At 46.0% G+C, this 288,358-nt stretch overlaps 7 protein-coding genes across 25 annotated transcripts in view; 2 read left to right on the top strand and 5 right to left on the bottom strand.

Moving 5' to 3' along the window:
* LGI3 (leucine rich repeat LGI family member 3) overlaps nt 1-6,448 on the bottom strand; it is a 21,418-nt gene extending 14,970 nt beyond the window's left edge. The window contains exons 1-2 of the mRNA XM_084804183.1: nt 5,923-6,448; nt 835-906 (exon numbers count right to left, since the gene is read on the bottom strand). Coding sequence (XP_084660309.1) covers nt 835-906; nt 5,923-6,152 — 302 coding nt within the window. The 5' untranslated portion in view covers nt 6,153-6,448. The remainder of the gene's footprint in view (nt 1-834; nt 907-5,922) is intronic.
* Nucleotides 6,449-14,521: 8,073 nt separating this feature from the next.
* Nucleotides 14,522-25,222, top strand: SFTPC (surfactant protein C). Of its 2 annotated transcripts, none has more exons than XM_084804185.1 (5): nt 14,522-14,634; nt 16,650-16,790; nt 17,415-17,555; nt 19,258-19,368; nt 21,463-25,222. In XM_084804185.1, the coding sequence occupies exons 1-5, from the start codon at nt 14,584-14,586 to the stop codon at nt 21,595-21,597; spliced, it is 579 nt and encodes a 192-aa protein (XP_084660311.1). In that variant the 5' UTR covers nt 14,522-14,583; the 3' UTR covers nt 21,598-25,222. The 2 variants fall into 2 exon arrangements, with proteins under 2 accessions (XP_084660311.1, XP_084660310.1); XM_084804184.1 differs by having other exon boundaries at nt 14,522-14,676; nt 21,463-23,891.
* A 14,197-nt stretch (nt 25,223-39,419) lies between these two features.
* LOC146340766 (surfactant protein C-like) lies at nt 39,420-53,061 on the top strand. 3 transcript variants are annotated; one of them, XR_014783758.1, is made up of 7 exons: nt 39,420-39,528; nt 42,081-42,455; nt 44,419-44,556; nt 47,016-47,117; nt 47,316-47,466; nt 48,782-50,291; nt 50,422-52,967. XR_014783758.1 is itself a non-coding variant. In XM_084804186.1 (6 exons), the coding sequence occupies exons 1-5, from the start codon at nt 39,466-39,468 to the stop codon at nt 47,460-47,462; spliced, it is 825 nt and encodes a 274-aa protein (XP_084660312.1). In that variant the 5' UTR covers nt 39,420-39,465; the 3' UTR covers nt 47,463-47,466; nt 48,782-53,061. The 3 variants fall into 3 exon arrangements, 1 of the variants encoding a protein (XP_084660312.1); XR_014783759.1 differs by lacking the exon at nt 48,782-50,291 and having other exon boundaries at nt 47,316-47,608; nt 50,422-50,828; XM_084804186.1 differs by having other exon boundaries at nt 48,782-53,061.
* Nucleotides 53,062-53,130: 69 nt separating this feature from the next.
* On the bottom strand, nt 53,131-64,305 carry LOC146340767 (uncharacterized). Its single transcript, XM_084807263.1, has 4 exons — nt 64,097-64,305; nt 59,601-59,769; nt 59,330-59,487; nt 53,131-55,351 (listed from the first exon to the last, which is right to left on the bottom strand). The coding sequence occupies exons 1-4, from the start codon at nt 64,303-64,305 to the stop codon at nt 54,862-54,864; spliced, it is 1,026 nt and encodes a 341-aa protein (XP_084663389.1). The 3' UTR covers nt 53,131-54,861.
* Nucleotides 60,335-106,760, bottom strand: RASSF2 (Ras association domain family member 2). Of its 4 annotated transcripts, none has more exons than XM_084804191.1 (11): nt 106,564-106,760; nt 87,691-87,782; nt 85,386-85,461; nt 84,515-84,666; nt 79,394-79,482; nt 72,914-73,074; nt 71,612-71,713; nt 71,139-71,190; nt 70,061-70,182; nt 67,328-67,425; nt 60,335-65,942 (listed from the first exon to the last, which is right to left on the bottom strand). In XM_084804191.1, the coding sequence occupies exons 2-11, from the start codon at nt 87,747-87,749 to the stop codon at nt 65,873-65,875; spliced, it is 981 nt and encodes a 326-aa protein (XP_084660317.1). In that variant the 5' UTR covers nt 87,750-87,782; nt 106,564-106,760; the 3' UTR covers nt 60,335-65,872. The 4 variants fall into 4 exon arrangements, with proteins under 4 accessions (XP_084660317.1, XP_084660316.1, XP_084660314.1 ...); XM_084804190.1 differs by lacking the exon at nt 106,564-106,760 and adding an exon at nt 105,081-105,128; XM_084804188.1 differs by lacking the exon at nt 106,564-106,760 and adding an exon at nt 89,376-89,510.
* Nucleotides 106,761-119,912: 13,152 nt separating this feature from the next.
* On the bottom strand, nt 119,913-237,263 carry SLC23A2 (solute carrier family 23 member 2). The gene is made up of 17 exons (XM_084804192.1): nt 237,017-237,263; nt 232,267-232,333; nt 180,775-181,039; nt 177,497-177,595; nt 169,595-169,711; nt 167,443-167,600; nt 155,074-155,162; nt 150,757-150,827; nt 149,310-149,491; nt 140,017-140,137; nt 138,813-138,969; nt 137,596-137,743; nt 136,012-136,117; nt 132,832-132,961; nt 129,916-130,053; nt 128,485-128,580; nt 119,913-126,840 (listed from the first exon to the last, which is right to left on the bottom strand). Exons 3-17 carry the CDS (start codon nt 180,877-180,879, stop codon nt 126,608-126,610), a joined length of 1,950 nt encoding a protein of 649 aa, XP_084660318.1. The 5' UTR covers nt 180,880-181,039; nt 232,267-232,333; nt 237,017-237,263; the 3' UTR covers nt 119,913-126,607.
* A 42,766-nt stretch (nt 237,264-280,029) lies between these two features.
* Nucleotides 280,030-288,358, bottom strand: part of TMEM230 (transmembrane protein 230) — an 11,814-nt gene continuing 3,485 nt past the window's right edge. For 4 of the 13 annotated variants that reach the window (XR_014783765.1, XR_014783763.1, XR_014783767.1 and 1 more), the window contains exons 2-6: nt 285,150-285,259; nt 284,617-284,744; nt 282,755-282,877; nt 281,193-281,804; nt 280,030-280,239 (exon numbers count right to left, since the gene is read on the bottom strand). Coding sequence is in view for 4 of the 13 variants with exons in the window: in XM_084804194.1 (XP_084660320.1) it covers nt 281,664-281,804; nt 282,755-282,877; nt 284,617-284,712 (360 nt within the window). In the remaining 9 variants the exon portion in view is untranslated. Of the gene's footprint in view, nt 281,805-282,754; nt 282,878-284,616; nt 284,745-285,149; nt 285,260-288,358 lie in introns of all 13 variants that reach the window. The other 9 variants (XM_084804194.1, XM_084804193.1, XM_084804196.1 and 6 more) reach the window with 3 other exon arrangements.

Consider the following 288,358-nt stretch of genomic DNA (forward strand, 5'->3'; position numbering starts at 1 on the left):
AGGTAGCTATACAAATACTGCTCTAACTGCAGCATCTTAAGTTGGAATGAATATGAGCAACTTTATCTGCAAAGTGTCTAGCAAACTGTCATAATGGGCTACCAAACAACCCACCCCCCTCAGCTTGTGGCCTGAGATGTAAAAGCCCTCCGACTACTCGGAACAGCTCCATTGCCTGACTCTGAGTGGATGCAGTGGGGGTGAAAAAGCGGGACGTCTTTGTCCCCATCCTCGCCACAGAACAGGCTCTAAGACGAGCTCTAGCCCACGCTCAATTGGACTAGTCCCAAGTCTTCTGCCACCATCATTCTCATCGTTTAATTGCCACTGGCCGTTCTGTCTGTTTTCTTTGCCCTGCCCTGTGCCCGGTCGAGGCTGGTGGCTCCAATGTCAGTGGGGCGGTGAATCCGCTCCGGGTTTCAGGCAGAACCAATCAGAGCTCTAAAGTCCAAGCACCAAGCACTCTAAAGTCCAAGCACCTGTCCAAGCACCTTGGACAGCTCCTTTAGAGCTCTGACTGAAACCGGGGCAGATTTACCGCCCCACTGACATCGGAGCCACCAGCCTCCACTGCCTGTGCCTCTGCAATTTACCACATAGCACAGACTTTCTGCCTTTCCTCCACCTCGTGCTTTCTGGGAGCTGCAAAAGTCAATGGGCCAAAGCAGCCTGAGAAAGGAAGTCCCTCTTTTTGCTGCAGCGGCAGCAAAAGTGGCGTCCTAGGCACCACTCCCTCCCTTTGATAAAGATCTTGAGCAAGGTCCTGACAGCTTGGGAATTAGCTCTCCTCCCCAAGACAGCACTACAGACAGACAGACAGACAGACAGACATACAGGAACTGCAGCAACGGGAGGTGAGCGAAGGCGGCTTCTTTGATTTCGCTGAAGGCTGCATTTATCAGGGTCCTGCAGGAGAGGAGATGTAAAGAGAGATGCTTAGAGGTAGCCTGGCAGGAGGCTCTCACCGAAGGCTCCGTGCAGCAGAGCTGGCTGAAAAGTCCTTAGGTCTGAAGCACGCAGAAGTTCAGGGCTGGCATATGTTAATCTGGTACTGAAAAGGGTTAACAAAGAGTAAAGATGGCTGATTTAATCTGGGGGAGGCCTACAAGAAGAGCCCCTAGAAGACCCCAGACTCATAAGCAGCTTTAGATTCCAGACTCTTGACCCCTGGGCGAGAAGACCATGAAGTTTGATTCTATGCTAAATGAGGTTTACCTGTTGGGATTGCTTGGCTACCCACTGGGGTGCTTCGGACCCATTTGGTGCAAGTTCTGAGGTTAAACGGGACCGAATTTACAGCATAGAGCAGCCTGATCCATGCAAGAATACTGATACCTAGACTGTTAGCATAGCATGAAGTGCTGCTGTTGTACAGGGAAGGGGCAGGCAGAGGCAGATCTTCAGATATTTCGGGCATCAACTCCCAGAAGCCCCTGCCAGTATGGCCAATGGTCAGGAATGCTGAGAGTTGAAGTCCAAAGCATCTGGAGCTCTACCTTCTGCCCGCCCCTGGTATAGGGTGGATTGACACTGGAAACGTATTGTTACAAGCTAACACCCCAATTCTTAGAGTGTTGCGAACTGCAGGCATTTTGTGATATTTGTGTTTATTTACAGATACATAGATGGCACATAAATGGAGGCTCACAGCTTAAACCCACTCAGACATTGATCCCCCATCAGCATTGTAGGATTCTGGCAGAGAGCACCTGGGCTCTCTGTGTGTCTTTTTCAATCCTACTCCAAAACTGCAGGCTTATCCTTTTGTTTCCTACTTACAGACTGACCTGGCTCGCACAATCTTCATGGGTCAAACAAGCCACTGCAGCTTGTTTAATCCTCAGCATGTGCGGCGCAGGCAGGACGCGATTTCCCTAATTACCCACCCAGGAGCGGCTTGTCATGTCGTCCCAATCTGGGCAGCACGGCTTGTTGGAGGGGGAAACAACCCTCAACCCATGGGCTGTTGTTGGCTGGGGAATGTAGGGTCTTTTTCTGTCTGAACATGCACAGGATTGTGCTCTAAGTGTTTATCTACACCAGCCTTCCTCAGTTTCGAGGGCACCACTTTTGGGAAGACAGATCTGCACTCTAAACTTCAACTGACTTAACTGTCATTCTCTTGCTCCAGGGAACCCCCAGAATTAATTGCAGTTCAGAGTGTGGGGGGTGGGGTGGGGCGGGGCTGGGGGCGGGATTACTAACAGAGACGTTTCAGCCCCTTAGTAAGCAGTTGCTCATTGCGGGAAGGAAGCTATGACTGTGAAAGTGGTATAAAACTGATGTGCCTGCAGTATTTGTAGTGTGTCAGATTTCGGTCTCCTTCACTTGCTATATTCTCTCGCTATATTCAAACTGCCAAACTGTGCATTTTCACTAGCTGATAGCCATCAAAAGCCATGAATGTTTATATAAACTACTATCTTTTGACTATTAAAGAAATACCTATAGCTATTTACTATACAGAATACTAGAGAAAAGTCGTTGCCTCGCTTTAGCTCTTTGTATGTAAGCCCTCCCCTGCCCCAGTCCTGCCTTGTGCCACCACCCTGAGATCTCTCTCGAATTTGAACTGAGCACTGCTGAAGAATTACAACTACATGCAGTCCCTAGGCAGAGAGGATGTATTTAAAGAGCTCTCCATTTGCTGTGATTAATGAAGGTTGGTTGGAAAGGGACTCAAAAAGCACTTAAACAAATCAATGTAGGCATCAGCATTGGCCCACAGACAGATTCAGTCAAAGCAGTCTAGGAGAAAGCATGGGGAAATGCCAGCGTGTGCCCCAGAAAGTCCCCGTGGGATTAAGCTGGGGGTGAGTGAGGGGTTGCAGCAGCTCACAGCTTAAAGCAAGGTGAAAATCCAAAAGGGGCTTTTCTGAATATGGCGGCTCAGAGCCCCTGGAGGTTGGGTGGCTCCCCTCTCTCCTGTACCAGGGTGTGAAGCTAACATACGTATGTGTGTGTGTATACACAGGTGCACAGGTGTGTATGTATGTATGTATATAAAATATGTGGGTGGGTGGGTATAAAACAGCATTCTAGAAAAACTATATTCCTGTCTCCCCCCGCCCACCCCCCTTCCTCACTGTGAGTGGTTGAGATATCATGCTATTGTTGCTCAAGAGTGTGCTTGCACAACAGATGTATTTTGGCCTTGTATCGCTGCCAGCCAGGTATTCCTCACACACATAAACTGCTCCCACCACCCCAGTTTTTCAGCTCCAGGCAGGCAGCAATATCTGAGCTTTTTAAATCCCTTATGGGGCTGCATTCAGTGCAATGGGTAAGCTATGTGTCCCCGATCAAAAGATACCTGTGGATGTTTTGTGCAAAAGGAGCACATTTTTACTGTGCAAATATCTAGAGATGTATTCCTCTTGACTTAAGGATGCTTAGAGCCCAATTTAAATGATATTTATTTATTTGATTTGTACCCCACCTTTCTACCAAGAAAAATGGCACTCAAGGCAGCTTACAATCAGGAATAAAACTTGAGTAAAACACTAATAAAACAAATGCATTAAAACATAATTAAACGCACAACAGTAACAGCATCAAAACAGCATCCAAACCAACAGACCTGCTTACACACCAAAGGCCTGCTTGAATAAAAAGGTCTTTGCTGATACCTTGGCAGCATACAATCGCTCTTGCTGTAGTTTTCGGAGCCACCAGCCTCCACTGGCTATGGTTCTAGACTCATGGACTTTTAGAGTTGCAAGGTACCTTGGAGGTCACCTAGTCCAGCCCCCTGCTCAATGCAGAATTGGCAACACAGGATGCAACTACAGCACCCCTGACAGATGGAAAAGGAGAGCCTGCCACCTCTGGAGAAAATCCATTCCACTGCCAGGCAGCTCTGATCATGAGCAAGTTTCTCCTAATGTTAAGCCAAAATCTGCTTCCCTACAATTTCCACCCGTTGGCTCTGGTCCTGCCCTCAGGAGCAACAGAGAACAGGTCTGCTCCATCGTCCACCTCACAGCCCTTCAGATATGTTGGACACTGCTATAGTGTCTCTCGTCTTCTTTTCTCCAGGTTCATAGAATCATAGAATAGTAGGGTTGGAAGGGGCCTACAAGGCAATCGAGTCCAACCCCCTGCTCAATGCAGGAATCCAAGTCAGAGCATCCCTGACAGGTGGCTGTCCAGGTTAAACATACCCAGCTCTTTCAACTGTTCTGCATAGGAGTAGGACTTGGTTTGCACATCCCTCACCATCATGTGTAAAACTTCTGCACACCTTGGTCAGGCAACTTCCGTGTTCCTGAATCATAGCCACAATCAGTGATCATCTCGAGCATAGTTCAGAAGCATGCAAGCTGCCCCAAGGATATGGTTGAAGGTTTTCTGTACTATCTTAGCTCCCCTGCTTTACATATGTTCGTTTGGTATTCCTTACAACAGCCTTCTAAGGTGGGCCAATATTCTTTTCCTCATCTTGCAAAGTGGGGAGGAGAGAATGTTTGTTGCTGATGTGAGATTTGAACACAGGACTTCCCAGCTTGCACTCTACAGCTAGAGATAAGAGTTTTAAAGAGAGTTTGCGGTGGCATGGCAGAGCCCTTTGTGCCTGTAGTATGGATGCTCTCTTCTTTTCTGCCCCACTATGGCCTCTAATCAACCAGGTTTTGCAGATTTCTGTAGTGCTTTAAGTGTAGAGTAACATACCTACATGTGTGAACCAGCCCTGTGCGACAGAACAGCTACATAAAAGCGAATTCTGCACCAATGCCACCCAAGCGCACATTGGCATTTGGCAATCCTGGATATGCAAGTTGTATTCGTGACAAACTTTTTCCCACAATCATAAGGTCTAGAAACTTTTAAAATTAAAATAATAAATAAATAAATGGAATATGGAGATTCTTAGGATGCTGAATTTGTTGCCGTATACTAGATTCAGTACTTACATGGGCAATACCATACAGCTCCAATGTTTCACTGCCACGTGTATTATGCGTGGTTCTTCCACAGTGGCAGAAGTTATAATATATAATTCTCAAGACCTTTCATGTATTTAACAACATGGTGGAAAGTGTACACGGGGAGTCAGGCCCAGCGCTGCCCCCTCAAGGAGCGTTAGCTCCCCCCTCCCCGAGCTGCCAACTCGGTTGTGGGGTCGGAAGTAGCGTAAGCAATGGAGCTCACAGACAGGCACTTGGGGGTGCAGGCTAGCTCATCGCTGGCCATGGCTTCGTTGAAGTAGAGGCCCCACAAACCTAATTAGGGAGACATCCTGCGCTCCCTTACACACAACGCTCTCTCGCATTAACGAGAAAAGCTTGGCTCACACATGCATGTTCAGCACCTGATCGCTGTGACTTCAAACAGCGCTGTGTGAATGAGCTTGCACCACTCTAACACCAGAGAGAGGCTCTTCCATCACCTCTGATGCGCCCAATGGAGTCGGTCTGGCTTCACAGCATCCACGCAGAGGAGCCAAGAGACAAGGCGGAACGGCGCACTTCAGCCATCAGCGTGTTTGAAGCAAGCCAACCAATGCCTTGCATGTGCGCACAGAGCTGTTCTAGTGCATCATGCACTCCCGCCGGTCTCTTCACTCGAGATGCTCTATGTGACCTGGACGCAAGCTCACCAGCGAACTCACCGTCACCCAGCTGGGGCGCAACAGCCGAACCAGGGCTCCCTCCCGCCCCGTGAGGGCCCTGCGCTGCCGCTCTGACGCTCAGACGAGGGGCTCCGCCCAGCTTTGCACGCCTCGGACGCGCTCTAGCTGCGCTCGCCCCGTCGACCTACCCCGCTGCTCCAGCGGCTGGCTCCGGACGGCTCCTCGCGTTGCCCCTGCCCAACGCCCTCGCCGGCGCGGCCCAACAGCCTTGCTCCCGAGCAGCTGCCCAGCGAGCATAACGCCCCTGCTCCCCGCCGTGACCCTTCAGGGGCCCCGAGCGTGGCACTCACAGCGAAATGACGTCCCGGGGCAGGCTCTTGGGGATCGCCTTGGCGTCCACGCAGAAGGCCGTGTCTCTGGTGCAGGAGCAGCTCGGGGGGCAGGGCGGAGGCCTGGGCGCCCTCCGGGCGGCGGCGGCGGCGGGCGGCGGCCCCAGGCAGGCCAGGCCCAGCAGGCACAGGAGGAGGCGGCGGCGGCGGCCCTCGGGCGCGGCGCTCCCCGGCCGCCGCAGCTCAGCCATGGCCCTCGCCCTGCCTGGCTTCTCGCCTTTCCCGGGGAAGGACGCGCGCTCCCGGTGCCGGCGGAGCGTCCTCGGGGAGAGCCGGGCCCGCGCCGCGCCGGGGGCCCCTGCTGCTCGCCGCCTCCGCAGCCGCCTCCGCGCCGGGTGCTCGAGGCGCTGCCAGCGCCAGACTGGCAGGCGGGGATGGGGATGCCGGCCTGCAGAGCGCCGCCCGCCTCCGCCTGACGCGGGGCGGGGGGCGCGAGCGCGCGGGCAGCGAGTGATGCGAGCCGGGGGCGGCGGCCCCGCCACGGGGCTGGCGCAAGGAGGGCGGGCCCGGCGCCACGGGCAGGCGGCGCGTGGAGCCGGGCGCATGGGGCCGCGCGCGCCTGCCGAGGGCAGCCGGGCGCGTGGGCAGCCTTCGGGCACCCCCCGCCAGAGCGGGCCGGCCCGTGTGGCGAGCGCAGCGGGGGCGCTGCGAGGGGCGCCAGCGGCGCAGCGCCTGATCCGAGACGCGTGCCTCGGCACCCCTCGCAAGAGCGCGGCGGAGAGGCCGGGCGCCGGGCTGAGGGTGCCGACGGGCGCCCGGGCGTTGCGCCTTGGCGTTGGGGGAGCGGCGCCGAAGGAGGAATCCCGGGGCCCCTCGCTTCGGAGCGCGCGGCACTGAGACCTCGGCCCTGCCGAGCCTCGGCTGTGATTTCGCGAAAATGTTGTCCAGGGAGCGGCTTCGTGGGTGCTGGGCTGGCCACTTCCTCCGAAATGTGTCGTTTGTCGTCTTTTTGGAAAGCTTGGGTGTGGTTCGTTAACTGAGCAGGAACGACGTATAAATCTGTCACTTGTTGTCTCATTCTGTTATACGAGGGGCCCCGTCTGTCCTCCAGTACTTTGCTTGCAGTATTCTAGCTGTAGAAATGATCGTATATGCAATATTTCACAAGGGGTCATTGGCAGGTTGTTCGTATAATTTCTTAAGATTAATATTGAATCTAATATAAGTATATGATCAAATGAGCCATTCTGATTCTTGGTTACATGTCCAACTATTTGGGTAGCAGTTACCTGTTACCTTAAAAGCCTATATAATGTAATATAGCACCTTCACATAAGCTTAACAGAGTCTTCTCTCATATTTACTGGGGGAAATGATTTCCAAATCTATTTATTTATTTAAGGCACAATCCTATGCATGTTTTGACAGAAAAAAGGCCTACAACTCCCAGCATGACGCAGCCAGCTTAAATATAATCAGTAAAACAAGAGCGTCTCTGCCCACAGGCGTACAATCTCAGAAGACATGACACGCAAGGGAAAGGGCATGGGGAGAGAAGAGGAGAAAAAAGTATTTCAGCAGAGTGAGTGGAATGGCCCTGCTTCCCCCTCTCATCGCTTTCGGCATAGCTGGAATGGCTGTTGCTGGAGAAAACTCCTGTATCCCAAGTTTCAAAAGTAACATTTCTGACCAACATATTGCGCCCACCATACCATGTACTTTTAAATTATTTCCATCTCATACAAATAATCTTAGAAAAAAAACAGATGTCGAGTACTGAACATTTAGCATTTTTAATTATCAACAAAGTTTGTTAGTTCTCTCAATTGATGTAATTTATCTTAAGCTTTCTTAATACTTTTTTTAGTTCTAAATATTCAGGCCAGTAAGATGTTTTAAATCTCCAATAACTGCGGTTATTTTTCCATAACATGGGTTTGACAATAGGAGGCATTTCTGCAGGAGGCATTTATTGTGTGCTCGTCATTCCCTACTCACAAGTTGTTTACAGGTCCTTTAGATGATGTCATGACCCTCCAGTTTTGCTTCTGTTTGTAAACAGCACTTTCAGCAGGCAGGGTTTTTTTGGAACAAGGAAAATGGGGTATTGTTTGTGAAAGCGAAAGAAAGCGTGTTTTCCTCTTGTGCAATTGCAATAATCTGCCATAGCACTGCACCACCTAGAGGTTATGTTGCAGAAAAGCAGCAAATGAAACACTCTTCACATAGTGAAGATCTCATTTCTGCGACAAAACTGAACATAGATGCAGTGGGTTAACAGCCTGGTGTAGAAAAGCTCTAGATTTCTGTAAATACCTGGCTTGCCAGCTTTTTGACTTGACAAAAGATGGTTGATGCTACTGATGGTCCGGTGATTTGTCTCCATGGGACCAAAGGTGCTAGGCACAGAAGAGATTACTCATTTGGATTCTCCCCCACCCCTGCATACCCTTGCAACACACACACACACACACACTAACCAATGGTAGGGGCCAAGGTGTCTGTGTGTAAAGCACAGACTGCAGTTGGAGGCAGGCTGATATAAAGAACTGCATTTGTTTGGGATCTGTAGGCATCTCAGGGTGCCGCTGACTCTCCAGAGATCTGAAGTGCAAGAACTGGACTTGGTGTCTGTTGGAGTGTTTAAGTTGTTTGCCCCCACCTACACTCAGCCTGCAAATCTGTAAATAAATGCAATCATTACAAAACAGCATTAAGCCTCCAGTGACCTCCTTCCAAAGGAAACTAAAGCCAGGGAAACGTTGCATCCCTGGAACTTCTCACTGCTCAGAGAATTGTGGTTCATGTAATAATATTCTAACCGTAATTTAAACCCCAGAGGTCTGTGTATTTGTATAAATCATTACCTTTCCATGGTCACTTATGCTTCAATTAGAATTAAAGTCAGGATCATAATGTGTGTGACTTTGCCAGACTTATTCTATTCATATATTTATCTCATATTCTGAATAAGCTCTTGTGAAGATTTGAGGCCTAGAGAGGCAAAGGGAAGAAAGGTCAGGCTTAGAGGCCTGGAGTTTTTGTTGGGAGGCGGTATCCCTCAGATGAGTAGTTTCATTTCCCCAGTTAAGTTTCAGTTTCATGTCCCCAGTTAAGTTTCATTTGGGTTTGAAACAGTACTTTCCATTTTGATGGAGGAGAGTATATAAGGAGAGCGAGAGAGCTAGTAAGAGCAGAGACAGACAGACCCTGAAATGAGAGCATAGTCTGAAGAGTGAGCAGGAAGAAGCAACCTGGAAAAGCCTAAGGACAGCTAGGGTAAAGGAACTTGCATTTTGCAACTTTTCTTTTAATGCCTTTTGTATCACTCAGCTCTATTGTATAAATACTTGCAGTTGTAATTTGCTTTAAATCTACCAGTAAACTGTTGTGGTTAAAACCTGTGCCTAGAGTGTCAGTCACCCTATGTCTACAGCCTAAACCCCACATTACTAGTTAGGGGACGTTTAAAAGAAGGAGGGTGGGACATTTAAGGAAGCAAGAGAACTTTAAGGAGTTGCCTAAGGGGTCCAGGTCATAAGGGGAACCCTGACAGTTATTTTGATTTTCATGAGATAGCGTGGACTCTTGGGGGTAACAGTGGATGAAGGCTTATGTACCACAGCGGAGAGAACTGCTCTAATAGCGCCCAATAATTGTCTCCAAAAAAATGTAGGAAGAAAGCCAGACTATAAAGCACATAGCCTTCGATGTCTATATACTAATGCCCAGAGTATGGGAAACAAAGAGAACAAACTTGAACTCTTAATACAGGAGAGAAAATATGACTTGATAGGTGTAAGTGAAACTTGGTGGGATGACTCCCATGACTGGAATACAGCAACTGAAGGATATAACTTGTTCAAAAAGAAAGAGGGAACAGAAAGGAGGTGGAGTCGCACTATATGTTAAAAATACATATCTCTGCACAGGAGGATGAGCTTGGTAGCCCCATTGAGAGCATCTGGATCAAAATAAATGGAGCAAAGAATAAAAGGAACCTGGTGGTCGGAGTCTACTACCAGCCACCCAATCAAGGAGAAGATGAGGATGAAACTTTTGAAAAGCAAATAGCCAGTGTTTCAAGGAAGCATGATGTAGTAATGGGGGACTTCAATTTCCCAGATATCTGTTGGGAGGCAAATTCTGCAAAACATGGCCCCTCCAGGAAATTCCTGACTTGTGTGGCGGATAACTTCCTCCTACAGAAAATGGAAGAAGGAACTAGAGGATTGGCTATCCTTGACTTCATCCCAACCAACAGAGATGACTTAGTGGATCAAGTAGCAGTTACAGGAACTCTGGGGGAAAGTAACCATGTTGTACTTGAGTTCTTGGTTCTAAAGGAAGCAAAAGCCAAGTGTAGTTAAATGCGTACCCTGGATTTTAGGAAAGCCAATTTAATAAACTCAGAACAATGATAAGTAAAGTCCCATGGCAAGTGACTCTAATGAGAAAAGGAGTCCAAGATGGGTGGGAGTTTCCAAAAAAGGAAATTCTCAAGGCACAATTGCAAACAAATGCAACAAGAAAAAAAGGTGGAAGACAACAGAAGAAGACAATGTAGCTTCACAAAATGCTTAGAGATGACCTGAAAACAAAAAAGCACACATACAGGAAGTGGAAGGAAGGCCAAGCTACAAAGGAAGAGTACAGGCAGGTAGCACAGAATTGCAGGGATAGCGTCATGAAGGCTAAAGCTGAGAACGAGCTGAGGTTAGCAAGAGATGCTAAAAGCAACAAAAAGGCTTTCTTCAGATATGTGCATAGTAAAAGACAGAGGAAAGAAATGGTGGTTCAACTATTCAATGAGGATGGCAAAATGATAACAGATGACAAAGAAAAGGCAGAAGTGCTTAATTCCTACTTTGGCTCAGTCTTCTCCCAAAAGAGGGTCTGTGACCCCCCTGGTAAAGGTGAAGTACAGGCTGAAGGGCAGGATTGCAGCTTCAGATCGATAGGCATATGGTCAAGGAACACCTAGGGCCCATCTACACCTGGCTTTTATTCCGGGGCAGGTGCGAGTTGAGGTCCCTCATGATAGATGACGCAGTTGCAACTTCGCAGCCATCCGTGGAGTTCCAAGGAGTCGTTTTGCTGCGATGTTTTTTGTTTGCTACAGGTTTCCCCATGCTTGTGAGCAGTCTGTCCCTTCCCCAAACTGAATTTGCATTTTGCAGTGGGCATATTGTAGGCATGTGTAATGCCTGTGTCACTCTGTGATGCCCTGTACTCCCCCCATCTCTTCGCAGCTGCACAGTTACAGAGGCACAGAGTGGCATTTTCATATTTAATCACACCTCCGCACATATTTGAAGCTTCGTATCTTCGCAACAGTTGTGGACTCAGTACCCAAGGGCCGGGAGGGGGGGGTTGTCTTGGGGAAGGACCAAAATGGCTCCAGCCACCATTTCGGAATGATGGCTAGGCACGTAGGGCTCACACATGTGAGTGCGAACCATCACGAGAGTCTCGGGCTGGGGAACTGACAGACTGATGGTGCGGAAATGAAAGAGCACAAAACACCCACTTTTTACCTAAAAAGGGACAAAAAGACACAGCAGAGCCCCTCAAATATAAAACAGCCACTGAAGTGCCATACCCCCCACTCACGGGACTGCACAGGTAAACATTTCAGTATAATGGCAAAAAAAAGGGCATGGCTAGTCTGTTAGGGAAGCGTGCAGTACATCGCAAGTGTATCGCAGAGCATGCTGACTCAAAGCTGCATTGCTGCACAGTTGCAATGGGGTGGGGGGTCAAAGTGGTCCTAGATGGGGCCCTAATTACTTTGAATGAGTTCAAATCTCCAGAGCCAGATGAACTGCATCCTAGAGTAATAAAGGAACTGGCAGAAGAACTCTCAGAACCACTATCTATTCTCTTTGAGAAATCATGGAGGACAGGGGAAGTGCCAGATGACTGGAGGAGGGCTAATGTCCCTATCTTGAAAAAGGGCAAAAGGGAGGAACCTGGGAACTACTGGAGTGCTGGGCTGAAAACAACAGAATGAAATTTTATATAGGGATAAATGCCAAGGAAAAAGAAACCAAATGCACCTAGGAAAAGGAACCAAATGCACAGTTACAAGATGGGGGATACGTGGCTCAACAGTACTACAAGTGAGAAGGATCTTGGAATTGTTGTAGGTCACAAGCTGAATATGAGCCAACAATGTGATGTGGCTGCAAAAAAAGGCAAATGCTATTTTGAGCTGCTTTAATAGAAGTATAGCTTCCAAATCATGTGAAGTACTAGCACCCCTCTACTCAGGACTGGTCAGGCCTCATCTGGAGTACTGTGTCCAGTTCTGGGCACCACACTTTAAGAAGGATGCAGACAAACTGGAGAGGGTTCAGAGGAGGGCAGTGAAGATCAGCAGACTGGAAACAAAGCCGTATGAGGAGAAACTGAAAGAAATGGGCATGTTTAGCCCTGAGAAGAGAAGGGGGGGGGGGAGATATGATAGCACTCTTCAGGTCCTTGAAGGGTTGTCACAGAGAGGAAGGCCAGGATCTCTTCTCGATCATCCCAGAGAGCAGGACACGGAATCATGGGCTCAAGTGACAGGAAGCCAGATTCCGGCTGAACATCAGGAAAAACTTCCTGACTGTTAAAGCAATATGACAATGGAACCCATTACCCAGGGAGGTGGTGGGCTCTCCCATGCTGGAGGCATTCAAGATGAGGCTGGACAGCCATCTGTCAGGGATGCTGAGACTTGGATTCCTGCATTGAGCAGGGGGTTGGACTTGATGGTCTTATAGGCCCCCTCCAACCCTACTATTCTATGATTCTGTGATTCTATGACTCACACACCTCTCTGATGCACAGGCAACAGTCAGGAAGAGCTCAAAGGTAATCTGCACTCTGGAGACCTGGAGTAGAGATATGGGTGGGGTGGGGGGAGTAAGTCCTGTGCTTTGGGAAAACCTGCCCTCTGCGGGCAACACTGAGTGGCTTGGCCTCCAATTGACAGGGATCTGGGAGGGGTGGGGGGTGGGGAGATGTGTCACTGTGCAGAGACGTATTGTGCTGCTTGCACTGCCTTCCCTACGCACATGTCCAATGACAAAAAATTCACAGCAGATATCAGCAATCACAAGGGATATTGATTAGCCGTGCACCAGTGAAGGCTGGTGGCTCCGATGTCAGTGGGGCAGTAAATCTGCTCCGGGTTTCAGTCAGAACTCTAAAGGAGCTATGGTTAAAGTGCCACACCTTGGATAGCTCCATTAGAGTTCTGACTGAAACCCAGAGCGGATTCCCTGCCCCACTGACATCGGAGCCACCTGCCTCCACGGCCCTGCACCACACCTTGCTGCCATCTCTTCTGCCCCCACTTGCTCCCTGCCTGACTCCCTCCTGCCCCCACCCGTTGCACTGCCTTATCTCTTTCATCCCCCCGCCCCCCGTGATCCTGGTGGGCTCAGGTTGCCACCAGATAATTTATGGCACATGAGCTGCCCGCGAAAGCTGCGTGTGGCAGGGTCACAAACATCCCTTGTTCTAGGCCCAGCTGTGTCCCAGACAACAATGGACAAACTGTGTGGAGAAGATGGGCTGATGTTTGTGAGCCATTCCCAGCAGCTCGGAGCAGGGCCGAGACATACACAAGGTCCATGCAGAAGAAAACTGCCTCTTTGGCAGAGGGACTCAGCACATCCCAGCTCTCAGGCTGGATGGGGCATGGAGACAATTGATCAGTTCATCCAGGCAGGTGGCCATTTCACAGATGTTGCTACAGCTTTTGACCCTCTGCCAGATGCTCACAGTAGCTGCCATGCCAAGGCAATAGCATGGAGGGTTGGCTGTGTGAGGGGAGAGGGGCAGTCGTGCTACCGTCTTTCTCCCCAGCACACAAGAGGAGGAGCGTTCGTCCTGCAAAGAGAGGGAGGGCACTAAGGAACTTTGCCCCATTTTGTGTCAGGACTGGCCAGTTACATGTGAGTCCCTCTGCGGGCAGACCTCTTGACTACAACACACTTTTGCAGCTGCTGTTCATTTCAATGGGACTTGCGCAGAACTCCCATCCCTGGTGGATTGTGCCCCGAGTAAACGAGGGAAGCACCATTCGTATGCACAATGAAGAAAATGGCCATCACCAAACCACGCTCCCACAGTCCTGACTGAAGTGCCCCTTTCTCAAAGGGCTCCAGATCTCGTTCTGACAATGTGGCCCTCCTTCTCCCAGTACTCCCACTGTTCTCTGAGGAGTTCTCATTTCCCATGATCAAGAGAAGAATACGGTTTCCTCATTCTTGCTTTGAACATCTCTCTCGAGTCCTGACACAACTGGTACAAAGGGGCCTGAATGAGTCGTATGGCCCTTGAGCCTCTTGGGTTCAGAACAAGTTGACTGTGGCTTCCAGAAGAATGAGTGGCATTTTGTTCCCAAGAGACCCTTTTGCTCACGGACAAGCTTCCTTCCTCAGAGGCTCTTGATGGACATGAGCCCAAATAACACTTATCCAACACTTTGCTCTGAAAGGTTCACAAATAAAACCTGGCCGCCAGCCAGCAGGAGCTACAAAGAGGCCGGAGAACAACTGATGCGTCACCTGCAGTGCTTGAGCTCCAGGCCACCTGTATAAGTGTGGGCTCTCTCCTGCCGGAAGGCAGCCAGGGAGCAGGGAAGATCGCAGCAGACAGTGGAGCACTGGCAGAGAGACCAGGCACAAGATGGAGAAGAGTAGCAGCAGCAAAGACATTCTGATGCTTGAGGCGCCACCGGTGAGTCTCACATCTGCTGGGACAGATTTTTTGCTCCTGCAGGTATGGTTGGAACCTCTGGCGACTGGTTAACTATAGAGATAGAGACAATTAGGGACAGCCCATAACATTTTAGTGCCCGAGGTGAAAAAATTCTAATTACGCACCTGTTAACATAAGAACATAGGAACATAAGGAGAGCCCTGCAGGATCAGACCAAGGGTCCATCTAGTCCAGCATTCTGTTCACACAGTGGCCAACCAGCTGTCGACCAGAAACCCACAAGCAGGGCATGAGCGCACAGCACCCTCTCACCCATGTTCCCCAGCAACTGGTGTACCTAAACTCACTGCCTCTAGTACTGGAGGTAGCACATAGCCATCAAGACTAGTAGTCATTGATAGTCCAGGAATTTGTCCAACCCCCTTTTAAAGCCATCCAAATTGGTGGCCATCACTACGTCTAGTGGTAGTGAACTCAGCAGTTCAACTATGCACTGTGTGAAGAAGAACTTTCTTTTATCTGTCCGGAATCTCCCACCAATCAGCTTCATGGGATGACCCCAGTTCTAGCATTTTGAGAGAGGGAGAAAAATGTCTCCCTATCCACATTCTCTACACCAGGCATCATTTTGTAGACTTCTGTCATGTCTCCCCTGAACCGCCTTTCTTCCAAGCTAAACAATCCCAGCTGTTGTCACCTTTGCTCATAGGGGAGATGCTCCAGCCCCTTGATCATTTTAGAATCCTAGAATCATAGAATAGTAGGATTGGAAGGGGCCTACAAGACCATCGAGTCCAACCCCCGGCTCAATGCAGGAATCCAAGTCAGAGCATCCCTGACGGATGGCTGTGCAGCCTCATCTTGAAGGGCATCTTAGTTGCCCTTTTCTGCACCTTTTCCAGCTGTTCCATCGATTAACGTTCTCCTGTATAAACCGACCCGGTCTTTACGTTGTGAGTGGGAGGCCTTGCTTACCATACCACAGCCTACTGATGGCCACTTGGCCATGGCCCCCACCACGTGGAATGGTCTCTCCATGGAGATCAGGTGGGCTCCTAGTGTGGAGCGTTTCTGCTGACAATGAAAGATATATCGGTTTGCCCAGCCATTTCCCTGAGCGCCAGCCTTGCCAGTTACCCTTGCTTATGAGTATGTGTTGTCACTGTTGCATTGCTTTATGGATTTATTGTAATTTGTCATTACTTTACTTTATGAACCATTTTGATATTTAAAAAAATGAAAAGCAGTATATATATATTCTGAAAGAAATCAATAATACATGAGGAACCATCACTGGGAAGTTCTCCTCCACAGCTCCTAGGGGGCTTGTGCAGGAGACCGTCCCACTGGACGGTGCCCCATGAGTCAGATCAGCCTGTCTCTCACTCAGCTGCCTTTATCAGGGCCACAGTCTGCCACCCAAGATGTCATGTAAGTTGGCCGACGATTGATAAATAGGAGCTGTGGTTGAGTGAGGTGAAGTTGTCCTAAATCTCCAGTCTTCCCTCTCATGCATACATTGGGCATAAACACATGGGCTTGGGACATGGTCTGAGGGCACATGATCCAGCCAGCTTGCTGAAGCTAAGCAGGTCTGAGCCCGGTCAGTATCTGGATGAGAGACCACTTTGGAGCCCCATGTACTCTGCCTTGAGTTTCATGATGGGAGAAAGGCAGGATATAAATGTCTAATTAATTAATTGATTAATTACTTCATTAATGTTGCTTTCCTCAGTACCCTAGTTCTCATTGGACTTTGGACTGCAGGTGGGGCTACCATGAAGGAATGACTTCAGTACAAACAAAATCCTACACATAGAAAACTAGCCTGTAAGGGAGAAGACTTCTCACCTAGCCTTCTCCCTGACATGCTAGCTTTTTTATATGCTAGTAAGGACTTTGGTCGTACAGAGGAACATTCTTCCATCCTGTAAGGCCCCACCTGCAGTAGAGTATGAGGCTGTGCCTCTGCCCAACCGTTCTCTCCAGAGCAAAATGCACCCCTTCCCCACTGGTATTTTCTGGTTCTGCAGGATTACACAGCATCTCCCCGGCTCCCCGGACTCCCTTGCAAGAAGATCTTGATGGTGGTGGTGGTGGTGGTGGTGATCGTGGTGGTCGTTCTGGTGTTCGGGCTGTTGGGGCTGCATATCACAGAGAAGCACACTGAGAGGGTAAGGACAGCTCCTTCGGCGGGGCGGCTGTGGGTCACCTCAAAAAATGCCACAGCTAGTAATTCCTATACCAACCTTCCCCCACTTGGTGCCCTCCAGATGTGTTGGACTACAACTCCCAGAATCCCCCAGCCAGCTATACTATGCTGGCTGGGGGATTCTGGGAGTTGCAGTCCAACACCTCTGGAGGGCAACAGATGGGGGAAGGCTGGCTTACCCCCGGGGCAGGCTCCCCTTGGAACACTCATTGAAGACGGGCACCAGCCCGAATGAAGAATGTCTGTGCTGGAATTTCAGGGTACTGCTGCTGAAATCCAACCTCCTCACTGTTCAGATGCAGTGCTCCTGCCCAAAGCAGCTGTGCAAACAATAAAATAAAATGAATTGCAGATGTTCTACCCAAGAAGATGTAGCAACCAGCCATCCGAACCCACCACTGCTTATTTCGCAACGTTTCTTGGGTCATCAGTGCTCATTCAGGAATATCTTTCGTGATTAGCTGTACAGAAAATGGTTCTCTTCCCGCCTGGTGCCACACAGTAGCTTTCTCCTTACCTCCTGTTCTGATGATCCACAAGCATCCTCCCTTTGTTCTCACACCAAGGTCTTCTTTCACATGTCTAGGTCCTGCACATGACCATTCAACGTGTGCATGGGGAAGGGCCCCCACAGCACCTTTCCATGAGCAGAAAGGAGAGGCTGGCTACGTTTCATGTCAACACAGAGGTCAACTCTTCTGCCATGGTGGTGTATGACTACAGTAACGTAAGATATGCTCCAGTCGATTTACAGCTTCAGAAGGAGCATCCTCTGGGGTTCATGCTTCAAATGGCTTTTCCAAGTTTTATTTCCGTGGTTTGCAAGCCTTCTTTAGAATCATAACATTCTCAGTTCTCTTTTAGATTATGTTTCTGATCCTCATTGTTGCTGAGATGGTTTCTCATTGGTTTACACAGCACTTCTAAATTTGCAGGGGTATACAATTTCAAAGAGAAGCAAATCCAGGAGCAATCAGTTCCTTTTGTTTCAAGGAGAGGCTAGCTTTACAGAGTGAAGTTTATCCGGTCCTTGTGGCAATCATAAAGTCAAACCCATGCCAATGCCTAGAGTTGCCGGGGTTTTCAAAATCTAAACCAACCTGCCCCAGCCCAGTGCCCTCTAGAAGAGTTGGATCACAACTCCCATCATCCCCAGCCAACTGGCTGGAGTGACAGGAGTTGTAGTCCACCAGATCTGGATGGCTGATCTAAACATGCACACACAAAAATGGATAAACCCTTTTTTTAAAGGTGCAAAATAAACATGCCAGTGGCTTGAAAAAGAACCCTGAAAAATTCCTGGAAAAGAATCTGGATAAAGAACCTGCTTGATGCAGGGGGGGGGGGGGATCCATCCTGTAATGTGTTTGTTTATTATGTGTTTAATTTGCTCAGTGACAGATGTTCTCTGGCTGAATTACAAACAAAATAATAAAATACAATAGAAACAGTTACATAAATAAAATTCGATACAAAACAACAGGCAGCACAGGACAGGAATGAATGAATAAATAAATGTAAGGCAGGTACACTACTCATTAGCAACTTTTGGAGGAGTGGTTGTGTTAGTCTGTTTCAGATTAACTGCAAAGGGTCTTGTGGCACCTTAAAGAATGACAGATTTTGGTAAAAAGCCTTCATCAGATGTATCTGAGGAAGTTTAGTCTATCAAAGTTTATGCCATATACAAGCTTTTGTCTTTAAGGGGCTACAAGACTCTTAGTTGCTTATATGTCAGCGGCATAATGAGAGGCGGGTGGGAAGGAAACCCTGGTATAAAACCCCATCGAAATCCCACCTCGCCTTAGTCTCCTTGGCACAGCTGGGGTGCTCCAGACAGAGCGCTCCTTGTGCTACCCATCAAAAGATACTGTGCAGCTGTCCCATCCTTTCCCCTTTGACGGATTTTCTGTGGCAAGAAAAAAGATGGAAGAAGCAGTGGGGAAACGCAGGAGGGAGACAAGTGGAAGACAGTGATGTCTGGAGCCCACCTGCAAATTCTGGGAATGAGGCAAGGGGACTGCCTCATAAAAGCCTTGCTGGGAAGGTGAGACAGCAGCTGAGGGAGAAGCTAAAGGGACTTGGGGTGACAGGGTCAGTGGCCTGTGTGTGTGTGTGTGTGTGTGTGTGTGTGTGTGTGTGTGAGACAGACAGACAGACAGACAGACTGAGGTCTAGAGAACTTGGCATCATTGCCAGTGGAGGCTGGTGGCTCTGATGTCCATGGGCTGGTGAACCCGCTCCGGGTTTCAGCCAGAACTCTAAAGGAGCTATCCAAGGTGTGGATAGCTCCTTTAGAGATCTGACTGGTTCTGGCTGAAACCCAGAGCGGATTCACTGCCCCACTGACATCGGAGCCACCCGCCTCCACTGATCATTGCCCATTGACTGAGACTTACAAGGTAGCCCCGGACTCTGCTTTTGAACAGCTCCTGATTGGCTACAGATCCTGGCCAGGAGAGGCCTGCTACATCGCCAGGATGAACAAGGAGAACGTCCAAAGCCTGGATACTGTCGTGGGCGTCTTCCAGCGCATTCAGGTGAGGCAGGAAGAGGGCTGGACACGGAGGGATTGCTGTGATGGGGGGGCCCATCTGACTCTGCGTTCAGGGCCGGTGCACACAAGCAACAAACACATGGTAGAACTGTTTCTGGACTGTACCGCATCACAGTGCCATGGGTGGGAAACCACGTGATGGAATGCTCCTGCAGCAGAACAGCGACAAACTTTCCCCTCTCTATACATAGGGACCAAAAAGTAAGGACAAAACTAAAGGTTTGCTAAAGCACATATAATGGAGCTCTGCGTGCTAGCTTTCTCTACTCTCCTGTAAGCGCACACAGCCCCAGTTCAGATCAGGACCATGGCACTTCTGGGAGAGGAGGATTTAAGCCTCCCTCCACCTGTTTTTTTTCATGAAATCCTACCCTTCCCCTTGGGGGTGGGGTTTAAAAAAAGAAAAAAACCTCCATTGATTGCAGTGGAACCTTTTAAAAATTTACTTAGCCCCCACCCCAGCCACATTGCAGGGGTACTGATGGAATGTCATGGGGGGAAAACAGATGGAGGGAAGCTTAAATCCTCCTCTCCCAAAGTGCCATGGTCCCGATCTTAATCTGCTGCGTGTGCTTACAGGAGAGTAGAGAAAGCTAGCATGCATCTCTCCATTCTACGTGCTTTAACAAATGTTTAGTTTAGCCCACAGAGATAAGGTTATAGAGAGTCAACATGATAGGCAACTTAGGGTTGTATCCAATGTTAAAGTCCCATTAATTCCAATAGGTCTGCTCTAAGTAGGACAACCCCTGGGGGCCTCCAGATGTGTTGGACCACAACTCCCATTACCACTGTCCATTGACCATGCTGGCTGGGGCTTATGGGAATTGTCAAAAACTTCTCAATGGCACCAGCTTGCCTTCCCTTGGGTTAGTCTAGGGCTGAGAAGATTGGGGTTCAAATTCCAGCTGAAGCTCACTGGATGGCCTTGGACAAGTCAGTATTTCTTTTAAGAAAGTTTTATCCCACTTTCTTTTCCAAAAGAAACCAAAGTAGTTATCAATAAGAAAATTATAAAATCAATAATACATACTAATTTTTTTTTCTAAGAAATGAAAACAGCAGGCAGCTAAATAGCTAAGTAAAATATAGCAACAGAAACATAGCCAGTTGGGACAGGAGAGAGATCAGCTCAGCAAGTAAAAAGCCTGCTGGAATGGAAACTTCTGTCCCATCCAGTGGAAGACCAATGGAGCAGGAGCTACACCGGCCTCCCTGGGCAGGCGGCTCCAAAGCCTAGGGGCAGCCAAGCAGAAGGCCCTCTCTCATGTTCCCATCAGACAGGCCTCTCCTGCAGATCTTAACACCCTCAAAGTAGTTTCCTATTGGGAAAATGGTCCACTGTCTCTCAGCCTCACCTTCCTCACAGGGTTGCTGTGAGGATGAAGAGGGTGTGGGAAGAACCACGTAAACCGCTTCAAGCTTGGTGAAGAAAGGATGGAATAAGAATGTAATAAATAGATAAGGATAGGAATAGAGCTCTTCTGCCTAGTCTCTACTTCCCAGTCCTATGACACATGCACCCCAGCCTGCAGTTCAAAGTGGTATAGTCCAGCAACATTTGTACCATGTGATGTGCTGTGTTGTAAGGTTACTGGCCAGGTGGGGACCTTCTGCCCTTGCGTCCTGGCATCCGTTCTGGCTGTCACGAATTTACAGTCAGAACAGGGAGGTACGATGGCTCTGCTAAGTCTTGGTGGGGCAGCAGCAGCTTCCCAGGTGCCACCCTTACCCATTGTAGGGACCCTCCAGCTCCTTTGCGCCACTTGAAGCTGCACTCAGACCCCTGCGGGGGCTTTGGAAGAGGACCATGTCTGCTGCTGGCCATCTTTAGGTTTCCCTAAAGAACCTCTCTGCCCTGCAAGCAACTTCACAAAGCCTTCAGCTTCCAGATTCTGTAAGAGGTGCAGAGGCTTAACATCAGCCCAAATGAAAACATTCCTGAATGATGACCAGGCCCTAAGAACAAGCTCTGTGCCTGGGCAGTGGTGTGAAGGCGGTGCGCTTGGTTCAGCTTAGAGGACCAAGAAGATGCTTGCTTTACCTGGCAATGTACCTGCTGTTGTCCCTCTTGTAGCCCAAGCCTCTCGTGCCAGCCCACAGATGGAGCAAGGCGGAAGTGGAGGGGCTCTCTGCGCCACTGGCTGACCGTTCCACCCTGGGCATCACAGTTAACATCCTCTGCAGCAGCGTTCCCATCTACTGGGTTTAGAGGACTGCTGGGTGGCAAGCATGCCTGACAGGCGAAGGCTGAGAACCAGGCCAAACATACACTCCAGCTACAACAACAGAACTTCCTGCAACACTTATCCTAACCAGGAGAGAGATTCTTGGATGACCCATGGGGAGCCTCGCCCCTTATCCACACGCGCGCACACACACACAGAGTTCTCCATACAGCGCTCAGGTCTTTTGCCAGTGCCCTGGCGTCTGGTTACAAATGAAATCCTCAGCCAGGTGTCACGTCCCTCCTAGCATAGAGGAGCCCACATGGATCCATGTGATGTATCCATTGCTAGACTATACCATTTCATGGGGAATGGGGCATTTCATAGCTCAGTGGTAGAGCCCCTGCCTTGCACACAGAAAGTCCCAGATTCAATCCCCAGCATCTCCAGATAAGGACTGGGAAAGACTGGAGAGCCGCTGCCGGGGAGTGAACAATACTGAGCTAGAGGAGCAATGATCTGACGTGGCATAAGGCAACTTCCTATGTTCAGAGTGCAGGTGGGAGGCTGATCCTTTGAATGCTCCCCTATACATGGACAAAACTAGTGTATGAAGGCTCTGTATGCCAGCCTTGTATATGCAGGATGTTAGTCCTGTGTGCAGGTGTTGTTTATATGGAGTGCATTTGAACTTTAAGTTGCTTGTCTGTGATCTGAAGTGGTATAGTCCCAGCAACAGTTACATCATCTGAGGTTGCTGATCATACAGGTCGGCTCTAAACAATGAGGAGTTCAAGGCAATGGAAGAAAACACATTTGATTTACTAACTCTTCCTAATCTATTTGTATAGATATTAAAGGATTCTCCTTCAAATTCATTAGCAGATGATATCTATCAGACACACCTTTTAATCATATACTTTGTACTGATCTGCTGTCCTATGCTGATTATGTTGTGTGTTTTTAACATTGTTAACTCTATAATAAATTATATGTGGAAAGGCAAAACATGTGTGAGTAGGAAAAACATGTCGCCATAATGCCATGAAACACCTGACCATGAGGCTGCTGTAAGTGAACTCTGGACCGGAGGGCAGCCCAGGTGAGTGAATCTCCCTTGCCTCTCGCTCAGTTACAGCATCATTGTTGAGATCTATCCAGCCATTTCTGAAGCTGATGCACGAACATCCCAGAGGCCGATGTCTGTTGACATCTTCTCTACACTGTGTCTTATGAGGAAAGCTAATAAAGGAACTTCACACTGATCCATTTGGGAATCCTGTGAGTTTTAGACCAGAACCTACAGTGATCCATGGTCTGTCTGTGGTGTACAAACAGAAACAGAGAGTGATTTGCCCGGTCCAGAGGAAATTAAATGTGCTTTGGACCCACTGAGACAAATGGGACCGAAGCACATACTTCTTGCTGCCTCTTCTTTCTCTTTTTCTTTTTTCTTTAAACTGTCTCTAGATGGCACCTCATTGGTTTAGGTCCATGGCTTTCAAACTCTTCCAAGGAGTCCTGGGGTCCCTTGGTTCCTCAGTGAGAGGAAGGGCTGTAGCTCAGTGGTAGAGCACATGCATTTGTTACTGATATGGGCTTTGCTATTTTCAAACTATAATTCAAATACTTAGAAACCTTTGGCTGCCAGTTAACTACACATAGTTGATCAATACACTTCAAATAAAGCATACAACAAAAATTGTTTTAGGTGGATTCAATTTTGGTTTTGATCCATTTTTCATTTTATTAGAAATATACTTTCAGCAAGAATACAAAATGTAGCCGGATATTTAATATGATATTGCAGGTTAATTTGCTTTGCCAAACTTCTTGCCTTGGTGAATTGCCTTCTTCTGTCAGCGATTTCTTTAGTATAATCATGAAAGAGCATATTCTTGTCATTTGCTGGTCCCCGCTGGATCTCACCTCATTCTCTTGCCAGACGCCTAAGGTAATTTTTTGTGGAGACTCGAGAAAATTGAACAATAACAGTCCCAAAAGTCCCTTTAGTGCCACATATTGAACCAGGAACACGATATGCATGCTCAATATCAAGTACAAAAATCAGATGGTAAAGCAAATAGCTCATGCAAAAGTTTATCCATAAATTCAGCCAAACCTGTATCAGTAGCCACATCTTTAATACTAAGGATACGTAGATTCGCTCTGCATGTGCAGGCCTCCAGTTGAGAGATTTGGGCAGACGAAACATTGTGAGACACTTTCATGGCCGTTTCATGCACAGTAACCTGATCTTCAAGAACATTAACCTTCATTTCCATCTTTTGAAAAGAGATATTAATTAAATCCGCAGACCCCTGGAGGGCAGTAATTGAGTCCTGAATTCTTTCAAGTTTCTTTGACTGCTCTGGTAGCTGAGAAGACATAGTTTTTATCAAAGCAAGCAACTCCTCTTCATCTTCGGCATTTCTAGAAACCTCCGCCGAGGGAGCAGTTGTGGGGGTAGATGGTGTTTTCAAGCCTTTCCTTTTGTCCTTTGGTACTGCCATCCTCCACTTTCCAAAGCACAACAAGCAAGTATAATTGTAGAAACAAAACAAAAAACCCCAAACATTTACGCAGATTTAATTCCAGGTCCTCAGCTATTGCTGGTAGTTTAAATTCAGAAATGCTATTTGGAGCTGTTTGTCCTTGTGTCTCTTAATTGCTTAGGAGTTTCAAACAGTGTTCAGTAGATGACACTCCGGCATCTATTCTTAGATTTCAGCCCCTCTGTTTCTTCACAGAAGCAGCTGTTCTTCCAAGATTTCATCTGGATGGTACTGTAAGCTTCCCCTTTTAATTCCAGGGGAAGATAAAAAGGTTTCCCAACCTTTTCCCAGCTGTTTGAGATAAGCAACCCGCGGCACTCACTGCCGGATGCCATGGCTCCAACCGGATATCTCAAAACATAATGTGCATAAAATGACATAAAAACATTTTTTGTTGTTCTAGTCCTAATAGCTTAAAAAGAAGAGATCTCAGTCTAAGTACCAAGTTCCCCATTCCTTACTAAATAGGCTATTCAGCTGACAAGTACACAGCTCCCACATACTAAAATATTTATACCTTTTTGTGTAGAAATTACCTCATAGCTAATATTATCTACTGTCCCATAAATTAGGGCTCACAGTCTCAATTATCTCATTGATATTAAACATCCCTAAAAAATTAGAACATACAAAAAAGGTTTACGCATACACCTTTCAGGCTAGATATAATAAACTTTGAATTATACTTTGAGAAGATAACTCCTTACTCAATATTTGCCAATTAAACTTAAGTCTATAATTTTTTCTAGACATCTGTATATGTACAGTATCTGTATGTATCTTTTTGATGTGTATACTTTACACAATATTTTTTGCTCATTAATTGATAAGCGAAAACTTGAAGTATACTTTTGACCTGGAATAATACAGTCTTACACCTGTACATTACTCAAATAACTCTTTTGCCAAAGTGATGGGGCTTTAAATCAGCATTTCTTCTTTGGATACCATCCAGAGGCAACTTGACCGTTATTTTTTATGCCAGCTACCCAGAATTCATTGTAAATCTGCTTGTGAACTTGTATCTTCCCTTTATTACCATTACTACTTTTTACTAATTTACATTTTTTTAATTCTTAATTATTTATCATTAAACATTTAGCATTTGCATTTCATAATAAGACAACCTATACTATTTTAAGAGAGGTGGGTTAGCATTTTCTCAATAGTCTTCCCAGCAAATCCAATGAAGTAAAATCAGCTATTTCCTAAAAAATCCAGGACACTTTGCATGCAGAAGGTCTCAGGTTTGATTCCTGGCATCTCCAGGGCCTCATCTACACCCAGCTTTGACTCCAGGGCATGTGCGAGTCGAGGTCCCTCATGACAGATGACGCAGCCACGACTTCGTAGCCATCCGTGGTTTTCTCCCAGAAAATGTGGCATTCCAAGGAGTCGTTTTACAGCGATTTTTTGGGTTTGCTGCGGGTTCCCCCGCAGTTGCAGGCCATCTGTTCCTTCCCTGAACTGATTTTGCATTTTGCGATGGGCATGTTGTAGTGTGCGTAGTGCCTGCGTCACTCTGTGACGCCCCTTTACTCCCCCCATCCCTTCCCAGCTGCGCACAGAGGCACAGGGGGTGTTTTCATATTTAATCACACTTTCCCAAGTTTTGCAGCTTCATATCTTCACAACAGTTGTGGACTCAGTACCCAAGGGCCAGGGGCGTTGTCTTGGGGAAGGACCAGCATCGCTCCAGCCACCATTTCGGAGCGATGGCTAGGCAGGTAGGGCTCACGCTTGTGAGTGCGAACCATCACGAGAGTCTTGGGCTGGGGAACTGACAGACTGATGGTGCGGAAATGAAGGTGCACAAAACACCCACGTTTTACCTAAAAAGGGATGGAAAGACACAGCAGAGACCCTCAGATACAAAACAGCCACTGAAATGTCGTACCCCCACACTCACAGGACTGCACAGCTGCGCATTTCAGTAAAATGGCAAAAAAAAAAAAAGGCACAGCGAGTCTGTAAGGGAAGCGCGCAGTACATCGCGAGAGTATCACAGGGCATGCTGACTCAAAGCTGCATTGCTGCGCAGTTGCGACGTGGGGGGGGTCAAAATGGTGCCATATAGATGTGGCCCAGGTAGGGCTGGAAAAACTCCTGCCTGAAACCCTGGAGAGCCACTGCTCTGGCTCAGTATAATGATGAATGTATAAATTTATTTAAGAATCTGGAAATCATCCACTACAAACTCAGAATGAGGCAGCTTCCTATGTTCCTATGCAATGAGAAGATCTGGAATGGCAGATAAGAATCCCTGGAAGACAGCTCACGTATGATTGATTGCTGGTCCTCTCCTGCCATGCGCAGCTATAGGAGAAAACTGGGCATGTGCTAGAATTCATCAGGTGACAGTGAGGCCTCCAAGCTGGCTAAGGCACTGCATGATGAGCTGAGCATGGGCCCCAGAGCACACATCCCAGAATCCTCAGCAACATGCAGGAGTTCTGTCCCAGATGGGGACAGTCCAGGGCTGGGGAACCTTTGCCCCTCAAGATGTTGATGAACTACTATTTAAGACCATACAAAGAGCCCTGCTGGATCAGACCGAGGGTCCATCTAATGCAGCATTGTGTTCACACAGTGGCCAACCAGCTGCCCACAGGAAACCCACAAGCAGGACACCAGTGCAACAGCACCCTCCCACCCATGTTCCCCAGCAACTGGTGTACATGGGCATATTGCCTCTGGTACTGGAGGTAGCACACAGCCATGAGGACTTGTAGCCATTGATAGCCTTCTCCAGGAATTTGTCCAGTGTTTCCACCATCCCTTACCATTGGCTAAGCTGGCTGGGGCTGATGGGAAGTGGAGTCCAACAATTTCTGGGTGGCTACTGGTTCCCCAGCCCTGGGACAGACCATAGTTGAGTGGTCTGATAAATGCGTTGACTGCAGAAGGTGTCAAGTTCAGTCCTTCTAGAAACATCCAGCTGAAAGCAGCTGATGGCAGAGGTCTTGGCTTGAGTGTCTGGAGAGCTTCTGCAAGTCAGGAGAGGACGAACCTGGGCCACGTGGGTGATCTGAGTCAGCAGAAGGAACGCTGCCTGTGTTGCAGGGCCTGGGTTCAGTCCCTGGCAAATCCAGTTCACAGGGAGCAGGCGAGGGAAAGGCGCTTCTCTGCCTGGAGAAGTTCTGCCAGGGCTGGATGGGCAAACTGTGGGATCGAGTACAAGGCGCCTTCCGAGGCTCCCGCGCAAGGGCTCCGCCTCGTCGCGCTTCTGGCCTCCTTTGTGTGGGAAACGGCTTGATGAGATCAGGGGGCGTGGTGCATGGCAGCTGTTCTTACCCCTACGAGGCTTCAGGGTGGCCCCTCAGTGACTACCTGGAACCCGGCACAGCTGCAGTTCAGAACACCACCTGTGGTCTTTCATAGAAACAGGAAGATGGGGGGGGGCAGTGCGCTGCGGCTGAGGGGCAGGTTCTGTCCACGCACAAGGGATGCTCAGGTTGCATCGCTGACAAAGGGAAACTCCAGGGCGCATGCATAACTGAGGACACTGAGCAATGATCCCTGCTTGAATTCACCCCCAGTGAAGCTCTCACAAAGGGCTGGTGATCAGCAGCCTGGGATGCAGCAGAGGAACAGCCCGGCGACCCAGGCAGGTGGCAACAGCTCCTCCCGGACACCAGCCCCATTGATGTGTTAGCCATTCACCACAAAGCTCTGAACAGAATCCATGGGGGTGCCCCATTTTATCCTTGCAACCACCCTGTGCAGTAGGTTAGGGGGAGAAAGAGTGACTTGTCCAAGGTCATCCAGTGGACTAAGGTGGGATTTGGACCCAGGTCTCCTCAGCCCAAATCCTATCCCAGCCTCCCCCAACCTGGTCCCCTCCAGATGTTTTGGCCTACAGCCCCCAGCATTACTGACCATTGGCCATGCTAGCTGGGGCTGATGGGAGTTGAAATCCAAAATGTCTGGAGGGCACCAGGTTGAGGCAGGTGGCTCTGCCCACTACTTCACACTGCCTCTATCAATCAAGTGAAAGGGTTGGATCCAAACCTGCTCATGCTTAAAGCAGACCCATTGAAATAAATGGGGCATGTCAGTCATGACTAGCAAGTCCCATTGATTTCAATGGGTCTGCTCCAAGCATGACTAAGTCTGGATTCAATCCAAAAGTTCATAAAGGTATCTGCAGAGCAACAGATGTTGGAAATGCAGTACGGACGCAGTATGTGTGTTTGTCGTGACAAAACTGTGCTCAGAATGATTTAAAACATGAAAATATGGATAAACTAAATATGATTTTTAAATTTTATTTGGGGGTAAGAACTGTGTTTAGCATTAGGAAATAGTAGGAAAAGGTGCTTTGAGGGGCAACTAAAGACTCCCTGACTACTTCCTGTGCCTAATGCCATCATCTGTTTCCTGTTATATCTTCTTTTTCTCTACTACCATGAGGGATAGAAACATGCTTTATTTAAATAAAACAAACAAAAAAGAAGTTTGAGACTGTCAGAAGGTTTCATTCTGCACAAGGTGGATTTGTAACCTATATTGGCCTGCTGCTTACAGATGATGAAGCACTGCTGACTGTCAAGGAAAAGCCTCATGGAGCCAAAGATACAGCGGGAAAGAGTTGATTTTACTTAGTATAGCTTTAGACTGTGTTTTAGTGTTTTATGGTAGGAAGGAAGGAGTGGGATCCTGCAAGAAGAGGTACACGTCAGGCCTCCTGGAGGGAGGAAGAGATGTGGGCCATGCCAGAAGGGAAGGCGCCAGGACGGTCGTGAACCAGTTCAGCCTGCGAAGGGGCCAGCACAGCTGGAGAGGTGTGAAAAAGCCCAGCTCATCCTCCCTGAGCGAAGGGAGGTGGGACAAAAGAGCTAGAAGCTGGGCAAGGAACTGGCTAAAAAGAGACCAGCAGCCATCCTTCTCGGTCCTTTGGGTTCCATCTGGTCCGGTGGAAGTAGGGATGTATGAAAGTCACTTACTGTTTCGCGGATTCATTCACGGCGGGGGGGGAGGCACTCTGTCCCTCCCCCCGGAATTCTCGGCGGCCGTAGCCACTGCCACTTATGACCCTCTAGTGAGCCGTGATAGGCTACGTAAGTATTTACGTAGCTTATCATGGCAGGCTTAAAAAAAAAAAAACATGTACGCAAATGGCGGTGGCTACGGCGGCCGCCATTTGCATTCTGTATTTTTCACCGTTTTAGCCTATGTAAATATTTATGTAGGCTATTACGGCGAAATAAAGGGGAACGTAAATGACACAGTGGGTGCTATTTGTGTTCCCCTTTTTTTGGCCATAATAGCCTACGTAAATATTTACGTAGGCTAAAACGGCGAAAAATACAGAATGCAAATGGCAGCCGCCGTAGCCGCCGCCATTTGCGTACACGTTTTTTTTTTAAGCCTGCCATGATAGGCTACGTAAATACTTACGTAGCCTATCATGGCCTCTGCAGGGACGCAAAAGGCGTCCCTGCGTTAGCAGTGATAGGCTACGTATGTATTTAAGTAGCCTATCACGGCCATGAAGAAGAAGCGAATGGCAGCCGCAGGGCGGCCGCCATTCGCAAGTCGGCGCTGATGGGAGCAGGTAAGTTCTCCGTTTTGCGTTACTTTTGTGGGTTGGGGGGGCGGGGGCTTCACTCCACGATGGATTTCGGGGGGCCGAATGCACTTGCATTCGGCCTCACCAAGATCCGTTGCGGAATTCTCTGGCATCCCTAGGTGGAAGGTGTTGGAACGCTGGCATTGACAAAGGATCCTACTTGAGGTGTGAGGTGCGACTAGGTTAGGTAGTCTTTCACTGTTTTAGTCTATGTTGGGTTTCCAAATGGGGAATTGGTACTTGGGGAAATCCTAAATTGTACATTGTCTTACTTCTCTTCCCATTCCCTTGCCCCTTGCTTGTAAATAAATATCTACCTCAAAATTATTGCTGCTATTTCTTTCCTGGGTCAGTGCTAAATTCAGTGGCCACTGGGTGGGGAGGAGGTTGGGGGTGTCCTCCCAGGCTTGGCTAAGCTGGCTTTGAGAGGAGGGAGCAGTGGATCAAAGGGAGCTGGTTGAGCCCAGAGATCCTGCTTTCCTTTACAATGACAATCAAGGTGCAATAGTTGGTTCCTTGTGAAAATTACCATGTTTTCAGTTAATTTGATAAGGAAGGAAGTTTTCAACATGCCGAGTAGTAGACCCACTGGAGAAGTGCTTTTGCATGATAAAAGGAAGTTATAAATAAATAAGTACTAGTCATAAGCTCTGAAGCCCCAGTTCTGGGACATCATTCCAATCACGGACAGAACGGGTGAGGTTCTGCAAGGGTTTATAAAGGGGGGAAAACCCACGCTTGTGGCTCAGCATTATAATAGCTGCACTTGGAGGAATAATCTGGGCCTGAATTGTACCATGCCATAAACCTGTCTGCATGCACTGGATTGGGCCAGCCTCGTCTTTTCCACCCTGTTGGTCTGCAAACAGGGCTGGTGCCAGTCCTTGGCATTCTTGGGCAGCTGCGAGAGCCCCAATGCCCAGGCAGGGCCTTCTGCTCAGGCCCGCCCTGCGGGGGGGGGGGGGGGGGCTTTTTAAGAAATCCAAGCAGTGATGTCTGCTACCATTGAAATAGCAAATAACCCTGATGTGGCATCACTCTAGAGCACTGCGGATAATATAAATGATGGCTAGCCCAGTGGAGGCTGGTGACTCCGATGTCAGTGGGGTGGTGAATCTGCTCCCAGTTTCAGTCAGAACTTTGCCTGGTTCTGCCTGAAACCTGGAGCAGATTCATCACCCCAGTGATATCGGAGCCACCAGCCTCCGCTGGGCTAGACTGCTGCTCAGTGGGCTACTGCTGTCACTGAATCCTGCAGTGGCCAGATAGCCCACTGGGACCTACCGACAGCGGAGGAGGCTCACCAGAGCTGCTTTGCCAAGGTCCCCCTCAAACCTGGAGCCAGTTGTGTCTGCCACTACGTTTAACAGGGCCACAACCTAGAGTGAGAAGGGAAGAACTGTCGGTGATGAAGAAGGAACACGAAACTAGGCTGGTCGTATTCTATGAGTGCCCGTTCCCAATACACAGGCATTCAGATCCCTGAGCTCAATGCTCTGGATTGGGTGAATACATTCTTGATCTGACCAATGAAACTGCAGTCTGCAGTTCCACCAGTGACGTGACCTGAAAAGCCAATTAATGCCAAGTTGTGCTGGGATTTGCCCCCAACCTGCCCCATTCTGCCTGGCTCTACCTATAACCTCCCAGGTTGCACCCATCAGTTTCTGCCTTGGTGCCAGCCTGTGGTCCCACCTAGCCAGGGAGAGAGCAGTTTTGTTTAAATCAAAAGTCAACAGTCCTACTCTGGAAGTGCTGGGGTTTGAGTCCTGAAAGCAACTTTCCACATAAACATAATAAACTAACAGGTACATCTCCCAATAGCCTTGGAAATTCTGACTGTGGAGATCTGAAATGGGGGGAGGCCAACCAATGGCTCCTAAATGAATGGGACATCAACTTTGGGGAGAAGACAGTGCACCAACTTGGGGAGTACTGCTGCTGGACAAGGCTAAAGCAGTTAATCCCATTTGTTGGGCTTCCATTATGAGGCAGAAGCTGTTACAGCGGGCTAGCTACCCAATCAATATGCTGTTATTTGCTCCCCAGTTCCCTGAGGGCTGAGAAGTTTGGAGGAACAGTGTCTTTGTAATATTTGCTTCATTTACAAATATACAAGAGCACAAATGAAGGCAGGGAGAGGCACTCCTACAGCAGGTAGCACAGCGGCTTGTCCTGCATCAGAGAGCAACCTGCGCAACCCACTCACCCCAAGACTGAAACCCTTGTTTCAGACAACTCCAGCTAGAAATCCCCAGCTCCCTCTGCAAACTGGTGCCAAACTGTTTTGCTGTCACCTTCCCTGATCTTCAGGGTGTCACCTTCCCAAACCATGATGGGTGTCATAGGGCCATCAAGGTTCATTAAGGCTCTTTTGTTAAAGTTCCTGGCCATTCGTTCACAGTGACCAAGAAGGCTAAACTCGAAACAAACATCATGCACAATAAGAACACTTACAAAAGAAAAGAGCTAATGTAGGGTGGGGGGAGTGATAGTCACCTTCTGCCTCTGGGTCCTGCTTTGTTTTCTAGATTCTGTGGAGGCCAGAATCCTCCAAAACTGATTAACCATATCTAATGACTTCCCTCCCTCCCTCATGCATGAAATGGCTAGAGTTCTATACCTCCAGACTGTTTCATTTATTTTAAGTATTTTTCAAAAGGCAGGATCGTGTAGAAGTCTATATACATTTCTGCACATAGCGCAGGGCACACAGTCACCTCCAGACCCAGCATCAGCACATGGCACCCTTGGGCAGTTGCCAAGGCCCCAGAACCCTAGTAGGGATCACTGGTATGTTCGTGCCTGCTCTGGGAGCCCCGCTACACTGGGCAGCTGGGTCTGGGAGCTAGCAGCTGTTTTAATTTCCCAGAATGCTGTGGAGCAAGGATATATTGGAAGCACTGCTGGAAACTGAAGTGTAGCCCGGAGCTGCATGGTGCTGATCACAGCACTGCTGCCCACCGTGGCTAGGTAAGCCAGCAGTGGACACTTTGCCAAGGAGCCTCCCCAACCTGGAGCTGTCCCTGGGCATCTCCATTTCTCATGCTCATCCTGCCCAGGTGTGGATCGAGCAGGAAACCACCTCCAGCATGTTGAAGAGCCTTACAAGGCTATAGGTAGGAATGCTGCTGGCAGGAATGCAAAAGAGGAAGAGCTGCAAGAAAACATGGGAGGCATCCCATGCACTGTGCCCACCATTCACACTCAACAACAGTCAGTGCTAAAAGATTTTGGTCACATTTCAAACTTGGCAAAGAGTGCTCTGAGCAGAGATATGTGGCTGCAAGGGGGAAAAGGGGGTCCTGTATATGGGCATAGCTATCATCAGGGCCAGCCCTCTCCTGCGACCCATCAGAGGGGGCTGTTGAGGGTGTCTTACCCAAGGGCCCTCCAAAACCTGGCGCTGCCCCTGAGGGCTTGGGTCAGCCCTGGTTGTCAAAAGCCCGTATTGCCGTCCCATGGATGTGGGTTCCATGAACTGAAATTCTGTGAATTGAAAATCCACTGGGTCAGATCTGCATGTTCATCTTTTCAATGAAGGAATGTAGCTGGCTGCAATATGGAAACGTTGCAGACAATATGGAGGCACTGTGGCCAGTGCCAGCCAAGCCCATTTTAACAATACAGTGCAGAGTATTTCTGTGCCTTTGCCATGAGGAGGAACAAGCACTTCACTATTTTGCAACGGTGAGCCCACACACAGCGGCCCTCCCTGCAGTGCCAGCTCAGTACTCCATCCCTGCTGTCAGGTGGCCAGTGCCTTGCATCAACCTCTTGGCACGGTGGGCAGGTCTGTTGGCCAACTCACCACTTGCAAGCTGACCAAAGAGAGGAAAGAGCACGTTGAAGCACTTCACATATGGGTCTGGTTTCGCAAGGACCCTCCTCTCCTTAATCGAGAATGTCCTTGAGGGCGATTACAACGGAGGCCTTAAAAGTCAAGCCAGCCAAAGCAAAGAAAAAATTGCAGGCCAGAAAATTGTGCCATCAAGGGGCTGACAAAGACACAATCTCTCAAGAAAGAGCACACAGACACCAAAAGGCACACATCTGTCAAAGATGGCGGGTTCTAGGAAGCAAACACTTCACCTCTCTGCGAACCCTTCAGATGGAAATTTGGAGAGAAAATGGCTCTTCAAGCCCCTGGAATGCAGCGCCAGTTCCAGGTTTTTGAGAGCCTTTTGGTGCGGCGTTCTCGATGCCCCTCCCTCGGTGCGTTGGCCTCCTCACCGCCATTGTCACCAGCTGCTCTTGCTCCTCCTCCTCTCTCTGATCATGGCTGCCGCTTGCTTGAGTGACAGGCAGAGAGCCAGTGGGCAAGGAGGCTGCGGCATCTCCTGCTCCTCCTTCTCACCACCGCCATCGTCTGGGCCAGACTGAGAGGCAGGCGCGCAAGCAGGTTGTCCTGGCGGAACAGCTCCAGGGAGCTCTTGCCAGTGGGGCCCTGCTGCGCTGTGGGCCCTCGGCAGGTGCCCGACCAGGCCTACTGGAATGTGCATGGCTCCTTAAGGCCCATTTTGCCTAGAAGGGCTGGTTCAGGGGCACAGATGCAAGGTCGAAGCCATTAGTGGGGAAAGGAGAAGCAGTAGGGTAGTCCGGCCACAAGAGAAGTTCCTGCATTGGAACCATGGCGGTGTGAAGAAGAAAAGTCACCAAAACATTTTGGGAAAGCAGCTTAAAAGAAAGGAGACGTGTGTGTGAAGACCACTGTTTGGAGAAAGATGGAGTGGTGGGGTGGGGTGGGGTGGGGGTCAAAATGGGAACTGGCCTTCTGTCATAAGCAAAGGCATACATGGTTTTGTTGAAGGAAAATGTTTGTGGATGAGATTAAAAGGCTTTGTGATCACTGAACTGTCATGCTGAGAGATCAACAGCAGGCCGTGGTTATAGTCATCATTAAATTGTTGTTGTTCAGTCGTTCAGTCATGTCCGACTCTCCGTGACACACCAGGCCTTCCTGTCCTCCGCTCTCTCCCGGAGTGTGCTCAAGTCCATATTCATTGCATCAGTGATGCTATCTAGCCATCTCATCCTCTGCCGTCCCCTTCTCCTTTTGCCTTCAGTCTTTCCCAGCATCAGGGTCTTTTCCAAAGAGTTTTCTCTTCACATTAGGTGGCCAAAATATTTGAGCTTCAGCTTCAGTATCTGTCCTTCCAATGAGCAGTCAGGGTTGATTTCCTTTAGGATTGACTGATTTGACCTCCTTGCAGTCCAGGGGACTCGTAAGAGTCTTCTCCAGCACCACAGTTCGAAAGCATCGATTCTTCGGCGCTCAGCCTTCCTTATAGTCCAGCTCTCGCAGCCATACGTTGCTACTGGGAAAACCATAGCTTTGATTAGACTGACCTTTGTCGGCAAGGTGATATCTCTGCTTCTCACTATGCTGTCTAGGTTTGCCACAGCTTTCCTCCCAAGGAGCAAGCGTCTTTTAATTTCATGGCTACAGCCACTGTCTGCAGTGATCTTGGAGCCCAAGAAAATAAAATCTGTCACTGCTTCCATTTCTTCCCCTTCCATATGCTAGGAAGTGATGGGGCCAGATGCCATGATCTTCGTTTTTTTAATGTTGAGTTTCAAACCAGCTTTTGCACTCTCCTCTTTCACCCTCAACAAGAGGCTCTTTTGATCCTCTTCGCTTTCTGCCATTAGGGTGGTATCGTCTGCATATCTGAGGTTGTTGATAATTCTCCTTGCAATCTTAATTCCGACCTCTGATTCATCCAACCCGGCGTTTCTCATGATGTACTCTGCATATAAGTTAAATAAGCAGGGCGACAATATGCAGCCTTGTCGTACTCCTTTCCCAATTTGGAACCAATCGGTTGTTCCATGTCTGGTTCTTACTGTTGCTTCTTGACCCTCGTACAGGTTTCTCAGGAGACAGGTAAGGTGGGCTGGTACCCCCATCTCTTTCAGAATTTGCCATAGTTTGTTGTGATCCACACAATCAAAGGCTTTAGTGTAGTCAATGAAGCAGAAATAGACGTTTTTCTGGAATTCTCTTGCTTTCTCCATGATCCAGCAAAAGTTGGCGATTTGATCTCTAGTTCCTCTGCCTCTTCGAAACCCAGCTTGTACTTCCGGTAGTTCTCGGTTCGCATACTGCTGAAGCCTAGCTTGTAGGATTTTGAGCATCACCTTGTTGGCATGTGAAATGAGCGCAATTGTACACTAGTTTGAACACTCTTTGGTGTTGCCCTTCTTTGGAATTGGAATGTAAACTGACCTTTTCCAGTCTTGAATCATGAAATACAGAAGTTAGTTAGTGCAGATATAAGCCTGGTTCAGGCAATGGCGTTGAGCCGCAGGGCTGGCCCGACCATTAGGCAGAATGAGGAAACTGCCTCAGGCGGCAGATGCGAATGGTGGGTGGGCTGCTGGAAGGCAGAGCTGTATATGCCACTTGGCCTATCCCGGAGCCTCTAAACTAGCTTGCTGCCTCAGGTGCTGCGGAAGATACTGTCTTGCTCCTCGCCAGTCCAGCTGGCTTCCAAGGAAAGGGAAGGGGCAACCATGTTATCCTTCGCCTGAGGCAACAAAATACCTTGGTCTGGCCCTGTGAGGCAGGGATAACTGTAGCTCTCTCCACAGTTTGGTTGTGCAAAAGGACCGTCAGGGAATGCAGTGCCCCCCGTCCCTTCTCTGCTACTCATGCGAATTCACCTTGAGGAGTTTGGAAGTGACTGTAGCGGTCAGGAGCTCCCAGGGCCTGTTGTTGGATCATCCCCCCTCAGTGGTGGCTATATATCTGGGGCAAATGGGGCAGTGCCCCCCTGCTTGTCCCCCACCCCCCTGTGACAAAGAGATCCCCCACAACTAGATACATTTGCTCCATTGCTTCCAAGTGCCACACGTGGTCTTCCCCTGGACTTCTCCAGCAATCCCAGTAAAATATTGAGTGTCTGCCTTGTCCTCCTCTCCACCAGTCCCAATGGGCACCAGCTATCAGTGTCCTCCCTTACGCCCATTCTTCCTAGCCACCCATACACAGCCTAGGGGCAGGGGGCCAAAAAGAAGGATGCTGTTTCTCCTACCATCACTTCGTTCTTCCCAAAGGTTCAGGAACCATTTCTCCCTACCACTTCTCAATGGGAACTCAAAGGGCATTTTCTGCTGTGGCACCCTGGTTGTGGAACAAACTCCCTAGAGAGGTTTGCCTGGCACCAGTGTTGTACTGTTTCTGGAGCCAGGTGAAGAACTTTTTATTTTCCCAAGCATTTTCAGCATTTTAGTATTCCATTTTTTTAGCTTTGCTGTCTTAAATCTGCTATTGCATTTTAAATATCTGCACTGCTGCTAGCTTTTACTCTGGTTGTACTTTTATTTTATAGCTTTAATCTATTATATTTTATATTGTATTTTCTGTTGTACTTTTGTGGTTTTAATTTTGTGAACCACCCAGACAGCTTCGGCAATTGGGCGGTATAAAAATGAAATAAATAAATAAACTAACCAATCAATTTATTTGTATGCTGCCTTTCCACAAAATTGTGCCCAAGGTGAGTCTCAACAGATCAAGACAGAACAATAAGCAATCCAGTAATAAAGACTTTAATACAAAGTAAAATAGCACCAGCATCAATATATCAAAACATCACATTAACAATTCAATACCTAGGAAGAAATATTATAATTTAATGAATGTTCATAAAAGCATGACATAGTACTACCATTTCAATAATTAATAATCATTCATCTCAGTAGCAACACATAATTACTGTACCAAGAATTCTAGCAGTAATTGTATAAAAAAGGAGGAGGATAAAGCAATAAAAGATTCATACAATCACAGAATCATAGAATAGTAGGGTTGGAGGGGGCCTACGAGGCCATGGAGTCCAACCCCCTGTTCAATGCAGGAATCTCAGTCAGAGCATCCCTGACAGATGGCTGTCCAGCCTTGTCTTGAATGCCTCCAGTGTGGGAGAGCCCACTCCCTCCCTAGGTAATTGGTTCCATTGTCGTCTTGCTCTAACAGTCAGGACGTTTTTCCTGATGTTCAGCCAGAATCTGGCTTCCTGTCACTTGAGCCCATCATTCCGTGTCCTGCACTCTGGGATGATCAAGAAGAGATCCAGGCCTTCTTCTCTGTGACAACCTTTCAAGTACTTGAAGAGTGCTATCATATCTCCCCTCAGTCTTCTCTTCTCAAGGCTAAACATGCCCAGTTCTTTCAGTCTCTCTTCATAGGGCTTTGTTTCCAGTCCCCTGATAATCTCTGTTGCCCTCCTCTGAACCCTCTCCAGTCTGTCTGCATCCTTCTTAAAATGTGGTGCCCAGAACTGGACACAGTACTCCAGATGAGGCCTAACCAGTGCTGAGTAGAGGGGAACTATTACTTCCCGGGATTTGGAAGCGATGCTTCTATTAATGCAGCCCAAAATAGCATCTGCCTTTTTTGCAGCCACATCACATTGTTGGCTCATATTCAGCTTGTGATCGACAACAATTCCAAGATCTTTCTTGCTTGTAGTGTTGTTGATAAAGTAGTGGATAAAGTAGCAGTTACAGGAACTCTGAGGGAAAGCGACCATGTATATATCTACTTTTTGCCATCCTTATTTAATAGCTGAACCACCATTTCTTTCCTCTGTCTTTTACTATGCACATCGCCGAAGAAAGCCTTTTTGTTGCTTTTAGCATCCCTTGCTAACCTCAGCTCGTTCTCAGCTTTAGCCTTCCTGACGCCATCCCTGCAATTCTGTGCTACCTGCCTGCACTCTTCCTTTGTTGCTTGGCCTTCTCTCTACTTCCTATATGTGTCCTTTTTTGTTTTCAGGTCATCTCTTAGCTTTTGTGAGGCCACACTGGCATCTTCTGCTGTCTTCCATCTTTTTTTCTTGTTGCAATTGTTTGTGATTGTGCCTTGAGAATTTCCTTTTTTTAAAACTCCCACCCATCTTGGACCCCTTTTCTCGTTAGAGCTGCTTGCCATGAGACCTTACTGATCATTGTTCTGAGTTTATTGAAATCCGCTTTCCTAAAATCCAGGGTACGCATTTGGCTACACTCGGCTTTTGCTTCTTTTAGAACCATTAATCCAAGTATAACATGGTTGCTTGCAGCCAAATAAGACAGACTCCAAAGCACAAATATGATAACAAAGAGTTTTGTGGTACATTAAAGACTAACACATTTATTCTGGCTTAAGTTTTCATGGACTATAGCCCACTTCACAAAACAAAATTGTGGCCCCAATATTCAGTACTGAATGTTCCCAGGGACTAATGAAGAATTGTCAAAAGAACCCGTTCCCTTGTTCTGATTGAAGCCTTAGTGGAAATCCTCCTAGCCAGAAGGTTCACAAGAGGAGAGACTCATTCTCAAATAGTTACTTTGAACATTTCGATCCCTTTGGGAAACAGCTAGTTGAGGAGGTGGGAAAGAGCCCCTCCTCTTAGCATGAGTGGATACACTCATCTTAAGGGCAAGACAGCCCACCACAAGGGGTTTACTTTGGTTCTCAGGAGAGCAGAGCAGTGTTTACCATTCTCTCGGCAATACGGCCCATACTGCTGGGACATGTGTCCTGAGAGGCACTTGAGGACAAGGCTCTAGGCCACTTCTTTGGAACTTGGCACCGAAGGACGTAGGGTAGGAGTGGAGAGGCAGGTTCTCGGGCCGGGCTCCCAGCCAGGCCTCTCTTAGCCAGCAAGCAGGCTGGAGAAGCTGCACCCTGCCTGTTTCACTGCGCTCCCTCTGTTCATATATATCTGACACTCTCCATGCGGAGAGTGGCTCCGGGCTGGTAGCAGGAGCTATATTACGGAGGCAGCCAGGCTATGGAGATGGATGAGAAGATGGAAGTTGTCACAAAGGAAACACTGCTCCAAGCACCACCGGTGGTGAGTCCCACCCCATGTTTGGACAGGGTTCTTTTTCTTTTCTTCTTTCCTCATACACTTTTTAGGGTTCCATTTTTAATCAGCACCAAAGGAAACTGAGCAACCCTTAGAAAATCAGGGCAACTTCTGTTCAGGTTCATTTGAATTAAGGCACAATGCTCTTTGCTCTCTCGTCTTCCGATGCAGTATGGACTGTGCTCCATTTGTCCCTCTCTGAGTTTGTCTAGGTGTCTGTATGTGTGTCCACGGATACATGACAATCCCCCCCCCCAATCAATGAACTGCAACACTTTAAATGAAGCTGGGGAATTAACTGTATAGATTTTTCAATCTGCCTTGGGATCTAAGGGTTTTGCATTTCCAGCTTAGGCAAGGAATTGCGCCTTTCAAATGCAAAACCCACATCCTGCCTGAGATAGAAGCTTTTGCTCAACATGTCAATGCTGGCAATAATACTAGAGCCCTGGCGTTGCTTGCAGTTTGCCAGGAACATGCATGTTATAATTAACAGCCACCTGTCAGGGATGCTCTGACTTGGATTCCTGCATTGCGCAGGGGGTTGGACTCGATGGTGTTGTAGGCCCCTTCCAGCCCTACGATTCTATGATTCTATGAACACTAAATTCCCTTAGCTATGTCTGTGCAAATCCATTTTGGAAGTAATGGAACTGAATGGGAATTGTGCAAAACTGCAATGGATGGGAAGGATGGCTATTGACATCTACTCTCTGTTTTGCCGATTTTCTGCTGGATGTTTTATAGGTGTGATTTCCCCTGACTGCTACCTACCTTTTCAAGGGGGTGAGCAAGCCACTAGCCTTCAACTGATGGGTCACAACAATCCCATGGCTAGGTGGCAGCCTCCCCTAAGGTGAGCCCCAGCACTGCAAGGGGAAAACAACCTGGCCCCATGAATCAGCCAGAGAGGGAGCAGCCGCAGGGAGCTCGCCTCCCTCTGTCCCCCCTGCCGGAAGGAGCACACCACTCCTGCTGGCCATTCCCTGGGACTGGAGACACCAGCCTCACCTGCCAGCCACAGAACCCCTGGGGGGCTGCTCCTCCCGCCCCCCAGGAAGAGCATCACAGCAAGGGAGAGGCTACCTTAGCCCCAGACATCAGCCAGAGAAGGAACAGCTGCAGGGAGCTTGTTTCACCCTTCCTTGCCGGAAGGAGCACCGCTGAGAACTTCGCAACTAAGAACTGGTGCCTGAGGTTTGCTTTTTTTCCTCCACCCTCCCAGTCCTTTTTCGTTTTGTGTTGTGTTTTTCAGATTGCAAGCCTGAGGGCAGGGGCTGTCTCATTATTAATGTATGTACCGGGAGCTTTTTTTCCTTTTCCCTGCAGAACAGAGTAAAAATGCAGTAAATAAGTAAATGAGAGAGAGAGAGAGAAGAGGGAGAAGGAAAACTAAACTTTGGCCTCCTCTGGCACCCTGGGGGTGCTGTGCTAGCAGTGCTGGTTGCAGGTATCGGGGGACCTTGGGCAAAGGGTTCCAATCCCAGCCGCTGCTTCTGCCACCCGTTCCTTTGGCTCTCCTCCTGAGCCCAATCCGCACAGCCTCCCAGGGAGGGAAAGGCCAAGGCGTGTGGATGTTACTGCTCCTTTCCCCCATTCCTCTCATTGCTCACCTGCTCAGAGGGGGTGGGGGGACAGGTGGCGACAGGGAAGAGGGGAAGGGCCAGGGCCAGGAGGCTCCAGAGATTGGTGGTTGATCCCCTATTGGGGCACAGGCCTCGGCAAGTGCCCAGCCTTGCCAACCAGTGGCGCCGGCCCTGGATGCTGACACTGGAGAGGTGAAGGTCACTGGGTTATGCATCGGAAGAAGAATATCATATCATATCATAGCCACTTTGACTGCCATTTTTGGTGGAAAGGCACGGTACAAATCAATAAATAAAATATATGAAGTGTTAACCTCAAATTGGCAGATTTATACACACACGCTGTGTGTGTGGGGTGGGATGGGATGGGGTAGATGTAAACTGGGCTGCCAGAGGGAATTGAAACGCAAGAAGTACAGACAGTGATGATGACCTTATTGCAGAGTGGGCAACTTGTGGCCCTCCAGAAGTTTTGGCCCACAACACCCTTCATCCCCCATCATTGGCTATGCTGGCAAGGGCTTATGGGAATCATAGGCCAAAACTTCTGGAGGGCCACAAGTTGCCCACCCTGCAATAAGGTCATCATCACTGTCTGTGCTTGTTGCATTTCAATTCCTTCTGACAACACCATTTACATCTCCCCACCCCAGGGTGTGTATATAAACCTACCAATTGAGGTTAACACTTCATGAATCTGAGGAAGTGGACAGCAGTGTCTACAAAAGCTTATGCCCAAATAACTGGGCTACTTTTTAAGACGCCACGAGACCCTTTGTTGTTTTTCCTGCAACAGACTAGCACGGCTACCCCTCTGGCAACCTAAAAAGTAGCCACCCTGCAGACCTGACTTCCACATGGCTTGGGGGTGGGGAGGGTCCCTCACCCGCTTCCATCCATGCATAAGGACTGAGCTTCCTCTATGCCCCCCCCATCCCTCTCCCTCCATAGGACTACCATGCCCTGGACCCGGAGCTGATCGGCTGTTGCCCCTGCTGCGGCTGCTGCGATTGCTGCTCGCTGCCCGACTGCCGCTGTGGCTCCTGCCCCGGCTGCGGCTCCTGCCCCGGCTGCGGCTCCTGCCCCGGCTGCGGCTCCTGCCCCGGCTGCTGCTGCCCCAGCTGCTGCTGCCCCCCCAGCTGCGGCTGCTGCTGCCGGCTCTGCTGCTTCCTCCCGAGATTTCTCTGCCGGCTGCCCAAGCTGCCCAGCTGCCCAGTGCACATCCGGAGGCTCCTGATGATCGTGATCGTCATCGTGATCATCGTGGTGATCATCGTGGTGGCTCTCCTGATGGGGGTGTTCATCGTCCAGGCCCACACAGAGGCAGTGAGTGGCACGTGCAGCAAGCAGGACAGGGATCAGGGCAGGGCGGGGGGCACTGAGCATCGCATTCCTCCCTGGGAGCAATATTGGGGGGATGCATGCTGGTGATGGGCCTGACCATTGGGGAATACATGGAAGAAGTGGGAGCTGCAACAAAAGGTTCCAGCGTGGAGGGCGCCTGTTCAGGGTTCCAACCAGCCAGTTATCCCCTTTTCTGGGATACTGTATTCCATTCTCCCTTTTTTCTGTTTTTTTCACCCCAAATGACACACAGCATTCTGGAGCTACTGAGCATGCTCAGCGCTCACTGGGCTGGTTGGGGTTCTTCCCCTCCCCCTTAGGATTTTTTAAAAAAGGTTTGTTGTACTTCTGCAAACCTTGGGGTTTCCCACAAGCCTGTGGAAACCCCCCTCTTGGATATGGGTGGTGCAGTTTGGTTACATAAGGATCCATGCTCAGAGAATGAGTTTGCTACCAGTATGTAGGAAGAATGTGTGCCTCTGAGCATGGGCAGAACCCCTCCCCACCACCACATGCATAACAGACTACAGTGTAGCACAGGCTGGGCTGTGAGGCAAGATGTCCCCAGTTAGAATCTCACCTCTACTGTGAATTCTTTAGGTGGCCTTAGGCAAGGCTCTCTCTCCCAGCCTCAGCCCTTCCACCCGCAAAAGGGGGATAAGAATGCTGTCCTAACTTATCATCAGCATCTACAGGCAGTCCCCAGCTATCTAGGTTTAGCTACCTAGGTTTAGCAGACATGCCTCTGAAGCAGGTGGGCTGCACTGCCTGTCCTTTTAGAGCCCCACCAATGCTTACCTCCCACATCAGATCTGGGCTCCTCCCCATCAGCAGGGCTGCTAGGCACTTTAAAATATTTGGGGCCCAGGCCCTTAGGACAAAAATCTCCATATGCTAATTTTTTTTTTATTTTTTTTTTTTATTATTAAATTTATTAATCGCCCATCTGGCTGGTCACCCAGCCACTCTGGGCAATGTACAACATACAATAAAACAGTTTAAAACAATAAAATTCTACAATAAAAACATTTCCTAAAATACCCTAACCCACCCCAAATGCCTGCCTGAACAACCACGTTTTTAATGCACGACGGAAGCTCATTAAAGAGGGGGCATGACGGAGTTCCCTAGGGAGGGAGTTCCACAGAGTGGGGGCCACCACAGAAAAGGCCCTCTCCCTCGTCCCCACCAGTCTAGCTGTCCTGGCTGATGGGACAGAGAGAAGGCCATCCGAGGCTGATCTTGTTAAGCGGCCTGTCTGGTGCTGCTGGAGGCACTCCTTAAGATAGGCTGGGCCGGAACCATGTAGGGTTTTAAAGGTCAAAACCAACACCTTGAATTTGGCCCGGAAAACAACTGTTAACCAGTGCAACTCCTTCAGCACTGGAGTGATGTGATCTCGCCGGCGGCTGCCTTTAATCAGGCGAGCCGCCGCGTTCTGTACCAGCTGCAGATAATTTATATCTATATATGCACAGTTGGAAATAATTACTAGGATTCATTGAAATTCTGCAGGAGGCAAAGCCAGCAAATTAATTTCTTATAATCTCAAATAGAATAGGTTGATTTGTCCCCTGACCCAGATCATCCCAAAGCTGAGCTTGGTTGCCATGCAGGGGGAGATGGGGGGGGGGGATTTTGCAGCATGTGGGAAGAATTAACCCTCCCCTCCCCAGCTGCAATCCCCCTTGAAAATTTCCGCCAGCATGGCAATCAAGCTGAGAAAAGAACTATCTTCTGTTGACACCAATGGCCAGTCAGGGCTCTGTGGAATAGATCCAGGGCCCTGGGAAATAGGTTCAGGCTGGGGACCTATGGGCCCAGATCCAGAAGCACCCCTGCTCCCCCAGGCCTGGGGATGAGAGATGCAGCGACTGCTGCTGCTGCAGGCAACTAAGGGGAAGCAACACACCTCACCATGGTCCATCTCGTTTCCCCTGCGTAGGTTTTGCAAATGACCATTGATGGCCTGGAAGGGGAAGAGCCGCAGCTGAATTTCCCCGTGGCAATGGAAGAAGCGGCCACTTTCCATGTGGAGGATGGAAGCAGCGGCCCAGCCACAGTGGTTTATGACTTTAGCAAGGTAAGGGGCAGCGCCCGGATTGCATACTGTCAGGTTTATTCTGAATGTAAGAAGCTCATGCCAAATGAGACCTTTAGTACTGGATGCTGAGAAGGTCAGGGATCCAGATGCTGCTCTCAAAGTCCACGCGGCCAAATTCCTCGGCCTGGCTGTCTCTGTGAATACATACGATGTACCAGTGAAACGGCTTTATCCAGTGAAGGCTGGGGTCTCCACTGTCGGTGGGGGGTGAATCCGATCCGGGTTTTGGTCAGAACTAGTCAGAACTCCAAAGGAGCTCCCCAAGGTGCGAAGCTCCTTTGGAGTTCTGACTGAAACCTAGAGCAGATGCACTGCCCCACGGACATCGGAGCCACCAGCCTCCACTGGCTGTCAGATGATAGACAGCTGTACATTACAACTGCATTAAAGTGCAATTAAAGAGGAACGATCACGTGAAGGCAGTTGCCGTCGGGCCTCAAAAAACACAGATAAATATTTGATAAACATTTGCATATTCAGAGAATATCACATGGTTTAAAATGACATCAGGGCTAACAACTAAAGCGTAAGCAAACCCCTGGTTCATTGCAAGTCCTGGCAGGGACTCTGCCTGCATTGAGCCCCGGGGCCTGTCAGACCGAGGGGACAGGCTAGGGTCTGCAGTTATATAAGGCTGAGAGGGCCCCTATTGGCTCCTCAAAGGTCACCTGATCACCCCTGCTGGACTGGAAGCTGCAATACAGCTTCCAGGCATCCATAGTGCTGCTGCTGCTGCTGCATGAATTCCCCCTGCTCACAGGCTGCTGAACTGGCGCAGGAATGGCTGGGACCTGTTCCCAGCATTCCTGGTTTAAGACACCTCTCACCCCCTTGCCCCGCCCCTTGCCGCATTGTGTGTCAACCCTGGGGAATTTTAAAGATCATTGTAGAAAGCAAATTCGTGGCAACTGCAGCATGGAGGAATCTTGTAGTGTGGACTGAGCCAGCCATTCTGGGCACCACACTTTAAGAAGGAGGCAGACAAACTGGAGAGGGTTCAGAGGAGGGCAACAAAGATGATCAGAGGACTGGAAACAATGCCTTATGAGGAGAGACTGAAAGAACTGGGCATGTTTAGCCTTGAGAAGAGAAGACTGAGGGGAGATAGGATAGCGCTCTTCAAGGACTTGAAAGGCTGTTACAGAGAGGAAGGCCAGGATCTCTTCTCGATCATCCCAGAGTGCAGGACACGGAATAATGGGCTCAAGTGGCAGGAAACCAGATTCCGGCTGAACATCAGGAAAAAATTCCTGACTGTTAGAGCAATGTGACAATGGAACCAATTACCTAGGGAGGGAGTGGGCTCTCCCACACTGGAGGCATTCAAGATGAATGCCATCTGTTGGGGATGCTCTGACTTGGATTCCTGCATTGAGCACGGGGTTGGACTCGATGGACTTGTAGGCCCCTTCCAACCCTACTATTCTATGATTCTATCCTGGATTCCAGACAGATTCAAGGAAAGGAGCCACCAGAGAGAACTTCAAGGAATGGTGGTGCACATGTTAATATCAGCATTTTATTTTTATTATTTATTTAATTTTTATACCGCCCAATAGCTGAAGCTCTCTGGGCGGTTCACAAAAATTTGGGCATGCCAATTGGCAAAGGAGCAGTTGCTGTGCCTACTGTTGGAATGTGGAGAAGGAGGAGGGTATGGACAATAGCGCTTATGAATTAAGTTACTAGATATAAAAATGTATAGGAAGGGGACAGTGATTCAACAGAGATCTTCCGGAGAAATTGGTTAACATTATCCAACACTGGAATTAATATAGACCGATATGTTAGCAGCCATAGATATCCTATGAAGTAAATCAATATGATATGTACGAAAGTGAAGGAATACAATAGAATGCCTGCTTAGTGGTTAAGACGCTGAACTGCAGACCAGAAGGTCAGCAGGACAGCAGTTCGAGCCCCGAGTGCCGCGTGACGGAGTGAGCTCCCGTCTTCAGTCCCAGCTCCTGCCAACCTAGCAGTTCGAAAGCAAGGAATTGCAAGTAGATAAATAGGTGCCGCTTTGGCGGGAAAGGTAACAGTGCTCCGTGCACCTCGGTGTTCAGTCATGCCGGCCACATGACCACGGAAGCGTCTTTGGACAGCGCTGGCTCTTTGGCTTAGAAATGGAGATGAGCACCACACCCTAGAGTCGGACACGACTGGTTGGGGACACCTTTACCTTTACCTTATTTTTTTTTCTTAGTAGAACATTTAGATTATTTGATTTTATGCTGTGTAATGTTCATGAAACATAATCATGAATTGATTATAAATTATGAGCTGTGTATATATGAGAAATGCAATGTTAAAAAAAGAGAAAAAACATACCTTCCTTTTAGCGTATACACTTTAACATGTAGGCAATGGGTGTCCTGTAGAATATTAAATGTATTGTAATGGGTAGAAATGAAACCTCAGGTTCTGTCTGCACACAGCTGCTGATTGGCTACAGACCATGGCAAGAAGAAGCCTGCTACATCGCCAGGATGGATAAAGGGAACATCCAAGGTCTGGATACGATCCTCAAGGAATTCCAGGTAAAGAACCTTGCTGGGTGCAGACGTGCTTGCAGGGCGTACGTGAGAAAACCATTGCGGTTTTGCAAGTGGGGAAGAGGATGGCAGCTGGTCTGTAGGTGGTTAATAAGCAGACAACTGGGAGGTCATATGTGCTCACCTCTTGCTCTAACGGGCTCTTATAAAGAATGGCTCCATCTCAGGTGTCTTCTGTTGTAGACCAAGTCGTCCATCACACTGCCCACACAGAGAGGGGAGGAGAAACAGGAGCAGGAGGAGGTTTCCCTGTCGTCTTTGGTTGACCGTTCCAGCTTGGGCTCTACTCTTAACATCCTTTGCAGTCATGTCCCCATCTTCTGGGCTTAGACTGGTGAGTGGTGACATTGAGAATGACATTATGGACCAGATATATCTAGCCACTGAGGACTTACAACTTCTTGCAAGAGCATCTTACACACTGAGTGTGTATACACACTCACACATACGCACAAGTCCATGTGTCCACTGAGTCAGTGCAGATTTATTAGTCGAGACTTGCCCATTACATCTCCCCAAAGTCCCCGAGCTGTTGATTGACGTATCTCAGTCACCGTCTCCAGAGTATGTCCGAAGACTTCACCACTCTTAGGTATGTGTACTCGAACGTACTGTATGTCCCACCAAACCAGAGACCTCTTCCCCTGAGCGACTTGGCCAGAATGTCCAGTCCTTACCTTCCGCTGAAGAACTGGGCAGATGCCCGTGACCAGCACAAAATGGGAGGAACTCCCACTGTGGCATTTTACACTGGGAAGGAGGACCTGATGGGTCTAAAGCACTAGGGACGTCTGTCCTCCTTTTGGGGGGAATGTTTCCCCTGCTGCATTGCTTATCACTTATTTTAATTATTATGTTTGATGTTTGTAGATATTTGTAGGCCTAAGCTGCTTTGGGAAGCTCACAAGAGTTGGAAAAGCAGGATATCAATAACAACAACAGCAACAATAATTGGTTTGGGCAGGGCTGCTTGCTGACTGGAGTCACTTGGGGAGAAGGCAGTAGTCCTGGGGTAAAAAGCAGAGGGGGTGGTGGTCTGCCTTGCTTGCAAGTTAGCAAAGGGAGAGATAGAGGCTGCTTACAATCTCGAAGGCTGCCACGTGGCCTTTGCTACAATGGCCCATGCCACCCAACTCTGAAAACACCCATGCAGCCATATCCACAGGTCTGAACAACCCTGAGGCTTCAGGGCTTTGGCCTCCTTCCCAAGGTCTCTGGAGGAAGGAGGAACATCTCAGGGCAAGGGGCCAGAATTACCGAGGGGACTGGCACCACCAGGAAGGCTCTCCCCACCACCCACCCCTGTTGGCAAGTTGCCATCCTTTGCCTTCACTGAGCGCCTTGAGGCTCCACCCATAGCCTCCTAGGCTCCACCCTGTGAACTGTCAGGCATGGCCCCTTTGCTTTCAGGCTCCACCACTGAGTCTGAGCCTTAGAAAATCTGGAACCACCATGTTCCCAACACCCAGCGGGTAGCCTAGAATTACCCACAGAAGCCACTCCGTTTCATGAGCATCACGGGGTCACACAAAATTCCCTGCAGCACCTATCCTCAGAGGCCCTGCTGGCAGTGTTTGGCCTGATTCTATGAAGGAGGGACAGGTTCCTGCCCAAAGATCACATCTAATGTTTCCATCACTGCCTTGCAGGCTCATGCCAGAAGACTTTTCTCCACGCCCCTGGATTGCTCCCAAATGGACCGGGAATGCTGCTTCCACCGGACCCCTCTGTGCAGTCCTCGGGTGGCTTTGTTGTGGGGTTTGCTTCAGGGTGGGTTACACAGCTAACGCGGTAGAGATTTGGCCAAGCACAGTTTTGGATGTTAGTGACAGGCACAAATACAGGAGGCTCAAGATTTGCTCGTCCTTTGTTCAGGGATAATATGAACACTGCAAGCCAGGTCCACAAAGGCAGCCCTGAGTGAGCAGGGCTTTGTCGTCCCCGTCCCCTGCCCCGCCGACTGCAAGCTCTCTGGGGCGGAGGCCACTTTGGGGTTATGCCTTTGAGAAGCAATCCCACAATGCTGGGGCCTCTCCCAGGACCAATGGCGTAGTGGAGCTGGGGCTCACAGGGACACACTTTTGGATGAGCAGGGGCCCTGATGGCATCTGCCACCTCCCCCCACAACCCCGCTCAGAATTCCCTGCTCCCTCTCAGCTGCAATTCTCACATTGGCTTAGGGAAACTGAATTCCCCAGCGTCCTTCTGTTGTTCCATGTGGTAACTGGTAAGGCAAACCGTTTTGGGGTGGCTTGATCCTGAGTGGGCAGTTAAGGCCCATTAGCTCTATAAAAGAGCTGCTCCTGCTGGAGATGAAAACGAAGAGAAGTGGTTTGTTGATATGGATCCACAGAGCTGCCTGCAGTTTTGGACTCTCCTTGGGGGCCTGGCTGTGGGGGACCATCCTGATGAGCGGCTGCACTTCCAAATATACCACTTCCAGAGTATGGCTGCCCTCCCTGGGTCTCACCAGTGGAGAGGCTGGTGACTCCGATGTCCATGGGGTGGTAAATCCCCTCCGGGTCTCAGTCAGAACCAGTCAGAACTCAAAGGGAGCTATCCAAAGTGCTCCGTACCTTGGATAGCTCCTTTAGAGTTCTGACTGGTTCTGACTGAAACCCGGAGCGGATTCACCAGCCCACGGACATCAGAGCCCCTGCCTCCACTGAGCCTCACTCTCCTCCTGGTGTAGATGAACCTCCTGATGAAGGATGCTGCATGGGCCAGATTTGCCACCTCACACCCTGCCATGCATAATGGCACCCCAAAGCCATTTCCCCCCACGAGGGATGCCTCTGCCTTGCACTTGCTAAAAATCCTGGGACTTCTAGCCCGGAAAGAGCGAAAGACAGGAGCAGGAGTAACCCAGAACGAAAAAGGAGATTCTGCCCACCCCTGTTCCCCAGGTCATTATCACGTCTGGTTGGACTACAGCAAGATGTCAAAGCACTTAAATAAATGATGGAAGCCCCATTTACACTAACTGAAAGCAGCAGCAATGCCGTCCCAGGGGATGGTGAATAACAGACTGAAAGAAGGCCTCCCTTGGAAGGGGTTTTTTGCCTCCTGGTAGACAGCAAATTTGAGAAAAGCCAGGAGATACTGCTAGCACGCATCTGGAAGAGATGGGCATCAGGAGGCAAGGGCTCGCTGAGTGAGGTGGTATATGTCTGTCTGGGCTGCGCCACTTCAGTCTTATGGGGGCTCTAACCTTTTCCCTGATATGCTAGTGTTTCTGTAGTGGGGACTTTTCTGTAAAGAGGAAAGTGAGGCCCCCCGGAGTCTGAAGTGGTGCAGTCCAGATGGAGGCTTATCACCTCCGGGAGAACTAGGCCAGTGCCTCTGATGCAAGAGCAGCCCAAGGAAAGCGAGAGACCGGGAATGTGGCTCCAGGGTTACCTCCATATGATCTACTTGACCACATGGAATCACAGTTGTTGTTGTTGTTGAGTCGTTCAGTCGTGTCCGACTCTTCGTGACCCCATGGACCATGGCACGCCAGGCCTTCCTGTCCTGCGCTCTCTCCCGGAGCGTGCTCAAGCCCATATTCATTGCATCAGTGATGCTATCATGGAATCACAGTAGAACCCCTTTTATTTTGATTTCTAACCTGCCCAACCTAATGATGTCAGGCAGATAAAAGTGCCACATTAAAAATCAATGAGGTGAAGACCAATAAAATGGGAAGCATAACATACCCTCTAGTTAGTAAATGAATTAAAGTTACCCAATAATGTCTTCACCCTGGCTATTAGAACAAGGTGTCACCATGACTCCAGGCTCAGATCGTGGTAATTCTCCAGAGGACAGGGGAGCCACAGGCGTAAGCAGTCAACACCAGTAGCGCAGTGGCAAATTGAAGTGCAGGGACTCTTCGTGACAATCACAGCCACGCCCCTCACAGCCACAGCCCCTTCTAAGACCATGCAACCTTGCAAGATATACAGCCTTCAGCTGGGATCCAAAAACAGTGCAGCCGAGAGTAAGGCAGGAGTATTTCGATTGGACCTTTGAGAAAAATGCAGGGGTGTTAAAATCTTTTTCACTCACTCAAACACGAACATTTTAGGTTTTCAAAATATGATGCTCTATGGAAGCTTCACCCTCTCAGCTCAGCCCTCCTGGACAGATCCCTTCTCATTTAAGCAGCCCTCTGGCACACTCCCTTAGTGCCCCAACATTACCCATCAGCCTTCCCTAAGGTCCTTCATTATATCTCCCCCCTCCCCCTCCAACAGAAATGTCCACACACCCAGCTGGATTGAAACAACACACACACACACACACTTCTTTCTCCCCCCCAGCTGATTTTTTCCTGTTTCCCTCCCCTCCACCAGGGTTTTGTCTGCCCAGAAACATGCCAACCTTGTACCAAAAAGTGTAGCTGATGGAGCAGGTTGCAATTGGCAACTCTGCTTACTGTAGAAACTAACGTTCACGAATTAACAGTGCAATCCAGTGGGTGTTTATTTCGAATGAAGTTTACAGAGATCGTGGGAAGGCAGCTAAGGCTGCAGTCCGAGGCACGCTTACCTGGGAGAAAGCCCAATTGGCAACTGACCATAGCGGGACGGGCTTCTGAGTAAACATGCATAGGATTGGGTGATAAATCCTAAAAACTGGCACAAACCAGCCACCTGCCCTGCCCCATAAGTAAATAATGGTGGCAGCACCCCCCGGCCACTCCTGCTGCTGCCATGGTCAGCAGCAGCAGCCCTGAACAGGCGGCTGGTGTTGCAGGAGATGGGGGCAGCCCGCGGTGCACAGGCACGGAGCAGGGATGGGCAGAGAAGCCAAGAGCTGAGGAGAATGGGGGGGGGGGCAAGGAGGCTGCAGAGCTCCCTCAGGCTCCCCCTCTCACTCGCTCCCTCCCTTTGTCGCACTCCCTCTGCTCCTTCCTCCTTCCCGAGCAGACTGTGACCCGGCTGGGGGCTGGCTCCAGAAAAAGTGCAGGGGCCTGGGCACGATCCGCCACCACTACACCGCTGATCAACACAGGCTGAATGTGGCACTTGGATGCTGCTTTCAGGAGGGTTCAGACACCTGATCTTAAAGATTGTGGTGGAATGTATGAACGCAGGGGCGTGGGGGGAGCCTCCAAGATAATGGAGCTTGAGGTTTCCATTGTAGACCCACCCACAATAGAAATGCCAGTGACTCTCCAGACGATGCTGTGGCGCATTTTAGACTACACGGGCTGGCCAGTATTCAAATTATGGGAGCAGCGGGGGGGGGGGGGGCTTAACAAACCCATAAGCCCCACCCCCAACTCCAATCAATGTTAACCAATTCGTGGCTCTCCTGTGCCCTCCTAAAAGCAGTAGGTAAAGAGGCTACTTACGGGGGGGGGGGGGCGTCTGGCCTCCTGTGATTCACGTGCTGCGTTGACCTACTGGAATAGCCAATGTGCCTCAGAACAGAACCCGAGACATCCCTGCACCAGCAGAATAGAGCAGCTCAACAGCAGGCGGGCAACCTGCACGTACGGGACACCGCTTGTTCATGAATGATCTTCTCGTAAAGGAAGCCCAATGTTCCCCACGATGCTCTTGAGAGTGCCATTGCTCTGAGATGAAGTCTGTGACCTTTGCTTGCCTTTCGAACTGGGTGACATTTGGCGCAGGCCATGAGGAGGGGAGAGCGGCCTTCGTTTTCGTCTGAATCTGTGGGAATCCACTTTGTTCTGCCTGCAGAGGGCAACCTTGTACATATCATCGGCTTGCAAAACGACTCTGCTGCAGGTTAAGATTGCAACGCAACGTGGATAACATAGATGCTGACAGGAATTTACTGCCTTGTTCAAATAAAGTTCTTTCAAATAAATGCTTTTAAATGAACTGTCCTGAACAAAGTTGCTTTATTACAGTGTGAAGTGTGCAAAGCTCAGTGCTGGATTGTACCAGCAAATAAAAATTAAGCTTTCATTACTGAGTTACTAGTCCTGTTGAGATTGGCAAGGGAAGAGAACAAGAGGCAGCAATGAGGAGGCTGTATTCTTACATATTTATTGTAGATTTCATTTATTGCAGGGGGAGTCTTTTCAATATTTCTTCATAACCTAACCAAATATTTCCTTTAAAACAGCAAAGCGAAATAATATATTACCCATCCTTAGAGAGCCATTTTTAAAATAAACCTCCGAGCACTCAACAGACCACCCGAGAAGACTGTGCAGGGCCAAAGAAGCAGGATAATTTATCCTGAAAGGCAGTTTTAAAATCCATTAAATAACTCTAACAATAACTATATCCAGGCATCTGTTTTGGACACTTCATTTCTCATTGTGCTGAAGGCTGACAGATGCAATTATTTTTAAAAGAAAATTCTGTGGCTGCAACAGACAACCCAGGCAAAAACGTACCATTCAGCCCCTGTTCAAGATGGGCATGCAGACACCCGTGGATTGCAGCCCATGCTGTTCTTGCTCCCCAAAACCTGCCAGCCACCTCTTGGACCATCACAATTGTCGTCTGTTTGGGTGGGAAATGGGAGCCGGATCCAAGCCCACGCTGCTCCGCATGTGCGTGTGGCACTAGCCCGTTTTAGCAGCTTCTCAGAGTGCAGCAGCGCAGCAAGATGACCAGTTGAAGGTGCTACTCAGTCATATGCCAGTTGCTGTACATAAACTTCAGACTCCGTGGGGCAGCCGTTCCCCACCTGGTGCCCTCCAGCACCATGGGACTACAAGTCCCAGCATCCCCCAGCCAGGCATTTTTGGGTTTTCTAGTCAAATTTCGTCAACTACAACCATTATTACCATGCCTAGAATGGGATATCAATGAAATGCCTCTGTGCATGTCCAGAACGCCTTTCCCTCAGAAACTGAGGGACTGCACCCGGCCTCCACACGCACGTAGAACCGAGGGGCAGGCCTTCCCCCAGAGCAGATGGTGGGGCTGCCATTCTAGAGCGGTGCGCAAATGGCTTCTTGACATTCTCTGTCCTATTTGTGGGCAGAGAAATTGGGGGAACAACTTCACCAAATTTCTCCAGGGAGAGGAGACTTTCTCCAGCAGTTTGTCACAGGGAGGGCTCGCAAACTAGCAGGGCTCGGGGGGCGCCTGCCTGGGCTTCCTGATTTGAAAAGCCCTAAGGGAGGAATTACCTCAGGGTGTCTTCCCCGGGGCTTTAATCGAGGAGCAGGAAGCGGAGGAGGCTGCTGGCTGCTGGAGAGACGATTGTGCCATGTGAGACGGGCACTTGTGCACACTCCTCGGCCACCCCATAAGTAAGCGCAAGAACCCCAAACCCAGCCCACGAGAATTCCCCCAAAATGTTTTGCACCTTTGAATTTCTTTTCAAAAGCAATTTCTTTTCTATCAAATTGAATGAGAATGGTAGGGGAAAACGTGGAATAAATTTTCGGCGCAGCGCTGCTCCACTCAGGCCTGAGTCCCTGCAGAGACCCAGAAATTGCACACTCCCTCACCTCCCTTGACAGCATACTGGGGACAAGGCTCACTGTTTCTGTTTTGGACCTTTTGCCACCCTAAATCTTACGCTGGTATTCCTAGCCAGCTTCCCTCCAACCAGCTGGCTTGCCAGGGGTGCTGGGAGTCACGGTCCAGCACGTTCGGAGGTTGGCAGAGGCTGCCCTAATCTGACTGCGCCACGTATTTTCACCCCTGGTGAACCTCGGCCTGCACCACAAACCAACCCAAAGGGCAAGGCACACTGTCCAGGCTCTCTTCTCCTCTATGGGCCTGGAACGGTGGTCTCGGACTCTGTCTTAGCCCTGCATGAGGATGTAGGTGACCCCACACACTGCAGGGGGGAAGGTCAGGAGGGTCACCGCACAAGGGTCCTTGGATGCTTGGCTGTAGAGCTCGCCTGCCATCCCAGGATCCGACCAGTTGGGGTTCTGGAATCTGGGCTGGCCCATCTGCTTTCCAGCTGTACCGTGTCCCCCTCGTGAGTAGCGAGACCTCCCGAGAGAGCTCAAGCCATATCCCACCGCTGCCCCCACTGCAGCTGCTCCTGCCATTTTAGCGCCATGGCTGCCGCCGGAGCTGCCCGCTTGGCTTTTCTCACTGCTGCTGCTGCTACTCCTTGACAGAGAGTGAAAGCCTCCACGGGACGACCCTCCGCTTTTGCCTCCTCCACCACCAACACCTCTTCCTCCTCCTCCCCTGCGGCTAAAGGCAGTCTCACTGAAAAAAGCAACCAATAGCACTGCCATCCAGTACGAAGCGGCCCAGGTTCTCCTCATTGTGTTGAACCTGAAAGAGAAAGACAGAGTAGAGGAGTTATTTGGGGGTTGTCTGACTTGCAAACAGCCCCTGCCACCTGGATTCTCATGACACAACAAGCCACAGCAAGCTGGTTCCTGCGGACACCGTGCAAAAATGGGGCCTGCAAGGGCCCCAGAACCAGGCAGCAGCTCCCAAGGGTAAATTATGCCTTGGCGGACTGCCGGGTCTTGTGAACCAGGTCACTGAGTCTGCGGTTATGGTATTTTTACTGGCTGGGATTGGGAGAGGGGCTTGCGGGGTTTTCTGCCTCATGTGCCAAAACCACTTGGCTGGCATTGGGTTATGCCAGCCAAGTTAAATGCACCTTGACTTGGGGCGGGTGTGTGTGCGCCATTTCCTGCTCTGCCTCAGGCAGCAAAACCTCTTGGGCTGGCCCTGCTAGTCTGGGCTGAAGGCCCAGGCCTGAGCCGAAAGTAGTTTGAACCAGGTGGGCTGAGGGGAACCGATGGGTTGCTGGGGTGGTTGGAGCTGTGCTAGAACTTAGGAGGGGAAGACAACAATTCCAGCCGCATTACCTGCAGCTTGCGTGAACCCAGGACAGAAGAGTCCTGGATTCTAATCCTGACTGCTCCTGACAGGGTTGTAGCCTGTTTGGAAGCTCTCACTTGTAGGTAGAGGCCCTGGCAGTATCTGGAATTTAACTGGCCCACAAAAAGTGGCCTAACAGTGGCTTCCCCGCATAGAATGCAGGTTTGCTGGCTGGCAGCTCTCCAGCCTGCCCTTCCCTGTCAGGAGGACTGTGCTGAATACAGGCCAAGTCTCATGACAGCAGGGCAGAACCTTCTGGGAACAGCAGCAGAACAAAGCGCTTGAAACTGCTGAGCAGCAATCGGCCTTCCAGCACACCCCCCCGCCCCCCGTGCCACCCACGTGAGCCGCTTACACCAAGCCCGAGTCCTGGCAGAGAAACGGCCCCACACACGTTTACAGTAGCTGCGATCAACAGCAGTGTGATGTTTCTAGCTCAGCGTCTCCGCAGCCACACCAAAAGCAGCAGGAGTCCTGGGGCAAAAGGCCTTTTGCAAGAACAGAAGGGAAGAGAAAACCGGACTGGCTGACACGAGCGGCGTTGAGGAGGGGAATGACACGTGCCCAGCAATTTAAAATGCTGGTCACACAGGCCATCAAAGCTGCCTTTCCAAAACACGTTCAAGAGCCACTCCGAAAATGGGACCAGCTGGGTCTTACACAGAGGGGCTCCGCCCAGGTTGAATTCCTCCCCCTCATGCAAGGCTTGCAGCTGGCTTTGGTTTGCAAACCTTCCCATTTGCCTATTAGGCCCCTCTTGAGATTGCCACTAGGGAAAGCATCAAATTTAGCCGCATGGCACGGCAATTCATCAGGTTCGACTGAGGTTAACCCCTTTATGCAACTGACAAAAGTGGCATGTAAGCCTTTATAGGTGGTAACCTATAAAGCTTTCCATGGCGTGGGACTGCCATGCCTGACGGAACACTCCGCCAACACAAACCTACCCACAATACCCTCAACATCTAAGGTCCTCCTCCGGCTGCCTCCTCCGAGGGAAGCTTGGAAGACTGCAACAGGGAGAGGGCCTTCTCAGGGTAGCCCCACAATAATGGAACGATCTCCCCGACAAAGCCCGCCTGGTGCCAACATTGTTATCTTTTCGGCACCAGGTCAAGACCGTCCTCTTCTTCCAGACATTTGGCAGCATATCATGAGTTTTAATCAATCCTGGATTTGTCTTGTGGTTATGGTTGATTGCTTGAAGTTGTTTTTAGATATATTTTGTCTCTGCGTATATTGTCTGTTCATGAGTTTTTAATGTGAACAGCTTTTAACCTCTGTATGCTATATTTTTAAATGTTTTTAATCTTTATAAACCCCCCAGAGAGCTTTGCCTATGGGGTGGCACAGAAATGTAACGAATAATAATAATTAATAATAGTTTACGCCAGAAGACACTTGCTAGTCTTTAAGGTGCCTAAAGACTCTTTATGTCAACCTTTCCTAGCCTGGTGCCCTCTGGATAGGTTGGACTACAACTCCCATCAGCCCCAGCTAGCATGGCAAACCGTGCTGGCCGGGGGTGATGCCACCCAGAGCCTCAGTTTACAAAGCGCTTTTCAGTGCTTATTCACCCATCCACACCACAGCCCATTTTCAGACATGGGGGGAGAGAGGGCTGAAGGACAGACTCTGAAGGACGGATTTGGACCTGGGAGACCTGGGCTCCAAGGCCCACTTGGCCATGGGCTTCCTGCTGTGCCACAGAAGGTTGATCGTGACCGGCTGGTAGATCTTGGGAGGATTTGCCATAGACCAGCAAGGTTTTTTTTGACTCCCAGCTGCCTAACAATAGAAACAATTAAAAAAGCTGTTTTCCTCCTAAATTAGGTTGCTGAAAAAAGAACATTTGGAGGTTATCCAGGAATAGATTTTTGTGTGGAAGGACTTGTGAGCTTGGTTCTGGTGCCGATCACAAATGCCTGGTCTGGGCCTGCACTGAGAGGCCCCCTACACCTTCATTCTTACTTACTTACTTATTACATGTATATCCCGCCTTTTTCCTCCTTAAGCAACCCAAGGCGGCATTAGTCCTCCTCCTCCATTTTATCCTCACAACAACCACCCTGTGAGGTTTGGTTGGGCCGAGAGTCTGTGCCTGCCCAAAGTCACCCAGTGAGCTACCATGGCCGAGTGGGGACTAGAACCCGGATCTCCCCACTCCCAGTCCAACACTCTCGCCACTACACCACGCTGGCTCTCTTGGCACATGTCCACCTGCCCGAGCCGCTATTTTGCACCTGGCTCTGGGTGGTGGATCGACAGGTTCTGGTAAAAAACAAAGTCGATCCCACGAACTGAATGCCGGCCCGCGCCTGGCCAACCAGCCTGGCAGGGGTGCTGCAAGGGTTAAATGGGAGGAAATCCAAGTGTGCTGCCCCCCTCCCTGGAGGAGGGCATGATAAAAAGGGGCCGATAAACTGGAGGCCGCAAGACCAACCAACTGGAGATTGTTCAGACACAAGTTTTGGCCTTCACAAATGTCTGCTGTTGTTGCTTTAATCAGAGCCGAATGCGGGGAAAACCTTTCCCCCTAAGCCTCTGCTCACCCATGCACAAAGCCCAGGGCTTTTTGATGGCTTCAAAGCTGAGCTTTTGCTTTGAGAGAGAGAGAAAAGAACTCTCTCCCCACTCAAGCCAACCATGCCAGCATCTTTCATCGCAGGAATGTCTCTTTCAGGGCTTGGTTGGCTCCCTCCACAGAAAGACGAGGCTGCGGGCTTAGCTGGATTATGCTTTCCTGGGTGCTGAGCGGGGGGTTCGAACCCACATCTCTGATGCATGACTGAGTTTCTGTTGGCTACACCACAGTGCCCTCCCTAGAGCCATCCACAAGAGCTCCTGGAAGAGGCAGACTGGAACATCCCTGTAATGTGGGCTTTTCCCCAGAAAATTCTCCTCCCTCCCCCGGTTGGGACAAACAGGCACAGACTCCCATGTGCCCAGGGAAATGACCCTACCTGGAAAGATGAGGTGTCTGGGTCAATGGCTCTGAATTGTCTAAACAAGCAGCTTAATGCAGCGTCTGGGTCCCGTCATTTGTACCAAATAGATTGCCGTCCACTGGGATTTTGTTTCTGGTGAGAAAATATCTCACAAACAAGGAACATTATGGAGAAAGCCTATTGATAAATGAGGGTTTGGACTTCTTATGGACACAGGTCCCGAAATATGAAGTATCATGAAGGTATGTGAAATATTTAGTGCTTATATAGCACATTTCGGAAGTGCAAATGGGGAGTAGTTATAAAAACACTTTGAGAACACGGTCCGGTTTCGTTGGCCCAGCCCCAGAGTAGGGTACAAACTCCCCTAAAACAAATTGTTGAGATAGTAGCCGAAGTATTAAAACACCAAAAGGAAGCAGCAAAGAAAGCCAGGAAACACAGAGTCAAGGAAGTCAACTTCACTTACTTTTTCCTACGAGCAACCGCCAACGGACGGGACCTTCGGGGGGGAAGGCACTCTGTCTGTGGGTGGCTGTGGGCAGGGGGCGCCCTCCCAGAGCTGGTGAGAGTTCTCCCAGGATGAGAGGCAGGGAACAAAAAGCCGAGAGCCTCACCGTCACCTGACTGCTCATCCAAACAGCCGGGGTGCTTTCGACAGCTGGCCTGCACAACTCATGACCCACTGAGCCAAAACGCAGCCCCCCCTCCCTCCCCCGTGCACAGCTGCCGGCCAGGACCTTCACAAGCCCATCCATCTCCCTCCGTTTGCATTCCCGAGCAAGTGGCGCACACTGGTTTATCACGACTCCGCAGGCTGCCATGCGTGACTGGTCGGTGCAACCAGCCTTCCCAGTGCGTTTTACATCCCACAGATCTTGTCTGGCTGAAGGGGCTCCTCGGGACAACCTGGTACCGGGGCTTAATTCAACCTAAAGTTTTTGCCAGGCCACCAAATTTCAGGTTGGCTGCCACCATCCACCATGTATTTAGGTCCTGGTAGGTATCTGGTTATCAGAAATACAAGAGAAGAAGGGGTGTGGCTCAGTGGCAGAACATGGGCTTTGCGTGCAAAAGGTCCAGGTCGGTTCAATCCCTGGCCTATCCAGGCAGAGCTAAGAGAGTCCTGTCCAAAACCCTAGAGAACGACTACCAGGGTGGGCAAAGATGAGCTAGGAGGACCCATGACCTGGCTCAGGAGATGTCAGCTTCCACTACATCCCAACTGGAACCATCACCGCCTGCATCTTAGAAAAGGAGACGTTTACAGAGAAGAAAAACATTAAGAAGTCCCAGGACGATTCCGCAGCACAGATGGGGTCAGTGTACAGCTGGTCTCTAGTAACTCAATTCACCGCCCCCCCTTGTGTCACCTCAGATCCAGATCCAGCCTGTACCCTTAATTAGGTCCTCATTTCATTCCTCCCAGTTCCTTCCCACGGCAAGTAAATAAAACCATGGTTGCATTTCTATTCACAAAGTGCTTTTAATTAAAACAAAATAATCTAGTTGTATGTGCTTCATACTATACTGAACTATTAGAGAATATTAACAATGAGGTGTTACCAAATCCATGGTCAAAATACTTTACAGATTTTTCCTCCTGCAGCACAAACCTTTGAAAGATCCAATTTAAAAAAAAAATCTAAAAGGGAATTCTGAAAATATGCTGCAAACTAAAGAGTGGACACCAGCGCAAGTTTTATTTCATGTAAATGACAGATCAAGGTATTGCTAGTTCAGCTCAATAATGTTTTTATTAGAGGGGAGGGGGAGAGATGCCACACATATTAGCAACTTTATGCTTTGTGCCTTAGGAGTTCAAAGCCTTTTTGCCTGATGGCATCTCCTAACAGAAGCTGCTCCAAAACAAACAAAAAAAAAGATTCTGTTTCCTGGTGTGAATCTCCACTACCCCAGCAACTGTCATTAATATATCAAATGGGTACCAATTCTGTTCGGAATGAAAGATGCGATTTAAGTGTTGTTGTTTTCAAAACAAGATAATTTCATCTGAGTGACGAAACCTTGTAGACAAAGATCCGAAAGAGGTGGTGAACCTCATCTAGTGCTGATACTTTCAGCAGGATAAGGGTGGTAAAGCTTTTCCTGGGCAGAATAGCTGAGGCTTAAGGATGTGTGTGTGTGTGTTGGGTGCACGTTGCAAGTTTGTATTCTCCACTGTCTGGCAAACTCATTGCACACACAGCAGCATGTCAAGATTCAACATTTCCCTGACAAGCTCTTCTTCTATGCACGGTGTTTTTGGTTCAAGCTCCCCACACCTGCAGCCTGAAACAATACATTCCAGGAAAGGCTTTACTATAGGATTCTGCTTTATAGATAAACTGGTCCACAGAAGCAAGGTTTGGCACAGCAGGGGATGTGCGTGTGCGTGCGCCTCTTCTTCCCTGCCTTTTCTTCTTCCTTTGCAAAAGTCATGCTAGGACATATCCAGGGAAACCGCTTCCTCTGCTCCGAGATGGATGCTGCAGTCAGGACTGTCAGCAGGAAGCCAGCTAGCCAGCCGGACGTTCCAGAAGCCAGCTAGCCAGCACAGCCTGGCCAACAGGAAGCGAACGATCTAATCGGGGCAGCTAGGGAGGAGAGAGTTTCCACAAGGGGCACCTTGCAACAAAGCTCTGCCCTCCTCTCGACGCTGGATGCGACTGGTCAAAGGCTGGACAAAGCAGAGAAACCAGCCTGAAAAGGACCAATCACACAGGAATTCGGCGCTCCTACCAGTACGCGTCTCACAGGCCAGATGAGAACCTGGGAATGCGCACCAGTGGATGAAAATACATAGCATTTACAAAGGGATCCTGAGATGGTCAAACTGTATCACATAGACCTGACAACTCTACAAGGTGGGCCAGTATTATCAACTCCATAGTGCAGAAGTGGGGCGGGGGCCGAGAGGGGCACACCTCAGGCCACCCAATGATTCAGTCGGGGGTGACATTGGAACTCGGGCCCCTCTCAGTTTGCAGCTCAGACTCTCGAGCTCTATGCTACATTACCTTTCCCATCAAAGGTGCATTTCTACATTATTGCTAGCTCCCATTCAGGGAACTGTGGTGTGCAACTGACATGTGCTGCACTGTCGATGCAGTCAAAACAATGCAGTGTCAAAACAAGGGCATTTGGTGGGGCTGTGGTCATCTGCCCTACAAAGCAGTACATGGCAGGACATCCTTCCTTAAGGGTGGCCCTTAAAGAGGCTGGCAACTGCGGGCTGGTCTCATGTGACAGCTGACTTCCTGTTCATTGCTCATCATCAGCAATGAGTATGTCATGGAAGATGGGAGAAAAATTCCAGCTCAGAGACAATGACCTGGTTCATGGCTGCATGTTTCGCCACTGGATTATTGCAAAATCAGGTGAGAACAGGGACGCCACAGGCCTAACACAACAGGGAGCTCGCTTGGAACCCAAGAGTTCTTCCTACACCAGACAACATACACTTTTTCAGAAAGTGCCCCACCTTTGCACGCTCCACGCAAAGACTGGTGGAACCAAGAGCATGAGTGAAATAAAATGTACATTTGGACTGAAAGGCATGCGGATATCAGCTGCAAGTAGACTTGTGCTATTCAGCTCACAAAGGAACTTCAGAGCTCCCTCCGAACACATCACTTGAAAGACGTTGGGCCGTTTTTGTGCTGGTTCATTTTCAAATCTTTCAAAAATGCTTAACATCATTCACATAAATTATTGCTGTTACTTTCCTGTGCACGTGATATTTGGCATATAGATAATACTAAAAAGAATAGAAAAGAGTGGAGCTTTTTAAAAAATACCCACAATCGATCTAGTGCAATTTAGAAGGGAAGAAATGTTATGGGGTAAGCCAGACAAAAGAGAGACAGAGAGAGAGACCTATAGCGCAATCCTCAGCGTGTTCACTCAGAACTAAGTCCTGTAGACTTTGCCTGGTAAGTTAAATGTGCTTTGGGCTGGAGCCCTAACAGGCAGCACACTGGAATAACCATCCTTCCAGCAGGAGGTTCAAGCAGAAATGCATCTGCATTGTCATTCCCCCCCCCCCCAATTGCAAAGAGACCAGTAATGAAAGGCGGAACGACACATGACACGTAAACACATGCAACAAAGCCCTGATGGCTGCTTCTGTTAGCGGAAAGCCTCTCAAGGAGGGAGAGGGCCATCTGGAATGACCAAGTGGCAGGAGACAGGGTGCTGAACCATTCCCCTGCCATCTCGCTCTCTGCTGAAACGCCTCTCCCCCGCCTCCCAAGGGGTTCTGGGGCCCCTCTCCCCAGGAGGAAAAACTGCTCAGGAGCAGAAGCGACGGGTAGAAAGTTGCAGGCAGGCAACGCAGGCTGAAGCCTCCCTCCGCTCCAAATTGTCTCTTCTCACAGTGCTTTACTCTCACGCAGCTGCTGGGGTTTGGGTCTACGCATCATGTGGAAGAATGATTTCCCAGCTCTCTTAAACCAACGTACAGGGAGGGGTGGGGGAGACCCCCGACTTCCCCAAAAGGTCCACACCCCTGGGAGCCAGCTGCAAGAGCCCAGGCAGATGCCTCTACGGCTCTCGAACCGGGAAAGGTTCTCAAAAATGGTGCTTTTACAGTCAGCATTTCTCTGGTGAGGGGGGCAAAGACACTTCAGATTTCAGGGGTGGGGGAAAGAGATTTTAGAGGGGACCCCAAGATCCACAGCGAAGTCCTATGGCTTGCTCTGGAATATATTCATGAGGAAACTGCAGAGCAAAGAGGCCGTTTTTAAAGCAGCTGTTCTGTGGTCACTGCCCCTGTGAGATCTCATCGCTGTAGCAGGGTGAACTCAACTGTTAAAGATCAGCCACCCTTTAAAAGCAAAAGGATTTGTGCCCTTGGCATTCCAGCGGGGGGTGTGTGTGTGGGGGGGCAGATGGCAAAAGGGGCCAAAATACCCCCCAAAATATATGCCGGCATACAGAGGAGGCTGGTGGCCCCGATGTCAGTGGGGCGGTGATTTCACTCCAGGCTTCAGCCAGTCAGCTGGTGCTTGTGGGAAGGGGGCGCGTCCCTCTAGGGAGCCCTGCAGGGCCAGACTGGGGAGGCTCCTCCCCGTCATAGGGCCTCTCTCCCTGCCCTTCTGAACAGCAGCCTGGGCCTGCCCCAGCCCCAGCCCCTGCCACCTCTTCCATGCTGGCAAGCAGTCCACAGTTCAGCCCGCTCAGGCTGTCTGTGGCAGCGGTGGCCAGAGCAGCAGTGACAGAACGCCCCTCCTACCTCCTCGGGTCCTCGGAGGCCACCTGACCCCTGCCAGGCTCAGAAGCCGCAGCAGAGCTGCTGGACGCCTGGCAAGCGGGGTGCAGAGTGGCTGGGATCACACCAGCCAGGCCCTCGAGCTGCAAGCCACCCTGGTGGTGCAGGAAGTCAAAATCCCAGAACCCAGCTGCCCGCACCCCCAGCTCGAGGCCACCCCGCTCCAGCTCCATGCAGACACTGCAGACCCCCTTTGCCTTTGTGGGCCATCTGCAGACTCATCCGGATGGGCAAGTGCTGGACACCAAGATGAAAACCTGACACCCGCCACCCTCCTCAAAGTCTTGTGGGGAGGAGGAGCAGAGCAGGCGGAAGGAAGGAAGGAAGAACTAAAAGAACTGCCTGGAGAAAGGTCCAAGCAAGGGATTTAGGCTTCAGGCAGGCCGAACACTGTGCACCTGCCTGGGGCGCCCTCCCCTCCGGGGCAGTCAGCAAGATGGGATCTCCCTTCTCAGGGCAAACTCAGAGGCACCATCAGGTGCGACGCAAGGGGAAGGGAAGGGAGGGGAGGGGAGGGGAAGGGAGGGGAGAGACGGAAGAAAGGGCCAAGGCCCCCATGCAGCAGGAGGTAGACGAGGTGGACTGTGACCAGGCCTGGCTCTGGTGAATGTGCAACAGCCCACTGAGGCTACTAAAGCACCCACGTGGCGATGAGCAGCTGCTACGATGGGAGGGGATCAAGACAGGCAGAACTGGGTGAGTGAGGACTAGGGGCTTCCAGTGGGGATGGAAGCACAAACATGGCAAAAGGGTGAGAGATCCCTGTGGTCCACTACTCTTCCTGCTAAGCCAGGAAATTGTTTGAAGGACAAACTGACCAAATGGCCCGGTCTGCCCGTACTGCTAACCCATGGTGTGGGTTGTTGAATTCTGGGTTGTCATGATGTGTGAACATGGCCACGCTAACAAACCATGGTCTGTTAATCACGAACAACCCAGAAGGAGGATCATGGTTTGTTGTTGGGTTGTGAACTCTGGGTGGTTTAAACCATGGGTTGTCATTACATCTGAACCCAGAACTGTGGGTTGTTCTTGGGATGTTTCACTAGGCTACAGATGTGGCTGGGCAAGAGTGGTAAAAAACAACAACCAGCCACTCTACATGCCAGTACAACCATGCTGCAAAGGCATCTGGGACACAGGGGGTGAGCAGGCAAAGGAGGAGGCAAACAAACAACCCAAGGATTGAGAACACAAATCACCGTTTGTTTGATCGTCTGCCAGACAAACCCTGGATAGGGGAACAAATCATGGACTAACCATGGGTTAAATAAACCATGGGTTAGCTTTATGCGCAAACTAGGCCATTTTGTTGCAAGCAAAGATGAAGCCTCCAAAAAATAAAAATAAATTCGGGCCAACATGTTACTTCCCCCACCCCCGAAGAAAGGACCACCCTGCTGGAGGAGACTGAGGTTCTATCTAGCCCAACATTTCTGTCTCCAAGAGTGGCCAAGGCAGGTGCCTCTGGCAGTTCCCAAACAGGGCAGGGATGTGCCCAGCATCTGTTCCTCTGAGGTATACCACCTCCGCCCCCACCAGACATAAAGGTTCCGCTGCATTCACCCTCAGCAACTGGGAAGGAAGAAAAGGCCGTGGCCAAAGCAGGTTCTGTGTTCAAGCCCGGTTCCAGCGAGGAAGAGCCGTCTTTGCTCGCTGCAGCACATTCCTCGTGTAAACAAGAACCCTTCAAGAAGTCTCCCTTCTGGACGCCGGCCCAGTCCAGGGAAAGCGAGCCCTTTACATCGTCGCCGGGCCTTCAGAGATCTCTTCCAACCGCCGCTCGATCATCACACGCAGGGCCGAATACCTGAAAAGGGGCCCCACAGAGGCAGCCACGTCAGTTTGCAGCCATGGCAGGGGAAAGGCTGCCGTTTGGAGCTATGGCGGAGGTGGTGTTGGATCTCTGCAACGCAGGTGCCCCCCCCCCACTGCACAAAGCGGCATGGACGCGAGGGCTTCAATGCTCTCTGGCCAGCATTCACTTGCAGGGCTGTTCCACTGGCTGTCCCGTCCTCCCCTTCCGCTTCCTTCCTCCAGCCTCACAGGACCCAGGCACGGGCGTCTCCGCCTCCCCTGCCCCTCTCCCTCCCTTGGCTCCCCCCCAAAAACCCCATCCTCCCCCTCGTTCATTCCCTTGCACCCCTTCCTTCTGCCCCCTTTCACGGCCTCCTCCTCTTCTGGTGGGAACATCTCACCTCATGGTCTTTCTGGGCGCCAGCCGCTCAGTCCTGATGCCCCTGGCTGTGCACTGTTGCCCCCGCATTGAAGCCGCTGCACTGACTCCCTGTTCGCTACCGAGCCAGGCTCGAGATCTGGCTGTTGTCACGTGAGCCCCTGAACAGCTCGGGACCAGGTTCCCTGGCAGATCGCCTTCCCCAGCACAGACCTGTGAGGCTGCTGAGATCATCAGCGGCGGCCTTGCTGCTGTGCCGCGACCTGCAGACTGCCATCTTGCGGCAATCCAGAAGCGGGCCTTCTCCCTGGCGGCACCCACCTCCCTCCTGGAATTTGGGAGGCACCAACTCTGGCACCCTTGAGACACCAACAGAAGACTCATCCCTTTCACTCAGGCCTTCCTTGATGCCCGTTCTGTTTGTTAATTATGGTACTGTAAGTACTCCATTTTAATGTTTTAACAAAGGCTTTATTTTAATATATTTTAATGTATTCTCTTTGTAAACCATGGAGAGCTATTTTTTAAATATGGTAAGCAGTATATAAATTAATTCAATAAATAAATAAATAAAATGCTTGCATGGGGAGGAGCTGCTGCAGGCATCAGTGGCCGTTCACGGTGTGGCCCACCTGTGAACCAGGCTGCTCGGGGCGTGTGCTGCAAAATGGGCTACAGAGTGCCTTAAAAAATTACGTGGCCATGTGAGACATGCCTGGCACTCTCTGCCCCCTTTGAGTGGAGCAAACTGACCTCCTGAGCATTCTAGGCCACTTCACGGATAGTGTGAGAAGCCTGCAGTCTCAGGCACATTTACTCCGGGAAGAGTCCCACTGAATTCTGAGCCAACATGCCACAGGATTAGGCAGTAAACGGCACTTTCCGCATTACTCATGGAAACACCTTGCAAACAGGCCCATAAAAACAGAGGCAGCATCCTGCTTTGTAGTACTGCTGAAATGCTTCGCCTCGAGGACTAGAAACTCCTTTTGCTACCTGCTAGGAAAGGAAGAACTTACTTGTGCTTTAGTTTCTTCACTTCACGGTCTTCTTCCTCTTTGAGTTTCTGGATGAAGCTTTTCAGAACAGGCATTTCAAATTTGATGTATTGAGCAACCTGCATGGAGAAGAAAAAGGAAAACAGGAACAGGAGTTTCATGAACACACAGTCCCTGCAAGTCTTGTACAACCCCAGGAATGGCTTTATGCAGCTCTTTCCATCCGACAGCTCAGCAAACACTCAGGCGCCATGGAGCGGTCCTGCATTTCACATGCTGCTTGTGCGTCAGTTTATGCATCGCAGGAACTAGGCAAAGCCAGTGGCAGAGCAAGAGGCGACTCATCTCACCCTTAAGCGCTACTAAATAGCGCTCTTTACCACTTCTTTGACGCACTGGTGTGTGCATTTGAGCATGTATGAACTGGGCCTTTACATCAGTCGGTACTCTGAGGTTTGAACAAGGAGCCTCAATGCCTGAGGTTGGGACTAAGCCAACAAGGAGGGGAAAGAAGGCAGCACCAACCCCCCAAAAGAAAAGAAAGGAAAAGAGAGGCGAAGCCTCTGCTATCAAATGGGAAAGGTGCTTGTGAATCAATAAAGTGCCCAGCAAGTTTCGGCTGGTGACAACCTTCTTCAGGGACAGTGAAAGAACAAACATATAACTAAAAGACTCAACCATAAAACAGATCATCATAAAGATAGGCATTCGTTATTATAGAACCACCCATGATGGAGGCAAAAAACTAATGCGTAGAACGTACCCTTAAAACCTCAACAAATATAATACAAGCTATCATCAGTCACACACATACTTACTGTACACTGCAAAATATAATCAAATGTGATAATGAACAAGAACACTCTAAAATTTCTTATGGAAAACATTATAATAATGTAAATTCCCTACGTATGAATAGATCCTTAAAAGAGATTGTACTTGATAACAAAGACAATTTATGGGCCTTTCTATGAAAGAGAGGAGGGAATTAAAAGAAGAGGAGATAAATGAATATAATATTAAAAACACAGGGCAATCAACTTTTTAAATGCATATTTAAATTCACTGGTTCACTACAAAAATGTCTAACCTTATCAATAAGGTTTTCCGGTAAAGACAACAGTCTCTCTGAAGTAACTGCTCTTATCCAAAGCTTATTTTTATTTATTTATATATTATAATATATAATATTACGTCACCCGTATTACCCAGCAGACTAAAAGGTGAGCTAAAATTAAAATGACAGCAAGCATTCCATATTTACCCTTAAATACTGAAATTCAACTGCAGACAGAAAAGCCTGCATGAACAGCCAGAATAGTCACAGTGCAACTGTGAAAGACGCACAATAGATACTAAGGTGAATTCATTGGTCGCAATGAAAACACTGATTGTTCTGTCCTCATGAGCTGATTGGGCTGCTTCTGGGGGAGACGCCATTCCCCCTGCTCTGCCTGGAGGCCCGGTCGGCAAGGCTGGAGCTGTGGCAGGGAGGCCGCCCTGCACCCGGGGAGGGGCGGCTGTTCCATCGGGGCGCGTTTTTCACCTGCTCTGCACCGCCGTCCTGCTTGGGGAACCTCCTAAAGAGCCGGGGCGGCCACTCCGGCCCTCCTGCGGCATTTTTGTGGATGGGTCTTTGCTTCTGGGCACGAGGGAGGGTGTGTTTGGGCTTTGGGTTTTTTACTTTTAAATAGTCATTGTGATATTGCTGCTCTAAACTTGCACTTTGTTGTATTGCCTAACGTTGCATTTATATACTTTTGGGAAGCACGTTGGGTGCCGTTTTGGCCGAAAGGTGGCATGAAAACAAACTGTGATTGATGCTCTTGCCCGTCGATCCTGGTTGTTCCTGTAGACGTCTCCACTGCCGGGGCCAAACTAGATGGTGGAGAACAGGGGATCTGCTTGCAATGGCATCCATCCACCCGCCGGATGGCAGCAGAGAGATGCTTCCCGTCCCTTCCTCTTGCTTCCGAAGCATTTCTGCAGCATGTGTTGCAGCCTTCCCCAACCTGGCGCCCTTCAGACATGCTGGACTGCAGCTCCCATAATTCCAACACATCTGGAGGGCACCAGTTGGGGAAGGCCGATGTAAGGTGTACCTGTGCTGCACCAAGCACAGATGTGTGTTTTCCTCTGCCCAGTGAGTGAGATGCCAAGCAAACGTACAAAGAGTTGGCTGTGCCTGCGTTCGGAGGACGCAAGTGCTGCAGGGAAGTGTGCCCCTTGCTGAACGGGGTTTCAGGCCCGGAGGGGGTTGCCCAGATTTGGGGAGGGGCCCCCGAGCACGAGGCCATTGCCTCCCTGCTGCTGTGCCTCTTTTCTGGGCCTGTGGCTGGCTTGCAAGGATAAGACCACATGTAGGGTGGCAGGGACAGGTCCAGCTTAGGGGGGGGGCCATGGTGGAGCGCCTTTGGTGGGGCCCTCCTACATCGGTGGGCATGCCTGGCAGGGACAGCTGCAAGCAGCAGAAGTACTCGGCTCAGGGTCATGCTCCTGGGTCTGGGAGCCACAATTGGAATCCCGCACAACGCTCACCGCGCAGCATTGCTCTGGGGCACTGCGGGAGACTGGCATGTCCGCTCCCAGGCCCAGCTACCCTGTGCAGATTGGAGCACTGGGAAAGGCCTTAAAAGGGGGACCAGGGCAGGCTGCAGGGGCGAGCTCCTTGCTCGGGCCCCAGCCATTGCCCGAGGTAGCTGGAGGGTCTGTTCGCTGTGAACCAAAATTGGGCACCACTGCAAAATGACTCACATCATAGGTGACTTCTTCCACCTGGTCCTTCTCCATCAGAAAAACCTTGGAGACCTGTTCACAGGGTCCCTGCAGGATTCGAGCGATCAGTGGGTAATCGGTAGCCTTTAGTTTCTGTTTTTCTGCATGAAACAGGGAGCAAGGATGAGAACTTGGAGAAGGCAACAAGCTACCCGCTGCCTCCATACGCAGAGGAGAGCATCGCCAGGGAGGGCGCTGTATTTGGAGCAGCAAGAATGTCCTGAAAGCGGTACGGTGGGAGGGGGACCTTCGTCCTGGGGCCAAATCCAGCCCACCTGGGGTCCCAATCGGCTTTCTGAGGTTCCCCAGATGGCCACAGGCCTTCCCCCCATAACTACCTCTCGTCTGGTGGCTTCTGCAGGTTTTCCGCTGTTCTCAAAGGCTGAAATGCCCCTTCTAAGAGTCAGTGACTGGCAGGAAGAGCTTTAAGCTATGATATGCTGGTCCGTTGGACATTTTCTGCCCCCCCTTTGCCTCCGTCCTTGCCCACCACCGGGTTGTGGCCCTGGGAGCTTCCCCAAAATGGAATTCAACCCTTGGGCCGGAAGAGGTTCTGCCCCACAGGATGCTGCATCAGCCATTTATTTTAATGCAGGCCGGAAATGGGGGGAGGTTGATCACGCTTTGCATCCTTGAGGGTGCTTTTCTCTGCAGCCAGAATTCAGAGGGCCAGGCCAGCCTCTCCACGCCACCAGGGTGGCTTTGGGTTGCATGTCTTGAAGAGGAGCTCCTGTCCTCTCTGCCACTTTGGAAACTGTGGGGACCTTACAAGCAGGTGAAGATAAGGACACTGAGCAAGTTTGTGGCCCAGCCGAGATCTGAACCCTGGACTTTGTGGCTCACTGCTCAGATGTATAAGCACCTCATTGTAGCCCTGTTCACGCCAAGACACCAGCCTTCATCCAGTGCCCTCCAGATGTGTTGGGCAGCAACACCCATAGTTCCCAGCCAGCATGCCCATTGGCCATGCTAGCAGGGAATTATGGGAGTCACCGTCCAACACATCTGGAGGGCGCCAGGTTCGGAAAGACTGCAGGACGCACTCACGGTTGCTCACCTCCACTGGTGTGAACGATGTACAGGGCAAATTCTTCTGCAGAGTTTTCAATCTGAAAACAGAAAAAGAGCATCACAAAGGTCACACACACACACACTATTTATCTAGATCAACTCCCAAAGAGCTTCTTGTCCAAATCATGCTAGGATTGGGCCTGTCAGGTAATACATTCACTGGGCTCCAATCAGTCTCTGTTGACTGAGGCTGCAATTTGGTGCCACTCGTTTTTTCGCCCAGTGAAACAGAATGGCCCGAGCCAGCCCAGCCCGAGGAAAGAGGAGGCAGTTGTGTCAGGCAGCTGATTTCCAGCTGAGTGGGAGACCCAGCGTGTGGCTGGGGGAGATGCCATTTGGAGAGGGAAGCAGCGTTTCGATTTTCCACCTCAGGCATCAAAGAGCCTCAGGCTGGTTCTGGTGTCACCCAAAGCAGAAATAAGCAATGAGAAGAGACAACGTTGTCAGAGCAAAACATGCCTTAAACTTGTTGAGCAGCAGCTTCAGAACTTGCGGAGTCGTCATTGTGCTGTTTATTCGGACATTTGTGACGGAGCCATATGCTGGTGTGAACACAGACGTCTGGGGAAGGCACAGAAATGCATCAGGATAAAGAATAACCAGAATACGCAAAAGAGTGAGGATCTGATAGCACCAGAGAAAGACAGGGCAGTCACAGACCTGAGGGAAAACAGAATGGGCCGGATTGCACGTCACGATAAGCCACACTGAAAACAAGCCATGGCAGGTTGGTCATTCACTTGCTCACCACGTTACTCCTGACAGACAATCAGGTGTGCTGTGGTTTGCCATGGCCTATTTCCCCTTTAGTCCTCCTGCCTGCTCCTGGCACATATCCCAGGTGCCTTTGTGGCACAACCTCAGCAGCCTACTTTGCTCATGCACTCATTAGCGGAGTAGAGGGTTTTTTGTGGAATTTTTTTTCACCTTCGGGGAGAATTGCACATATTTAACATTATTTTTTTCACCTTCCAGGAAATTTGTGCGAATCGCCCCAAAGGTGAAAACAAATAATGTTGAATATGCATAAATCTCCCTGAAGTGGGAAAAAAATAAGTTAAATTTGTGCAAATCTCCCCAAAGGGAGATGTCACTGGCTAGGGAGGCATTGAATTGGAAGAGTAAATTGACAGGTGTCAAGCACTGGAGGAGGGGCAGATGGCAAGGGAGGAGGCACTAGCGAGATCGCGAGGAGCGACTGGTTTTTCGCTGCTTTTGCCGCTTTCTCGCTGCTCTTGCCAAGCAGTTCTGTGGCCCTTTCCATCAAGCCATGCATAAGCCACTCTGCAGGGTTTGTACCACACGGCAAGCCACTCTGAAAACAAATACCCTGAAAAACCCAACATCGAGCCATGGGTTCTCAAAGCGTGTGTTAACAAACCATGCTGAGAAAACAGTGCTGGGTTCAGATGTCACGACAAGCCACCCTGAAACAAACAAGGATGACAACCCACTGTGGGTTCTCATGTCATGAGAACCAGGTCAGTGCCAGACCAGAAAGAGTGGTTGTGTGAAATTTTGTAGAAATTAAAAATGGGGAAGAAAATGAATGATGAACCAGCGGTTGGTCTGTAGACATGAAAAAAAACACTTTAGAATTAACTGGGAAAGAGTCATTATGGTTTGGAACAACTGCTATGGTACTTTTTAATTACCAAATTACATATTCTTATCATCAGTGTTCTGTAATTTTATGCAAAAATGCAAGCTGAGCTCTGCTGATATATGCAACGTATCTGCGGAAGGGGACGGGAGGCTCACTTTGTGATTGTAGAAATGCCCATTGATGGAGAAGCGGTGGCGCTTGATCCGCCGCTGTTCGCTTGGTGTGCGGAGATTCCCTCTGCGACGCACTCCGACGTCACTCCGTGTCCGCATCAGCTGAGGCACATCTTCTTGCTGGGCTTTGAGATCTTTGTCATCTGAAATGGAGATTTTAAAATGAACCCGACTGTACAAAAAGATTCGAAATACTCATAAGCAAAAGTTTTCTAAAGAGGATACCATATCCCATCATATGAATAGGATGAACACATGGTCAGCAACACACACACACACACACACATCCCGCTGGTCTATGCATGTTCACAATTTCCTTCTTCTCTCCCTGACATAGTAAGAGCCCTACTGGATCAACCAAAGGTTCATCCAGTCCAGCATCTTGTTTCCATGAGTGGGCAGTCAAATGCTTCTGGGAAACCCACAAGCAGGCATTCTGAACCAGGGGGCAAATAACCTCTTCTTTCTAGGAAGAGAGGCAATTAAGACCAGCTTACAAGTCTCTCCACTGGAAAGAAGCATTTTAACACAGAGCTGCCACCAGCTGCATGGACTCTTTCTCCTGGGGGGAGGGGGTGTAACAAGCAGACAGACCCACGCAGAGTAGGTTTGTGTTTTCTGTGAAGGCAGGCTTGCGTGTCTGAACACACACACAAATACTGACATGGGTTTTAAATATAGGTGGCTGCAGGAGACGACGAAGAACAGCAGCATGAAAGGAAAAGAGAAAACATGAGGAACGAGTACAATGATGTTGTTTTGTGAAAATACTACTTGGGGCATAACCCTATGCACGTTTAGACAGAAAAAAAGTCCTACAACTCTCAGCATTTCCCAGCCAGCATAGTTGTCTAAACGTGCACAGGACTGCACCCCAAATGCATCTGGAATTCTGCAAGTACAGGTAATATTCCTAGTTGCCACTACACATCTCCCAAAGAAATACAACTCCTAACATCCCCCAGCCATGGAAGACTGTTGGAGAAGGTTGAGCCAAGGCATTCCTACAAGCAACATTCCGTTCTGTTTGTGGTTTCGCTTGCTGTGAGCTGGGATGCTGCCACTATTGTGAGATAAAGTTCATGTCCTATGTTTTGACTACTAGAAATCAAAACTGTGCCATTTTCCAGTTTTCTCTAGTAGCCTTGGATACAGTTTGTTACACGTTTCAGATTTCTAGGGTCATTTGGAAGTTCCCCAGATCGTCTTGATAGTCCATACATACGGTCCAAGCATCTTTATATATATATAGTAACCTATACCTTTCATTTTTATTTTTTTGCCTTTCCATCTCTATACACACTGAAATTGCTGTGAAGGTGCTACTTGGGGGTCCTTAACTCTTGGTGGCCTGTTTTCCAAGCCTGTGCCTAATAACAAAAATAAAAATGATGCAACTAGATACTGATAGCTGATCACCACAAGCCCCCTGATATCTTATTTGTTGTGCCCCATTGCAACAATGAACAGCTGGACTGCCCATAATTTGCCAGACCAAAGAAGGTGACTGGTGGAGCTTTACGGGTCTTTCCTGGTGCCATATTCTGTTCAATGAGAATGGGGTGGGGACGACCCACTGCTGTAGAACCCCTGCAGGATGCCTGGCAAGGATCCAGAATATAACAAAACCCCTCTTCATCCATTTGCAATGGGCTCCTTAGACTCACACTTCAATTTTGGATTGCACCATGCGTCAACCCTCCTGCCTCCACTTCTGTTTCAGACCCAAAGTAAGCCAGACTGGAATTTAAAAATAAAACAAAAACAACACCCAGCACATGGCACACCATGAATTGAGACCAAGGCGGGTCTTGGGGGTGTCACCCTCAAACCCTGGGGTTGTCAATGTCCTCCCATTACCATGGGCTGCCCACAGCACAGAGGTAGAAAAGAACTCGTATGCATTCGTTCCATTAGGTCGATGGGCAGCTCAAATGCACATGGCCCTTTGTATGCCACGGGCAGCTCCCTGCCACGGCCTCAGCTGCCTTCTCTCCTTGGGCGTGGGCACTCCTGCTCAGGGCATGACATCTGAGGCAGTGGAGGCTGGTGGCTCCGATGTCAGTGAGGCCATGAATGCGCTCCGGGTTTCAGTCAGAACCAGTCAGAGCTCTAAAGGAGCTATCCAAGGTGCTTTGCACCTTGGATAGCTCCTTTAGAGCTCTGACTGGTTCTGACTGAAACCCGGAGTGGATTCACCGCCCCACCGACACTGGTCTAAGGAAGCACATGAAAGCTCCCACCCCCTCAGTCAAGCGTCAGCACCCGGAGGCCACACCCTGTCATACAGACACCCTCTATTTTTAACCACTTGGAGATTTTATTATATTAAGTGGTATGTAAGTATTATGCATTAAAAAATAAAATATTTATCACATTTGTATCCATCCTTCAGAGAGCTCAGGACAGTGGTGGGAGGGCAGAGAAGGGATGTTATCCTATTTTATGCTCACAACAACCCAGTGAGGTATGTTAGGCTACAGGAGGCTGATTGGCCACTCAGTCAATTGCACAGTCAAGTGGGTTCTGGAACTCAGGTCTAACAGCCAATTTCCTAGTGGGAAGGAGAAAAGGAAGGTCACACCAGGCAGTTGCTAGGCAGTTCGAAGGTGCTTCTTTTCTCCTCTTATCTGGCCTGCTTGGGGAAAGAAATACGCCAACGGGGTAAGCCCCCTGCAATCGACCCACTTCACATACACCCCACAAGCTCATTACTTGCAGACTCACGGATCTGAAACCTTTCAAGGCAGCCACAAGAAACAAAAACAGCTACATTCCTTCCAAAGTTCCTTCCAAAGAACTCAAGAGAGAAAAGCCATTTAGGGTGCAATCCTATGCAGGTTTAGACAGAAAAAAGGCCTAAACTCCCAGCATTCCCCAGTCAGCTATGCTGGCTGAAGAATACTGGAAGTTGTAGGACTTTCTCTCTCTCTAAACATGCATAGGATTGCGCCCTCAGAAGTATACAATGGGAGCTGCTGCATTTCCGGAAGTGTTGCCGTTTTGACAGATGCAAATACCAAAAAAGTTGGAGCAGATTATTTTTCCCCAAATGGCAAAAAGTAGGGAGAAAAGGGGTGGGGCTAAGGGGAGTTTTACAATGAAATGACACACGCACACCCAGTTTGCAATAGAAACAGATTACATTACATTCTTGCAGCTCCCTCAGTTTTCAGAGTACGTGCAATTTATGCTGGGGACACATAATTTCTGCCGTTTGCATTCAATGACTTGGCAACCGCTAAAAACAACCCCCATATCTGGCTGGAGGAGGTGGCAGTTTTGACACAAGGCGGAGGAGAGGGAGAAGTAAACGAGAAGAGGATGTGGGAAGGAAGTCACAGGCAACTATCGGGAGATGGTAAGATAGCTGCAACCTACGTTGCCTGACACTTAACAAAGCAAGAATCAAAAATCATTCATGTCCTTATCCAGCCTTCCCCAACTGGTGTCCTCCAGTTGTTTTGGGCTACAACTCCCAGCATTCCTGACTGGTGCCCATGCTGGCAGAGGCTGATGGGAGTTGAAGTCTGGAGGGCGCCAGGTTGGGGAAGCCGGCGCCAGGTTGGGGATGCCTGCCCCAATCAGTCCCAGGGTTGATTATTGCAACGCGCCCTGTGAGGGTTGCTCTCGAAGACAGTTCAAGAACTTCAGCTGGTACGAAATGCAGCTGCCAGGATTTTAAGTGGCAGATCAAATTGCATTGTACTGACTTTGTGTCATTTACCAATTTATTTCCAGGCCCAACTTAAGGTGCTGGTGTTGACCTTTGAAACTTTGAACAGCCAAGGACCAGAGTTCCTTGAGCGTCGCTTCCTCCCATATGAACCTGCCTGAACTCTGAGATCTCCTTAAGTCCTGCTGAGCCAGAGGTATGGTGGGTGGACCCGATAAAAGGTGCCTTTTCTGTAGGGAACCCAGAATTTGGAACACCCTTCCAAAGGACGTCCACCTGGCCAAGCTGCTACTCACTTTTTGGTGAATGGCAAAGGCATTTTGAAAAATTTGGCGGAACTTCTTACATCCTACTCCTCTGTTACTGATATTTAAGTCCTTACTGCTCTGTTTTTCCATCTTCTGATTATGGATTGTGAGGCTTTCTTAGATTAATTTTAAATTGTGTTAGTTCTAATTATCATTTTAATTATATATTTTTATTGTTAGTTCTATCAGCAATCCAAAGATGGGGTGGAAATGCGACACATCAAAAATGAATGAATAAAGTTCCCTGTCCCAATGAGCTTACAATCCAGGTTTTGACAGAAGGGGGCAGAAAGGAGGAAATCTGATCACAGGCTCTGCAGGCAGGAAGAAGCCCCGGCCTCGCCAGCTGGCATAAGGCCATTGAACCATTCCACATGATCCCTGCAACCTGCAACGTGCGCAGTGTCCGTAAGGCTTCTCTCCGATGCCCTGTTGCAATGCTGATGATTGTGCCCTCTTGGCTATATACCACCCTGATGCCAGTTCTTTACAAGAAGAGGGTGATCCCAGAGCACCTGAGCTTCTCCCATTCAAATAATGCCCCCTATTGACCTGCTTAACATGAATGCTCTGACAACATTCATAGGACATACCAGGGTGTAAATAGGAGTGAGCCACAGGCATACCTGGCCTGAGCTCAATTTGGACAGTGGTGCAGATACCCTACAATCTATAGACAGTTGTGGAAATCAAGTTAAATTACGCACTGCTTTCTTTTGTAGTATGGAATAATTAAGCTTGTTTTCAAGACAGCAGATGAAAAGCCAGGAACTGGCTTGCTCAGAGGCTTGGTGAGGGCAGCCTGCCAGACAGACCGGAATCCTTGCAGCTTCTCATTGGTCCTGGGCTTGCAAAATGACATAGCAAAGTACATTCAGCCACTGAATATCATTGATGGAAGAGGAGGAAGATGGAGACACATATCACTGGGCAGCAGGACAGTTGTTGTTCTTGCACAAACACTGGCATGTCAGCAAGTGTACCTTTAAAGATCCACAGTGATTCTTAACTTGCCCCAATGCTAATTCCTGACAGGTTATGCGGGCTTAGAATACTGTCCCTAGTGTACAAATGACCAATATGGGTCTATGTTGGACCCAGCTATAACAACATTGGGCTTACACGCATACTTTTTTCCTGAAGACAGAGCCTGATGAAGAGCCCTGTGTGACTCAAAAGCTTACAGCTAGCATGTCAAACATTCAGTAGTCCCAATAAACCCACTGCCTCACTCACTTTGTGGTTCTTGTTCTGTGGGACTGATGCGGCAACTGTGACTGAGGAGGGACTGAAGGGAGTGGTTTGCTTCCTCGTTGTTTTTAAAGCAAGCGCTGGCCGCCCCTCAGATGGGCCTGAGCCCCAATCCCGGCAAGTAGCTTTCTGTTTTCTTAAACGGGAAGGCCGATCTCTGCTTACGCAGGGATGGTGAGAGAGCAAACTCACTGTGGAAATGTTTATTTCTCCATGGCAACGCTGCTTAACAATGACTTCTGCTATGCCCGTTTTAGAGAGAGAAGGGCTCCGTTGCCAGGGGGAAGCAGAACAAGGCTCAGTCCTCCATACCACTGCCCACTTTGCATGTGTGTGGCGGGGGGGAGGCTGTTTTTTATGCTGCTCACGTGAATGCCTCAGAACATCGGGAGAGCTCTGCTGGGCCAGACCAAAGGCCCAGATCTCATCCAGACTCTTGTTCCCCACAGTAGCCAAGCACAGGCCTCCAGCCAGCCAAGACATGGCATAAACTGTCCCCCCCACGGACAGGGCAGCCCAGGTAACCATCTCCCCACCCTGCCCCGGAATTCATTATGGAAAAGGCAGCAGTGTAGCTGCAAGCTACACATCGAGCATAACATGCCACCTGGCCCTCAGTTTCATTGGCTGATCCCCAGGATCTAGGACTACAAGAGAGGGAGAGAAACAAAGTTGCGCTGTCCACTCAGATGGCAACTGCTGCACCGTGAAAAAGTTGCAGGACGTTTTAAACCCACAGAATGTGCACCGTGCCCTCCCTCCCTCCCAGAGTGATGGTAAAATCCCCCGCCCCAGGGCTTCTGGGGAACCATTCACTTCTATGGGATGCCACTGGGTGGTTGCGGTCATCAAAACATCTGGGGCCAGCAGCCTTCTGACTATGTCACATAGAATGCAACGGGGGCCCCCAGGACAGCTGCTCTGCACCTAGCCCTGTCCCACTCTCACCCCCCATCTACCCCTCAGTCCCGTTTCTCGATGCAACGCTTTTGCCAGAGAATAATGAGAGTTTTAGCACAGATTTAGCTCCCAGAAGCACAGCTGTGCCTTTCAGAAATTGATTTATTACATTTTCCATTGTTATATTATCATGCATACTATTATAGATATTATCATTTTCAGTTATTACAGAAATAACGCAAGGAGAGCCCACAGCTGCAGATTCTCAACTTTCGGCAAGAAATCCCCCCCACCCCAGGTACCCCTGCCTCACTTCCCCTGCCTTACCGATTGCTCCATCAGTGCCATCACCGTCCGACGAGGGCTCTGTGTCTGTTACCAGAATATTTGGTAAGGTTGTGGGTTTTATGACAGACCTAAGCATGAAAGAGAGAAAGAATCAGAACTCAGGGCTTAGGAAAAAATCTACAGGAATTCTTAGTCTTCTAAAAAGTCTTCTAAAAGCACGGATTGATACAAGAGACTGTTACTGATACAAGAGACTGTTACTGATACAAGAGACTGCTGCTGCCAACTGATTAAAAAACCTTTAGTTGATCAGTCAAGTGATATATTCAGCTTAAATACACCTGCAAAGTATAAAAATCTCAGTGTAGCTCCCTTTTTGAGATAGGGTAGTGTGAGAACTTGCCAGGGATTAAAGGGAAAGTACTGACTTGCAGCCAGTGAGGACAGAGGCCATCTTTCACATTTTCTTCTTGCTCTTTTTTACAGAAATTCTTATTCATTATTTAACGTAACAATATACCTCGATCGCAGTCCTAAGGGACTGTCGCGCCGTAGACAGAGGGCTCTGATCTCGGAGCCCTCTGTCCATCCAAAGCCCTGCTAGCATGAGCAAAGCAGCAGGGCAGCAGGAGGGTAGAGGCGTTTTCAGCCTCCCGCTCCTCCACCTCAGGAGTTTTCAGCTGGATGGTCCTTTCAGCCCATCTAGCTGACTTTCCAGGCAGTCAGTGGTGATGGTGATGAAGAAGCTCTGGGTTTGAGTGGATCCAGGCCTTTCCTCCTCACCCACCGGAAGGCCCCTTTTCACTCTTCCAGACCTCTTCTGAGGATGCTGTTGCCTTCTGCAGTGCCTGCAAGGGAGGCCCCCCAGAAACACCCACCTCAGATTCCCGCCCCTGAAGTCGTACCTGTGTCTACGGCCTGGGCGGAGGTGGGGGGGGTCCACACTATCCTATGGCTCCTCAGACACTGTCTGAGAAGTCCCAGGATGGCTCTGCCCAGTATCTTAATATATAACATTTTGTGTTACTATAATTAAGCCACTGAGAAACACAGTTTTATATTTAGGTATAAAGTATTAGTTTTACAAAAATTAATAAAAGGAGACCAGTTTACAATAAATTTTTCCATCTTTTTTTCTTTTGTTCTTACATGACGTGTTAATTTAGCCATTAGCGCAAAACCCCACATTTTATCTACCATTCTCTTAGAGAGTGTATATCTTTCGGCATATTTTTGTTCTGTTCCTTATTACACTAACACAGAATCAAAACGGCCTCCAAAGTGTGCTCTTAATTTTAAAAATAAATTCTGCCTTTACATTAGGAATGCTCAAGGATTTCATTCAATCCGCATTTTTAAATGAGCTGACCTGATTTGCACCTTCTGAGCAAATGCGTAGGGTTGGGGCCATAGCTCAGTGGTACAGCCTCTGCTTTGCAACCAGAAGGTCCCAGGTTTGATCCCTGGACATCTCCAGGTAGGGCTAGGGAAGAATCATGCCTGAAACCCTGGAGAGCTGCTGCTGCCAGTCAAGTGCCAATATTACTGGGCTAGATGGGCTACTGATCTGACTTGGTACAAGGCAGCTTCCTATGTTCCTATGCAGATCAGAATGCAGTTATCCTTATGTTTTTTCCTCACTTCTCCAAATATTGTGACATAATTCTCAGCTCAAGAAAAGTTCCAAAATGTATATACAAATGTGTAGTTTTGGATAAAATGTGTACAAACATGCATATTTTGTGGGGGAAAGTGGGTTTTTTAATTCATTTTTTTATTGCAAAAGTTCACCCAAAAAATAAAACCAAGAGGAAAAATAGAGGGAAGAATATATACATACATAGATTTTATATCTCTGTCTCCATATCAATGAATACATATGAAATGTATATATATGAAAATACAACTTCCTAGTAAGTATACATAAGTTTCAACAAAAGTGGACCAGATGGCCAAATAAGCATCCATTCAAAGGATGTTATGTATGTTAAATAATGCAACATTTGGAGCATTTTTTTAAATTCGCAGTTTGATGTGGAAACAAAATGGAACAGACTTACAAATAAACGCATGTGAAACTGGAACAGACTAGAATCAGACTGACCCTTCCCCCAGTTTACATAGGGCTCCCAGCTGTGTCCATCCAAGGGACAGATGTGGTGTGCACCCACTTGTCCTAGATGCTTGCAAACTATTCACTGGTCTTGTGTGTCATTACGGCTTACCCCCACAGATACTGTAGGTACCCCTGGATCTTTTTATCGCACAGGTGAAAAAGCGCAGGGGGGGGGAACCTAAGGGGAAAGATGACTTGTGGGAAAAGCAGTTAAATAATCCCTGCCTGTCTGTCCTTTCTTTGTTCAGACTGGCTGTCTGCGAAAGCCACTTTGGGGTAAAACACATATATTGGGAGGAAAATATCAGGGCGCTCCTTATGATGTCTGCTTCAGCCCTGAGAAGGCTTTGTAGCCAAGAGAGGGTCTGAATTTGACTTTCTGCCTTCTGATTAAGATCCAGTGCAGACTTACTGGCTAACCCATGCAGGGTAAATGTTAGTACAAGGAGCTGACTCATGCGTAATGTCTAAAGCAGGGACCCGCAGTGGCTACTTCCAGGACTAGGGGAAAAGAGGCAAAATGCATTTTTTCTGTCCAGGGAAGTAGCCCAGAAGTGTGATCTTCTGGGCGTCCCCACTTCAGGCACTAATTTATATACATAACATCAGCATTGACTTAATTCAACACATTATGCAGGAAACGGATAGAATCAGGTGTGGGTGCTTCAGTGTTTAGGAACACCCTCTCGCATGTAAAATTAAGCTAGCACATAGAACAGAGGCTCCCCCCGCCCCTGCAACTAACTTATAAAGCAGAGGTGGGGACTTTTGGCCCTCCAGATGTTTTGGCCTACAACTCCCACCATGTCTCACCATTGGCTGTGTTGGCTAGGGCGGTTGGGAGTTGTAGGCCAAAACATCTGGAGGGCCACAAGTTGCCCACTCCAGATATAAAGAGAAGGCTGTGCTAATCTTTCTCAAAGATGTGCTGATTTTCTACAGACAAGGAGCTTTATTTAAATGTGGGGATAGTTCAAACACACAATCACTCCACCCACAGTCTGTCGTGGTACCATCCAGAATTCTACCACTGCGATTTGCACCATGTGTACCAGAACAAACCTGTGCCACGTTAGCAGCAGCAGGCAGCAGACTCTCGCAAGACCAGAATTTACTGAGCAATTCCCAACGTCTCCTTTTCCTTTTGGAGAAGCTCTAATGCCATCCTTACTGTAATGTTTTCCTTAGGAAACTCTTATTCATCCTGCAACCTGTGATCATGTAGATTATAGTGTTCCACAAGCAGAAGGAATCGAGCCAGTGATGCCACAGGTGCTCAGACTGTCTGGTCTGTGTATTTTATGATTCCCAAGCTGAAAGTGTGATCCGGGAAACTGCAGATACAGACAGCTCTGTTGTTGTACCTAAAAAGGTAAAGGTGTCCCCAACCAGTCGTGTCCGACTCTAGGGTGCGGTGCTCATCCCCGTTTCTAAGCCGAAGAGCCAGCGCTGTCCGAAGACGCTTCCGTGGTCATGTGGCCGGCATGACTGAACACCGAGGTGCAGGGAATGTTGTTACCTTTCCCGCCGAGGCAGTACCTATTTATCTACTTGCAATTTCTTGCTTTCGAACTGCTAGGTTGGCAGAAGCTGGGACTGAAGACGGGAGCTCACTCTGTCACACAGCACTCGGGTCTCGAACTGCTGACCTGCCGACCTTCCAGTCTGCAGTTCAGCGTCTTAACCACTAAGCCACCGCGGCCCCCCTGTTGTTGTACCTGGCTGCATGTTATTTTCTGTCCAAGGAGGGCAGGGAAAAGAGGGGAGGAACAAGAGAAGGGAGAAACTCTGGCTTGCTCCACTCTCATTCAAAATCATCACTAGGATAAGCCAAATGGGTTCCCAGCAGAGGTAGGACTTAAACCCTGCTCCAGCAATCCTAGAACCAAGCATAATTCTAACCAAGTATTCAGGAAAACAATGATATTTTCACTGTTTTATTTGTATTAAGTTCCATGATTCCGCCCCGCACCACCACACACACACCATTTAGTACTCATCTGTTTCCACACACCTCGGTGTTATCTTCCTTCACCCATCTTACCAGGGTTACACAAGGCCCAAACCTTCGTCAAGTCAATGATGGCAAGTGGGGGAACAGGGATAATCAAAACAGTTGTGCAAGGAACTTAAAATGCACCAAGTTATTACAACTGCAGATTTGGTGAATTTTCAGTGCAATGTTCTGTTTCTCCAGAAACAGAAGCGGCAAATCCAACCCCTGCTGCTGTATATATGGAGTTCTGTCCCACAGCTCAGGTGCCAACTTCGTTTTACATGCACATGCCCTCCCAATGGAATGCGCCCCCACCCTCGAGCTTCTCCAAAATGGAATTTGGCCCTTGGGCTGAAAGATGTTCAACACCCCATATGTTAGAGGAAAAGCAGCTTCAGGGCAACGTGATCACAAGTGAAAAGCAGGAGCGGGTGCTGAACCCTTCCTCCACCTGCTGTTTTCCCACTCCAAGTTGTGCCCCCCTCAAATGTTGTTCCCCGATCTCACACAGGGTCCATACATGCATCTTTCCTTGCAAAACTCAACTGGAACCCGATGGAGAGAAAAGCTGATGGAGGTGGGACTTAGAGCAGAGAACCGCTACTCCCCGGTCCGCTTTCCTTTGAACAACAAGGGTGTTGGTGCTTGGCCACACCCGTTTGTGCACAATTTATTTATTTATTTACAACATTTGTATCCCGCCCTATATCATTAGGATCTCAGGGCAGTGTACAGATAAAACCAGTTTAAACAGTGTAAAACAATAAATGATTTAAATAGCTAAAAACATATTAAATCCTTAAGGGTGCAATCCTATGCATGTTTAGACAGAGAAAAGGCCTACAACTCCCAGCATTCCCCAGCCAGCCTTGCTGGCTGGGGAATGCTGGGAGTTGTAGGCCTTTTCTCTGTCTAAACTTGCATAGGATTGTGTCCTAAGCTAGCTAAGACCAATTTAAAATCTAAAACAATAAAACAGCAATGCGTAGTTAGCCTCTGCGAGGGCCTGAGCCATGGCAAACACGCACAGACTGGGTTTTGTACTGACCCGCGTGCCCCCAGGTTGCAGCCAGAGTGCCAGGAGGAGGAGGACGGAGGGGGGCGGATGCGCTGGTTGTCATCCTGCATTTGCAAGCGGATTGGCCGGCGCAACCCCCAGGAGATGTTAAGCAAGCCCTCCACAATGAATTCCCCTTCTTCCTGCAGGGCACAGAGAGAGAGAGAGAGAGAGAGAAACACTTGTGAATGGTTCAGAAACCAGCCTGCTACAAGGATACCACACAAAGCGCCACCCACCCCATGGTCATAGGAACTGTGTTCATTATAGTAATCAAGTTGCATTTATGCCCGTAAGCCGCCTGGAGTGCCATGTTTCTTGGTATAAAGGCAGGGCACGAATCACGTCAACCAGTCAGTCCACAGGCCGCTGCCTCATAACAAGTCAGACCCTTCCTCTCCACCTAGCACAGTATTGTCGACATGGACCGCCGGTGGCTCTCCTGGGATTCAGACAGGGATCTTTCCCAGCCCCACCGGAGATGCTGGGGAGGGAATCCCGGGACCTTCTGCATGGAAAGCAGGGGCTCTACCCCACGGAGCTACAGGCCCTCCCCCTTGTGCAAGGGAATTGTTCTGACTGAGAAACAAGCATGAGAGATACTGGGCTCCTTCACACGGAGCTTGCGCAGGTTGTTGTTACAATGTTTTTAGTTCCTTGCTAAAACGTTAAAAGTCAAAGAAAAATAATCCACATCTGCTATTTTTTCATAATTTACATGGGTTGAAGAAGTCTGCCTTTTTGGGGTGCAGAGTTCCGATTGCCTGGGCACAGTGTTTAATTTTTTTCTAGCATGCATTACGACCTCCCCAGCCATAACATCCTGTTCCATTTGTCTCCGGAAGGCGAATCTCTTTCTTACCTCTCTGTGCCGTAGCTGCAAGTTCTGACCTTCATAGTATAAGTTGTAGGTCTTCAAGTGTAACAAGAGTTCATTTCTAGAAGGTTAGAAGGGGGCAAATGCAGTGAACTGAAGATTTAACACTAGTGACATTTGAAAGAGTGGTATATAGGCGTAACTTGCAAATGGACTAATATGCGGATATCTGGTCTGCTTTTACTGAAGTTTATGTGTAATCTATTTTTTCCCTTTTTCTTTCTCGAATATTGCAATATTATAAGGACTGAGGATTTTTGAACATGCCATTGTATTTTTATTTCGTTCTTTTTTTAGGTTTTGTAATATTTTCAGTTTGTTTTGTTTTGTGAAAATTCATAATAAAAGATAGGAGGGGGGAAGAAGAAGGGAGCAAACGGAAAATGGGCACCTCTCTTCTGGTGAGCAAGATCCAGGACCTACATGCAGCATTCTGACATCCCAGAGCCCCCATGGAGCCACATTCCGGGGACCCACCATCTCTCCAACCCCACATGTAGACTTCCTTCTCTAGCCATGCTCAAGGCCACATCACACAACCCAAACACTAACAGCAGGAGTGAGGCAGCTTGGAGTTGGGCACAGGAGCTGCTTGGGGCAGCAAAATGACTTGGGTGAGCCCTGGAAATCCAGCACTCCAGAGAAATTCTGCTGCAGAGATACAGTCTGGCACACCCTTCTAATGTCCACTGGCATCTTTGCCCATTTTAGGAGCCCTCCTTTTGTTGTGTTTGTTTGTGCATCCTCAGTTCCTTCTTCTTTTCAAGGGCTCTTCAGTGCACTCCGTAGCAGCAACCATGTGAACCCTCCATGGGGAGACCCCGCCAATCCCACTGCCCTGTGGTGTCTTTGGAAACTTGTGTCCTCTGCATATTGGTCTTATTCATGCGATACATTTTTAGGCTCATGCTAATGACGAATGGACCCTAATGGACCCTCGATGGCCTTGTAGGCCCCTTCCAACCCTACTATTCTATGATTCTAATCAGGCCGGAGAAAATCAGCCAAAGAGGTCCCTTTAGGAGCAAGAGCCATTTTGGCAGGGGAGCTAGATTTTGTTTTCTGTTTTTAAGAAGTACATCGCAGCCGCTTTACATTACAATTAGAGCAGGGATGAGAAGATTTCAGGCTTGTGGGATCTACTTTGTTTTTTCCCTAAAGCCCAGAGATCCATCCCCTGGAGCCTGGTGCAAAATCATACATTTAAAAGTAAAGGATTCTGAGCTTAGGAATTATTTTGCGTCCCAGAACCAAACGGATCTCCCAGTCTCTCCACACCAAAGCCTGGTTCCCCAAGCTTTCTTCATTTTAGCAGTATACTCTGGGAGGCAGGTTGTTTTGTTGCTGCTATTGTTAAACAACTGGGGGTCAGAAATCCTTGACAATCTACTGCTAATCACCCAGGGATCTACCGGTAGATCCTGATGTGCCTTCTCCCTGCCCCTGAATTAGAACATCTTCCTGGAACCCAGCTCCAGCTCCTTTGCCTCAGCCAGTGGCCTTCAGCTCTTCTGCCTTCTGTGTGGATGCGTCTGCTGAGGTGGCCCTGGGCTCTGGCTTGGAGCCCACGGGTGCTACAGAGAACACCTCAGGCACAGATCCTTTGCCCACCAGCCAAAGCTGTGGCTCTGTGGGCACCGATGACATCCTCAGCCCCACGAACAAGTTTCCATTCCCCGGCATGCGCTCGCTGCATGAGGGGCTATCGCTGTAGCTCAGCGCTAGAGCGCCTGCCTTCCATGTAGAGGGCCCAGGCTCGATCCCCAGCATCTCCAGGCAGGGCTAGGAGAGAATCCTGCCTGAAACCCTGGAGAGTCCTTGCTGCCGGTCAGTGTCGACACTACTGGGCTAGGGTCTGACTCAGGATGAGGCAGCTTCCTGTGTTCCAGCTGAGGTCAACAGCTGTGCATCAGCTTCCATCCAGGGACGTGCATCTGGCATCACTGCCCTGCCCAGCAAGAGCCCCTGTAAGCTTCCGAGAACTGCCGGGGCTCTGCCAAACTCTGTGTGGAAGCCACCTCTCAGACCAAACAGTTCATTTTCCTATCAGAAAGGTGTGTGCGCGACCTGGCCTTCTTCCTGTAGGGCAGCCTTCCCCCACCTGGTGCCCTCCAGATGTGCTGGGCCAGATGTTGGGCAGGGATGACGGGAATTGTAGTCTCACACCCCAAGCGGGCACAAGGCTGGGGAAGGATGCTGTCAGGAGGCTAAAAACACCTGGCTATATTGCTGTCCTCATTTCACCTGTGCCCACTCTCTCCACACACCTGCACACCGGCCACCGACTTACTTTGAGATGCATTTGTCTTGCCCACAAGGGACCAGGGAGGTCTCACTGATGTAGTCCATCCTTGAGAAGGGCCTTTCATTAGGAACAGAGGCCTGTGTGTAAAGAAGGAAAAGGCTGCTTTATTGTGCTTTTCTTCTTCCTTTTCTTAGATAAGGGAAAAGAACATTCTGATCTAGAGGTCATTTGTTTCAATGGCAATTTGCAAACTTTGGATACATGGGCTATAATAGAAAAGTCAAATGGTTCAGGAGAGGGGAAGACCCAGCCTTTCTTCTGATGGGCTGCTCCAAGAAACAAGCAAGGGGCAGGGGGCCAGCACCTGTGCACTCCCCGAAAGTTGCCTGCTGTCAACTTCCGTACGCTACAGAACTTCCTTCACAGCTCTTGTTCCTCTTGGCTGGCAACTAGGGCAAGTCAAGCTCCAGGCCCAGCTCAGCCCAGGGCCGCAGCTGCTGACCCTTCAGCTACAGGAGATGTGATCCGGTCTGCACATCTGCTGCAATTCCCCAGAGAAATAGAAAAGCCACAGAACATGGCACTGAGCACAGAATTTGTCTTTCTGAGAATCCCATCTTCTATTCTGAAAAATAAAGCAAGCTGCTCACCATGAGAGGGGGGAAGATATGCCTGAAAATGTATAGATAAAATACCTGGTTCAGCAGTCTCTGGGCTCAACACTCTGGGGGCCATAAGAGCGGCATTCCCCCCACCCCCGAGGTGCAGAACAAGAATGATGCCAAACTGCAAATGAGTTGTGCAAAACGTGCTTACTTTGCATATTCTAGACTGGTTGTAGAATTTGCTTTCCTTGATGCAGAATTTGGATTGCCTGGATGTGGGATGTGAAGAACAAAAAACTGTGCAAAGAAAAGCTGAATTCTGCAACCTAGACACATTCTCAAGATTACGCCCATTGGGCAGTTCCTCTTATTTTCCACAATGTGCTCTGCCTATTGAAATAACGCTGCACAATTTGTTCTGGTTCTGCCATCACTGAGCAGGGGAAAAGGGCCACACAGAGCAGCAGAGCCCTTGCCCCCAAGCACCGGAAGTCTCCATCTGGCTTCGGAAAGTTCACCAGCCATCGCCCACACAATTCCAAGTTTTTGCAGCCATGAGGGCTAGAAATGTGTTCTCTTCATTTGCAAAATGGCAAGGGGAGGTTCTTAAACGCCGAGTTCTGTTCGCTGCAATACTACATTGGACACGTTCCCCCTGCTCCCAGGGGACTGCAGCACATGCAGAGCTCTGGACATAGCCTCTTGCAGCAATGCTCTGTCTTGGCGTCCGCAAACCAACAGGTGTCCACAAGGCAGAGGCCTGCTATTTTCGAAGACACAAAGCAGGAAGCCGACGTTGCATCCGCGAGATATTGTTCTCCAAAAAGAGGTGGGGGGGAGAGCAAAGCAGAAACACTAATAATATCGCAACCTACCAGCAGAACGGCTGTCTAAACTCTGCATTTCCTTCCTCTTTTTACTTGGTTTCATAACCACCCCTACAGTGCAGGTATCAGGGCCACTTTACGGTGTGTTTCCTTCTGCCTAGCTTAGATGCTTTTGGGGCATCAAGGCCAGCCAGGATTTGCTGCATGAGGCTACAGATAAATGCTGCCTCCCTCCCTCACACTCACACACACACACACACACAGGCAGAAGCCAACTGGATCATCAGTTGAAACTTACTTCAACTCTGGCGACAGGACAGCATCCTCCGCTACATCAACGGCAGCAGCTAATTTGGGGGCCGTAAGGCAGGCCACACGGCCCTCCGAGACCTCCCTGCCTCTCTCTCCCTGCTCCGCCAGCTGCCTGCACACTGGCCACTCCCACAGATGCTGCAAAGCAGCAGCAGCGCCAGCATGCATCGCATGAGCAAAGCAATCCCCGTGCATGTGCACACATGGCGCTTGCTGAACATGCATGGCTTGGGCCTGCTGCCGCTCTGCCCGCTTGCTCAGTCAAGGGCTGCCTGTGACTAGGGATGGGGGAGAATTTCTCCCCGAAACTTTGGGGGGCCGAGTGCCAACGTGTTCGGCCCCCCGAAGTAGTTTCGGGGAGAAATTCTCCGCCCCCCGCCCCCCCCCGGGACGGGACTTACCTTTCCCGAATGTCCCATTCCAATAAAAGTAAAAAAAAAAAAAAACGTCCCCGTGATAGGCTACGTGACGATTAACGTAGCCTATCATGGCTAGATTTGCAAAGTCAGCCGTGATAGGCTACGTAAATCGTCACGTAGCCTATCACGGGTGACCTTAAAAAAAAAAAAGCGCGTTCGGCTAATGGCGGCCCCCCTAGGGAGCCGCCATTCCCGTTCCTTATTTGGTCACTGTAGTCTACGTAAAGATTACGTAGACTACGGCGAAAATAAGGGCAACGCTATTTGCATTGCCCTTATTTTCGCCGTAGTCTACGTAAAGATTTACGTAGACTACAGCGACCAAATAAGGAACGCGAATGGCGGCTCCCTATGGGGGCCGCCATTTGCGTATGCGTTTTTTTTTTTTTAAGTCACCCGTGATAGGCTACGTGACGATTAACGTAGCCTATCACGGCTGACTTTGCAGATCTAGCCGTGATAGGCTACGTTAATCGTCACGTAGCCTATCACGGGGGCATTTTTTGTTTTTTTTTACTTTTTATTTCACGGCCGGGCAAGGAGGGAAGCCTCCTCCCCGGCCTGAATTTCGGCCGGGCGAGGCGGGAAGCCTCCCCCCCCCCGGCCTGAACTTCGGGGGGAGCAGCGAAGCGCCTCCCCCCCACCGCGAAGCAAGCTGCGAGACCAGGTAAGTGGCTTTCGTGCACTCCTACCTGTGACACTCCAGGAGAAGGCAACTAGGCCAGAGAGCCTGCCAGCCCAGCCCACCGACAAGCAAGGGCTGCCACCGCCGAGACACCAGCTCAGAGGCCAGGAACGCCCGGGGCAAACTGCTGCCTCCACCCCTTCCACATCCACCCCTTGAGCGAGATGCCTCACTTCGGCAACAGGGCACTTTAAAAGAACAAAGTAAGTAAATAAATGAAAAGTCGTGTGATCCAAGAGGCACATCCCAGGACCCCTTGCACAATGTCTTGGCTCTACACATGCATACTACTCCATACCCAGAAGCCCCTGCAAAGGCTTAGATTGGCTGTGCCTGCTCTGATGTCACAGATTATCCACACTAACTGCTTGGCCACAAAGTCAGACATGGAACTCTGAAAAGCGGCTCAACTTCTATGGAGGAAGTGGAAGGACAGTTTGACTGGGGTGGTGGAGGGGGGGAAATCGCACAGGACTGAGTAAAAGGGTGGAAGGTAGATGCTGCAGGGTGACCAGGAAGAGAAGGGGCTTGGGAAAACGTGGGGCTGAGCAGCAGACGTGTCAGGCTGCCAAGGAACAAAGAGGATGAACCTCCATCTACAGGCAAGTCTGATGTGACATCCCACAATTTTGGGTTTGCTAATCTGAAAATGGATAAAGCGGTGCTCTGAGAAGAGGGTGCTTAACCCTTTCCTCCACGTTCCCAAAGCTGCCATTTGCTGAGGGAGGGAGGGAAAGACAGCAACAGCATCTGTGCCTCACCACCACCACAGTGCTAACAGCAGCTTCAGTAGCAGACTTGCATGGGGAAGAGGTTAAGCACCCTCTCCAGAGCACCATGGCCCTGATCCTCAAAGCATGAACTGCCTGAGATCCTAATCGTGGATCGCTCACCTCCTGCCGGGCTTGGCCCCATGTTTAGGGCTAGACGGGGCTGTGTGTTGTCTTTAGGAGGAGGGTGGAAAGGGGAGTGGAGGGGAGCTGAACTGCACGTATGGACCGAAAAGCAGCAAATCCTTGGGCATGGGACTCACTTTTAATAGAAATCAAAGGTATCTATCAGCGGTAGGAGACAAACATTTGCAGGGCAGTATTCCTTTTTCCCAGTCATCAAGTTCTGGCAAGTAGAGGGTGCATTCTCACATCACAGTAAGTCCTCAAAGAATTCAGGAATTCTGCTTTTCTGCTTCCCGTGGGCGCAACGAGGCCCAGAGCCTGCAACAGCAGGATGCCCCACTCCATTCTCCCACCCTCTTCTAAAAAAACCCAAAAAACACTCAGCTCACACATCCCACCCAAACACGCCTTGAAAGTAATTCCTCTGCAATTCCCGGATACATTTCCCAGCAGAAGCAGCTAAGCTCCCACCCTCTTCCAGATGTTCTACTGAGACTCCAGGAATTCTGTTTGCAGTAAGCACGGCCAGCATCCACTTTAACCATTAGGAGGGAAGAGCAGAGCCTGACTTGCAAACAAGCATCTCCCCAAAGATCCCATTTTGGAACCAAAACATGGACATAGGAAGAGGATCACACCGAAGACTCATTTAGGCTGCAAGCTGGGAGTAAAGCCCCATGGAATTCAATGGGACTGGCTGACTGATTTATTTGTTGTATTTACATCCCTCCTTTTCTTCCAAGGAATCCAAGGCATGTTCCTCCTCCTCTCCACTGTGCCCTCGCAACAACCCTGTGAGGTCAGCTAGGCTGAGCACCAGTGATTGGCCCAAAGTCATCCAGTGAGCTTCATGGCCGCATGGAGACTAGAACCCGTGTCTCCCCAATCCCAGTCCAAAGCTCTAACCGCCACATCACCCTGGCCCTTCTGAGTAGACATGTGGTCTACCTAGCAAAGCCTTCTCCAACTGGCTAGGGGATGCTGGGAGTTATAGTCCAACACATCTGGAGGGCTCCCGTTTGGGGAAGGCCAGTCTAACACCCTGCTTCCAAATGCAGCTTGCAAGGCGGGTGGCCGTCACCTGTGCTTGGCTTCGCTTGTCCCAAGCATCTGAATCTCTGACACCAGGCGCTGTGTACCAGGAGGGTCCTTTTAGCTAATTGCCACTGGTAAGATCCACAGGGGAGTGGCCTGGAGGGTCACAGGTGTGTCCCATTTGCCTTTAAAAGCAATTTGAGCCAGTGGCAACCACCATACCTTGTGCTACGGGGCTCCAAATGTTATTTACGCATCCTGCGAACTGGTGGTCCAAAGACCGAGACGCTGCCCCCACGTCATGTCTTGGTACACCCCCCACCCCCACTACACTTATCAGCAACAAGAGGCGCTTGTGGGTGTCTGCCAGGAGCATCCTGTACCTTCCAAAGGCTCGGAGAGCCGACTTGGTGTAGTGGCTGGAGCAGGTGTGGAAATCTGTAGTCTTCCAGATGTTGCTGGATTCTAACTCCCATCAGCTCCAGCCAGCCAAGAAAAGTGATCAGGGGTGATGGGAATTGTAGCTCATCATCATCCAGAGGGCCTCAGGTTCCCCATCCCTGGATTAGAATGTCAGACTGGGGCTGGGGAAGCCTGGGTTCAATTTCCCCACTTGGGTCTAAAGGTCACTGGATGTTCTTGAGCCAGCCACTTTTTCTCAGCCTGATCTACCTCAAAGGGTTGTTATGAGGATAAAATGGGGTGGGGGATGGATGCCAGCCCAGGCCCCTTGGAGGAAGGGTGGGATATATATCTGTGTAAAGAGATAAAATAATGATCAGTGTTTTGAATTAATCTGTTGTCCTATGACAGTTGTTTCATCTGTTTTTATATGTTCCTTCCTAAAACTATGATAAAATGTGGGGAAAACAAGTTTCAGGCACACTGTTTGTGCTCACAGAAGGCAACCAAAAGGAAATATAGCCAGTGCATAATTCCAGAGAAAGAAGGGCCCAAGAATTCCCAGGAAGAGAAAGACTTCACACCTGGGTGACCGCTGGGGTACCCGCCCTGGAAGAAAGCCTTGCTCCTTAACTGAGGACAGACTGCTGATGCTCAGCAAGGATGGAAATGCTCTCTGTACATGCTCAGGGTACTTTACAATGTCATAAATGTTTGGCATAGCCAAAGATGGGAGGGGTGGTTCTAAAATGAGTGTGGCTTAAGTAGGAAGGGGCCGGGCTACAAGACAAACGGTATTCTGTTATTGTTGGTGGGGGGAACTGATCTTCCAGTTTGAGGGTCTTGATATGCCTTTTTAGCCATTTTGGTTCATGTTTTATTGTTCTCTTCAGTACATTCGCAATCCGTTGCAAACATTGTTACCATTTTTGTTCTTGTGAGATGGTTTGGACTTCTTTAAAAACGGAAAAGCAGCACAGAAGTGTTTTAAATACGTATCGTACCTGCGGAAGATTTTTCCTCCACTGCCTGCACGGTTGCCTGGCTTCAGATGACCCAGCCATGAAGCTCATTGCCCACCCTTGGGCCAGACACCATCACACCTAGTCTAGCCTACCTCGCAGGGTCGTTACAAGGAAAAGAGAAGACCAGATGTGCTGCCTGCTGCCCTGAGGCTCCTTGGAGGGAGACAGAAATACAAGTGTGGCTTTAGTTTACTGCCAAACTACACGGGCTTCTGGAGACGGGATGAGCACCAACGCGCAGTGCAGGTGCAAAGGTTTTCAATAGTCCTGGATGAAGTGGCGTGGGATTTTTGTGCTGTAACAGCAGATTGCGAATCGGCCATCCGTTTGTCCTGCCCCAGGATCACAAGGTCCGTCCTTCCGCCTGCCTCAGCTCCCTCCCCCACCTTTCTTACAGGCAAGGCTCTACATTTGTCCTTGCGGGATTCCTTTTCATTTGTCATCCTCTCTCCCATTTACCAAGACACCGCACCATCCATCTCCCTGACGGAGCAGTCTCAGTTACACAGGAATGAGCGATGAACCAGCGCAGAGGAGAAGGAGGGTGGCAGCGCCTGGCGTGAAACCACCAAACCCACAAGGCTCACAAACATGAAATATACTTGGCACACTTTGACATCCTGGTTAAAATAGGTTGTTATAAATCAGCCTCCCCCAACCTGGCGCCTTCCAGATGTGTTGGAGTACAACTCCCAGGATCCCCTGCTGGCTGGGAGTTGTGGTCCAACACATCTGGAGGGCGCCAGGTTGGGGAACCCTGTTATACATGCACACAGACAACAACCCCGTGGCTCTTGGACAAGACCCCCCCCCCAATGTTTCACAAATAAATCCGGGGACATGCTTGCAACATCCCCGTGTGCACCCCGAGGGTCACGGCCCAAGGCTCTACCCTGAATTCACTTATTATGCGATAGCTTCTTTCCCCCTTCTTCAGATGCCAAGACGGCGCTTGTTCTTGGGGTCAAAGATATACCAGGAAACCGTAATGGCCCTACAAAAGGTTACCAATCGCTCAAAATACACCTCTGCAGCTGCCGCGCATGAAATGGCCGGCTGGGCACTGCAGGGCGCACGCGCACAAATATACCTGGGCATGTCGCAAAGAGGAATCCCTTCCCCAACTCAGAGATTTAACCGGTGGAGAGGCTGAAAGCAGAAGGCTGAAAACTGACCCATAGAAAATCTAGTAAGTCAGCATTTTCACACAGCATCTCCCAAAGGCAACCAAAAAAAGAGAGATAGGGATAGCTCCCCACTCCTTTTTTCTCAAAGTATCTCCTCTGGTTGCAACAGAGGTGGGTAACCCCCACACAAGGCCCTTGGAGGCCTTTATTATGACTCGTCGCAGGTACCCAAGCCCCCCAATTCCCTCCCCCCGGCAGGCCACCATTCAGCTGCTCTGCAGGCTGACGGGGTGGGGTGGGGTGGCGACTGTGACAGGGAGGAGGTGCGCAGGAATTACCCTTCCTGCGCACCATCCTCCCCCTGTAAATCGGCTGTTTGGTAGGCTAGGCATGTGGTGGTAGGGGGATGCGATGGAGAGGCCGTAGCTGTGTGGTGGGCTCCCAAACGCCTCCTCCCCGCTGCTAGCAGGTTCACACATTAAAGGGGCAATCCTACACATGTTTAGACAGAAAAAGTCCTACAACTCCCAGCATGCCCCAGCCAGTCATGCTATCTGAGGCATGCTGGGAGTTGTAGGACTTTTTCTGTCTGAACATGTATAGGATTGCCGCTTAATGACTTTAAACAGATCGGATGATTCAGATGTACATTTGCGCTGCTTTCACATCCCTGTGCGACGCCTCCCCTCCCTTCATTCCAATGCTCCTTCAGCCCTGCTCCAACACTTCTTGCAATGGGTCCCAGAGTCCTGGACCCACTGCACCCAGATCCACAGCAAGCCAACTGCTACCCAGCTGTGTTGGACCAGGATTCCCAGCGGGCATGGTCAGCGGAGGGCATCAGATTAGGGAAGGCTATTCTAGGGACACCAGGAACCATGGAAACATTTCCCGTACTTCCTGGTGACCACGGCTGTGGTGCCCGAGGCCCAGGCTGCTGCCAGATCTACCCACTACAGTAAGTTTGGAAAACAGGGAACCATGGCAAAGAGGCCTGGTGGGTTGGTCGTGGCCGGAGACCCCAATCTGAACTGGGCTAGAGCTTAAATGACTACATTTTCGCTGAAATGACTCAACTTTGGCCCAGACAGACCCAATGAGCTGTTTTGAGTCAGGCTAGTTCCGAATCAGGCCAAAGGCAGTTCACTTATCACTAGTTTAAATCAGCCCCCCCCCCCCGCCCCACAGGCAATTCAAAGCTACGTGTGGGCAATTAAAGCTTTCACTGTGCAAAAAAGCACGCCTCCAGTCCTCATGGTGGCAAAGAGACCTCCAACAGGATTACTGCAGCTCCAGGCCCAAGCCTGCTACTGAAGGGTCAGCATTGTGTCAAAGGAAGTTAAAAACAAGAAGTTTGTTTTTGCAAAGAGAATAATCAAGTTGCACGCTTATTCATTGCACGCCCCCCCCCCCCGTTAAAAATAGAAATGTGTCATATACAAGGAAAGCAAGATCATGCAGTCTCTGCAGAAGCATCATCTTTATGTCTCACACACAAACAGTTCTATGCCTGCCAGGGATTCTTCTGACGACAGTCCCCCCAAAAGTCCTCAGAGAGAAAACTGCCCAAAGCGCCAAGAAGCAGCTGCAAACCGACCGTTCCTCTTGGTACTTGTGGGAAGGCTCATCCCTGGAGCCCGTTCCTATACCAGTGGCCATGCCTTGGAATGATGGGCTTTGCAGGCAAACACATCTGCAGGGCTCCAGGCTGGGGAGGGGGGGCGTGCTAAACACAGCCACCGCTTAACTACGGAAGGCTGGTGCTGCTAAGGCCTTGTCTATGGAGCTCCCCCTCCCCAAGGAGACCTGCTTGGCTGGCTCTTTCCACTGGGCCTGTGCTTTAAGGAGTGCCTTCATTTTATTTGTTCGTTTGTTTATGCCAATGTCTGGGCATCGGGGCTGCATTGCCCCCTCCAGAAACCACAGGGATCACACCCCACCCATGCTGCTGAAATTGGCTGTGGTGGCAGCAAAAAACGCAGCGATTTAGCAAGAAAACAAGGCCCACGGAGCGAATGAGGGCCCTTGCAAGCAAGGTGCATTCCCCCCCTGCCCCTTGTTTCCTTCCAAAATGGTGGCGTCTTTGCAGCAAATGTAGCAGCGGGGGGGGGGGGTGCATGGCAAAAACGGCCATGGGGTCCACACGTGGCCCACCCCAGGTTTATGTAAATGTCTAGACTGATTTCCTTCCACTAGAGGAACTCAAAGTGGCTAACAGCACAGAGATACAAATAACCAAGGCAATATTGATAGTTTTATATTATGACTGCATTGATGATCTGAGAGTGAGATTTTGGGATTTCAAACCTTTTGACTAATTGTCTCTTTTTAACGCAAACCTGCTTAGATATTTTGTAAGTCTCCTTAAACCCAAATTGACTGGTTAGGCAAGACAGACAGTAACAAGCATTTGCTAACAAGGGCCCTGTACTCTACAGCACCCTTCCCCAACCTGGGGCTTTCCAGATGTTTTAAACTGTAACTCCCTGCATTCTTGATGATTGGGCCATGCTGGCTGGGGCTGATGGGAGCTGAACTCCAAAATATCATAAGAACATAAAAACAGCCCTGCTGGATCAGACCAAGAGCCCATCTAGTCCAGCATTCTGTTCACACGGTGGCCAACCAGCTGCCCACGGGAAACCCACAAGCAGGGCAGGAGTGCGACAGCACCCTCCCAACCAGTCCCCAGCAACTGGTGTACATGGGTCCTGCCTCTGATCCTGGACATAGCCATCAGGACTAGTAGCCATTGATAGCCTTCTCCTCCAGGAATTTGTCCAACCCCCTCCCTTTTAAAGCCATCCCAATTGGTGGCCATCACTACGTCCTGTGGTAGTGAATTCCATAGTTTAACTCTGCGCTGTGTGAAGAAGGACTCCCTTTGATCTGTCCTGAATGTTCCATCAATCAGCTTCATGACCCCACTGGATTCTAGTGTCGTGGGGGAAGGAGAAAAATGTATCCCTACGCACTTTCGCCACACCATGCCTCATTTTGCACACATTTAGCTTGCTAAACCAGGCTCAGGTAACATATGGCCCCAGAGACATTTTTTTGTGTTCCTATAGGCAAGCCTTGGAAAGAGGAAGGGCTGTAGCATGGCAGCAGAGCGCAGGCTGTACACACAGGAAACCCCAGGATCAGTCCCTACCATCTCTAGATAAGTGGGTCTTAGGTAGCAGGAGTGGGAGAGGAGACCCCCACCCCACGCCTCGCCTTAGAGCGCCCCTCCCAGTTAGAGAAGACAGGACCAGGATAGAGGGGCCAGCAATTTGACTCAGGTGGGGGCAGGGGGGAGAGAAGAGCTGTATCACCGTGGTGGAGCCCCTGCTTTGTACAGAGAAGGTCCCAGGTTTGATTTCCAATATCTCCAAATAGGACTGGGGAAAGGTCCTGTTTAAAGCCCTGGAAATCCACTGCCATTCAGTGCAGACAATACTGGCTGAATCAAAGGTGATCCCCGGGGAATCTTTTTTTCTGCAAAAGGCCACACTATGGAGGCCATGAGACCAGGGACGCATGGAAATGTGCACAATTCCCTATATGCCAACATCTCTCTCCCACAGACTCCACAGGGAGGGGCATACTGATCTTCTCAGAGGGCTTTTGGAGTTAGGCCAAGGCCCACATTAAATCCAGCAAAGGGCTGCAGGAGGGCCCAGAACTGTAGGCTGCCCACCCCTGAGCTAAATGAACTAAGTGCCTGGCCTGGGACAAGCAGCTTCCTACATCCCCTGGCTGGATGCAATGCCTGAAAAATCCAGAGTCTTCACCAATTGAGGTATTCAGAATAAATTATAGCCTGCATCTATTGGCTTATTTTGCATAATGTATGCCACGTCCAAGATCTTGGTTTTGCAATGAATTTTGAATGCCGTGCCATCTGTCCTTAGATAAATAGAGAGCATCGAATGAGAACAGGTAGTCTGGCAAGCCCGGAATTAGAATAAGACAAGGAGTAAAGAGGCCCAACCCTCAATTACCAAAATCTAGCACAGCCCCACTCTGCGGGCACAAACCACATATGACCAAGCTTGTCTCCGCCACCATAGGGGCTAGATACTTGCTTTTATTTTTTTAAAGAAGCATAAACACTGATACTTCAACCGTGCTTCAGTCTTTGTACTTGATGCTAATGAATACCAGCTAAATACCCCAGCTTAATTGGGTTTAATAGACAATTCTCTCTCACCACAGCATCCTGGAATAATTGTACTGGGCTCAGTGCTCTCACAGATGATTTTCTACAAGTCTCCTGACCAGACTAAAAATCTCCTGCATTTTTGGGGGGAAGCTGGTATCAGTTCAAAGTGTAGATATGTGGATGCATGGAATGTACACAACCCAAACCGAGAAATAGGTGACATTTTTAATACAAGGCATCTGAAATTAATGACCTTAATTATATCACAACAGGAACCTGAATGGCAGGTTCCAAACTGCCATAACCACAACATTATCTTGTTTCCATTTCACGTAATCACCCTCAGGAACAACTGACCCCCCCAAAAGCCGTAATCCAAGCTAAAAATAACATTAAAACCATTTTCCTGATCCCAGCAAACCCATCTGCTCTGCAAACCAGCAGCTGCCACCCAGAGGAAACTGTGGTGAACCACCACCTAATCAAGATCTAGCCTGCCAGACCGGTCAGATCGGTGGTGCTGAGCTCTCCCACCCAGCAGCAGGAAAACAGCCCCTACTTGGTACCCAATTAATCCAGCCTGGAGCTGTGAACTGGACCCCAGTTTATATCCTGCATATTTTTAGTGCACTCACACATGCCTGTACACCAACGGTGTCGAACCTCTTTTAGCCCGAGGGCCAAACTGGATTCTGGAGGAGCACTCGAGGGCCACATTCCAGTGGTGGGTGGGGCTAAAGGTGAAGGGGGCAGGGCCAAGACCCCAGTATATTTGAGCTCAAAGCTCTTGCTGCCTATCGCTGAGCCTCTGGAGGGGCATTTCACCCTTTGAGAATGGAGGAGAAACTGCGCAAAAGCCAAGAAAGTGCCACCCAATCCTTCCTCAGGGAAAGGAGCCCCGTTTGGCCTGCAGGCTTGAAATTCAGCACCCCTGCTGCGCGCCATTTCTCAATGCCGGACAGCTTGCAGCTGAACCGGTGGTCGGTCAAACGTTCTGTCCATGGCGTTACAGGTGATCAGAAAAAGAGAGCAAGGTCCTGATCTCCCCAGATGGCCCCACATTTCCCAAGGCCTATTTTGCAAGGAGACGCCCACCATCGTTCACTTCTTAGGCTGTAGGCTTCTTCAGAGAGCACATCCTTGAGGCACGTCAAGCACAAACCCATCTCAGCTCCTCCTCCGCTTTGCTGCTCCCAGCTATGAAGTCTGTAGCGACCTGGAGCAACTGCTCAAAGCCAGCCAAGCTGCACCTCGGCCGCCCGGCCTCCCCCTAGCGACGCATCCTGCACCATCCACAGGAGCATTCACAATAGCCCCTGAGTAGTTTGGGCTTAACAGTCAACGCTTGCTCCTGAAAGAGGCAAGCATCTCAGCTGGGGGAGACGTTCGCAACTTGTACGAGAAATTATGCACCGCAATCATTTGCACGTTCCCCCCAATTTTGCATAATTCATACTGCGATTTCCCTCACCCACAACTTTAGATAATTTATTCTGATAGCCAGGGGGAAGGCAAGGAACTACAGAAGGCACTGAACTTAGCTACTGGGAATGTTATTAGGCCATACCCTCTGGCTTCTGACATGTTATTAGGCCATACCCTCACTAATAAACTAATAAATGTTATTAGGCCATACCCTCTGGCTCCTGACATGTAATAACTAATAGTTAATTAGTTATTAATAACATAATAACTAATAAATGTTATTAGGCCATACCCTCTGGCTTCTGAAATGTTATTAGGCCATACCCTCTGGCTCCTGACATGTAATAACTAATAGCTAGTTAGTTATTAATAACATAATAACTAATAAATGTTATTAGGCCATACCCTCTGGCTTCTGAAATGTTATTAGGCCATACCCTCTGGCTTCTGAAATGTTATTAGGCCATACACTCTGGCTTCTGACATTTCCGCAGGCATTACCTGTGTTCAATCAAACTTAAGAGGGCTAGCAAGTTGCTTTTTAGAAATGAAAGCTGAGATTCTGAGGAAGCTGAATTCTGTGCCCGGTGCTACACACTGCACAATCTTGGGACCAACACAACCCTGACTAATTAAGGATGCAATCCTATGCATGTTTAGACAGGAAAAAAATCCTACAACTCCCAGCATTTCCCAGCCAGCTATTTTCTGTCTAAACATGCATAGGATTGGGCCCAAAGTATTCTCACACTGGCTTTTGGAGGGAAGCATTAAACCAGGAGGGGAAAATTATGAGCACAATCTAGCCATGTTACAGTGCAATCCCAACATGTTTACTCATCATGTAATTTCCACTATGCTCAATGGGGCTTACTCCCATGTAAGTGTACACATGGCTGCAGCCTTTGACACTTGTACATGCCATTGGTTTCAACAAGAGACTTAGGGTGCAATCCTATGCATGTTTAGACAGAGAAAAGGCCTACAACTCCCAGCACTCCTGAGCCTGGCTGGGGAATGCTGGGAATTGTAGGCCTTTTCTCTGTCTAAACATGCATAAGATTGCACCCTCAATCTATTTTTAATCTCTAATGTTGAAATTAACAAGAACGGGGGATTCTTATCTTTGGCCTGATGGTCCCCTAAGATTTTCAGATGGTTCTTTCTAACGTCCTTTTAAAATGGATTAAATACAACAACACAAAAACACTCAAGGAACGGTCCAGCCCAAAGGCCACCACTTGTTGAAGCCCCATTGATCTCAGTGGGAGAGGTCCAGGCACATGCCTAACTTTCCTACCAAAATTAACGGGCCTTTGTCACGTCTGGACTTGAGGGGGGCAGCTTCGCCTCCCATGACTCCCTTTCCTTCCGCTAGGCTGCACAAAACACTGCTGCGCTCCGCTTACGTTGTGACAAAAGCCGTTTACTCAGCTGGGGATGCAGTTAGCCTTGGCGGTTAACTTCAGCCCAGGGCCTGCCCCGTAGCTCCCGCACGGCTCCGCGTGTCTGCAGCCTTGGGGGGCCTCTCCAGTTCTGCCCCCAATTTCCTGCACCTCCGGGGTGCCTTCCACCTGGCCGGTGACGCTTCTCCTCTTGCACCTGCAATGCCTTGCTTGAGCCCAGTTGCCCGTGGCTTCTGCAGACCGCCTCCAAGAGTTCCAGCCCTTGTCCTGAGCATTTACCCACTCTTCCTCCTGCATATGTATCTTGTCCTTCTCCACATCTCTACCCTCCTCCTTTCCCTTCTGCTTCAATTCCCCCTTTATCCCCTGAATTGGCTTCCCTAGCCACGCCCACGGAGATCCAGTCTCTTTCACACACATCTCCCATGCCTCTTTCTGCAGCTTGGTGGCTTCCAGTTCTCCAAAACCTTAAAAAGTGCTGAACTTTTGGCTGGATTGTGCCCTCCATCCATAACATTTGAGCTAATCAGACCAAGAAAATCTGTTGCTTAGAAGTGGGTGCTGTTTTTAATAATATTTTTTCCTGTAATTTTATGTTAATGTATTGTTTTGTTTTAATTAATTTTAATTGTTTCTGTAAGCTACCATGAGTGCCATGTTTTTGCAGAAAGGCAGGGTGCAAATATAATACATTATATATATAAATCAACAACCAAAATATAATTGGCTCAGTCTTGCAAATAGAAGTCCCCCTTCCACCAGTAGCCCACACGAATTGCTACTGGCTTGCCTGCCCAAATAGACATAGATTAGTAATCTGTGGCACACTGGTAGAATGAAAGAGGCAAGCCCCTTCCAATTCACAAATAAACAGCTTCCCTGTGGTTGTCTGGAACTGGTTTTCATTTGCCATAGGTGAACAGGAAAATGGCTATTTACACTCACAAATTTGCTACTCAGAACCCTCTAAAAGTAATGAATCAGGTTAAGCATTTGTTTTGTATCTCCTCTTCTAAGAGGTTAGGAAATGAGCCAAGCTTAGAACAAAAAAGCTGCTCTCTGCTCTATGTAGCATGTTCACTTAAGCCTCATTACGGTTTTGCAGACATTGTTTAGCTATTCCTCTACTGAAAACATCTTCCTAAATTCCAGCACTTAGCAATAATTCAGTTTTATGGCACAATTTAGCTTAACAGCAGTTCCTTGCTTTTTATTTATTTATTTATTGCATTTATATCCCGCCTTTTTTCCTCCAAGGAACTTATTTAAAGGAACTTTATTTTATTACAGTTCAAAATCCTGCCCTTCTCCCATCATGGAACTCAGCACACGTATAAGAGGATCCTGGTCTCCCACACAGACACTGAGATCAGACTCCAAAAGAGTGAGAGGGGAGGCCTCCAAGAGGCACTAGAAATGCTTTTCATTTGGCCCAATGTGTTTCAAGTCAATGATTCTTCTTCAGAGGTACTCATTAAACAAAGCAGGTGTTTGGGGTTGCCACCACTCAAGTGACCAGTCAAAGGTTGTCAAGAGACCACCTGTTCTTTGACCGGGGTCAAATATTACCAAATAGTCCATGACACCATGATGCTGAACGGACTGGCCTGCTGCCTGCTTCGCATATAGGTTTTGTTTTGTTTTTAAAGCTATTGTTTTGCTTTAATTTCATAATGTTTTGTGACTGCAGGCTGATCCCGATGGCCCAAGAGAAAAGCCAAAGAGAAGAAAAGTTTAGTTTAGTGAATCATTCAGATTAGCAGAACCCCCGCTAACATTTCTAGAAGTTCTAACTCTTCACAGTTTTTAAAAAGTTACTTTAACTTTTCACAGTAACAGTTAACCAATCAGTGTGTTTCTGTAATTAGCATAAGCATCAAAGCTGCTTTGAGGTTACATTATCTTTTCTTTGTCTTGGTCAAGTTAATGCTTAACAATACTTTACTATTAGGAACATAAGAAGGTTCCTTGGACTAAGGCAGACCTTTGTTCCACGTGGCTCAGTCTTTTACAGTGACTGGCAGGAGGTCTCCAGTGCTTCAGACAGGACTCCTTCCCAGCCTTACCTGGAGATGCCAGGGACTGAACCTGGCTGGGTTATTTTGCATGCAAGACATGCACTCGCCACTGAACTACAACCCTTCTTATTTGACCAATAATGCATCGGTAACTAAGGGCGCAATCCTATCCAGATAGGCAGCCACCTCCGAACTCGGAGGCGACTGCCTATTCAAAGCAGAGCAGGCGAAGCGTGGAGGGGATTGTTCCCTCCGTGCTTCCCCTGCCCTGCATTTTTGGCTAGACAGCCAATTGTGGCTGTCCAGCTGCGGGAGGGCAGAGTGGGGGAGGAGGCTGTGTCCTACAGGCATTTCTGCCCTCCCCACCCAGGGACGCCCCCAGTCACGCCCCCCTTCGGCTGCTCCACACTCCTTTTGTGAGCGCGGGGGGGGGGGGCTGTTCTGCCCTGCCTTGGAGGCAGCGTGGATGTAGGAAGAGGTCAGTTCTCCAGGAACCGACCTTGGAGTGCAGGCTCTGTGGTTGGTTCCCAGAAAACAGGATATCCTGTGGCCATCTAGCTGCTGTCTAACGGCCACAGGATTGCTCCCTAGGCCTATTTTGACCAGCCACATCCCAACCATTTAGTGACCAGGCAGGGCTCTCTTCTAATGAGTTTATGTACAGCCTCTGGGCCTTTCTGATGGGGATACCACAATGGCTTCTTCCACAACAAGAGAGGAAGCTGAAACTAGGCATACGTGCAAAAAACGTGCACAATGGGATGTATTTTGTAACAGCAGCCAGCAAGTCATCTCCTCCAGGGAAACAGAGGCATGTCTCATTTCCCCAATCCAAGGACTGTTGCTGGAGCGTGGAATGAGGTTTGCCTTGCCAGTCCAGCACCTTCAAGAAGCCACATGTGCAGCATCATGGAAGACTGTGGGGCTCCCCCCACCTCCTTCACACAGTACTCAGAAGAGATTTTCAGGGGCAGCTAGGAAGGTTTCTTTACTTGTAGCCATGGGTTCAAGCGTCAGATACTTGTCATTTTTAATGTTGCCCACCATCAGCCTTCAGGGACAGGGCAGGTTAAGAATATAAACAGATGTAGAACTCCAGAAGATACCTTGGTGAATGTAAAATGTTGGACTGGGAGCCGGGAGATCCGGGTTCTAGTCCCCACTCAGTCATGGAAGCTCACTGGGTGACTGGGCCAGTCACAGACTCGCAGCCCAACCCACCTCACAGGGTTGTTGTTGTGAGGCTAAAATGGAGAGGAGGAGGAGGATTATGTATGCTGCCTTGAGTTCCTTGGAGGAGAAAAGGCGGGATATAAATGTAATAAATAATAATAAAAAGAAGCTGGTAGCAAAAGAAAAAGGAAGTCAGTACCAAGTATAGATGAGATAGTAGCAAAGCAAACATTTCTAGAGGGGTTTTGGTCTTAAGACCAAAAACAGAGCTTTGCAGCACCATACAGAGTCCATAATACAGACGAATAAGGTTATTACGGCATAAGCATCTAGAGACTCAAGTCCACTTCATCGGTTGCAATGTAACGCCTGTGAACTCAAAGTCAGACGCAGAAAGATCGAAGGGGGAAGAAAGCGCACACGTTACGATCTGGGGTGTGGGGGGCGCCGGGGGGGCACCCTCTGCGCTGAGACACGCACCGCGCCGAAAAGGGCCCCCGCCACATCCAGGCACTCGCTCCACCCGCGAAGCCCCCGTCCGCGCAACTTCTCCCCCAGGCACTGACCGGCCTCTTCCCCGGACCAGTTTGCGCTTGGCGGGGCTCGGCGCCCCTCCCCGCCCGCGCTTCCCCGCTCGCTCCAGATCAGACGAGCCGAGGCCGGAGACAGAAGCCTCCCCGCGCTGCCAGGGGTCGCAAGGGGCGGGGCGGGGGCTTCGTCAGCCACAAAGGCGGCCGCAGTCCATCAGAAGGGCGGATTAACCCGGGGGGGCACCCATCGCGCCATGGGGGGAAGAGCCGCCCCCGCCCCCCTCCAGTTCTTGGGGAGGCTGCGGTCCCTCGAGATCTCCTTGCCCCTCGCTCCGGTCCCAACTAGCGCCCGCCCCGCCCAGGCAGCAGCGACGGCCGCCCTCTGACCACCGCGCCCGCCGCCCCGAGCTCGGCGCTGGCCACGGGCGTCAACGGGAAGGGGCCGCCCGGAGCCCCAGCGCTCGCTCCTCCGCCCCAGCGGCTGCTCCCGGCGGATCGGGGCCCCTGCTCCCCCGGCCACGCGTGGCCGCAGGGCTTCGCTGCCCGGCTTCGAGGGGAGGGGAGGGGAGGGGAGGCGCCCCGCGTCCGCCGGGCGCCCCCGACCGCCCTCCTCGGAAGAGCCTCTCGGCGCCCTTCCTCGCCAGCGGGGAAGCGGCCGCGAGGACGCCGCCTGCCTGAGCCGGTGGGGCCGGAGGTTTGCTCCCCCGCGCAGCCCCCGCGCCCGCGCGCAGCCCCGGCGGAGGGGCAGGCTCCGGCGCGCCCCGCCAGCGGCGGAGCGCGCCACGGGGCGGGCGGGGGGCGCTTGGTCGCACCAACTCCGCGCCCGGCCGGGGGCTCCCCTCCCAGCTCTCGGCGGCCGGCAGCGCGCGCGCCCGCGGACATTTACCGTGCGCGGCGCGGGGGCCGGTGGCGCGCAAAGCAGGGAGCAAAGCGATCCCGCGGGGCGTCCGCGCAGGCTGGAGACCGCCCGGCTCCCATCCAGCGCGGCGGCGGCGGCCAGCGTCCGCGCCCCTCCGCGCAGGGCTGGGGCGCGGCGCGCCAATGGCTGCGCGGCGCGCCCGGCCTCCGCGCGCTCATTGGAGGCGCCGCGGCGGGCGGAGCGGGGGTCCGGCCGGACAATGCTGCAGCCGCGGGGGGGGCGGCCCCTCCGCCCCGCCCAGCGCGGGCGGAGGGGCAGGGCTGGAGGCAGCCGAGGGGGGCTGGCGGGCGTGCGAGGGGAAGGCGCCCGTGGGGAGCGGGGCCCGCTGGCAGCGCCCCCCGCCTCTCCCCCCCCCCCGATCAAGCAGGTCCGGCAGGGTGCTGCTCTTGTTTCCGAAGCCCGCCAAACCTCTTGAACAGCGGCGACGATGGGGAGGAAGAAGGATGTGTGGGGGTCGGGAGGGAGCAGCGGCGCCTCTCTAGGGGCACTTTCGACGCTCTTAACCCCCCCCCCCCGCACTTGTGATTGACCCCAACATACGTTTAGATAAAACCTGTTTCTAGATATCCCAACATAGTTCTAGATAAAACGCACCAAAGTTTTATAGCGGTTCACCACTAAGATCATGCAACGGTGGTAAAAATGATACAACACGCATTTGCAAACATGCAGAAAAGCAACCGTGCAGTAAAACAGCGAGGATATTGGGGAGAGCAGTAATTCATTCGCGAAGGCCAGCTTGAATTTAAAGGCTGTCACCCGTCTGCAAAAGGCCACCGGGGAAGAGGCCCAATGACCTCTCCGAAGAGAGTTCCCCAGAACTGGGGCTGCGACAAAAAGACCCTGCTCCTTGCAGAGGCTAAGCAGACCCGCTCCATTTGATGAGAAATCTGGGGAGAAGTGGCAAATTCTCTTCATCACCGGTGTTCAAAGTAGCTCCGCCCCATATGCATTCAGGACCGGAGAAAGGAAGGTGCCGTGGAGGCTGTGAGGCACCTTGGAGAGCTCCTTTAGAGTTCTGACTGAAACCCAGAGCGGGTGCACTGCCCCATCGACATCGGAGCCACTAGCCTCCACTGGATGTTAGGGTCTGAACATGGGGGTTTATTTAGTTATTTAGTAAATGTTGGCAGTGACGCTGGTTGTGGGATGCTCTCCCCAGTGAAGCCCACCTGGTAGCAGGCTAAGACTTTCCTTTGGTGGCATACAATGAGCTCTTCAATGCATCAGTTGGATTGTTTGTGGTTGTCACTGATGTTTTAGTTGTTTTATGGCGTGCTGGCATTTTAGTTAATCATTGTTTCAGCTGTTTTAAATTCTGTATGTTCTAATTACACCTGGATAAATAATCTAAGAAATAATAATAAATGATATTAATATTACATTTATACCCCACCAGTCCACCAAAAATGGAACTCAAGGTGGCTAACAATAATAAAATAGGTATTTTAATATTAAATTAATTAATAAAATACCAACACAAACTCTTAATTCAAACATATCAAAACAAATAAATTAAAAACGCAATCTGAAACACCCAGCATGCACCCAACCCAGTAAATCCCCTTTCAGCAGCAGACCAGCCTACATGCCAAAGGCCTGCCTGGATAGAAACGTATTTGCTGCTGGTGGAAGGAGGCAGAGCAAGAGCCGGCCTAGCCTCTCTTGTGTTGCCACCAAGCATGGAGGCGGCGCCCTCGAAAGAAGAGCCTCTCCAAGAGCCGGGCAGGCTCGCGTGGGAGACGGCGGTCTTTCAGGGAGCCTGGTCCCAAGCTGCATAGGGCTTTGAGGGTCATAACCAGCACCTTGAATTCTGCCCGGAAAGAGAATTGAAGCCAGTGACACTGTTGCAAGAAGGGAGTCAACTTGCTCCCTGGAACTGGCCGTGGTCAACAGTGTGGCCACAGCATTCTGGATCAGCTGAAGTTTCTGAACAGTTTTCGAAGGCAGCCCCGTGTAGAGCACATCCAGTAGTCCAAATGGGATGCAGCTAAAGCATGTGCCACTGCGGCCAGACCAGACATTCGGGACTGTCTGCATGCAAGACAACTGCTCTGCCACGGAGGTGCAGTGCCTTCCCTGAAGCAGGTTTCCTGACTGCCTCTGCTGCAGCTGCGCACAGCTGGCTCACCACATGCCAAGGACTGACACGTTCGAGCGTTTCCGGTGGCCATCACACATTCGGAGGCCGTGCACACTGGCTGTGAAGACAGGAGGCGCCCATGATTACATTTTCTTGAGAAGGTGTTGCCACGTGGTCAATTTTACACCTAATCTCAGTTTTAAAGTCTTCCTTGGGCTGTGCGTAGAAATAAGCTTGGCAACTTGGCAGGCCTGACACAGGCTCTCCTGCCGCCTGAGGCAGGGGAGCACACACGGCCCTGCTGTGTCACACTTCCCCTTCCCCATGTTGTGTCCTTGCCCCTCCCACTGCCACATTGTGCCCCATCCCCTGCTGCTGCCATGCCGTCCCCCTCCCCTTCCCTTCCTGCCACCACATTGTGCTGGAGGGCAGGTGGGCTCTCTGGAGAGTCACGTCAGCTGGAGGAAGCAACTGGTGCGGCTCTTCAGAACCAGGCATGGTGGGAGGTGACTTCCTGGGACATCCTGCCCACACTGCCTGGCTCTGAGGATGGGCCCCCTCAGAGCCAGGCATGTCGGCCTGGCCTGCTCGCTGAAGAGCCGCACGGACTGCTTCTTTGGTTGATGAGGCTCTCCAGAGCACCCGCCCGCCCGCCTGCCCTCGTGCTCATGCTGAGAGGATTCTCAGTGTGAGCCAGAGTGTGGTTGGCTGAGAGCAGCCCCCATCCTCTGTTTTGCTCTGTGGATCCCCTCAGAGAGAAAATGGGAGTGGGCTGCTGCACCAGAGATCCCTGCCAGGAGAGCCAGCCACTCTCTCGCCGTGGCATTTGCCACAGTGGGAGCATGGGACCAGCAAGCTCTCTGGAGCACCCACTGACATTGCTGAGTGGCGGCTGCTCCGGAGAGCCCCACCAGCCCTACTCTCCCACTGCAGCAAATGCTGTGGCGGGAGAGAGGTGGAGGGCCAGACTGTGGCGAGTGTGGGATGGGGGGGGGCTGTAGGCTGCAGTGGGCCTTCCTGGAAGGGCAGGGAGGGGGAGCAGTGCAATTTGCTACTCCTCCTGCTCTGCCACCTGAGGCGGAGATTTCCTCTCACCTCATGGGAGGGCCAGCATTCACAGCAGTAGCGGCTCAAAAGCTTGTTCTTGGATATATTCAAGATTAAGTGGCCCCAAAGCGCGCGTGCGCGCGCGCACGCATGTGTGTGTTTATTTATTTCTATACCGCCCAATAGCTGAAGCTCTCTGTATTTTAAGAATACTTATTACTGCTACTTTTATTTGTTCCAGCCACTATGTAGAAGTTTCATCACAAGAGAATAACAGGGAAAATTCACCCTGTAGTGATTTTTCCTGTTGTTAAAAACCCGACGATGACGATGACGACAACGGTGGTGGTGGTGGTAGTGTGCACTCAATGCACTTCCCCACATTGCAGAGGAGTGACTGAGGATGAGGCCACTTATTGGAACTGGGGAGAGGTTGGAGCTCAGTGGTAGAGTCTGTGCTTTGCATGAGAAGTCCCAGGCTCAACCCCTGGCACCTGATCTCTGGGTAGAGCCGGGAAAGACCCCTGTCTGAAACCTTGGAGAGGCGCTACCAGTCACGCACTATTGAGTGAAGTTAAACACTTTATTTCAATGGATGCACACATGCCCAACATGCTCTAGCTCTCTCTGAGGTTCCATTATGAACATTTTAAAATCACGGCTATGTCTTCCACCAAATGGAATGGAGTTCTGGTTGACCTCAGAAAACCCAAGGTAGAAAAATGAGGCTTCCAAACATTATGCCCCTGTTTTTTCACCTGTAAAACATGCAAGTTGATGTGAATTTTGCACACTATTTCAATGCACACGTGCATTCTTGTATGTTGCCCTTCAGCTGAGATAGTGCAGAGCATTCAGAATCATTTATATGCTTGTTGAAGGCTATCATTATCAAGTCTCGAATTGCCAGCAAGTAAGATCCATCTTTTTTTCCTCCACAAAGGGCTGTTTTCTGATTGCAATTAATTTGGCTTGGCAGCATCATATTAAACATTCATAATACATAACTCTATCGGAGCAAGTCTCTTCCAGTGTTGCTGCTCCAAGTACTAACAAGAGAGCCAGCCATATTATTGTGGCTCTTGTAAACCAATCCTAAGTGCTTACATATATCTATAAAACTCTCCTAATTCTTGCATTATTTAGGGCCTTGGCAGCACAGAGCAACGTAAAACTGCTGACTAGACGTGGATGGATAAGAAACTATGAAGTGAGCCGTCTTCACAAATTGGCAGCCATTTCCAGAGGAGCAGCTCGGGAAGGAGAGCGCCTGGTCTTCCGTAACAAGTGTCAGGTAACCAGACACAAAAATCTCATTAGCTTTCCTCCTGGGACTAATAACGCTTTGCATGTGTGTGTGTGTGTGTGGGGGGGGGGAGATTTCTCTTTGGACTGTGAAAGAAAGGGTTCACACCTTCCTTCCCCGGGTCCCAATTCTGCTTGGGTGGCAATTTACATTTTTTTTAAATGTGCGCATTAATAGTTTCCCTGTAATTACTCTCACTTTCCATTTGGCCCATGCAAGAGCTTGTCCATTGCAGCCCTGTGTCTATAAGCAAGACCCAATGCACTTGTCTAACCCAACACATCAGGACTTGAACCTGGGAACTGAGGGATGTCAGGCAGGGATACAGCTTGTGTGCCACCATCAAACTCTGGCCAAACAACCAGGGAACTTCAGGGGAACATGGAGGAACCTCTTAACAGCACTTGGCCAGAACAGGTCGTAGGGTACCCCCTTGCCCCAATAAAAGCAGACATACTTGGTGGTCCAGTTGACAATGGGACACAGCTGCTACCATTCCTTAGGGCAGATCATCTTCATCCTTTCACAACCTGGTGCCCTCCAGATGTTTCGGGCTACTGATATGTTTTTAATTTCTCGGCAGAATTGGATGAAATTTGCAGGGGCATTTGCCCGTTGATTAACCTTGCCAAATTTCAGATGAATAGGTGCAGGTCATTGCACAAGAGCAGCCTTTACAGTTTGGGGGTTTCCAAAAAAGAGTACACTTATCCCCCTATGTTTTTTGTGGGCAATTATGAAAATGTAGGCTGAGTGCCGAAGAACTGATGCCTTTGAACTGTGGTGCTGGAGAAGACTCTTACGAGTCCCCTGGACTGCAAGGAGGTCAAATCAGTCAATCCTCAAGGAAATCAACCCTGAGTGCTCCTTGGAAGGGCAGGTACTGAAGCTGAAGCTCAAATATTTTGGCCACCTAATGAGAAGAGAAAACTCCCTGGAAAAGACCCTGATGCTGGGAAAGATTGAAGGCAAAAGGAGAAGGGGACGGCAGAGGATGAGATGGCTAGATAGCATCACAGATGCAATGAATATGAACCTGAGCACACTCCGGGAGAGAGTGGAGGACAGGAAGGCCTGGTGTGCTATGGTCCATGGAGTCACAAAGAGTCGGACACGACTTAACGACTGAACAACAACAACAACAATGAAAATGATACACAGCATAGAGGTTGCCCTAGTTAAGAAACCTGCACAGTTTCAAAGGGATAGGTGCAGTGTTTTCTGTGGAATGCTGGTGTTCAAGGGGGGGGGGGAGTGATTCACTTTAGCCCTCCCTCATAGTTTGTTTGTTTGTATGTATGTTTTAAAATGGCATATGTCATATGGTGTCCCTAAGCAAAATACCTGTCAAGCTTTAGAAAGATAGGTACAGGAGCTAGGGAGTTAAAAGGAATGAAAAACAGTTGTAAAACATCTTTGTTTTCAGCTCAGTTGGTACCAAAGTCACAGAAAATGCAATAGGGCAGGGGTGGATGATGGATGTGAAACACACTGTGGCAGAGGCCAAAGGACTAGCATTTTCCAAGCAAGTATCCAGTGCTGGGGGGCCTGGAGTGCTTCCAGGCCCCACAAAGTCCACCAAACCTCTTTTAACATTCCTGGTCCTGGGAGAGAAAACTAGCAAAGAGCACTTAACACCAGATCTGAACAATCCAACAACAAACCATGGGTTCCCAAGGTGGTTTTTTCAAGAAAATTAGCCAGACTTCACGGTTAACATGCTACCCTGGCTGCGTTGAGACAACATGCTAACCCACATTTCAACAAGCAACCCATGGTTCAAAAGAACCCACACTCAACCACTGAGCATGGGTTAGTGTGTTGTGTGAACAGCCCCATTACTTCAACATCCCACGCCCCATTCACTGTGATTAGAAGCCAGAGCTGCCAGTCACAACTTTACACCCCCCTCCCCACTTTGGCATATGGAGAGCTTGGATGAACTGTATCAGTTTTGGAGACCCACGTTGTGGTCCTCCAAATCAAAATTGCCACTGAATCTTTAGGAATGTTCAGATTCAGATTCAGTCTGCTCCAGAGAAGCCCTACTTTGATTCAGACATCTCCCCAAACTGTCTGAAACAGTACAATTCAGTTCTGGATTTGGGATTCTGAAGCAAGCTCCTAGTCCGTATGGCTGTTATGATATGGTGGGTGTATGCCTCTTGAAATCTCAGAAGGCAGAGGAATGTCTGAATGTGATTTCCAGTGGTTGAGGGTTATTTATTTATTTATTTATTTATTTATTTAATTAATTAATCACCCATCTGGCTGGTCACGCAGCCACTCTGGGCGATGTACAACAATAAAAACAGTTTATACAATAAAATTCAACATTAAAAACATCACATTTCTAAAATTACCCTAGCCCACCCCAAATGCCTACCTGAGCAACCATGTTTTTAATGCATGGCGGAAGCTCATTAAAGAGGGGGCATGGCGGAGTTCCCTAGTGAGGGGGTTCCACAGAGTGGGGGCCACCACAGAGAAGGCCCTCTCCCTCGTCCTCACCAGCCTAGCTGTCCTGGCTGATGGGACAGACAGAAGGCCATCCGAGGCTGATCTTGTTAAGTGGCCTGTCTGGTGCTGCTGGAGGCGCTCCTTAAGATAGGCTGGGCTGGAACCATATAGGGTTTTAAAGGTCAAAACCAACACCTTGAATTTGGCCCGGAAAACAACTGTTCGCCGGTGGCTGCCTTTAATCAGACGAGCCGCCGCGTTCTGTACCAGCTGCAGCTTCCGAACCGTCTTCAAGGGTAACCCCCCGTAGAGCACATTACAGTAGTCTAAACGAGAGGAGACCAGGGCATGTACTACTGATGGGAGCAGATGGTCGGGAAGGAAGGGGCGCAACCGCCGTATCAGATGGAGTTGATACAACGCTGTCCGGCTCACAGCTGACACCTGAGCCTCCATGGACAGCTGGAAGTCCAAAATGACCCCCAGGCTGCAGACCTGGTCTTTCAAGGGTAGCCGTACCCCATTCAGCACCAGGTCAACATCCCCTAGCCTCCTCTTGTCTCCCACCAAAAGTACCTCGGTCTTGTCAGGGTTCAGCTTCAGCTTATTCCTCCCCATCTAGCCACTCACCATCTGCAGACATTTGGACAGGGATTCTACGGCCAACCTTGGTGAAGATTTGAACGAGAGGTAGAGCTGCGTGTCATCCGCATATTGATGACACCGCACCCCAAACCTCCTGATGATAGCCCCCAGCGGCTTCACATACATATTAAGTAGCACTGGGGAGAGGATGGAACCCTGTGGCACCCCACAAGTGAGCGGCCACGGGTCCGAAACCTCCTCTCCCAGTGCTGCCCTCTGGTACCTGCCGGAGAGGAAGGACCGGAACCACCGTAATACGGTGTCTCCAATGCCCAACCCCTCCAGGCGGTCCAGGAGGATACCATGGTCAACGGTATCAAAAGCCGCTGAGAGGTCGAGGAGAACAAGGAAGGAGCATTCACCCCTATCCAGAGCCCTCCTCATATCATCTACCAAGGCGACCAAGGCCGTTTCTGTCCCATGCCCAAGCCTGAAGCCCGACTGAAATGGGTCTAGATAATCAGTTTCTTCCAAGTGTGCCTTCAACTGCACCGCCACCACCCGCTCAATCACCTTGACCAAAAAAGGCAGATTCAAGACTGGGCGAAAGTTGTTCAGAACTTGGGGATCCAAGGAGGGCTTTTTTAGAAGTGGTCTTATCACTGCCTCCTTGAGGACTGGTGGTATCACTCCCTCAAGGGAGGCATTCACCACCGCCCTGATCCCCTCACCCAGTCTCTCTCTGCAGCTCAGAATGAGCCAAGAAGAGCAAGGATCAAGTAAGCAGGTGGTCGGCCTTACAGATGAAAGCACCTTGTCCACTTCATCAGGAGGAAGAAGCTGGAACTAATCCCACAAAACCGGTGTGCCACAGACCGCCTCCTGCTCACTAACTGTATCCACAGCACACGGAATAACATTCCTGATCTGATCAATTTTATCTGCAAAGTGCCTTGCCAAGGCCTCACAGGAGGCCTTAGAATGCTCCAGCGGTTCTGGAGCAACTGGACCGACCAGGCTCCGGACCACTTGGAACAGCCTCCTGGGACAGCACTCTGCAGACGCGATAGAGGCAGCGTAATATTCCTTCTTTGCTGCCTTCACCGCCACGTGATAGGCTGAAGATACAGCTCTAGCCTGTGTCCGATCGCCTTTGGAGCGAGACGTCCGCCACCGTCTCACCTCATCTTTCAGAGCTCGTAACTGCGGATTGAACCATGGTGCAGTCTGAGCCCTGTTCAGGGGGAGGGGGTGTTTCGGAGCCACCCGATCTAATGCCCCAGTGATTGCAGCATTCCAGCCACCCACCAGGGTCTTGACTGAATGGCTGTTGGCATGCTCCAGAGAATCCGCAAGCACATTCAGGAATCCATTTGGATCCATAAGACACCTGGGGCGGACCATTTTAATGGGTCCTCCACCCCTGCGGAGGGGTTGTGGAACCGAGAAGTCCAACATCACCAGATAGTGATCTGACCATGACAAGGGGTGTGTGTGTGGATATATCCCCGACTTCCAGATCACTCCCCGCTTCTCCAGAAACAAACACAAGGTCTAGTGCATGACTGGCTACATGGGTGGGCCCAGCTGGAATATGGTGCAGCTCCCAGGAAGCCATGGTCTCCATGAAGTCCCGAGGTGCCTCTGTGAGGATGGCCCCTGAATGTACGTTGAAGTCCCCCAACACCAACAAGTTAGGGGACTGCACCCACCCATCAGAGACCACCTCAAGCACCTCGGCCAGGGAGTCAGTCGTGCAGCGGGGTGGACGGTACACAAGCAGAATCCCCAGTCTGCCCTTCAGGCCCAACCTCCAGTACATGCACTCAGCAGCCTTGGTCTCCCAGAGAGGGGGTCTGGTGAAGACCAATGACTCTCGGTAGATAACAGCCACTCCCCCTCCCCGATCCCCAGCCCTCGGCTGTTGTGCGTATGAAAAACTGGCTGGACACATGGCCGCAAGAGTTGGAGCAGCGGCTTCGGCCAGCCAGGTCTCCGTAATACATGCCAGGTCTGCACCCTCGTCCAGGATCATGTCACGGATGAGGGAGGTTTTCTGGGTAACAGGCCTGGCATTGCAGGGCAGCAAACGAAGGCCAGAAGATGGAGTCATGTCTCCCCCAGCCATCCTTTGGCTCTGGACAGGCCCGGAGCAGGGGACAGATACTACACATCTCCCCCTTGTTCCCTTACCTGGCAGGGCCTGCCCCTCACGCTCTGCCAGCACCTGCCGCCCAGCCTTGGTATGTTCTGGCCCCCAACACTCCCCCCACTGCCTCCATCAGGTGGACACATGCCCCCTCACTCCCACCTATCAGGCAGGCTACCCACCCCTAAAAACACAACAGACTCCCCCCAAAATTTAAAAACAATTTAAAAATCCCCTTTAAAAATACTGCCAGGCAGGAGTCCACAGTGATGATGGTGGCGGTGGCAGCAGCAGGCATAGCAGCAGCAGGCACGCCTCTTCCCGGGTGGTGATGGTGGTGGTGGTGGCTTCTCCTGCAGGTCCTGGCTGTCCCAGACCACCTCAGCCAGGCAGCTTATGTAGCCCCTCCAGGAAGGGACAGGTGGAACAGTCAGCACAGCTGGCTCAGTACCTGGGGGCCTGGTCCTGCAGGGACAGGCGGTCCACCAGGCAAATGTCCACGGGGAGGACTGGTGTGGGTGATGGCAGCAGCAGCAGCAGGCACGCCTCTTCCCCAGTGGTGGTGGTGGCTTCTGCTGCAGGCCCTGGCTCTCCTGGGTTTCAGTGCCTGCATTGTTCCTTGTCCCTCCCCAAGTCCAACAAAGCCAGGAAAAGATGCAGAATAAATTATGCAAAAGGAGAGAAAATATGCAAATGTGCTCAATTTGCATAATTTATACACATCACAGAATCCATGGCACTGGAATACCTGGTTACAGAACTGTCTCTCTTTTTAAGTGTGGGGCACTCTGCCCTGACAACACTTCTCTGAACTTCTTAGGGGAAGCACAAAACAAATATAAAATAAATCCCCTGAATTTCTTTCCACTTTAGGAAAAATCAAGAGTGGAGAGTGTTCTGTCTGTGTCTTTCTCTCACCCACACCAGCAATTAAGGGTAATTAGTCTGCTTAATACAGCAGGGGAAATTTATTCAATGCTTCTTCTCTTGAACTGAGAGAACCAACTTAGAGCACTATCAGGCAGGCTTTGACTGGGGAAAAGTCAGTCAAGACCTCGGTGTCACCATCTCCCAGTCAAAGATCACTGTTTAAAAGATTGGGTTTTATTATCTGCCCTTTACTGACCTATGATAGATAGCCAGGGCTGACCCAATGCAATAGCCAGTACAGGCGACTGCCTGGGGCAGCTGTCCCCAGTCTAGCACATCTGGAGAGCGCCCAGTTGGGAAAGGCTGGCCTGGGGCACCAAACTTTAAGGGACACTAGGTGACTTTAGAAACCCCTTAAGTGGGATAACCAGGCCTGAGGGAGGAAGCCTACATGAGCCAGTGTGGTTTCGTGGCTAGAGTGTTGGATTGGGAGCAGGGAGATCCGGGTTCTAGTCCCCACTTGGCCATGGAAGCTCACTGGGTGACTTTGGGCCAGTCACGGACTGTCAGCCCAACCCACCTCACAGGGTGGTTGTTGTGAGGATAAAATGGAGAGGATGAGGATAATGTGAGCTGTGTTGGGTTCCTTGCAAGAGGAAAAAAGGCAGGATAGAAATGCAATAAATAAATAACGTGTCCCACTTCCCCCAGTTGCACCCCCTTCCCCTTATGCCATTCATTTATGGCACAGAGAGGAGCACCTAAGGATCAGAAACCCCTTGCCGGTGGAGGGGAGTACAATCCCCACCACTGGAGGCTGGTGGCTCCAATGTCAGTGGGGCGGTGAATCGGCTCCGGGTTTCAGTCAGAACTCTAAAGGCACTATCCAAGGTGCACCATGGATAGCTCCTTTAGAGTTCTGACTGAAACCCAGAGCAGATTCACCGCCTCACTGACATCGGAGCCACCAGCCTCCACTGATCCCCACGCAGGCACACAACACAATGTGGGCTGTGGGCAGGCGAAGCAGAATCTTTTAGCATTTTTACACAACAGAACTGAACAAAGGAGAGTGCATGGGAGGGAGCCAGGGAAGATACAGACCTGCCCCTTTTAATGGGGGAGTTTACCAGGCTCGATTCCTTTTTTAAATTTCTTTTCAAACAATTGTTCTGTCAAAGGAGAATGGCCTTCCCCCTCCCTGAAAGATGCAGATGTAACAGTCAGAAGGCTGAGAATATGGTTAAACTTTCCCGGACTTCAAAGTAGTCTTTGTTTGATCTATACCAGCTGGGGATATACTGTGAAGAAAAAAATGCATCCCAGCCATAGCGAGATTTCTGGATTGGTGACAGACCCCCCCCCTGGTAACTCCCATCATCCCTCACCATCGGCTGTGCTGGCTACACTGATGGGAGTCACACTCCAACAACATCTGAAGGGCCACAACTTGCCCACCCCTGCTGTAAAGTGTGATGGTGTTATATAAAGCATAATAGAATTTCAGTCATTATTTTCATTGGAAAATAGAGGTGCAATATCAAGTTGAGATGCAGTTTTCACTTGCGGGGCATTCAGTATAGGGGTAAAAAACTGGTCTGATTTCTGGATTTATTTTTTCTGCGCGTTGGGGGAAGTTTCAGCTTTGTGTTTTATGATTGTGTGTTACACATTTTGTGCAGTAGATGCAGAATTTAACAACCTAAAGACTAATACAATATTCACTGGGTAGGGGACCTTCAAGCTCTAAAAGCATGGACTGTGAGAATCGGATGTACCACATGAATTTGCATCATTATTGGGAGAACTGAGGTTCAAAAGCTCCAAGTTATTATCCAATAGTAAGGGCTGAAGGGAGTTACAAAAAGGCAACCCTCACCCTTGCCTTCTCCTGATGTAGCTGTCCAGGGTACTACAGTCTACAGGTATTTGTACAGAGGAAAAACTGTTACGTTGTTGTAGCACAGACAGAGCACCTCTCTCTCTTGCTATGGATCAGTGAGAAATTCATTTTGTTTTCTACCAGAATTGACCCAATTTGCACTGAACGTGAACCCAAATGCAATCTGCATTCTGAAGGTAAAAAAAAATGCATACATTTGAAAAGTGTGCACAAACTTGATTTAGGGTTTGTGGCCTCATTGGATGGAAGCCTCCAATCTCAGAGGCTTCCGCGTATCCAGTGCCTTGTTATGATGCTGCTATAGCAGGGCGGGAGGAGTAGTGGAGGCAAATTTTGCCTCTCTATCCTCCTGTTTTTTCCTCTCGATGGGCCTCTGAGCCTGTCTAGCTGAGTTGGGTGGGGCTGGAGAGGCCATAGGATTTCTCGTATCCTAGACTCTCCTCCCCTCCCTGCCCAACACAATGCCCCCTTTCAGACCTCTCTGAGCTCCTTGCAACCACCACTGTAATGCAGACACCACAGTTCTGCCAGGGGGCAACCGGTAGGGATCAGATTCTGGAGTCCCCCTTCCAAGGTCATAGTAGTGTCTATGGCCTTGGCAGGGGACTCTGAAGAATCCTGTGGTTCTAGGGACCATAGGATTGCTTTCCCCATCCGTGGGAGATAAATGTGTACATTTCAAAACTGTGCACAATGAATATGTATATTTGGGGAAATATGCACACATTCTCATGCTGGAGAAAAACCCAAAGCTCACAATCTGATACAGACATGAGTCAGAATGAGCTTCAAGGTGGAATTCAGAGAACCTTGGCGCGCTTGAGTTTTGCCAATTCTCCCATCCCTCCCTTTAGCTCCTAGTCTGCAATTTGGGGATAATAAATCTTTGGGATGAGCTGACAATTGAGGTTTTAATGCTGATTCTGATGCATATGAAGAATGACCACCAGAACCCAGTTGTAAAGTTGCATCTATGTCACTTTTTTATTTATACTGAACAGCTTTTAAAAATACAGAATAAAATAGCTTTTATCTACTATTATTCACAACATCTGGTCCAAATATTACATATTTCTTAAATATTTCAACATTTAATAAAGCAACTGTTAGGAACCCCCCCCCCCAACAAAACACAACAAAATCCATAAAAGTCTCAATAAAAGAATTACACATCTCAAAGAAAAAAACCATCTTGGTATGTAACATGAGATTGTGTAGCCATAGTCATTCACAAAAAACTCATGGAAAAAAATGAAGAATTATTTATTCCCACTGTCTTAAAAACAGTCAAGATTTTGTTACATCAAAAGTTGTTATGAATAGACCATAAAAACAAAAAAAAGAACGCACTATAGTTTGTATCGGCAGCAAGATGGTTCACTTGGAAAGATGCCAGACAATACACAAGGTAATTCTCTGCTATCAAATATGTACTGATGACTAATCACAGCCACAATTAAATCATAACCAGACAGGAATGTTTTGGATGTTGCTGAAGATGAACTCTCAATACTTAAAGCAGCCCAGCACTATACTGGCACAGAGACCAATGGGCGGAAGCTAAATACTGGCTATCGTGGCCTCCTCACAGCACGAATGAGAAAGGATTTGCACTACAAAATGTGAAGCACCAACACATCTGCCATCCTTGGTCTGGACAGGCTAAGGGACGTTTGAGTGAGAATCTCCAGACACGCAACATGCACCATGCGAAAAACACAAACTGTGAGTATATATTTTCTGCAGGGACTTGCTCCGCCTGCTTCCTTCTGGTAGTGCTCAATGGTTGGTTATTTTGGTTCAAGAAGGCCACTGAAGAACGAAAGGAAAAAGACTGCTTTGTGCTGGTCTGTCATGCATATTGAGATGTGAGTTGAGTCACTTCGGAATGGGGGCACACATCCAATCGCCAAGGGCTGCTTTCCCACATTACGGCTTAAAGCAGCCTCCCCCAACATGAAGTCCTCTAGATGTGCTGGACTACAACTCCCATCAGCCCCCACCAGCATGCCCAATGACAGAGCTGGTGGGGTGATAGGAATTGTAATCTAACACAATTGGAAGCTGCCAGGAGGGGGAAGCTGGCTTAAAGATAAAGACACCCCCACGCAAAGAGGCTCTGTAGCATCTGAACACCTCTCATCAGAACACTAAGCATGTGTTCACTTGCTCCAAGATGGATACATGGCCCCAAGAGAGATGGGAGTCATTTGTGAGACTCTGTCCTATATCTAAACAAGGGCAGGGGGAGGGGGTCGAGAGCGAGATGGACCAATTTAAAATCAGCTAGTGGGCCAATCAAAAAACGCATGTGCGCACACACAGCCTATCATGCTTTCTTGCATGTGCTGGACTATCCTTCACCCAGGTAGGCAGAAGCAGCATCAGCACGGAGGAAGGCCTTCGGTGGCTACTTCCTTGGAGCACTCTGATATGGAAAGCACACTTCAGCAGGTGAAGTGAGCATATCTTCCGCCAAGAGCTCTAAACCACTGGCTTCCAACCACTGTGCTCTTCCCTGTTCCCCCACCAACTCCTACGCGTGTCTCTCCGAACTCCACCTGACATGGCTGGGGTTGGGCTGACGAGCAAGGGGGAGCCGAGGGGAGGGCCAATGGCCTGCAGGTCTGAGGTTGCCCACTATTTAAACCGTAATGCAGGAAGCAGCCTGAGATCACACCATTAGAGTTTGGCACTTCATAGAAGGTGGAAGCTTAGAGTCTAGTTTGTGCCATCAGTGAGGGGGATGGTTGACATGTTTTGGTCTGACTGCTTACTCTATACATCTGATAAGCATCTCTTGTTAATTCTCACCCAGAGTTGGCCCAAGACATTTTGAGGTGGAAAATCCAAAAGGCTCCATCCGCCCTCTGCAAGTACCCACTACTGAAGTCGGGCTCAGTCCATGGGGAAGTTCTCCTGCACACACTGCACTGAAATGAATGGGAGCTGTTCAGGAACATAGTAACTCCCATTCACGTCTCTCACACAATGATGCCCTCAATGGTAGCCACAATCAAACCAGCCACTGGAGATGGACACACACCTTGTCTTGTAGTTGGACCAGCTCTGCGCTCAACATCTTCTGTTGCAAGTACTAAAGCTACATTGCCAGTACAAATGTTTTTAGGAGAGAGGTGACCAAGAACTCCTCTCTGTTTTCACTTAAGGACATAAGCATGGGTAAATAAAGTATACACAATTGGTAGCAATTCGTCAATGAAGAAATTCTATCACATGACATTGTCATGACAATCATATCACTCCCGCCCAGGAAGCCTGTGACATTTATTATCCTGGGTGGAAATGTTACTTGATGGGTGTTTTTTTTCTGTTTTAAATCTATGGAAATAGAATACTGCAATATTCATGTACAAAGTTGCCATATTGAAAGTTAGTATTAAACGGTGTAAAACAAATTGACTGTGTAAATTTAAAAATTCCTTCCCTGATGCAGCTTATTCTTTTTAATACATTTTGTCAATCAAAGTTAAACTTAACAATTAAATATAAATTCAAGAGGCATCATTTTATAAGACGCATTCAAATATCTTTGCCAGAGCACTTAACTTAACCACAACAAAAATCAACATAGGTTTTTGTTTTAAATACAAAAGCTCTCAAATTATTTTGCTTTGAACATACATTGATACATCTTTGATGTGACATAGGGGCTGTTCACACATCATGCTAAGCCATGGTGGGTGGTAAGCTATTCTGGGTAGGTGGTTATGCAAACAACCTACTGTGCTCCCATCAGACAATTGGGCAAAAAGATACACAGAGTAGTTTCTTTCACTCGCCCCTCCTCCTCTTGTAGCCCTCCCGCCCAGCAGGGCAGGTATCCCAGCTTCCTTTGAGGTGGGAACAGAGATCGTTTTTGGCTACTCTTGCCAAGCAGCTCTGTAGGCGATCTCCGTAAGCCATGCTGGTGCAACAGACAACACACTAACCCACCATAGGTAAAATAACCCTTACTGCAGACCATGGGTTCTTAGGGTGGTTTAATCAGGGGGATTAACCCATCATGTCTATGAAAAATGCCCCCCCCCCCATGACACATTAGCCCACCATGGGCAGCTCAGGCTGCTTACCCACCATGGCTTAGCGTTATGTCTGAACCCAACCATAGTGTCATCTGTCATATGTACTTCTTCAAATTAAAATTTGTGAGTGCTTTTTCATAGGCCTTCTATTAGGTGTTCTCTCTAGACAGCATTGCTTAATTTAGATGGTAGAAAGGCAGGTGGCTACATGTGAAGACACAATTCATAGCACCACAACCGTGTTTTACCCTCTTCCAATTAGGATGCCTCTGGCATCTAACAGTGCCCTCCCACAGATTCCAGGCTTACTCTCCAGTAAGTGAGTATAGGGATGGCCACCTTTCTTGCAAGATACTGTGTTCAACTCGGAACACAACATATAATCAGTCAGCGGCTGAGGCTCATAATACCACTTAAAAAACAAGAGACACATCAAAATACCACACACACACACACTCCTGCCCAATAACTGAATAGTACCACAACTGACATTTGGAGGGTATCCAGAAAAAGTTTTCTCAATTCTCTCTCACAAATGCAAGACCAGGACCAGTCTTAAGACATTTTGGTTCTTGAGGTGGAAACTGCAGAAGACACCTCCTCCTCCCATTAATATGAGGTACAGTCTACCAGAAATTCATCTGTTCAAGCCTTCTTTTGTTTGAATAGTGTTTGAGCAGGAGAACTCTCCTCTCTGTCTCTGCCAATCTTAAACTGGTACCCAAGTTCTGCTGCCTCACTATGCGACAGAATGGGGGCTGCTTCTGGCAACCATGCACTTTGCAATCTTTGTCATCTCCTCTCGCAATAATACATTTTTTTTAAAGGCGCTCTCTCTCTCTCTCTCAGGACAAAGACATGTGTGCATTAGCTTCCCCTCTATTCTTGCCACAACTGCAGAAACCTCTAACGTTCTGGGTGCTCTCATCTTACAAGCTGACAATCAAGCATCATTAAAACCATTCCTAACAAAGCAGCAGCATTTGCAATGCCCTCTTGTGGCTGCTTTTGCAAAGAAAAAAAGAAAAAAAGAGGCCTTTGCCTTTCAAAGTCAATCTGTCTTTGCAAAAGAATCATCATTCGGTAAACCAAACAGCGTTTGTAAACACTATAAATCTCTGGCAAACACTTAATCCAATAATTCTCAGCAGCCTGCAGTCAGGTTGGTGCAACTTATACAGTAGAAAGACTTTCAGGTTAGCCAAGATTTTAGGAAACCACTTTAAGGAAACAATGTTTACATAATTTGTATTTTTAAAAACTACACCTCAGGAGGGAGAACCCTATGAAGAACAAGTATGTGCACCTGAGTACATGTGACGGAAGAAGCGAGACAAGAAGTGAGAATCGTATGGAATCCGTCTTTCCTCACTTCTGTGATGCTTCACTTCACTTTAAGAGAAGTTGTGTAATAACAAAGTCAAGCTGGAAGTCAGGTGTTTTCCATGTCAGAGTTGTTAAGGTGCTCAAGACACAAGTGCCAGCAGCCACAATTCTTTTATTCTGCTGAGCACCATCCCCTGGGGACTTCCTCAAGAATATGTGTGCTGAAGAAAATGGAGTTGTGAAAGAGAGTGAACATTGTAGTTTACTGACATTTCAGTTCTGCTTTAAGAAGCAACTGGCACTTTAGCAAAAAAGAAAAAGAAAAAGAAAAAAAAGAGGCCGACTATGACCAAAACAAGGATATGTTAAATTCTGCCAATATTATGAACACACAACTTTTGCTTCTCTAATGTGTGCAGAACAAATTGGCTTTGGCATTTACATGATTATAACCGCCACCCACATATAGGGGCTGTTCCTTTCCACCTACATTTTTCTTTGGTTGTACATGAAATATAAGGTGGAAAACATACATGCAGGTCCATCCTTTGCATGCTTAGTCAGTGGTAACTCCCACTGAGTTCAATAGGACTTACTCCCAGGTAAGGGTACATAGGATTGCAGCCTTAGTGTCATATATTCCTCAAGGGCATGGGAGGTCTCATGTCCTCCAGTGACTGAGTATCAGTCCTGATTTAACCTTTAAAAAAAAAATGTTTGGCTGGTTTTCATACCTCGTTTGACTTCAAGACAGCAAACTGCTGAAAGATCTTTTCCGGGGAAAAGAGAGGGAAAATAGACTTGATGTGTAAAAGCTATACAAGGAAAATGCTGCAGAAATGGCAGGGAACATCCACCATCCACGGATTTGCTTTCCCCCTGCACTATTCAATACTGATACATCAAGGCTCCTGAAGACTTTCTCAAATCCTAAAAGCCTCAGAGATAAACAAGGGCTGTTTTGCGCCTCCCTAGTAGCCATGCTTGAGAAAATGACCAACAACTTACAGTATCTGCTTTTTAAAAAATGAAATGCAAGCAGCACCTTGGAGCATACTGGCCTTGAGAGAACACTTACCCTAATGCCTCTCTCACAAATCTTTCCACAGCTTAAAAAAAATGCCTTTTGGGCCACATTGGGAAAAAACTTGAAAAGACCCCCCACCCCCCCGTATCTAAAAACTACCTTGCAACAGTAAGGACATTAAACAGGAATAAATTCTTATAATTATGAATGCAATGATGAGCATTAACAGCCACGTAATGTCAGAGCCAAGACTGGTACAGGAAAAAAATAGAAAGTCTGAACGGCGCCCACAGTGGGCCCCCAATACCCGTTAAACCATCCAGCAGACAGTGATGCCATGCATAGTGTCTCTCCCATTTTTAAAGCAGGTCCTGTGTTCCGCTTGGAAAAGGAGAAAAATAAGAAGGCAACATCAACTTTAGGCCGCTTTGGGGACAGGCAGAAACATCTGAACACAGATTGGCACAAATCTGGAGCATTCTATTCAAATAATCCATCAAGGGTTAGTCAATTTAGGTGCTTAATAAATATTATTATTATTATATAAGAGCCGACTTGCAGGTATGCAAGACTATGAACTGCTTATGCATTCTTACTTCAGTTCAGGGATGTGCAGTTTGAGGACAACCTACCCCACTCCGCCCCATCTCCACAGCTGCCGTACTGGGAAACATTAAGCACTTCAGATCCATGTCAGTTTCTATGGGGCAGAAACTTGTGCAAAGGCACCACTTGTCAGTACAGCCGTTCCGTACTCAGTACTGGACAGTTTTGAATGCACTGCCTAGAACAGATAGTTCTGCTGTAATTTGCCAGAATAATATAAACAAGTTACTGCAGGCTTCTGAGGGATTTTTAAAAAATGGAATGTATTAGCTGTGAATGGGAAAGATACAGCCTGTCTGAGTGCTGTGTTTACATACATGCTATTTATCAATTTGGGATTTGGATTTAAATTTTAAACAGAACAGCAGCTGGGCCAAACTCAGGATCAGCAATCCTAACAGTTAAAAACAAAACCCACCATGTTAACTAGAGAGACATTATAGATCGCTGTCACCATCCACCATAGGAAAGCTATTTTTATAATCTGTCTCGGCTCTGGTTCCAGAATTTAAAATGCAGATATACAAAAAAAAAAACATAAAACAGCAAGAAACTGCAGATGTGTCTGTTACTACAGCGAGAAGACAGAGGTTTCGGCCAGGGCTATACGGCAGCCTCAGAGTCTTCTTCTGAACTCCTGCAGTTGCTGCTTTTCCTGAAGCCTTTCCACATGTAGCCCATGAAGGTGGGGCTGATGGGTAAGAAACTGAAGCATTTGTACTTCTTCACCATTTCCATGCCAAATGGCAAGTCATAGGTTTCCATGCCATCCATGGCCTTGCTGCCTTTGCCCACCCCTTTCTTCCATTTCCGGATTCCTCTTTCCTCAGGGCTTCCTGGATTTAAAAGGAAGGGGGAAAGAGCTCTATCAAGAACCATAGAATCATAGAATAGTAGGGTTGGAAGGGGCCTACAAGGCCATCGAGTCCAACCCCCTGCTCAATGCAGGAATCCAAGTCAGAGCATCCCTGACAGATGGCTGTCCAGCCTCGTCTTGAACGCCTCCACTCTGGGAGAGCCCACTGCCTCCCCAGGTAATTGGTTCCATTGTCATTGTCTTACGTGTCGTTCATGTAAGAGGTGAACATTGGACACAAAATCCCCTTTCATGGATTCCTCCAGGAGTATACTGAATAGGTGGGGTCAGGGGGCATAGGACCAGCTAGCCCTGCTCCCCACATCTGCATATTGAGCAGGATATCTGAAAAGGGGCACCTACATGTGTACAGTTGTGCATGCATAGATGCTCCACTGTATTGCAACCCCTCATCATGTAGGTGGTTATGAAGCCCTCCACAATTCTGAGAGCTCTGCTTCATGAGGACTGAACATGAACGTATGCCATGCCATATTTTGTCAGGAAATTGTATTACTTGGTATTACCTTCATAAGCTTTATAAATGAAGCAAAACGCACAAGCCACCTTGGTAGAAAGGCAGGGTATAAATCAGATGAATAAGAAAACCACAAACCACCCATGGGAAAATATGGGGAGACACTTTCACACTTCTTCTACATAGAAGTCTTGACTATGATTGTATAACTAAATCCCAGCATTTAAAGCGAGCTTTTGACTAACACAAACAAACCCTCAATAAATTCCATTGATAAATAATATGAACTGATAAAAATAATACTGGAGCGGTGGGTCTTACACCTTCAGAACCAGTTCTTCCACGTTTTTGCTTTCTAAAGCTGCAGCCCTAAGCACACATATTGGGGGAGCAAGTCCCATCTGATTCAATGGGACATACTTGCTCTCAGGATTGTGCTGTAATATTATAATGATCAAATAAAGCTAATTCTGCAAGGGCAGCAGAGAAAGTTAGAAGGAAGCTGGATTTACCTTTATAAAATAACCTCTAACTCAGGCTTCCCCAATCTGGTACCTTCCAGATGTTTTGGACTACAAGTCCCAGCATTCCTGACCACTGGTGATGCTGGCTGAAGCTGCTTGGAGATGGAGTCCAAAATATCTGGAGGCTACCTGGTTGGGAAAGGCTGCTCTAACTGTTTAGATCTTAAAATTGTATTTGGATATTTAGTATACTTTATGGGAATTATGTACAGAATTTTTAAAAAGATGTTGAAAGAAGGTTGTTAAATTATCCATAGATTCAATTACTCTATCCATACTGTGAACGTCAGGCATGCAAGTCCTATGTTCAAACAAGAGTAGCCCTTCTGATCACCCAAGGCAGCAGATCTGGGGCTCTACAAGACAAACAGAATCAACCTATGGAGCGCCAACTACCAGGACGTTCTGCTGCAGGAGCCCCACTAAATGAAATGGGAGCTGCCCAAGAGCACACCTCTCCTGTTCATTTCAATGACGCTTGCACAGCAGAACTTACTGGTGGGTTGTGCTCTGTGTTGGTTAGTGGCTATGGTGGGGATTTTCTGTCTCAAGCATTATAACATATTTGGGAGGAAGGCAGGAGGGCAAAGAGGGGAAAAAGGTGGCATGCTGCATGACTAACCTGGAATTGTGTTATCTAAAATAAATGCTACACAACCGCCAACAAACATGGCTGTAGTGAGAAGAACGTTGAGTACTGGATCAATGCTGGTTATTCCTACAAGAACAGGGGAGAGAGAAAAAGAGTTAGACTAGAACCTGAAGAACTACTATATTTATACATGTAATTTCAGGAGCCAACCTCATACAGTCGATATAGCATACATGTCTTAAACTATAATTCCCATAGCAATGCACATATATGATGTTATTCCACCCCACTCTACCTGGAAACACTGCACATAGTGTGACAGAGTTGCTGCTCAATTTCTCCCTGACTGAATTACTGGAGTGTAAACAACGCTTGGGTGGCAGACCCTGGACAATTTTATCGTATAGGAGGGGGGCATAGCTCCTTGGCAGAACACATGCTTTGCATGCAGAAGTTCCCAGGTTCAATCCCCAGCATATTAAGTTAAAAGGATCAGGTAATGGGAAAGACCTTTGCCTGAAACTCTGGAAAAGTGATGACTTCAGGGTAGACAATACTGGGCTAAGATGACCAATGGTCTGTCTCAGTATAAAGCAGACTTCCCCAACCTGGCACCCTCCAGATGTGTCGGACTACAATTCCCATAATCCCACAGCCTGCAAGGCCAACCATGCTGGCTGAGGGTGATGGGAATTGAAATCCAACACATCCAGAGGGCACCAGGCTGGGGAAGGCAGGTATAAGGCAACATCATTGACCCCCAGCTCTAACTTGCTTGCAACTATTTAGCACTTATAATTGGGGAAAAAAAACATTGTGTGGGAATCCACTGCAACAGGATGTTCTCCATCAACCTGTGGTGAGATATAGCCTATGAAGGTTCTAACATGTATAGTGGGCTTGAGGAATACATGTTGGCAAGAAGGCTGAGCAACCAATTTTTTTAATTCCGTTAACTATGGCTTCTAATCAACTGGCTAATTAATGTTTAAGTACAGTTTTCAAAATAATTATAAATGGTGCCTGTGTGAGGATCCTTGTTCATTTAAGATAACGTACAATATGATAAACAAAACACCAGTTCCAAAACAGCTACAAAACAGACTGTGGAAGATCCATGTTTTAAAGGTATTTTGATTAAGTATGGTTGATGGTAGGAGGGAGCTTGTGTCACTTTCAGGTTGCCCTAGAAAGGCTTCAAGAACAGTAAGTCCTGGCAAGCCCAACTTTACTCTGTAGTTAAAGCTTTAACTAATTAATCATAAGGAACAAATGAACCACCAGCTGACTGATTAATAATTGCAGCCCTTGTTGACCGAGTATAGGCTGAAATATTTACAAGACCCATTCCCACATGGGGCATGTGAATACATACTTCAGAATACTTAAAAAAAAATACTGAATAAGTGTTCAGCATGAGAATGTTTCATATATATAGTAGATTAAGAAAAAACTTTGTACCTGTGACGAGTGGGTTTTGTTGGAGGTAACTCGGAAGGACCAGTCCAAAGAAGATGGAAAACCCAAGTACAAAAAGGTTCCGTGAAGAATTCAAATCTATGAACTGCAGGTTGGAAAGTCCAACTGCAGTAATCATCCCTGGACAAGACATATGACAGACTTTCAGCCTATTCTATGTAATGTGAAATACTACACAGAAGCCCAATATTCTCCAAAGCCCTTCATTAAAAAGCAAATGTAGACTCAATCTTTGCAGAAGTTGAGACAAATGTTTACTGAATGATGCTTAAATATACTGTGACAGCCTAAAGGCTTATGTTTTATGGATGCCTTTGGGAAAGGTTTTTAAGGCTCAGTTGCCCCATCTGTAAATTGGGAAACAGAGTACAGCCTACTTTACAAATGGGCACATGGGAAATGTGGGCTGAAGCTGTGTTTATGTCTGCCTGCGTTGGAGCCCTGGAAAAGTTATACGGCACTTCTTAAAGTTCAAAGCTTAGAGTTCAAAACACTACACAAAGATCTTAAGAGCACTTTGTTCATTAAGAAATGGCATATAAAATATGCTCCAATGCAGACATAAACACAGCTTCAGCCCATATGTCCTCTCAGCCCTTATGAATCATGGAATAGTAGGGTTGGAAGGGGCCTATAAGACCATCGAGTCCAACCCCCTGCTCAATGCAGGAATCCAAGTCAGAGCATCCTGACAGATGGCTGTCCAGCTCCATCTTGAATGCCTCCAGTGTGGGAGAGCCCACCACCTCCCTGGGTAATGGGTTCCATTGTAGCCATGCTCTGACAATCAGGAAGTTTTTCCAGATGTTCAGCCAGAATCTGGCTTCCTGTCACTTGAGCCCTCGATTCCATGTCCTGCACTCTGGGATGATCGAGAAGAGATCCTGGCCTTCCGCCCTGTGACAACCGTTCAAGTCCGTGAAGAGTGCTATCCTATCTCCCCTTAGTCTTCTCTTCTCAAGGCTAAACATGCCCAGTTCTTTCAGTCTCTCCTCATAGGGGTTTGTTTCCAGTCCATGATCATCTTCGTTGCCCTCCTCTGAACCTTTCCCACTACAATGCTATATCCTCGACAACACTTCAGATATACAGTTTATCAACAATCTTAAGTTCTCTGTTAATGATGCTTCTGAAGGGTTGGGTGTGTGTCACTACTGGACAGATGCCTTTCACTCCCAAGAAAACTATGACTGGAGAACTCCAGCACCAGAGACGGTATGCCTATGTATACCAGTTGCTGGGGAACGTGAGTGGGACGGTGCTGTTGCACTCGTGTCCTGCTTGTGGTTTTCTGGTCGACTGCTGGTCGGCCACTGTGTGAACAGAATGCTGGACTAGATGGACCCTTGATTTGATCCAACATGGATCATCTTATGTTCTTATGACAAAACCCCAATGAAAATGACATACATCTAACCATTCAGAAGTGACACTGACACAATGTGGAGGAAATGAACTTAGATTTCAAAAGTTTGTTCAACATAACCTAGTCAGCTTCATCTTTTTTAAACCCCAAACCTCCCTCTTCCATTGTTAGCATTTTGTTGGATACTGTATGCATGTGCATTTAATTCCCTTTGTGAATCTATATCTGTCACTTGACAGTAGAAGCTTCAACCCCACTCCCCACTGCTGTCAACTTCATCCAGCTAGATAAGTGATGCTAGCTCAATTTTAAATGTCCTGTGAGCCCTTTGCAGGAATGTCCTAATTCCAGTCAGACTTCTCTATGGGGATATGAAGTGCCTTTATGTCTTTCCTGAGCTTAATTAATGGCTCAATACATAAGAGCTCTAGTTCAAATTCCATTTTGTACGAGAAGATCACAAGCCTAGGTTTAGAGTGATATCGGCATTGTTGATCAGCTGTTACAAATCTAGCCCAGGACATATATTCAAGGCTTGCTTGGGGGCGATGGGGGCAATCAGTTCTTTTCCTGATGCTAACCATGTTGTAGCCCATGGCTGCCTGGAGCTGCCTGGAAGCTTCAGGGCTCTGGGGAAAAAAGTATGCTTGGGATCTTGCCTGGCACCAGTATGGAAGGCTGTTTTGATAAAGGAATTTTGCATTTTTCTTAAATAGTTTTTGCCTGCTTTGAAATATTTTCTTCCTTTTACTTTTAAATGCCATGGAAATTCTGGTTTCCTTTATCATACATTCCATTTTAATTTGTAATTACAATTCTGTGCATTGGATTTTTCTCTTTTGCCTACTCACATAACTTCTCTGGGATACATGTACCAGACTGATCCCCAGGTAACATTGGTTTTAAAATAAAAATTTAAGGCATTCCTTGGTGGCCTAACAGACAGCTAGGGTGGCGACAATCTACTAAAGTTTTAAAAATAAACTCTGCTCCCCAAGTCACTGTAGCCCTGCACCTGACAGTGTGAGACTCCTCCTGTTCCCACCGTCCATGCATTTGCATAGACATCTGAGGAAAGGAAGCCTGTGAATGCAGATCTCTATGTGCAGAGACTACCCCGGGTTCTGCAACTCTGATGGCATGGGGTTCTGGGATCTGGGGATGCTTACTAAGCAGGTAGGCTTCCTTGCTTCATGCATGCAAATGTGTGGACGGCAGGGGCGAGGGGATTGCATGCCATCAGAGGTGAGGACAGAAATGTGGCCCAGCAGACCCTTACTATATGATTTACACTGTCATGCGAGTAACGTGTAAAGGGGGCTGAAGCCCTTCAAGCTCAAACAAACAGGTGTGATGCGCTCTGAAGCAGTGTTACCAGATGTTAGTATGAGAATTAGGAAGGCACCTCCCTCACGCAAAGGCTACAACCATGTCAGGGTGTGAAAAGAAGAGAAACTGGATGGGTGGAAGCTGACATGGCTACATATAAAGCTTATCCCTAACAGACAAAATATATGGAGAAAATCCAGTACCAAAGAGGGTACAGAAAAGAGCTCCAAGCACCGGATCAGGGAGTGATGCAAACAATGCGCTGAACTTGCCAACCATTCCAAGCAACAGCATGAACGCTGCTCCATACTGAATAACTCGTCGACTTCCAACCTACAAAACACGCCCAGGTGGAAATAAAGTACAATACTTCAGAGATGATCCAACACAGTTTTTGTTGTTGATGACAAATTGAGACATCAGTTTGAAACAAGGCTTTAAATTTGAATTTAAAACCTTGCTTAGAAGGTCAGAATTTTTAAAAAACATGCTCTGGAAAAGAAAGACTTTTTTCTGCAGGTTATAAATTTATTAGATGCAAGGTTTCTTTTCCCAGTTCCTCCCTATTGAAAGTATTCATGCAGGATCTCTGCCAAAAAAAATGTCCCCCAAAAGAGCAAGCAGAAACCCCATCAATTGGGAGGGACTCTTGATGAGACGAGCCTATCAGGACACTAGTGAAGACGTTCTGGAATCCATGAAGGACTACACTGCTGGCAAAACTGAGACTGCAATGCCCTATTACAATTTCTCTCACAGTCAGCTCAGTGACAAAAGGCAAAGAGAAAGAACTAGGGGCAGGTGCAACAACAGGTGGAGAAAGGAAATGGATTAGGGACTGGGTGACATGGAGATGAAGAACAGAGTTGAATATCTCCATTAATGGGGGATGTACACTACCCCCCCAACCTTGCTCCCTCCTACTCAACCGGCTGATACTGGGAATTGGCTGATACTCTCAGCTTTTTCCTTGCTCCATAATAACAAGAGTTTGATACCTTAAAACAAAAACGTTCTCAAGGCCAATTCATATCACCACATTGATCATACGATCACTTAGGGTGGGTGAAACTGCAGATCCGTTATCACCAAGTTACGTTATCATGCGGTCCCAGTACTCAATGGAGACAAGCTGATAGAGTGATTAACCTGGCAAGTAAATTCTTGCTTATAGGCATCTTAGTTCAAAAAGGTTATTCCTGAAGAGTTACATAACAGAACAACCCAAAGTAAAGCACAGCTATTTCCATGGCTCAAGGCTAAACTCTTTGAAGAGAATAACTGAATAATAGGATGCTTTACTCTAAACAAAGGTTCTCAGGGGAAGCAAAGTGTTGTATCAGCAGCTTCACACACAAGCATCAGAGTTCACATGACAATCACGTTTAATTTGAACTGAGTCACACTCTACTTATGGGCAAAGAGTTTCACAAAACTCTTTGACTGCTGTATGATTATCTTAGTTCGGAAAGATTGAGTACAAAGGCAGGCTGCCCTGACAGAACACAGCACTGAAGATAGCTTCCAGATAGAAAAAGTTCTTTCCAAACAGCTTTTCCTATTTTATTTACTACAATCCCACAAATAGGCATTTCGATGCAAAAAGATCTAGACATGTCTGTATAACATTTGCTTGTACACTCCCCCATAAAAAAATAAGGTTTGACACTGCTTGCTCAAAACATTATTTCATCTATGATTGGAAGTCCAGTGAGTAACATCTTCTTAAAACAGATCTGACTAGGTTTCCAGACATTTGCATAAGCATGCAAAGCAAACTGAGGATAACCAATGAGAAAAGAATGTGTAGCACATTAGCAAGAAGGTGATCAGTCTGATAAACCATTTGTTTAGACTTATAAGCAGCATGAATGTGCTACATGAGATGTTGATGGCAAACCTCTGTTTATGGCTACAATTAATTTCATATAAGAAGAATCAAATTACTGCCTAACATAAGGTATCTGCACCACTTCAGTCTGTCAATAAGGCATCTTAAATATAGAAAATGTTATTAATATAACAGTGGCCTACTTGACTCCATCCCCTTCACTGTCTTTGATTTCCAATAAGTACACAAACTAAAAAACATTTCAGTTTGTTGATTTATTGGAAATAAGTAATTTATAAATATAAATTTTATTTATAAAAAGCATTCTAACACCTTTCTATTTGAAATGACTTAAAATTGCCAGGATTAGACTAGCATTTGCAAAGGATGGAAGGTGGGATTTCAGTTTTGTTGCACTCTCTCTCTTCTCTTGTTTTACATATGTAACCAGTCCTAGACGTTCAGGATTGTAAGGGGCACAAATCCAAACCCATATACATATTTGAATGTGTCCTCATTAAGTATAAAATTAGGCCACGGAAATGGAGGCCATCAATACCATGCTACACTTTCATTTACTTGAGCAATTTCCCTCCTCAGATGTTCAAAGAGATGCATCCAGTAGGTGGCAATGTTCACATGTAGACTTTCAAACAAAAATGAAGATAAAAAGCGATTAATGGCTAAACTACACATGACTCTGGTAGATCCATGCATGTTTGTTCCAATCGTGTATAAAGCATGCTGGGGGAGGAGGGTTTCACCATTTATAATTTAAAAGCTTAATTTACAATACTTTACAATTAAATTACAACATGAGCATACAGGTAGAAGTGATGAACCCTCTCACCCTCCCCTCCCCTCTCTATTCCTTAAGGCCCTTTTTCCTGGGCTGCAATACTAAAAAGAAGCCTGGGGGAGACTGCAGGGAGAAAAGCAGCAGGTGGGAAGAGGATTAAAGAAGGGCTAGCCTAGGCACACATGCACACAGAGCATTACATGTGATTGGGATAAACCCAAGTTTAAAGACACAGGTCTGGCACCATCATGTGTGGTTTGACTCTGAGACATTCTGGGATATTCCACACCCAAAAGTGTGGGCTGTTTCTTTTACAAAGATTTTGACAACTGATCACACCTTTTCATTACCCTTAATTAAGTGGGAATAACCATCCCATTTCATATTCACATTTGATAATGGAAGGTAGAATACACCCACTTTTAAAACCACACACTGGATCAAACAATTCATCTTCTTACTGATCTTTAACCTCCCTGAGTGGAAGTACAAAAGCTAACTAATCAGCATTAAAATATCTTAACTATGCAAGCCATAGGCTAAAATCACTTCATATAGTTTATCAGGGAATGGTTTGTTAAAAAATTTCATAGTGGTTAGACTGTGCTCTCTATGTTCAATTTTAATCCATCTTTGCTTTTGAGCAAGCCTCTGTTCTCTACATTAAACACCTGTACAGGAAGGTCTCACTATGCTGAATCTCAAGGACACTGCTAAAGGGACAGCACTTGCTTGTTTGAATAGATCTGGTACCTTCGTAATCCCCAAGACTCCAATGTTAGGGCTAGAAGAAGTGGATCCATTCCCAGTGCCAAACACTCCATCCAATACACAGGAAAGGCCTTCTATGAAAATGCCTCTGCAATTGAAAGAAAAATGCTGAGATGAAGTTATGTGACATGTCAGAAAGGAGAAAAAAACAGCTCAGGTAAATGCAATTATTTTCTGACACTCAAGCAGGACTGAAGGACTAAGTATTCAAGTGTTGAAATAAAAATGTGGTCAACTGGACAAATACTCTTGTGCATTCTTAATATTACAAATAAAGGAAAAAGATATTTTTTAAAACTTCACATCATTACAACCAAAAGGAAAAAGTCTCACCCAATGACTTGCAGTACTCCAGAAACCAAGAAAACTCTCCTATTAGAGACAATGGGACAGTTTGCACAACATGACAGCCCACCATGGGATATGGCCACCATTTTGAATATCCAGTCCCCGAAAGATGTGGTATAACATATCAATCTCCATTTATGATGTATGTGTATATATTGTTGTTTATTATTGTTATTATTATGAAATTGTTATTATTATAGGACTTTGCTATATGTTGTTGCTCTCACTGCTATTGGCTTTGAGCATATTTTTTATGGAAAGGCAGCATACAAAACACTGTTGCTCATGCTGATATTTTAAAAGTTTTTGGAAGCAACATAGCTCTGCAGCCCTGGAGTTTAGGCAAGAGACAGAGAGCTAAATTCAAATGCAGAAAAAGCATGTGGGAAAGTCCTTCTTGGACTGTAACATTCCAGACGACAGGTGAGGAACTGTAGGCTTGAATGCTTCCTCATGTTAAGAAATCCATTCATGGAGAGAGCTACTATGTTAGGGAGGGGTAAATATATAGACATTATTTGAGCAGTCAGCTGACCACTTTGCCAATCCTAAATCAAGAGTTAGGATTAAGCATTAAATAAGATTTTTAAAAGCTGGATGATTGAATATTTTGAAGCCCAAATGGGAATTTGGAAGATACTTCACACATTGAAATACCAAGACATACACAAAGATACTCCTTTGTCAGAGATAATAAGGTGGAACATACGTTACTTGAGAAGAATCTGCTGGATTAATCCTCTCTACTCAGTGCTCAGTGATTAGTTTCTAGAGACATACTGGGGCTCAAGTCTAAGTCTTCATTACCTGGCTTGGAAATCCTAGCCCAAACTGCAGATGTATATGGCTGTGGCTGCTGAGTGCTGATTCACACTTCTTGATTCGTCAGCCCTTCATGACTTGTATATGAAAGTGTAGCTATCTCTGATGAAAAGGTGTGGGAGGTGAGGTGAAGGGATATGAAAGGTCTGTCTGTGATATTTGACTGGGATGGGAATTTGGTTATCCAGCTCACTAGTTGATGCTGCAACATTAAGTTATTATATATATATCTAAACTCACCCTCAATTATGCCAAAGTTGTGAATAATTTGACCCATAATTCTAAGCAGTCATATTGCAAAACCCCAAAGAAATTAACACCCAATTTGCTTTGAAATCCAGGACAATATGAAAAAAATAGAGATGGGCAAAAAAGTGTATTTTTCAGGAGGCGTACCTGTTTATTGCATGGACTGGCGGTGGTGGAGCACAAGATAACCTTGCACAGGCATAATAATCGCCAATTGATTCAATGATACTAGCAACCACTGCACTGAGCATTCCAATTACGCCTGCAGCTGAAACCGTTGGCAATCCCCACTGAACTGTGAAGGCAAACACAATGAAATCTTTCTTATTCCATTTAAAACAAAGTGTCTTTCAAGATGTAAAATGTTCTCTTAGATCACAGGAGATGGCGCATCCTTGGGTCAGGGTGGAGACATTCTATTTTCTTGACATTGGCGTTGGGGGCTTTGTTACACAAACTGACCCTTCATACGTTGTCAGGTTCTATAATAAATTGGGGCCATCTAGAAAGGAGAGCTTCTCTCAAGCACATGCATGCACACTTAGCATCACATATGTTTATCTGTATGTTGCATACAAAACCCGGAAGTGAGAGTATGTGCAGACGTGGAACATCTGTTTCTTACAACTTGAAAGCTTTTCTCTTTTCTTCATGAGCGAAACTGTGGGTAAGTCAGATCAGATTGTTTCGAGGACTGGATTTGACCTATGGCTTGCCAACCGGCCATCCCTGTCTCAGATTATGCAAATACTTTAAAAGCAGAAGTTAAAGCTACCACCAGCGTTCAATATTCATGTGATGAATAGAATATTCATGAGACAGCTTTTTTTTTCTTTCACTAACAGCATCAAGAGCACCTTCAGCTTAATCCACACCACTGTTAAGCCAAGATATATGAAGCTGTCTTAGACCAAATCAGATTGTTTGTCCATCTGTGTCAGTATTGTCTCTTAATCTGACTGGCAGCCACTCTCCAAGGACTCTGGCTACGATATTTCGCAGCCTCTTGCTCTTTAACTGGAGGTGCTGTGGACTGAACCTGGGACCTTTTATATAAATTTATTCTATCACTGAGCTATGAGCCCTTCCTGTGCAAATCCAAAAACCTAAATTTAAACTGGTTTGTGACAGAATCTGAATAATATCTGACTTCATTTAACTTCTATGAAACAGTGAAAGCAACATAGAGACCAAACATTGCACTCTTATTTCTATAGCTATATGCCAATGAGAAAGTAACATTTTCTTACTTCTACAAGGCACAGAAAGAAAGAAACAGATGTAAGTCTGGAGTAATCACATCAAAAACCAAAGCTTTGAGGGAGATGCTCCCCCTTCTCTGAATGCTTGCTAGCTGCACTTACATGGATAAGGAACCTTGAACCATGGTGCTACCAAAAGAACTCCTTGCCTAGCATCAGTGCGTGCATAGAATCCATACTTTGTGTTATCAGGTGGAAAGACATCTGTCACAGTGAAGATGAAGCACAGCAACCATGATACCAGAATGGCTAAAATGATCTGCAGTGGGGAATAGAAAGACATTTAGAATATGGTAGCAAGGTAACAGTGAATGCCCATGGGCACAGAGGATCTCATTATTAATACTGCATCATAATTTTCCAATGGGGAAAAATTCTATTCTTTCCTTAAAAATAAAAGGAAGGAAGGAAGGAAGCAAGCAAGCAAGCAAGCAAGCAAGCTTTAAAAACCTTTTAAAAATCTTTCCAATTCAAATGGGAACTTTCATACAATTTCCCAAACTGGGAATGTCTCCAAATAAGCACTTAAAGGTGCAATCTGAATGTCCGGACCGAAAAAAAAGTCCTACAACTCCTAGCATCTCCCAGCCAGTGGTAGGACTTCTTCTGTCTAAACATGTACAAGATTGCACCCTAAGGGATTGATATTGATCCTTTCAATATAACAACTAAGCGCTGCACATACTGTTGAACAGTGGATACCACTGGAATTTTTTAGAAAATGCTGTAGCACAATCTGTAGTACTATTTTCTCTTACTAAAGAGCCTGAATCTTATGCCTTTCATCAACTGGAAGATGCCCCCAAATTCACTGATCATTTTGTTGTCCCTTTCTGGATCTTTTTCAGCTCAATTTATATTCTTTTTAAGGTGAGGAAGGCAGAACTGTATGTAGCATTCCAGATTATAGGTATACTACAGATTTATTTAACAGGTTTATGGTACTTCCTATTTTATTTTCATTCCATTTTCTAACAATCCTTAACACTGAGTTTGCTTTTTCACAGTTAAGGCTCACCAACATTGCAACAGACATCTGAGCAGGTACATAGCCTAAAGAGGCTGAATCTCTTTAGACTGAAACCAGGAAACAGAAAAGACTGTTCACACTCAAAGCTTATCCATTACTTTGTCCTCAGCATTGATTTTGTAATATGGTTGTAGCAAAATCAATTACAGCCTCTTATAAATTCAAATAGAGAAAAAAACCCAAACCCATAGAAGGCTTCCATTTTGATAGTAACAAGTAGAAGGAACAGCAGAAGCACAGCTAAAGCCGAGCAGAGAACTCAGGTGATTTACTTACAGGAAACATTTTAAAAAGTTGTAACCGGTATGCAGTCCATCCTTTTTTGGATTTGTAGATTGGTAAAGGGAATTTGACATTTCGAGCATATTGAGAAAACAAGAGCACTAAGAAAATAGTCCTGGAGAAGGGGAGGGGGGCGGGAAAAGGGAGAGAAAAGTTAATCTATTCACTAATTTGACAGTGAATCGAAATAATTGTGATTTCTAGCAGTTATACTGTACTTATTCTTGTATACTTGCATATTTAACTATTTTTAGAGTCAGGGAAAATAAGAAATTTACCTTTAAAAAATGTAAATATTAAAGGAAAGCACCTTTTCTAAAATATGCTTTACAAACATAAAATTTTTACTACTTGGAAGCTCTAAGAACTAAAACATCACAGGGAATTTGCTTTTCAGCCTTCAAGATTAATGCCCATTAGAACAGATACATTTGGTTTGTGAAAGAAGCGAGATCACCACTTCAGAAGGCCAGCTTAGGTTTTAGCAGCTTTGAGGGCCCCACTGACCTGGTTTAGACCACACCACGGCCCACCGTGGATTAATTAACCCTTGGGGCACCAGGGATATACCGTCCACCATTATGGATATGCAGGCCCCAGCCAGGTGTTGCCATGGCTTGTCATGTCATCCGAACCCATGCAGTGAGGATTATTTGAGGATTAAACAACCCTCTCATAACCGTCTATTTTAGGGTTATGCAAGAGTTATTTAACCCTCAAATAACTTCCACCATCCTGGACGACAGATGAGCCCTGGCAACCCCAGCCAGGGCTTGCATATTCATAATGGTGGATGGCATGTGCCGCAGCTCCTCGCAGGTAAATTAACTCACGATGGGCTGTGCCACTGTGTCTCCATTGTGGGAACTGGGGCAGGACAAAACCATCTGCCTACTCCTAAGGGAGAAGGCCAATATCAAAACCTAATTAGGAATAATTAATTCTGGTGCATTTTCTAAGTTCATTAAAACATGTTATGTCTTTTTAGAGCAGGAGAGGGCAACCTGTGGCCCTCCAGATGTTTTGGCCTATAAGGCTCCGAGGTTGGTTCCCTGAAAACAGACCCCCAACCCCACCAGCACTGCCTCGTAGGCAGCATGGATCGGGCCCATGCTCTTAAGAGCAGCATTCCTGCGGGCGGGCTGGGGCAGGGAGGTCAGAAATGCCAGTACGACACTTCCTATGTGTCATCCAGCCGCCGCTTCCCACACTCTGAGGTCCTGCAGCTAGACAGCCGAAATTGGCTGTCTAGCCACGAAAGCAGGGCAGGGGGAGTGAGCAGGCGATCCGCTCCTCACCTCTCCTCCTGCCCTGCACTGGATTGGTGGTCACCCCCGGGGTCGGAGGCGACTGTCGATCCACATAGGATTGCTCCCTAACTCCCTTTAACTCTAGCCAGCATAGTCAATGGTGAGCGCTGATAGCAGTTGTAGGCCAAAGTAAGTTGGCCACCTCTGTTTTAAAGTATACTTTATACTTTAAAGTATAAAGCCAAAAGAGAAGTTCAAAAGGGAAAAAAAACTGCAGGTAATCTATAGGACTTACTCCTAAACCTGGGGAAACATACAGTTTATACAACAAAGATGTAGCCAGGAGAAAAAGAAGGGTTTTGCTTGAAAAGCTTAGGCAGACCCTTTTAAGTTCAGGGCCCAGCTGTTTAAGTGTGTGGTCCTGAAAGGATTATGTCCTTATGAGGGAGGCCTTTGCTTCATAGGCCCTCTGCGGTGCCAAGCCACGCTAACTGGTCTAAAATGGCTCCTCAGCAAACACCTGTCTGGGCTGCCTTGCTTGTTTGCCATGGGATCTGAAGCAAGGGCACGGTAAGCCAACTCAAGGTTGAATTACTCTGAATTACTAAGTTCTGAAACAAGATGACTTCTGACCTATAAGCAAATCCTTGGGGTGCACATTAGCAACAAATCTGTGTGCCATTAGACATCTTAAGAATCTGTGCTGTAACAAGATAGTTGTCTTTATGGTGAGTGCCAAACATAACTCTGTGAAATGCAAATCTGCCAGGAACACAGCTATAGCATCCTAAATAAACTTCCCTGAAATTCTAAGAGGGGCAGGTTACATCCCCACATATCAAAGAATGAGGCTCAGAATCCAAAAGAGAACAGATCAGTTCTCTTTCAGGCTTGAGGCACAAAGATATGGTCACTGCAGATATGGTCATCTGATGCCATGACCTTCTGTTATTTATTTATTTATTTGATTTCTATACCGCCCAATAGCCGAAGCTCTCTGGGAAGTTCACAAAAATTAAAACCAAACACACAATAAAACAATTTAAAATATATAGAATATTAAAACCACAATATAACAATACAACCACAATAAAATCTAGCAGCAGTGCAGGAGTTTAAAATACAGATTTAAAACAGCAAAGATAAAAATTTAGAAAGCTAAAATGCCTGGGAAAATAAAAAGGTCTTCACCTGGCGCCGAAAGGAATACAATGTAGGCGCCAGGCGAACCTCACTAGGGAGCTCATTCCAGAGCCGGGGTGCCACAGCAGAAAAAGCCCTCCTCCTAGTAGCCACCCGCCTCACTTCCTTTGGCAGGGGCTCACGGAGAAGGGCCGCTGATGATGATCTTAAGGTCCGGGCAGGCACATATGGGAGGAGGCGATCCTTCAGGTAACCTGGCCCCAAGCCGTTAAGGGCTTTGAATGTTAACACCAGCGCTTTGAATCGGGCCCGGAAATGGACTGGCAGCCAGTGCAGCTGGAAAAGTACTGGCGTAATATGAGCTCGCAGGCCAGTCCCTGTTAACAATCTTGCTGCCCTATTTTGGACCAGCTGAAGTTTCCGGACCGTTTTCAAAGGCAGCCCCGCGTATAACGCATTGCAGTAATCCAGACGAGAAGTTATCAGAGCATGGATAACTGTAGCTAGGCTATCCCTGTCCAGATAAGGGCGTAGTTGGTATACCAGCCTAAGCTGATAAAAAGTGCTCTGTGCCACTGAGTTCACCTGTGCCTCAAGTGACAGTTCTGGATCAAAGAGCACCCCCAAACTATGAACATGATCCTTTAGGGGGAGTGCAACCCCCTCCAGAACAGGTTGAATATCACCTAGCCGGGCAGACGAACCACCCACTAACAGTACCTCCGTCTTGTCTGGATTGAGTTTCAGTTTATTGGCCCTCATCCAGTCCATTACCGTGCCCAGGCACTGATTCAGAACAGCCACTGCCTCACCTGGTTTTGATGAGAAAGAGAGGTAGAGCTGGGTGTCATCTGCATATTGATGGCACCTCAGCCCACACCTCCGGATAACCTCCCCCAGCGGTTTCATGTAGATGTTAAACAGCATAGGGGATAAAATAGAGCCCTGTGGAACCCCATGGCACAATTGCCATGGCACAGAGCAGTAATCCCCCAGCACCACCTTCTGGAATCGGCCATCCAAGTAGGAGCGGAACCACTGTAGTGCAGTGCCTCCAACTCCCAACCCAGACAACCTATTCAGAAGGATACCATGGTCGATGGTATCGAAAGCTGCTGAGAGGTACAGGAGAATCAACAGGGTCGCACTCCCCCTGTCCCTCTCCCGGCAGAGGTCATCCCACAGGGCGACCAAGGCAGTTTCCGTTCCAAAACCAGGCCTGAAGCCCGATTGAAATGGATCTAGATAATCCGTTTCATTCAACAGTGCCTGTTACATATGAACAAGTGCCTGTTACATATGAACGAGTGAAAAAAGAAAGCCTCCTTGTGCTTAAACAGAATCCAAACCTTAAAAAAACCCCACAACCTACAACCTTACAATAATTTAAAAATATTGTTTGTTTAAACAGGAACATTTGATCTACTGCTACATCACGTTATTATAATATTATGTTTTCTAATGCAAAAGTTGCTGGGAGGGGGGTTACCAGCCCCCTGCCACCAGCTTCCACTTTTTCATATGCTTTTTCACACCTGTTCTTAGCCAGCTGTATTCCCAATCTGCTGGTGATTCTGTTGTTGTTTTTTTGGCTTAAGAGGACTTCATGATGTGATCCTAGCCATAGGAATCATGTAAGTAAATGTAATGACATCACAGACAGTTTGGTTATCGGATATGTCACTGAAGGCAAATAAAATGTTCACATATCCCTCACTCTGGTGGGGGAGGGGGTCGTGTCCCCACTGTCAAAGCAACCAGGCTCTTAACCATAATTAAGACTCTTAACCAGTCTGTTATGTATCCCGAGCCACATTTTGCTACAATTAGTCAGTGGACTGGGATGAGGGAGTGTTTGCCTGGTTGCCTTGGCAATGGGACAAATACTACCCCATCCCCCGCCCAATGTTTACATGGTTTCACAAAGAGTGCAAGAAATCACCAAAAAAGCAGGCCCAAGTTTTGTGGGGGATGGGAGTAACTGCAAAATGTGGACCCATTTCAGCTCACCACTAGAATCTTGCCCTTAAGCAATTTCTCAGATGGTTTCACAATCTCTCTACAAAACAGGCAGGTCTTCTTATCGAGATGTGCATCATTGTGCAATCAATCCACTTGACATGTACTTCAGAGTTCAAAGTCAAGAGTTCTGTCAGTGGTGAATTGGCCCCTGTTACAATATTCTTGATTTAAGAAGTGAGGAAATCCGTCTTGGTTTAAGAGGCAACAATCCACTGAATTTGAACTTGTCTTGAATAAAGTATCAATATTTCTGATAATGCTGAACAGTGTGTATCAGCTTGGACTGAATATATTTTGCATATTTTACAGATTTATTCTGCTTCCTTTGAATTTGGTGGTTGTACTCTGGATTCAGATTTTAACTCTGGCAATGTATTCTCAAGATCAAAAATGATTTCACCTTTGGGATTAGGCAGCAGCTAAGTTCAGAAAATATAGAGGTACTCTATTGAGTGTGTGAAAAATGTAACATAACCCAAAGTACATCAAAAAGGACTCTTCTTGCAGATTATTTGGCTTCCCTATTAAACATGGCCAGGTGTAAATCATTTATGATTTACCTACATTGATCCCTCAGTCATACCCACTGTAACAACTTCAGTGGCAGGCTTCGCTTGAATCCATTTAGATGGTCCCATTTGGTTCATCTCCTATCAATTCTCATTTCTACATTTGTCCAATACATAATGCAGATCCTGATCAGATCAAAACCAAGTTTTATATGCAACTATTAAGTCTATCTCCCTTCTCTCACCACCCATGTCTGTGCAACTCAAATGCTCATCAGAGCTCTGCAGATTGCCATTTGCCACAGGCAAATAGTTCCTTCCAAGCAATCCACTTCTCCGACGCATCACTCAAGCTGCCCTGTGACAAGCAGGAACAAGTGACTAATGTGTGTGCGCACACGCGTGTACATGCGTTCATGTATATATTTGAGACTGGTCGAAATCCAATCAACTTTGCACAACAAAATTCAGCTGGTTTTCATAAGAAAAACCCTCATAGATAGCTATTCTTTCAAGCAGCAGTCCTCAAGAGATTCATTCTGGCTGGTCTAAGTAAAAAACAAAACAATACTGAGCCTCTGGAACTTTAAACAAGTAAACCAAGGTTTGGTATTTTTACTGCCGAAGCACAAGGTTTAATCAGAGCAAGGTAACAGGATAACATGGAACTACAGAAATGACGAATATGTATGAATATTGAGGGAAGACTTAAACGATGGTGCTATATTTCTGAACATATTAATATGCCACAATTCCAACTGCTAATATCAGGCCTCAGTCTACTACTGGCCATCCAATCAAGGAGAAGATGAGGATGAAACTTTTGAAAAGCAAATAGCCAATGTTTCAAGGAAGCATGACGTATTAGTAATGGGGGACTTCAATTTCCCCAATATTTGTTGGGAGACAAATTTTGCAAAACATGGGCCCTCCAGGAAATTCCTGACTTGTATGGCGGATAACTTCCTCCTATAGAAAGTAGAGGAAGGAACTAGAGGATCGGCTATCCTTGACTTGATCCTAACCAACACAGATGACTTAGTGGGTAAAGTAGCAGTTACAGGAACTCTGGGGGAGAGTGACCATGCTATACTTGAATTCATGGTTCTAAAGGAAGCAAAAGCAGAGTGTAGCTAAACCTGTACCCTGGATTTTAGGAAAGCTGATTTTAATAAACTCAGAACAATGATCAGTAAGGTCCCATGGCAAGCCACACTAATGAGAAAAGGAGTCCAAGATGGGTGGGAGTTTTTACGAAAGGAAATTCTTAAGGAAATTCAATTACAAACAATTGCAACAAGAAAAGGTGGAAGACAACAGAAGAAGCCAATGTGGCTTCACAAAAAGCTTAGAGATGACCTGAAAACAAAGAAGGACACACATAGGAAGTGGAAGGAAGGCCAAGCAACAAAGGAAGAGTACAGGCAGGTAGCACAGAATTGCAGGGATGGCGTCAGAAAGGATATAGCTGAGAACGAGCTGAGGTTAGCGACGAATGCTAAAAGCAACAAAAAAGCTTTCTTCGGCTGCGTGCATAGTAAAAGACAGAGGAAAGAAATGGTGATTCAGCTATTAAATGGCAAAATGATAACAGATGACAAAGAAAAGGCAGAAGTGCTCAATTCCTACTTTGGCTCAGTCTTCTCCCAAAAGAGGGTCTATGACCCCCCCAGCAAAGGCAAAGTACAGGCTGAAGGGGAAGGATTGCAGCTTGAGGTCAATAGGCATATGGTCAAGGAACACCTCATTACTTTGAATGAGTTCAAATCTTCAGGGCCAGATGAACTGCATCCTAGAGTAATAGAGGAACTGGCAGAAGAACTCTCAGAACCACTGTCTATTCTCTTTGAGCAATCATGGAGGACGGGGGAAGTGCCAGATGACTGGAGGAGGGCTAATGTTGTTCCTATCTTCAAAAAGGGTAAAACAGAGGAACCTGGGAACTACAGACCAGTCAGTCTGACATCAATCCCTGGGAAAATTCTGGAGATGATAAAGCAATCCATCTGTAAGCACCTTGAAAACAATGCAGTGATTACTCGAAGCCAACATGGATTTGTCAAGAACAAATCCTGCCAGACGAATCTGATCTCATTTTTTGATCAGGTCACCTCCCTTGTGGACTGTGGGAATGCTGTGGACATAATATATCTCGACTTCAGCAAAGCTTTTGACAAAGTGCCCCATGATATCCTGATGAGCAAACTAGCTTAAAGTGGGCTAGATGAAACTATGATCAGGTGGATCCACAGTTGGCTACAGAATCGGACTCAAAGAGTGCTTATCAATGGGATCTCCTCAAACTGGGGAGACGTAATGAGCGGGGTACCGCAGGGCTCAGTCCAGGGCCCAGTGCTCTTCAACATTTTTATTAATGACTTGGAGGAGGAAGTGCAGGCAATACTGATCAAATTTGCAGCTGACACAAAATTGGGCGGGATAGCTAATACCTTTGAAGACAGAAACAAAATTCAAAGTGATCTTGACAGACTGGCGCTCTGGGAAGAAAACAACAGAACAAGATTTAATAGGGATAAATGCCAAGTTCTACACCTAGGAAAAAGAAACCAAATGCACAGTTACAAGATGGGTGATAGAATCACAGAATAGTAGAATAGTAGGGTTGGAAGGGGCCTACAAGGCCATCGTTGGAAGGCCTTTAGTAGGGTTGGAAGGGGCCTACAAGGCCACATTGATACGTGGCTCAAAAATACTACAAGCGAGAAAGATCTTGGAATTGTTGTAGATCACAAGCTGAATATGAGCCAACAATGTGATGTGGCAGCAAAAAGGGCAAATGCTATTTTGGGCTGCATTATAGTTTCCAAATCCTGGGAAGTACCAGTTCTCCTCTACTCAGCACTGGTTAGGCCTCATCTGGAGTACTGTGTCCGGTTCTGTGTGCCACACTTTAAGAAGGATGCAGACAGACTGGAGAGGGTTCAGAGAAGGGCAACGAGGATGATCAGGGGACTGGAAACAAAGCCCTATGAGGAGAGACTGAAAGAACTGGGCACGTTTAACCTTTAGAAGAGTAGACTGAGGGGAGATAGGATAGCGCTCTTCAAGTACTTGAAAGGTTGTCACAGAGAGGAAGGCCAGGATCTCTTCTTGATCATCCCAGAGTGCAGGACACGGAAGAATGGGCTCAAGTTAAAGGAAGCCAGATTCCGGCTGAACATCAGGAAAAACTTCCTGACTGTTAGAGCAAGATGACAATGGAACCAATTACCTGGGGAGGTGGGCGGCTCTCCCACACTAGAGGCATTCAAAACGAGGCTGGACAGCCATCTGTCAGGGATGCTCTGACTTGGATTCCTGCATTGAGCAGGGGGTTGGGCTCGATGGTCTTGTCAGCCCCTTCCAACCTTACTCTTCTATGATTCTATTATTCTACGATAAATATGATCCCCCGCCCTTTTTCCCAAAGTAACAGTGGTGGTATACTGCTACTGTTGGCAGCCCTCATCAGGAATGTATGCATGACCAAGTATCACAGTGGTTATTAGCAATAGCTAGCTATTGTGGTGAATAGTAGAGAATAAATTAACCAAAGGTCTTGTGCATCACTGGAGGGGGCAAATGGAATACAACTGGTCACCCCATAGCTGGTGACTACTGATGTTGTACCAGCTCTGGGACTAACTCCGAAAAGGTGCCTTTGGAGTCAGAAGTGCTAATCCTACTACTGTTACACTAAGCTGAATATTACCTATATAACAAGAAAAAAATTAACATGGATTTTACACACAAAAACCAAACACACAAAATTACCATAGGTCACTATTCACCATGAATAGTGTTTCATCATACAGATTAGCAGGGCATTCACACTGGTTGCCCCAAGATGACTTTAGCAGAGGAAGTCTGGCAAAGTCTCTTTCTCCTGAGTTACGCACAACATGGATTTCAGGTTGGCCTTTGGAAGTCAGTCATCCAGATGCTGCTAGTTTTTTATTATGTTTTGTTTTATACTTTTATTATTATTGTTAGCTGCTTTACACATTTGAAAAGCTAGCCCACTTTTTTTTCCAAATAATAAACAATTTTTTGAAGATCTGAATCTCCATGCAGATCACCCACTTGATAAATTTATGCTCAATTTAAGATAGTGGCTTGAGGAGTAAGAGGCAATGATCGACAGCAACTTGTGGCCCTTCAGATGTTTTGGTCTACAGCTCCCATTATTGCTCATCATTGGCTATGCTAACTAGGGCTGATGGGAGTTGTAGGCCAAAACATCTGAAGGGCCACAGGTTGCCCATCCCTGATCTATAGTGACTAACTTTGGCAGTTTCATATGCTCAGGTTGTCAAGTGATTACTGTACAACATCAGCTGTCAAGGTGGCCAAGAATACTTACAGCATGGCTATGCCCCAATGTTTGCCTGCTCTTTCCCCAGCAGCCTGGAAACCAGAGAGCCCAATGAGAGCCACAGTTGGTGTAATAGTCAGAGGCCCAATGTATCTGAGGAGTGCTCCTGGCAGGCCCAGGAACCCAATCACCACTTCTATCAGAGATGACATGATAATAGCACCTTGGATCTGAACACAGAGAAAAAGAAACAGCTTAATTAGATTATTTTTATAAGAAGTTTTTTATGTAACCGTGGCGTGTTTGAAATGGATTATGAACTGCAAGTCAACGAGTTCAGTGACTAGAACTGGGCAACGGCAAGTGTTATTCAACGGAGTGCTTAAGCAGTAAGTTTTCTAGGCTAAAGAATATCTGAAGTTCAGGGGTACATTCCATGTTACCAACAGAAGTCGGTTCAACAGAAAGGTTACCAACTTCATTCACTTCCTCTTACTGCTTAAGCACATTGCTTAGGTTTTAACACACAACGAGGTCATTAGACCAGTCTGGCAGTTGTGTCAACAGTACATCACACTGTCATACAGGAAGACCTGTGTTACAAGCTAACCTTTAAAGTTCTCAGTTCGAACCGGCAAGGGCTGGTGGTGCCACGGAGGTGATGCTCTTAGCTCCTAGGGGCAGAGTGTATGATGCATTTGGTCACACGTACTCTTTAGAAGCTGGCATAGAGCAGCGCAGTGGTCTCAGGAGACTGTCAGCCCCCCCTTGGCTGCAGGCCTCTTGGCAGGATGGAGCTATGGTTTGAAGATGGGGAAGAGAGAGGGGATGTTTTAAATTGCGGAATAACTGGCAGCCCAAAGCAATGGGATGGGAGAAAAGTTCCATGACACATGTGTGCACTGGGGTCTATGCTAGTTTTTTCCTTGTAGTGAGATTCTTACTGATAAAGGACATTTATTTTGGATTCTTAAGGATAAAGGACATTAGCACCTAAAGATTGGGTGTTATAAAAGGGAAGGAGAAACTAAGCAGCCAGATTAACATGTAGTTTTTGAAAGCTAGGCACTGCTTCCAATTGTACTTGACTTTCTGAAACAAAACTACAATGGGACAAAGTGCTGATTCTTCTCCTTGCAAAGCAGTTGACTGCATTGCTAAATAAGATGATTTAGTGGTTTGGTAGCAGCTAATTAGTTATTTATGCTATTACTGGTGAGAAGCGCTTGCATTTTATAAGACGCAGAATGCCAACTCCCTGATGTGACAGCATGGCCTCACCAAGAATGTAATACACTTCTCTGGGTTTGGGGGGCTTTGCAGCTAAAAATGAACATACCAGCTAAAATCTGCATTGAGAGAATATGACACATCCAAAGCCCCATGCAAAGGGCAGTAAGGAAAGAGGGTAACAATTCTAACAATTCAGAGGTCATCTGGATGAGAAGCACCCACTGAAGGGAGAAAACAGCACTGAATACATTGCGCAAATTACCTCTCGTATCCTAGGGTACCAGATATGTTCTGTGTGCAGCAGCTCCGTCGTTACATTTGCAACCGTTATAGCTTGTAAGGGTAAAAAGGAACACTTCTCATTATGGCAAGATAAAATAAAATGTTTTTAAATACAGAAGAGTTTAACCTCTTCTAACTTGAGGTTTCCTCCCCACCCACCCTCACCCCACTTCCAACATTACATTCTTCATAGAACACGAAGGGGACCAAAGGAGCTGCAAGTTCTAAATTATGGCAGGAAGGGTAGTCTACCTAAGGCATCCCCAGCATGTCCAAATAATCCCTGAAAACCTCCAAGCAAGGAGACTGCAGAACTTTAGCAGCATGCTCTGTTGCTCCATACCACATCCCCTATACCCCTAAATCCTAGATGCTGAGGACAAACAGCAGGGGAAAGCCATCAGCTGCATGCTCTGCCTGGAAGTGGCTGAGGGCACCTGGATGGTGGCTATTGAAAATGCTGGCACAGGCGATACTTCTGTTCCTAGGGACTGCTCCTGTAATCAGTACAGCTTTCCTGAGTGTTTAACCTCATTTTTCCTTCCACAGGTTTAATTCAACTGTTTGGGCATCCTATTCTCAATGGATGGGATCTACATTTATCTCCAACGCTTTTCGAGTTTCATTTATCTTCCCTTTAATCCCCACCCCCACCCCACCCCAGCCAGTAACCCTAGTTTTCTTCTTCCTTCACATAATTTGGAAGCAAACTTGGTTTTGCCCATTAAATAAGCTGTATTTACTGCACTCATGGGCTAACCGCTAATGCAACACAATATACCAGAGTGGGTAACCCCAAATGGCACAAAAAGGCACAGAACCACTTAAAAGCTGTGTGAGAATATTTTCATAGCTCAGATAATGTGACTTTTGCATATTGTGTCTCCAAATTTGTCGCCTATTAATTTGGCTGGCTAGACTGCAATAGCAGCTTCTGTCTGACGCCTCATGAAGGTTAGAAGTGGTCTAGAAAGACAGGACAAGGGTTCTTTTCATAAACAAAAAGTTCTATATTTATGACTCCTGAGTAATTTCCACATATCTAGACACAGTAGCACTTCCCCAAGGCATGGAGGAATGTAATCGTCATGATCTATTAAGAGTTGTGGCTAATCTATTTGACATAAAATATAGCAATTCACACACTAAAATCTATGCCTAGAGGGGTCTGACCTTCTACACAAAAGGAACAAAACAGATTCTGTAACCAGAAAGTTTTAAGTCATGCGATTATTAAAATTACGTATTTTAATATGTTTCACACTTGCTTTGAATTTGAAAGCTTTTGTCCTTTTGTTTTGTCCACATTTAGGACAGAGGGTTTACAGCACTGTGAAGCAACTAGGACTTATACTGAGTAAAATACCATCACGTGTCTCCTGACTATGCATGAAGTTAACCAGGGAAACTGATGGGAAACACTCCCAGTCATTAATATTTCTGAATTAGAAAGTTGCTCAATATGCAAATCTTTCTTACAGCTGCAGATTTCCCTGTGAAATGACTCAGTTTTAAAAGGAAGCATTTCCTCTTCAAATGAATTTAATTAATACAAAAATTCATCATTTTAAATAAAGATCCTAAGTTTTGGTGAATATTTTACAGGTTATGTATTTAAAAGAATATTTTAGCTATTGATAGTGAAACAACAACAACCCATATGAGACAGCGGGGGCTGTTTGCACAACACAACAGCCTAATGTGGGTTATTTAACTGCAAGCTTTTGGCGCTTGTGGGGGGTGTTCATCCACCAAGTTGCATATGCAATGCCTGCTCAAACTTCAGTTTAACCATGGCCTTATAGAGCTGAACTTGGACATGCATGTCTCAGCCTTAATTTCCAACAGCAAATTGGCACAATAATGGCTTTTCTCAGACAGTAGTTGTTTAAAGGGCAACTCTGACCTAATTATAAGCCATCATCACAAGAACAGTTTACATACAATCTTCTTTGATATTTGTTTGGGCTTTCCTGGGAACCTGGCATATATTTTGATTCCAAGGGTGATTCAAAGCAACCTATGGCAAAGTGCCTTGAGTCATCAGGGCTTGATCAATCTGTCTTCTTAAGTAACTGATTTGGTCCTGGCCTCTACTCATTATATTTCCCGAAGAACTTTTGTGCTGCTTTAAACTTGTTTGCCCTATTAAGGTGTTTCTCTCACTCCTCCTATTTGCTTCTGTTTTAGATAGATAAATAAGTCTATCAAGTTCCAGTTACATAAAACTGTGCAAATGTATTCAAGACACTGTGGCTAGCAAGTAACAATAAAAGTCTCTTTCACTTGGAAAAATGTTGGATAACCAAGACAGAAATAATAAAAGATTGATTCTAGTTTCTACTCTGAAAATCAAAGGGTCTTAATGGCTGTGTTTGCACACAACTCTAAACAATGGTTTAGCACTTGTGCACTACCCCCTCCCCCTCTTCTGGCACTGCTGTGAGGATTTCAGAAACTTTTACTTCCATTTTAGACTAACCACAGCTTGTCGTGATGTCTGGCCCTGGACAAGCTGTAGTTAGTTTTAACTATGGTTAATGGAAACAAGCCACCTTCAAACAATAGTTTATGAAGTTGGTGTGTTTTCACTAGTGGTATTTAAGATTAACCACAGTTTAGGAATTAAATGCAACACTAAACTGTGGTTAATTTAAAACAGAAGCAGAAGCTTTAATTCACCTTCTCATGGTCACAGACAACGGGGTGGGGTGGGGGGGGAAGCATGAGAGACTAAAGCTCGCTGTAGCTCATTCTCATAATGCTAAACAAGGTTTGGGCAAAATGTGGCCCCACTGCCCCCATTGTGCCCCCCCCACGGAATCCCCCTGCTCCCCCCCATGGAATCCCCCCCATGAAAAAATGGTGTCCCTAGAGGCTACAGAGGACTCAGATGGCCAAATTTCACTCCACTGCAAAATAAATTTGTCCCTTTGGATGCTCCATAGTTGCTACAGATAGCCAAAAGGGTTAAATTTAACTTACATACAAGTTTAATGTAACATCTGTAGTGCTGTGTACTGCTATGAAGTGGTCTGTCACCGAATTTCAGCAGCAGACCAGCAATTCTGGCTTTTTCCCCCCAGGGGAAAAAGTCTTGCTGGCAGTGTCTCATGTTGGGGGTCCAAGGGTGAAAATGGCTCCTGGACCTATGGACATTGCCCATCCCTGTACTAAACCATAAAGGTAAAGGTAAAGGTGTCCCCAACCAGTCGTGTCCGACTCTAGGGTGTGGTGCTCATCTCCATTTCTAGGCCGAAGAGCCAGCGCTGTCCGAAGACGCTTCCGTGTTCATGTGGCCGGCATGACTGAACACCGAGGTGCACGGAACGCTGTCACCTTTCCCGCCAAAGCGGTACCTATTTATCTACCTGCAATTTTTTGCTTTCGAACTGCTAGGTTGGCAGGAGCTGGGACTGAAGACGGGAGCTCACTCCGTCACGCAGCACTCGGGTCTCGAACTGCTGTCCTGCTGACCTTCCGGTCTGCAATTCAGCGTCTTAACCACTAAGCCACTGTGGCCCCTAAACCATAGTTTAGCATTATATGCTAGTTGGGCCATTGTGTTTTATTCTGTTATAACCGCTATATATCAACAGCTATTTCAAGAATATACCTGCATGAACATAACATAAAAAGGAATCCTGCTGGATGGATCAGACCAAAAGTCCTTCATCTTGTTTCGCACAGTGGCCAACCAGATGCCTCTGGGAAGCCCACAAACAGGAGCCAGGACAGAAAGGCAATAGCCCTCACCTACTGTTGCTCCCCAGCCACTGGCTCTGAACCTGAAAGTTCTACAAAGCCATCTAGTAACCATTGGTAGACTTATTTCTTTTTCTTCTTCTTTAGTTAACAGGGATACCAAAATGAGGCAAATTCTGGCAAATCAGTTAAACAACTAAAAACATCTACTAAATCCTCTGGTTGAAATGTGTTGGGCAATCTTCACATAATAAATGACCATTTCCTAGCACCAGCTGGAAGCCTGCCTCTTCCTCCATTTTCCCACCTGCTAGGGTCCAACTGATGTTGGCATGCTGAAGTGGCTGGCCAAGCTTTGCTTAAGCCCACTGTTGGGCACTTATTGGGCAGACTCTAATAATCCACTTCTCCCAGGCCTCCTCCTCAAATCCCTGGGGACAGGCTATAGAACCACCAGATTCTGGTTATTTTGGAAGTTCAACACCATGACAGATTTTTAAACAGAATTATCAGACTAACACTGCATTAGGGCAGATTTCAGCTCTCACTCTGAATGAACTGAAGGAGTCAGATGGAAAGGACTTTTGCTTACCTGTGTTATTGCATTTCCATTTATCCAAGGAGAGAATAGCTCTGGCAGGAGCCAAGAATGCAAAAGCGCTGGCTTGGAACAAAGGTAACCTGAGGGAAACAAAAAGAAAAAAAGTAAACAGCTTGAACTTTTGTGTCAGTATCATAACGTGCCTGTAAATCTTTCTAAGAGTACCAAGAGGCCTGCTTACCTCTTGAATAAGTAAAGTATTTGACCAGATTACAAGAATTTTTGTTCAAAATGCTAGTGAAGAGAGGGAGAAAAGGGTTCACAGTCCCACTAATCTGTGGACTAACTTGGTCATTTTGGACAAGCCTTAATCACAATATAACAATATTAGCCCATCAGTAAAATGGGAATATTAATGACCTACCTCTCTAACAGTATGTAGTGAAGATGAATGAGACAGACAAGTAATGTTACTTTGAATATAATCCGCTCTGAAAGCTTTTTTCTGGAAGGCGGCATAAACAGTTTAATCATACTTTCCACAATAGTCAGGAATAGAGTCTTATTGATTCTGGGGCACAATTCAAAGGAGGGGGTTTAATCCAAAAAAATCCTAAATGCTTAGGCTCTGCATTGCTTCAAGATCACCTCATTCTCACATCCTGTCACAGAGTGATGCTTCCCAGAGGCATCTGCTTGGCCACTATGGGAAATGGGATGCTAGACTAGATGGACCGTTGGTGTGATCTAGTTGGGCTCTTATATTCACAATCTTAGAAGTGACATGAGCTCCCTCCTACAGACTGCAGCCTCTTGAACAAGGATACACAGAAAGGCACCCAGTAACTCCCCCAACAGTGTGGACATAACATTAATGTAATAAAGCATTATTTTATTCCATTAGTTTTTAGCTGTCGTTCTTTCATCTTTAAACTTTGAGAGGCTCATTACAGACACAGTTGAGGATGTCCTGCATCAGAGCACAATGTATTAGTGACCGCATATAGGTGTTGTAACAACATATTAATCTCTGTGATGCGTAATACGTATTATATAAACTACTTTAGCAGGAGATCATTGCATTACTTATGTAGGCTATATAAACAAGTTTGCACAGGGGGTAAGCTGACACATCAACTTTTGAAGAGCAACTCGCCTCTATCTATAGTATGGGTAAAGCCAGTTCAGTGGCTTTGCTGGTAGAAACTCATACGGACACTAAAATCAGATTTCTAATATGACCAAAGTATTTTATGCTTAGCCAAAGCAAAAGAGGTATGTTGAGCGGTTGACTCAAATTCATAGGTATTTGTTGGCCATCGTGTTGCACCCCTGGCAAAGCTGTGCCTCCTCTCTCTCACGTACACATTACCCTTTCAAAAGCCCCTAATTAAATGTATGCAAATCAATGCATTCTTTAAAAATTAAATCACTAAGTGTTTAGAAGCGTTTACCGGTATTTTCTTCTGTGTGTGGAAAACACACACATCGGTCCATGTTTAAACACGTTTACATTTAGTTGAGTAAATTAGCTCACTATTTGCAATGATTAAGGCTAGTATTTTCAGCGTCTTGCGAAACTGCAAGCCAATTTACTACGGTTTGTAAATTTCTTCAGAACACCTTAGAAATACCAGGCTGCAACTGTTTTTTTCCCTAAACAGTTCAGTCACAATCATCTCTCAAAACATTCACAACACCCTGGCATTCTCCTGCCCAAGGCCCACCAACATGCAGAAAAAAAACTTAACTAGGCTTGGAGCCTATTTTGTTACTTAATAAAAAGGTATTAACACACTATAGCACCTTGATTTGCATAATGTATAATTTACTTAATGTATTTATATACTGCTTTACCAGGCAGAAAGCCCCCTCAATGTGGTATATTTATATTTATTTATATTATTAAATTTATTAATCGCCCATCTGGCTGCTCACCCAGCCACTCTGGGCGATGTACAACATACAATAAAACAGTTTAAAACAATAAAATTCTACAATAAAAACATTTTCTAAAATACCCTAACCCACCCCAAATGCCTGCCTGAACAACCACGTTTTTAATGCACGACAGAAGCTCATTAAAGAGGGGGCATGACGGAGTTCCCTAGGGAGGGAGTTCCACAGAGTGGGGGCCACCACAGAAAAGACCCTCTCCCTCGTCCCCACCAGTCTAGCTGTCCTGGCTGATGGGACAGAGAGAAGGCCATCCGAGGCTGATCTTGTTAAGCGGCCTGTCTGGTGCTGCTGGAGGCGCTCCTTAAGATAGGCTGGGCTGGAACCATATAGGGTTTTAAAGGTCAAAACCAACACCTTGAATTTGGCCCGGAAAACAACTGGTAACCAGTGCAACTCCTTCAGCACTGGAGTGATGTGATCTCGCCGGCGGCTGTCTTTAATCAGCTGAGCCACCGCGTTCTGTACCAGCTGCAGTTCCCAAACCGTCTTCAAGGGTAACCCCACGTTGAGCACATTACAGTAGTCTAAACGAGACCAGGGCATGTACTACCGATGGGAGCAGATGGTCGGGAAGGAAGGGGCGCAGCCGCCGTATCAGATGGAGTTGATACAGCGCTGTCCGGCTCACAGCTGACACCTGAGCTTCCATGGACAGCTGGGAGTCCAAAATGACCCCCAGGCTGCAGACCTGGTCTTTCAAGGGTAGCCGTAGCCCATTCGACACCAGGTCAACATCCCCCAGCCTCGTCTTGTCTCCCACCAAAAGTACCTCGGTCTTGTCAGGGTTCAGCTTCAGCTTATTCCTCCCCATCCAGCCACTCACTGTCTCCAGACATTTGGACAGGGATTCTACGGCCAACCTTGGTGAAGATTTGAATGAGAGGTAGAGCTGCGTGTCATCCGCATATTGATGACACTGCACCCCAAACCTCCTGATGATAACCCCCAGCGGCTTCACATAGATGTTAAATAGCATCGGGGAGAGGATGGAACCCTGTGGCACCCCACAAGTAAGTGGCCACGGGGCCGAAACCTCCTCTCCCAGTGCTACCCTCTGGTACCTGCCGGAGAGGAAGGACCAGAACCACCGTAATACGGTGTCTCCAATGCCCAACCCCTCCAGGCAGTCCAGGAGGATACCATGGTCAACGGTATCAAAAGCCGCTGAGAGGTCGAGGAGAACAAGGAAGGAGCATTCACCCCTATCCAGAGCCCTCCTCATATCATCTACCAAGGCGACCAAGGCCGTTTCTGTCCCATGCCCAAGCCTGAAGCCCGACTGAAATGGGTCTAGATAATCAAGTTTCTTCCAAGTGTGCCTTCAACTGCACCGCCACCACCCGCTCAATCACCTTGCCCCAAAATGGCAGATTTGAGACTGGGCGAAAGTTGTTCAGAACTTGGGGATCCAAGGAGGGCTTCTTTAAGAGCGGTCTTATCACTGCCTCCTTGAGGGCTGATGGCATCACTCCCTCCTCAAGGGAGGCGTTCACCACCACCCTGATCCCCTCACCCAGTCTCTCTCCGCAGCCCATAATGAGCCAAGATGGGCAAGGATCAAGTAAGCAGATGGTCGGCCGTACAGATGAAAGCACCTTGTCCACTCCATCAGGAGGAAGAAGCTGGAACCGATCCCACAAAACCGGTTTGCCACAGGCCGCCTCTTGCTCACTAACTGTATCCACAGCGTGCAGAGTAACACACCTAATCTGATCAATTTTATCTGCAAAGTGCCTTGCCAAGGCCTCACAGGAGGCCTTAGAATGCTCCAGTGGTTCCAGAGCCACAGGACCGACCAGGCTCCGGACCACTTGGAACAGCCTCCTGGGACAGCACTCTGCAGACGCGATAGAGGCAGCATAATATTCCTTTTTTGCTGCCTTCACCACCACGATAGGCTGAAGATACAGCTCTAGCCCATGTCTGATCGTCTTTGGAGCAAGACTTCCGCCACCGGCGCTCTAGCCACCTCACCTCCTGTTTCAGAGCTTGTAACCGCGGAGTGAACCATGGTGCAGTCCGAGCCCTGTTCAGGGGGAGAGGGCATTTCGGAGCCACCCGATCTAATGCCCCAGTGATTGCGGCATTCCAGCCACCCACCAGGGTCTCGACCGAGTGGCCGTTGGCGTGCCCCAGAGAATCCCCAAGCGCGTTCAGGAATCCATTTGGATCCATAAGACGCCTGGGGCGGACCATTTTAATGGGTCCTCCACCCCTGCGGAGGGGTTGTGGAACCGAGAAGTCCAACATCACCAGATAGTGATCTGACCATGACAAGGGGGTGGTGGATATACCCCCGACTTCCAGATCACTCCCCGCTTCTCCAGAAACAAACACAAGGTCTAGTGCATGACCGGCTACGTGGGTGGGCCCAGTTAGAATATGGTGCAGCTCCCAGGAAGCCATGGTCTCCATGAAGTCCCGAGGTGCTCCTGTGAGGATGGCCTCCAAATGTACGTTGAAGTCCCCCAACACCAATAAGTTAGGGGCCTGTACACGCACATCAGAGACCACCTCAAGCACCTCGGCCAGGGAGTCAGTCGTGCAGCGGGGTGGACGGTACACGAGCAGAATCCCCAGACTGCCCTTCGGGCCCAACCACCAGTACATGCACTCATTTATTTATTTATTTTTATTTATTGCATTTATATCCCGCCTTTTTTCCTCTTGCAAGGAACCCAAGGCGGCTTACATAATCCTCCTCCTCTCCATTTTATCCTCACAACAACAACCCTGTGAGGTAGGTTGGGCTGAGAGTCTGTGACTGGCCCAAAGTCACCCAGTGAGCTTCCATGGCCAAGTGGGGACTAGAACCCGGATCTCCCGGCTCCCAGTCCAACACTCTCACCACTACACCACACTCAGCAACCTTGGTCTCCGAGAGAGGGGGTCTGGTGAAGACCAAGGACTCTCGGTAGATAACAGCCACTCCCCCTCCCCGATCCCCAGATCCCCAGCCCTCGGCTGCTGTGCATACGAAAATCCAGCTGGACACATGGCTGCAAGGGTTGAAGCAGCAGCCTCGGCCAGCCAGGTCTCCGTAATACATGCCAGGTCTGCACACTCATCCAGGATCATGTCATGGATGAGGGAGGTTTTCTGGGTAACAGACCTGGCATTGCAGAGCAGCAAACGAAGGCCAGAAGATAGGGTCACGCCTCCCCCAACCATCCTTTGGCTCTGGACAGGCCTGGCATGGCCTGCCCCTAGCGCTCCGCCAGTGCCTGCTGCCCAGCCTCGGTATGTTCTGGCCCCCAACACTCCCCCCACTGCCTCCATCAGGTGGACACATGCCCCCTCGCTCCCGCCTATCAGGTAGGCTACCCACCCCTAAAAACACAACAAAATCCCCCAGCAAAAAAAACAAAAAACAATTAAAAATCCCCTTAAAAATAATGCTAGGCAGGAGTCCACAGGGAAGGCCTGGTGGTGGTGGTGGCGGCAGCAGCAGCAGCAGGCCCAGCAGCAGCAGGCACGCCTCTTCCCCGGTGGTGGTGATGGCGTCTCCTGCAGGCCCTGGCTCTCCCAGGCCACCTCAGCCAGCCAGCTTATGTAGCCCCTCCCGGGAGGGGCAGGTGGAGCAGCACAGCTGGCTCGGTACCTGGGGGCCTGGTCCTGCAGGGACTGGCGGTGTGCCAGGCAGAAGTCTACAGGGAAGGCCTGGTGGTGGTGGCGGCGGCAGCAGCAGGGCCAGCAGCAGCAGGCACGCCTCTTCCCCGGTGGTGGTGATGGCGTCTCCTGCAGGCCCTGGCTCTCCCAGGCCACCTCAGCCAGCCAGCTTATGTAGCCCCTCCCGGGAGGGGCAGGTGGAGCAGCACAGCTGGCTCGGTACCTGGGGGCCTGGTCCTGCAGGGACTGGCGGTGTGCCAGGCAGAAGTCTACAGGGAAGGCCTGGTGGTGGTGGCGGCGGCAGCAGCAGGGCCAGCAGCAGCAGGCACGCCTCTTCCCCAGTGATGGCTTCTCCTGCAGGCCCTGGCTCTCCTCGTTAACTTCACAATTAGAACTTGTGTTAACAAGTTAACAATTAGAACTGGATAAAAATTCAGTGCTAATTTATTATTATAATATGAAACATTCCAACATGAGATGCACATAACGAGGATCCAAAGAGAAAATTTGGGTGCTGGGGGTGGGGGGGATTAAAGGGGCTGTTTTCACTTCATGGTGGCAAATCATGGGATAATTAATTAACCCATGATTTGCCACACAGTGTGCCAGGTGTGTTCCACATCCTTTCTGGATATTCAACCCCCAATCGGGCTGATTGGGGGTTGCTACATGACATCGGAACCAGGGCATTATAGGTTAATAGTTTGTTAAACAACTCACAGTTAACCTAACTACTAATTTTAAGTTAACTGTGGGTTATTTAACACATGATTAACCTATAGTGTTTAGGTTCAGATGTCACGTAACAACCCCCGATCAGCCCAATTGGGGATCAAATATTCAAAATGGCTGTGGAATACACCTGGCACATGCTGCAGAAAATCGTGGGTTAATTAATTAACCCACTTTTTTTGCTGTTACATGCGACCCAGGTCAAAGAGTAGAGTGTGCAACCAATTTTTAATCAATTTGCTTATTTTCTACTAATGCACTACTGCGTATGTAGAGTTTGTTTATTAAACAAGAGCAATAATTACAATGTCAGCATTTATTTCAACTAGCTGGAATGCATATTATTGTAGGTTAGCTCCTTGTACATATTGTTCAAAAACAGAAAGACTTTAGAATTATGATGATAGGTACTTTAAAGAGCTGGTATAAAATGCAGTAACTTCAAATATATTATTTATTATTACATTTATATCCCACTTTTTTTCCCTCTCTTACAAGGAACCCAAGAAGCTTACATGGTCCTCCTCCTCTCCACGTTATCCCCACAACAACCCCGTAATGTAGGCTAGGCTGAGAGGCAGTGACTGGCCCAAAGTCACCCAGTGAGATTCATGCCTGAGTAGAACCTGGGTCTCCTGAGTTCCAGTCCAACATCTAACCCCTACACTCACACTGACCTTTGACCCCCTAAACCATGAGATTTCCTAGTCTGCATCTTTAACAGACTTTTAGATGAGTATATGCTGGTGCAAATAGCCTGGATTTCTAGAATCAGAATGGACACTAGACTGTGAGAACAGCTACAGGTAACTGACTGAAGTATTTTTGTGACAGTGGAATTTGACCTTTCAGACACAGACAGTTTGATTTATTTACAATATTTATATACCGCTCCGCATCAGAAGATTTTGGAGCGGTGAACAACATGGTAAAAGAATAAAACAACAGGTTAAAAGAGTTAAAACATTTTTTAAAAAGAGGAACTCCAACAAAGTGGAATTTAACAAACCACAGCTGGTCATGCAAAGAAGGCCTCTTGAAATAACAACATCTTCAGGAGGCGCCAGAAGGAACACAAAGTTGCTGCCTGCCTGACCTCTAAAGGCAGGGAATTCCACAGGAAGGGGGCCACCACACTGAAGGCTCTTTTCCTGGTGGACTCCAACCGAGCCATGGGTCCATGTGGAACCACTAGGAACATGCCCTCTGATGACCTCAGTGACCGGGCTGGTAAGGAAGGAGGTGCTCTCTCAGGTATCCTGGTCCCAAGTGGTTTAGGGCTTTGTACACTAGTACTAAGACCTTAAACCTGGCCCGGTAGCAAATAGGCAGCCAGTGCAGTTCCCTCAGCAAAGGAGTTGCATGCTGAAAAGGGGCAGCTTCAGACAACGGCTGAGCTGCTGCATTCTGCACTAGCTCCAGCTTCCGGACCAGCCTTAAGGGCAGCCCCACATAGAATGCATTGCAGTAACCCAGTCTTGAGGTTACTAATGCCTGTACCACCGTGGTCAGGGTACCCCTGTCCTGGAGAGGCCGTAGCTGGCGAACCAGCCGAAGCTGGTAAAAGGCACTCTGAGCCACCGCGACCACTTGGGCCTCCAGCAACAATGTTGGATCTAGGAGTACCCCCAGACTACGGACCTGATCTTTCAGAGGGGGTGCAACCCCATCCAGAACAGGCAATAAGCCTATCTCCCGGACCAGAGAACCACTCACCCACAGAGCTTCCATCTTGCCAGGATTCAGCTTCAGTTTATTGGCCCTCATCCAGCCCATTACTGAGTCTAGGCACCGATTCAGGACTTGCACAACCTCTCCTGATTCGGATGTCACAAGGAGATAGAGCTGCGTGTCAACAGCATACTGATGGCATTTAGCTCCAAATCCCCTAATGACCACTCCCAGAGGCTAAATATTAAACAACACTGGGGACAAGATGGTACCCTGCGGCACCCCATAGTTCAGTTGCCAAGGGGCTGAAGAATAGTCACCCAATGTTACTCTCTGAAATTGGCCCCATAGGTAGGACTGGAACTACTGTAACACAGTGCCTCCAATACCCGTCCCACGGAGTCAATCCAGGAGGATACCATGGTCAATGGTATCAAATGCCAATGAGAGATCGAGCAGAATTAACAGGGTTGCACTCCCCCTGTCCCTCTCTCGATAAAGGTCATCCATCAGGGTGACCAGGGCTGATTCAGTCCTGTAACCAGGACAAAACCCAGACTGAAATGGGTCTAGATAATCAGTATCCTCCAAGAGTGCCTGCAGTTGGTCCGCCATGACCCTCTCAAGTACCTTCCCTAAAAAAGGGGTATTTGCAACTGGGCGGTAGTTGTCTAATACTGTTGGGTCCAGAGTGAGCTTCTTAAGGACAGTAGGGACCACCCCTTCCTGTAGGGAAGCATTTATCACTCCCTGGACCCACCCAGTCATAGCCAGGAGGGACAGGGATCAAGAGGGCACATGGTCAGTTGCATTATTGCAAGCATCTTGTCCACATCATCAGCCTGTAACAACTGGAACTGATCCCACAAAATCGGGCAGATGGTGGCATCAGACATCTCGACTGGTACTGCACTAAGAACAGCATCAAGGTCGCTGCAGAGACAAGTGATTTTGTCCCCAAAGTGCGATGCAAAAAGGTCACAGCAGGTCCTCAACGGGGCCAGGGCCCCATTTACTGGGGAAGATGTTAACAACCGCTGGACCACCTGGAAGAGCTCCACTGGATGGCTACTTGAGGAAGTAATGGAGGCAGCAAAATAAACCTTCTTTGCTGCCCGCACTGCTACGCAGTAGGCACGATTATGCACTCTGCAGCGTGCTTGGTTGTCTTCACTTCGAGTCTTGTGCCATTTGTGCTCTAGCTGACATCCAGCCTGTTTCATTGACCGCAGCTCCCCAGTATACCAGGGAGCAGAACGTGCAATCAAGTCTATGGCCCTCCGCATCTCACTGTTCCACAGTGAGGCTAGGGCCTCAGTTGGATCACCAGCTCTCTCCACTGGAAAATCCCCAAGAGCATTCAGAAATCCATTGGATTCCATCAGTCTCCTGGGGCGGACCATCCGAATAAGTCCCCCACCCCCACAGGAGGAGAGTAACGCCGTAAGTTCAAATCTCACCAGGAAATGGTCTGACCATAACAATGGGGTTACTTGGAGCCCCCCAATCTTCAGACTACCCCTCTCACAAGTTGGAGCAAAAACCAAATCAAGGGTGTGCTTCATGTTTTGGGCTGAGGACAACTGAGACAGCCCCATAGTTGTCATGGAGGCCATGAAGTCCTGAGCTGGAACTCCGGAGGCCTCAGCATGGAAGTTGAAGTCATCCAGAACCACCGTCCTGGGTTCCTCCAACACCACACTTGCGACTGCCTCCGCCAGCTCAGATGCTGGGCAGCAGGGTGGGTGCAGGGTGACCAGCAGCATCCCCAATCTGTCTCTATGGCCCAACACCAGGTGCAACCCCTCAAGGCCCGCTCCAAGGTGGAGTGGTGTCCTGGTGATAGAGATGGAAGTTCTATGAACCACAGCAACTCCCCACCCCTTGGCCCTCCAACCTATGTTGGTGCTGCACTGAGTACCCAGGTGGGCAGAGCTGAGTCAGGCTGACACTACCCAGCTCACCCACCCAAGTCTCAGTGATAGACACCTGGTCGGCCCTCTCATCCACGATTAAATCATGAATGAGTGCGGTCTTATTGCAGACCAATCTGGCGTTAAATAGCAGCACCGCAAGACAGGAGGGCACAGTGGAAGAGCTACCAGCTACATGAGAGCTAGAGGAGGGGAGGCAGAAGGGGAACAGTGTATAAACACCTGTGGCTCATTCTACTTTGATGTCCCAACCCCCTCAATCCCCAATCCATTTAAAGAGAAAGGAGTGGATGAATGCTTGATCCAGATGTAACATTCCCAATCTCCTAGGAGATTGAGACTGTGGTGGTATGGACTTCTCCATACTACTCATGTTTAATGCTAGCTAGGACTGCAAAGTTTGAAATGAGGACTTGAAAGGGATTAGCAAACCTTAGATGAGGCACTCCTGGTTAGCTATAACTATGCTTAGTACTGATTTTTGCTGAGAGAAAAATAGGAGTGCTCTCTTCTGGCTTTCAATTGTATGAAGATGTTTATATATGACTCTTATGGACTTTGGCCTCTCTCTCTCTCTCTGATTAAGGAAGATTTGTTTTTTAGATTTGGTTCATTTTAATTACAGGGCAGGGCAGGGCAGTTCACAGAGAGAAGAATGGAATAAAAATCTGCCTTAGCCAATTTGTGAGGAGTAATAAACATCCTCCCCTTTCTGGGAATTCCAGCTGATACCATCACATTTCATGAAAAAAAAGAAGCAGAAACTTCCTTGGCATTTCAAGAGAAAGTAAAGGACAAAAGTGTCTTTTCTAAAAGATGACAACTGGTTTCTTTCAGTGGATCATTTGAAACAAAACTAGATCAACATCTACTTTAATTTAGGAAACCTGGAAGCTTGGTTGTTTTTTCCTTTTAGAAGGATTCTCTTCAACAATCTTCACTGCTTTGTTTAAACAGGCTTGCCTTCCTTACCCTACTGAGCAGCTATCCTCCACCCAATATTCTGTTTCATGGCTAAATATGCTGAATACTTTGCTTTTGAGGGAAAGATTCCAAGATGTAACATTACTTGAAAGAACTAGAACTATGGAAATAGATAACAAGGCTAAGTACAATTTTTCCTCACATTGTTTTTCATTTTTGTTCCATTTAGGATGGAGATAGAAGTACGAGAGTTTACCATACTTTGGCTCTTGGACAAAGATGAAAAGTTGACTGTTTTAAAAACATTTTTAATATGCATGCTCAGGTACAGAACAATGCAAATTAGGTACACATGTCACTTTTCTAAATATTTAAGGGATATTAAAAATCATCTTATGTTTTGATAACTACCGTAACATAGGGCAGAATCTCCGCTGATTCTCTTGCGCCCTGCTGATTCTGATGCGCAAATGGTGGTCCCACCAATTCCGCTACATGAGCGGGTCCCACCGCTTGCACAACAGCAATTTAGCGCTTCTCCAAGAACAGCCTGAAATGAGTGAAAACACTTGTTTCTCAATTGGGGCAGGTTGGCAGAGCTCCCTTATGCGAGCTCTGCCAACCTGCCCCATACCAGAAATGAGCATTTTTGCTCATTCCAGGTTGCCCAGGAAGTGTTAAAACATCCTTCCACAAGTGGTGAGTCCCACTTGCAGACAGGAACTGGCGGAACATAAGGGAATCAGCAGGGGTGTAAATGCCTCGTTGGATTCCGCCCATACTTCCCTAATACAATGCAGATGTTTTTGGGAGAGTGGGGGGTTAAATACGCATTTTGGAATGGCACAAATCAGACGATGACCCATACAACTATGTGACCTATTTACTTACCCATACTGGTAAGTATCCACTTGCCTGGTTACCTATGGCAAAAACCACCTCCCGGCAACTAGATACAGAATTGTTTAATTTGGGAAGAAGTTGGCTGTTGCTGATGTGCCACAAATGTGTAGGCTGTTGGAGAAAGGCCCTAGTTCAGAGGCAGAACACATATTTTGCACACAGAAAAGTCCACATTCAATCCTCGGCATCTCCAGCTGAAAGATCTCAGGTAGCATGGATGGGAAAGACCTCTGGCTGAGAGCTTGGACAGCTGCTGCTAGTTAGAAGAGAGAATAGTGGTCCAGGTGGACCAAAGGCCTCATCTGGCATAAGACTAAAACTCTGATGTTTTAATTATTGGACATGTTGGGTTTTAAAAATTGTTTTAATTGCTGTTTTATTGTTATTTGAATGTTGTTACCCACCTTGAACACTACTCTAAATGGAAAGGCAGGATATAAATTATTATAATAAAATAAATATACGTGTTCTGATGGGCTAGTTACCTTTGCAAACATTTTTGAAATGCATTTTTTAAAATCACTGGCCACAATATAGCACAGCCTTCCCCAATCATGCTGGCTGAGGGGTGATGGGAATTGTAGTCCAACACATCTGGAGGGCACCAGGTTGGGGAAGGCTGGTATAGCAAGTAGCTTAGAGTAGGGTGATATTTGCCTCAAGAGCTAACACGTAATGAAAAACTCACCTGCACCCAAATGTTGTTTGTAACAAAGTTGTGATTCCAACACAAAAGAATATGGTCCCTATTAGCTGGCTGGTAGCCCACTGGTCAAATCCAACACACATGGCATCTGCTAGCAAGAAGGGCACTGCTATAGTTCCACTGAAACAAGTCAGGTAATGCTGCAAATATGAAGGGTTATCTTATTTACTATCAGTATATATTACTGCATTCAATTTGTTTATACCATTGCAACCAGCCCAAGAGCTTATTTTCTAATACAATACATTCCCAATGTTTAGCACTCTAAACTGATCATGCAAAATTACTTCTAAAAAAACATCAATTAACTCCCATTTATGGATACATGATTTCCATATTTCATACTCCATCCTAAAACCTTTCATGGGGAAAATGATTTTAGATTTAAATGATCATATATGAATATGGGCAAGTTCCAGATAACACACATCAAAGGAAAGTATGGTTCATGAAGGAACTCCAGGTTACCCAAACCTCCACAAGGCTGATATGTCCCATTGTTATTTATGATGCCCGTTGGGCATCATAAGTAGAACCTATGCCGGCATACTATTGTTCTACCACTGGATGATGCTGGGATTGCCAAGCCTGCAGTCTGCACAATGTTGCAATCAAAATACCTTAGAAGCAGAGGAGGCTCCACCATGAGACAAAGTGAGGTGGCTGCCTCAGGCTGCAAATCTGGAGCTACAAAGTAGGAGACAGACAAGTCTGACCCATGGACACAATCCACAAGAATGTTCTCATGCACAACCCCTATTGAAATGAATGAAAACTTCACATGAGCACAGTAAGTTGCCCTGCCCTAAAACCTAAATAAGGTGAAAAATGGTATATAAATGTCTTAAATAAATATATGGGCACATGTCCTCTGAAGCAGAGAAATTCAAGAGAGAAAAACAATGGCATTCTAAACTTTTTATGCAGTGGGGACACTCCAAGGCATTACGAACATATGAAGCTGCCTTATATGGAGTCAGAGCTTTGGTCCATCTAACTCAATATGGACTAGTCTGACTGGCAAGCCTTTCAACCCTGCTGCCTGAGATCCTTTTAACTGGAGAATTGTGATTGCATTACAAGGAAGATTATTGGTAGTATAATATAGTAGATGTTTTATTTTATTTCATACTGCCATTTCTTAATCCTCAACAGGAGTCTGTCAAAATGAAGTTCTGCATTTAGGCGTTGGTCATGGGGGCGGGAGGGCGGGACTTTTCATGTGGTTGTAACCACTCATTGCACAGACAGGTATTTACTGTCTCGGTGTGTAAGCTTCTTCTATTTGTTTTGTGCCTGATTCAAGCACCAGCTCTGCTTCTGTCATGCTGGACAATGTGTGTGTACACAGTTAACCTCTACTTCTAAAAAAATATCAAATTGATGTGTGTTATCAGTGGGGACACTCCAAGGCATTACGAACATATGAAGCTGCCTTATATGGAGTCAGAACTTTGGTCCATCTAACTCAATATGGACTTGTCTGACTGGAAAGCTTTCAACCCTGCTGCCCAAGTTATCACTTTGCCTCATGGTGGAGCCTCCTTTGCTTCTAAGGTATTTTGATTGCAGTGTTGTGCAGACTGCAGGCTTGGTAATCCCAGCATCATCCAATGGTAGAACAATAGTATGCAGGCATAGGTTCTACTTATGATGCCCAATGGGCATCATAAATAGCAATGGGACATATCAGCCTTGTGGAGGTTTTGGTAACCTGGAGTTCCTTCATGAACCATGCAAAAAATGCCTATCTAAGTAGCAGGTACAAATGCTTGGCTATGTTCAGGGGCTCCAGAAACAAATATACCTAAATTTTGTGGCTACACTGAAGCAACATGAAAACAGAGCTGGTTTCTCATCTTCCCAACTTCAGCAATTAAAATCAGAGAACTAGAACCAAAGATAAGGGCGTTTGTAGTCCAACATCAGTTCCTGCCATCTTTAATTCCTGTGCCAGGTGCCTTCATTAGTCAGCACTTTTTCCTGCTGAGCAACATTTAAAGTAATCTTATACTTATTACTCACCAGGAGTAATGTGAAAGCCATATTTTGTTAGGATACATTTTAACTTAAGCACCATTTTTGGCAGAAAAGCAGGATATAAATGTAATAAATAAAATATCAAATGCTATACCTGTAACCCCAAGAATATGCAGAGGTACCAGGGAGGAACATCTTCAATTGTGTATATCATGTCCGTTCTTTGTGTGTCTGAGCTTCCACTGCTGTCTAGTGTCTCTGCCAGAGAACTCTGTCAAAAACAAAATCAGGGGGGAAATAAATTGATACTCATTTAATATTACAGAAAAATGCACCAAATACAACATACTCTGTGATGTGGTAACCTGGGCACCTTTAATGAGATCTGTATCCTTTTTCAAAGCAGTGTTAACACGCATAGCTAAAAAAGAAACCCTTTCACCTTTCAAGTGATCAGCTCTACTGCATAAGCAAGAGATATGCACACACTCTCTCTTTCATATAACCAACTTCCTGCCTTTTCATATAAGCAGGCCATTATTCCCTTCTTGTGATATAACCACAGCACATTATGCCAAAAGCAAGATGATGACCTATTGGTTTACACAAACAAGGAGGTTAAGATCAACACACCACACACCAAGCATTAATGGCCAGTTAAAAAAAAAAAGTGTGGAAGTTGTATAAGAGGCTCAAATTGCACAATGTATGATAGCGCTACTCCTTACTAAAATGAATGTATGTCTTTCAATACATGCAGCTGAATTGTAGTTGATGCTAATTCAAATTGGAGTCACATTAGAATTCATAGAAGATCAAACGGGAATCAACCACACACACTATGGCAAAAGTGAACGATAAGCTTTAGAGGTACTTCATGAAAAAGAATCTGAAGATTCCTAGCTCAAAAATAAAGTTTCTAGACTTCATTAACATTTGAAAGTATCATGGTAAAAACACTTAAGGATCAAACACAAGAAAATGAAGAGGGGAAGGGCACAAGGACCTAGGATCAATTCCTGGTATCTTCAGGTAGGGGTGGGAAAGATCCTTGTCTGAAACCCTGAAGAACAGCTGCTGGTCAGTAGTGCAGACAATACAGAGCTAGATGGACTTACGGGCTGATTCAGTAGAAAGCAACTTCATATGAAAGGAAGCCTGAATGCATTGTTTTTCTCTAATCATAACTATTGAGGTCATACATCTTTCGTCTTTTACTGAGGTCTTATACATTTAATAGTAACTGTTTCCAAAGCCATTAACTACACTGAGTTGAATCAATTGTAGTTTTAGCAAGAGCAGCAATTAACATAACAAAGTTCATGACACATGCTCCATTTCTGATTCACCGCCTTGGTGCTGAAGTTGCTCTCCTTATTCCAATGCATGCAAGATAGGGAAGGGTAAATAATTAGAGTAGGTAACTGCTACATGTACTGTAGAGAATTGGAGCTGAGTTGGTGGATTGCTACTTAACTACAGTGAGCTGCACAGGCAGTGACTCAACCACCTTTTCAGAGGAAAAAAAGAAGATGGACAAAGCAAAAGAAGCAGAAAGAAAGAACAGTGAAACACACACACATGTATCTATTAAAATGTGAGCCTTATCTTGCAGGTTGGGGTTACAGGATGTCTAACGTGTGAACAAAAAATTGGCCTACAATTGAATAGGCTACATCAGCCTTACCCAACCTGGTGCCCTCAAGATGTTTTCTGCTACAACTCTCATCATCCCTGACCACTGTCCAAACTATCTGGGACTAGTAGGGATTTTAGTCCAAAATATCCAGAGGGCACCATGTTGGGGAAGGCTGAGCTACAGCTTTGTAAGGGGCCAGTATGACTCTTTCCACAGTAGAAGACTAACAAAATCACTTAAGTACTAAAGCTTTATGAAAACAAAAAAAGTACTTAACACTTATTGGCAACAGCCCCTGAAAGGAAGGACATATTTAATTTACTAGTCTCAAATCTTGTAGAAAGAAGGGTTTGTATAACTACTGTGCTGACTTAATCCATACTTGGCTTCAGAGTGAATATTCTGGTCTCGAACATGATGACTTCTTGAGATTCAAAACCACATGTCTGGCACATTTTCTAGATGTACCACATCCTCCTAGCATTCTTTAATGCACCTATGTTATCGCATCAGAGATAATCATGACAAGTCAAATAACAAATATTTGCTTCCCAAATGAGCACTGATCTAGTAGCAATGCACACCGTGGACTTTGTAAGTCCTGTAGAAGGAAATGGAGAGGTGCTTCTTTTTAATTTGTTTTTAATAGGAATATTTTGATAAGCTCTCCATGTAATTTAGCAATTTCGGCCATGGCAACTCAGTCCCGTGCACAGCATGGCGGACATCACTATAAACACATGGGAAGCTGCTAAACTCAAATGGCTTGGCTTCGCCCAATTGCTCTGATCATGCCACAATTTTCAAAACATTAGGTGGGGTGGAGGCAGTCCTTGTGGCTTTTAGAGCTCTCTTCTACCGTCATACTTGGAGAGTCCAACTGTTTACTTTTCTGCATAAGCTTCCCAGGGAGGAAGTCCTTCTCCTGGGATGTAGCCACTGAAACTTATGCTGATGCTGTGAGAGAGGTGTTTATCTTGATTAGTTTATTAAATGTATATACTGCTTTATACTACCAACACAGTCCTGAAGCAAATTACATAAAAGGATAAAATATGAATACATAAAAACATTCATTAAAACCATACGATTTTAATAAAAATGTCCACCCCATAGACCACCTAAAATCATTCCCAATCCAACTTGGGAATGAACAACAACATTAACTACCAAGCCCCGACCCTGAAATCTATCCAAATGCCTGGGAGAAGAGACATGTCTTCACCTGGCACTGAAAGGATGAGGCAAACTTCCCTGGGGATCACATTCCATAACCAGGGAGCTACCACAGAAAAGGCCCATTCTCCCATTGGTGTTCTCAGAGTATCTCTTAGAGGGGGTACAGAGAGAAGGGCCTCAGATGTCAATCTCAGCATCTGGGGAGGTACATGTGGGGAAAGGCAGTGCTTGAAATAATGTTGTCCCGAGCTGTACAAGAGGCATAAAGGGCTAGCTCCTAGGAGTTCAGTTCAATTTTTGCTTTTGCGTGTGGAGATGAACAGAGGTGTGATGGAACACAGACTTCTATGAGTGGGAAGCCACAACTATGCTGGAAGCTGTTGCAACTTGCTGAGGATCAAACAAACATCCAGAACTCAGGGTAGAGGAAAGGTAGAAGGGCCAACACTATAAATGCACTTAATTCCAAAAGGGATTTTAAAAATTAGAATGAGTTTGCTTTGGAGAAGGCGCTACAATTAACTTATGAGCATGCAGAATGTGTTTCAAGGATATAGGTTTTTTTGTGGGGTAAATATTCTTTATTTGCATGTTTACCTTGGCTCATCCCAAAGCCCAGTGGATCAAAACTACCAAATTCAGGTTAGAAAAGACAAGGCAGAATCCAATGGGGCGCTTACGTCACTGATTCTTTGTCGCCCTGCCAATGCGCTTGCGGAAGTGGTGGGTCCCGCCAACCGCACTGCGCAAGCAGGACCCACTACTTATGCAAGAGAGATTTAGCGCTTCCTAAGGGAGGCCCCAAAAATGAGCAGAAACATTCATTTCTGGAAGGAGGCAGGTCAGCAGAGCTCCCTTATGCAAGCTCCATCAACCTGCCTCCTTCCAGAAATGAGCGTTCCCACTCATTTTGGGTTGCCCCAGAAGCACTACATTGCTGTTGTACAAGTGGTGGGGCCACTTGCACAATGCAATCGGCAGGGCAGAAGAAAATCAGCAGGGGCATAAGTGTCCCATTGGATTCTGCCCCCAATGACCCATCAAAAACTAGACCCCCATAGTCCTTGCTATGTAACACAGGTGGTAAGAGCAACAAAAATACCATGACTGGGTTTGCATGTCACATCAACCCATTGTGGGTTGTTGTCTGGAACAACCCATGATGGGTTAGCGTGTCATCTGAACCCAGAGAGCTTCCCACAAAGTGGGTTAATTCTTTTAAACAAGCCATGGCAACAACCAATGGCTTGTTATAGGGGCTGTTTTACCCATGATGGGTTGGCGTGCTGTCTGAACCCGGGACACCCAATCCATTGTGGGCTGAGGAAAGTGATTAGGAGGGAAAAGTGGGATGGTGCACACTTTTCTAAGAAAAAGAGGGGATGCCGACTTGGGAAGGTGTGGGCTATAAGGAGAAATCCCACCAGGTTCGGGTCTGCCCTTTAAATGCTGGGCATCCCCTTGCGAAGTCGGTAATGTAATGTGCTTTCCCCTTTAAAAAAAAAAAACATTCATGGTGCTATAGTGCTATTCTGATGGAGCGACTGACACCTGCCAGGAGCATCATGTTCATGCTCAATTCACCTCACATTGCACTGCTCCTATGTGATGCTTTCACTACTTTCCCCACTCTGTCAATGTCTTAATCAGTTTCATCCCGGCTCTCCTGGGCTGCTTTTCCCCCTTTTAAAAAATTTCTTCATGGTGCTACAGTGCTATTCCACTATAGCGCTACTGCAAAGACTGACAAAGAAAAAAAAATAAAGGAAAAAAAAAGAAGCACTGACCGAAAATGGTTAGCGATCAGAGCAGGGAGGGGGTTGGGAAAGGAATACAAAATGGTGGTTCTGATGCTCAGGACCTTGGGATACTGAGTGGAGGGAGGACTGAAATGTCTTCTTTATAGAATCATAGGGTTGGAAGAGGCCTACAAGACCATCGAGTCCAACCCCCTGCTCAATGCAGGTAGCCTGATTCAGGTAGCCTGATTCCCAGGAGGTCTCCCATCAAAGTACTAAACAGGGCTGACCCTGCTTAGCCTCCAAGATCAGACGCATCCAGCCCTTGAAGGAGGGGGGGAAATGGTGGCAAGCCCGATCATCTGTCAGGTGCACAAACCATGCACTGTGGGTTATTTGTGGAACAACCCACAGTGCATAGCTTGTCACCCACGATGGGCTAGCGTGTCATGCAAACACACCCAGAATCTATGAATACTTTCAAGAAATGCTTCAGTTCAGTCTTAGCATCTATATGAAACTGTTAAGGGGAGCCATCTGTGGATTTGGAACAAGGTGTAGATGACAGCCATCTATCTCTTTATTCTGTTTGAATCAGGAGAGGCTGTGCAGGTGCTGGACCAATATCTGGAAGCAGTGATGGGCTGGATGCGGGCCAACAGACCGAAGCTGAATCTCAATAAGATGGAGGATCTGTGGACAGGTGGCTCTCATGTCCAAGAATTTGGTTGACCAACTCTGGATAGGGTAGCATTCCTTCTGAACAAATGGGTGCGTAGACTAGGGATACTCCTAGATCATAAGATGTCACTGGAGGCCCAAGAGATGACACTGCTGGCTTAGTCTCTTTAGTGTTCCCAAATCCCGGGAGGAGCAGTGTGGCAGCAGTTTTGACTGCTCTTGCCGTGGGACTCAGTAGGCGACCAAAGTAGCCCATGGTGACGGTCAGACAACATAACTCACGGTGGGTTAAATAAACCCTTCTGCAGACCGTGGGTTATCTGCATGGGTTATTTTGGTCGAATAAACCATCATGGGTTAAAAATTTCCCAAAGGACGACATGATAACCCACAGGAGGTTAAATAAGCTGCCGTGGCTTATTTAAGCCATCATGGGTTTTCGTGACATCCGAACCTAGTCTTAGTGTAGTTTACATGTTATATTCAAATAAATTCTGCACTTTATTTCAAAGTTATTCTTATTGGAATACTTATAAATATTTTAGGATGTGACAACTCAATCACATACACTCTTTTACATTATTTAGATTTTAAGAGGGAAATGAAGGCATGGAAAATTGTTAACATATTAATGTTAGCATGCCTGAAAGAGCTATGTGCATAAATATGTGTATTTCTTTGGGAGAATCAACTGAAAAAAAAAGTAACTGCAGCTTTGATTTTCGATTTGATCCATCCCAGTTGCCCAATTTGACTTCTATTTAATGTTATAAAAACAGTACATTTCTAAAACTGGAAAATTATAAAAGTGGAAAATTTTCCACTCCACATCACTGGACACAAAGGGCCACACTTAAGGAGAGTTGATATGGCTGACAGAGTGCTGGGCTGAGGTGTGGGAGACCTTTGTTCAAAATTAGCCTGACAGCATAACCCACCATGATACCTTTGGAAAAGGGGACGAAGATCATTTTCTCTTACTCTCAGGGGCACCATACCCATTACTCAGGCAGCAGCTGCACTATCAGGGATGTGTTTGTTGTGTCTCAGGAGTCAGAGAGTTAAGACAAAGCAAAAATATTATATTAAACAGATTATAAGGTCAAAATATACGTCTTGGAATCCAGAGCCCAGTGACCCAGTTGTATAACTTTATCCTATTAGTTAAACATGCTGCAGTCACTTAATCCCCTTATAATTGCTACCATCTACAACCTTGGAAATAATCTAGGTGGTCCAGTACTGGCACTGGTTCCCTTGCAACTCCCTGGCTGCCAGAAGTAATCTCTGAAACAAAGGTGGCATTAGGAGAAGAAATGCTAAGACGTTTTGCCTTCCTGAATAAGCTTAGTATTTACAGCTGGGCTCTGGAGAAAGAAGTTTTTGTGCAATAAGACAACTGCTGATAATGTAAGGCTGAAGATCAAAATGTTTAACTCAGCCCATACAATTGTATAAATGCAGTATAATCCTGAAATCCATTGGTAAATTAGTAAGGTCAAAAACATTAAAAAAAAACAACAGCAAGTCATTCCTTCCAACTGGTGCTTCTAATACAAGGATGATCTATGTCCATTTCAAGTCAAACAATCCTGTCTCTTAACATGTGATACCCTTCATTTAAATTTAGATTCTAATTTATGGACGGATAGAAAAAAAGTGAAATTACGTTAGTTAAAAGAGAGTTTTTCAGATCATATAAGATTAGGGAGGGCAACTTGTAGTTCCCAAGGGTGCTTTTATGAATCCTGCAGCTCTTGAGGGTATCCTGATAATCTTAGCTCTCATTGTAAAGGCTGTATGATCTTTTTTGCAATGAAGCTTGAAAATATGGTGGCAAAAAAGAAAAATCTTTAAAAGTTCAGGGAAAAAAATTATATGAAATGAAATTTCCTTGTGTTTTACAGCTGTCAACCTTGCTGAAATATTTTCAACTCTGCAAAACCCCCAATTATGGCAATGTAAATTCAGCACATTTATGAAAGACTACACAAACTGCAAAAATCAGTCTGTAAACAGAATTTGAGTATTGTTGGCGTTTATCATATCTAGAGACATGGCCTTGCAGCCTTAACAAAAGGCATGAATAATGTCAGGAATCAAAGGCAAACTTAGGAAAAAACCAAGCAAAGTCAGTAGACGTGCCAAAACTGAGAGTGAGTGGGGACAGAGAGAGATAAGGCTTTTGCGGGATTTGTAGGGTCTGTTTATAACATCTATCAATGTGGTGATTACTGAAAGCAGAGTGTATGACTTGATCAATCATGCCTCCCATTTGATGGATACTTTTCATATGATTCCCTGGATGTTTGATGACAGTGTCATATGACCAGCCTATCGCACGGCAATAACAGTTATCATATAATAAACAAGGTTGTGTGAATCAGCTTTATTGTTCATCCTGATCTGCCAACAGCACTCAATCATGGCCTTTCAAATTTAATCTTTCTTTTGGGCCTAGTTGGTAGTACAGTCCCCACTCCCACCACACACACATACACATACACACACTGTGTTACAGTTCTGAACCAGAAAAGGTGGGCAGAATATGGCCAAGTAGTTGCATCTTCATATCTCCAAGTGCTCTCTTTTAATACAATTCAGCTGTCTCCTTCAAGTCTTTTCCCATCATCTCCACACACTTCCAGCATCCATACACATTTTTTGGCAGTCTTTGAATGATCTCCTCCAACAAAAATCAACATGACCAGCTGGAGATCACTCCAGAGCCTCACTGGCATCCTAACTTAAACAAATGTGACTTATTCTGGTTGAACTAGGAGCCCACATTTTAATTTACTTCTGACTGCTAACGTACCTTTTCTGCAATTCCATTTTCTGTAGTATAGATTGCCATAAGCTCTGTGTCTTCTGTATCTTGATCACCACTTGATGTTGCTCCACCATTTATTACAACCTAAGATAAAAAAAGGTTCCAATAGCGTTAATAACGTACATTATATCCTGAACAAACAGCACAGCAGAATTGTAAAGTACTTTAGAGAAACAAATATAATTCCTATATAGTTGTCACATAGTTGACCAACTACAATATATATAAAAGATATTGCTAGTACTGATGAACAAGTCTGCAATTTTTACATTGATGGGATATATGACCCAACACCAATCATGATGACAGAAAACCACTGGGAATGGTTTTCTATACACTTTCAGAGGACTAAAATAAACAGCTATGACATCACTGATGCACAGTAGTTTACCCTCTACATCAATGTATCTCTTTTTAAAAAGCAGTTTTCCTGGAAAAGCATTTCATGTTATTCATGGGTATAGCTGAGAAATGAGTAGCAATATTTCTGCCCTATGGGAAAGGTACTGCCTTATCCAGAAGAGCTCAAACAAATCAGAAGGTTAAACAAACAGAATGGGTGGTGCAATCCATTCATATGCTCGTCAAATCCTGGCATTACCCAAGTATTGAAGTCTGTGTGCCTTGGTATTTAAGAACATAAGAAGAGCCATGCTGGTTCAGGCCAAAGGTCCTTCTATTCCAGCATTGTTTTCATATGGTGACCAACCAGCTGCTGGTGGGAAACCCACAAATAGGATATGAGTATAACAGCACCCTCCTGCTCATATTCCCAGAAACTCATGTACATAGGCATACGGCCTCTGACACTGGAGGTAGCGTATAACCACTAGAACTAGTAGCCATTGATAGCTTTATCCTCCACAAGTTTGTCTAATCCCTTTTTAAAGCCATCGAAACATGTAGCCATCACTTCTATAGTTTACCTATGTGCTGTGTTCCTTTTATTTGTCCTGAATTTCCCACCAATCAGCTTCATGAGATGACCCCAGGTTATAGTATTATGAGAGAGGGAGAAAAATGTCTCCCTATTCTCCATTCCATAGATAATTTTGTACACATTTAGCTTGCTAAAGCAGGCTCAGGTAACATATGGCCGCAGACACATTTTTTGTGAGGCTCACAAGCTCTCACTAGATCTTAAACATTGCTTCTAGTAGACTTCATTTACACAAAGCAGATATAAATTATGGCAACAGAAAAAATGGAAAAAGCTTAGAATAAAAGGGTGATTTCATTCGTATGTCTGTACATCGTAGTATTTTTAAGGTTGGGTGATGTTTTCAATTTTGGGGTTTCAGAATAGGAATACTGCAAAGTAAAAGCAATACTCACAAAGGGGGCAATCCTATTCATGTTTAGACAGAAATAAGTGCTACAACTCCCAGCATCCCCCAGCCAGTTTCTGTCTAAACATGCATATGATTGCACCCTAAATTCCTTAAGGTGATACACACATTAGGTGCTTTATAGGCAATTAAATATGCACATTCAAAAGACATCTATGATGTGGCCCTAAGTGATGAATGAACTGTCTCCCTCTGACTGAACACAAGCATGGTATGGAGACAGTGGCAAAAGAAATAACTGTACTGTCAGAGTTCTAGCCTAACACAGCTAGGGTAGAGCACACCAACTCCACTGAATTCCACTTCAATCCATTAATTCAACCTCTGGAAAATGCAACACTACACAGTATATGGACAACAGTGCCTCTAGGTAGAGTAAAATCCTGGCATTTTAAATTAGGCTAACATGCTGTAGTCTATTTATTTATTTTATTTGTTACATTTATATCCTAGCTTTCCTCCAAGGAGCCTAAGGTGGCATATATGATCCTCCTCCTCTCCACTTTATTCTCACAAGAACCCTGTGAGGTAAGCTAGGCTGAGAGTCAGTATCTGGCTCAAAGTCACCCAGTGAGCTTTATGGCAGAGTGGGGACTAAACCCAGGTCTCCCAAGTCCTAGTCCAACACTCTTAAACACTACACCACACTGGCTCTCTACAATGTTGTCTACAAGGTTGTGCTTTCAGTCTGAGTTGGGCCAATGTCAAGCTATCATCATAACAACAAAAGAGCAACCCTCCTGGATTAGACCAAAGGTCTAGTCCAGCATTCTGTCCCCACAGTGGCTAACCAGATGCCTCTGGGAAATCAACAAGCAGGGCATGAGTGCAATAGCACCCTCCTGCTCGTGTTCCCCAGCCACTGGTATTGAGAGGCATGCTGCTTTGGATATCGGAGGTAATATATAGACACCATGACTAGTAGCCACTGATAGCCTTATCTTCCATGAATTTGTCTAATCCTCTTTTAGAACAGTCCAAGTTGGTGGCCATCACTACATCTTGTAGTAGCAGATTTCATAGTTTAACTACGCACTTACTTCCTTTTATCTGTCCTGAATCTCCCACCATTCTGCTTCATTGGATAACCTCGGGTTCTACTATTATGAGAGGCAAAGAAAAGTCTCCCTATCCTTTTCTCCACATAATGCATTCTTTTATATACCACTATCATGTTTTTCCTTACTCACCTTTTCTCTAAGCTAAACAGTCCCAAATGTTGTACCTTTCCTCCTAGGGGAGTTACTCCAGCCCCTTGTTCATTATGTTTGCCCCTTTCTGCATCTTTTCCACCTCTACAATATCTTTTTTGAGGTGGGGTGACCAGAACTCAAATGACCTTCCATTAATTTCAATACTTTAAAGTGGTTTTGCATCATCATTAGCATTGCATGCAATACTTTAAAGCCATCCATCTACATTATTTAGTCAATTCCACTCAGTGAGATAAGAGTCTGGTCCCTTGAGCAATACAAACAGTCAACACAACATTTGCATCTGTTTTCTGAACAAAAGAAGTCATTCAGGAGGAGAAGTTTCAAATTCATTTCTAAACCATGTAACTATTTTCTCCTGAACTCCTCTCTATGCGGAAATTCATCTAGCTCTTTCTTTCAATAGATTCAGTTTAGCATGACGGCTTTTACAACAAATCTCTTCTCCAGAACTCAGAAGCTGCAAAGCGTTCAGAGGAATCAGTGGGAGGCATTTCACAAGTCACCACCTGCCCATGCTATTTTCAAAGCTCTGCTACATTATTACACATTTTCCCCACAATGGCAGTGCTAACTGAATCTATGCAACACCCCTTTTGTAAGTGCAATTATTAAAGCTGAAGTACATATTCTGTGCCTTGAAAACAGCCCTACAAGTGCTATGGGAAAGCAATGTAATGTTTTTGAACATTTAACTCACCGGTAACGTGAACGAAGTAGGATGCTTGGATTCATCCTCATATTTGCCTTCTGTTGGACTTCCAGTTTCTACTGATTTAGAGGTGGTGTTCTTGCCAATCCCCATTGTTTTGCACAATGCTCAGAAAATTCACGTGGTCTCTAAGTAATATCAGCGCAGGAGACAAATTTTCAATAAAAAGGACAGCACCTCAGAAGTCAGAAGCGCATCATTGGTATTCACAATGGAGCATAAGATCTTGTAAGTAATATGTGCTTCTATGTGCCTAGAAATGAAGAAATGAAAAACAGAGAAATATTGTTTTGCAATACAACTCCACAGTACTGTATTAACCTCAGTGAGAGTCAAAGTTATGGGAACGTAATTACATCAAGAATTTCATCCAATGTTCAAGATTTCCCTAAAGAAAACACCCAATTGCAATCCTCCCCCTTCACAGCATAGCTGGAAAATCCCCCCAAACTCTTTTGATGCTAGCGAGAGGAATCTGAAACATGTATTCAAGGCAGATGATGTCTACTTGCTCCACAAAACCCACTTTTACCATGAAGCCTTTGGCATAGCCATTTAGTCTTTACCCCCGTTTGAAACTGATCCTAAGTACTGAATTGAACACATATTCTTCCACATTTGCCCTCATTCCCATCTTCCTCCCCTCCCTCTACTGCAGCCTTCCTCAACCTGGCGTCCTCTAAGTGTATTGGACTACAACTCCCAGCATCCCCCAGGCAGCATACTGCTCTACAGTGGAATTTAAGATTGTAAACTGCACAGGACAGGGGCCTATCACTTGGTCTGTTACTCTGAAATACCATGTCCACTGATGTTGCTAAAATATAACAGTAATAATTAGGAGGAGCAAACAAATCTGAGTGGTCACGTTTACTACTTCGTTGTAGCGGAGCTTTTCAAAAGACACAAAATAATCATGTCAACCTTGAGTTGGTCTCACTATGACAATGGGAGTAATCAAAGGTAAAGAGGTGGACATAGATCTAATTTCCATCAAAAACACAGATGAATAAGAATGAAAGCTGTGTATAACTGGTCTTTGAAAAATTAATAAGGATGACTCAGTTCCCACACAAAATAATCATGCAAGCCCAGATTTAGACAATTAAACTATTCAAAGTTGTTCTAGTGGCTAACCAGCATACATTTGTATTATATGCAACTGATATATTTGGTTATGTACTTCAAGTTTAGACAATTGTTCTGTAGACTACTGCAAACCACTACCTGCAAAAAACTCAAGAGATGTTGCCTCCACTGACATTACACTGTGTCTTACATCTTATTCCTGCTTGAACAGATTAACCAAATTCCCTCTATGGCCAGATAGATTTCTATGTAATAATGGCTCCACTTTATACCCATTGAGGTTAGAGTATTAATGCCTCACGTTTAATAAACTTCATATGAAGTTAATGTTAAAGGCCATGGCTCATACAAATATATTAAAATTATTTTTCTAAAACCTTGACATTATGGACTATGTGTTAAAATGAATGCAACAATAGTCATAGCAATACAGAACAAATAAACAAGGTTTTTGGAACTGGGGTGTCTGACTCAAGGATAGACACGAACCTCATGTGAAACAGCTGGGAAAAATGATCTTCCAAGGGTATTTGAAAGCATTGGGTATTGGGAAAGGACAGGAAATGATAAATGGAAAGGTGGGAAGGCCACCATATCAATACTCTAGATTACTGGCCAGCAAATAAATGCTAAGAGGAGTCAACTTTTGAATGAGCGAAGACCAGTAACATTGGCCCTGTCTATTGGCCCACTTACATGCTAGTCAAAACACAAGTAAAGGAGGCTTTAGTCCCACGTGGGTGGGCAACACATGGTCTGCAGACCATATGCGCCCCCCGCTGCCCCACAGTGCGGTCCTTGCTGCTCCCTGTCATTCCCAAAAAACCAGGGGGAAAGACTGGCAGCAAACATACTATGGAGGTTTACTAAGGACAAATTTAGCTTGTTCTGAAGCTAATTTGTCCTCAGTAAGCTTCCGTAGCTGCTATGGATGCTTTCTAAGGACACATTTAGCTTCAAAACAAGCTAAATCTGTCCTTAGTAAGCTCCACAGCAGTTAGCCGCCAAATTTTGGCACCAAACCACCATTTATTTATTTTTTCATTCTGCTACTGCAAGGGGATGCATCCCATGGGAGGGTTGGGGGAAGGAATTTGTCTCCCGACTGCCTGAAATTGCCCATTCCTGCTTTAGGCCTTTCCTTTCCAGGTTGAAGGGCAACCCTATCTAAGGAAGCTGTGGCCTGAGGCACAAAAGGAAAGAATAAAGACAGACCTGTTGATGCTATGCCTACACAGATGTGTGAATTAAATAACTTTTTGGAGCGGAGTTACATAGTAAGTGGAATCCTGGGACTGGAGGCAACACTGGGGGCCAGATGAAAGATCATTTCCCCTAAGACAGCAAGGGGATTGACAGCAATCAATCCTTTGCTAGTATTCTTTTGTGCTATTGGCAATGATGCCCTTACATTTTTGCCATCCCTTGAAGGGAGCCACACCAAATCAGTCTGATGCCTCATTTTCCTCCACAGGGTGGCAGGTGGCCAGTAACCAAACTCGGCTGCAGCCTGCATGCTATGAAATTCCATCACCAGACACCTGAAGCTAACAAAAGTGGGGCTAGATCCCAGGAAAAAGCATATGATAAATCATTAAGCCAGAAAGAGCAATAAGAAAATGCTTTATTCAAAAGGCACAATAAAAAAGGATTTATTATAAAAGGCAATCAAGAATATAAAAGCTATGTTCATTGGCACCAACTCAAAAGCTAGCCTGTGGCATTTTCAACTAAATTCTTGAAGTAAAAGGCAATGAATGGCAATTGAGAAATCACCATGAGAAATAAATCGTAGTATAATCTCACAAAAATCCTAACAAAATAAGGAGTGTTTTCTCCCTTCTCTCAAAAGCTCGCCTAGAAAGAATTATTAAAAGCATATTTAAAAGCTTGAAACAGCAAGGGGGAAGCAAGAGAGATGGTGGCCAAGAAACACTCTTTCTGTAATACAGAGGAGGCTCGATCAATTTGTGACCCACCAAGCCAAATAGCAGCTCAGAAAACCTCCTGTTTTTGCAGAAAAGAAGAACAATCAAATATCTGCTTGGCCACAATATGTGATAGTGGACTGCACTCAGCTTGGTGGGTTACAAGCTGTGAATACCTGCAGTAGAAGAAACCACTAAGTTTTCTTGTCATACTTTACTAGAATTCTAATACAATCCATGCTTACAAAATTATCACTTCTAGCTTTTGGTTCTCATCTTCATGACAGCAAACGGTCTAGCTAACCATGTAAACTTCTGGCCAAATACAGATGCTTCATAATTATATTCTGATACCCCCCCAGAAGAAAAAAATGCTCATATGGAAAGTAGCCCCCAGCAATCTGCAAGAAGAAGGGAAGAAAATCAAATCGGCTGCCAGCAGATAATTGCAATAAGAGAAGGGGAAGGAGAGACTGACACCAATATCAAAAGAAGTTTACATTGGCCAATAGACCTGTCCCGATTAGCAAAACAAGAAAGCTTTTAACTTTTCAAAACAAATGAAGCAGATAATCACAGAACTTTGGCAAAGCACTGAGTAGCCAGGATAGATGGCAGAGCCACTGCTTGCCAGAGCCTCCATTCTGCACTTAATACAATGCCCAACTCATTATAGACTGGCAGCTTTTGAGTGCTTTTTGGCATCTGTCAGGCCAGGGACACCATTTTCTTACAATGGAAGACAGAGAGATGGTTCCACAAAACCTGTATATATTACTGATTAAATACAGTTGTTGTCCTTTCAGTTCTGGTCTTATCAAGTGAAAAATTCAACAGAGATAGATTATAGCCAGAACTCTTATGCACAGCTAGAAGTAGAAGAGAAAGTATTTTTGGTGACACAGATTGTAAATGAAACCCTCATAAAAGGGAAATGCAAAAATTCAAGCACTGTCACTCATATTTGCAACTGGATGAATGGAACTCATTCATGGGGTGGGACGTTAGTACAGATGGTAGAGACTGTGAGTCCTCTATTTTATTTATAAAGCTTGTTAGATGCTTCTTTCTAAAAATAATAATAAAGTACCATACAGTAAAATACAGACAACACATCCTATTGCATTTGGATATGTCAGACATGATTCCCAGCTGGCATTTCCCAAAGCTGGGATGGTCCAGGCCAAAGAACATGTAGCTACACTGTGAGGAAGCAATATAGGACTCTTAGAATCATAGAATAGTAGGGCTGGAAGGGGCCAATAAGACCGTTGAGTCCAACCCCCTGCTCAATGCAGGAATCCAAGCCAGAGCATCCCTGACAGATGGCTGTCCAGCTTTGACTTGAATGCCTCGAGTGTGGGAGAGCCCACCACCTCCCTAAGTAATTGGTTCCATTGTTGTCTTGCTCTAACAGTCAGGGAGTTTTTCCTGATGTTCAGCCAGAATCTGACTTCCTGTAACTTGAGCCCATTCTTCCGTGTCCTGCGCTCTGGGATGATCGAGAAGAGATCCTGGCCTTCCTCTCTGTGCAACCCTTTAAAGTCCTTGAAGAGCACTATCATATCTCCCCTCAGTCTTCTCTTCTCTAGGCTAAACATGCCCAGTTCTTTCAGTCCCTCCTCATAGGGCTTTGTTTCCAGTCCCCTGATCTTCTTCGTTGCCCGATCTTCTTCGTTGCCTTCCTCTGAACCCTCTCCAGTTTGTCTGCATCCTTCTTAAAGTGCGGTGCCCAGAACTGGACGCAGTACTCCAGATGAGGCCTAACCAGTGCTGAATAGAGGTGAACTAGTACTTCACGTGATTTGAAAGCTATACATCTGTTAATGCAGCCCAAAATGCATTTGCCTTTTTTGCAGCCACATCACATTGTTGGCTCATCTTCAGCTTGTGATCAACAACAATTCCAAGATCCTTCTCACTTGTAATGTTGTTCAGCCACATATCCCCCATCTTGTAACTGTGCACTTGGTTTCATTTTCCTAGGTGCAGAACTTGGCATTTATCCCTATTAAATTTCAGTCTGTAGTTTTCTGCTTCACTTCTCACTCACTGGTGTGGCCTAGAGAGACAGACAGATGAGGTGGGGACTACATCACTGCTAGGAATCATTTCCATCTCCAGTTGAACCCACTGCCATCTCATTTGTCAGTTCACCAAGGAGGGTAGTGTCAGTGAAAAGCAGGCGAAAGGCTGAGCCTCCTGCTGAAAGTGCTCTTTCTCTTCCTTCTTCCCCTTCCAACTTTGACAAGAGGCACCTAGGAATCACTGGATGCTTGCGTATGCTCTGAAAGATCCTCAGCAGTGACACAGAATACAGATTGACTAGTTTCAGGCAGATCCTATGTGGTAAGCCACTATCTTATGCTGCCTGTCAGTTGCTATCCATCATACATTTATTTATATATTAAGAACAATTTATATCCCTCCTTTCTAGTTCAAAAATGGAAACACGCAACAGTTTACAAAAGCAAAAGAAACCACTAAAATATAACAAAAGTGGCAGATAATCTGTATGATTTGTTATGGCTTTATTAAGAAGGAGAGAAATCAGCAGAAGTAAAAGATTATCCACCTTCCAGGCCAAAGGTCTGCTTAAACAAAACATCTTCAGCAGGCAGAGGAATGCCATCCAAATGGTGGAAACATGGATATCTTGAATAGGGAATTTCACAAAGTGTGAAACATCCAGAACTAAAGTGAAAATCCTAGAACCCCCGCCCCCCCCCCCATACACACACACACGTGCTCCTCAATCATGTGCCTTCTATGGGGGCAGGACACATAAGACAGCCTGTCCTGAAGACTTAGATTCCAGATAAGATAATAAAAAGCTTACCCCCAAATGTTAGTCTTGTAGGATTGTGGTATAAAGTAGGTGGCTCTGTGGTGGTCAAATGCTGCCTAGGTTGTGAACATGAGATAGTCTACCAGTCTCTGTTTTGCCCCTATCAAATCCCTTCCCACCCAATCCTGTGAAGGTGGTTGTTTGCAGTGCAGCACCAAGCTGCACAGACAACAAACATGGATAATTCACAGTGCCAATAATTTAAACATACCCAGCTCATGCTTCTTGAAAATAGTTGTGCTTGAGCAATTTCCTGCCTTCATTTGCAAGCCTCTTCGAGTCAGCAAAAAGGGGCCCATTCATAACCAACCTCCATATTTTCTATTTAAATGTCCACTCTAGTACATGATATTCTGACATCTGAAATGAATTGTTCTTGACTCATGTAAAAAAGCCCTAGCTTTTCATACTAATTATCACTTGTGTGTTTGGCTCACAAAAGGTTAATCAATAATGAAACTATGGTAATTTTTAAAAAAATCAGCGGTTTTCTGTAGAACATGTAGAACATGAATAGTTGGCCACTTCCGAACTTAAGAGGCAGCTGATAGTTGGCCACTTCCGAACTTAAGAGGCAGCTGATTCTCCAATGCAGAGTAGGAAGAGTGCGAAGGGGATCCTCTCCTCTGTGCTTCAGCTGCCCTGCATTTGCAACTAGATGGCCAATTTCATCTGTCTAACCACAATTTCAGCTGTCTAATTGGGGCACCTTGTGGGGGGCGAGGAGAGGCCGGATGTCACATAGTAAGCATCGTAACTGCGCTTCTGTGGTCCTCTCCCCCAGGAACGCCCCCTTTTCAGCCACTCCATGCTGGCTCCGAGCTCAGTCCCCAGAAACTGAAAAATCCTATGGCCATCTAGTTGCTGTCTAGTGGCCACAGATTGCACCCTTAGCCACTCAAGTAAAGCAATTGAGATGAAAAGTATAGATTTAACTTTATGACTGGTTTCATATAAAAAAACAGAATTTAGTAACTCCTTTCTCTAAGGAATACTCCAGAGGGTTCTGAGGCCAAGGAAGGCTATTTTCAAAAAAATCTTTCCATTTTTTGTTCTTTTAGTGCTTACTTTTTTCCCCAACTTCAAAATTGAAAGTTTTCTTCCAAAACCCTATTTGGCATCCTATACATTTTCCCCATAAAACACAGACACCCTTACAGACTTAGTTTAACAACATCGATTTAGTACTTCATTTATGGAGACTTCCTCCTAACAGGAACGCAGTCCATAGGATTGCACCCTTAAGAGTGTTCAAAGCACTTTACACATATTATCTTGCTGTAAGCCTTACTCATTATTATTATCATCCCCATATTGCAGATGGAAACGCTGGAGCTGAGCATGGCTTGTTTAAGTTCACCTAGTAAATTCATTGCCAAGGAAAATTTTGTACCAGGGATTTCCTGATTTGCAGCTCAAATAAATAGAAGTCTTTTAGCCACTGCATTACACCAATCTTATGAACAGTTGCACAAGACAGTTTAATATTCGTACAGAGGTATCTCAGAATATGGAAACAGGGTGACACAGTTATACTCATCAACGATAGTGAGGAAACACTCTTCAAGTTATGAAATTCCAAATGTATGGAGTGGTAATATTTTCAAAAGCAAAACTCAGTCTAGGGTATATAACTGTATATAACCTATATATAAATTACAATTTGTAGCTCACTAGCTGAAATTGTAGCTTATATTAGTTCCATCTTTGATTCAGTTAATTATCTTACCTTACAACACTGACACAGATTCCAGAGCCTATGCAAAAAAGCTTCCTACCAGCTACTCCCAGCTGCAGAGATCATTCTACAGCAACACAGACACGGTGAAGAAGGATTTTATATTCTAGATATTGTATAACTAACTGTACTTTATCCAATCAGAATAAATGTTTCTATATTACACAACTACTAAAAATACCAAGTCACACCACGTGGTCACAAGATGTTACTACATGCCTCTGACATAACTAGAAAAAAAAACACACCTTAAGTAAATATTGCAGTAGCAATAATATGTAAAAACTAAGCTAAACAAGTGCTGGTGGTTTAAGATATCATGAATTGTTCTTCATGTCCTGAAAAAGTTGTATATAGTAGAACGCCCAGGAGGAATTAAATCAAATTCTTCAAAATATAGATGCCCAGTTCTGAAGAATGACAGTCACACTGGCAAATCCCTCTGTTCTATTATTTATTTATTTATTTAAAATATTTTTAGATCATCCCTCCACTCAATGAGCTCTTGAGGTTATGTACAAATAAAAATAATAAAATGCATAAGCTACAAAAAGATAAACTTTTCATACAATAAAACTGGGGATTAATTAAAAAAAACAGCTCTATTATCAATTTCAGCGGGGGTGAGGAAATCATGATCCACTGTTAGATCTCTGGGCAATTTGCAGTAGAGGGTCTCCAATTCCCAATTGTCTAACGATAGCAATTTTAGGTCTAAATTAGTTAGAATCCCTGATCTGCAGTAACACTGAGATTTATATTTGTATATGCAGGTTGGTTCATCCCCCTGAGGTACCATTTTGCATCTGCCTCCAATCAGTGGATCTCTGGATCCTAGCAAAAAGCAAAATAGATCCTGCATGCCTGAAGTCTATCCTTCACTGAATTACAGATAAACAATAAATTTGTCCCCCCAAAAAAATGTCAAATGACAAAAAAATACAATCCTAAATCTTTTACCAACCTGCCCAGTCACTGAGGTCATCAGAGGGCATACTCCTGGTGGCTCCACATGGAGGTATGGCCCGACTGAGGTCCACCAGGAGAATAGCCTTTAGTGCGGTGGCCCTGGAGGTCAGGCAGGCACCAACTGTTGCTTCTGGTGCCTCCTGAGAACAGCCCTTTTCTAGAAAGCTGGTTTTTATTGGTATTCTGTTTTTAAAAGAACAATTTTAATATGGCATTTTAATTCTTTTTATCATTTTACCTTTTATGTTCACCGCTCTGGAATCTGTTTTAGATGTGGTGCATTATACAAATGTTATAAATAAATAAAAGTTTCATAAGGCAGCAACAAGTCAAGCAGCCCACACCTTTGCCAGAAACATCTGTGGCACAATTTGACCACAATAAAAACATGAGCAGTCACTTTTGCAATAATACTTCTACTTCTATCAGCTAGGATGCAATTTTCTGATGGACTGACAGAAAGTTTGCTCTCACTAGAAGCAGAGCCAAATTAGTAGCTCTAATATGCTCTTAGAGCAGAGAAAGGCACAGGCACAAGGGAGCTCCTGTATGCACCCAAGTGCTTTCCCACTCATTCCAGTGCCAAGGACAGCTCTGCATGAGTGTGGCAATTCTCTTCAATCAGTGTGTTGTTGTTTATTCGTTCAATCGCTTCCGACTCTTCGTGACTTCATGGACCAGCCCACACCAGAGCTTCCTGTCGGCCGTCGCCATCCCCAGCTCCCCCAAGGTCGAGTCCGTCACCTTCACAATACCATCCATCCATCTTGCCCTTGGTCGGCCCCTCTTCCTTTTGCCTTCCACTTTCCCTAGCATCAGCATCTTCTCCAAGGTATCCTGTCTTCTCAGTATGTGGCCAAAGTACTTCGGTTTTGTACTGGAGACAATAACATGGGCTTGGATGTGGGAATCCCAGATTTAAAGGCTTTTGGCAAGGTACTGTCTTTCAGTGTAATGAGCTCACAGAGGTGCTATGGGAATGGACAGATAGTGAAGTCACTGGCCACGTTTACACATCACAATATTATTATTGTGAACGAGCCAGCACACTGATGCATGCTGCCTGATCACTCCTGCTGCAAGTGGGAGTGGCTAAACAAACTGCAGACCTTACGTATGTTGTCCGTTTATCATGATGTGCAAACTCTCCCCAGACAAGCCAGAGCCATAAGCCAAGAACAAACCATGGCTTATGACTCTAGCTTGTCTGGGGAGAGACAAGCCAGAGCTCCCGGTTTGCACATTATTATTATTATTGTTGTTGTTGTTGTTATTCATCCATTTCTTATTGTAAATTTTAACAGAACAAAACAAAAAACATTTTAAAAAACCCAAAAAGTTTAAAAATCTAACAATATATTCTAAAATACTCAGTTTCAAATATTACAATATTCTAAGGAGCGAAAAAGAGTAAAAATGGTTATACATAAACTTCAGTGAAAGCAGACCAAATATCCAAATACAAGTCCATTTTCAAGTTACGCCTATATACCACTCTTTCAAATGTTGCTAACGTTAAGTCTTCAATCCATTGCATTATAGGCAGTGAGTTTTTATCCTTCCAGTATTGTAGTATCAGTCTTTTAGCAACCACAAGGGTGTGAAAGATCCATTTATGCTGACCATGTGTCACATTCCAAAAAACAGGTAAGTAATTTAAGAGAACACTTACATTAGTAAATATTAAAGAGCTTTCCAATACAAAATTTATCCATATAATAACTTCCTCCCAAAAGGAGGCTACTATTGGGCATTTCCGAAACATGTGAATAAAAGAAGCGTTGACTGCATTACACCTCCAACAATTAGCCAAATTTGACAAGCCTTTGTTAAAGAGAAGTTGTGGCATCCAACAGACCCGAAACAAAAGTTATTGCTGAATAAGTTGTAACCAAAGATCCATAGAAATATCTGATACAGATGTTTATGATAAATACATTCAAGCAGGAGCAATTGAGTAGCATGTATCAGCTGTGCATTGTGATACATGAACGTGAACTGTTGTGATTAGATCTATAAAGGCCTGGAAAAATTTAGAACACATCTGTCCCCCACTCCCGCTCCCCACCAGGACTTTTTTTCCAATTATTCCAATGGAAAAATTGCAACTTAGGAAACACAGGACCCTCCTGTGAAATATGTTCTCTTTCAGAATGAGTGAAATGCTTTAAGACAAGGGTTTACTCACTCAAAATAAGTAATTAATATTAAGATATTTATGTATGGCAATGTATAGCATAGAGAATAATAATTCCTATGTACATTGTAGAGTTCAGTTTTTAAATGTTGTTATAAAGCTTAACTTGATATCAAAATATGCTACTAGTCCTCAGTATTGTGACTGTATGAGACTGTTTCTGTCTGTCTAAATACACGTTTTCTACAAAATGTGAAGGTTCTACTTTAAGATGGCAATAACTAAGATACAAAGTGCTGCAGCTTGGAATGCACTCACATTGTCTCTCTCCCTCTTTCTAGTATTGGGTATATTCACAATTGTGCTTGTAAAAAAAAATCACAATCCTTTGCATGTTTACTCACCAGTAAGCCTCACTGAGTTTAATGGGACTTATTCCCAGGTGTATATAGCAGGGGTGGGCAACTTGTGGGTGTCCAGATGTTTTGGCCCACAACTCCCATCATCCCTCAACACTGGCTATACTGGCTAGGGCTGATGGGAACTGCACTCCAGATCATTTGGTGGGTCACAAGTTACCCACCCTGTTGTAAAGTGTGATGCTGCTATATAAAGCATAATATCATTTCAGTCATAATATTTCTGTATCAAGGTGAGTTGTAGTTTTCACTCGCAAGGCATTCAATATAGAGGGAAGAAACTGGTCTAGTTTCTGGATTTATTTTATTTGGAGCTTGGGGGAAGGTTCAACATCATGTTATACACTTTCTGCAGCAGATGCAGAGCTTAACAACCTAAAGGCTAATAAACTCTTCACTGCGTAGGAGACTGCAATCCTGTGCACACTTAACTGGGAGAAAGCTCCACTACACAGTACTTCTGAGTAAAACATGCATAGGATTCTTTTATATAAACCACCTTGGGAGGATTTTTACTTTAAAAGACAGCCTAGAAAAATATTTAAATACATTAAATTGCTCTATAGATTTCATAAATAAGCCCAATAGTCCAATTTTATATGTTAAGTTATAAATGATACATTTAATGTTTTCAGGGTGTTGGTTTACTAAGTAAATATTGCATATATTTTAGTGTCCGTCCGTCCGTCCCCCGACCCACAAGAAACAATACAGTTTTTTCCTCCATGGCTTCAACATCCCCAGAAATTCTATATCTCTAGTTGTGATGTGTGGCTAAGGGTCTTTTGTTTTAAAGCAAAAAACTGGCCGTGGTAATCTCTTTGGCATACCCTGTTTCCATGCACAGTATTACATCACGTAGGGATTGTTTCATAAATAATCCCTTATGGTATAAAGTAGGATTAACAATTGTACAGAAGCACTAACATAGTATGCAAACAACTCAAAGTTCAAGTTGTTATGGCAATAGGAAGGGATAGTCCAGAATGTAGTATTTTTCAATACCCCACAGCTTTTGCCTGCACATTTTTTCTTTAAAAAACGTTTGAACCCAAACCTTTGCAAACAAATCCAGACCAACAGTGCCACCTAGCTTCCATTTATATAGCCCATGAAGCTATTACACAGCAGACAAAATAAAAATAAAAGTGGCCATCGGAAGTGAAGAGCGCTCACACTTCATCAACCACAAAAAATCTGTGTATGTTCATCATCTTCTAGAACCAAATAAACTTTAAATGTATTGGAGCAAGTCCCTCACTGTGGAGACACATAGACTCATCCAAATTCACTTCCACAAAGGGCACGTGAGGAAGCAAGCATCTCTTTGTCTGACAGGTTTTACAACACATGCAGTATATAACATGATACAAATTTCCCTTTTTTTAGGGAGTGCAAGACAGCAGTTGATTTTATATTCATTGATGGATTGTGGCTTTCCACCTCCCAGCTCAGGCTGATCACTTCCACAAAAATGTACAGGACAAAATTTCCAGTTATTTTAATTCTGTAAACTATTTGTGTGTGCTCTTTTCCTTACTTTTAAATGATAAATTCACTTAGAATGCAGTTAGCTGTAAGAAATCCAGAATCTAAGACTCCAGATAACCAGAATCCAAGAATATACACACCCCAAAACATACCATGGACCAATCTTTACAAGAAAAAACAATCTTCAAACTGTTTACTTATACTCTAATCCAATAAGTCACTTGGGAATTGTAGCCATATTGTAAACAGATTTTAGTCTCTCCAGCGTCCAAAATTCATTTTACTGGAAAAATACATGGAGACCATTAATGCTCATCTCCCCATACTGATATCTCAAGAAGAATTTAATTCACTGCAGATTCCATATCCTTCCCCCCACCCCAGTGTGCAATTATACAGGACCCACACCATAATTAATGCAAGTTACAAGCCACATAGATTTAATTGCTGATTTCAGCGGAAAGGCATCATGGTAAAGGATTTTCATTCTACTGTTTAAAAAGCCACACACGCACAAAGCATTGGCACAACAGAGCTTGGTCCTTCTGCCTTAACCCCACAACACACCAAATATCTGCCCGCTATAACTTTGCAGTTGCATATACACGTTTTGCAACATGATTTATTTAATAAAGTACTGAAAGCAATGCTTCAATCCTCAGAAGTGTTCACCAGCCCCCTGCCCTTTATACTCACAACAACCCTGTCAGGTTGGTTATGCTGAGTGGGAATTTGGACTCGTCTCCCAGCCTTAGTTCAACACTCTAACCACTAGACCAGCTTTCCCCAACCTGGTGCCCTCCACATGTTTTGGACTACAACTCTCAGCAGCCCCAACCAGCATGCCCAATGGTTGGGAATGCTGAGAGTTGTAGTCCAAAACATCCAGAGTTGCTTGTTGGGGGAGAGACAAACCAGAGTTCTGGGTTCAGATGTCATGCTAAACAAACCAGGGACAGAGCGTTCCTAGGCTGTTTAGCAGCCTTCCCTCGCAGGAGGAAACAAGTGGGAATGATCGCGCAGCATGAAGCATTCTCTGCTGTGGCACCCTGGTTATGGAGTGCTCTCCCATTAGAGACCTGATTGGCACAGACACCGGTTTCATTTCGGACCAAGTTGAACACAGCTTTTCACCAAAGCCTTTGAAGGCTAATTAAATTCCCTAAAGTTGCACACTGTTTTAACTGTTTTATTGTTTTAGATTTTAATTGGTATCAGCTTCTTTAATGGCTTAATATGCTTTTAGCTGTTTAAAGCATTTATCATTTTATACCATTTAAAGTTATTTTATCTGTACGCCGCCCTGAGATCTTAATGATATAGGGCGGGATACAAAAGCCTTAATTTTTTTTTTTTAAGTACAAAAAATAATAAGAGCCATGCTGGAACAAACCAAGGGTCCATCTAGTCCAGCATTCTGTTCACACAGTGGCCAACCAGCTGTAGACCAGGAATCCACGAGCAGGGCATGAATGCAACAGCACCCTCCCCCCCATGTTCCCCAGCAAGTGGTGCACATAGGCTCACTGCCTCTGGTACTAGAGGTAGCCCATAGCCATCAAGACTAGCAGCCATTGATAGCCTTTTCCTCCAGGAATTTGTCTAACCCCCTTTTAAAGATATCCAAACTGGTGGCTATCACTACTTCCTGTAGTAGCGAATTCCACAGTTTATGCGCTATGTGAAGAAGTACTTCCTTTTATCTGTCCTGAATCTCCCACCAATCAGCTTCATAGGATGACCCCGGGTTCTAGTATTTTGAGAGAGGGAGAAAAATGTCTCCTTATCCACATTCTCCACACCATGCATAATTTTGTAGGCCTCCCTCATGTCTCCCCTCACCCTCCTTTTTTCCAAGCTAAACAATCCCAGCTTTTGTAACCTTCTCTCATTGGGGAGATGCTCCAGCCCATTGATCATTTTAGTTGCCTTTTTCTGCACCTTTTCCAGATCTACAATATCTTTTTTTTTTAGGTGTGGTGACCAGACCTGTACACAGTATTCCAAGTGCGGTTGCACCATAGATTTGTAAAGGGGCAGTATGATGTTGGGAGTTTTATTCTCAATTCCTTTTCTAATTATGCCTAACATGGAGTTTGCCTTTTTTACAGCGGCCACACACTGGGTTGACATCTTCATTGAGCTGTCCACCACAACGCCAAGATCTCTTTCCTGGTCAAGTCACCGCTAGCTCAGATTCCATCAGGCTATAGAAGTTGGGATTTTTTGCCAAAACGTGCATCACTTTACACTTGCTTACACTGAACTGCATTTGCCATTTTGATGCCCATTCTCCCAGTTTGGAGAGATCTTTTTGGAGCTCGTCACAATCCCTTTTTGTTTTAACTACCCTAAATAATTTGGTGTCATCCGTAAACTTGGCCACTTCACTGCTCACTCCTAATTCAAGATCATTTATGGACAGGTTGAAAAGCATTGGTCCTAATGCAGATCCCTGTGGGACCCCACTATTTACTTCCCTCCACTGGGAGAATGTACCATTTATTACTCTCTGCTTTCTGTTCTTTAACCACTTATTGATCCATAAGAGGACCTGTCCTCCTATTCCATGGCTGCTAAGTTTGCTCAGGAGTCTTTAGTGAGGGACTTTGTCAAAGGCCTTTTAGAAGTCCAAGTAAACAACATCTACTGGATCACCCCTGTCTACATGTTTATTGACACTCTCAAAGAACTTTGAAAGGTGAGACAGGACTTACCTTTGCGGAAGCTGGGTTGATTCTTTTTCAGCAGGGCTTGTCCTTCTATATGCTTACTAGTTTTATCTTTAATAATACCTTCAACCAATTTACCTGGAACAGACATTAAGCTAACAGGCCTGTAATTTTCTGGATCCCTTTCTGAAAATTGGTGTTACATTGGCCATCTTCCAGTCCTCTGGTATAGAGGCTGATCTTAGAGACATGTTGCATATTTTGGTTAGAAGATCAGCATTTTCATATTTGAGTTCTCTGAGAACCCTAGGATGGATACCATCTGGGCCCAGTGATTTATTTGCTTTCAATTTATCAATAAGGTTGAGAACTTCATCTTTTGTCACCACTATTTGCCTCAGTTCCTCAGACTCCCTTCCTGAAAACATCAGTTCAGCCACAGGTATCTGTCCTATATCTTCTGCAGCGAAGACGGATGAAAAGAATTCATTCAGCTTCTCTGCAATCTCCTTGTCCTCCTTCAGTACTCCTTTAACTCCATCATCATCCAATGGTCCAACTGCCTTCCTAGCTGGTTTTCTGCTTCCGATATATTTAAAGAATTCTTTATTGTTGGCCTTGATGTTGGTAGCGATATGCTCTTCAAAATGCTTTTTTGCATCTCTTATTGTCCGCTTGCATCGCCTTTGCACAAGCTTGTGCTCCCTTTTGTTTTCCTCACTTGGGCAAGACTTCCATTTTCTGAAAGAAGCTCTCTTTTCTCTAATTGCTCCCCTAACACTGCTCGTTAACCATGCTGGCGACCTCTTGGACTTGGTGCTACCTTTCCTAACCTGTGGTATACATTTTAGCCAGGCTTCTATTATTGTGGTTTTGAGTAATCTCCAAGCATTTTGAAGGGATTTAATCCTTTTGACTCCCCCTTTTAACTTCCATTTCACCATTTCCCTCATTTTAGAGAAGTTTCCTCATTTGAAGTCAAATGTGACTGTATTGAACTTCCAGAGAAATTTTCCACTTAAATATATATTAAACCTGACAGCACTGTGATCACCATTTCCAATTGGTTCAACAACATTTACATCTTGTACTAGGTCCTAGGCGACACCACTTACGATTAAATCCAAGGTCGCCTCCCCTCTGGTCAATTCCATGAGCAACTGTTCTAGGGCACAGTCATTTAGGGCATCGAGAAATTTAACCTCTTCCTTGTGACTGGAACATGCATTTATCCAATCAATGTGGGGGTAATTGAAGTCGCCCATTATTATAACACTTCCTTGTTTGGAGGCCTTCCTGATTTCGTTTTCCATCTCAAGGTCATCTATTCTGGTGGATGATAGCATGTTCCTAGCACTAAATTAGTTTTGGAACCTGGTACTGTCACCCACAGGGCTTCTGTGGAAGCATCTATCCCTTTTAGGTGTTCTAGTCCGCTCAACACTATGCCCTCTTTGACGTATGGGGCAACATCGCCCCCAGTACAACCTTCCTTGTCCTTCCTATAGAGTTTATATCCAGAGATGATCGTATCCCACCGGTTCTCTCCGCTCCACCAGGTTCATGTAATGCCCAATATATCCAGGTTTTCCTTTAAAGTCAAGCACTCCAACTCTCCCATTTTGGTGCAGAGGCTTCTAGCATTTGCATAGAAACACCTATACGTGGTATCCTTCCCCAGATGTCTCTGGCATGTGTATGTTTTGCTATGGGACATTGGCCCCTTTGATTGGCTATTATGTTCCCAAACCAGATGCTTCCCAGCTCCTGTTGGCTTTTCCCCAGGCCTTAGTTTAAAAGCTGCTCTGCTACCCTTTTTATGTTTAGCGCCAGCAGTCTGGTTCCATTTTGGTTCAAGTGGAGTCTGTCCCTCTAGTATAGGCCCAGCTTGTCCCAAAACATTCCCCAGTGTCTAACAAATCTGAACTCCTCCTCCTGGCATCACCGTCTCATCCATGCATTGAGACTCCTCAGCTTCGCCTGTCTAGCTGGCTCTACGCTTGAAACAGGTAACATTTCAGAGAAAGCCAGCTTGGTGGTCCTGGATTTCAACCTCTTACCTAGCAACCTAAATTTAGCTTCCAGGACCTCACAACTACATTTCCCCACATCGCTGGTACCAACATGGACCGTGGCCACTGACTCAACTCCAGCAATATCTACTAGGCTATCTAGACAGCGCGTGATATCCGCAACCTTCACACCAGGCAGGCAATTCACCATGCAGTCTACACGCCCATCACAAACCCAGCTGTCTATGTGTCTAATGATCGAATCTCCCACTGCCACAAGCCCCCCCTCCCCCCGGAGGCACATCCTCGGCGCGACAAGATATTTGTTTGTCTTCTAAGGAATGGGTCCCTTCTAAGGGATCATTTTCCTCTTCCTCAGAATGACGCCCTCCTTCCCTGAGACCCGCATTCTCCATGACAGCAGAGGAAATGTCACCCTGGGAGTGGGACACAGCTAATGGGTCCCTGAAGGTCTCATCCACCAACCTCTCTGCCTCTCTTAGCTTCTCCAGGTCAGCAACCTTGGCCTCAAGGGAACGCACTTGTTCCCTGAGAGCCAGGAGCTCATTACACCGAGCACACACTCACGACTTCTGTCCAGCAGGTAGATAGTCATACATGTGGCACTCAGTGCAATACACTGGATAGCTCCCTAACCACTGCTGGCTTTCTACCTTCATAACTGTTTTTTTTTTGCAGGGGGAAGGGTCCCTGGAAAACTTAGTTGTTTGCTACGAGAAGGTGAGGAAATTATTTATAGTTATTTATTTAAAGTTATTGTGAGTTTGGTGTAAGGAGGGGGACATACCCCACACTGGCTTCCTCACCCTGTTGCTAAACTCGCACAGTTGCTTAACTTACTTGCTTGCTGACACTTTGTCACTGGGGTTGAGACACTTAGTCACTGGGGCTCCTCATACTCAAGAAAGCTGGCTCCCTCACAAGCATGCCTCCTTTTATAGATAGCCCCAACTGCTGCTGCAGTGAATCTGATTAGAGGCCTCATTTGAAAAGCAAGGGAGGCTGTGTGTGAACTCCTGATGAGCACTGGCTTTCAGTGGCTGGGAATGTAGGTCAGTTGGTTCCCTAGGGATGGTAATTCCTATTCAGGAAGGTGGACTCTTAACAGTAGTGAATGGGAGACCTATTGAGGGGAGATCCTCTATTCAATGGGTCATTGGAGGGGACAGCAAACAAAGGGTAGGTGATTTGGAAAGGTTATGGCTTGGAAGGTCTGGATCCTTTTCCTGTGTGTTTTTTTAAAACTTAAATGATATACTGAGCCCTTAAACTTGCTATATTTAGTGAACTGCACTTTAAGGCCTAAAGCCCAAGCCTAATCTGAAGCTAGCCTGCCCCTATTTCCTACTCTAAGCAGAGTCTTATTCCCCCTTTCTAAGCTTGAGGTTACTTTAAAATATGCAGTTGTGGTTCTTTTCAACCACTCAGTGGTCTTTGTTAATGCAAGGCTGCAAGTTCTAGCTGGATTCCCCCCCGCTCCGACATTTAGCTCTCTCTCTCTTGTTAGTTTGTAAGGGGTTAACCCTCTGGGATTTAGCTGTGCCCTTGTTTTGGTTTCAGCTGCTATTTATCCATTTTAAATTGTTACCTGAGGTACTTTAGTAGATAATTAAGCAATTTCACTTACCTTCCCCTAGCACAGTTGCTGAACTCGCTTGTTTGCTGATGCTTCATCACCAGCGCTCCTCGCGCTCAGAGAGCTCATGCTGTCATGGATGATTAGCATGCTCACTCATCCACAACAATCCCAGGCGTAAAAAAAATGACATTATGTGCAACCCAGGCCTATAGCTTACATTTCCTCGTCACATCTGAACTGAAAACCCATTTTCAATCCTGGCAGTAATTAACTGACTTTGAGCATGTGAGAAGAGGAGGGAGTATGCTAATATATATCTAATCCAAGCCAGTATTTGCCGACAGCAAATTACCCTGCTGCTTAACAGAAAGCTGTTATCCTAAGTTAAGGTGGTAATGTTACTAGCTGAGAAACTGGGACATTTCCTGGTAGACCTCTGAACACTGACATGGCTGCTATTGCTAGGGATATCAGGACTGCTATGTGTTGAAAGATGCTTCTCAATGTTTGAATTAATTTAATGAGCAATAAGAGAACAATCTTATTGTTCTCCAAGATGGTTGTTTGCTCTGTGCAAGCTTATGTATGTAATTTCTTTACATAACCTGAAAGCTGTATTCTAAAATAGACTATAGGGGAAGGAGACTTCAAAAATGTGTAAAATGTAACTTATTTATTTTATTTCTAGCCCACCTTTCTACCAAAAAATGGCACTTAATGAAGCTTAGAGAAATAATAAAACTTGATTAAAACAATAACATACATATAATAATATAATAAAACATAATAATTACAGAAAAAATATTATTAAAACAGCACCCAACCCAACAGATGCACTTACAGGCTAAAGGACTTCTTAAATAAATTGGTATTTGCCTGCTGGCGAAAGGACAGCAGAGGGGGCGCACATTAAGCCTCCCTTGGGAAGAAGTTCCACAGCCTGTGAGCAGCCACTGAAAAGGCCCTTTCTTGAGTTACCAACGCATCTCTGAGGGGGCAGTCTCAAAAGAAGGGCCTCTCCATAAGAACTTAAGAGCTGGGCAGGCTCATGTGTGAGAAGGTGATTTTTTTAGGTAGGCTGGTCCCAAGCCACATAGAGCTTTGTAGGTCATAACCAGCACCATGAATTCCATCTGGAAACAGAATTGAAACCACTGAAGCTGTTGTAAGGAGGAAGTGAACTTGCTCCCTGTAACTGGCCATGGTCAACAGCTGAAGTTTCTGAACAGCTTTCGAAGGCAGCCCCATGTAGAGCACATCCCATGTAGAGTAGTCCAAATGGGATGTAACTAAGGCATGCATGACCATGGCCAGATTAGACATCTCTAGGAATGGGCACAGTTGACACACTAGCCTCAGCTGCACAAATGCACTCCTGGCCACCACTGAGACCTGGGCATCCAGGTTCAGTGCCAACTCCAAGAGTACACCCAAACTGTCAGCCTCAGTTCACAGGCCCATCCAGCACAGGTTCAAGCCCTACTCCCTGATCTGCCTTTTGGCTGACCAAAAGAACCGCTGTCTTGTCTGGATTAAGCTTCAATTTGTTTGCTCATCCAGTCCATTACCGACATCGGGCACCAATTTAGAACCAGAACAGCTTCCTTGGATTCAGATGGAGAGGAGAGACTACTTATTCCTCCAGCAATGAATTGCTTTAATGCTAACTAAGCTTTAAACACACACACACACACACACACACACACACACACACACACACACACCTACAGTCTGTGTGTAGATTTGTTCATAAGGCAGGAACCTTGGGAGGCGAAGAATCTGGCAGCCCAAGTATCCTAGATGCAAATGAGCACGTGACAGTTTAAAGCTATCTTAAAATCAATGAAAGGATTTTCATAAACTCCTAGCAATTATTTACATCAGTGATCTTCACTATTTTTTGAGCCAATTTGGCTCCAGGCACTGCTGCCTTGGCCACTTCAGGTCCTGTCCTGGACTGCAGGGTGGACTCCTCCCACCTAGTCAAGTGGTGATGCTGTGCACCGGACTCAACTGGACACCTTTTTGGGCCTCTCCCTACACCCCTTCCATGTCGTCCAAGCAAGGCCTCATCAGTTGGTCACTAAGTCACCAGGCAGGCAAATTCCAACAGGCTCACTTGTTCTTTGGATTGGGATGGCTCTTCTTCTTGTCACTGAGACAGTGCTCTATTCAATTCTGCAAAATCTCCCAGTGCAGGTCCACATTGCGCTCTCTCTCTCTCTCTCATTCCTGTGCATTCAATTTCCCTTCTAGCGGCTATGCAGTGCACCGCTGCAGCTAGCCAACCATTCTGCTCTTTGCCATTTGAGCTCTTCCCCTGACCCCACAGCTACCTGGCTGATTGCTCCTGCGTCCTCCTTCCCCTACACCCCGTCTCAACCATCTTACAGCTGAAGAGCAGCAGGGCTCCTGATGCCCTATCCCCGAAGCTTCCTCCAGTAGCCCAGATCACAGGAGCTGGTCCAGCACTAAAGTAAACAAGGCAAAACTAGATAATTCTTGCAAAGATCAGGCAGCTATTGCAAGAGAGAGAGAGAGAGGTAGAGAGCCACACTTGGTGATTAGGAGCCACCAGTGGCCCTTGGGCCAGGCAGGGAAGATGTAGATGTAGTTTAACACTCTTCACAGTGATTGGACGCTGTCTTTTTCAGCAACAACAAATATTTCCAAATCTTGAGAACATTTTTCCCCTACTTGAAGATGGGCTTAAATGACACACTTACATAACCTGTGTGCAAGAGGACCATCTACTAATTTAACTTTTACCCATTCCACCCTTCGCATTCAAGGATAACATTCTATCTTTTAGACTATCTTTGGATTCCCGGATTTAAAACTCACACTGCATTTTACGCGGCATTACAATAAATCTGCATAACACTTATTTAGGTGTGGTGTGACAGTTAACATATGTGATCATAAATTCCAGGAAAATGAATAATTCATAACAGGCACACCAAAAGCAGAGGAAGACATGCTGGTCCATAAGGAAAATTCCAAAATCTTAATTCGGGCAATACCTTTATTACAGCCATATAGACAACTTTTGGATATGACCAAATTTGACACACAACCTTTTACAGGAATGCAGAACAAGTTACTTGAACATCTCATTTGAAAACAAGTGGAAACCTGCCCTTGCCTCTGCATGTTCTCCTTCCAGCGCCAGGTGAAGACCTTTTATTCTCCCAGTATCTTAACATTTTAGCTTCTTAATCTTTTAGCTCCGGTGTTTTAAATCTGCATTTTAAACCTTTGCACTGCTGCTAAGTTTTATTCTGGTTGTACTGTTATATTGTGGTTTTAAGCTTTCATATTTTATATTGTTTTATGCTGCACTCTGTGGTTTTAATTTCTGTGAACCACCCAGAGAGCTTTGGCTATTGAATGATATAGAAATAAATAAATAAATAAATAAATAAATGTTTTGTTGCCTTTAACTTAAAATTAAGTTTTTTACAGTAGAAATTGTTCTTTCATGCTTACTGATGGTGTGGCACTGATTTTGCGTCCATGACCCATATGATGTGTAGTCCTGCCCTGTTGTGGCCACTTTCTGGACTGAAATTGTTATATGTATCACTCTTGTTCTGATGCAACTTAGAAATCCGCAGACCTGCCTATACCGTTAAAGTACATTCCTGCACTTTGGAATTTGTCTAATGGCCAATATAGGTGACTCATGAAATCACTTGTGATCTGCGAAAGACGCATATTACAGCATTGGAAGAGCAAGTCCCTGCTGCCAATCATCCAATGACTGAGGACCTTGCTTCCCTTTCTGTATTTGTACGTGCAGCCTATTGTCAGCACCACAATATGGACACTTATGTGGACATCTGGATTGCTGACAGAGATTTGTGCGCCTTATTTTTTTTTTTACCATTTTGTGCCTTAAACATTGATATCTAACATGAGCTTTCATTTATCTCTTTTTCCTCCCTCACTGTTTGTACTTTACAATGTTTAATTATATATGAAAAATAGTTTAAAACTATAAATAAAACAAATACTCATTCATGCCCCTCACACACAGACTGCCCCCTCAGCAATCAATCTCTCTCTCTCTCACACACACACACACACACACACACACACTTTAACGTCCCACTTCCCCTCTTGGCTTAGCAGTGCAAGAATAGCTTTTCTTTTCCTCACTGCTGAGCAGATGGCTGATAAGCTGGGGAAAGTGGTCAAGGCTCCCTGGGGCTTGGTGGGCCACAGCAAGATTGACTAAGGGCCTACAGGCAACAGGTTGAGTACATGTACATTAGAGGCTCTACTAGGTGCTATGCAGGTTACACGTTGCACCGAGTACAGCTGGGACGAAGAAGTACACAGTGACTGATCCCACATTTTAAACATATAAAATCCAACAGTTATCTGATCTGCAATTTGTTTTACCATTCATCAAGTGAAAGCAAGCTATCATGTTTCCAGTTTTATCTTTTTTTTTCTTATACGCAAGTATTTTGAATACAAATGTTCTTAAGCATATTCACTTGGCAATTAAAGTAACATCACATGAAAAAATATCAGACATCCAAACAAGCAGATTGCAGCACCTATCAGCTCTTCTGCAGGATTACCATGCCATTTTCCCAGTTAACAAAGCATGGGAAACCTCCAATAAGGGCTGGCAAATTCTAGGAGAGGTACAACTCCTCCCTGATACCTCCCAGCCTTGGAAGTAGAGGAAAGAACAGCCCAGCAGCTTGGTACTTCCTTAGGCTAGTTCCGCCAATCCCTCTAATTGATTTCATGCCCCCTCAGGATACCAGTACTCAGCTTCTGGGAGTTTTATTTTAGGTGGTGTTGGGCGGGAAACTACTGGACGAGAGCCTTGTGACTGGTGGAATTGGATGAGCTTTTAACATTAATTTCTAAAACGGATGGACAGTGAGAAAAGACTGACTCATGGAAACCTAGCTATAAAGTGGGAGACAACTCCTTCACAAAAAACAAGGAAGTGGAAACAGATAGAAAGATCATGGTAATTTTTTTCTAATTTCAAGTTGTTTACCCTCCTTTCTCCCCCTATATCCATTGCTTAACATAGATCTTTAATAATACAGGTCTTTAGGATAGGCAAATACGCTCCATCCCGTGGTGGCTAGCAAAGACTCCTGAGGGAGCAGAGGGCACAATCAAGAATTATCTTTTTCCTCATCCCTCAGCACCGTTCACCAGCAACAATGTACAACGTCTTCTGCTCCAGTCCCTTCGTATTGACATTTTATCCCTGAGGAAGTAGAACACACACACACACACACACACACACACACTTCAAGGCTTCACAGCATCTTAGCCAATGGAATGGGTTGGAGGCAAGGTCCAGTCATTTCAATACATTCTGGCAGTTTTGATATCAGAGCAGTGGCTGAAGAGAGCATATCCGATAGTGATGTTGGCTGCTACTTTTTCTCCTCAGATTTTGATCCCCCCGCCCCGTCCCAGGTTCCAGTGACTCATTTAGCAAATTGAAAAACTCCTGGGGTTGGGTCCAGAGCAAGCTAGTTGATCTCGGGCCCCACTGAAATAAATGTGAAGAGTTAGTTACAACTAATTCAAGTCCCGTTGTTCATAGTACATTATCTGTAGTTTTTCCCAGTCTTCCATAAAGTCATAGCATAGTCATATAGCATCTCCTAGCATGGCCGGCATATTGTGTATTGGGGATCAAAAATAAGGCACCAGTTGTTAGCTGTCCCAAAGTCCTCCACAAGGTGGGCTGTAAACAGACACAAACTTGGTATTGTATCAAGCATCATATTAACTATTACAACACAAATTTCAGAAGAAACTGGAACTTCCATTAACATATCCTTCAGCATGTAAAAGGTACATCCAGTACTCAAAGAAATCTACTTTGTTACACTCACCCACACTAATTATTGTTTAGCTTATAATCCTCTACAGGCAAATTGCTGAACAGAATTGTACATGTAAGAATTGCTCCATGTGTATGGCACTCATTTGCACTCTGGCACTCTCTCAGGCAGGTTTCAGGCCATGACACAGTTTGTGCTTGTGAGTGATTTTAAAGTCACGCTAAAGGAGGATATCACTATATTCATTCTATGATATGGCAGGTTATCACTACAAAATGTGCAATAATTACAGATCATAAGATACTTATTTGGAATCATAAGATACCTATTTGGAATCTGTGAAGGCAATTTATACAAGCCAGAGGGTCGGAGCTAGGAAACATTCCATTTTCAGTTAAAATAATATTTTAAGAGGAAAAGATACTTTCTGTTTACACATCCTTGAACTCTGTATGGTATTTACACAGGTGCTTAGAAAGAACTCCTGTGTTATATAACAGCACAAATTTAGACTGAACAGATTAGTCGTAGTGCCCTACTGAGATCATTACAAGATCTGAGAGAGTTGGGGGCTGACAATAGTGGTGGTACACCCCAATAATGGCTTCCCATCAGTTCCCATTCTCTCTCCATAGCCTTTTTTTTCACAGTCACTTCTAGAAACCCACCCCCCACCCCCCATTTAAATCATTAGCACTGTGTTGGATTTTTGAATCACAGGATTTGTCAGAGAAGAGATGTGGTAGGCGGAAAAGAAAAGCAGAATATGAATAGCGCGGAGGAAGGAGAGAACTAGTCAAGGCAGCTTTGGTATTTTTGTTTTGTTTCAAACATGGAAGGTGCAGATTTCACATCTGTCAATAAATTAAAGGTGCAGAGGAAGTTTTAAAGCAAACCAGAGTACACAAATTTTGTGCATTTGCTTCTTCAGTCTCCTAACAGGTAACAGAAAAGATCTTCTGACTTCCCTCTAAATTAGGGAAATAGGAAAAGCCTTATTCTAATGGGCAAGAAGCAGAATTAGAATGCAGGTCCTCTCCCAGAGCCACAGAAGAACCCACACTTCTCATACATTTCTAACCTGTGTGCAAAGTACTTCATATACATTCTCTTGCTGAAATCCTGACAACTTCCATGTAAGGTAGGTCAGCATTACCATGGCATATTGCAAATGGAGGACTGGGGCTAAAAGAGCATGGCCTGCCTAAGGCTACCTGGCAAGCTCAAGGCAGAGGCAACATTTGACCCAGAGTCTTCCTGATGCATAGCGGTCTCCCAAGCACTCTGCAACACAGACTCTCAGATTCTTGTAGTTCTCAACTTAAATTATTTCCCATCAGACAACAGATGTGTCTGAAATGCATCTAGTACAACTCAATGGTTTGTATTCAATGAATTATAAAAGGTATCTTCTTAATCTGGGGACAGAAGTCTAGTATGCAAAAAACGAGCCATTTGGTAGATGAAGATGTCATTTGCAATGCTAGATAGCTTTAAAGGGGGACTAGACAAATTCATGCAGAAGAGGTACAGTTATCAAAGGGTAAAATTGAATCTCCATGTTCAGAAGCAATATGACACCAAACAGTAGTTGCTTGGAAGTAACGGTGAGAAAGGGATGTAGCACTCATGTCCTGCTTAGAGGGATATTTATTTTTTATTTTAAACATTTATACCTTGCCTTATCTTCAAGCAGTTCTAGACAGCTTACAACAAAGTCAATAATTTAATAATTATAAACATCCTTCCAATTTGCAACCTAACATAAAACACAAAAACAGCAACAACAAAAAACAACACAACAGCAGTATTAAAGAGAGACGAATTAAAAAAGCAAATTGTAACTACATTCTGAATGCCTTCCTAGAAGGCCATTAGCAGCGTCCACAAGGCCATTAATGAGGAGGTGAAACAGGCCTCTTTTTGAAGGAAATTCCAGAGCCCAAGCCACCAAAAAGCCCTTTCTCCCTACTACAAGGGCGTTGTTATAACACGGCTCACATGGGCATGGGCCCTTGATCTTTTTTGAGCTGTGCCCCCGATCTTCTGAGCTGTCCCAATTGCCATTTTTTTTACATTTTCCCATTGACTTGCACTGGAAAACAGAAACGGCCATAACTTTTTTAGTTTGTACGACAAATACATGAAATTTGGAGACCTGGTAGCCCCAGTGGAGCTGATTGAACCTGCCTAATTTCAGGTAATTGGGTCCAGTGGCTTTTGTGCTAGCCACAGGTAAAATTTGCTTTTTTCAAGAAAATCTGTCAAAAGAGCTGTAATTTTTTTTGTTCTTCCACATAAGTTCATGGAATTTGGGGACCTGGCAGCCTCTCTGGAGCTGAGTGAACATGCCAGATTTCAGACTGTTAGGTCCAGTGGCTTTTGTGCTAGCCATGCATAAAGTTTCCTGTTCTCAAAGACTAAAACAAAAACTAAAAACTGTCAAGTCACCCAGGGGATTAGAGATCCTAATCAGAAGGTGTTTAGGGTGACCATAAGGGGGTCACTATCCCTAATCTCTGGTGTACGGGTTTTTTGAGGTGCAAAAAATCTCTCTCCCCCTACTTATTTGCTCTTACATGCCCACTGTTGGGAGCTTGTTTGCAATGAAATTTTGAAGAGGGAGATGAAAGGGAAAAAAGAGCTCCATGTGAAATACTGGTATTTCACACAGCATCTGATTTCACTGCCCCAAACTGGAACCTTTGGCATCTGCAGAAATTTAGTAGCTTCAGTACAGCAAAGGATCCAATCAGCCTCCACAAACTTCTTTCTCCCCCGCTACTTTAATTTCTCCTAAGTAGCTGTAGGACTCAAATTATTCCAAAATGAGGGCTAGAATTATGTGGTGTCATGATCAAGGTACTGCTGAGGCTTTTAAATAGGTTCTACAGTTTAAAAAAACCTAGAAAAGCCCTTGGCCACCTCACCTCATGAAGTTAATTTAGTACGTGCAATCCTTACAAACCCTCCACAGCCTCCTAAATTCCTCTGAAGTACTGCCGCTCTGAAAGGAGCCACTTGGCTTAGGGAATTCTCTATACACACACACCCCGCACGCATTTCCAATCACCATTCTTCTTTTCTTCTTCCCTCCCCTATCCTGTTCTTTCTTTCTCTTCCTTATGCCACCCAGAGTATATCTTGGGGAATTCTTAAAGAGAATTCTCTTCAGTGGGCAAGAGAAGTTCTGAACTGTATTTGACTTTATACAAACAGACAAGACGGTCGGTTTTTCTCCTTCTCACTCAAGTCTTTGAGAAAAGCGGGTTCATGTGGTTGCAGAGAAACAAATCTGGGGCTGTTTTATTTGTCATTTGCCATTATCCAGAAATAGGAAGGGCTGTAGCTCAGTGGTAGAGCACATGCTCGGCCCGCAGAAGGTCCCAGGTTCAATCCTCAGCATCTCCAAGTAGGGCTACGAAAGAATCCTGCCTGAAACTCTGGAGAGCCACTGCTGCCAGTCAGTGTCAACAATACTGGGCTAGATGGACCCAAGGTCTGACTCAGTCTAAGGCAGCTTCCTATGTTCCTATGAACAGAAAGTTTTAATAAAAATAGTAGTTTTTGGTTTGTTTTTAAGTGGAGGGGAGATAAATGCTGCTCATTTATACAATCCTATGTATGCCTCTTCAGAAGCCCCATTATGTTTAACGAGGCTTACCCTCAGGAAAGTGTGCATAGGATTCCAACACAAGTTACTTTTCCAGGGAGGTTTGCACCTTGATGTTCTGCATGTTTACTCAGAAATAAGTCCTGAGTTGTGAGCATGGTACTGCAGGCTTAATACAATGCCTACCCAATTCGCTCTAATGAACTGATTACCCTTTCAGCTCAGTCCTATGCATGTTTTGTCATTTTTTATTATTAGTTATTTTTATAACTGTTTTATTGTTTTAGATTTTAAACTGGTATTAGCTAGCTTAATGATTTAATACATTTTTAGCTATTTAAATTATTCATTGTTTTACACTGTTTAAATTGATTCTATCTGTACGCTGCCCTGAGATCTTAATGATATAGTGTGCGATACAAATGTTTTAAATAAATGAAATAAATTTGTGTGTTTTTTAAAAATTTTGCATGAACTCTAGATTCAATGGTGATGGATGCTCAGAGTTTCTCCATAACTTAGCCCTAGTTTTGAAAACAGACTCCTTGGCTGAATCCTGGTGAAGTCTTAGCACAAATGAAATTACAGGGAGGAGGATACAATGAGAGCTTGTGCATAACAAGGAGGAGGAAGAGGAGAGTTGCACAAAACAAGATATCTGTTTTTATGAAGAGTTGCTGGAGGATGGTAGGGTGAGGAGGGGTGGTTGCATGGAGGGGGAAGTACTGGTAGGGGGAGAATATAAGTGCTCAGTGGTGAAAGAAAAGCATTCTGCATATGCTCAGAGGCACTCTCTGTTTAAGAACGTAAAAAGAGCCGTGCTGCATCAGACCAAGGTCCATCTAGTCCAGCATTCTGTTCACAGAGTGGCCAACTAGATGCCCACGGGAAACCCACAAGCAGGACATGAGTGCAATAGCACCTTCTCACCCATGTTCCCCTGCTGCTAACACTGGTGAAATGTAAATAAATTCTAGTCATTCTAAATGTGCATGCATGTATATCCTTCAGAAACTTTGCAGGTTTCTTGCCAGGGGGACACCTCTAATGATCTGTGCATTTTCACACAAATTTACCCAAAAACTATTGGGGAAAGGGTGAAGGGAAGGGAAAGCAAATCACTCCCTCCTCCAAATTGGAGAACTCCCCTTCCACATGAACTGCTGCACCTATCCTTCTGAAACTTTGCTGTTTCTTACTTAGGGACAACTCTAGGCTGTCTGTAATTCTCATAACAATGGTTCACAAGGAAAATAGGAAGATAAGTACAGTATGTCCTCATTTGGAGACCTCAAAATGTCAAGGCTACCTTTGCACAAAAACCCTTGTGGCTGTCATTCTGAAATTTGGCAGACATGATCTCCTCTGATGGGGCAATGAATCCTGAATTCTTTATCCAATTCTTCCAAGGAATAAAAATGTTATTGGCAGTTCTGTTTAAAAGAAAATCGAAATATAAACCGTGCACCTATTTTTCTGACACTGGGCAGGTGTAATCCCCTTCTAGTGGGCTACTATGCCTGAAATTATCATCCGGTTCTGACCAAGAGAAAAAAGTTACAGTTTTTTTTTCTAATTTCCCATGGTAGTTAACAGGAAGCATAAAGACTCGTTTTTCCAAGCTTTGACTCAGGTTTGGTGCTGAGCTGAAGTGGTCTGACTACACATTGGCCCAAGCAGAAGTGGGATGTTTTCCCTCTTATTCCAACACTGAATAAGGTCTGAGTTGAAGTGGGGTGGGGGGTCAGTGCACACTTCTTATGTATGACTCTATGTATGTAATCTATACAGACACGTGAGCATACCACATGCACACACCGCGCACGCGTGCAAAGAACCCCTATCTATCTATCTATCTATCTATCTATCTATCTATATTAGAGCTGTGCTATATGCAAATGTGTTATGGGCCTGGGCCCTGGATCTTTTAAGAACCTAGCAACACCCCTGCCCTAGCACCAACTAGATTGATTTCATGTGGGTGTACATCACACCCCTTGCAAAGTACACCTACAGACTCATACAGGAGAAGTTATCCTGGTCCTAAACTATTCAGAGCTTTAAAGGTGATCACCAATACTTTGAATTGTCCCTGGAAACTAACTGGAAGCCAATGCAGCTGTTTCAAGGAAGTCACATGCTACCTCTATGCAGCCCCTGTTAACAACTAGGCTGTTGCATTCTGGCCTAACTGTAGTTTCCAAATATTCTTCAAATGCACCAAGATGACCAGGCAGTCTGGTTCCAAAACCAGGCCTAAAGCTGGATTGAAATGGATCTAGATAATCCATTTCACCCAGAAAAACCTGGAACTGAGAAGCCACCACAACCTGAGCAACTTGCCCACAAATGGAACATTAGAGACTGGGCAGAAATTCTCCAGTATGGTGGAACTAAAAAAGGGTTTTTTTCCCCCAGCAGTGGTCTTACTACAGCATCTTCAAAACATGCAGGGACCTCTCTTTCCCACAATGAGACCATCCCCATTCCCACCACACACTCGGCAGTCCATCTCTTGCTGCTCTTATTACCCAGGATGAGCATAGGCCAAGTACACATGTATATGGCCTCATCTCTTCAAAAACCCTGTCCACATCCCTGGGCAGCACAAACTGAAACACATCCTGTTTAACTAGGCAAACAAGTGCACTGGCTGGTACTGCTCTAACTGCAGCATCTAAGTCAAAATGGATATGAGCAACTTTATCCAGAAAATGCTTTGCAAATTGTTCAGAGGTCTACGAGCAGTCCTCACCTCCACCTTGTGATCCAAGATGTAAAAGACATCTAACTATTCAGAACTAGTGATGGGCAAACTTACCCCAACAGAAATCGTGATTTGCTCGTAAAGTTACGAATTCTCCTGTCCAATCTCAGAAGACAGTTCTCCATTATTCCGAGATCTTGTTGCTACACATGCAATTCAACGAAGTGCACCTTGGGAACTACAGTACGGCATCATGTTATGCATCATGATGTCATGCATCACTACATTATGTTCTCTTCTGATTGGCTGTTTTCATGTGCCCTAGTGTTTGCCGTACAGTTGGCATGGAGCCACTGAAGCCAGTGCAAGCAGCTGTGGCACAAGCAGCACCAACTGCAGAAGCGGCACTTCCATTCACCAATGCCCAGATCTCCTCCTTGCCCACTGACCACACCAGGCTGTACCACTCCACTCCCAATCTCCTCCTCCTTGGATCTCCTTTTCAGTACCCCTCACAGTGCTACCCACCAGCACCTAAGACTGAAGTAAACATTAACTTAAACAAGAAAAAAATTCTGTCCAGTACTAGAGAGAAATGGCCTGCTATAAATTTCTATAGTATCTAGTCTGATAATTCTATCTAATCTGTTGTTTTATGTATGATGTTACAATGGTTTGTGGCTGGTGCCAATAACATTTCTATTCTATTCAAATGGCCTTGGTTGACTAGCTGGATACAGAAAGGAAATGAAGCCATGAGTGAAAAAGAAAATTGAACAAGGGGTGGCTGCTACTTCTTTTTTCAAACCCAAAATTTTACATTGATTGGTTGGAAAACAGTAGCTAAAGCCTTAAGTAATATAATTCCAGAAGCATGAGCATTTTAAATGGTATGCTAACATTTCTATCAGAAAATAAAGGGCCAAACCAACCAACATCAAGACATGGACAGAAATGGTGGTATTTAAATGCTTTTGGGTGGAATCCTATACATGTTTAGACCAAAAAAAGTCCTACAACTACCAGCAATCCCCAGTCAACCATGCTTTTTTCTATCAAAACATGCCTAGGATTGCGCCCTTGGTCATGCAGATGATAATCAATCTCAGTTTGTATAATGAAAATACTAAAGTTTGTTTGATAGCCATGCAAGCGCAGTACACATAGGGGCATTATGAACATAATAGATTCTACCAACAAACAGCCTAATATTGAGTTTTGATGGCATCCCTACTTGGAACTGGCCAGGTTTGAGGTGATGCAATGGTGGTGAAAAAGTAAGATTTCTTTGCCACCATTACAACCAGTGTAGACGCCAATATGAACTCTAAAGTTCGTCATGAGTCTTCTACCACTATCACTATGGCAGTCTTCTCTGCCATTGATTACTATCAGCTCCTCAGCTCACCAACGAGCTAAATTAGGTCCACACCCAGAGAGAGAGAGATCATCAACCCCCTGGATCATTTTCCCATTCCAGCGGTTAACCAAAAGATTGCCAGCTTGTGTGACAGGAAAACTCCTAAGAGCCATCATAAAACCATTTGGATCTATCAGCCTCCTAGGGTGGCCCAACCTAATAGATTTCGCCACCGGCCTGGAAAAATCTGGGGTGCTGCTGAGCCTAAACCCGACCAGGTAGTGATCTGTCCATGACAATAAAACTATTGCCATGGGCAAATCACTACCTGGTCAGGTCTAGGCAGCACCCTAGACTTTTGCAGGGGAGACTTATTAGGATAGGTTGCCCCATTACCCTCATCCCATCTGGCAAAAACAAAACAAAACCCTAGGTTCAAGGTGTGTCCAGTTGAATGTGTAGGGCTAGAAACTACCTGGGACAGCCCCATGGTTGCCCCGAGTCAGTCGTGACAAGGAAGCCTCAGTGTGGATACTGAGGTCCCCTGGAACAACCAGACTGGAGAACTCCAATATAACCCTTGAGACCAGCTCAGCTAGGGGGACTATTGGGCAGTGAGGTGGACGGTGGTGTACCATTCACCTCACAGAATCCCTACCCTGTCTCAAACACCCAAATTTGGAAACACACGTTCAAAACCTGGTGAAGGCTGAACAGCGCACATGGTCAAGGCAATGGTCTCCCAACAGACCACTACCACCGCCACCACCACACCCTTCCCGTCCCTAGATTGAGCCTGCTGCTGCACAGAGAAACCTGGCAGACACAACTGAGACAAAATCACCCCTCCTACTTCATTCAATCAGGTTTCCATTATATACTCCAGGTTGCCATGTTCACCTGGATGATAGATGTTTTCCCGTTAACCAACCTGGCAGCAAGACTTTCAAATCCTGAGGGCTGTCACACAAGTTGCCAAGATACTGCTAGTTGGGAGATGCCAATAAAACAGAGTGACAAATATATGATCAGACCGTCTTCCTCTATGATGGCCAGACCGTCTCCTTCTGCCCCCTATTCTATTGATGGTTATGCCTGGCTCCCCAAAATAATACTCCCCCATTCCATTCCGCACCATCCCATTCCAAAAGAGCCTTCCCAACTAATCCAATCCTCACAAGAGATCACCTCACCTCTTCCCCATGCAAACCTTCTGGCTCTGCTCCCACCAAAGCTATCTGGCTTGATGATAAGAAAACAGTGCTGCTAATTTCTCTCTTGTTAATTTCTCATCATTATCTCTTGCTAATTTCTCTATTAATATCTCTTGCTAATTTCTCATCAGCCATGAGCTATGGCTGATGCTTGGGTAAATACTCCTCACTACTGGAAATAGCCACTCTAGGTAGCATCTGACTTACTCGGTGGTCAGATATCTTCATGCAACTGCTGGTGTCTTACACACTGCCTCCTACATACATTCCAGCAGCAATTTGATCCAGAGGCAGGATTGTCCTAACTCCTATCCTCGATGAACTGAAAGAATGAAGCAGTTTGCTACTAGCTGCATCCTGGACTAGATGGAGCTTTTGTCTGATTCAGGAGGGCACTTCCTGTGTTAAGTGTAGGGTAGGGTGGCATGGCAAATTGCCGGCTAGTCATTTCTGTGTGCAGAGGTGAAGCTGAAAGGAAAGCTAACTTTAATGAAGGGTGGAGAAGGGAAACAAGTGTTACAGGTCTTAGTAGAGAGGGAAAGGGTTACCATAGAATAGATGTATGACAACTAGCCTGGGAACCAGGGTTACAGAAGCCCTCTGAGAATTGCTTGAGGACAGGTTGGGAAACTATTTGCCTATGAGCAGTTAACAGCAATTCATCTCTTGCGGTCTATCAGGGCAGCTTCCTACATTAAGCACTGGCAAATATGGGTTTGTGGCCAAGTGAGTACTTGACAGGGATCTGTGGCAACAAATGGAATTGTGTTTATTTCAGTTTACTTTTTAATGTGAACATCTAAAAAAAAAAAGGACATCAACCTTCTGCAAGCAGACATCCGCTTTCACAATGGAAATTCCCATCTCTCTTCCCCCCATACCACCCTAAATCTGCTCTGGAGGGTCCACCAACCATCCAGAGCAATTTGGGGGGATGTGCAGGGGGCTGTAGGGGGGGAAGGGAATCTGTTCTGCCAAGTGTGACCATTTTGCTGGTGGACAGACACCATTGGATATCACCCAATTTGTGAGGCAGGTCTAGACATTCCCAATTTCATGTTTGCCTCAGACATGCAAGTACCAATGGTGGCAGTGAGGCACAGAGGGCTTCTGCAGCAGAAAAGTGGCAGGTGGCTACTTAACCATCCCTCTGCAATTCTAGGCTCCCTGCTTGAGTAGGGAATAGTGCCAGAAAAGGAAGGACATCCTCCTTCCTCCCTGCCGCTTTCCCCAGCAAATACCCCCATCCTTGTATTGTATGTTACAAGCAAACGTTGGATTGGGAACCCTGCATTTGGCACTAAATGTCAAGTTTAAGCTGCAGAGTAGTGTTGAACCTCATAGAAAGAAAGGAGGGGGATAATATTAAAATATTTTAAGCACCCCCACATGGCACCTGACTGTTAAGAGATTGCAGAATTTTGGTGCATACTTCCGTATTAAGTCTGCTAACTTGGGAGGGAGAAAAATAGCACCCTGTTCTTTCCACAAGTGTGATGCAGGGTGTGAAGATGATTATTTCCCAGGTAGCTGCTGCTTAAGGAATTCCTGTGTGAAGGCTCAGCACATAAAGAGTTGGTTTTGCATAGGCTCCAACCATGTGCTTAACTTTACTATGCTCCCAACTACCTCTGGTTGAGGAAGTGCAGTCCTGCTCAGCTCACTGAATGACCAGAGCCTACGGACAACTGGCAGAGTCAATCAGAACCGCCAAACTGGACTTTTTTTTTTTTAAACCAGCAATCATATGGTAACCTAACTGCAGGTAAGGGTGAGAAAGCTGGCTCTGCTGCTTAGAAAAAATGTAACGCACATGCAGAGTTGAAATAAAGATGCCTTTCTCCAGTTGTACATCTTACTATTATTAATAAAATGTCTTTGTTTTTATATCTTCATCACTGTAAATGAAGCTTTGCACACAATGGGCTTACAATCTATAATTCAACACAGGGGAGACAATTAAAGATGAAGGGAATGGATGCAGAGGTAAATGGGGGAAGAAAATTAGTTTGTTTCAGTTACTGTAACAGCCCGCCAGGATTCACTGGACCATGTCATCCTTCCTTTGTGGAAAACACCCAGGCAGAGAGGCAGAGAGGCAGCAGACAGCTAGGTCTGAGTATAAAGTTTAAAAGGAGCACGGCCTGGGGATGGCTTGAGCTGATAAGGGTAGCACAGTACAGTTGTGGGGCAGTGAAGCCTCAGCAGCAACAGCTGGGCCTCATCAAGATGCTGCTAGAAAGCTCTGGGAAGGAACGGGAAGTGGGGGTGAGAAGGGAAGACAGGCTGGTGAGAGTTGCTTGCAAGAGGGCAGATGGACACTTTCTGCCCAGGCAGAGGCTGGAAGAGGGCCTCACCTGCAACCATCACCCAGGGCTTCTGTTGCCGGGTGACCTGGAAATTGCTAGTTGGCATCCACAGGAAGACTTCAGGAATATCCAAGCCAGGATTTAGCATCCTCCTCCGAGGCATCTGAAGAGCCACATCCACAGCTTGGTCTGGAGAGCTACTTTCCTAAGAATGGACAACCACCAGTGAAGAAAAACTGTAAAGGGTTGCCACCTGAAAGGCCAGTATTTCAAAAGGGAAGAATTGGACATTTTTGTAATTTAAAGCCAGGGAGCAGGGGAGGAAGGCATAATTCCTTTCCCTGAGTTGGAAGTCTATATGCTGGCTTGGCCTCAGTGCTATAACTAGAGGCAAAGACTTACAGATAAAAGCTGCTTGCACTTACTGGTGGACTCTTGCAATTATGGAGGCTATGGAAGAATGTGGGTTTAATATACTTCCAGAGGACATACAGTTACACATATTTCTAGGCTCATTTACAATTAATTTTGCTTAAACTCCCAGCAAACACTATTTGCTATGCACTTATTCCAAACTTTGGATTAGATAGGAATATTCAAAGATGAACAACGTTTATGAGAACCATGTATCTGGCACACATGTATAAGGGACACCTTATGATTACAATGGGTTATGGCACTTCTTACTACATATATGAATAGACACAAAGAATTGCTAAGTGAGCTGGGGAGGGGGACACAACAACCCAGGACCATGGAGCTGAAAAAAATACCTTAGCAAGTTCAAGAGAATGACTATTTGCAAGCACCCATCAGAAGCACTTAAAGGAGAGGACAAAAATCAGAATTCAACAAAGCTGCTTAGCAAAATTATTGATTTCTTTATCACTCTACTAAAACAACCTGTTGTGCAAGATAGCTGTGAGCTTTGCCTCAAACCTGTGTCATTATCTGGCCAATTAATCTTAACAGAAAGCATGAACTTTTGTCCCATTTCGGTTCCATGTCCTGCCATATTCAAAATGCAGTTGCAAGACCAAGTGCCATTTCACTATGGCAGTACTGACACAACCAACGAGTGAACTCAGCTAAATCAACACGCAACACGGATCAAAATTTCTTGGACCGTGTTGGTAGAAATACAAATAAAAATCTTTAAAACACATAACCAACTTATAAAATGTTATTTCAGTAAAATAATCTACAGGACAGTAAATGACATACTGCATAATAAATACAAGAAATACGGGCTTCCTTTAAGTATCAATATAGCAAATTTTCCGTACGTTAACTCTGTGTTGAGAAAGACATCTTGGAGGGAGCAATCCTAAGCGGATTGACCTTCACCTCCGAACCTGGGGGCGACCACCTATCCAGTGCAGGGTGGGAGAGTGGTGAGGAGCAGATCTCCTCCTCACTCCTGCCACCCTGCTTTTGCAGCTAGACACCTCCCCGCCTCGCCCCCGGGAATGCCGTTTCCCCCGCTCCGTTCTGCTGAGTGCAAGGCCCATCTGTACTGCCTATGAGGTTGTGTAGGAGGGGGTGGAGGTCAGTTCTTCGGGAACCGACCTTGGAGCATGGGCTCTGAGTCAGTTCCCAGGAACCAACCCATCCCTTGGCTGTCTAGCCGCTGACTAGCAGCCATAGGATTGTGCCCTAAAGGTTGCAAACCAGAATGGTTATAGATTTGGAGAAATGTGATTCCCAGATTTATAACCATTGATCTAATGGTTTATTTTTTAAATCTAGCGATATCTGACCCTTTATAATATAAAGTTTATAGATTAATTAATTAACAATTCATGTTAACTGTTAAAGCTAAACCACTAGTTCCTGGAGGTATGACAGGTTTATTATTTTTTAAAACAAAAACAAAGAGAAGCCATCAAGGCAGCTTCCCCTAAATAATTACCTACAGCATCAACTCTGTGGTAAGATGGGCTATGTAAACATATTTCTTTACTCATCAGATGAGGAAAGATGCTGCTTACTCTGAAATGTATGTTTTTGTTTTACTGGAAGTCATCACATTCTTGGCAAAAACACTAATGGTAGCACAAGAATGATATCTCTCATCAGTTGCTTCGTACAGAATAAGACAGTTGTATATCTTTTACCCTCCTGGGGGCCAACAAGAGGCAAGGGCATTTGTTTTACAGGATGAATGTTTGTAGAATGAACAGGCATGTACGTTTCTGGGCAATAAGCTCTTTATCAGAGAAATGGCATTACCCATTTTGAATGTACTGAAACTGGGGCAGAGGAATGTTCAGTACCAATGGTGTGGGGTGGAAAATTTTCCCAATGCTTTATTTTTCAGCAGAGAATTTTTCAGCAGAGAATTTACTAATAAATTCATTAGTAAGAATGAATGGATACCAACTGCAAATACAATATTAAGCAAGCTCTAAAGTTTCCAAGTTGTAATTGATGTTTTGGGGGTGATTGTCCCTAGCAAGTATGTGAGAGAATACATATATGTCACTGAAATATTTATGACTCAGTGTGAAATGAAACTATTAAGTAGTGATACCATAACTGAAGGATCCCCAACAATCCCAGTGAAAGAGATTTGAACACTGTTGAAATAGATGAGTGGTTCTCAGCATATCATGCACAGTTCTTTGGATTGCTAAAAAATATTAGTGTATCAACAGTTTTCAATACCCTTGTGGTTTTCTTGCATTTAAATAATATTTTTACTTTTTTAAAGATATGCCAATGAAAATGCCTATATATCATTTAAGTCACATTAAGTGTGTTTTAATTTTCCCCCTCAAATATTTCAGGTTAAATACTCGCGGTGTATTGGGACAAAAAATTAACATGGGGTAATTTCAGTTTTGTTTACTAAATACAAGTAAAATCAAATTAGATCTCTCTCTAGGACATCAGAAAATTTTTGGATGCAAATTGAATTTGCATAGGAAAATTTTCTGGATTCTTTTTCCAATTAATTTCCCCCCCAGAAAACTTACATCAATATTCAGCACTCAGGGCGCAATCCTATTCAGATAGGTGGCCGCCTCCAAACTCAGAGGCGATCACCTATCCAATGCAGGGCAGAAGCACAGAGGGGATTGTTCCCTCTGTATTTCTCCTGCCCTGCATTTTCAGCTAGACAGCCAAGTACAGCTGTCTAACTATGGGAGGGCTGAGCAGGGGAAGAGGCTGCTGTACGACACGTTGGATGTGTCATACAGGCATTTCTGCCCTCCACACCCGGAACACCTCTTTTTGGCTGCTCCGCGCTCCTCTTGCAAGCGCGGAGCACGGGGCTGTTACGTGCTGCCTTGGAGGCAGCGCGGAATTGGGGGGAGATCAGTTCTCTGGGAACCGACCTCGGAGCACAGGCTTCAAGGTCAGTTCCCAGGAAACAATATATCCTGTGGCCGTCTAGCCACTGACTAGCGGCCATAGGATTGCTCCTTCCATCACATTTTTTAATCAGTTACTTTAAAATATTATTGAATCTACTTTGTTCTAATTTTGTAAAATCAGGATGATACAAAATGTGTTAGATTTGTAAATCGCATGGGAATTTAGAAAAGGAAAGTTGATAAACAGAGGCTGCAATCCTATACCAACTTACCTGGGAGTGAGCCCCGCTGAACTCAACAAGACTTACTTCTCAGTAGACATTATAGGACTGTCTCTAACTTCAGGAAACATATTGGATTGGATCCAGATTTACTCACATTTAGAATAACCCAGTGAAATCAATAGGACTTGATGTTAGTTGTGACTTCAATGGCTCTACTCTAAGTACGACTAAATCTGGATCCATCCTTTCATGTTTGCTATATCCCTTTCAGTGGTGAATTCTCTCTTACATGCTAGTCAATGCATTATAGCTTATCCTCTTATGTAGAAACCCCTTTTTTACTTTAAAAAGCATTTCAATATACTGTCACAGTTCGAAACCACAGGAAGAATTAATTGCATGCTACAATTATAGCTTAATGAACTGGCGTTATTCAACATCCATCTCTCTAGAATTTCTCTTGAGCATCGAAACATACATCCTTTGCTTGTACATTTGCCTAAAATGTCTCACAGTTACTCTTCAGTTCTTTGAAGAGACCCACATACTATATTGCCTCCCACAGTGATTCTCTAGCCATTCAACAAATTGTTACCTGTTTCTGCTTTCAGAAGAAAAACATTTCAAAGAAATTTAGTACAACAGATGCATTGTTCCAAGATGCAAAGTTACTGAATTATCTATGAAAGCAAGAGTTTCCCAATATAAGAAAGATAAACAGGTAAGATGCTATCTCTTAAAAATCAAACTATGGTGCTGACATTGTCTAGGGCCTTCAGATTTACGCCAAAAGCTCATAAATTGGCAGAAAGATTGTATGGATATACTTTTACCAACAGAGGTTGCTACAGAAGAAGGACCACTGTCACTATCATGTGCCACACTGAGCGCAATTGTTTACACAAGGGGTGTTGAAATTCAGGCCCACAGGCCAAATACAGCCCAACTGGGATCTCAGTCCAGCCCTCTGGGGTACCCCAGATAGCCACACTCCTTCCCCTGACCCCACCCCACCCCCCAACCGCCAATCATTTGGTGATTTCCCAGCTTTTACTTGGTTTTTCCCCATTCTGAAAGGTTGAAATGCCTCTCTTAAGGCTAGTTACTGGCAGTAAGAGCTTTAAGCTAAAATTAATTAATTCATTTATTATTACATTTCTATACCGCCCAATCACCAATGCTCCCTGGGCAGTTTACAAAGATTAAAAACCTAAAAATACAATATAATAACTTAATATAAAACCAGCGACATACTAGTATTTTTAGAATTTTGGCCCCACCCCCTTTGCCTTTGGCCCCACCCACCACTGGAATGTAGCCCTTGAAAGCTTCTATGAAATTGAATTTAGCTCAAACAGGTTCAACACCAAGCTTAATTGAAACGTAAGAGGAAAAATTATGACGTTAAAAACTATCAGCTGTAATATGTTGCTCAGAATCAAGAAAGCCAATACTTGTAAAAATCACCCATTACCCCAAACCATCTTAAAGACCCCTCAGCCAAGTTTTTGTTGTTCGTTTCACCAAATCTGAATGCTTTCTGAAATAATGCTTAAGACACTTGTCCTTTCTACATTGCTGGTAAGCCATAATCTAAGAAAGCCTTTCCTGAACCCGCTGAGCTTCTCCATTGCCACTCTCCCTTCTCAATCTTGCTCCCTTGGTCATCTCTCCTTGCCATCTCTGTCTTGTCTACCTACTGTAGGCGGTAAGCCTCTGGACAGGGATAATGGTCACTTATGCACTTTCTACAGCATCTAGCACACAGCTGACATTAAATCCGCATCTAGCAGTAGTAAGAGTAACCATAAAGTCTGACAAGAACCATGCTCGAACTGAGTGTGCAACCTAGAACAGGTTCCAGAATCCTGTGGGAATCAACTGACATTTTGAGGCAGAATAGGTTACCTGTGTAGAGAAAGCTTGAAAAGCACTGCTTTAGAGCAACCTTCCCTAACATGATACCCTCCAGATGTGTTGGACTGCACCTCCCATCACCCCAGCTAATGAACATACTTACTGTGGATGATGGGAGTTGGAATACAACACATTTTTGAGGGGGGCAGGTAGGGCTGCTTTAAGAACATCTTTGGCAGATTCCACAGAACCCCCTGCTGAACATCCTCCACCAAATCTAATTTGGTGTGCTCTTCCACAATGTTTCTTCATTTTGTACTGCAGCTTAAGCAATAGTTCTCTATAAAATTTATTCATTATATTTTTCCAAGGCCAAATATGGCCTCAGATATGTGCATTTAAAAGCTGTTAGCTTTCTGCTTTAGATTCTATATAGATGTCATGAAGGATTAACAGTAAGGATGCATATTTAGTCTGATATCTAGGGGGGAAATCCTACCATCCTAATTCTGCAGCGTGGAGGGCTGACAAGGAACATGAGACCTTTCCACACTCTGGTCAGAATCACTGACTCATTAAAGGATGATTATGCAACCTCACCATCCTTGAATGAAGGATAGGCAGCTTGCTTACCAAAAAGCAAAACATACACACACATAATTGTGCCAATATATTTTCTTATTATACAATTCAGATTGAGGCTGAGTGTCTTTTAGATAAAATATGCTAGACATGAAATAGCTTGCATAACAGAACTTCATTTGAACAACTTCAATAAGTTCAGTCTCTGTCAGGAGCAGTCTTCGCCATAAGAAAAAGTACAGTGCAGATTTTGGGCACCCCTGTGAACAGCAGAATGGGAGACATAGATTTTTATTTATTTAATTAAAACATTTGTTGGCTGCCTTTCAGGCCAGAGGCGGCTTACAGCACTAAAATACATAAAACAGCTCTGTCACACGAAGCACAGTCCACTGGAAAGTTTTCCTGAGCAAACTCCACAGAAATAAATGTGATGCACAAGAGTTCTACTGTGCTCTTAAACAGCTCCTGTTGTTTTTAGTGGGGCTTGTACATGCAAATTTCCAGATGGATTGTATCGTATGTTAATTAGGTGGGGTGTCATTTGGATTTTTCAATTCAGGCACCAAGATGCCTTGGGTCAACCAAGGATACCAATTTCCAGATAAATTTTTGGCTTTTAATTATTGCCACAGCTGGAATTTCCTAACGTCAGAGTCAGCAGCTTGTCTGCTCATAAGACAAGCAAGAAAATGTGTTCAAACTGCATATCAGTAAAATTATTTTACTCCATGGCATTTATTTGCCAAAGAACTAGGCATGACATTAATGTTAACATTGTATTTTACTCCAAAACTCAAGAGAGGTATAATTTCAGAAAACCTAAGCCTCTGACAGCCACCAAAAGTAATGTTTTAAAGTTCATTTCTATACTCATAAATATTACAAGATTTGTGTTTGTACTTCTGCATATATTTATGTCTTAAAGTGGAGAAACAGTGATGGTGGAACGAAGCAAGAATGGAAGATCAATTGGTAGAATCCAGCAAGTCTACCCGATAGCTATTCATACTTCAGCCAAGCTGCTTTCTAAGAAAATTACCTCCCACTGCTGATACTAGTCTCATTCTACTGCTATTAAGAAGTCTGGAGCCACAGTACAGATTATTTTAATGAGAGTGTGATCCCCTTTCTGCTAAGAACATCTCAAGAGCATAATCCTTGAACTTCAGCCCCCTGGGCATACTACATCTCCCATGCTGCTTTCTTCTACAAATTCTGAGCTCCAGCTCCTTAACATTATGCATCAGTACAGCAACAAGCATTATAATACCAGTTCTATAGCACACAGACATTCTAGCTTCCACTTAAAAGCCAGTTAAGCTTACAAACTTGAGTGAATCAGACTATCTTTCCTGCAAAGGTTATACATTCCCTGGACTGATATAGGGCATTTTGCAGAACACTCATCTTTACTAAGAAGATAAATACATACATTAACCCTTCCTATATGTCAGCCTTCCCCAACCTAGTGCCCTCCAGGTATGCTGCACTGTAACTCTCAATTAGCCATGCTGGCTGGAAATTATGGGAGTTGCAATCCAACTCATCTGGAGGGCACCAGGTTAGGGAAGGCTGACATGTGTTAACTGCCTGCATCTTAAAATAAGCAACTTCAGTAGGATTAAATTACTTCATTTCAGAATACCCTATCCTCATTTGCTAGTAGAGGATTTGTCTGATTGATCATGTTCACTTGGTGGTTCAGAGGTTGGTAGCAGCAGAGAGCTCATAACCCATTTAAGGTTTATCTTCTCATGTGAAGTCATTAGATGGACAGGAAGGTTAAACAAGCTCCAGGAAAAAAACAGATGACAGATATAGTCTTAAACATGGTGACCATTTAATGAAATAGGACCCCTCAGTGCACTGTAGAAGCCAAGCAACGTAGCTTATGAAGCCACCAGAAATGGTACTGGGGGCACCAATTCGTATGTTTGTTTAACATTTTTATCTCATCCTTCCTCTGAGATGGCATATGGTATACACATATGCACAGTTTTATTCTCATAAAAGCCTTGTGTGGCAGAGAGAACGTGACTGGCCCAAGGTCACTCAAGGTGCTTCATGGCTGAGTGAGGCCTTGGATCTGAGCCTCCCTGGTCTAAATCCAATAGTCTTGCCACATTAACAATACGTTTTCTAAAAAATATATGACAAGCACCTTCAAACCTAAGTTCAAATCTATTGAATATTATCACTCAATATTTAATATGCTCACTTCTAAAACAAAATGTACCCTTTGGTACACAAGAGCTTTTATCTTGTACAATTCAAACAGTAAGTTAATCAAACTACAAAATAAACTAAACAAATGATCTTTGTCTATAGCGCTATATTTAGAGATCAGATTTCAATTCCTCTAAACAAATGGTAGATAACAAATATCCCTCTACAGATAAATATGGATTATTTTATACAAGGAAAGCTACAATTTAATTATTCTCACCTCCAAAGGAAAGCTTAAACCTTACTGCAAGAACTGCAGTAGAACCACATATAACCCTTACTTGGAACTCATTTGTTCTTGGAACTCAGACACCATAAATTAGATTGCAAGTATAATTATCTTAATTTAAAGTACCTCCATTATTTAGCGACCCACATTTTGAAAGGGCTAAGAAATACAGATGTATCAGATATTATGCTGGTATGCTGTCTCCCAGGAAGACAGGTTAGAGATATGACTGAAGGGTTGCCTGCACTCATAAAGCCCACTGACAGGTATCCCTTTCTTCTTGTCCATGTGGGAACAAATGATACTGCCAAGTGGAGCTATGAAGAAATCGCATCAGACTTTGAAGCTCTGGGAAGGAAACTTAAGAACTTTGGGGCCCAGATAGTTTTCTCATCCATCCTTCTGGTAGTTAGAAGAGGAATAGAAAGGGAAAGAAATATACTCTGGGTGAATGAGTGGCTATGAAGGTGGTGCCTGTGTGAGAGATTTGGATTCTGGGACCACAGGCTATATATAAGATGGACTGTTGGCAAGGGATGGGTTGCACCTCTCAAAGGCTGGGAAGAATGTGTTTGGCCACAGCATGAAGAATTTCTTCAGGAGGGCTTTAAGCTGAATCCTATGGGGGAGGGAGACAAAGTTGGGGGATAACAATGGACGAAGGCTCATGCACCACAACAGAGAGAACAGCTCTAATAGCGCCCAATAATAGGTTTCAAAAACATGTAGGAAGAAGGCCAGACTATAAAGCACATGGTCTTCGATGTCTATATACCAATGCCCAGAGTATGGGAAACAAGCAGAACGAACTTGAACTCTTCATACAGGAGGAAATTATGACTTGATAGGTGTAACTGAAACTTGGTAGGATGACTCTCATGACTGGAATACAGCAATTGAAGGATATAGCTTGTTCAAAAAGAACAGGAGGAACAGAAAGGGAGGTGGGGTTGTACCGTATGTGAAAAATACATATCTCTGCACAGAAATACAGGAGGAGGAACTTGGTCGCCCCATCGAGAGCATCTGGGTTAAAATAAATGGAGCAAACAATAAAAGGAACATGGTGGTCGGTCTACTACCAGCCACCCAATCAATGAGAAAACGAGGATGAAACTTTTGAAAACCAACCTTCCAATGTTTCAAGGAAGCGTGACGTAGTAGTAATGGGGGACTTCCATTTCCCCGATATTTGTTGGGAGAAAAATTCTGCAAAACATGGCCCCTCCAAGAAATTCCTGACTTGTGTTGCTGATAACTTCCTCCTACAGAAAGTAGAGGAAGGAACTAGAGGATCAGCTATCCTTGACTTGATCCCAACCAACAGAGATGACTTAATGGATCAAGTAGCAGTTAAGGGAACTCTCGGGGAAAGTGACCATGTTATACTTGAGTTCTTGGTTTTAAAGGAAGAAAAAGCCGAGTGTGGCCAAACCCGTGCCCTGGATTTTAGGAAAGCTGATTTTAATAAACTCAGAACAATGAGTAAGTGATCTGGGGCCTAAGTAAGGTCCCATGGCAAGTGACTCTCATGAGAAAAGGAGTCCAAGATGGGTGGGAGTTTTTAAAAAAGGAAATTCTCAAGGCACAATTACAAACTATTGCAACAAGAAAAAAAAAGGTGGAAGACAACAAAGAAGCCAATGTGGCTTCACAAAAAGTTTAGAGATGACCTGAAAACAAAAAAGGACACATATAGGAAGTGGAAGGAGGGCCAAGCAACAAAGGAAGAGTACAGGCAGGTAGCACAGAATTGCAGGGATGGCATCAGGAAGGCTAAAGCTGAGAACGAGCTGAGGTTAGCGAGGCATGCTAAAAGCAACAAAGAAGCTTTCTTCAGCTACATGCATAGTAAAAGACAGAGGAAAGAAATGGTGGTTCAGCTATTAGATAAGGATGGCAAAATGATGACAAAGAAAAGGCAGAAGTGCTCAATTCCTACTTTGGCTCAGTCTTCTCCCAAAAGAGGGTCTATGACCCCCCATGGCAAAGGTGAAGTACAGGCTGAGGGGGCAGGATTGCAGCTTGAGGTCGATAGGCATATGGTCAAGGAACACCTAATTACTTTGAATGAGTTCAGATCTTCAGGGCCAGATGAATGGCATCCTAGAGTAATGAAAGAACTGGCAGAAGAACTCTCAGAACCACTGTCTATTCCCTTTGAGAAATCACAGAGGACGGGTGAAGTGCCAGATGATTGGAGGAGGGCTAATGTTGTCCCTATCTTCAACAAGGGCAAAAAAAGAGTAATCTGGGAACTACAGAACAGTCAGTCTGACATCAATCCCTGGGAAAACTCTAGAGCAGATTGTAAAGCAATCAGTTTGTAAGCACACTGAAAACAATGCAGTGATTAATCAAAGCCAACATGGATTTGTCAAGAACAAATCCTGCCAGACGAATCTGATCTCATTTTTTGATCAGGTCACCTCCCTTGTGGACTGTGGGAATGCTGTGGACATAATATATCTCGACTTCAGCAAAGCTTTTGACAAAGCGCTCCATGATCTCCTGATGAGCAAACTAGCTTAAAGTGGGCTAGATAAAACAATGACCACGTGGATCCACAGCTGGCTACAGAATTGGACTCAAAGAGTTCTTATCCATTATATCTTCTCAAATGGGGAAAGGTAACGAGCGGGGTACTGCAGGGCTCAGTCCTGGGCCCAGTGCTCTGCAACATTTATATTAATGACTTGGAGGAGAAGGTGCAGGGAATGCTGATCAGATTTGCAGATGGCACAAAATTGGGCGGGATAGCTAATACCCCAGAAGACAGAAACAAAATTCAAAGTGATCTTAATAGGCTGGAGTGCTGGGCAGAAAACAACAGAACAAGATTTAATAGGGATAAATGCCAAGTTCCGCACCTAGGAAAAAGAAACCAAATGCACAGTTACAAGATGGGGGATACTTGGCTCAGCCACACTACAAGCGAGAAGGATCTTGGAATTGTTGTAGAGCACAAGCTGAATATCAGCCAACAATGTGATGTGGCTACAAAAAAGGCAAATGCTCTTTTGGGCTGCATTAATAGAAGTATAGCTTCCAAATCACATGACTTACTAATTCACCTCTACTACGCACTGGTTAGGCCTCATCTGGAGTACTGTGTCCAGTTCTGGGCACCACACTTTAAGAAGGATGCAGACAAACTGGAAGTTTCAGAGAAGGGCAACGAAGATGATCAGGGGGCTGGAAACAAAGCCCTATGAGGAGAGGCTGAAAGAACTGGGCATGTTTAGCCTTGAGAAGAGAAGACTGAGGGGAGATAGGATAGCGCTCTTCAAGTCCTTGAAAGGTTGTCACAGAGAGGAAGGCCAGGATCCCTTCTCGATCATCCCAAAGTGCAGGACACAGAAGAATGGGCTCAAGTTACAGGAAGCCAGATACTGGCTGAACATCAGGAAAAACGTCCTGACTGTTAGAGCAAGACGACAATGGAATCCATTACCGAGGGAGGTGGTGGGCTCTCACACACTGGAGGCATTCAAGATGAAGCTAGACAGCCATCTGTCAGGGATGCTCTGACTTAGATTCCTGCACTGAGCAGGGGGTTGGGCTCAATGGTCTTGTAGGCCCCTTCCAACCCTACTATTCTATGATTCTATGATATAGCATCATCAAAAAGCATGTGGGGTGCAGGACCAGAGGTTCTGGATTATGCTCCTAGGTAGTATAATGGTAGCTGCAAACCAATATGTTTTAAATTGTTATAGTACTCAATTAGCATGCACTCCTTTGCTGAGGGAACTGCACTGGATGCCTATTCTCTACCTGGCCAGGTTTAAGGTTTTGGTACTAGTATACAAAGCCCTAAACAACTTGGGACCACGATACCTGAGAGAATGCCTTCTCCCTTACCAACCTGCCCAGTCACTGAGGTCATCAGAGGGCATGCTCCTGATGGTTCTATATGGACTTATGGCCCGATTAGAGTCCACCTAGAGAAGAGCTTTCAGTGCTTTCAGAGAAGAGCTTTTTCAGTCCCTTCCTATGGAACTCCCTACCTCTGGAGGTCAGGCAGACGCCAACGCTATGCCGCTTTCAGCGCCTCCTGAAAACAGCTCTTTTCCAGAGTGGTTCACCACTCCAGATCTGTTTAGATGTAGAACGGTATACAAAATACTGTAAATAAATACATAAATAAATAGCAAAATGGGAACGTTGATTTAAAGCTATTATTTAAATTAGCTGTTTTTAGGGTGATTTATAAATTGTTTTGATTTAAAAATAAATCCACCCTGCAGAAAAGGCTGCAGAACATTATTTTATATTCTATTAAAATGTTCAACAGGGGCTTCCTTGCGGGATATTGCAGGAACAGGGGAGAGAAACGAAATGCTCTCCACAGTCAGAAAAGAAACCATGAGTAAACGGGAGGGAACAAACAGTAGCCAGCCAATCCAAGGTGAAGGAAGTCTGAGTGAATGGGAGAGAGACCAATAGAATGAAAGAAGGCCAATACGATGACTTATAGCTGAAATCAGAAACCTGGCCTGTACCATGATTGAGAGGGTGTACTTGTTAGTAAGGGAAAGTATAAACAAAGTAATAATGTAACCCAGTGACTCCTGTCATACACTCTGGCAAGTGAGAATGTGAAGTAAAAGGGGCAGCAACTGTAGGGCCCAAATGACAGGCTCAGTGGGCCCCTACAGTGTGATTACACCCAGGGCAGCTCCCCCTTATCCCCTGCATTACAGACGGCCCTGCAGCCAGCCACAAACACACGAACGCACACACGATTTTTGACTTTTATATATATAGAAGATTTGTTATTCACCACTTTATTTTTACATTGAGAAGTATATTCTGAATTTTCTAAAGAAATAATAAAATAAATATAAAAGTACATTCTAATTTATTACTAAAATATTGAAACCTAATGAGAACTGTCTCAACAATTAGTCCAGGCCCATCTGTTATGCTGCCATAGAAATAGCTTGCCTACGAGGTAGGTTTTTAATATGCATTCCTTTTAATCCATTTTAAAACAGGCCCACATTAGTAAGATCAGTTTGGAGTACTGGAATTGAAGATTATTTGATTAGTTAATGCAAAGCTAGACCTTAAGCCATTCCAGGTTTGGATCAATTAGCATAATCACCCTTCAAATTCTAAACAAAATAATGTAATGATTTTATGAAACTGCCTGTCCATACAAAAAGTAGATCAGAGCATCACAAGAGGAGATGACTAACAACACCTGAAACGTTCAAAATGAATTCATATTCCAAAGAACTGGATTTTGAGATTGGACATTTAAATATCTTTGTCAAAATTTGCATGCTGATTTCAAGAGGCAGATGCCAATTTCAGAATCTGCAATGCTAAAGCAGTTAGTCAAATGGTAAGCCCTTCTACAAAACAACTAATATCAAGAGATTCTGCAAATCAGACTTTTAGCTACAAGCTAAATATAAAATAATCTTTACATTCAGTGCAAATGCAACAGCTATATGGAAATGTGTTCTGTGCATAAAATTAATGATCCTTGTGGGAGTTCTCTGATTAAATTGTGTTCTCTAGTTTATGCAATAGGCAATCCTTTGAAAATAACCAAACATAAAGTATACAAGTTATTTTTAAAGAGTGCAGAATTAAATTGATGACATCCCTTTACTATATTTCTCTTCTGATATTAACATGGCATCACTTGTGGTCTCACTACCACTATTCCCTGTCCATATATAGATGTACGAAATGAACATTAGTGTTTATTATTGGGCTGTATGATAACAAATATTTCCCCCTATATTTCCTCCTATTACAAAGAAAAGCACCTTGTGATAAGATCGTAAGAGGACCATCAACTTCAGTTTTAAGAAGTTATATATTTCCACTGAGTTCTATTTCATTTTAAACCATGTTATTTTTAAAAGAGAAACGTATTACAGCTGGGCTTGCCGTTGTCTTTTTTAAAAAAATCGGATGTTAAAAAAGCAAGCTGACTTACTTAAAAAAAAATTAAAAAATCCTGAAATAAGGCAATGTTTTAGAACTCTTCCCCAATATTATTATACTAAACAATCAATCTTTGTTCAAATCCTCTATGGCCATTTCAAAAAATGTAATTGCTAGCAACGTCATGGTACCTTGGGCTTAATAGTGAAAGTAGAGAAAGAAGATGAATGAACTTCAATTTGAGTACAAATATTGGCTAACATCCAGATAGAAAGCACCATGTATAAAAAATAGGGCAAATATTTAGAAATATTTCTGTACTCCCATACAATCTTGTAAGGGGTCCAAGGAAAAAATCACAACTTTTTGTGTTGTACAAAGGTTTGTGCATATATGCCTTGCAAGACAGATCTGTGTCAATATATTTGAAACTCACATATGCTTTTAAAAAAGCATCAAGGCACGAAATATATCATGCCATTTAACAGGGCAAACCTGGTCACAAATATTTGAACACATGCAAGGAATCTTCAGAACATGTTCAGAGTAGCATTCTATTGTGCCCGTGCACTTGTGGAACCCACCACTCACACAGTAGGGCTTTGGCACTTCTAAACATAACCTGAAACAAGTGGAAATGCTTGTTTCTGGAACGGGGCAGGCCCATGAAGCTCATATAAAGAAGGTCTGCTGACCTGTCCCAATCCAGAAACTAGCATTTCCACTTATTTCTGGGGTTATTTTTAGAAGCACCAAAGTCCCTTTGCACACACAGTGGTTCCTGAAAGCTGAATGGAACAACCAGAGGCAGAACAGCGCTGTAGGATACTGCCCGTCTGAAAATTTCCATTGAAAAGGGTGGGGCCATGACAGTGAGGCAGAGACTTGAGAGCCAGGAGTGGTGTTGCCTTGTTAACATACAAGGAGAATTTAACCTGACAGGTCTCCTTTGGTCGACTGTGCAAACCACAAGATTTCACAGAGGAATGTCAGAATAATCTGTGAATAGCTGAACGTTTGATTTTCTGTCATTTAGAAGAGAGAGTAATACTATTATAAAGGTCCTTGCACCTCTAGTTTCACCACAAAATCACTCAATGGAGTTTTTACACATTTTTTTAATCAAAACCAAAGGTAAGCCTTCTGGTCAAAAACACGGGCAGATTTAGTTTTCAGTATTTTATCTTCCTACCTTTCACTACATCACAATGGCCATTCCCACACTTAGTTCGACCGTTCATATCCTCTTCCAACAGATTCTAAGTAAAACAAAAAGTACATTTTAACTCATTAAACAGCTTTTCAACAGATATTTTTTTATTAAACACTATTAGTCATTACCCAAACACTTTCAGAAAGAAGACTGGCTTCACCTAAAAAGAAACTTTCAGCATCTTTCATTGGTTTATGTTCCTGGAATTTTGTTTACATAAACATAGGAAGCTGCCTTATACTGGTCTGGTTTGCAGGACACAACCAGCTCACCATGGCTTATTTAACCCATGAAGAGCTGTGGTGCGTGCCAGGCAACATTTGAATATGCAACCCCAAGTGGGGGTTGCCATGTCATGAGAACCTGACCACCAAGGGTTATTTGAGGATTAAACAACCCTCGCATAATCCTACAACTAACTATTCACAATGTCACCCGCACATACCTGGCATGCACCAAGGCTCAACCCCCAATGAGCCCGCTGTGTCGTGCAAGCCAGGTCAGTGAGTCAGACCACTGGTCCATCTAGCCAAGTATTGTTGACACTGACTGGCAGCAGTTTTCCAGGGTTTCAGATAGGAGCTGCTCCTGCCCTACCTGGAGATGCCAGGGATTAAATCTGGGACATGCAAAGTAGGTGCTCTACCACTGAACTACAGGTCCTTCCAATTACCTTGAAATTATAATTACAAACCCTTTTTGCATAAAGCTCGGCAATAAGCGATATAAAAGAATTTTCAACCAGTGTAGTTTGACATGCTGTAAGGGTTTGAAAACCTGCACCTACACAGCTGTTAAAAGTATACGAATCCACATACTGAAATGTCAGCCATCCTTAGCATACAGATAGCAATTACTGTATTTCAACTGGAATAGTACTAGCATTATCATTTCTATTCTCAGTGTGTCCATGAATTCTGTCAGGTACCTCAACTTTGAGCTGTGGTCACCGTATGCGTGCATGATCACACGCAACAGCAAAAGAGTAAGGGCCTTACCTGAACTGCACACCGTTCGTACCATTAATTGTTCAGCCACTGTTATTATCTTTAGTATATTACTTTTCCAACTGTCTACATACCCAAATAGCTTTCAATTATACTGAGGTATTTGAGATCATGCACATGAGGCTTAGGCTACCTAATTATGACAGCTTGGCTACCATTTCTTGAAAGATCTGTAGAATTAAACTTCTATAAAGTTGGAGGGGAGCAGTTTAGATATCAAAAGGGGTGGTGGTTTTTCTAGTTAATCCTTCTGATCTCAGACATACTTACTTGGAAACAAGTTCATCTGAGATCAATGAGACCTACTTCAGGGATTTACTAGAACTGGGGAGTGTAGTGCAAAAGTTATAAAATAGGACAGAGAAAAAGAACAACTTGGGAGAGGGGGGCTTGAAGTCTAGTCTAGTATTTTGTATTATGTTCTATTAACTCCTGCCTCCCTTTCCCAGACATTAACCCCCTCTCACAATAATATATGCAGAGGTGTGACCTATTTCTGCGCTCTAAAATTCGACCAGGTCTTAAGGTGGAGCATCTATATACTTTACTAGTATAAGTTACAGGTGAAATCACAAATCCAAGCACCACTCATCCTTGCCAGTCTAGTTTCTTGGGAAATCTCTTTGTTTACACTCAGTTAACCAAATGGCAACACTTGGTTCAGGACAACTATTTTTTCTTGTCACTGGAACATTTCATTGTTTCAGACTACGCTTTCTATCACCAGTATTATAGGATACAAAAATTGTTCTTAACAAGACCGGATTATTTTGTTTATTAAAAAAGATGATCCAAAGTAATCTAAGTGAGGTCTAACCTTAACCTATATAACGGTAATGTAATCCTTTTCTGGCATAAACTGCTACCAGTGCTGCTGGAGTGCAAGAACAAACCATCAAAAGCAATGCTGTAAATAAACAAAATTCTACATGTTGTGGTAGGATTCTACTTATCAGCTGCCTAATGCAGTCTTGTTAATTTCCTATCAGTACTGGGCAGCTAAAGCCATGCTGTTATTTGCTTTGCTGCCTCTTCCCAGAGTCATTCCATTCTCTACCACCATCCCCAAATGCTCAAATCTTAATAGTCACACCACATATACAGAGGGGCACGTGTTCATGCTGAACTTCTGATCTCTCTTTAGCTTGTTTCCAGCCTGAGGCAAGGGGGATTTCTAGTCCTAAAAACTCTCTAATAATAGAAGATCCAGCACTCACTGAGCCAACAGCCTTGGAAGACACTGGAATCGATTCTGACAAGGGGAAGCAATACTTTCTGTCATCCAAGGCAAATTCATAGTTAGATTATTGTTTCATCCTCTGCTGTTCTAGAGAGGATGGAGTATTCAATGAAGACAGAAGTGGCTGGAATGAATCACTTGTACAAAGACTGTTGCGTGTAAATAGCACAGAAATGAAATATTATAGAATTGGAGTACCAGCTAATCCTGCATTGATAGATATGTATGACTGCACTCACTTAACCCTGACTGCTACTTTTTAAAAGTCAATTTAAAGGATGGAGGGAAAACCTTAACTACAAAGTTGATTTCTAGAAACTAATAGTCTGATCTATTTTACACTGGCCTGAGAATTCACCCATATCCAAGAACCTTGCATAGAGTGTAATTATAGCCCCTATATTAGCTACTTCCCTCACTAATAATGTACTATGCTCCCCATGAAAGAAAAAGCCTTAGGAGCAGATCAAGGCTGTGTTAAGAGCTTATCTTGGAAGAGCAGGGGAATTACTATGACAATTTCAAAAGGAAGGCATGAAAAATGAACACGCGTACAGTGCTGCTTGCGAACTTACTATCTTTTAAGAATGTGTACTGTTAAAGTGACACTAATAGGTATCAATGGTATCATTCAGCTCTTAGAGAATACATTTAAACTACTAGCTGGGTAAAGGTTTTAATTATGCTGCTCTCCAAGTTAATTCCTTGTCCACCACTAAAAATATTTTAGTATAGAGAAAATGCATTCTAGTATATGAGCAAGAAAAAGTCATAGAAATGCTTTATTCTTGCATCAGTTTCAAATTCGCCCAGACCAAATCATCAGAAAGGGATCAGGCAGGGAAAGCGGTCCATGACTGCAGGTGACTTAACCTAAATTCTTCACCTGATTTACACGCCTTACATGTCCGTCACCCATTTTGTTTCAAAGAAAGATGGACATACAAGTGAACAAGAGGAATTACACCCACTACAGTGTTGGGGGTGAGCATTTGTTTTTCATCAGAAGGAAGGTTCTCACTTGCACTAACCTATTTTAATCCCTTTATCCTTTTCAACAGTCAATTTGAAAGCCAAATCCCCTGCAGTTATTAGCTATGTTTGCTCTTGTATCACACAGGGAATGGCTAAGATGCTGTTAATATACAAACAAGGGACAAAAATGAGGCTAGTATCTGCTTGAATATCAAGATATTAGCAGAAAGCAAAGATAACATACATACATGCACACAAAATGGGGGTGTGGGTGGAGAGAGTAGTGGTGGAATGAATTTAGCATATGATTAAAAAGGGTTTTGATGAGGTGCAAGTTATGGGTAATCAAACTATACAGACACTGGGTTAATATAAAAATAAACAAAAAGACACTGCAAGTGTCCCTAGGTGTAGGAAATGGATTGCTAGAAGTAAAAAGCTAGAATTATAATAAGCTATGGGGTAGGGAGAAAGAAGAACCTGGGACTGCTCATCTCAGAAAATATGTGATTGGGCAGTGAGCTTCACCACAAAGGCTATAATTTGGTGTGGCTGCCATGATCAAGGCCCAGGGAGGAAAGGGGGGAATAGCATGATACCTTATAGTCACAGGATGGCAAAGAGGAAAGAAAAGGCAATCGAGGGAGTGTGTGTGCATGTGTGTGTGTGTGTGTGTGTGTGTGTAAAAATGACTGGCCCCAGACATTCTGGGAAGAGGAGGGTTTCAGGAGGGGTGTGACAGCTGTGCATGCAGCAGCCTTATTATTACATAGAGCAGTTTATGAAGGTTAGCAGCACACCTGAGGACCACACCTGGCCCCCACCCCCACACAAATTCAATTATTGCACATTGTTGACCAGAAAAACAGGGAGAAAAGAACAGAAACCAGAGAAGTTAACTGCTGATCCAGGTAGAGAAAAGAAGAGACTTGAACATTAGAGGAGGAGGAGGAGGAGGAGGGCGGGGGTAGGATGGAGAAGAGAGTGCATATTTCCAAAGGCAGGAAGGGATGAAACAAAATGGGTTACAGATGAGAGAGGGCTGGAAATACCAGACAAATACAAAGCAGTGCAGCCGGAGTGGTGGCTAAGCATATTAAGGGGTAAGGGTCATCACTGTGGGGCAAGGTGATGCTCGGAGGGCGGAGAAAGAGCAAAATACGTAGCCGGGGGGAAATAAGGGTCTAACACCGTGCGGTGTATGAATGAGGCGCGAGCAAAATACTGGGGAACGGGCGGCAACGGGCCTGACAGGGCCAGGGGATGCTCGAAGGATGGCGACGGCAGGCGTCTCGTTGGGAAGGGGCGTGAAATGGGTATCCCGGGGGAGATAGGGGGCGAGAACAGCTGGGGGGGTGCCTCGTCCTACCCCCCCCACAGGTGAGTAGCGGTCGCTCCTGGGAGCGGGGCTTGGGGAGGGGGGAGAGTGCCAGCCCCCTCCCCGTATCAGCATCCCGTGCCGCCCGCTTTTCCAGCCGAGGGACCTTCCCCTCATCCCTCGCCTCACCTGCCATAGCTAGAAGCGACTGGAAATGGCGGCGGCGAAGGCGGGAGGCCCGACGTGAGCTCGAGCGGCGGCGCCCCCTCTGAGAGCGGCGGCGGCGGCGGCGGCGGCGACTGGAGCAGCGCAGGAGCGAGCGCAAGCGAGGAGCCCTCGCGGCCGCGGCATGGAGGCGGAGAGGACAGCGATGACGGCAAAGGCGAGGAGGAGGAGGTAGGGCGGCCGGGCGCCGCCCCTGACAAGATGGCGCCCGCCGCGAGCGCGGCCCCTCGGGCATCGGGGGACGGGGCTTCGCTTCCTCGCCGCCGCTTTCCCCTTCTTCCCCTTCGCTTTCCCCCCGGCCGCGCCGCCACTGCCGCGGCGCCGCGAAAAGTGCTTTGCCAGCGCGCGAAGTTTCCGCCCGTGCGGGGATGTATTTATATACGAATATTTCTCCCCTCAGCAAGTTGGGCCACCTCCCGGGCCTGCTGAGGGAGGGAGCGGCGGCAACCTGACCCAACCCGAGGAGAAGCGCGGTGGGGGCAGCTCCGCGCGGAGAAGGCGGCGGCCGTGGGCCGGTCACTTTGGTCTCTCCCCTCCCCCCGCAGCGTGCCTCTGGATTTATAAACGGCCTCGGCAGTGACAGGCAGGAATACCACCGGTTGTGCCTCCTCCTCTCCCCTCGTAGAGAGGTAGTCATGGGGGGAAACTTTTCCACTTGTATGCCTGCCTGCTCCAAAAGCTGCTTCGAGGCCCAGGAAGCCTGCCTCGGTGGGATGGAAACGGTGGGAGGGCACCCACGGAGACAAATTCCTTTTGTGCGCAGTAGCGTGTGACAAACGGTGGCTGGATATTTTTGTTTTAATTATAGGCTGCTTTTGGGCAAGGGCCACAAAGCAGCACACAGTTATACATCTATCTGAGTAGAAATGAAACTGATACATCTAAATAGAAATAAAACTGCGGGGTTCCAAGTGCTTTTACCCATCGCCCCACTGGTGATAGCCAAGCTGTGTGTGGGCTAATTCAGACCCCAGGCAGTTTCCTCAAGATCATGTAAAGTACCATTCGGCCGGAGCCAAGTTCTTCTGTACAACTTACTGGAGCTCTGTCCTTCTCTGTATCCAGCCTTCCTACATACTCTGTACAAATAATATGTCATTCATCTGATGAAGTGGACTCTAGTCCATGCCGTAATATTTTGTTTAGTTGTTAAGGTGCTCCAAGAGGCTTTGATGTTCTTGCACAAATAATGACACTGCCTTTTTTCAGTTTTTTTCCTGTTGCACAATGACCCAGCAAGTTATGACAGTCCCTCTGACTGTGGGAGTTTTATTAAAACTACATGAAAATCTGTTTACATAAATGATAGTGTGCCCCCTTGGAAGTGCCTCTCAGATTACCTCTATGTTGCTTTCAAACCCAACCTTTTCCACGAAGGCTTTGATTTCCTCTTGTCCCTATAGCTTACTGTAAGTAACGGTGCAATCCTGAATTCCTTTACTGGAGAGTGAGCTCCATCGGGCCTCTTCATGACCCCATGGACCATAGCACGCCAGGCCTTCCTGTCCTGCGCTCTCTCCCGGAGCGTGCTCAAGTCCATATTCATTGCATCGGTGATGCTATCTAGCCATCTCATCCTCTGCCGTCCCCTTCTCCTTTTGCCTTCAATCTTTCCCAGCATCAGGGTCTTTTCCAGGGAGTTTTCTCTTCGCATTAGGTGCCCAAAATATTTGAGCTTCAGCTTCAGTATCTGTCCTTCCAGTGAGCACTCAGGGTTGGTTTCCTTTAGGATTGACTGGTTTGACCTCCTTGCGATCCAGGGGGCTCATAAGAGTCTTTTCCAGCACCACAGTTTGAAAGCATCGATTCTTTGGCGCTCAGCCTGCCTTATAGTCCAGCTCTCACAGCCATACGTTGCTACTGGGAAAACCATAGCTTTGATTAGACGAACCTTTGTCGGCAAGGTGATGTCTCTGCTTCTGACTATGCTGTCTAGGTTTGCCATAGCTTTCCTCCCAAGGAGCAAGCATCTTTTAATTTCATGGCTACAGTCACCGTCTGTGGTGATCTTGGAGCCCAAGAAAATAAAATGTGTCACTGCTTCCTGGCATAGAAGGGGAAGAAATGGAAGTGATGGGGCCAGATGCCATGATCCTAGTTTTTTTAATGTTGAGTTTCAAACCAGCTTTTGCACTCTCCGATTTCACCCTCAACAAGAGGATCTTTAGATCCTCTTCACTTTCTGCCATTAGGGTGGTATCGTCTACGTATCTGAGGTTGTTGATAATTCTCCTGGCAATCTTAATTCCGACCTCTGATTCATCCAACCTGGCGTTTCTCATGATGTACTCTGCATATAAGTTAAATAAGCAGGGCAACAATATACAGCCTTGTCATACTCCTTTCCCAATTTTGAACCAATCGGTTGTTCCATGTCCGCTTCTTACTGTTGCTTCTTGACCCTCGTACAGGTTTCTCAGGAGACAGGTAAGGTGGTCTGGTACTCCCATCTCTTTAAGAATTTGCCAGAGTTTGTTGTGATCCACAAACTTTAGCATTCCAATCCCCTATGATGAAGGGGACATCTTTTTTTGGTGTTAGTTCTAGAAGGTGTTGTAGGTCTTCATAGAACCGATCAACCTCAGCTTCTTCAGCCTCAGTGGTTGGGGCATAGACTTGAATTACTGTGAGGTTGAATGGTTTGCCTTGGATTCGTACTGAGATCATTCTATCGCTTTTGAGATTGTACCCCAGTACATTGCAGGAATATGCTAATATTTAAAAAGAAAAGTGAAAAAGCTCAAAGTAAATAGCATTTTTTAAAAAACCAGCTAAAATGGCACCAACCAGAAAGGTAATAGTGAAGATGTATGGAGGTGGAACATTTTGCCCTATAGGTATGGGAGAAGAAGTAGAAACAGCTTGGTAAGCTGCCACCATCTAGTTCCTAGTGGTGGCCTTTCCCCTCCCGCAACTGCCCCCAGAAGGGTGTCTGAGGAAACATCTTGCCCTGAAGGGATGGGAGAAGAAACAGATTAGGCTTGAACTCAAAAGAAGGGAAAGAAAAGATTAACAGACTAACAAAGAACAGGAAGCCCAGAAGGACAATGGATACAATATATTCAATTGATATATTTCCATCCACTAGGCAACTGAAGTATCATCAACATGCTTCCCCCTCCCCCACTCTCCCTCCCAATTCCTTTTCTTGTGTCTTGTGACTTTTTAGATTGTGAGCCTAAGGGCAGGAACTGTCTGATTGTTGATTCTTTTGCTCTGGGAGTCTTCCTACTGAGGAGCAGAATATAAAAGCTTTGAATAAACAAATAGGGGCCGATCCTATGGGATCTGCCCTTGATAGATCCTATGGGATCTGCCCTTGGTACACATAAGCTTCCAAAGTAAGAGGCTTACGACTATACAGTGCAGAGCGAGAGGCGCAACATTTCAGCTAGATGTGCTTTTTCACCCATCTAGCTGGGGCGTCACAGAGGGGGAGGGAAGGAGGCTGGAGTCCAACCTCTCCAGGCCCCTCCCCACCCATGGGAACACCCCCTTTACCTCCTCTCCAAGGTGGTTCTCTCTGCACCACCTACGAGGTGGAGGGGACGGGGAGGTCAGATTCCTGGGTCTGAGGTCAGAGCGCTGTCCAGGAATCTGCCATATCGTATGCTCCCCTGACTCTGTCTAGGGGCCATAAGATTGCTCCCTAAATAAATAGATGTGAAGGGATATGTTCACCCACTTGATAAGCCACTCCACATGTCAAAACTGCACCTTTTAGATTTTTTGTGGTCTGATAAAAGATGGAAGGAGTACAGGGAAAATACAGGGGGATAAGAACTTGATGATGACATCAGCCCCTTTCAGAAATTAGCCTACATGTGTTCAAAGAACATGTGGTAGGACAAGCGGGACTTTGTGCGCTGGCCCTACCTAGCCCCAACTTCACCATCATCACTAGCTTAATTCCCAGACATGTTGGGCAGGCGGTCTGAAGGGGAAACCTATGTATGACCATAAGAACATACAAAGAGCCATGCTGGTTCAGACCAAGGATTCTTCTAGTCCAGCATTCTGTTCACGCAGTGGCCAACCAGCTGCCCATGGGAAACCCACAAACAGGACATGAGTGCAACAGCACCCTGCTGCCCATGTTCCCCAGCAACTGGTGTAAATAGGCATATTGCCTCTGATTCTGGAGGTAGCATATAGCCATCATGACTAGTAGTAGTTGATAGCCTTATCCTCCATGAATGTATCCAATACCCTTTTAAAGCCATTCAAATTGGTGGCCATCACTACATCTTGTGTAAGTGAATTCCATAGTTTAACTATGAGCTATGTGAAGAAGTACTTTTATCTGTCCTGAATCGCACACCAATCAGCTTAATGGGATAAACCTGGGTTCTAGTATTATGAGAGACAGAGTCAGCTGAAAGTGAGTTGGCTCGCTTTTCCATGTGATCAAAAGCCTGTACTTAGCCACAAAGCTTACTAGTGATATCTTAGGCTAGCCTTCCTCACAAGGTTGTTGTGAAAATAAAGGAAGACCATGTATCCTGCCCTGAGCTCCTTGGAGGAAGGGTGGGATAAAAATGGAAGAATAAGGCAGGAGTCCTATCCATACTTATTTCAGAGTAATTTCCATTGAACTTAGTGCTTTCTTGCTTCCAAGTAAACATGAATGGGGGTTGGGACTGTCTCTAAGAGTGCAATGCTTTACATGTCTACTCCTAAGGAAGTCCCACTGAATTCAATAGATCTTACTCCTAGATAAGTGCATACAGGATGGCAGCCTAAGGTACTTCCGGACGAGACTTTTATTGTGCAATCACACTGCCTCTTTCACAGAATTTTAGGGTGGTCCACACAAGTGGTCTGTTTGCATGACACGAGGTGAAAGAGTTATACAATCTGAAGAGAAACCAGGCTGTGGCACTTGGGGGGGAGGGTGCAGCTGCCATTTTGAATACGCAACCCCCTCTTGGGGGTTGTCATGTCATGCAAACGAAGCAAGTGTGGGTTATGTGAAGGTTAAACAACACTGGCATAACTCATTTTCTGTTTTAGGATTATGCAAGGTTGTTTAACCCTCGCATTGCCCATCCTCTCCGGGTTCACACAATATGGCAACCCCCAAGCAGGGTTTGCATATTTAATGTGGTACCTGCAGGTGCTGCAGCTGGTCTAGCCACAGCATGTAGTCTTAACCCGGTCAGTGTCTTCAATTTGTAACCCTCCCATGTTTGCCCACCATTTCTTACAAGAAAGAATTCATTCAAAATGAAAAGACTGAATAGCTGCACAATGCCTTGTGATGGTTAGCGCAAGGAGCCCTCTGTCTGGAAGCACCTCAAGTCTCTCTTTTTGAAGATCTCTCATAGAGTGAGTTGTTATCAAGTTCAGACATTTCAATCTCCAAAAGAAGTGCGTATTTGGTATCATTTGAAGCATAGTTACAGTGTTCTTTTTGGTGTAAGCGAACTGGGCACTGAGGAGTTGCTCTCCATATTAGCTTGCTTAATAAGTGTCACATTTCAAACCCTACTTATTTTCCTACTCCAGAATGATATCTGCAAAAGGAATTGTAGCATTTGAAGCAGCCATAAAAGAGTAGGATGCTCTCTAGGCCAATGACATCAACTTCACTCTGTTGCAACATTCTACTTTAGCCTTCAGTTCTTTCTTGATCTTTCAGCCATTGCTAATTACTTGTTCACAGAGAGCACAGCTACTTCCACAGCATTACTAATTATAGCAGCCCCACACCCCAACCTAGTACCCTCCAGATGTTTTGGATTACTGCTCCCAGCATTCCTTACCATTGGCTGTGCTGGCTGGGGCTGAGGGGAGTTGAAGTCCAAAACATCTGGAGGGCTCCAAGTTGGGAAAGGCTTTATTATAGGATAGATGATAGAGCTGTGAGGATCAGACAAAGGTGAAACTTCTAGGTGAGTCTGGACTCCCACAGGAGAGCCTGAAAGGTACTCCAGTTGAGTAGTATACACTAACATCCTTTTCTGAACCTCTATTCCTGTGTGTGTAGAGGGGTGCTATGCAAGCCCAATTAAGGGCACAATCCCATGCACTTTTAGACAGAAAGAAGCCCTACAACTTGCAGCATTCTGGGAGTTGTAGGGCTTTTTTCTGTCTAAAAGTGCATAGGATTGTGCCCTAAGTAGACAAGGACAGGAGCTTCTATAGCAAATACCTTATTAATCTGTCCAGAATAATAGAGCTCTCAGCCTGATCATGTGCATGTTTACTTGCACGTAGGTCCTATTAAGTTCAGTGAAATGTACTCCCAATATATGTCCATATGATTATGGCCTTTGCAGATTACTGGACAAAGATGTTAATGTCCTGCTTCCCTATGCCATTCCATGTCCAAAAAACAAAACAAAACCTGAGCAGATACAGGTGACTAATCAATACTGACAGGGAGTTTTAGGAAATTTTCCATTTTATATCATCCCAGAATTACGAGACTGAATAGTATTGGACTTCACCTACAGTGTGGGAAAACAGGAAGGATGGTCTTTGTCAACACTCTACCTGGATATAACAATCAGATTTACGTACACAAGTGCCTGTGGGCAGCCATGAGAATTTTTTACTCCCCCCACCCATGCCGCCTTTGAATAATGGCCCTCATAGCATATCACAAACTGCTTTTGTAATGCTCCTGAGTTTTGAAAGTAGTTTTCAGGGGAGTGGGGAAGCACAAGTCCAAAGGACGTAGGTTCACAGTTCTCTGGAACCTGGCCAAAACTTTTTAAAGATACTTGGATGCTGTGGATGGGGACTGAATTATATTTTGTAGCCCTCTTCTCTCTCAGAATGCACTGTCAATGTTGGTATGGTCCTTTCCATGTGTGAGGCCCAGGGCAATTGCTCTCCTGAAAAAAGGCCTGATCCTGGTCTTTGTCTCTGGATTAAGGATAGCCAACTTCTTAAGCCTGAGGGGCTAGTTGCTTTAGCACTCAGCTGCTGAGAGCACTGGTTCATTAGAACTGGTATTATAAAAGTAAAGGATATATTTCAACAGATTATTTGCCTGTCTATTTTATATATACTGCCCAGTGATTGTCAGTTCAAGTTACATTATTTTAGCACTACCTGTAGTCACTCTAGACACAGTGGCTGTTTGTTTCTGTTCAAACAACCACAAAGAAAAAATACTCTTTTCCATTGCACAGGGACTCTCCCAGTGGTAATTCTGAATTCTTTTATAGAAACAGTTATTTTGAACAGGCCCACACCACGCATCTATGCAAATAATACCTTCCACGTGCTATAGAGTTTATTGGTAGGGTTAGTGTGTGGGTAGCACTATACTGGCATGAACTAGCAATAATTATATTTGACTGGAACTGCATGCAGACAAAACAAAAGCCATTACTACTGGGTCGGGAACCTATCTGATTGATGAAAAAAGGTGCAAGTAAAATGTACTGGTTACCATTTCTAAAGCATTTTAAAACGCTTGCAGCTCACACTAGGCCATCTCAGTCTGAATCAATATTGATAGATTAGGCTGCTCAAGTGAAATCCATTGATAAGTCCCCATTACTGCTGCATCCTGGTTTAATAGTACATCTTCTATTTTTTTCTGCATGCTTCTCTCAATAAGTGAAGAGTTTGGTGGACAGTTGTATAAGGAAATAAAGTTAGTTTTTGTTGTCAAGCCCAATCTGTATATTTCAAGTGTAAGCATCAATTAAAATTGCAAAATAGAAATCTGTTTTGATCCATCATCTTTACTCCCCAAAACCACATTCCTCTGTACATGTCCTCAGTTTTAAACTCAATGAGTTTATATGAAGGGGGCATTTTATTTTTCTTTCTTCAATAAAATATTTAAAAACTACAATAAAAATAAAGTTTAAAACATCCTCAAGTCTCTTGAGTATTACTTTCTTTATCTTAGTTTTATTTTGGGGTATTATTTAATCATCAAATTGCTGTCATTCTGGTTGGTTTGTTTTTTAACCCTCTTAAAATGGCTTAGCTGTACCAAGTGAAGGAAGAATCAGATTGACTATGGGTACGATCAACTCCTGCTGAGTGTGATGTCCAAATCCAGACTGCTGGGTTTTTTAAGGGCTAAACAACCCTGCAGTTAACCTGTGGTTTGTTGTTGGGTTAACCTCTCGGTTTAGCCCCTAAAAAATCCAGCAGTCTGGGTTTGGATGTTATGCTCAGCAGGAGCTGATCATAGGTTGCTGTATAACAGCAGAAGAGGCAAGCATGCTGCAGGCAGTGCACCCTCTCTCCCATTCATCCCATGGTCATGTGTGAACAGCCCCATAGTGTCCAGTTTTGAACATCATGTAGCACTCCCCAATCAAGTAAAAAAGGCTGTGGAAGACAGGCACACCACAGCAAATCTTGCATTAATTAATCCACAATTTGCCACTGCTACATGTGAACTGGGTCTATATTGCTAGGGATAAGTTAGACTGCAGCTAGATTTATGGATATCTAGAAACATATATTTCTCTCCACTATAGATATAAGCAAGTAAATGAAATAGATAAGTTGACAAAATTATATGTTCATTTCAGAGTGTATTGTGTTTCTGTACTTGCTTCATTCCTAGAAAATAATACCTTTGGCAATGTTGTTGGACCAAGCAATAATAGCATCACATTTGCTCCTCTATATGTTGACTTGTATGGGGGTACCAGACCACCTTACCTGTCTCCTGAGAAACCTGTACAAGGGTCAAGAAGCAACAGTAAGAACCACACATGGAACAACCGATTGGTTCAAAATTGGGAAAGGAGTACGACAAGGCTGTATATTGTCGCCCTGCCTATTTAACTTATATGCAGAGTACATCATGAGAAACGCCAGGTTGGATGAATCACAGGTCGGAATTAAGATTGCCGGGAGAATTATCAACAACCTCAGATACCACCCTAATGGCAGAAAGTGAAGAGGATCTCAGGAGCCTCTTGTTGAGGGTGAAAGAGGAGAGTGCAAAAGCTGGTTTGAAACTCAACATTAAAAAAACTAGGATCATGGCATTTGGCCCCATCACTTCCTGGCATATAGAAGGGGAAGAAATGGAAGCAGTGACAGATTTTATTTTCTTGGGCTCCAAGATCACCGCAGACGGTGACTGTAGCCATGAAATTAAAAGATGCTTGCTCCTTGGGAGGAAAGCTATGGCAAACCTAGACAGCATAGTCAGAAGCAGAGACATCACCTTGCCGACAAAGGTCCGTCTAATCAAAGCTATGGTTTTCCCAGTAGTAACGTATGGCTGTGAGAGCTGGACTATAAGGCAGGCTGAACGCTGAAGAATTGATGCTTTCGAACTGTGGTGCTGGAGAAGACTCTTACGAGTCCCCTGGACTGCAAGGAGGTCAAATCAGTCAATCCTAAAGGAAATCAACCCTGAGTGCTCATTGGAAGGGCAGATACTGAAACTAAAGCTCAAATATTTTGGCCACCTAATGCGAAGAGAAAACTCCCTGGAAGAGACCCTGAGGCTGGGAAAGACTGAAGGCAAAAGGAGAAGGGGACGGCAGAGGATGAGATGGCTAGATAGCATCACCGATGCAATGAATATGGACTTGAGCATGCTCCGGGAGAGAGTGCAGGACAGGAAGGCCTGGCGTGCTATGGTCCATGGGGTCACGAAGAGTCGGACACGACTGAACAACAACAACATGTTGACTTGTTAGTAAGCATCACTGATTTCAGTGGAAGTTGCTTTAAACAAGTGTGCTGAGGCTTGCATAACCAGGAAAATATGATTAAGGCTGCAAAACCACATCTGGGTTTCTTTCTAAAAGCATGGACATGACTAGCTTACTAGTATTTCTATTCTAGTAGTTGCACCATTTATCTTTCTAGTAATTTTACCATTTTACATCACTATAACATGTCGGCATTTTTTAGGAAATCTTTACTGTCAAACAAGTCCAACCCTTTTTGGTGTCAACCACATGCACAACACTTGTTTGGAGAGAGGTGGGAGGCTTGGACAAGTCATCCCCAGCTATCCACCCTCTCTGTGTGGGTAGCTATCCTCAGGGGGAGGCCTCACCTCCCTTGTCACTGTCTGCTGCTGCTGCTCCTCCTTGCCATTGCTACCACCTGCTCTTTTGTCAGAGAGCAAGCAGCTGGTGGCAGTTCCTCCTCCTTCTCGTTGCCACCATCATTAAGTGGGAGGCAGTGATGAGGAGGAGATGCAACTAGTCCAAGGAGCTCTTAATGGTGAACCCCTGCTGGGGTGTGGGCCTTGGCAGGCACCATGCTAACCCCTGATATTGGCTCTGGTCATACTGATGCAAAATGGCCTATGCAAACTTTTGTGAGTGTAGTTGTTACCCATTTGTTAAGCAAGTTCTAATGATGAGAGCTGGTATAACATAGTAGCTACATAATGAGAGCTGTAAGGTCCCTGGTTCAAGCCAACAACTCTCGGCTTCAGCCTTCCAATCAGCAATATGGGGATGATAAGGACTAAAAGGGTACTTTGTCCCATGTGAACCTGCCTGTGCTTCGAGATAGACTGGTGAGGCCCTTCTCTGGATTTTCCCAGCAGCTGAGATCAAGTGAGTAATACTGAGGATTGGGCCTTTTCAGTGGTGGCCCTGTGTTTATGGAATGCCCTCTTTGCTTTGGTATATCTGGTGCTTGCACTAATGATTTTTCAGTACCATGCGAAAAAAGTTTTGTTCACCTGGATATCTTAAACCTGCACATTTGAATCTTACTGGTGCTGGTTTTGAAATCTGCCTTTTACACTACAACCCTATGAATTCTTACTCAGAAGTAAGTCCCACTGAGTTCAATGGAGCTTACTCCCAGGCAGGTGGGTGCAGGATTGCAGCTGGGCAGGGCAATCTTAATTGGGGCCAAGCTGGAGAGGAGTAGAACAGTGGATCTACCAACTCATCCTCAGCCTAGCTGGCTTGGCCAGGGCACAGTGGGGTGGGGGTGGGGGTCAGGTTCAAGGAGTTTTTACACTGGGCTGTTGGGCCTGGATTGGGCCCATCTGGAAAAATGGAACAGCTTTGATTTCAGTCTCCTCCCACGCAGCCCATGGAACACCCATTTTAGCTATTGTATCTGCTACTGGTGCTTTAAGCTAAAATATGCTGGTATGCTTGGTATTCTGCCCCCTCCCATTTTGCCTTCTGCCCTACCCACCACTGGAATGTGGTCCCCAAGAACCTCTCCAAAATTAAATTCAACTCTCAGATTGAAATAGGTTCAACATCCCTGATTTAGAGCATAACAGGTATTTCCTTGGATTGCCTGGGAAGGCCTAAGAGAAACTGCACCCTGATAGTGTAAGCCCAATTCATTTTATTAGGGTCAAAAGCTATACATTCAGGATTGCAGAAAATGTTACCAAACACTGAGAGAGAAAGAGAGAGAGAGAGACCTAGAGGGTACATGAACTATTATTTACGCACAGCAAAGAACTAAGAAGGTGTGGTTGATTTCCTTATCCGCACCCATGACAAATTGTAACATTTGAACCAATAAGCCATCTTATTAATATTTCCTTTCTTGCCCTGAAAACTATTCTGCTCTTTGAGTTTCCATCCATAAAAATAAATGGGATTCCAATTCCATGAATTGAACTTCAGTAAACTGCTGCAGGGCATGCACTCACTGATTACCATCAGTCTGCCTGCAACCAAGAAGTCCATATAATGAGCCTGTTTCCATGTCAAAACAGCTCACTATGGCTTAATTTATCTGCAGGGGCTGTTGTGTTGTGCCAGGCCCTGTGGGCACCTGGCATGTCCTGCCCAGGTGGCAGAGATTGTTTGACAGTTAGACAACCCTCAAAAAACACTAAAACAAGTTATGGGTTATTGAGGGTTGTAAAAAATGATCACTGCCTTCTCCCAGGCTGTAATCTTAAACTGCTTCCTTATGAGGGAGTTCCATGAAAACCAAGGGACTTTGTTCCAAGTAACTGTCTTTGCAGATTTATGGGGAAATCTGCAAACCCTCCAAGCTGGGACTGAGTAGATTAGCCGTGTTTTCTCAGGCATAGAAGGCATAGGGAAGGAGCAGCCCAATAATGTGAGATTATTTTTGAAACAATTGTGCCCTGTTAAAGGCAAAGTAGATTTGATGAAAGCATCGTGATCTTGTGTAGTCTCTTCACCTGCTCCTTAAAATGCTATTGGTCACTCAGATGTAGACTTCCTAATTATCAGTATGTTACTACTGTGATTAATAAACTGTGTTCTATCAGGTGACCAGTACAGAGATTTGACCCCTTCATGGATCACTGCCTTGTTGTGGCGAAGGGGCTTGCATAACTCAGTGAAGCCATAAGCTATGCCGTGCAGGGCCACCCAAGATGGACAGGTCATGGCAGAGAGTTCTGACAAAATGTGGTCCACTGGAGAAGGAAATGGCAACCCACTCCAGTATTCTTGCCAAGAAAACCCCATGGAACGTATCACAAGGCTAAAAGATATGACACCGGAAGATGAGCCCCTCAGGTCGGAAAGTGTCCAATATACTACTGGGGAAGAGCAGAGGGTATTTCCAAGTAGCGCCAGAAAGAGTGAAGCGGCTGGGCCAAAGCCGAAAGGACACTCAGCTGTGGATGTGTCTGGTGGTGAAAAGAAAATCCGATGCTGTAAAGAACAATATTGTTTAGGAACCTGGAATGTCAGATCAATGAATCAAGGTAAGCTGGAGGTGGTCAAACATGAGATGGCAAGATTGAACATCGACATCTTGGGAATCAGTGAACTAAAATGGACAGGCATGGGCGAATTTAATTCAAGTGACCATCATATCTACTACTGTGGGCAAGAATCCCGTAGAAGAAATGGAGTAGCACTCATAGTCAACAAAAGGGTGGGAAAAGCAGTACTGGGGTACAATCTTAAAAATGATAGAATGATCTCAGTACGAATCCAAGGCAAACCATTCAACCTCACAGTAATTCAAGTCTATGCCCCAACCACTGATGCCGAAGAAGCTGAGGTTGATCGGTTCTATGAAGACCTACAACACCTTCTAGAACTAACACCAAAAAAAGATGTCCTCTTCATCATAGGGGATTGGAATGCTAAAGTAGGAAGTCAAGAAATCACTGGGATAACAGGCAGGCATGGCCTTGGTGTACAAAATGAAGCAGGACAAAAGCTAATAGAGTTTTGCCAAGAGAACACGCTGACCATAGCAAACACTCTTTTCCAACAGCACAAGAGATGACTCTACACATGGACATCACCAGATGGTCAATATCGAAATCAGATTGATTATGTCCTTTGCAGCCAAAGATGGAGAAGCTCTATACAGTCAGTCAAAACAAGACCTGGAGCTGACTGTGGCTCAGATCATGAGCTTCTTGTTGCACAATTTCGGCTTAAATTGAAGAACGTAGGGAAAACCACTAAACCATTCAGGTATGACCTAAATCATATCCCTTATGAATATACAATGGAGGTGAGGAATAGATTTAAGGGATTAGACCTGATAGACAGAGTGCCTGAGGAACTATGGACGGAGGTCTGTAACATTGTTCAGGAGGCAGCAACTCAATCCATCCCAAAGAAAAAGAAATGCAAGAAAGCCAAGTGGCTGTCTGATGAGGCTTTACAAGTAGCTGAGGAAAGAAGGGAAGCGAAAAGCAAGGGAGAAAGGGGAAGATATACCCAACTGAATGCAGAGTTCCAGAGAATAGCAAGGAGAGACAAGAAGGCCTTCTTAAATGAACAATGCAAAGAAATCGAGGAAAACAACAGAATGGGAAAGACTAGAGATCTCTTCAAGAAAATCAGAGATCTCAAGGGAACGTTTTGTGCAAAGACGGGCATGATAAAGGACAAAGAAGGCAGGGACCTAACAGATGCAGATGAGATTAAGAAGAGGTGGAAAGCATACACAGAAGAACTATACAGGAAAGATCTTAATGTCCCTGATAGCCATGATAGTGCGGTCACTGAACTTGAGCCGGACATCCTCGAGAGTGAAGTCAAGTGGGCCTTAGGAAGCATTACTAACAACAAAGCTAGCGGAGATGACAGTCTTCCAGCTGAGCTATTTAAAAAACTAAAAGATGATGCTGTTAAAGTGCTGCATTCAGTATGCCAACAAATTTGGAACACTCAACAATGGCGCAAGACTGGAAAAGGTCAGTTTACATTCCAATTCCAAAAAAGGGCAATGCCAAAGAGTGTTCAAACTACCGCACAATTGCGCTCATTTCACATGCCAGCAAGGTGATGCTCAAAATCCTACAAGCTAGGCTTCAGCAGTATGCGAACCGAGAACTACCAGAAGTACAAGCTGGGTTTCGAAGAGGCAGAGGAACTAGAGATCAAATCGCCAACATTCGCTGCATCATGACGAAAGCAAGAGAATTCCAGAAAAATGTCTATTTCTGCTTCATTGACTACGCTAAAGCCTTTGATTGTGTGGATCACAACAAACTGTGGCAAATTCTTAAAGTGATGGGAGCACCAGACCACCTTACCTGTCTCCTGAGAAACCTGTACGAGGGTCAAGAAGCAACAGTAAGAACCAGACATGGAACAACCGAGTGGTTCAAAATTGGGAAAGGAGTACGACAAGGCTACATATTGTCACCCTGCTTATTTAACTTATATGCAGAGTACATCATGAGAAATGCTGGGTTGGATGAATCACAGGTCGGAATTAAGATTGCCAGGAGAATTATCAACAACCTCCGATATGCAGACGACTCCACCCTAATGGCCGAAAGCGAAGAGGATCTCAAGAGCCTTTTGTTGAGGGTGAAAGAGGAGAGTGCAAAAGCTGGTTTGAAACTCAACATTAAAAAAACTAAGATCATGGCATCTGGCCCTATCACTTCCTGGCGTATAGAAGGGGAAGAAATGGAAGCAGTGACAGATTTTACTTTCTTGGGCTCCAAGATCACCGCAGACGGTGACTGTAGCCATGAAATTAAAAGATGCTTGCTCCTTGGGAGGAAAGCTATGGCAAACCTAGACAGCATAGTAAGAAGCAGAGACATCACCTTGCCGACAAAGGTCCGTCTAATCAAAGCAATGGTTTTCCCAGTAGTAATGTATGGCTGTGAGAGCTGGACTATAAGGAAGGCTGAGCACCGAAGAATTGATGCTTTCGAACTGTGGTGCTGGAGAAGACTCTTACAAGTGCCCTGGACTGCAAGGAGGTCAAATCAGTCGATCCTAAAGGAAATCAACCCTGACTGCTCATTGGAAGGACAGATACTGAAGCTGAAGCTCAAATATTTTGGCCACCTAATGCGAAGAGAAAACTCTCTGGAAAAGACCCTGAGGCTGGGAAAGACTGAAGGCAAAAGGAGAAGGGGACGGCAGAGGATGAGATGGCTAGATAGCATCACTGATGCAACGAATATGAACTTGAGCACGCTCTGGGAGAGAGCGCAGGACAGGAAGGCCTGGCGTGCTATGGTCCATGGGGTCACGAAGAGTCAGACATGAGTGAACGACTGAACAACAACAACAACAACAACAACAACACAGAGATTTGAAAAGCCAGTCAAATCCAGATTTTGTCAAGCTCCATCCATAATCTTTTGAACCCCCTGACCCACCAGATTTTAGTTCCAGGTCCAATCTGCCAGATTTCACCAGGTTCAAACCATAGCCTTTCAAGTTCATTTTTATTAAAAAAAATATAACTCCTTTTTTCTTTTTAAAAATTAATCTAAAGAAATTTACATTAAAACAATTAAACAATAAAATATCACAATAAAACAAAAATACCAGAATGTCAACACAGCAAATTAGTACAGCATGAACCCCTAAAACCAAGCATCAGAACAAAAATAAATATACCACACAGTAAACTAAAATCCAAGTTGATTACACTGTTGGAAGAAAAAGTAAGAGGACCGGAGTGGCAAGTGTCTACCCTCAAGGGAATAAGAAAAGATGAAGAGTTCTTGGACAGAACAGTGGAACTACAGCAGCAAAGCAAAGTACAGGAGCTAGGAGAGCTACAGCAAGCTGAGGCAGAAGAGGAAAATGCTGTGGCGAGGAAAAATGCAGTAGAGGATACTCCTTGGAAAAGCGTGACAGTTAGGAGCAGAAGAACTAGAAGCCACTCTGCACCAGTGGAAGCAGTGGAACTATGGAACTGTTTTCAGGTACAGAGGATGAGACTGAAGGACAGCCTGCAGAGGAGGAATTACAGGTGACCCACATAAGAGGGAGCAAGAGGCTGAAAGTCAGTCAAGCAGAGCCAATGAAACCAAGGCCTACAACAACAAGAAGAGAAGAGTAGTACTTGTGGGAGACTCCTTGGTGCATGGGATTGAAACCCAAGTATGTCGCAAAGATACATGGACTCGCCAGATATGCTGTCTCCCAGGAGGACAGATTAGAGATGTGACTGAAGGGTTGCCTACACTCATAAAGCCCACTGACATGTATCCCTTTCTTCTCATCCATGTGGGAACAAATGATACGGCCAAGTGGAACTACAAAGAAATCGCATCAGACTTTGAAGCTCTGGAAAGGAAACTCAAGAACTTTGGTGCCCAGATATTTTTCTCATCCATCATTCCAATAGCTAGAGGAGGGATAGAAAGGGAAAGAAAAATACTTCTTCATGGTGCTGATGTGAAAGGTTTGGATTCTGGGACCACAGGTTATACTTCCTGGAAGATGGACTGCTGGCAAGGGATGGGTTGCACCTCACCAAGGCCTCGGAAGAATGTGTTTGGCCACAGCATGAAGAACTTCATCAGGAGGGCTTTAAAATGAATCCTATGGGAGAGGGAGACATAAAGTTAGGGGTAACAATGGATGAAGGCTCATGCACCGCAAAAGAGAGAACAGCTCTAATAGCATCCAATAATAGGCTTCAAAAACATGTAGGAAGAAAGCCAGACTATAAAGCACATGGTCTTTGATGTCTGCATGCTAATGCCCAGAGTATGGGAAACAAGCAGAACGAACTTGAACTCTTCATACAGGAGGAAAATTATGACTTGATAGGTATAATTGAAACTTGGTGGGATGACTCCCATGACTGGAATACAGCAACTGAAGGATATAACTTGTTCAAAAAGAACAGGAGGAACAGAAAGGGAGGTGGGGTTGCACTGTATGTGAAAAATACATATCTCTGCACATAAATAGAGGAGGATGACCTTGGTAGCCCCATCGAGAGCATCTGGGTTAAAACAAATGGAGCAAAGAATAAAAGGAACATGGTGGTCGGAGTCTACTACCAGCCACTCGTCTTCAACGAGAAGATGAGGATGAAACTTTTGAAAAGCAAATTCAAATGGGAGAAAAATTCTGCAAAACATGGCCCCTCCAAGAAATTCCTGACTTGTGTTGCTGATAACTTCCTCCTACAGAAAGCAGAGGAGGGAACTAGAGGATTGGCTATCCTTGACTTGATCCTGACCAACAGAGATGACTTAGTGGATCAAGTAGCAGTTACAGGAACTCTGGGGGAAAGTGACCATGTTATACTTGAGTTCTTGGTTCTAAAGGAAGCAAAGGCCGAGTGTAGCCAAATGCGTACCCTGGATTTTAGGACAGCTGATTTTAATAAACTCAGAACAATTATCAGTAAGGTCCCATGGCAAGCAGCTCTAACGAGAAAAGGGGTCCAAGATGGGTGGGAGTTTTAAAAAAAGGATATTCTCGAGGCACAATTACAAACAATTGCAACAAGAAGAAAAGGTGGAAGACAACAGAAGAAGCCAATGTGGCTTCACAAAAAGCTAAGAGATGACCTGAAAACCAAAAAGGACACATATAGGAAGTGGAGAGAAGGCCAAGCAACAAAGGAAGAGTACAGGCAGGTAGCACAGAATTGCAGGGATGGTGTCAGGAAGGCTACATCTGAGAATGAGCTGAGGTTAGCGAAGGATGCTAAAAGCAACAAAAAGGCTTTCTTAAAATATGTGCACGGTAAAAGAGAGAGGAAAGAAATGGTGGTTCAGCTATTCAGTGAGGATGGCAAAATTATAACTGATGACAAAGAAAAGGCAGAAGTGCTCAATTCCTACATTGGCTCAGTCTTCTCCTGAAAGAGGGTCTATGACCCCCTTGGCAAAGGCAAAGTACAAGCTGAAGGAGCAGGACTGGGGGAAACAACAAAAGGATTGGGGGAAACAACAAAAGGATTGGGGGAAGGAGCAGGATGCGGGAAAAGGACTGATGAAACAATGATCAGGTGGATCCACAGTTGGCTACAGAACTGGACTCAAAGAGTTCTTATCCATTATATCTTCTCATTTGGATTGGGGGTTGGACTCGATGGCCTTGTAGGCCCCTTCCAACCCTACTATTCTATGATTCTATGATCGCAGGTTGAGATTGATAGGCATATGCTCAAGGAACACCTAATTACTTTGAATGAGTTCAAATGTCCAGGGCCAGATGAACAGCATCCTAAAGTAATAAAGGAACTGGCAGAAGAACTCTCAGAACCACTGTCTATGAGAAATCATGGAAGATGGGTGACGTGCCGGATGACTGGAGGAGGGCTAATATTGTCCCTATCTTCAACAAGGGCAAAAAGGAGGAACCTGGGAACTACAGATCAGTCAGTCTGACCTGAATCCCTGGGAAAACTCTGGAGCAGATTATAAAGCAATCAGTCTGTAAGCACCTTGAAAACAGTGCAGTGATTACTCGAAGCCAACATGGATTTGTCAAGAACAAATCCTGCCAAATGAATCTGATCTCATTTTTTGATCGGGTAACCTCCCTTGTGGAGTGTGGGAATGCTGTGGACATAATATATCTCAACTTCAGCAAAGCTTTCAACAAAGTGCCCCATGATATCCTGATGAGCAAACTAGCTCAAAGTGGGCTAGATGAAACAACGATCAGGTGGATCCACAGTTGGCTACAGAACTGGACTCAAAGAGTTCTTATCCATTATATCTTCTCAAATGGGGAAGGGTAACGAGCGGGGTACTGAAGGGCTTAGTCATTATTAATGACTTGGAGGAGGAGGTGCAGGGAATGCTTCTCAGATTTGCAGATGACACAAAATTGGGTGGGATAGCTAATACCCTGGAAGACAGAAACAGACTTCAAAGTGATCTTGATGGGCTGGAGCGCTAGGCTGAAAACAGCTGAATGAAATTTAATAGGGATAAATGCCAAGTTCTGCACCTAGGAAAATGAAACCAAATGCACAGTTACAAGATGGGGGATACTTGGCTCAGCAATACTACAAGAGAGAAGGATCTTGGAATTCTTGTAGATCACAAGCTGAAGATGAGCCAACAACGTGATGTGGTTGCAAAAAAGGCAAATGCTATTTTGGGCTGCATTAATAGAAGTATAGCTTCCAAATCCCGTGAAGTACTAGTTCCCCTCTACTCAGGACAGGTCAGGCCTCATCTGGAGTACTATGTCCCGTTCTGGGCACCACACTTTAAAAAGCATGCAGACAAATGGGAAAAGTTTCAGAGGAAGGTAACGAAGAAGATCAGGGGCCTGGAAACAAAGCCCTATGAAGAGAGACTGAAAGAACTGGGCGTGTTCAGCCTTGAGAAGAGAAGACTGAGGGGAGATAGGATAGCACTCTTCAAGTACTTGAAAGGTTGTCACAGAGAGGAAGGCCAGGATCTCCTCTCTATCATAGAATCATAGAATCATAGAATAGTAGGGTTGGAAGGGGCCTACAAGGCCATCGAGTCCAACCCCCTGCTCAATGCAGGAATCCAAGTCAGAGCATCCCTGACAAATGGCTGTCCAGCCTCGTCTTGAAGGCCTCAAGTGTGGGAGAGCCCACCACCTCCCCAGGTAATTGGTTCCATTGCCGTATTGCTCTGACACTCAGGAAGTTTTTCCTGATGTTCAGCCGGAATCTGGCTTCCTGTAACTTGAGCCCATTATTCCGTGTCCTGCACTCTGGGATGATCAAGAAGAGATCCTGGCCTTCTTCTCTGTGACAACCTTTCAAGTACTTGAAGAGCGCTATCATATCTCCCCTCAGTCTTCTCTTCTCAAGGCTAAACATGCCCAGTTCTTTCAGTCTGTCTTCATAGGGCTTTGTTTCCAGTCCCCTGATCATCTTTGTTGCCCTCCTTTGAACCCTCTCCAGCTTGTCTGCATCCTTCTTAAAGTGTGGTGCCCAGAACTGGACACAGTACTCCAGATGAGGCCTAACCAGTGCTGAGTAGAGGGGAACTAGTACTTCCCGGGATTTGGAAGCGATGCTTCTATGAATGCAGCCCAAAATAGCATTTGCCTTTTTTGCAGCCACATCACATTGTTGGCTCATATTCAGCTTGTGATCGACGACAATTCCAAGATCCTTCTCGCTCGTAGTGTGGTTGAGCCACGTATCCCCCATCTTGTAACTGTGCATTTGGTTTCTTTTTCCTAGGTGCAGAACTTGGCATTTGTCCCTATTAAATGCCATTCTGTTGTTTTCTGCCCAGCACTCCAGTCTATCCAGATCACTTTGAATTTTGTTTCTGTCTTCCAAAGTATTAGCTATCCCTCCCAATTTTGTGTCATCTGCAAATTTGATCAGCATTCCCTGCACCTCCTCCTCCAAGTCATTAATAAAAATATTGAAGAGCACTGGGCCCAGGACTGAGCCCTGCGGTACCCCACTCGTTACCTCTCCCCAGCTTGAGAAGGTCCCATTGATAAGCACTCTTTGAGTCCGATTCTGTAGCCAACTGTGGATCCACCGGATCGTTGTTTCATCTAGCCCACTTCGAGCTAGTTTGCTCATCAGGATATCATGGGGCACTTTGTCGAAAGCTTTGCTGAAGTCGAGGTATATGATGTCTACAGCATTCCCACGGTCTACAAGGGAGGTGACTTGATCAAAAAATGAGATCAGATTTGTCTGGCAGGACTTGTTTTTGACAAATCCATGTTGGCTTCGAGTAATCACTGCATTGTTGTCAAGGTGCTTCCAGATGGATTGCTTTATGATCTGCTCCAGAATTTTCCCAGGGATTGATGTCAGACTGACTGGTCTGTAGTTCCCAGGTTCCTCCTTTTTACCCTTTTTGAAGATAGGGACAACGTTAGCCCTCCTCCAGTCATCTGGCACTTCCCCGGTCCTCCATGATTTCTCAAAGAGAATAGACAGCGGTTCTGAGAGCTCTTCTGCCAGTTCCTTTATGACTCTAGGATGCAGTTCATCTGGCCCTGGAGATTTGAACTCATTCAAAGTAATGAGGTGTTCCTTGACCATATGCCTGTCGATCTCAAGCTGCAATCCTGCCCCTTCAGCCTGTACTTCATCCCATAGTGCAGGACACGGAATCATGGGCTCAAGTGACAGGAAGCCAGATTCTGGCTGAACATCAGGAAAAACGTATTGACTGTTAGAGTAATACAACAATGGAACCAGTTACCTAGGGAGGTGGTGGGCTCTCCCACACTGGAGGCATTCAAGATGGACAGCCATCTGTCAGGGATGCTTTGACTTGGATTCCTGCAGTATGGCCTTCCAACCCTACTATTCTATAATTCTATGAAATCAGCTAGTCTTCCTAAAGAGCCAAGTTTTAACCAGTGAATTGAGCCTCGAAACAGGCGCCCAGTGCAGATAATACAAAAGTGGAGTAATATGTCCTGTTCAGCCAATTCCAGCCAGTAATCTGGTGGCAGCATTTTTGCAGCAGTTGAAGTTATAGAAAGCTTTTTAAGGATGGCCCCATGTAGAGCACGTTGCAGTAGGGATGGGTGGATTCCCTACCTGCCAGTCCATGGGGAATCTGCCCGTGGGGGGAGGCGATCTGTTCCACCCCCCGGAATCCTCGTGAGACAGCTCCTCTCCGTGGGGATTCTGTGGAGCCACAGGCCGGCAGGCAGCTCCATATCGCAGGCCTGGTGAATGGATACAGCTGCAAGTGGCTATCCTATCATGGGGAAAAACACAGATGCAAATGGCGTAGTGGATGCCTCTTGCGGCCATAAAGCCCCTTAGCCATTTATGGCTGCATTTAGGTTAAACTAAGGGGCTTATGGCCGCAAGTGGTGTCCAGTACACCACTTGCGGCTGTATCCATTCGCCAGGCCAGTGATATGGAGCTGGCCTGTGGCTCTGTGGAATCACTGCAGAGAGAGGCCGGTTTGGTAGGATTCCGGAGGGAGGTGGAGGTGAGTGGTGCCGCTCCACTGCAGACTCTGGAGGCCGGATTCCTTTGAATCCGGCCTCATTGGGGTCCATGGCGGATTTCTCCGCTATCCTTACATTGCAGTACTCAAGTCAGGAATTATTGAAGCATGAATGACCATGGCCAGGTCTAACATCTCTAGGAAAGGGTGTAACAGGCATAGAAGCCAAAGTTGGCTCCAACCTGGCTCCATCTGTGTTGACTTTGCCCCTTGCCCTCATCCAGGGAGCCAGTTTTTGAACTTAAAAGTTGCCAACCATACTCAGAAGCTATTGCCAAATCAGGGTCTGCAGAACCTGGAATCTCATCCCTGCACTCGGCCCCCAGCCAAACACAGGCTGCTATCCTTGTATGGTTGTCTGTGCGGGCCTCCACAACCTTCCTGGTTTTGCTGCCTGAGTACGAGGAGGAGGATGTCAAATACCATAGAATATTTAAATGTGTAGCTGAGGGGTTGATTTGCTTAGTGAGTCACATAACTGTGTAGGCCTCATGTACTGCAAGCTCTTGCTCAACTTTTCGTCCTTCGCTTTCTTTGTCCCCTATTGATATTTTAAAATAATAAATTATAAACCCATGGCTATGACGGGTCAGGGTTTCCTTGCAATGCAGTGGACAATGTCAGCAGCATAAATTTATATGAAGCTATATTTTTTTTGGCAAGCATTCTGCTGCCTATTGTTTTCAGTTGAAACGCAAGCCTTGTCCATTCCTAGCTTGGCTAACAAATGTTAAGAAACTAGATTGCACTTTAGGGCACAATCCTGTGGGTTGTGCTCCTGACAGAAAGAGGGTTCTGAGTTTGGAGCCCTCCACCTGTCCTATCCTCTGCCGGCAAAAGCCAGGCAGGTGAGAGGAGGACAGAAGCAATTTCACCTTCATTCCTCCATTTAAAATACAAAAAGCAGCTAGCTGACTTACTTTTCAGTGGATGGGGAGGGGCTGGAGAGACCATAGGATACTGCACAACCTGGCCTCTCCTCTCTCCACCCTTCCCACCAGCACACCCCCTTTTCTCCTTCTCTTACTTATCTTACAAGGTTGCTGCAACCTCATAAGAGAAGCTTTCCATGGCAGCTGAGAGGGGGTGGGGGAGGGAAGATCCATAACTGGATCTCATCCTCTGTGCTCATAGCTCTGACTATGGGGGCAGAGAAAGAGGTCTGCAGCTTCCTGAGGCATCCCAGATGCTGTCTAGGGACCATAGGATTGCTCTCTTAAGGCACAATCCTATGCACGTTTAGACTGAAAAAAGCCCTACATCTCTCAGCATTCCCCAGTCAGCCATGTTATCTGAGGAATGCTGGGAGTTGTAGGGCTTTTTTCTGTCTAAACATGCATAGGATTGCACCCTTTGAGTATTTAAAGAATTTCACAAAATGGCCTGTGTAAACAGGAGGTCAAAGGCATTGTTGTTGGCAGGTGACAGCCTATACCTCATTGGAGGATATGCAGATGAATGAGTCTTCCATAGCTGATGGATATTATTTTGGTCCAGTAATAATAGTGTTGGCCTAGTAGATACAGGAAACAGAGTTGACATGGGCTTGCTTCCTGGGCTTTTGAGAGTATTTGGTGTTCCACCATTGCAGCTGAATTCCCATTTTAAGCCAGGGGAATCCAACTCTCAAATTCAGTCTTCTGCAGTCCTCTGATAGGGCTTAGAAGACTTCTGATTGAAATGTCAGAGAGCCACTACCAGGCTGTGTAGACAGTACTAAGCTAGATAAACCAGTGGTGTGATGTGGTATATGGCAGCTTCCTATGTGTTGCCTGAAAGAAACAATTTGCCTGCTATCCAAGGCATGCAAGGGGAGAGCATCTGTAATATCAACAGGACACACCCACTTGGACAGGATGTTGAATTCATTTGTGCGGAATTGCAGCACACTGACAGAGATTTCATATGTTGTTTTGGCCTTTGTTTCCTACTGTGTAAAAACTGTCTTTATTCATCTATGTCCTTTTATATAGACCACAAAGTGGGCTCTAGCTTGTAAAAGCTTATGTCACAATAAATGTGTTAGTCTTTGGGGAGGGGGGGTGCTCTTAAGCACTGGGAATATTTGCATCAAAGCCCAGTAATGGGCCACACCAATTTCTTCAGCCTTTGAAAAATGTCTTTAAAATCCCATGTTTCTATTATTGTTGTGGTTTCCCTATTATCTATTTATATAACATCATCAGTTTAACACAGCAGTTTAGAAAATAGCATGAACAAAAAAGAAGACAAGCTTCTGTTCTGAATAATTTACAATCTAATCTTCCAGCAATTGGGGGGGGGGGGAATCTGCATACGTGCATTAATATGCATTTAGGCTTTATTTCAGTAGGGAGGGGGATGAGAGTAGAGTCTCTTATAAATTTTTATTTTGTTTTAAAAAGGCTTTTAAATGGGGTGGCACAGTTACCTTGTGAACATAATTTCCCTGTGATATATTATGGATGACAAGGCCTTTGTAGGGCCTTTGCAGGAACAGCTTCAATTACATTAGAGCAAAATAACTCACTGTGGAAGAGGCATAAGCCCTCCTGTTATGTGTACACTCCATTTGCTAAATGCTTGATCTCAGAAATCAACTTCTGCCCGCATGTCTCTTGTCACTTTATCTGGAACATCTAGCACTGGCCTCTGCAGGTGTAGGTGGCCCATGGATTGGATTCAATGTGGCAATCCCACTGAGCAAGCCTTTTAAAAATATGTGTTTTAAAGACTGCAATAAAGTGCCTCCAGGCAGTACAATTTGTTTTAAAATTCCAGGCCTTGCCTATAACTAAATAAGGGTGCAATCTTATGCATGTTTAGGCAGAAAAAAGTCCTACAACTCCGAGCATTCCCCAACTAGGGATGTGTGATGCTGGGAATTCTGTTCCGTTTAAGCCTAGCAGGATTTGCAGCATTTCCATTCCAGTAAACAGCAGCAAACTGTAACAGATTCCCCCCCCCCCCAATTCTGGAAATATTTAGTGCATTTGGGGGGGGGGTTCTGCAATTTGTGTAAAAAAAAATATTTGCAGATCTTGAAATCTGCGCAAATGGTGTAATTTTTTAAAATATATTTTTGTGAACTGCCCAGAGAGCTTCAGCTATTGGGCAGTATAGAAATAAATAAATATTAGCGATCTTGTGCAAGTGCACACGATCGCAAGTCCTCTTGTGTGTTATGTAGCCCCACAGAGGCATATTCTCCTCTTGTCAACATCCTTCTCAGTTTCATCCTCTCCACTCACTACTTTCTTTAGCCCAATAGAGCCATATTCCCTACTTGTCAAAGAACGTGTCAGTTTCATCCTCCACTTCAGCACTTCCCTGGCGAAGGAACTGACACATTCTTTGACAAATATGGAATATGGCTCTGCTGGAAAGTAGTGCATGGAGAGGATGAAACAAACAGGGATATTGACAAGAGGAGAATATGCCTCTGTGGATCTATGTAGCAGACAGGTGGACTTGCAATTGTGTGCACTTGCAAAAGATCACTATCACACACACACATACACACACACACATACACACACACACACACACACATCATTTGTGCAAATTTCAAGATCCCCCCACCTGAAAAAACTGCGCAAATTGCTGCCATTAAAAAAAACCCCAAATCCATGTATTGGCTTGACTCGCTATAGATCGCGTCGATGCCAACAGGGGAGAACAGAACAAAATCCACAGGGCCAAACTGGGCAAATCCATTGAGTTTTCACCCCACCAATGGAATTCTCATACATCCCTATATTGGGAGTTGTAGGACTATTTTCTGTCTACACATGCATAGGATTGCACCCTAACGTAAGCTATATTTTCCAGACATATGTATAATCCAGTGCAACTGCAATTAAAGCATAACTTGTTGACTTTTAACACTATTTCACATTGATGTGATAATACTGTTAATGCTCTCCCTTCAAGACGAGGCTGGACAGCCATCTGTCAGGGATGCTCTGACTTGGATTCCTGCATTGAGCAGGGGGTTGGACTCGATGGTCTTGTAGGCCCTTTCCAACCCTACTATTCTGTGATTCTATGCTCATCCAAGCAGTGAGAAGTTCCAGAAGTGCAGAGCTTCCCCGGGCTCAGTTTCCTTTGGAAAGAGGTCACTGGAGGCTTATTGGTGTTTTGTAATATTTGAGTTTATTTACAAGTTGAGAATAGGTGGAGGCACAGCCTAAACATTCCAACAAGCCAAAGTTCACTGCTCCCACACAGATCTCCTTAGAGAGGCTGCCAGCACCCCAAATGCTGTTAGTTTATTGAGCTCAAACTCCTTTCTTTCTGTATCCTTTAGTCTGTCTTAAGTCTCACTCAAAAGCTGTTGTGCTTGACTCAAGCTGCAGTTTTGTATATTGTTACCCTTCATACAAAGACACCTGGATTACATCATTCTTAGCTAAGAGTGGTGAGAGAATGGCATGCCCATTTTCAGGTATTTCATTGCTTTTCAGAAAGATAAATGAACAATTAGCTTTAATGGAAATACATCACTGAATATCCCAGGCTACTAGCACTCCTTTGTCAAGTCCAAGACTCTGGCCAGATATAGCCTTGAGGCAACCCAGTGATAATCCTATTTACAGAAATCTGACAAAAAATTAAATTAAATGGTACACAATGTTAATAGTCTCCAGGGTACCCTTTGCATTAAGCACCAGCCTGAAAAAAATGCCTTACAGTGCTTTATTCTGGTACTCAAGCTTTGAGTTTCCAAGTGGGAGGAGTGCCATAATTATTTATTAATCACTTCTGTATCTTACTCTTGCCATGCAGAAGCTCAGCAAGCCTAAATATTTTATCCCATTTTAGCCACACAGTAACCTTGTGGTATCGTAGTGATTTGCACAAGAAGTTTCCTAATTTAGTGGGTATTTCAACCCAGGTCTTCCCTGTTCAAGTCGGACACTCCATCCACGCAAGCTCTGATTATAAAGGTACTGATCACAATTATTTCTGTAGGTACCTTGCACTTGGCAGTCTTACTATGGCACATTTCGCTTTGATTTCATACTTGTCTGTCGCTCTCCCTCAAACAAGACCCAGAAGGCAGCGCGGGGACAGCTAGAGATTCCCCTAAGATTGGGCAGAGGGATGATCAGGCATACTGCTATTGCCTGTAGTGAAGTGATGGAGGAGGTGGAGGAGTCTGGAGGTGACAGACTCGAGCTTGGGGGAGCTGGGGGTGGTAACGGCCAACAGGAAGCTCTGGCGTGGGCTGGTCCATGAAGTCATGAAGAGTCGGAAGCGACTGACCGAATAAACAACAACTGTAGTGTACAGTACAGTCTGTAGTGACTGGAGTGTCTTGTTTACTGTGTGGGAGCAGAGCTTAGCTGTGGAGGGAGGAGCAGGCCTGAAGGCTCAGAGAGAGAAGGAGACAAGTTGAGATTGAGGGTGTTTCCAGATGAGGCTTTTATCCTGCCATCACTCTGCCTCATTCATATAATTTTACAGAGGATCCATCATTGTCTTTGACTTGTAACCTTCCTTTACACATTCTCTCTCTCTCTCCCCCCCCACCCCCCATTAAGGAGGAAAAGACAGAATGGCTGCACAATGTCTTTTAATTGGTAGCGCTAGAAGCCTTCTGTCTAGAAGCACCCTGAAAGTGAAGAAGCTGAGCTGTGAACGGTGAGTTTCTACTTCTTCTAGCATTCTATAATATTCGTGAATAAGATATTTTCAGAACACCTGGAATCCCATTTGAATTTTATTTTTAATGTAATACTGCACCTATTTGTAGCCTACCCTCACCTTTTGAAATACAGCAGGTTTATAATCTAACTGTCCAATCCCATGCATAATTACTCAGAATTGATTTTAACACTGATATCTATATAATTTGTAAGAAGCACAACAACAAGAAAACCCTGATGCTTTGATTACTTTTGGAAAGAGCCATAGCACAGAGAAAGAGAACATACTTTGCATACAGAAGGTCCTGGATTTAATCCCCAGCACCTCCAAGTGGGGCTGGGAAAGATTTGTCTGAAATCTTGGAGAGCTGCTGCCAGTCAGACAACAGTACTTGAAAAGCAGGCCACATTCGTGACATCCTCACCACCTTGAGTCCCCCTCCCCACTTCCAGGGCCTTGCATAGATAGCACTGCTCTTAGTCAGTCTTCGGGAATATGATGGGACATAGTGGGATGAAAGTGAGGCACTAGATGGACCATGACGTGATCCAGCAGGGCTCTTAAATGTTGGACTAGTTATTTAGGACTTTCTGAAAGCTAAATCAGACTTCCATGTGCACTGGCAGCATGTTTCTGAGGACACACCACAAGCTAAGGGCTGTTGCATGCCTCCTTTCTTGTGAGCTTCCCTAAAGCACCTGGCTGTCCAATGTTCAAAACAGAATGCTTGATCTGATGGAGCTTTAGTCTGATCCAGTGAGGGAATTCTTACATAAAAAATAATGCAATTATACCTGGAAGACAATAGAGATCTGGTACAAATGCTGAATTTAAGATGCTCCGGGCTTCATGTAGGAGAAATTTAAAAAAGCAGGCTAATCCTTCAGTCCTCCTCTGCTGGGTGGTCGCTACATCAGCTTTACTCCAGTGTAGTGAAGTCCTTCCCAGCAGCAAAGTCAGGAGCACAAGAAATGCAATAGAAAGCCAATATACGAACAGACCCTGGTAACTCCACTACCAGCCACAATGACACTTGCTAACAGTCCATTCAGTAATCATGGATAGAAAGTACCAATCCACACTTGGCAATGGCTAGAACAACAGGATGGCATCATGGAACTCAGGCTATACCCTCTCCCAAATCACAAGAAACAAGTGCGCTGCCAGTAACAATCCACTATGATGGGGTTCGCATGACACAAGGGTGTTTAATAAGCCATTTGTTGTTCAGTCGTTCAGTCGTGTCCGACTCTTCGTGACCCCATGGACCATAGCACGCCAGGCCTTCCTGTCCTGTGCTCTCTCCCGGAGTGTGCTCAAGTCCATATTCATTGCATCGGTGATGCTATCTAGCCATCTCATCCTCTGCCGTCCCCTTCTCCTTTTGCCCTCAGTCTTTCCCAGCATCAGGGTCTTTTCCAGTGAGTTTTCTCTTCGCTTTAGGTGGCCAAAATATTTGAGCTTCAGTTTCAGTATCTGTCCTTCCAATGAGCAGTCAGGGTTGATTTCCTTTAGGACTGACTGATTTGACCTCCTTGCAGTCCAGGGGGCTCGTAAGACTCTTCTCCAGCACCACAGTTCGAAAGCTTCGGTTATTCGGTGCTCAGCCTTCCTTATAGTCTCACAGCCGTACGTTGCTACTGGGAAAACCATAGCTTTGATTATACAAACCTTTGTCGGTAAGGTGATGTCTCTGCTTCTGACTATGCTGTCTAGATTTGCCATAGCTTTCCTCCCAAGGAGCAAGCATCTTTCAATTTCATGGCTACAGTCACCATCTGTGGTGATCTTAGAGCCCAAGAAAATAAAATGTGTCACTGCTTCCATTTCTTCCCCTTCTATGCCAGGAAGTGATGGGGCCAGATGCCATGATCCTAGTTTTTTTAATGTTGAGTTTCAAACCAGCTTTTGCACTCTCCACTTTCACCCTCAACAAGAGGCTCTTTAGATCCTTTTTGCTTTCTGCCTTTAGGGTGGTATCGTCTGCGTATCTGAGGTTGTTGATAATTCTCCCGGCAATCTTAATTCTGACCTGTGATTCATCCAACCCAGTGTTTCTCATGATGTACTCTGCATATAAATTAAATAAGCAGGGCGACAATATACAGCCTTGTCGTACTCCTTTCCCAATTTTGAACCAATCGGTTGTTCCATGTCCGCTTCTTACTGTTGCTTCTTGACCCTCGTACAGGTTTCTCAGGAGACAGGTAAGGTGGTCTGGTACTCCCATCTCTTTAAGAATTTGCCACAGTTTGTTGTGATCCACACAATCAAAGGCTTTAGCGTAGTCAATGAAGCAGAAATAGACATTTTTCTGGAATTCTCTTGCTTTCTCCATGATCCAGCGAATGTTGGCGATTTGCTCTCTAGTTCCTCTGCCTCTTTGAAACCCAGCTTGTACTTCCAGTAGTTCTCGGTTCACATACTGCTGAGGCCTAGCTTGTAGGATTTTGAGCATCACCTTGCTGGCATGTGAAATGAGCGCAATTGTGCGGTAGTTTGAACACTCTTTGGCATTGCCCTTCTTTGGAATTGGAATGTAAACTGACCTTTTCCAGTCTTGTGACCATTGTTGAGTGTTCCAAACTTGTTGGCATGTTGAGTGCAGCACTTTAACAGCATCATCTTTTAGGATCTTAAATAATAAGCCATGGTGGTTTGTTAACCACCTTCATGTGTGCCGGTTACAAGCTGTGCAATTTATATAATTACTCTTGCTGGGCACGGCTTGTGGCGACATTCAAACCTGGTGAGGTTGGGTGGCTGGAATGGTTAACAAACCACCCAGAACCCACCGTCTGTTCTAGGGTTGCTGGGTGGCTTGTTAACCACCCCAACCACCCACCCCATCAGGTTTGGATGTCACGACAAGCCGTGCCCAGTGAGAGTAATTACGTAAATTGGGCGACACGCATGGGGGTAGTTAACAGGGATGGCTTATTAACCACCCTCATGTTGTGCAAACCAGCCCAGTTTGCCTTCTGCAAGAACCTTTCCTTGGGCAAGAGCGGTGCATATAGAACCCACTGGTGGCAAGCAGGGCCTGCCAGCTCATATTACGCCAGTACTTTTCCAGCTGCACTGGCTGCCAGTCCATTTCCGGGCCCGATTCAAAGTGCTGGTACTAACATGTAAAGCCCTTAATGGCTTGGGGCCAGGTTATCTGAAGGATCGCCTCCTCCCATATGTGCCTGCCCGGACCTTAAGATCATCATCAGCGGCCCTCCTCTGTGAGCCCCTGCCAAAGGAAGTGAGGCAGGTGGCTACTAGGAGGAGGGCTTTTTCTGCTGTGGCACCCTAGCTCTGGAATGAGCTTCCTAGCGACGTTCGCCTGGCACCTACATTGTATTCCTTTCGGTGCCAGGTGAAGACCTTTTTATTCTCCCAGGCATTTTAGCTTTCTGAACTTTTAGCTTTGCTGTTTTAAATCTGTATTTTAAACTCCTGCACTGCTGCTAGGTTTTATTGTGGTTGCATTGTTATATTGTGGCTTTAATGTTCTATATATTTTAAATTGTTTTATTGTGTGCTGTTTGGTTTTAATTTTTGTGAACTGCCCAGAGAGCTTCGGCTATTGGGTGGTATAGAAAATAAATAAATAAATAAATAAATAAATAAATAGTTGGGGTTGGGCAGGGAGGTAAGGGTACACTTTACTGGGGCTAGAGATCCAAAGGGGCCTGGCCCAGGCAGCAACCCCATTATCATGAGGGGGGAAATGGAGATTAAATTGTAAATCATGCTTGAGGATATTTATGGAAACCGTTTTCCCTGTATCTGTTGTCCATACGTTGCAAAATTTGCTGGATCCACTCAGAAGCACTGTTAGAGCAGAACAAGCAGCATTCAGGACAGTGAGTGGCTGGCCAGAACAGAAAGGCACTGCTTGTGCAGTTAAGCTATGACTTGCAGCTTCGGAGATTCGTGCTTCCCCACAGGACGTGCACTCTCAGAAACTGCCGGGCTGGGTGTTATTTTAAACAAAACTTAGGGTGGGGCAGGGGGATTCATGAACGAAAAGCTCCAGTGTGGGCCATGGTGTAATTTCAGAATTAAAATAAAAACTATTGAGATTGCATGAATGGGATGGCATCATGGTATATGTGCAGGGTGGGGGGGCATGCTACAAGTTTGTACTGCCCCCTCCCCAATGATGCTTGGGCCTTGGTGCCAGTGGGAACCACATTCAGAAGAGGGACTATGTCCTGCAGCAGTATCAAGGAGTCCGTGCAGATAATGTTTAGGACACAATGAGCACAATGCACCATGTGAAGGGTACAAGCTTTTTGTAGGGATGAAGGCCATGTAGGCAGACAGCAAGGGCAAGGGCACAGCGGCCAGCACTGTGACCTTGCTGGTAACTTAGAGGGAAAGAGGCAGCGGCCCTGGAGGCGTGACTGGGGTCTCCATAAAGAAAAGCCTCCCTTTTGAACATCCTGACAGCAACAGTCTCTTTGGATGGAAAAGGGAGAGGCAGCGAGACTGGAGGAGAGCCTTAGAGCAACACACAAGAGGCAGCCAAACAGATTAACACAAAACTGGAGATCTGTAGTCTCCCAGAGGCTTAGTCTATGGTGTGCCCCTTTTCCTCTCTCTAACCCATGCATGAAACTCAGCCACATAAATCAGTACTGAAGAGCTTGATGTGGGTCATAAGTAACCCAGTAGAACAGCCGAGGCTTACTGTGCAGGAGAGGTCCCAGGTCTGCCCCCTGTTTGTGGCTAGGAGAAAGAGCTGGGAAGCCAAGCACATGCCGGAGATGGTGTGGTCCTGGGGACTCCGATGTGAAATAGTGACTCATGGACAAATCCAATTACTTATTGCACCTGAAGGTACACTGGGATACCTGCATACACAAGAACTCTACATCTCCCACAGATCAGGGATTCTAACAGCCTAATTTAGTGGGGAGGCAAGACTTTTTGTTGTTGCCGTTCTTAAACAATTGAGAGTCAGAAACCCTTACCAATCTACTTCAATTCACCTAACAATCTACCAGTAGATCCCAATCCACTTTGTGTCCAGCCTATGTTGTTATATTTCCATCTATCAAATAGCTTCCCAAGGTACAGAAGTCCTGTGAAGAAACTGGCGGCCACATAGAGAGTTACAGTTGGAGTCCGGCTGGTTACCGCTGCTGTGGTTTGCCCAGAGACACAGTTGCTGGGTGGAGGGAGATAGGGATGGGGATGCATAAGGAGTAGCATCTGCTGGAGACTAATAGGTGCCCCTTCAGAATGAACTAGGAGCATAGGAAGCTGTCTTACAGTGAGCTGGGCCACGGGCCATCCAGCTCATTGGCTGGCAATGACTTTGGAGGGTTCCAGACAGAAGCTTTTCCCAGCTGCATCTGGAAATGCCAGGGACCGAACCTGGGACTTTCTTCATGGTAAGCATGTGCTCTGTCACTGAGCTATGGCGCGCTTGTGTCAACATATGGGGATTCGTTTATTGGGAGAGATGGCATGTTGACATTAAAACAATCCTCAGCCACCCATTGTAGGGAACTGCATTGGAACTCTGTCTCCATTTAATGTTTGTTCTGTTGCCATTAGCCCTGGCTCTGTTCCTGCAAGGAAGAAGACATCATGGGCCAGTGGGGTATTCCCCAACAAAGGTGGTTGTGCTTCCTGTTGCTTTCCTTGGTATCTCACGGGAGCTTGCTTGCAGTTGAGAGTTTGTGGCCAAGAGTGGCCCTCTTTCTGCAAACTACATACTTAGCTGGTGTCCTCTTCATGGAAGACACTGCTACAGCAGGTATAACCTGAAGTTAGGATCTCACTGTGAATCTAAAGTCTTATGAAGAACATTTTGCATCTAAAGCTCTCATACTATATACATATTAATCAGGAAAAAGACATGTGTTATCCCCAGTTTCTAGTCAAGACAAATGCAGGCGGAAGTTGGTGATCTTGGGGGACAAGCAGTTGTTGTCTACCTTGCCTTTCTCCCCTAATACAATTATCTCTTTGGATAATGTTTGGAAAGAAAAACAGAGAGGCCATTGCACACATCACTTTCTGCTGCACATCAGAGCATCGCACTGATGTAGTCAGCTCAGTTTATAAAACTGACTCACTCTTATAATCCCATCAGTTCAGTAGCTGACTGTCCTCATGACGACACTGCCCTGACCCCATAGAGCAAGCAAGACGGATGAAAAGACAGTTGAGTAAACAGGAAAAGGGCATAGAAATAAAATGTTTACAGTAAGTAATTGGATTAGCAGATTTTTGGCTTGGATGAATAACTTCTTTTTTTAGAGGGGTGGCCACATCAGTCTATTGCAACAACAAAAAAGAAAGGATAAATTGGTTGATATTTCTTATGATTATTTGATTGTGGATTTTAGATCCATTGCTGGATTGGAGTATGCCTGCTCCTAAGAGGCAAACTGTGGTGAGGTCACTTCAGGCCTATATGGCTCAACTTGGATTAATTGATGGTTGGCGATGAGAGAGACTACACCTTTATTTCACCTGTCTATCATAACTGCTTTCAGTTAGATAATGTTTTGGTTTCTTCATATACATTATATCAAATAAACACTTGTAAGATTGATTTACTGGTAGTTTCAGACTGTGCTCCACTTTGCTTGTAGTTGCAATTTCTAGAACGTTTCTCTTCTTAATGATGAGATGTTTAAACCACAGATTTCTGCTAAGTTACCCAAGTATTTTGAAATTAATGAGAGTATAGCTGGATCTTGTACTATTCAATGGGAGGCCTGTAAAGTTTTTTTTAATGGGAACAAATTATTGCTGTGCATCTCACAAGAAAAAAAAAATCAAAGCAATACAACAATTATTTCTAAATAAGAAGTTGTAACTTCTTCTAACTTAGTTTATCACTTGCCCATCTCTACAACTTTATGAAGATTTGCAGAATGTTAAACATGCATTAAATAGTATTCTTTCACAGCAGGTGGAATTTGCATTAACCTGTTTGCAATAGATATACTGGAAAATAACAAGCGTCCAAGTCTGATTTAGGCATATCATCTGAAGCAGCAAAAGCATAGAAATTTTATTTTAGTTATTAAAGGTGAGAGTAATACAATATACACCTCTCCCACAAATATAAATTTACAATTTTTAAAGTTTTATTCTGGCTTGTATAGTACGGCTAGTGAAATATCGGAGCAGAACATGGATACTTTTTTTTTCTCATGGTGATCTTCCATGTCTAGATTCTTTACAATGGCAGTTTCTTTCAGCTCCTTTGCATATAGAGAAAATTATGAAAGCAGTTAGGAGAGGGGAATGTATCTCTGCATGATGGGGTGGTCCGTGCTGCCATGAAGGAGGCAGTCGTGCATCCCGTCCTGAAAAAACCCTCCTTTGATTCAGGATCTATGCTACATACAACCCCATTCTTGAGTAAGGTGCTTGAGAGTGGTGGCATCTCAGCTGCAGGCGCTCTTGAATGAAACCGATTACCTGGATCAATTCCAGTCTGAATTCAGGCCCAGTTTGGGGACAGAATCAGCCTTGGTCGCCTCACGGATGACCTTCTTTGGGAGAGGGACAGGGGAGTGCAATCTTGTTACTTCTTCTTGATCTCTCAGCGGCTTTTGATACTGTTGACCATGGTATCTTCCTGGATCATCTCCATGAATTGGGAGTTGGAGGCTCTGTTCTACAGTGGTTCAACTCATACTTACAGGGTGAGTTCTAGAGACTAGCATTGGGTGACTGCACCTCAACCCCATGGCAGCTGAACTGTGGGGTACCACAGGGCACCATCCTGTCCCCAATGTTATTTAATATCTATATGAAGTCGTTGGAAGTGATCATCAGCAGATTTGGGGCAAGGTATCACCAGTATGCTGACGACACCCAGCTCTATTTCTCTGTGACATCGGGAGAGGCTGTGCACAGTCTGAACCAATGCCTGGATGCAGTTATGGCTTGGGTGAGGGCCAATAAACGGAAGCTAAATCCCGATATGACAGAGACCCTATGGGTTGGCAGTTCCTAGGTCCAGGAATTGGGTTGTTTGCCTGTTCTGGATGGGTTGCACTCCCTCTGAAGGAGCAGGTCTGTAGTTTGGGGGTACTCTTGGATCCATCTTTGTCACCGGAGGCCCAGGTGGACTGAGTGGCTCGGAGCGCCCATTACCAATTTTGGTTGGTACACCGACTATGCCCATTCTTGAATAGGGATAGCCTAGCCACGTGATCCATGCACTGGTAACCTTGCGAATAGACTACTGCAATGTGCTCTATGTGGGGCTACCCTTGTGCATGGTTCAGAAGCTGCAGCTGGTACAGAATGCAGCAACTAGGGTGCTCACTGGAACACTTCGCTATACTCACATAACACCTGTGTTAAAAGAACTGCACTGGCTGCCTATTAGCTACTGAGCCACGTACAATGTTATGTAATTATCATATAAAGCCCTAAACAACTTGGGACCAGGATACCTAGCAGATCGCTTTCCCTTACACACACCAAGGCGACATTTAAGATCATCAGAGGAGGTCCTGCTGGTCATTCCAAAATGAACGGAATGTCGTCATGAAGAACCTCGATGGCGGGCCTTCTCTGTAGCAGCACCCACCCTCTGGAAAACCCTCCCCTGTGCAGTTCAGGAGGCAGAAAATGTGGCATCTTTCAAGAGGCTCCTGAAAACACACCTTTTCACCTAGGCTTTTCCTGGGCTGTAAGTAAATTAATCATGCTGCTCCATTTTGCTACTCCTTGACTTGCTTTTACTGTAGTTGTTTCAATTTTGTGTTTTTAATGTTGTGTTTTTAATGTATTGAAATGTATGTTGATATTTATTGTGAACTGCTGAGGGATTTTACTATATTCGGTAGTATGCAAATGTCACAAGAAATAAACAAACAATAAATAACATGAGAATCCTGGGTCATCCAATGAAACTATGTGGTGGGAGAGTCAGGAAGGACAAAAGAAAGTACTTCTTCACATAGCACATAGTTAGACTTCCCATTCATGGGTGATTGGCTACTAACCATGATGGCTAAATGTTACCCCCAGGATCAGAGGCTGTCTACTTCTCAATACCAGTTGCTGGGCAGTCCAGGCCAGAGGGTGCTGTTGCAGCCCTGTCCTGCTTGTGGGCTTTCCAGGGGCATCTGGTTGGCAGCCGTGGCAACAAAGTGCTGGAGTAGAGAGGCCTTTGGTCTGATCCAGCAGCGCTCTTCTTATGTCCCTATTTTTATTTGGGAAATGTTGGAAGGGATGCTTCCATTTAAGCCCATTTAATTAGACAGTTTTGTGCTATGACAATAGGACAATTTTGTGCTATTTAATTATGGCAGTATTTTGCTAGGAGCTGTGTACTGTAGAGTGTTGTAGATAGGGATGAATACCTTAACGTAGTGGTTCTCAACGGGTGGTCCATGGACCACTGGCGGTCCATGGTGACTTTTTCAGTGGTCCACACGAATATATAACTATATAAAATTAAATATAGATACTACGGTCAGAGAAAGTTTGTGGGTATCCATATATATACAGTTTGAATAAAAACATTTTAGAGTTGGCACATTTATACAACTTAACCTTCTTTACAGGAGGAAAACAGAACAATAGAACAATGTACTTTTCTCCCATTATTTATATTCATACACTTTCATACAACAGAAGTGCCACTTAATGGCCGGGCCACAACAAAAACTTGTTTTTGGCAGGAAGGTGGGAGTGAACTGTCTGGGTATGTGTGGCTTGTGAGTGTAGCTCCCACTGTCATGCTGAGCGGTTATTGTGTTGTTCATTCTGTGCTAAATGTACTGTTTTAGTTTCTTTATAATTTATGTTATAAAATGTAAGTACAATTGGATGAATCGACTGACGTTGCATTATGCTCTCAGCTATTGGCGTCTGCACGATATATGGTTGAGGGAGGCTTCAAAGATGAGTTTCTTTTCAGTAAGATTCTTGATACCACCACAAAGGCTCAGGATGTGATGGAAATTGTTAACAATTTCTTTGAAGTGCATGGCCTGGATTGGGCAAATCGCTGATGGTGCACCTGCCATGCTGGGCTCAAGATCAGGTTTCCAAGCTTTGGTGAAACAGCACGCTCCAATGGTAATTGGAGTTCATTGCTTCATTTATAGGGAAGCTTTGGCATGAAAAACATCGCCTGATCAACTTAACTCCATTTTCAAAGGGTTGGTGAAAGTGGTGAATTACATCAAATCATCAGCTCTGAACACCAGGCTGTTCAAAAGATTTGCCAGGACATGGGTTCTGACTTTGATGTGTTGCTGCTCTACACTGCTGTACATTTGTTGTCAGCAGGGAATGGACTCAACGGAGTTTTTCATTTGAGGGAGGAGTTGGATTTGTTTCTTCAGGCTCAAGGGAAAGAGGAATTCTGAAATGTGCTGACGCAATCACATTTAGAATTTGCGAATCTTGTCGATAGTTTTGGAATCTTGAACACACTGAATCTTCAGCTGCAAGGGAAAGGTGCAAATCTGTTCTCTCACAAAAGCATCATCAAGGCTTTTCTTGATAAATTGGAACTCTGGATGGTAAGTGTCAAAGGAAATAATTTGATTCAATTTCCACGTGTGGAAGCCATGCTCAGGAAAAAGGAAGTCATTCAGACACAAATTCTCGATCATTTACAGAAGCAATGAGGCAAATTCCAACTATACTTTCCAGAGGAGGACAGGACAAATGATGATCTTTCATCAGCAATCCATTCACAATCCATTCAAAACAGTAGTTTGATTGGCCTGGTGATCGGTGGACTCAAAGGAGTTGAGTACCACTGCCTTAACAGCACAATCCTAGGCAAGTCTATGCAGAAGTAAGTCCCACTGAGTTCAAAATGTGTATAGAATTGTGGCCACAATCAATCCTGAAAGTCCAAAGGAAGCCAGTTGCACTCTGTGCTTTTTTGCAGCTGCCAAACAGTCCCCAAGGATAAAGTACATTTAACATTTTTTGCGTTAGATCCCACACTCCCCTTTTCCTTGATGCACAAAAAGCACAGGAAATTGTGTTGGTCCATTTGAAAAGCACCAAAGACCATAGTAAGTTTTGTGACCAACAAAATGTCACAAAACATTGAGCAAGCTTTCAAGTTCTTTCTGTATTTGTATTGTTTGCTGCCCTGGAAACTCTGGGGAGATAAAGGGGAGGGATATAAATTTATTAAGTAGATAGAAATTATTTAAGCACTGCCTAAAACAAAGACTCCGATAGATGGGCTGCCTGTTGGTCAGTCAAGTTGAGTTAAAAATAACACAACCTGATGTGACAAGTCTGGCTAAACCTGATGATGTGATGTAGAACTGTCATGTCCTGTTGGACATGTCTGGGAAGGGACAGAAACCATCTGTCACTCAACAACACAACAACATTACAGAGAAGCTGTATAGGCAACCAGTGCATCCTTGATGCTTCCTCCTGCTATGCTTCTTTACAGGCCTACCTCCACCCCCATTTCCTACTACACTTGTTTTTATGAGATCCCACAAACAGTTCTGTGCCTCTGCACCCCGCTACTCTGCATGAGGATCTGTGGACCAGGCACATAAACAACCCTTTTGGCAGGAGTGCTGCCCTCACCTTTCCATGTCCTTCCAAGTCTCACTCACTGGCCCAGTTTGCACGATCACAGAGGGGAAATAAGGCATGGCGTGCCAGTTGTGTGCCTGGAGGATTTGTACTGCACAAAAGAGCAGTTGTAGATTGTTTCCAGCCATCACGCCATCTTGCAGGAGAGTGCCCAAATTTTCTCTCTGTGACTGGGGGACAGTCAAACTGGGTTGAGATCCACAACTAGGACTGGGTGGTTTAAGATATGCAATATCAGAGGAAGCCCTCCTAAGGATGAACCTCCTCCCCACCATTCTGCAAGTACGGAGTGGAACTGCCCCTATAATTGCAGTGTTGTCGCAATCCTGTTGGGTCAAGATGTCAGATGTTGTGAACAAAGAACAGGAGAGAGGCATCCCCTCATGCCCTGCTTGTAAGCTTCCAGGCATATCTGGCTGATCATTGTTGGAGACAGAATACTGGACTTGATGGACCTTTGGTCTGACCCAGTACTGTTGCCATTCCATAAAAATATGCTTTTCTTCACAAGGTTGCAACCACACCTTCAACATGCAAATCCTAACTGCTGTCCTCAGAGGAAGATCCTGGATTAGTTAAACATGCACACCTGCCCACATTATTGCAAACACTGGCATTCATACAGGCCATAACCTTCCTGTCTCCCATCCAGAAGCTGCCTGCAGTTGCCTGCTCCTTCTGCAATTCCCTGCACGCCATTGAGTAAGACAAGCAAGTGGATAAGCCTGCCTGAACTTTTGAAAAGGCTGAATGCTACCATTCTCTCCTCTCCTGGTAGCTAACAGAAATTTAAACTACCATGTGTGCAACAAATCAGCACCAAGAAATATTAATGCACACATACATTAGGAGCAGCTGGAGCCTACATTTGTGTGTCTCATTAATATTGTTGGTCTACAGGGCACACAAGCATAGCAGCTGTAGAAGACGTTATTAATTTGATGCCCTCAGAAGGACCACAGGAAAGGGGAGAGGGAAGGAGCTGGCAGTGTGGCTTAAAATCAAACAAGAAGAGACAGGAATGGAGTGCCAAGGCATCCTTTTGTGTCTTCCAGGTTTTTGTGTCCATATTTATGCAAAGCAAAAACCAAGGCTGGCTATAAAAATAGCAGAGAGGCTCTTGGTTGCTTGATGGCAAATGCAGATTAGTGTGACTAATTGCAAACTACATGAACAAAAGTGAAATCTCCGCAGCCAAAGTTCCTTGCTCAAATACATTTGGAGCAGTATAGAAGTCAATGCAGCCCTTACCTCTTGGAATGGCAAACAGGAGCAAAATTGAATGCATATTAATTCTGTCTGGATACTAAATTGTTATTGGGGAGGAAATCATCTTTACTATTGACCCATTATTACTCCCATCTCCAGTGTTTCACCTTCAAGATGTATTTTTCCCTGACTCATTCCTCTATTGAAGTGAAAGTTATGCACCCCGGCACAAAATGCTGATGGGACACTGACTCATCAGTATATATCAACTGCTGGCTTTCTGTGCCAGTTCCAGCTCCCAGAAGCAGTTTTTGCTCAATGAATTTTACAGTCATCTGGGCAATAAAGCAAGAGTGTCTGGGAACTGGCACCAAGATCAGATGGGGGAAAGAACATGGCATTTGGAACAGGAAAAATAGGTCAGCATGACGCAGCAAAGTGGTGATCTGCATCATGTTTCACTCTCCAAGTTATGGACCGGAACAGCAGAAACAGGAATACTGCATTTGTTCAATTAACTCAATGAGGTGGAGGTTGCAGTGATGGATATATTAGGACAAACCAACAATAGTCTGCCCATCCATCCCCTGGTTGATAGTGGTGATACAGATGATCACCAGTATTGGGGGAAAAGGTGGGGGGAAATGGCGAAGATGATGATGATGATTTAAAAAATTCCCAATTTCTACACATTCAGACAGAACAGAATTTGTGGCCAAACACAGCTAGTCTGTTGTGGTTTAAGGTATTAAGAAAGACATCCTAAGCACTAGGATAGATGCTCATAGCATCTATTCCTTATCTGCATACATTTGTCTGATCTGGGGAAAGGCAATTGTTGGCCCAGGGATTCATTTCGCAGCCTCTGATCCAAAAATCTTCCCTTTCATATGCAGCTCACTTTCTCCCACATGAGCCAAAACATTTTATTTTCTTGGATTTAAAAGATAAAACTTCTGCCTCCTTTATTTTACCCATAGATCTCAGTGGAAAGTTTGAATGCTCTCTCCTCCTATTTTAAAAGCTTCTGTGCTAGAGAGTTTATTTTCAGGAGCGTAAATTAGGGCAAAAAGCAACACCTGACCTCATGGCTGACAAAATTGTGTAGCCTTGAACATACTTTAAAAAATGTCTTTGGTTTCTGAGCATTGCAATGGCCTCTTGGTTTATCAGTGAAGCAGTAGAATGCGCTTGTGGATTTCATTTCCTGAGACAAGGAACTTTCACTTTTTTCTCTTCTAAAAAGGAAGCCTCAAGCTCTTATGGTTTTGAAGATATGCCAGACTGGAAAGTAACTAGGAGTGAGAGTGGTGATGTCCCATATCCTAACTAAGCCTAAATACATGTAACCAAAATACATTCTTCTTCCTGTCCACCCTTGCTTCTGTCTCTCTCCCTTTCCACTGTTGTTTCCCACATCAGCTTTTACAATGTAAACTCCTCACGGACCTGTCCTCTTGTAATTTTCACATTGATGCTTTATCGTGAGACCATGGAGCTGACTGGCAGTGGCTCTCCAGGGTCTTGGACCAGGCTTTGCCAGCCATACTTGGAGATGTCAGGCCCTTTTGCATGCAAAGCAGGGGCTCTACCTCTGAGCCACAGCCCTTCCCGCCTCGGGGGAATCTTAAGGAGCGGCCACTCTGTCTGCTATTTGTCCCTGCTTTTATCTTATCTCTCCTTTGGTAGCAAGGAGGGGTTGAGAGGAAGAGGAGCAGGGCCAACAGGATTGGAACTCTCAACATGTCCCCCCCCCCAAAAGCAATTAGAGGGGAAGACCAAACCTGGATCAGGTCTTGACACCAGGGAGGACGGCCCCCAAACCCTTCCTCCCAGTCCGTTGTCAGCAAGGGCCGTCTAATGCCCCACCCTAAGATAATTAAGTCCATGGTCTAAAATTACCTAACTGCACCTGTGCACTGCAGACCCCCTCTGCTATTAGACATAGAAGGAAAAACATACGTTTGTAGCTAATAGCAGCTTGAGGTAAGACAGCAATGAATGTCAAAGACTCAACACAGGGGCAATTGTGCCTGTGGCTGGGAAAGCCCTCAGAAATCCCAGCAGTCAGAATCTGGCTATGTTTGATAGAGAGTATGGAATATGGAGCCGGGCTGTTTGACTGCCCAGGGTCAGGACGCTGTAGTGGCCACATAAGCTCTTTGAATTTAGACAGGTCACAGAATTCAGATTTTGATTATATAAGCACATGGTGCCTGGAAGCCAGAGGCCTTATAGAATCCTGGAAAATGTGAACTTCTGTATACACGTCCTTCAGGTTTGCATGTCATGTGTAGAGGCGCAATCTGCTTGCTGAGCCACATGCTCCACAGAAAAGCATTTCGAAGAGATTCCCACATATATGGTTCTCTAGGCAAAGAGGGCCTCGGGGGTTTGGGGATTGCAAAGTTTCAGAGATATTGGTAGCAGTGCTCATCTCCAGCGTTTTCTTCAGCTACAGGAGCAACTGCTCCTGCTTTATACTGTAAGAGACCTCTTCAGCTTGAAAAACTAAGTTAAATCAAAACAGAATATCATATACTATTTATTCATATTAAATACACGTTCTGCAACTGCAGATTAATTTCTCACTGCATATTTATGCCCTCTTCCACACTCTACAAATGGTAAATCTAGCCAGTGATCCAGAAATAAACAAAAGTTTAAATGAAAGAACAATGTTAATGAATAACTCTTATGTAGACAGAATTTCTATGTATCAGCCCTCCCCAACCTGGTGCCCTCCAGATGTGTTGGACTACAATTCCCTGCATCTCTCAGCTAGCAGAGCTGGGGGGTGCTGGGGGCTGTAATTCGGCACATCTGGAGGGCACCAGATTGGGGAAGGCTGACATATAGAATTCAGGAACATCACATAGAATTTACACAGAGAGGACAGTGAGGGCATCTTTGAATAATTATGTCTCAATGAATGTTGAAGTCTGCCAGGGGAAAAAAAATACTGATAAAACTTTGCCATGGCACCTGTGAATGCAAAGTTCAAGCTGAACCAGACTACAATCTAACCTCCAGAAGAAGACTTCAGCCACAGTTGTTCCAGATCAGCCAGAAGGATGTGCACGCCAACGTCAGTAGATTTTAGATCATCCAGAAAGCTGAAGGGCAACATCAGTGATCACTTTGCTGGCCATGGGATGCAAGTGTATGTATGTTTTTTTCCCTGTTTTGTTTTATGGTTGATGGGGATAGTGATCTGATCAGAGGTTTTGGGGGTTTTTTTTTTGCTGTTGGCCTCATTGTTTAAGGCAGTGTATATCCTTGTGGAGAACTGGGGGGGGGGGGTGTTAGCCAGGAATTTGATTTTATGCATGTTCCAGCACTAAACCTTTTTTAGTGTTTAAAAAATCACTTAGTTTTGCTTTTTGTTGGAATCTGCCCTGAGCCAATTCCCAGGACACAATAAATAATAAACTGTATTGTCTTCTGATGGACCCTGATCAGGCACTGAGTGTTAAGTTGTAGCCGGAGCCACAGTGGCTGCACACCCCACATCCCCTCCAGATCTGCTCTCTTAGAATTCTACAAAAGCAAAGTTTTAACATCCCATCTTTTGTATGAAAGGAGTTCAGCAAAGTACTAGGGAGTAACTGTCATCAGCAGACTTCCTTGGTAAATTTTATGTTGCAGATGGTGTAACAAACTACCCTAGTTTTTCTTAATTTTCAACCAATTGCCCAGTAAGTTAAAATTCTAGATCCTTGACCATTTGCCGAAGTTTTCTTATTGTGCAGTCATTACTCACTTGTTCCAGATCTCCACTTTGCAGGTGGAGACAAAAAACTCAAATAAGATATAGATTTAAAAACCTGAGTTTCTTTTTCTCACTCAAACTGGCACGCACATCTTGCTGGGTAAGAGGCATAGCTGCATACAGCTGCCCCAAAAGAACTTCCCTTCTGAAAGGAGAAATGCTTCTCCTGACAGCTGCTCACATGATCTACTTCACATGATGCAGCAACATTCTCTGGTTAGTCAGAGAGAGAAAGAGAAATCCTGTAGAACCCCTGCCCCCAATTTTGACAAAAGCTGCAAAGTTGCATTATTCAACAAGAGGGCTATTTGATTATCTTAGACGCTCAGCCTTTTCCTCCTGGATCCAGTTTGTGATAAAGTTCCCACTGCATGGAATGTCATTCTTCAGTCTACTAGTCATCAAAATCAGGGATGTCATCATAGGAATAGCCCCTGTAGCCTTTGGAAGCGAAATAAGCAATGCGCAAATGGTAGAAGCCTGGGAGGAAGACCAGGATCCCAATGATCAAGACAGGGATTGCTCGATCTGTTCCCTGAAAGACAGAAGAATAAGAGCTGGTTCACAATGTGTGGACAACTGCTAGATGTCTCTGCCACCCAATAACTGGCAGCTGGATGTGTGAATTGATGCCACTGTATTTGAGGTGATGCGAGGAGATATAAACATTCTCCCTGCAATGTTCTGTCCACAATAGCCCATTCACACACCTGAGACAGCAGTCACCAGTTTATGACCATGGAGAGAAGTCGAAAGCCACCCACTTAGTATTCCCACCTCCCACCCCCAATTTTATTTATTGGATGCAAGTCCATGTCCAATTCTAGGAGTGCTAGATCCTGATCTCTCCAAAGGAAGGGGAGGGGAAACCTGCAAAATCAGCAGATGGCTCTGGACATTCTAAATAAGGGTGAGGGGAAGCATCAGTGCATTAGAATGCATGAAACTGAGCATGCACTCCTTCCTCTGTGGTGAAACACAGATACAATGTCTCCACACCTGGAACATGCCAACGCTCAGCTCGTCATTTAAAACAAGCGTGAGAAGAGGATGCACAAGTCACTTGGGCTTCCTCTCTCTCCCCATGTCTCTGACCTGAACATCTGAAATTGTTTTGAGGCCCACAAGAATAGACCAGTTGGGAGTCATAGCAAAGCTGCAATGGCCTCTTTGACAGAAAGAGCAGAACAAGCAGATGTATAACAGGACAATAAATAAAACTTCTCTGACTTCCCCTTTGAAGTCAAAACTGAGGCAGCCTGGTGTGCTCCAAGTCCCCGTGTTCCCAAAGCCCCCTCCACACGCTACACCCAAAATGCATGACTCCCAAATATAGGGTAGTTCTGCTTTGTACATTCCCCAAGAACGTGCTTCTGCTGATGCCTTGTATCGTGGACAGGCGCACACACAGGCGCACGCGTGCACACTCGCTTTATGTGAGATGCAGGACCCAGCCACCACTGGCAAGGGATGTGAGCCACTTACTCCTTGGCTGATGTATCCTGCGAGGAGGAGCGCGCCAATGATAATGAGAAGGGTGCCAATCAGGAACAGCACAGTAGCCAGCGCAATGGCCTTGTAGGGGATCCTGGGAGGGCTCTTCTTGAACTAAAGGGCGGGAGAGAGGTCAGCATTAAAGGCCCCACGGCTTTTAACTGGGTTGCATCCAGCGTGTGGCGGGCAGGGCACAGCACAGGCCCAGAGCACACGCTACGCAAGCAGACGCTCCCTGGTTTGGCCTCTCCAGCCAAAAGCGCTCGGGCAGCCAAAGCTGGCAAAAGCACCTCAGCATGAAGATGTGGAGAGCCGCTGCCAGCCACAGCAGACCGCACCGGGTTGGATGCACCCACGGTCTGATTCAGCACAACAGCAGCCTCGGATGTTCACCCAGCAGAGTGTCCCAGGGCCTTTGGGGCAGAGGCCGCAGCCATCAGGCTGGGAAGGGTCACTTTGCGTTTGACTAAACCCCGGCAGGACGCTGAGCGGAGCCGGGCGCAAAACAGTGGCTCAGCAGACAGACATTCACTCAAGAGGGAAGAAACAGAGTGCCTCTGAGCAGGTGCGCAGCCTAGGGACCTGAGATCGGTACAGGGCCAAGCTGACACGTCCTTTCACCCAAGTCCACTCATGGTTTCCCCAAGCATTCTTTTTCAGCAGCCTGATTTTGGGGTGAGAAGAGGCTTTTTAATTTTGTAATTGTTAGATCATTCGGAGCCAGAAATCCTGGCCAATCCACTGCAAATCACCCCGGGATCTACCAGAAGATCCAGATCTACCTTCTGCCCACCCCGATGCTTTCGAGGGAAGCAGCGCTGTGGCAATGCTGCCTCCTAGCGGCCACCCTTTGCTGCACAAACACCAAGAACACAGAAGAACAGGGAAAGGGGGCCTGAGAGCACATGTGACGTTCGGGGTCTCTGCGTGTATCCCACCCCCTCCCACCCACCCACCCCACAATTACGTTTGGCTCTGATGGCAACATCTGTAGTCAGTACTGGTTTGCTTCCCTTTCATCCTCAGTCTGAAATTACTGCCCACAGAAATCACTCTCCATGTGCATCTCCTCCTTGCCTTGGCGTACAGCAAGTCAGAGAGGCTGGAGGAAGCATTAACATAAATCCACAGCGGACACTTCCAGGGACCCAGAACAGCCCGCACCCTGTGGCGCCAATGTCCCCCTGAAACCCACCTTTGCCCAGGTCAAGTGACCGTGAAGAAGCAGTGTGAAAGCTTGGCATTTTGGTCTGCATTTGCCGAGGCTCACAAACGGCTTGGCTTAAGGCAGCCATTCCTCCCTGTAGTCACGACCCTCCTTCCCCTCTCCCAGGCCTTCCGGCATGAGGAGGAGATTAGGAGCAACTGGGAGAGGGGTGGGGTCGCCTCTCATTTGTGCTGCAGTTTCAGGGAAGGACGAAACAGCAGGAGTCTCCGGAGGGACTCCCGCTGTTTCCTACGTTCTCCAAGCTGCCACAGAAAGGAGATCTCTGGGGAAGAAGATGTGAACCAGCATTTGGTGGGTGGAGTTCACAGCTCCGCAGAAGCAGAGTGAACCAAGGCAGTCAGCACGTAGGTGAGTTAAACACCCAGGAATTACTTATTTGAGCACACAGGGGCTGTTATCTGTGGAGAACAACTTCTGAATGCTGATTGGGTAAACACAAGACAAGCTTTTGGATTACACAGAATTCTTCAACTGCCAGTCTGTATCAGATGGCTGCACACAACAGCCTGAGGCTAAGGACAGCCTTACAAGGAGGATTTAAATGCAAGAGAGCATCAAAACACAGGATCAGGTGGTGCTTCTGATGTGCAAGGTGGAAATATGACTCTGGTTTCCCCACTTTTACCTGCAGGTCAATATAGCCTTCATCTGTGCTAGCAAGCTTGGAATATTTCACTTTGCTGCTGGGGATGGAAGCCGCTAAATTAGTTCGGGACGGCATCTTCAACAGCAGGAAACGACGGGACCTACAGCCTGGGACAAAGACACAAAGCTCTTGAGGGATGGGAACAGTGTGAGCAGTTTTATTAAAACAGGAGATGATCTGCCTCAAGCAATGGAAAGGAGCAGTGAAGGTGCACCATTTAAGTAGGTTTAGAGCCAGGCTTTCTATACAAACCCATCTGAGAACGTCCAAAGCCCTTCTGCCATCGGAAGTTCCATTTCAGCTGTTGTGACCAGACTGTGGGTCAGCCCCCCATGGGAGCGATGCCTGGCCTCTTCACTGCCCACAGTTTCATGGGTCTTGAAAACATTTTTGTTTCAGTGAAAATCCTACAGCTGCTTTTAAAACGGTTGATTTTTAAAAAATCTATAATATCCTGTTTGTAGAAATGCTGCGCAAAATGACAATAAATAAATCCTCAGACAGGTGCTCACCCCTTGGTCAGACCACTTCCCGCTGAGATTCAGACGAACAGTGGCTGTCTCCCTCTGCGAGGGTGGGGGACCTACAAGGATGGCCTGACCTCGGGGCTGATGGATTCCAACTGTAAAACAGCAAGAGAAATTAGTTTTATGAGTTTAATAAATAAAATTAAATAATGAATTAAAGAGAAAGCCAGCACAGAATCCAAGCCAGCAGGAGGAGTGGTTGTGTGTGTCTGTGTGTGTGTGGGGGGCGTGATCTGGCCCCCTACCACCAGCGTGCTCAAGCCCCTGCACAGAACTCCATTCAACTCCTGCGCCAGTTGTCAAATACAAGGCTGTTTTAAAGGTCTCAAGGAGAATGCAGGACAGATAATCCAGTTTAAAACAAGTTTGTCTCTAGTGTGGCTGTGCCTCTGGAGGGATGTGGGTGGTGAAGGATGAGGAGAAAGCTCAGGTCCCAACCCTACACCTGCTTTGCTATATTAACTCCGCAAGCCATTTTAATCCTGGGCTTTTTGCAGTCTCACTGCAAGCCCTGCAATTTCATCCTGTGGCGAATTAAAGCCCTGGCGGCTTTTGGCCAACAGCAAGTGACAATGAAAGCTACACCCACAGAGGCCGGATCAGCAGCTTTTCTTCTGAGGACCTGCCTGCCTTACAATTTCCCAGGAGCTGCAACATTTGTGACTCTGCCACCCAGTGCCTTCAGCGTGCCGACAGAGCAGCAATGCCCCGGGTTGCTCTTCACAATACTTCCACAGAACACAAACTCGCCCACCCCGGTTCCTGCAACTATCCCGTCCGGAAGACTAATTTGCCCAAAAGAGATCTGCAGACTGCGGACCAGCACCTGGACTAAAAGGGGAGCGCTGCCAGGAATACTGCCAAGAGCTGGGGTAGCACAGTGGCTGAGAACATGTGCAAGAAGCCCTCAGCTCAGATCTCACCACACCCATGAACTCACTAGGACAGGAGTTTTCAACACGGCGCCAGCAAGGATTCCAACAGCACCCGCAAAGCTCTCCGCTCCCTGCCCCCTTCAAAATGTTAATGTTAACTGAATCTGGAAAATGTTAGGCTGCCCAGTTCTCCTTCCTGTTCCTGAAACTGCTGCTGATCAGCTGCTCAGTGGGAAGGAAGAGAAGGAAAGAGCTGCTTCCTGGCGCCACCTCCACACAGACCGCTCCTTTTTGCTCTTTCTCTCCCCACTCCCAACCTCTAGCCTCGCTCTTTCTCTCCCCCCTCCCTTGACCTCACTGTTTCTCCCCACTCCTAGCTGCCAGCCTGGCTCTTTCTCTCCCTACTTGCCTTGCTATTCCACCCATCCCACCTTCCCGGTCCCTAGCTTTGCTCTGTCTCTCCCTCTTATCCTTTTTTTCCTCACTATTTCTTCCTCCTTCCAGCCCCTAGCCTTGCTCTTTTTCTCTCCCTTCCCAGCTCCATCTCTTGTTCTTAACACATATGCAGAGAGAGAGAGAGAGAGAGCGCACACACGAGCGTGCACCTTCCCAGGCGGGGGCACTGATTGCAGAGGAGGAAATAAGAGTGCCAGGTAGGGGAAGGGAGTGGCTGAGCCTAGAGTCCAGGTAGGGAAAACGTTTCCTTTCCTTTGGGGGCTGGAGGCATTTTCCTTTTCTTTGAAGTTGGGGAAGGGTGTGTGCGTGCACACGTGTGTGTGTGGACAGGATGAGCTCAACAATCCTATGTGGGCTTGGAAGTAATTCCCATTGAGTTCCATGTGAGCATGCATAGAACTGCAACCTTAAAAGGGTATTTTCTTGTGCTTCTGTGGGGTCAAATATGTGGGTTGGTTTTGGAGTTCATACCCTTCCTCTGCTTGTACTCGGGTTCTTGGGTAAATTACTTGTGTTTTGAGTAGCCAGGCCTCCATGGTTCCATTATGTGACTAGCTGTATCCTCCACGGGAGCCTTTTTGTGGTGGTGCCCACAGCAGTTTCTCAAAATCCCAAATGTGCCCACAGGTCCAAAGGGTTGGGGACCCCTGCACAAGGCAGCCACCCCACCCCTCCCCCCAGCCCAGCCCATCTGGAATACAGGGATAGCAATCCTGACTTAACCTACAAGGGCTATTGTAAGGGTTACCGTGACAACAAATGTGAACCACTTTGCATACATGCTACGTTTCATTACTGCATTTGCTACAAGGGGGTTCCACTCCTCTGCAGACGTGGGACTGATTCTGCTCCACTGTGAGAGGCATCCTTTCCTCCTTCCTCCAGACAAGAAGTCCCATAAGAATCCAGCCTTCCTTTCAGACCCAGAGCCAAGTTCCCTCTGCAAAAGCACCCCATGCAATGGCCATTGGGATTAAGCTGGGATGTCAGGTATTTGAGCTTCTATTAAAACAGCCTCAAACTCACACAGCACTTAATTCTCAGCTAACGCAAGGGAAGGCTCAGATTTCTACCCATTTAAACACCTCTAGAAAGCAAAGAATACTGAGCAGACAGTGTCAGGGTGGTGTACTTAACTTTCTCTTTTTAAACTCAGTTTCTATAAAGCACTATTTATATGTGGATTGCAAAATGCTTTGGAAATATATATTGAAAGACCACATAGAAATGCCATAACTAAGTAAAAACATGAAGACCAATGGGCAGTGGATTCTAATTCCCTACATCTCCAATTCCATATCTTTATGCAATACACTTGTCCATATCCATTTTAGAAACTCCCTCTCTGTTGACCGCCCTCTCTGTTGACCACCCTCTCTGTTGGCAAGGTGGCCCCAATCTTTCCATCATATCTTGTGCGTCCTCAGCTGACCTTCATCCCAGAAACAAAAAAGTTGGAATGTTAATTCCCTTGCCTAGGACCACATTGTACACATACACCCACAGGAGATTTTTATGATTAAAATATCTGAAGACTTTTATTGATCCTGCCTTGCTTCCAAGGAGCTGAGGGCAGCATGCATGGGACTATGCCATTTTATTCTCACAACGGCCCTGTGAGGTATTAGGTCGAGAGATGGTGACTGGACCATGGACGCCCATCAAATGTTATAGTCAAGTGGAGGGGTTGACTCCTTGTCCTAATATACTTCCCCACCGGAACTCTCTCTTTCTGGAAAACTCAGTTACTCACTTCCATCACGTTAAAGCATTAATGAAGCCTCAATGTTTGAGTTAAGAGTTAAAGTTTAAGGAAGTTCAGGTTGTTCCTGGCAAACGGCCCTTGATTTGTTCAGCTACATT

The sequence above is a fragment of the Heloderma suspectum genome, chromosome 6 (assembly GCF_057233095.1).
Source record: "Heloderma suspectum isolate Gila_16-S chromosome 6, 16-S_ref, whole genome shotgun sequence".
Lineage (NCBI taxonomy): Eukaryota > Metazoa > Chordata > Lepidosauria > Squamata > Helodermatidae > Heloderma > Heloderma suspectum.

Excerpts from the sequence above, each read along its gene's own strand:
- SFTPC (XM_084804184.1), top strand. The coding sequence starts at position 14,584 with ATGGAGAAGAGTAGCAGCAGCAAAGACATTCTGATGCTTGAGGCGCCA. Across the intron at positions 17,556-19,257 it reads TGGTGTATGACTACAGTAAC|CTCCTGATTGGCTACAGATC; the intron begins GTAAGATATGCT and ends GCTTTTGAACAG. Across the intron at positions 19,369-21,462 it reads GCGTCTTCCAGCGCATTCAG|CCCAAGCCTCTCGTGCCAGC; the intron begins GTGAGGCAGGAA and ends TCCCTCTTGTAG.
- LOC146340766 (XM_084804186.1), top strand. The coding sequence starts at position 39,466 with ATGGAGATGGATGAGAAGATGGAAGTTGTCACAAAGGAAACACTGCTC. Across the intron at positions 39,529-42,080 it reads TGCTCCAAGCACCACCGGTG|GACTACCATGCCCTGGACCC; the intron begins GTGAGTCCCACC and ends CTCCCTCCATAG. Across the intron at positions 47,118-47,315 it reads CGATCCTCAAGGAATTCCAG|ACCAAGTCGTCCATCACACT; the intron begins GTAAAGAACCTT and ends CTTCTGTTGTAG.
- LOC146340767 (XM_084807263.1), bottom strand. The coding sequence starts at position 64,305 with ATGGAGCTGGAGCGGGGTGGCCTCGAGCTGGGGGTGCGGGCAGCTGGG. Across the intron at positions 59,770-64,096 it reads GCCTCCGAGGACCCGAGGAG|GTTGTCCCGAGGAGCCCCTT; the intron begins GTAGGAGGGGCG and ends CCCCGGTACCAG. Across the intron at positions 59,488-59,600 it reads AGATGGATGGGCTTGTGAAG|TCAGGTGACGGTGAGGCTCT; the intron begins GTCCTGGCCGGC and ends TTGGATGAGCAG.
- RASSF2 (XM_084804191.1), bottom strand. The coding sequence starts at position 87,749 with ATGGACTACATCAGTGAGACCTCCCTGGTCCCTTGTGGGCAAGACAAA. Across the intron at positions 73,075-79,393 it reads TGGCACTGATGGAGCAATCG|ATGACAAAGATCTCAAAGCC; the intron begins GTAAGGCAGGGG and ends TCTCCATTTCAG. Across the intron at positions 67,426-70,060 it reads TGGAAGAAGTCACCTATGAT|GTTGCTCAATACATCAAATT; the intron begins GTGAGTCATTTT and ends TTCTCCATGCAG.
- SLC23A2 (XM_084804192.1), bottom strand. The coding sequence starts at position 180,879 with ATGGGGATTGGCAAGAACACCACCTCTAAATCAGTAGAAACTGGAAGT. Across the intron at positions 169,712-177,496 it reads AAAATGGAATTGCAGAAAAG|AGTTCTCTGGCAGAGACACT; the intron begins GTACGTTAGCAG and ends TGTTTTTGACAG. Across the intron at positions 150,828-155,073 it reads ATGGAAATGCAATAACACAG|CTATAACGGTTGCAAATGTA; the intron begins GTAAGCAAAAGT and ends TACCCTTACAAG.